The sequence below is a fragment of the Dasypus novemcinctus genome, unplaced genomic scaffold, assembly GCF_030445035.2.
Source record: "Dasypus novemcinctus isolate mDasNov1 unplaced genomic scaffold, mDasNov1.1.hap2 scaffold_183, whole genome shotgun sequence".
Classification (NCBI taxonomy): Eukaryota; Metazoa; Chordata; class Mammalia; order Cingulata; family Dasypodidae; genus Dasypus; species Dasypus novemcinctus.
The window spans coordinates 6,787-280,921 of record NW_026688166.1 but is presented as its reverse complement, the minus strand read 5'-3'; the positions used below and the strand labels follow the sequence as shown (position 1 = coordinate 280,921).

The 274,135-nt window shown below is 42.9% G+C and overlaps 2 protein-coding genes, 2 long non-coding RNA genes and 3 pseudogenes across 9 annotated transcripts; 4 read left to right on the top strand and 3 right to left on the bottom strand.

Moving 5' to 3' along the window:
* Nucleotides 1-70,994: 70,994 nt before the first annotated feature.
* On the bottom strand, nt 70,995-102,576 carry LOC131277608 (uncharacterized). 5 transcript variants are annotated; one of them, XM_071213619.1, is made up of 6 exons: nt 102,431-102,530; nt 95,051-95,104; nt 94,063-94,146; nt 85,959-86,149; nt 75,555-75,676; nt 70,995-75,281 (listed from the first exon to the last, which is right to left on the bottom strand). In XM_071213619.1, exon 6 carries the CDS (start codon nt 73,371-73,373, stop codon nt 72,402-72,404), a length of 972 nt encoding a protein of 323 aa, XP_071069720.1. In that variant the 5' UTR covers nt 73,374-75,281; nt 75,555-75,676; nt 85,959-86,149; nt 94,063-94,146; nt 95,051-95,104; nt 102,431-102,530; the 3' UTR covers nt 70,995-72,401. The 5 variants fall into 5 exon arrangements, with proteins under 5 accessions (XP_071069720.1, XP_058148638.1, XP_071069722.1 ...); XM_058292655.1 differs by lacking the exon at nt 102,431-102,530 and adding an exon at nt 102,109-102,208; XM_071213621.1 differs by lacking the exon at nt 95,051-95,104 and having other exon boundaries at nt 102,431-102,517.
* LOC101423191 (putative zinc finger protein 487) lies at nt 100,759-156,847 on the bottom strand. The gene is given in 7 exon segments (XM_058292654.1): nt 100,759-102,147; nt 102,150-102,245; nt 102,248-102,595; nt 107,089-107,181; nt 152,821-152,856; nt 155,270-155,329; nt 156,569-156,847. Coding segments are annotated over 6 exon segments (1,236 nt in total). The 5' UTR covers nt 155,307-155,329; nt 156,569-156,847; the 3' UTR covers nt 100,759-101,521.
* LOC139438529 (RNA polymerase II elongation factor ELL2 pseudogene) lies at nt 117,519-120,752 on the top strand (annotated as a pseudogene).
* LOC139438528 (transmembrane protein 144 pseudogene) lies at nt 125,020-125,523 on the top strand (annotated as a pseudogene).
* On the top strand, nt 155,972-159,650 carry LOC131277611 (uncharacterized). The gene is made up of 2 exons (XR_009184748.1): nt 155,972-156,079; nt 157,632-159,650. It is a non-coding gene; the product is annotated as an uncharacterized lncRNA (long non-coding RNA).
* Nucleotides 159,651-167,146: 7,496 nt separating this feature from the next.
* On the bottom strand, nt 167,147-202,188 carry LOC131277610 (uncharacterized). Of its 2 annotated transcripts, XR_011648204.1 has the most exons (5): nt 201,784-202,188; nt 194,706-194,836; nt 183,670-183,825; nt 174,636-174,674; nt 167,147-168,515 (listed from the first exon to the last, which is right to left on the bottom strand). It is a non-coding gene; the product is annotated as an uncharacterized lncRNA (long non-coding RNA). The 2 variants fall into 2 exon arrangements; XR_011648203.1 differs by lacking the exons at nt 183,670-183,825; nt 194,706-194,836; nt 201,784-202,188 and adding an exon at nt 175,212-175,343.
* Nucleotides 171,957-174,379, top strand: LOC131277606 (NHL repeat-containing protein 3 pseudogene; annotated as a pseudogene).
* Nucleotides 202,189-274,135: the final 71,947 nt, after the last annotated feature.

Genomic DNA, 274,135 nt, shown 5'->3' with positions numbered 1-274,135 from the left:
ATGGGCAGGCTCAGCATCATATGGGAAGTAGGACTGTTTTCAAAGTGGTTGTGTGTCAAGCTTATGAAAGAGTTTCTGGTACATTTGGTATTCTAAGACTTCTTAATGTTTGTCCTTTTGAGACTGTCTCACTGCAGTCTCAGTTTGTGTTGCCTTGATCACAGTAAAGTTGGGCTTTTTCTTATATAGTCATTTTTAGCATTCATGTTTCTTTCAGACAGAAATGCCTACTGTTTTTCAATGGATTGCTTGACTCCTTATTAATTGCTCATTCAATAAATATTTATATTAAGTGGCTAGTTCATTTCAAGCATTGTTCTTGGTACTGCATATATATCAATGAAGTAACTCAGACAATTTTCAGACAAGAAAATAATATAGTATATGAGACTGTTTTGCTTGATGAAGAGAAAAACAAAGCAGTCAAAAGGAAACATGGATTAACTGAGCATAAGATTGCAATTTTAAATGGGATTGTTAAGGAAGTACAACTTTTTTTGTATTTCACATTTTAAAGCTTTCATATTTACCTGCTAATACAGCTGGTATTACTGTTTGTTTATGGATGAGTTGGAATCTGATGACATTTTTAATTCCACTTTCCCTAACAGTATTTACTGAGCAATGCTGACATTCCTCAGTTTCTGTCACAGTCAGTTCAGCTATAACACTAGTTTTGAAAGTACTTAATTGTTCTAAAACAACTGATATATTAGGGAACAACTTGAGCATAACTCAAATTCTGCATTTGCTTATGCAGGATTTCATCTTCAGAAAACACTAGGTGAACACAGAAAACTGTACCAAGCTGAACAGCGCCCCAAAGGAATACATAAAATGTACACATGCACACATGTCAAACATCTCAGTTAACTGTGAATTATGAACTACATGCATCCATGTATGGTATTAAAACTTTGTCTGATTTCAGAAAATCCTCTACCAGTTCAAAAAAATTTGCAATCCTTTCAATACATACTACCACCAGCAATGGGAAGATCTCTTTAACGGTAAATATTTTTTATGCTATTATGTATACCTTAAACATTTAACAAGTGTAAAACTCTGCTGCCACTTTTATTAAGTTTCCAGTCTTTTTTTTAATGTGTCACTGAAATTTTTGACTTTTGTCTCTCTCACCTCATTTCTCCAATATAAGCTATCTGGTTTTTACTGTACAATTTTGAAAAGCACAGCAAATTTTAAGAATGCATATGACATGTTATAGCAAAACTGACTATACCAAGTTTCTGACGTGCAGGTCCTTCTGGCTTATGATTCTGCCCCACACATCAATGCAGACAAGTCATTGTCTTAGAACAATGTCCACAAAAACATCAGAGTAGAGAAGGCCAAGGGTCCATCCCTCCACAAAAACAGTGAATAAATAGGTAAACACTATGAGAATCAACTTCATCAGAGCTCTAGAACTAGTCAAAGGTCTACAGCAACTAGGCAAAGGTTAATTAAGAATCTTGATAGGCAACTATAACAAATCTACCATAGTTATGAAAGATGTTGTTAATGGGGGCAACTGGGAGGTGGTGGTGTATGTGGGAATCCCCTATACTTTTGATGTAACATTTATGTAATCTAAAGCTTCTTTTTAAAAAAAATGGTAGGGGGAGTCTTTAAAAAAAGAATCTTGATAGGAAAGCTTTGTGGCAGAAAGATTAAATCAGAGTTAAATGAAACAGAGAACAGAAAAATAGTTGGTTCTTTGAAAACATTAATAAAATATATGAGGCAAGTAGACTTGGCCCAGTGATTAGGGCATCCGTCTACCACATGGGAGGTCTGCGGTTCAAACCCCGGGTCCTCCTTGACCCGTGTGGAGTTGGCCCATGCACAGTGTTGATGTGCGCAAGGAGTGCTGTGCCACACAGGGGTGTGCCCCATAAGGAGAGCCACCTGCGTGAAACAAAGTGAAGCCTACCCAGGAATGGTGCCGCACACACGGAGAGCTGTCACAAGATGATGCAACAAAAAGAAACACAGATTCCCATGCCGCTGACAACAACAGAAGCAGACAAAGAAGAACATATAGCAAATAGACACAGAGGACAGACAACTGGGGGGCAGGGGGAGAGAAATTTTTAAAAAAAGAAACACAGATTCCTGGTGCTGCTGCTAAGGATAGAAGTGGTCACAGAAGAACACACAGCGAATGGACACACAGAGCAGACAACTGGGGGAGGGGGTAGAGAAATAAATAGAAAATAAATCTTAAAAAAAAAAAAGAAAAGCAGGGATGTTTTAAAAAATAATAAAATATATGAACATTTAGCTAAAATGACTAAGAAAAAAGAGAAGACTCAAATCTCTAAAATCAGGAATGAAAGTGGGACATTACTACTGACTTTCCAGAAATAAAAAGAATAATATGAAAATACTATGAACAATTTTAGGCCAACAAAGTAGACAACCTAGATGAAATCAACAAATTCCTAGAAAGATACAAATTAACAAAATGGACTCAAGAAAATAAAAAATACAAATAGATCTTTACTAAGTAAAGAGATTGACTGGTAATCAAAAATATTCAACAAAAAAAGCCCAGGAACAAATAGCTTTACTGGTGAATTCTAGGAACATGTAATTAATATCAGTCCTCTATTCTTTTTCCCAAAAATAGAGGCACAAACACTTCCCACTCATTGAGGTTAGCATTGTCCTAATACTAAAGGGAGACAAAAACATCACAAGAAATCCACAGACCAATATCCCTTATAAAATTATATGCAAAAATTTTCAACAAAATATTAGCAACCAAATCCAGCAGTATGGAAAAATGAAGATAAATAAGGAAACAGAGTTTGAAAAATATGATAAATGAACTAGATTTAACAGACATTTATAGAGTATTACACCCCAAACAGCAGTATAACATTTTTTGCAATAAAGTTTAAAAGACTGGAATGATACACTTTTTCTGATCATAATGGAATGAAGCTGGAAATCAAAAGTGGGCAGAAAAAGGGAAAATTCACATATATATGGAGATTAAGCAGCACACTCTTAAATAATCAGGGGGTGAAAGAAATTGCAAGAGAAATCAGTAAATGTCTTGAGACATGAAAATGATAACACAATGTCAAACTTCTGGTATACAACTAAGGCAGTGCTGAGAAGGAAATTGATAGCCCTCGATGTTTACATTAAAAAAAAACAAAAACAAAGAGCTAAAAATGAAGACCTAACTGCACACCTAAAGGAACTGGGAAATGAACAGCAGATTAATCCCAAACCAAGACAAAGTGGGAAAAGTAATGAGCAGAACAGAAATAAATGATATTGAGAATGATAACAACAATAAAAAAAAAGAATCAACAAACCAAAAGTTGGTTTGAGATCAACAAAATCAACAAACCCTTAGCTAGACTGACAAAAAAAAGAGATAACATCCAAATAAATAAAATTAGAAATGAGATGGGAAACATTACCACTGATCCTACAGAAATAAGAGAGATCATAAGAGGATACTACTAACAACTCTATGCCAACAAACTAGCTAACAGACAAAATGGACAAGCTCCCAGAAACACACCAACAACCTACAATGACCCTCAAAGAAATATAAGACCTCAACGAATCAATCACAAGAAAAACATCTCCCAAAATTGAAAAGCCCAGAACCAGAAGACTTCACAGGTGAATTCTACCAGGCATTCAAGGTAAACTACTACCATTTTACTCAAGCTCTTACAAAAAAATGAACAGGAAGACATGCTACCAAACTCATTCTTTGAAGCCAACATCACCCTAATACCAAAATCAGATAAAGATACTACAAAAACAAGAACATTACAGGCCAGTTTCTCTAATGAATATAAAGCAAAAATCTTCAAAATATACTTGCACACCAAGTCCAAAAGCACATTTAAAGAATTGTATATCATAAGTGGGTTTTATCCCAGATATAAAAGGGTTGCTCAACACAAGAAAATCAATTAGTTTTATTTCAACATTAATAAAGAAGAAAAATCACATGATCTTCTCAATTGACGCAGAAAAGTCATTTAACAAAATACAGCACTTATTTACTTATTTATACAGCATCATTTTTTACAAAAACACTCCAAAATATAGGAATAGAAGGAAGCTTTCTCAATATTGTAAAGTGCATAAAAGAAAAACCCACAACTAGCACTGTACTCAATGGTGAATGACTAAAAGCTTCCCTGTATAGATTGGGAACAAAACAAGGATGTCCCCTGTCACCACTGATATTCAATATTGTGTTAGAGGTTATAGCTAGAGCAATTAAGCCAGAAAAAGAGATAAAAGGCACCTAAATGGGAAAGGAGGAAGTAAAACTTCCATTATTTACTAATGATATGATCCTATATCTAAAAAATTCTGAAAAATCCACAACAAAGATACTAGAAGTATCAAGTTCAACAAAGTAGCAGCATATGAGATTAATATGCAAAAATATACAGCATTTCTATACACTATGATGAGCAATCAGTAAAAGTCAGTAAAAAATATCCATTTATAATAGCAACTCGAAGAATCAAATATTAAAATTAAACTTATCTGAGGACATAAAAGGCCTGTATTCAGAAAATACAAAATATTGCTATAAGAAACCAAAAAAGAACTAAATAAATGGAAGGACATTCCATGTTCATGGACTGGAAGACCAAATATCATCAAGCTGTAAATTCTGCCCAAACTGATTTCCAGATTCAACACAGTCCCAATAAAATTCCCAATGGCTTTTATTGCAGAAATGGAAAAGCCAATTATCAACTTTATTTGGAAGGGTAAGAGGCTCCAAATAGTTAAAAACATCTTGGGAAGCGGACTTGACCCAGTGGTTAGGGTGTCCGCCTACCACATGGGAGGTCTGCGGTTCAAACGCCGGCCTCCTTGACCTGCGTGGAGCTGGCCCACGTGCAGTGCTGATGAGCGCAAGGAGTGCCGAGCCACACAGGGGTTTCCCCCGCATAGGAGAGCTCCATGCACAAGGAGTGCGCCCTGTAAGGAGAGCCACCCAGCATGAAAGAAAGTGCAGCCTGCTCAGGAATGGTGCCGTACACATGGAGAGCTGACGCAGCAAGATGACATAGCAAAAAGAAACACAGATTTCTGTGCCGCTGACAACAACAGAAGCAGACAAAGAAGACGCAGCAAATAGACACAGAACAGACAACCGGGTTGGGGGGTGGGGGGAAGGGAAGAGAAATAAATAAATAAATCTTTTAAAAAAAGGCAATTAAAAAAATAAAAATAAAAACATCTTTAAAAAGAAGAATGAAGTTGGAGGACTCTCACTTCCTGACTTTAAATCACATTACTCAACTACAGTGGTTAAAAAAAAACACAAAAAAACAAAAAACCCAGCATGGTACTGGCATAAAGACAGATAGATTGACCAATGCAACCGAACTGAGAACTCAGAAATAGACCTCACATCTATAGTCAAGTGATATTTTGAAAGGCTGTTTTAAGCACATCCAGCTGGGCCAGATCAGTTTATTCAATTAATGGTGCTGGGAGAACTGGAGAGTCATATCCAAAAGAAAGAAAGAGAACTTCTATCTCACACCTTATACAAAAATTAACTCAAAATGGATCAAGGAACTAAAAATAAAAGCTACACCATAAAACTCCTAGAATAAAATGTAGATAAACATCTTCAGGATCTTGTGGTAGGCAGTAGTTTCTTAAACCTTAAACCCAAAACACAAGCAATGAAAGAAAAAGTAAATTGGATCTCATCAAAATTAAACACTTTTATGCTTCAAAAGACTGACAAGAAGGTAAAAAGGCAGTCCACTTAATGGGATAAAGTATCTGGAAACCACATATCTGATAAGGGTTTGATTTTCATATCTTATAAAGAGATCATACAACTCAACAATAAAAGGGCAAGCAATCCAGTTATAAAATGGGCAAAAGACTTAAATAGGCATTTTTCCAAAGAGGAAATATAAATCACAAAAAAGCACATGAAAAAAATCTTCAATACCACTAGTTATTAGGGTAATGCAAATCAAAACCACAGTGAGATGTCATCTCACAACTCATATATGGCCATTAATTAAAAAAATGGAAAACAAGTGCTAAACAGGATGTGGAGAAACAGGAACACTCCTTCACTGGAATACAGAATGTTGCAGCTTCTGTGGAAGTTAGTTTGGCAGTGCCTCAAGAAGCTGGATATAGAACTGCCATATGATCCAGAAATCTCATTACTAGGAATATATTCAGAAAAACTGAAAGCAAGTATGTGAACTGACATTTGCACACTGATGTTCATAGCAATATTCTATGCATATGAACAACTATATTTATTAGCTAAACAAAATGTGCTATATGCATACAATGGAATATTATTCAACTGTAAGGAGAAATGAAATTGGGATGCTTATGAGAACATAGATGAATCTTGAAGACATTATGTTGAGTGAAATAAGCCAGACACAAAAGGACAAATATTGTATGGTCTCACTAATGTGAACTAAATAATGAGTAAACTCACAGTGGTAAACTCTAGAACATAGGTTAGGTTACGAGGAGAATGTGGGTTGAGAATGGGAGCTGATGCTTAATATATGTAGACTTTTTAGTAAGGTTTCTTGTAAAAGTGTAGAAATGAATAGAATTGATGGTAACATATTACAGTGGGCATAACAAACACTGATGTTTTATAAATGTGATTGTGGCTGAAAGAGTAGTCTGTGGACATAAATGTCAATTGAAAGGAAGGTAGAAATAATCTAGGGAATGTGTAACAGTGATTTCAGTGGTAGGTGAAGACTGAAGTTAACAGTATTAAATGTAACAAATGTTCAAATGTTCTTCATTTACAAAGTTAAGAATAGGATGATACACAGGAAAATTACAACAAATATAACTTCTGGACAATAGTTAACTGTACTATTGTATTATTTTTGCAGCAATGGCAAAGAAGATATTTCAATACTAAGGGACAATAGGGGATAGGCAATTTTTCCTTCTGGAGTAATGAAAACATTCTAAAATTAACTGAGGTGATCACAGCACAACTCTGATGAAAATGAGAACCACTGAGTGTACAATCTGAATGGACTGTACAAAGCATGAGACTGTATAACACAAGGAATTCTGTGGCAGAAAATGGTTTGTGGTTAACAAAACAAATATGAGAACATTCTCTCATGAACTATAACAAACTTATAACACTAGTACAGGGTGTTAATAATCAGGTGGGGGGAGTGGATGTGGCTCAAGTGATTGGCACCCGCCTCCCACATGGGAGGTCCAAGGTTCAGTTCCCACTGCCTCCTCAAGAAAAAAACAACAACAATGAGTAGACAAAGAGCAAAAACAACAAGAAGAAGCTGACAATAAAGAAAAACAATGAGCAAAAAGACCAGGGAGCCATCTTGGTGTAGGGGGGAGGGGAGGGAATAAAATAAAATAAAATTTACTTAAATAATAATAAAAATCAGGTGGGTTGGGGGAGAATACAACAAATGTAAGATATGGGCTATAGTTAGTAATATTCTGGTGATATTCTTTCACAGTTTGTAAAAAATATTTCACAACAATGCAAAGTTTTGGTGGTGGGGTGATATTTGGGAGCACTGTATGGTGCTATGCATGTTTGTTTTGTAAGTTCACAACTTTTATTATACTATATATGCTCATTGTTTATGTATGCTCATGCATGAATGATCTACTTCAATAGAATTTTATTTAAAAACTACTACTCTATATCATGATCAGAAATACAAAGGTGGTCCAACCGATGCAAGTCTATCAATGTAATATACCATGTTAATAGAATTAAGGGGGAAAAAAACACATGACCATGTCAATTGATATATAAAAAGCATTTAACAAATCCAATAACCTTTTATGATAAAATCACTCCACAAATTTGGAAAAGAAGGAAACTTACTTAACATGATAAAGGGCTTCTATGAAAAACCCACAGCCAACAACAATTATGGTAAAAGACTAAAAGCTTTTCCACAAAGATCAGGGATAAGCAAGGATGCTTTCACCATTTCTAGTCAACACTGTACCCGAAGTTATAGCCAGGGACATTAGGCAAGACAAACAAACAAAAGGCATCTAAAACTGGAAAGGAAGAAACCAATCTATCTCTATTCACAGATGACATGATTACATATTTAGAAAATCCTAAAAAAATCCACAAAAATTCTATTAGAGCTAGTAAACAAATTCAGCATAGGTGCAAGATACAAGAACAATATTTAAAAATCAGTTGTATTCCTACACACCAGCAATGGAAAATCCAAAATGAAATTAAGTGAACAATTCCATTTATAACAGCATCCAGAGATTAAAAATATTAGGAATAAATCCAACTAGTGAGGTGTGAAGACTTACACATAGAAAACCACAACGTATAAAACGGCAATATTCCCAAAATTGACCTCAGATTCAATGAAATCCCTATCAAAATCCCAAATGCCTGTTTTTTAGACATGGAAACACTAAGCCTAAAATTAATACAAAATTGCAAGGAACCCTGAATAGCCAAAACAATCTCAAAAAAGAAAAAAAAAGTGGTAATGGCATAAACATAAACATATCAATGAAATAGAACTGCGAATCCAGAAATAAACCCACAGGTAAAGAATTATTCTTAGAACAAATGGGTTGAGGTATTTGGATATCCACTTGTAAAAGAATGAAATTGAACCACTACCTCATACCATATACAAAAACTAACTCAAAGTGGATCAAAGACCTAACTATTATAATATAAATATAATGTAATATAAAAGCTAAGAATATAAAACTCTCAGAAGAAAACACATGGGTAAATCTTCATGACCTCAGTTCAGCAATGGCTTCTTATATATGACACCAAAAACTTAACAAAAGAAACAATAGATATAAATTTGACTTTATCAAAATTATACTTTTCTTCATGGAAAGCACACTATCAAGAAAGTGAAATGACAACCTCGAGAATGGGAGAAAATATCTGCAAATCATATTTGTAATAAGAGGCTAGTATCCAGAATATAATACAAAACCAACTAAAACTTAAAAACAAAAAGACAAATAACCCAACTTAAAAATGAGCAAAAACATGAATACATATTTCTCTGAAGAAGATATACTAATTTTCCAATAAATACATGAAAAGATTCTAAACACCATTTTTCATTAGGGAAAAGCAAATAACCACATTGAGATACCACTGCACACCCAACAGGACAAATGGCTATAATAAAATAATTTTTTAAAATGGAAAGAAACAAGTGTTGGTGAGGATGGGAGAAATTGGAACCCTCATTTGTACATTGCTGGTAGGCAGATGAAATGGTGCTAACACTGAGGGAAACAATTTGACAGTTTCTCACTCAGTTAAACACAGAATACCAATGGTCCAGCAATTCTACTCCTAGGTATAAAGTGAAAACTGGTGTTCAACTAATAGTTTGTACATGAATGTTCACAGCAACATGTGGAAACAATACAAATGCCCAATGGATGAATGGATAAACACAATGTGGTACATCCATACAATGAAGTACTTTCCAGCCATAAAAAAGGATGAAGTACTGGTATATGCCAAAACATGGATAAACTTTAAAAACATTATCTAGATGAAAGAACTTGGTCACAAAAGGCCAGATATTGTATGATACCATTTATATGAAATCTCCAGAAGAGCAAATCCATACAGAGAGACCAGATTAGTGGCTGCCAGGAACTGGGAGAAGAGGGAGCTGGAGAATGACTGCTTGATGGGTATGGTATTTGGGGGGGGGGGAGTTCTACATATTCTGGAATTAGATAGCGTTGATGGTTGCACAACACTGTGAACGTACTATGAATCACTGAGTTACATACTTCAAAATGGCTAAAATGTTAAACTTTATGCTAGTGAATTTTACTTCAAGAAATTCAAATTCTTAACTGCTGAAACATTAAAATAAATCTTGACATATTTCTTGTTTCTTATTTTTATTTCATACAAATTTTAGAACTCTCACATTACATGGTAACAACGAACAAATTAAATCCTAAACAAAACAAAACATGGTGGTTTGAATTACTGAATCTACAGGTAAATTTCAGAGTGGACTTGTCATTACAACATGTGCTTTAAATCCACATTTACATTTCCTTTAAGATAAGTTTTTCCTATTTTCTCCATTAAAGGTCTTGCTATTGTAAATAGTTTAAATTTTGCTGAACTGTGTTTTCTAAAGAATATTGGTGCTTAAAAATGTAATAGATCAATTTATCTTTATTAAGCCAACTTGCTGTATGTTCATACTATTTTTAATCATTTGTCTACAGATTCCTTTATTTTTTCATAAGAATAACCATAATATCTGTATATGAGCTTGATTTTCCATTGTTGTAAAACACTTATTAATTTCATTTTTGGCTTATTACTCTGGGTAGGATCCCCCAAAACTATTAAATACAAGTAGTGAGAGTGGAGATCAGATTTTTCTGATGTTTGATTTGGGATCCTGTCTCTCTTTTTGAGACTGAAGAAGTCCCCTTTCTATTCTATTTTAGTGAGATTTTTATTAAAAATGGGTGTTGATTTTTACCAGTTTTACTTACATTAAGATGACAGGGGTTTTACTAAAGTATTAATGAGGTAAATTACAATGAAATACTGTCTCATGTTAAATTACCTTACATTGATAGAGTGGAGCCTACTTGATCATGCTTTATTATCTTTTTATTTTTTAACTCATTATTATATAAAATTTCCTGTTAGAGATTAATTTTGGAATCTTCCATTCTTGTTCTTACCTTGTAAGATTTTTTTATAAGATTATATTTATTTCAAAGTAAGTTCTGGATAGTGTTTATTCTTATTCTAATCACTTGAAGAATTCACATGATATTAAAATTATCTAATTCTTGAAAATATGGTAGACCTTCCCAGGAAACAATATTATAATATTGTTTTCTTTCTGGAAAGATTTCTGAACAACTGATTCAATTCCTAAAATATTTTAGCTTTGTATTGTTTTTTTCCTAGAAGTTTTTCCACTCTAAGTTTTCAAATTTAGTAACATGATGGTGTTCAGAACAGTGGCTGAGCACCTGCTTTACATGTATGAGGTCCTGGATTCAAACCCCAGTCAATCCTAAAAAGAAAGAAAGAAAGAAATTATTAGGAAAGCACATGTAGCTTCCCATATCCAAGGTCCCAGGTTCAATACCAAGGACCTCCTGGGGAAAAAAAAATTCTGTTATGACACATTTTTAAATAAAAACAAAAGCACAGTAAACAGTATAAAGAATGCCCATGAACCCCTCACCTACTCTCAACCATTATCTACGTTTTGTTATCTGTGCTTCATCTATCAATCCCCCAACACACAAATGTGCATTTGTTGCTGGGAACATATTAAAGCAAATCTTATCCAATTCATCCCAAATACCGCAGCATACATGAGAGAATGTGAGTTGAATAGAATAAATTCACCAATATTTATTAAAATTATTCTTATGGGCTAGAACACAAACATGATCAATTATACATTTTGTAATTCTTTTAAATATTGACTCAGAGTTCTGTATACACTGTTTTAAGATTAGCAATTTGTACTTGAAATTTCCTAGATTTTTATTAAAGAATTTTATTTTTGATTTATCAATAATTGAGAGGGGGATGTACTGCAATAGAATTCATTATGTAATTCTATCAAGTTTTATTTGCACCTATCATTTTGGGTCTAATAATCTATCCCAATTGTCAGAGTCTTAATCAGTGACCCGAGGGTATCAGGAATGAAATAAAGAGAAAAGGGGGAAGGAAACAAGGAGAAAGAGCAGAGAGAGAAAGAACGAGAGAGCTGGGATCAGAGGATCTGCGAGTAGAGACTCAAACAACTTTATTACAAGGGGCTCTTATATACCAGTGTATGTGTCTACAAGCAGGCCCACAGCAGCCTAAATGCCATTAAGCATAAACATTAGCATTAACATAGTGTCCGAGTGACATCAAGGAGCAACACTTATTAACCATCAACATTACCTATAGTCTAAAGAATTTTCTTTTTAAAAAAATCTTATCTCAAGGTGCAAAGTCTAAGTGTTCTATACATTACAAAAGGTATGAGCTCATCTTTTCCTTCAGCCTTTAACAGCTTCAGCCCATTTGCTGGGAACTCCCAAATCACTGCATTCCTTAGGTTGCAAGGGTAGTCATAGAGACAGCACGTCTCTCCTTGAGAGGCTACTGTGCCTCAGTTTCCAACATTTCCCCCTTTTTTAGTCAAGGTGACCGTGCCTGTCTTAGGTTGCCCTCCTCTAAGGGTCTTACCCATCATTGACTACCGTCCAAGCTCTTCAACTTGGGGAAATTATTGAGGTGCTTTTGCTAGCACCAGATTATTCACATGTCCCATGGCTGTTACGCTTTGCAATTTTCTTTGAAAGCACTGTCCGGCACGGGTGAGAATAATGAGCAACAGAACAAGTATGATTAGCACTATTCCTAAAGCTGACAGAAAACTCTGTGATTTCCACCAATTTACTGGATTAAACTTATTGAAATGAGAAATGAAATCATTAAAGACATATCCTTATCATCAGCTACATTAATCTGATTAAGGGATTTCTAATTATCTTTTTCTGTAATTCTTCTATTTCTATTGACATATTACCTTTATGACCTATCAAATGATTCTACTATATCTGATTTATTATATGCAGAGTCAAAGAAATTACTTTCCTTCCAACCACACCTCAATCCCCTTAACAAGTTTAAATTATACAATTGATCTCCAATATGCAAAACAGCAGATTCTAAATTATTAACCCAATTATTTAACTGTTCATCAATTGTGCTTTTGGCTATGCCACAAATCACTACCATTTTTGTGCCAATCATGCACGTATTATTGAGTCTGTACTTTCACGCAAAGCTATCATAGCAGTAGCAGAAGCTGTAATGATTCCAATCAGTCCCAAAATGCTTATAATGAGCAGTCCAATAAAGCATTCAGTCCATTTCAAGAATTTTTATGCAGCAATAATTGACTTTCAGAAGATGACTGCCAAATGAACATCATTCTCACCAGTATCCAGATGCATTTTCTTCTTCTGGTCATGGCTGTTGTTTTTCCGTCCTGCAACACACTTCCTGATATGTATACAAGGTACCATTTTCATAAAACAGTGGAACATTCTTAATAGTTATCTTACCAGTTATGAAAACAAATGGATCTTCGACACAAGCTTTAAAATGGTATGTTTAAGGATCAAATGTATTTCCCAGCCATTCATACGGAGGGGCAATTCCAAAAATTATTTTCCACAAATTCTTTTGCAGGTTATGACTGAGTGCCATTGGTCCAAGGGGCCGGTATCCATTTTCCTTTGTGACGGTAACAGTTCCTGCCACAATAGCATAAGAGCACACAGGCCCAAAATCCATAGGCAGACAAAAGCTGCAAGTTCACAGTTCCAGAATGTGTAAAGTTCATGTGATGTATGGAAGCAATTGAAAAATTTTTATGATTAAAGTTAAAATTGCCACAGGTTTCAGTAAAGTATTTTAATCTCCAGCCATATTTCCACATTTTCCCCTTTTTGTTTTAGTAATGAATACAGCTTCAGTGGGTTTGAATAGTGCATCTGAGGGCTCATTCCTCTCAAGAGCAGGAGGGCTCTGATGTCACAGTCATTGGAGTAAGCAGGAAGGAACTTACGGGGGATGTTTATTAGCTGTTGGTGAGTAACCATAATTGCTGGGCTAGGCACCACAAGGTTTGGTACTCGATGATGTTCGCCTTTCTGGTAGAGCCACTCTGCCTTTTCTCAGGTTTCAGTTTTAGGCCCAGGATCTTCACAAAGGCATCTGCGTCAACAGTCTTAAAAGGGATGTTAGAGGAGTGGCAGGGACATGACAGTCACCTGTTACTACCAGCAGGTATCCTGGATTTTTTTTCATAATCTGAGGGTGATTTATAAAAGTCCATCATTTCTGTCTTGTTTTCAGTATTTGCAATCTACCCCTGGATAGGGATGGCCATCTTTAGAGTGACCAGACATTATTGGGTTAAGTCTTTCACTTTTAGCAGGGTCTCCCATGCTGCATACAATTGCCTTTTATATTGCACTTTTGACCTTCCAGAATTGTGATTAAAACCCAAGGGTTACTTTTAGAATTTTGCTTTTTCACAAACTCCACCCAAAGCCAATATGGGTGCTTGCCGCATCCAATTCATAGACTGAGTTAATGTCCAAAATTTACCTTCTTTTTATTATTTAAAGCAGCTTGCTGGAGGTTTCCCTACTTCCTTGAAGGACCTTTCCCAATTAATACATACAATGGTTTTAATATTTGAGACTAAGTGAGAGATGAAAGATTTTTAGCACTTCAACATTATTACAAACTCTGTTAACATGATTGCATTCCATCATTTACAACAAGAGGGCATAGTTTTATCCCATCCAACCAAACCACATTTAGGAATTTGATAGAGCAGCAGGGACTTTGCAACCTGTCCCAATTGTTTGCTTAGTTCAGGCTTTTAAGAGAATATACTGAAGATGGTGGCTGAGTGAGCTTGCCTTGCCGTCTCTCCTGGGAAGAGGCAGCTGGGCACCGCTGGAGGTTCTCCGGGACCAGGCTTTTACAGGATTTTTTCAGGGCAGGAAGTGTCTGGACACCAATTTGGTGGGAAGGTAATGGAAAGGACTGGTCTATAAGATATAATTTGGGACTTTTCAGGAGGGGGAGGCAAGATGGCGGCTGAGTGAACTTCCCGGTTACTAGCTCCTGGGGGGAATCGGCTGGGAGGCATCGGAGACTCTTTGGGACCGGCTGTTTTGGGATTTTTCCTGGTCCGGAGGTGTGTGGACATCGATTTGGAGGGAAGGTAACAGAGAGGATCCATCTGTGAAATATACACGGAGATCCCAGCTACGTGTGGAGGACTCCCTCCTTGGGTAGGCGGAGCCGAGGCAGCTAGCACCGCGGCGGGTGGCGGGCGGGAGAGCCGAGCTGCGCTGTGCCACGGCTGGCGGCGGGCGAAGGAGCCAAACCCAGCCGAGCCTAGCCGCGCCGCGGTGGGCAGGAGAGCTGAGACGCGCTGCGCCGTGGCGGCAGGTGGTGGGCGGGGAAGCTGAGTCCGGCCGAGCCCGGCTGAGCCACGGCGGGCGGGGGGGCCAGGCCCAGCTGAGCTCGGCCGAGGCCAGCCGTGCCGCGCCGGGCGGCGAGCGGGAGAGCCGAGCCGCGCTGCGCCACGCCGGGCGGCAGGTGGGAAAGCCGAGCCTGACCGAGCCCAGCCGAGCCGTGGCGGGAGGGGAAGCCGAGCACAGCCGAGCCGCGGCGGGCGGCAGGCGGGGGACCCGAGCCCAGCCGAGCCCAGCCGAGCCCAGCCGAGCCGCGGCGGGTGGCGGGCGGGGGACCGGAGCCCAGCTGAGCCCAGCCGAGCCTGGCGGCGGGGTTTCTGTTCTTTGTTTTTTTTAAATTTTTTTAATTTATTTTTATTTTTTTATTTTTTTTTGTTGTTGTTGTTCTTGTTGTTCTTTTTTTTTTTTTCAATCCTCTCTTTCTTGTCCCCAATATTCTTCTTATACTATTTTACCTTAACAATACAATAGGTCCTACAGGAAATACCTCACATTTGCTGGGTTTCCTCACCCTCCACTGCCTCATTTCTCTGTGAATAGATTTAGCCTATCTGCACTATCCCCTTTCCCCTACAACTTGATATCCTCCACCATCTGCTATCTCTCCTATATTCCATCTCCCTTTCTTTGATCCACAAAGTGTATAACTCTTAATTTCTAATACCTTTGTTTAGTTTTCCATCTGGTATTCATCCCTGAAACTATTACCTTTCTTTTCTCTTTCCCTCTCTCACGAAAACAATAGCCTCTTAGTACGTACCACATTCCTCCCATATTCAGTCGTCTACCTCATTATAGGTACTTTCCTACTACTATAACTCTACACAATTTACATGATCTAACCTCCATCCTCCCAGAACTCATATTGTTGCTATGTAAACATATATCACCAATACTACTTCACACTTTTTCCTTCCTTACACAATTGACTTTCCCCAGCACTAATACTTTCCTTTAAAGTGAGCTTAACTAGCAATAAGAAATTGGAATAAGAAGAACAAAGTGACAAAGAGAAGATATAACACTTATGCAAAAACAACAGCTAATTAATCTCCAAGACTAGACAAAGAAGCTAAGGAACTGATTAAACCCGTCAAGAAAAAATGTTGACAAGACAGAAACAAAAATCTACAAACCAAACCAATAATCAGGAAAACATGGCTGAATCCAATCAACAAACTGAAAATCAGGAAGGGGGGCAGGACTTCGCACAAGCAATGAAAGATCTCAGAACATTTATCACCGACAAATTTAATGAAGTAATGAAAGAGGTTAACAGCGTGAAGACAACACTTGGAGGGGAAAGTGCAGACATGCGCAAAAAAATAACAGATATGATGGAAATGAACACCACAATTCAAGAAATCAAAAATACACGCAGCAAATATCAGCAGACTAGAAGAGGCAGAGCAGAGAATTAGTGATGTGGAAGACAGTGCATTGGAAATCAAACAGATAGTAGAAGTGGTCAATAAAAAGGTAGAAAAAATCCAGATAGGACTTAGGGACCTGAATGATAACGCAAAACGCTCAAACATACGTATTATAGGCATTCCAGAAGGAGAAGAGAAGGGAAAGGGGTCAGAAGGAGTGTTGCAGGAAATAATGAATGAAAACTTCCCAAATCTACTGAAAGAGACAGAGGTACACATCCAAGAAGCACAGCGCACTCCACTGGTCATAAACCCCAACAGGCCCACCCCAAGACATATACTTGTCAAATTATCCAATGCTCAAGACAAAGAAAAAATTCTAAAAGCAGCAAGAGAAAAGAAAACCATCACATACAAGGGAAACTCCATAAGATTAAGTGCTGATTTCTCATCTGAAATGATGGAGGCAAGAAGGCAGTGGTATGATATAGTCAAGGTACTAAAAGGAAAAAAATCTCCAACCAAGAATACTCTATCCAGCTAAACTAGCATTCAAAAATGATGGAGAGTTCAAAATATTCACAGATAAACAGAAACGGAAAGAGTATATCAACAAGAAACCTCCCCTTCAAGAAATTCTTAAGGGAGTTCTGCAGGAAGAAAGGAAAAAACAGGACAGTCAGAGACGGAGGAGAGTGTAAAAGCAACAGGAAAGACAAAAATAGAAGGGGAAAATAAAATAATACAAACAAAATAAAACAAACACAAATCCAACCAAAATATGGCTACCATCAATAACTCTCTAAACGTAATAACACTGAATGTCAACGGATTAAACTCACCTATCAAAAGATTCAGACTGGGACACTGGATAAGGAAATACGACCCATCTATATGCTGCCTACAAGAGACACATCTTAGACCCAGAGACTCATGGAGGTTGAAAGTGAATGGCTGGAAAACAATCATACAAGCAAACAACAACCAAAAAGAAGGCAGGAGTAGCTATATTATTATCAGACAAAATAGACTTTAAATGCGAAACAATTGTGAGAGACAAAGAAGGATACTATATTTTAGTGAAAGTGACAATTTGTCAAGAAGATCGAACAATCATAAATATTTATGCTCCTAACAAGGGCGCCTCTAAATATGTGAGGCAAATGCTGGAAAAACTAAGTGAAAGAATAGATGCATCTACAATTATAGTGGGGGATTTTAATACACCACTATCAACTCTGGACAGAACATCTCAAAAGAGAATCACTAAAGAAACAAAACATTTGAACAGTATATTAGAAGAGCTGGATCTAATAGACATATATAGATCACTACACCCAAACACAGCAGGATATACATTTTTCTCAAGTGCACATGGAACATTCTCCAAGATTGACCATATGCTAGGCCACAAAGAAAGGCTTAATGAATTCAGAAAGATCAAAATCATACAAAACAATATCTCTGACCACAGTGGAGTCAAGCTGGAAATTTGCAAGGGACAGAGACCCAGACTTCACACGACAATTTGGAAATTAAACAGCACACTCTTAGAAAAACAGTGGGTCAAAGAGGAAATCTCAAAAGAAATCAATGACTACCTTGAAACAAATGATAATGATAACACAACATACCAAAATTTATGGGATACAGCAAAAGCGGTACTGAGAGGGAAATTTATAGCCATAAATTCATATATCAAAAAAGAAGAAAGAGCAGAAATTGAAGAATTAACGGCACATTTGAAGGAATTAGAAAAACAACAACAAAGTAACCCAACAGGAAGAAAAAGGAAGGAAATAACAAAGATAAGAACAGAACTAAATGAAATAGAAAATAAGAAAGCACTTGAAAAAATAAACAAGACCAAGAGCTGGTTTTTGAGAAGATCAACAAAATTGACAAACCTTTAGCGAGACTAACAAAGAAAAAAAGAGAAAAGATGCAAATACACAAAATAAGAAATGAGAAAGGTGATATCACCACTGAACCCACAGAAATAAAGACTATCATAAGAGGATACTTTGAAAAACTATATTCCAACAGAAATGACAATTTAGAGGAAATGGACAAATTCCTAGAAATACATAAGCAGCCCATACTGACGAAAGAAGAAATTGATGATCTTAACAAACCAATCACAAGCAAAGAGATAGAATCAGTCATTAAAAATCTCCCAACTAAGAAGAGCCCAGGGCCAGATGGCTTCACAGGTGAATTCTACAAAACATTCCGGAAAGAACTAACACCAATCCTGTTGAAACTATTCCAAAAAATCGAAACAGAAGGAACACTGCCTAATTCCTTCTATGATGCCAACATTACCCTAGTACCTAAGCCAAACAAAGACACCACAAGAAAGGAAAATTACAGACCAATTTCTCTAATGGACCTAGACACAAAAATACTTAACAAAATACTTGCTAATCGTATTAAACAACACATTAAATGAATTATACACCATGACCAAGTGGGATTTATTCCAGGTATGCAAGGATGGTTCAACATAAGAAAATCAATCAATGTAATACACCATATAAACAGATTGAGAGAAAAAAACCACATGATTATATCTATAGATGCAGAAAAGGCATTTGACAAAATACAGCACCCCTTCCTGATAAAAACACTCCAAAAGATCAGAATACAAGGAAACTTTTTGAACATGATAAAGAGTATATATGAAAAACCTAAAGCCAACATTGTTTACAATGGCGAAATCCTGAAATCCTTCCCTCTAAAATCAGGAACAAGACAAGGATGCCCATTGTCTCTGCTCCTATTTAACATTGTCTTGGAAGTACTGGCTCGAGCACTGAGACAAGAACCAGATATAAAAGGCATTCAAATTGGAAGGGAAGAAGTCAAAATTTCATTATTTGCAGATGACATGATCCTATATATAGAAAATCCTGAGAGATCTACAACAAAGCTCCTAGAACTCATAAATGGGTTTAGCAAAGTCGCAGGTTATAAGATCAATGCGCAAAAATCAGTAGCATTTCTATACACCAATAATGAGCAAGATCAGGAGGAAATCAAGAAACAAATACCATTCACAATAGTAAATAAAAAAATCAAATAATTAGGAATAAATTTAACTAAAGAGGTAAAGAACTTATACATCGAGAACTATACAAGATTGTTCAAGGAAATCAAAGAAGACCTAAATAAATGGAAGAATATTCCCTGTTCATGGATAGGAAGACTGAATATTATTAAGATGTCTATCCTACCAAAACTGATCTACACATTCAATGCAATCCCAATAAAAATCAACACAGCCTTCTTTAAGGAACTAGAAAAACTAACTATGAAATTCATTTGGAATAAAAAGAGGCCCCGAATAGCCAAAGACATATTGAAAAAGAAAAACGAAATAGGAGGAATCACACTTCCTGACTTCAAAACATACTACAAAGCTACAGTAGTGAAAACAGCATGGTACTGGCATAAGGAGAGACACACAGACCAATGGAATCAAATTGAAAGTTCAGATATAGAACCTCATGTATACAGCCATATAATATTCGATAAAGCCACCAAACCCTCTCAACTGGGAGAGAATGGCCTATTCAACAAATGGTGCCTGGAGAACTGGATAGCCATATGTAGAAGAATGAAAGAGGATTACCATCTCACACCTTATACAAAGATCAACTCAAGATGGATCAAAGACCTAAATATAAGAGCCAAGACCATAAAGACCTTAGAAAGCAGTGTAGGGAAACATCTACAGGACCTTTTAATAGGAAATGGCTTCATGAATATCACACCAAAAGCACGAGCAGCAAAAGAACAAATAGATAAATGGGACTACCTCAAAATTAAAGCCTTCTGCACCTCAAAGGAGTTTGTCAAGAAAGTAAAAAAGGAACCCACACAATGGGAGAAAATATTTGGCAACCATATATCTGATAAGAGACTTATAACTTGCATATATAAAGAACTCATATATCTCGAAAACAAAAAGATAAACAACCCATTTAAAAAATGGGAAAAAGATTTAAACAGACACTTCTCCAAAGAAGAAATACAAATGGCTAAAAAGCACATGAAAAAATGCTCCAAATCCCTAGCTATCAGGGAAATGCAAATCAAAACTACAATGAGATACCAGCTTACTCCCATAAGATTGGCAGCCATGAAAAAAACAGGAGAATACAAATGCTGGAGAGGATGTGAAGAAAGGGGAACACTCATCCACTGCTGGTGGGAATGCAGAAGGATCCAACCATTCTGGAGGACAGTTTGGCAGTTTCTCAAAAAATTATCCATAGATTTGCCATATGACCCAGCAATACCACTGCTGGGTATATACCCATCAGATCTGAAAACAAGGACACAAACTGATATATGTACACCAATGTTCATAGCAGCATTGTTCACCATCGCCAAAAGTTGGAATCAATCCAAAAGTCCATCAACAGATGAGTGGATCAATAAAATGTGGTATATACACACAATGGAATACTACTCAGCTGTAAGAACCAATACACTACAATCGCACGTGATAACATGGATGAACCTTGAGAATCTTATGTTGAGTGAAGCAACCCAGGCATTGAAGGACAAATACTATATGACCTCAATGATATGAAATAAGTTAACTGCCTCAGAGAGCTAGAGTCTGGAAAAGTGGCTTACTGGAAATCGGGGGGTGGAGGAAGGATGTGAGTTAATGTCTGTAGGGGTGGAATCTGTGATGAGCTGGGGGTAAGTATGAGCACAAGGAAGGGACAAAATGGGGGCAAGGGGTTACCTTCGGGTGGCGTTTTCTGGGTTTGAGGGGGCTGGGGATGGGAAGAGGGGTAATATGGTCCAAGAAATAGGTGGGAGGGAGGGGCAACATACAAACATGGGAGAGTGCCAGAAGTTCGTTGAGAACTAAATGTTGAGTAAAACGTATCAAAGTATAAGTAGGAGGGTTACCTGGTTAGGACGCTCAGGGGGTATGGTCTGATGCGTGACGGACTCTGGAGGGAATAGCTGAAGGCTCATTTTGCCAAGGTGGGTTCTACCATTGGGTGGGGTGGACCCATATCCTGGAGAAGACTAATGCCGTCGAATAGAGAGAACTGTATCTCTCGTGAGAAAGGACGGCTCCCAGGGCATTAGATTGGCAGGGGTTGTGGGCCCTAAGGGGAGGGGAAAATGGATGTGCAATGGATGGAACAAAGGTAAATAAGGGGGCAAAAGAGGAGTTATGTGAGAGTACACAAGGATGAATATAAAACAGCTAATATTACACCAAAAACATATAGGGGATGACAGACTAATAATGAAAACCATAAGACAAAACATAGGATAACTAAAAAATTTAGAAAACTGTACAACCTAAAGTATGGACCACATAGTAAGCACAAATGTTACCTTGTTTGAAAACTATAGTTTTGGAATCTGTACATCAGTTTCAGGAAATATGATATGAATAAGTTAAAAGATTATTGCTGTGCAAGGGAAAAGGTTTTATGGTGGATCTGGGGAAATACTGTATATTGTATATATGAATTTTGGTGATCTAAGACTCTTCTGAAGCTGACATTATGTTGGGATTCACTTTACGGGAAGTTTTGGATCACAGAGTGGTTCAACAATGGCAGCGGAGGAATACTGATATGGGATGTTATTGACAGGATATATATGGTTGACAGGGAGTTATACAGGGCATATGCCCAGGGTATATGGTAATGTCTATATATACTCATAGTGGAAACAATTAAAAACAACAGCTGGGGGGGGTACTGGGCTCCTGGCCAGGGGGGTCACTGTTGTGGGCCCTGGGAGAGCAGCGGCAATCCTCCAGGTGCAACGGCAAGAACCGGGAAGGAAGGAGGGCCCAACAGTGGGCTCTTGATACTAATGGCTACACTTTTGAGCCTATGCACCTGCAATAAGAACAAGGCCTAGAGTAGCATTGTGCCTGGGGGTTTCCTCCTGACAGCCTTCATGTTACTCAAATGTGGCCACTCTCACAGCCAAACTCAGCGTGTAGATGTGATGCATTCCCCCCAGCGTGGGACACGACACCCGGGGATGAGCCTCCCTGGCACCGAGGGATCACTACCACATACCGGCTGAAGAAGCAACTAGAAAATGACCTTGAATTAAAGATTCAATGCGGAACAGCAGAATATACCTGTCTACATATAATAACATGACTTCGGGAAGCGGTTTGACCTAATGTAAGGGGGAAATGGAAAGGAGAAATGAGATTATAAGGCTGTGAGTCTCTAAAAAAGAGTCTGGAGGTTGTCAGAAGGAATACCCCTATGTACAACTGAACAGAGTCTAAGAGACAGATAAGGTAGATACAACCCCAGGTATTGGTTCTTTTGTGGGATAAAGAGACCCACGGGTTCTATGGTCATGGCAGAAGGGGTTCACTGCCATGACAGATGGCCCTTCTTTGGAGCTGGTGTTTCTGCGTGATGGAAATGGACTCAGAGGGGATCTCTTTTCACAAGACTTGCATGCTACTTTATTGGAATTGTAGTTGGTGCTGGGTTTAAGATATATGTAGGGGATTTGAATCTCTGGACTGATAATATGACACCCAGGCCCAGAGCCTCAACAGACTTCAGCTCCTACACTTTGACTTATTGGACTTACTCCACTCAGCTAACATGGAGTTGAAGAAGGTCAACCACCACAACATGGAGCCTAGAGTGTCTACAACTAGAAGCGGGAAGAGTGCATCCAGTACCCATGTGGAATCTAAGCCCTCACTTGACATAGGTGTGCAATGGACACAACCAATCCAATGTCCACAGAGAAAATGTGGAATGGGCGTGGGAACGGTAGCCATGGGGGCTGCTGGGTGTGGGGAACGGGAGGAAGAGATGAGATGTGGAGGCGTTTTTGGGACGTGGAGTTGTCCTGGATAGTGTTTCACGGACAATTACGGGACACTGTAGATCCCCCCAGGGCCCACTGGATGGAACGTGAGAGAGTCTGGGCTATGATGTGGACCATTGACTATGGGGTGCAGTGATGCTCAGAGATGAACTTACCAGGTGCAATGGATGTATCACGATGATGGGAGAGAGTGTTGCTGTGGGGGGAGTGGGGGGCGGGGGCGGTGGGGTTGAATGAGACCTCATATATTTTTTTTAATGTAATTAAAAATAATAATAATAAATAAATAAATTAAAAAACATGTATCATGGAACAATTTGATGAAGTGAAGGAAGAGATTAAGCATATTAAGAAAACACTTGGAGAGCATACAGAAGAAATTGTGATCATGCACAAAAAGATCATGGAGATGATGGGGATCAATACCACAATCCAAGAAATAGAAAATACACTCTCAGCAAATAACAGCAGACTTGAAGAGGCAGAGGAAAGAATTAATGATGTGGAAGACAGTACATATGAAATCAAACAGATAGTAGAATTAATCAATAAAAAGATAGAAAAAATCCAGGAGGGACTTAGAGACCTGAATGACAATGCAAAACATACAATCATACACATTATAGACATCCCAGAAGGAGAAGAGAAGGGAAAGGGGATAGAAGAAGTGTTAGAGGAAATAATGGCTGAAAACTTACCAAACCTATTGAAGGAGATGGATGTACATGTCTAGGAAGCAAAATGCACCCCAAACAGCCTAAATCCCAACAGGCCTACCCCAAGACATATACTTGTCAAATTATCCAAAGCACAAGACAAAGAGAAAATACTAAAAGCAGCAAGAGAAAACAGAATCATCACATACAAGGGAGGCTCCATAAGATTAAGTGCTGATTTCTCATCTGAAACCATGGAAGCAAGAAGGCAGTGGTATGACATCGTCAAGGTACTAAAAGAAAAGAATTTCCAACCAAGAATACTCTATCCAGCAAAGCTAGCATTGAAAAATGATGGAGAGTTCAAAATATTAACAGATGGAAAGAAACTAAGAGAGTATGCCAACAAGAAATCTGCCCTTCAAGAAATACTAAAGGGAATTCTGCAGGAGGAAAGAAAAAACAGGGGAAACAGAGTTGGAGGAGAGTGTAAGAACAACTAAAACTACAAAGAGAGAAAAAAAAATCAAACAACATAAGACAAACACAAATCCAAAGAAAATATGGCTAATATAAGTAATTCCTTGAAAGTAATAAAACTAAATTTCAATGGCTTAAACTCACCTGTTAAGAGAAACAGATTGGGAGATTGGATAAGGAAATATGACCCATCTATATGTTGTCTACAAGAAACGCATCTTAGACCCAGGGATTCAAGGAGGCTGAAAGTGAATGGCTGGAAAACAATCTTACAGGAATACAATAGCCAAAAAAGGGCAGGTGTATCTATATTAATATCAGATAAAATAGACTTTAAATGCAAAACAATTGTGAAAGACAAAGATGGGACACTACATATTAGCGAAAGGGATAGTTTTTCAAGAAGAAATAACAATCATAAACATTTATGCCCCTAACAAAGGTACCTGCAAATATGTGAGGCAAACACAGAAAAAACTAATTGAAGGAATAGATGCCTCTACAGTTATAGTGGGGGACTTTAACACACCACTATCACCTTTGAACAGAACAGCTCAAAAGAGAATGAATAAAGAAACAAAGGCTTTGAACAATATATTAGAAGATCTGGACCTAATAGATATATACAGAACATTACAGTCAAATACAGCAGGATACACATTTTTCTCAAGTGCACATGGATCATTCTCCAAGAAAAACCACATGCTAGGGCACAAAGAAAGTCTCAATGAATTCAGAAAGATTGAAATCATACAAAATAATTTATCTGACCACAGTGGAGTGAAGATGGAAATCTGCAAGGGCTAGAGGCCCAGATTTGGCACCAAGACTTGGAAGTTAAACAACACACTCTTAGAAAAACAGCAAGTCAAGGAGGAAATCTTAAAAGAAATCAATAAATACCTTGAAACTAATGAAAATGATAACACAACATATCAAAACTTATGGGATGCAGCAAAAGCTGTACTGAGAGGGAAATTCATAGCCATAAATTCATACATCAAAAAAGAAGAGGTAAAATTGAAGAACTGAACATTTGGAGGAATTAGTTAAAAAAGAAAAAAAAACCTAACCCCAAAGAAAGAAGAAAGAAAGAAATAACAAAGATCAGAGCAGAAATAAATGAAATAGAAAATAGAAAAGCACTCAAAAAATAAACAAAACAAAGAGCTGGTTCTTTGAGAAGATCAATAGCATTGACAAACTCTTAGCTAGACTAACAAAGAAAAAAAGAGAAGATTCAAACACACAAAATAAGAAATGAGAAGGGTGATATCACCACTGGCCCCACTGAAATAAAGAAAAACTGTATTCCAACAAGAAAGACAATTTAGAGGAAATGGACAAATTTCTAGAAACTTATAAGCAGCCTACATTGACAAAAGAATAAAATCGATCATCTCAACAAACCAATCACAAGTACAGAGATAGAATAAGTCATTAAATACCTCCCAAATAAGAAGAGTCCTGGGCCAGATGACTTCACAGGTGAATTCTACCAAACATTCCAGAAAGAAATAACAACAATTTTGCTTAAACTCTTCCAAAAAATCGAAATAGAAGGAACATTGTCTAATTCATTTTATGATGCCAACATTATCCTAATACCAAAGCCAAACAAAAACAGCACAAGAAAGAAAAATTACAGACCAATCTCTCTAATGAACCTAGATGTGAAAATCCTCAACAAAATACTTGGTAATCATATTCAACAACACATTAAATTATACACCATGACCAAGTGGGATTCATTCCTGTTATGCAAGGATGGTTCAACATAAGAAAATCAATTAATGTAATACACCACATAAACAGATTGAAGGAAAAACTCACATGATCATATCTATAGATACAGAAAAGCATTTGACAAAATACAGCACCCTTTCTTGATAAAAACACTGCAAAAGATTGAAACAGAAGGAAACTTTCTGAACATGATAAAGGGTATATATGTAAAATCCACAGCTAACATCATTTACAATCGTGAAATCCTAAAATCTTTCCCTCTAAGATCAGGAACAAGACAAGGATGCCCACTATCACTCCTTCTATTTAACATTGTGTTAGAAATACGAGCTTGAGCACTGAGGCAAGACCCAGATATAAAAGGTATTCAAACAGGAAAGGCAGTAGAGTGATTACAACTGCAAGTGGGAGGATTGCATCCAGCATCCATGTGGAATCTGAGCCTCCTCTTGACATAGAGGTGCAATGGACACAACCAATCCAATGTCCACATAGAAGAGGTGGCATTGGATTGGGAAAAGTGGACATGGTGGCTAATGGGTATGGGGTAAGGCAGGAAGAGATGAGAGGTGGAGGTGTCTTTGGGACATGGAGCTGCCCTTGATGGTGCTTCAGAGGCAATCACCAGACATTGTAAATCCTCACAGGGCCCACTGGATGGAATGGAGGAGAGTATGGGCCATGATGTGGACCATTGGCTATGAGGTGCAGAGGTGCCCAAAGATGTACTTACCAAATCCAATGGATGTGTCATGATGATGGGAACGAGTGTTGCTGGGGGGGGGGGGGAGAGGTGGGGTGGGTGGGTGGGGTTGAATGGGACCTCACATATATATTTTTAATGTAATATTATTACAAAGTCAATAAAAAAATAAAATTAAAAAAAAACCAAAAAAACAGGAAAGGCAGAAGTCAAAATTTCACTATTTGCAGATGACATGATCCTATACATAGAAAGACCTGAGAAGTCTACAACAAAGCTTCTAGAACTTATAAATGAGATCAGTAAAGTCAGAGGATATAAGATCAAAGCACAAAAATCAGTAACATTTCTGTGCATGGATGATGAGCAATCTGAGGAGGAAATCAAGAAACAAATACCATTTTCAATAGTAAATTTAAAAAATCAAATACCTAGGAATAAATTTAACCAAAGATATAAATGTCTTATACACAGAAAACTACACGAATCTGTTCAAGGAAATCAAAGAAGACCTAAACAAATGGAAGAATATTTCCTGTTCATGGATAAGAAGACTAAATATTATTGAGATGTCTATCCTACCAAAATTGATCTACAGATTCAAAGCAATTCCACTAAAAATCAACATGGCATTTTTTAATGAACTAGAAAAACTAGCTGTGAAATTTATTTGGAAAGGAAAGAGGCCCCAAATAGCCAAAGACATATTGAAAAAGAAAAATGAAACTGGAGGAATCACACTACTAGACTTCAAAACATACTACAAAGCTACAGTAGTGAAAACTGCATGGTATTGGCACAAGGATAGACACACTGACCAATGGAACTGAATTGAGAGTTCTGATATAGTTCCTCATATATACAGTCATCTGACATTCAACGAGGCCACCAAACCCACTCAACTGGGAGAGAATGGTCCCTTCAACAAATGGTGTCTAGAATTGGATATCAATATTCAAAAGAAGGAAAGAGGATTACCATCTCTCACCTTATACAAAAATCAACTCAAGATGGATCAAAGACCTAAATGGAAGAGCCAAGACCATAAAGACCTTGGAAAACAATGTAGGGAAGCATCTATAAGACCTTGTAATAGGAAATGGTCTCATGACCTTCACACCCAAAGCACAAGCATCAAAAGAACAAATAGATAAATGGGACTTCCTCAAAATTAAAGCCTTTTGCACCTAAAAGGAGTTTTTCATGAAAGTGAAAAGAGAGCCTACACAATGGGAGAAAATATTTGGTAACCATATATCTGATAGGAGTCTCATATCTGCATATATAAAGAACTCATATATCTTGAAAATAAAAAGACAAACAACCTGTTTTTAAAATGGGGGAAAGATTTGAACAGATGCTTCTCCAAAGAAGGTATAAAACATGGCTAAAAAGCACAGGAAAAAATGCTCAAAATCACTAGCTATTAGGGAAATGTAAATCGAAATTACAATGAGGGGCAGAGGACTTGGCCCAGTGGTTAGGGCATCTGTCTACCACATGGGATGTCCCCAGTTCAAACCCCAGGCCTCCTTGACCTGTGTGCAGCTTGCCCATGCACAGTGCTGATGCATGCAAGGAGTGCCCTGCCACACAGGGGTGTCCCCCGCATAGGGGAGCCCCACATGCAAGGAGCGTGCCCCGTAAGGAGAGCCACCCAGCATGAAAGAAAGTGCAACCTGCCCAGGAATGATGCCACACACACAGAGAGCTGACACAACAAGATGACACAACAAAGAGAAACACAGATTCCTGTGCCGCTGACAACAATGGAAGCAGACAAAGAAGAACACATAGCAAAATGGACACAGAGAACAGACAACTGGGGTTGAGGGGAGAGAGATAAATAAAAACTAAAAAATTAATTAAAAAGAAAGGAAGTTTGAAATTTGAAGGAGCACACAAGTCAATTTGCAAAAACTGTGAAAGGTGTTTTTTGTATTTTAGTTTTGTTAGCTCCTGGCACTCAAGAAAATCTGTCATATCACTACCTCCTGGTTCTTAACCAGGATCTTTGGGGGTCTGTGGAAAGAGTTCAGGGGTTCATGAACTTGACTTGAGAAAAAATCCACTTATTATCTTTATTTTCTCTGACCTCTAACCAAAATCTAGTATTTCCTTCACTTATGAATATATGCAATAAATTGTTTATTTCCTATCACATTACAGTTGTTAGGTATCTTGAAAAATCACTTACACTGATTCATATTTTGAAATTACATTAGTTGTTAGACCCAACACTAGTTTACTCTCATAAATCTATCTGCTGCTACATTCTGAGAAGGGGTCCATGGTTTTCACATGACTGTCAAAGGGGTCTGTGGAAAAAAAGTTTAAGAACCCCTGCACTAGCTGGATACAAATTCATGTAACAGCTCATAGGGAAACAGATGTGGCTCAAGCAATCAGGCTCCTGTCTAACATATAGGAGGTCCAGGGTTTGATTCCCAGGGCCTCCTGTTAAAATGCAAGCTGGCCTCATGCAGCAAGCTGGCCTGAGTGGAGAGCTGGCTGATGCAGAGTGCTGGCTCACATGGAGGGCTGGCCCATTTAGGAAAGCTGGCCCACATATGAGTACTGGCCCATGCAGAGAGCTGGTACAGCAAGATGATGCAACAAAAAGAGATACAGAATGGAAGTGGATGTTGCTCAACTGACAGAGCATCTACCTACCATGTAGGAGGTCCAGGGTTCGGTACCCAGGGTCTCCTGACCCATGTGGTGAGCTGGCCCACATGCAGTGCAGCCTCACACAAGGAGTGCCATGCCACTCAGGGGTGACCCCACATAGGGGAGCCCCATGCACAAGGAGTGCACGCTGCAAGGAGAGCCACCCCACGCAAAAAACACAGGAGTGGCAATGGAAACACAGAGAGCTGATGCAGCAAGATGACACAACAAAAGAGAGACACATCCCAGTGCCACCTGATGAGGATGTAAGTGAACACAGAAGAAGGCACAGAGAATGGACAATGGGGAGGAAGGGGAGAGAAATAAATAAAAATAATAAAATCTTCTAAAAAAAAGAGAGAGACACAGAGGAGAGAGTATAAGAGATGCAGCAGACCAGGGAGCTGAGGTGGCACAAGAGATTGAGCACCTCTCTCCCACTCCAGAAGGTCCCAGGATTGGTTCCCGGTGCTGCCTAAAGAGAAGACAAGCAGACACAGAAGAACACAGAGAGCACAGACAGTAAGCACTGAAACAACAGGGAGTGGTGAACAAATAAAGAAAATAAATCTTTAAAAAAGAAAGAAACAGCTCACGGAGTGATGTCATCAACATGGTGACATACGACATCCTCTGGAAAAGTCTCCCCTAAGAATCAACAAATAAAAGGACAAGTTCCACTTGATTAGAACCCTGGAGGATGACAGAGACTGGAGAAGGGCTCCATAATTGCTGAATCAAAGAAGAAGAAAAATGATCTCCAAGATCAGTCAGGAAATTTCTGTCATAGTCCCACCGATCTGGAACCCTCCCTCTCACTCAGTCCTGCACAGCATGGGAATCATAAGAGGCAGTGTGGCCTGGGTCCCTTCTGTCACAGCAGCAAGTTAGAACCCAACGATACCTGCAGGGACCAAAGCCCACAGAAACCCTGGGTGAACCACAGACCCCTGAGGCATGGTGCATACAAAAAGACCCCATGGGGAAAAGGGAGAGAGAGACCTTGGTAGAACTGTTGGCAAGAAGTGTACACAATCAATCTGATTTCTTTTGACTGGATAACGTATGCAAAATGGATTTTTCTGGAGTTAAACACCTTTAGAACCCCATCTAAGTTCCCAGAGCAAGAAACCTTAACAGGGAAGAAACCAGAGGTAGAAAAGCTTCACATAAAAAAAAAGGTGGGTGATGTAGAAACTAGGGTCGAGGCTCTCAGTTCCAGAAGCTGTGAGCCCCCTGGTCCCATCTTTATTTTCTCTCTTGTGTCTTGCTTTCTGTCCCTTTATTTCTTAAGTTCTGTATCACCTTCCATTCAAGCAAACCTATTGCTGAGTTAGTCTCAGCAACTGGTACCCAAACAGGGAGGGACTTGAAGAAAGAAGGATCACTTTGAGTGAAACTAAAGTTGGTGTAACAGCGCAGAGCCCCAAGTAGTTTAGAAGGCCTTTGAAGTCCTTGGTAAATAAGGATACTCTTGAGTATTTTTCAGGGTTATGATGGGAAACGGCATCAGTTCAACAAAATATTGCCCATATGTCTGTCTCTTGAAACAACTCCTCAAGGCAGGAGGAGCCAAGGCCAGTGAGTCTCATATTTTAGAACTCCTACAGATTGTAGAAAAATATTGCTCATGGTTCCCAGCAATAGGAAATTTAGAATTAGGAGATTGGGAGAGAGTGGCAAAAGAGTTTTAAAAATTACATGTACAATGTGTTCCACTCCCTGTTACCATTTGGCCCACTTGGACTATAATTAAATTTGTTTTGGAACCCTTGCAAACAGAAGAGGAGGAAAAGGAGAGTGAAGATAGCGAATGCAAGGAAGTTCCTCCCACTGAATCTTTTGATGATACTAAATCTAAAGTTGTTTTGCCTTCAGCTCCTTCATTAACTGACTTTAGAAAGTCACTTTCCCCTCCACCAACACCTCCTTTCATATGTCAAAATTTTGTGGTTAAAGCCTTAGATCCAGTAAGATTGGCTTTTCCTTTCTGTTATATTATACATTACATGGATGATATATTGTGTGCTGCTCACTCTTCGCAAACTCTAGTTTTAGCATATCAGGCCTTAGAGCTTAACTGCAGCAGGATTAAAACTTGCCCCCTTGGAGGCAGACCTGGCCCAGTGGTTAGGGCATCCATCTACCACACAGGAGGTCCACGGTTCAAACCCTGGGCCTCCTTGACCCGTGTGGATCTGGCCCATGTGCAGTGCTGATGCATGCAAGGAGTGCTGTGCCACACAGGGGTGTCCCCCATGTAGGGGAGCCCCACACACAAGAAGTATGCCCCATAAAGAGAGATGCCCAGCACAAAAGAAAGTGCAGCCTGCCCAGGAATGGCACCACACACACAGAGAGCTGACACACAAAATGATGCAACAAAAAGAAACACAGATTCCTGTGCCGCTAACAACAACAGAAGTGGACAAAGTAGATGCAGCAAATAGACACAGAGAACAGACAACCAGGGTGGGGGGAAGGGGAGAGAAATAAAAAAAGAAATAAATCTTAAAAAAAAAAAACTTGCCCCTGAGAGGAAGCAGATTTGACCCAATGGATAGGGCGTCCACCTACCACATGGGAGATCCAAGGTTCAAACCCAGGGCCTCCTGACACTTGGGATGAGCTGACCCATGTGCAGTGCTGATGCACACAAGGAGTGCCCTGCCATGCAGGGGTGTCCCCCACATAAGGGAGACCCATGTGCAAGGAGTGCACCCTGTAAGGAGAGTCACCCATTGCGAAAAAAAGTGCAGCCTGCCCAGGAATGGTGCAGCACACACAGAGAGCTGATGCAGCAAGATGATAGAACAAAATGAGACACAGATTCCAGGTGCCGCTGACAAGAATACAAGCAGACACAGAAGAACACACAGCGAATGGACACAGAGAGCAGACAATGGGGGGAAGGGCATGGGGAGAGAAATAAATAAATAAATAAATTAAAAAAAAAAAAACTTCCCCTGAGAAAATTCAAAAGTTTACTCCTGTTTCTTATCTTGGGACTATCACTGACAAAATTACAATTAAGCCTCAGAAGGTTCAGATTCATAAGGATTCTATTAAAACTTTGAATGATTTCTAAAAATTATTAGGAGATAAAAATTGGCTGAGGCCCAAAATGGGCATTTCCACATATGAGCTATCTAATCTTTTTTCCCTATTATGAGGAGATCCTCAGTTAAACAGCCCTCAGGTTTTGATGAAAGAAACAGAACAAGAATTAAAACTCATAGAAAAAAAAATTCAAAGTGCCCAAGTTGAATGCATTAATCCAGAACAGTTGCTGCAATTGCTTATTTTACCTTCCTTACACTCTCCCACAGGAGTCCTTACGCAACAAGATCGTATTGTAGAATGGATATTTTTACCTAATAGCGTCATTAAAATGTTATCTCTTTATGTGGATTTTATGGCCCAGATTATACTTAAAGGCCATGAATGCACTCGTGCCCTTCACAGACAGGACCCTTCTCATATCATTCTCCCACTTTTATGCAAAGAAGTTGAGGCTTGCCTACAAAATCACTGACAATGGCAAATAGCCTTTGCTGATTATATTGGACAAATAGACAATCATTACCCTAAAAATCATATATTACAATTCCTTAAATGCACTCAGTGGATTTTACCTAAAATAACTAAGTCTCATCCAATACTTGATGCCCCTACAATCTTTAATGATGGGTCTGGAAGTGGCACAGCTGGGTATACTGGGTATACAACTAAGAAAATTCCTACTTCTGAATATTTGGCTTAGCAAAATGAATTAATAGCAGTGCTTCCTGCTTGTGGGCTAGTGGGGGATAATAGAATTAAGCTGCTGGAAGAAGAAGAAAACATGGCAACATTGGTGTTCTCTTTTGTTTCCATGCTGATTCTGATTGGGCCTCTTTGGCCAAATTAATAAAATTAGTACAAAATTTTTATCAAGGTGTTAAAAAGAATTTTCGTTTTGAATCAATAGCTTACTCCTGAACTTCAAGTCTCAGTGTAGTCTTAAAGAGTAGTAACCCAAAAAATGTGTGCCAAATGTCTAAACTGCTAAATAAAAGCTTAACTGCATTTATGCTGCTCAAGTTATCTTAACTGGTTGCTGATTACTAATAAAATGTTTCCAAGAACAAGCTTGCATGTTACAGGCAACCCAGATTCCAGGAGACATCTTAAAAGCAGCAAAATCAAAGATGTGAAATGATGGAGGGCCTGGAAACAGCTATACCAAAAGAGTAAGAATTATGGGCCAAATTAGTAAGTTTTATGTTTCTGTTGGTGTGTTGTAATTGTTTTTGTGTCTGTTTGTTCAACATCAGTGTGTATTTTGATAGCTCCAGATGATAATATAAATTGATAAATAAAAATTTCTAAAAGAGCTCTATTCAAATGGCCAAAAATTAAATAAGTGTTTATATTAATACATAAGTTTATATGTTAATAAGATCTCTACAGTGATAGAAGTTGTGAGTCTTAATTAATGAAATTACTATAAGTCTCTTAAAAAAAATAGTTCTAGGCTACCACATGGGAGGTCTACCAGTTCAAACCCTGGGCCTCCTTGACCCATGTGGCGCTGGTCCATGCACAGTGCTGATGCACGCAAGGGGTGTCCCCTGCATAGGGAGCACCACATGCAAGGAGTATGCTCTGTGAGGAGAGCCGCCCAGTGCAAAAGAAAGTGCAGCCTGCCCAAGAATGGCACTGCACACACAGAGAGCTGACAAACAAGATGATGCAACAAAAAGAAACACAGATTCCCACTGATAAGGATAGAAGTGGTCACAGAAGAACACACAACAAATGGACACAGAGAGAAGAAAACTGGGGGGGAGGAGGGGAAGGGGAGAGGAATAAATTTTTTAAAAATCTTTTTAAAAAAATAGTTCTTGCCTAAATTGAAATAAATAGTTTATTTTTCTTCGCAGGATAAAATGAAGGATGCAAAACATAAATGAATATTAAAGAAGATAAAAAGTTGTGGTATTGCTGACTGAAATTTAATAAGTTTGTTTAAAAAAAGTGTATTTTGTCTTAAAAGAAGATGGCTCGTATTCATAAAATCAAAATGGAAATATGCAGGACAAGACTTGAATGTACATAGCAAGTTGTAGAAGGTATTGTGGTAACATTAAGTAAGGGAATGTGTTCTGTGAAGGTGAAATTTGTCTTAAAATAAAATAATTATAGTCTTTATGGTTATAAATAATTATAAGAAGTTTATGGATGCATTGTTTGAATTAAAGTGTTTAAATGGCTAATTCCAAGAAGTCATTATTAAACAAAAACTGAATTGATAATAACAAAAAGTAATTTTATTATAGGAAAACTTGTTGGCAGGCAGCCTCCCCTGTCAACCTGTTTTTAAAAGACTGTTTCTAGTATTGCACGCTACTAGGTATTTGAAATAAAGAAAAGTTATATTTGCTTATAACCAAACTGAATCATTATTTTAACAAGTTTGTTTAGTGTTAATGGTAATTGTATGTCGTAAAAGGTTTGATTGGAAACAGTTTCCAAAATCATTTTGACAATTTATATAGGTACAATGTATAGAATGTGCTTTTATTATTACAGAAACAGAAAATAATTTTGTCCTAAGATACTTGATTGGTTATTAAGAAAAAGTAAAATTTGAAACAAAACCTGAATACAGAGAGTGCAGAAGGTTCATGGAAAAGGAATTTTTATGGTTAAAATTAAGTAAGATTTAATGGGTCTATCTATAAAGGTTTAAAAGCTTTAGTATCCAGGGAAACTGTTGTGGCTCAACTGATAGAGCATCCGCCTACCATTTGGAGGGTCCAGGGTTCAATACCCAGGGCCTCCTGACCCATGTGGTGAGCTGGCCCACTTGCAGTGCTGCTGCACACAAGGAGTGCCGTGCCACACAGGGGTGTCCCCCATGCACAAGAAGTGTCCCCCGCAAGGAGAGCCACCCATGTGAAAAAAACACAGCCCACTCAGGAGTGGTGCCACACACATGGAGAGCTGACCCAGCAAGATGACACAACAAAAAAAGCAACACTGTTTCCCAGTGCTGCGTGACAAGAATGCAAGCGGACACAGAAGAACATGCAGCGAATGGACAGAGAGAGCAGACAACAGGGGAAAGGGGAGAGAAATAAATAAAATAAATCTTTTTAAGTAATACTTTAGTATCAAACAGTATATTAATGCAAAGTTAAAATTTTCTCCTTTCTCTGTTAATGTGACAAAGTTCTCAAGGCATTAGTCTGTTTAAAGTAAAAGTTTATAAAGAGTTTTTCTCCTGAATAATCAGTATACAAAGAAAGTCTGTTTTATCAAAATAGCTTCTTATGGTTTAACCTTATCATTTCCTTGGTTAAAAAAAAAAAGAAACAAGTTTTATCACTTTTAAAGGAATATAATGTTCAAACCTGCTTTCTCAAAATCAGATCCTGAAAAGTATCTTTTTATTTTAAACTGTTGCAGAAGATTTGTTCTTTTACCTTGAAAAAATTAAAGTAATAAAATAGTTAAGTTCCTTTAATATGTTATAAGTTGAATGGAAAGTGTTTAAAAGTGTTATAAAATTAAAAGAATTCTTTAACCCTCTGTTAGTTTAAGTTGTGTGAGTAAAAAGTTCATAAGAATACTTAAAAAGTGTATAAAATTCCTGAAAATTTACCAGTGTTTCAGCAAAAGTACAATGTTGTTAATCATGGTTGTAGTTATTTTTTAAAAAAATAGTATGTGTCACAGAAACAACCTCTATTGTAAACTAAAGTAACACCACTACTGAATACAGCAGTTCCAAATATTGCTCACTTATTGCAAAAAAATCAATATCCAACTGTGTCATTAACACTTCATTTTAAAACTTGCTAAGACTTTCTTTAGTATCTTCTTATACAAGTCAAGCCAGCCTGCATTCCCCTATCTGTGGGAAACCCAACAACAGACTTCTGCAGTGCTTCCCCAAGGCTGTGTGCACAGCAGGACCATCTGCCCTGGCCTGGTGGCAAAGAATCTGGCTGCATAGAAGAAATCTGTGACTGAAACCCCACCGATGACATTACATTAACCAGTAATCCTTTTTCAAAATTAAAAGATATATCAGAGACAACAGTATCTTATCTTAAAAGCCTAAATTAAGTAAACAATTGACACGGGCTACAAAGTCCCTGCTGCTCTACCAAATTCTTAAGTTATTTGATTGGGCAAAACAAAACTATACCCTCTGCTGTAACTGACAAAGTACAATGTTTTCTCATGTTAATATAGTTTGTAATACTGTTGGAAAACTAAAAATCTCTCATCCCTCACTTAGCTCAAATACTAAAACCACTGCATGTGTTAAGTAGGAAAGGTCCTTCATGGGAGTAGGAGGACCTCCACAGGCTGCTTTAAAAAATAAAAAAGTAGAAAAGAGGGAGAAGGTGGACATTGACTTAGCCTGTGAATTGGATTTGGCAGCCCCAATATTGGCTTTGGGTGGGATTTGTGGTAAAAGCAACATTTTAAACAAGTACCCCTTGGGTTTTAGTCACAATTCTGAGAAGGGACCGACAGTACAATATAAAATAAGCAATTGTGTGTAGCGTAGGAAGCCCTGCTGAAAGTGAAAGAGTTAACCCAATAGTGTCCAGTTACTCTGAAGACTGCCATCCCTATCTAGGGGTGGATTGCAAATATTAAAACAATTCAGAAACAATGGGCTGTTGTGAATCACCCTCTATGAGGGAGAGATCTGTGGATGAATATCTGGGACACTTGCCAGCAACAACAGGTAACTGTCTATCATATCCCTGCCCACTCCTCTAACATTCCTTTCAGGACTGTTGAGGCTGATGCCTTTGTGAAGATCCAGAGCCATACCACTGAGACCAGAAAAGAAGGAAAGTGGCTCCACCAGAAAGGTGAACATCATGGATACCAGACTTTGTGGTGCCTAGCGCAGCACACCCAGCTGCCTGCTACTTTGCAACAGCTCATGGACATCACCCATGTGTGTCCTTCATGCTCACTGCAATGACTGTGACATCTGACCCCTCCTGCTCTTGGGAGGGATGAGGTATGCTTTCACTGCTGCAGACACTGCATCAGGACTCTTATAACAAGACAGCTACTATTTCCTGACTAGAAAATGAATCCTCACAACAGTGGACTAAGTTTAAATTCAACACTGAGTTGTGGCCCCAGGTCCAGTGAAAATGCTAAGAGCAGGACCAATGAAGGCATTGAATTTATGAGATAAACTTCCAGCTGCCCCACAGCCCAAGATGGGGGAGTAATAACAATTTGTCACTGCCTATGCCTCAAACTATACAAACTGGGAAAATAAGGTCATTTTTGATAAAGTACTGGCCTATATAGCCCTGCTGGTTGGGAATCTTAAGCCCAATGAGAAATGAAAGTCTATTCATTAACTGCTAGTTGGAAGTTTTATTGTTTGTTGTTGTATAGTCTACTGCACTTATAGATTATGTATAAAATGCAGCTTTGGGCTTGGGAGCAGAATTGCAAACTGGAAATATGCACTTATGCCTACAATGCGATTGGAATATATCTAGTTTCTGTGTGACCCCTATGTATATAATAGCAGTGATATTCCTTAGGAATCAGTGAAATGTTATTTGCATGGTCATAAAAGCAATTTAAGCTTAGATATTTCTCAATTACAAGCCCAAATAACAAGCATTCAACATGCTCATTTGCAGTTGCTTTCTGCCTCACAAACTATGACAGGAATTGTGGGGGGATTAAGATCCCTGAACCCTATGATGTGGTTTAGAGTTGGAGAGGCGGTGTTATAGGAGGTATGTTAATTATCTGTTCCTGTCTGCTTTGTATGTGTTTAGGCCTCAGATGCACCCTACAAACCCTCCAGGGATTAATACAAGAAACTGCCCAAGCTGTATTTATTACTTTGCAAAAACAAAAAGGGGGAAATGTGGGAAAACAGCTTGAATTTGAATGTGGGAACTTGGCTTGAAGTTAAAATGTTTCCATGATGCAGATAAGAAGTGTGGGCTTAGGAACACCAGCCTTGACTATACAGAGCACTGTCTTGTCAGCAGGAAAACTGTTTGCATGAGGAGGCATTTGAACTTTGTATGGCCTGTTCCCTATTATTGTAAATGTGGCAGTTCTAATAACAAACAGCCTTGAAAGTAAACATAGATAACTACTGCTTTGTAATTTCTAATGAATACGATGTGGAAACTAGGATCGAGGCTCTCAGTTCCAGAAGCTGTGAGTCCCCTGCTTCCAACTTTATTTTCTCTCTTGTGTCTTGCTTTCTGTCCCTTTATTTCTTAAGTACTGCATCACCTTCCATTTGAGCGAACCTGTTGCTGAGCTGGTCTCAGTATAGCTCCACCCATCTGCCCCATGGGATCTAAGCCCCAGGGCAATTAGAGACAGAGTGGGCATCACCATCCCAAAATCCTCAAGGCTGGGGAATGAACAATGGACTAAAGTAAACTTACTATTATTCTACTATAGACTTATTGTTATTCTGGCAATGGAAGAACTTTTATCATTGATGTAGAGGAGGTGGCCACCAGACGTTCTGAGAGGAGTGAGAAGGAAAAATAGGTGTAATATGGGGGCATTTTGGGGACATTGGAATTGTCCTGCATGGCATTGCAATAACAGATACAGGCCATTATATATTTTGTTATAACTTACAAAATTGCATGGAACAAAGTCTAAACTACAATGTAAATTATAATCCATGGTTAGTGGCAATGGTTCACTATGTGTTCATCAATTGTAACAAATGTACCACGCTAATGAAGGATATTGTTAATATAGGAAAGTATGGAAGGGGGAGAGATGGGACATATGGGAATCCCCTATATTTTTTATGTAACATTTATGTCATCTGGATTCTTTTAAAATAAATAAAGTAACAAGTAGCAGACAAAGTATGTCTGGTATACTCTCTCATCTTAGCCTGGTGTACACAATATATGATGCAATCAGCTGTCCACTGTTGAAGGTTAGGATTATGACTGGCCTTGCAATTAATACAAGATTCTGTAACAGCCATCACCCTGGGCTCTTCAGCCTGGCACCCCTGTGGACTTAAGACCAGAGGCTTGTGAAATGAATCAGCATTATGTATAAGACTTGAGAAAGCAGTGGCTTTATGTAGCAAGCTGAGTACAGGTTGAAATATTTCAAAACCCTTTCATTTTAAAATAAAAAAGATGGAGAGAGGATAGAAAGCCTGGATTTAAACCTTTGTAAATGATTTCTAGAGACAAGTCCCTGTTAAATAGTTGTTTTTGCTCTAGTCATTTTTCTAAATAGGAATGAAAAATTAAAGAAAAAGCAAGAATCCACTCATTTTTTATTATGCTGAGATCTCTAATAAAACTGAATTTTGGGAAGCAGACATGGCTCAACTGATAGAACATCTGTCTACCATATGGAGGGGCCAGGGTTCGATCCCCAGGGCCTCCTGACCCATGTGGTAAGCTAGCCCATTCACAGTGCTGCCACACACAAAGAGTGCCATGCCACGCAGGGGTGACACCACATAGGGGTGCCTCAAATGCAAGGAGTGCACCCTGCAAGGAGAGCCACCCCACGTGAAAAAAGCACAGCCCACCCAGGAGTAGCGCTGCCCACACAGAGAGCTGACGCAGCAAGACGACACAACAACAAAAAGAGATGCAGTTTCCCAGTGCAGCTGGATAATGCAAGCGGACACAGAAGAACACACAGCGAATGGACTCAGAGAGCAGACAATGCAGGGAAGAGGAGAGAAATAAATAAAATAAATCTTTTTAAAAAAACTGAATTTTGAACTAGAATACTCTGGTGGTGGCTGGAGTTCCATCTTTCAAGGGATAATGCAAATCCTGTGGTCTATGCCCAACATGCTGCCTAAACAAGAGCTGTCTGCAAGGCTTAGTAAATATTGAGTGGTGGCTATGTTTTTCTTTTTATGTAATACTCTACCATGTTATACACAAGTTAAATAAATTTGAGAAGTCATTTTAAAACAGTAAAAAATAAATAAACAAAAAAATCTTTAACAATGAACAATCTGAAAAGGAAATCAAGAAATTACAACATCAACTAAAATAGTCAAATATCTAAGAATAAATATAACCAAATATGTAAAGGTCTGGAGCATGGAAAAGTATAAAACATTGTTGAAAGAAATTTTTAAAAGACCTAAATCAAAAAATAAAATAAAATAAAAAATAAAAGACCTAAATCAGTGGAAGGACATTTCGTGTTCATTAATAGGAAGACTAACTAATGTTAAGATGTCAATTCTACCCAAAATGATTTACAGATTCAACACCATCCCAATCAAAATTCTAATAGCCTTCTTTGCAGAACTAGAAAAGCCAATCAACAAATTTATAAGGAAGGTAAGTGGACCTGGATACTAAAGCTATCTTGAAAAAGAAGAATGAAGTTGGAAGGCTTCCCAATCTTAAAACTGATTATAAAACTTATTTTCTTTTAAATTGTATAGAAGGGTAAGGTGCCCAAATAGCCAAAACCATCTTGAAAAAGAAGAACAAAGTTTGAGGACTCATGCTTCCCAATTTTAAAACTTATTACAAAGCTACATTAAGCAAAACAGCATAGTTCTGGCACAAGGACAAACATATAGATGAATGGAATTGAATTAAGAGTTCAGAAATCAATCCTTACAACTCTGGCCAATTGATTTTTTTAAAAGATTTATGTATGTATGTATGTATGTATGTATGTATGTATTTACTTATTTATTTCCCCTTCTCTCCTTCCACCCCATTGTCTGCTCTCTGTGTTCATTTGTTGCATGTTCTTCTGTGTCCGCTTGGATTCTTGTCAGCAGCACTGGGAATCTGTCTCTTTTTGTTGTGTAATCTTGCTGTGGCAGCTCTCTCTGGGCAGGCTGTGCTTTTTCTGTGCTGGGAAGTTCTCCTTACAGGGTGCACTCCTTGAGCATGGGGCTCCCCTACATGGGGAACACCCCTGCATGGCATGGCACTCCTTGCATGCATCAGCCCTGCACATGGGCCAGCTCAGCATACAGGTCAGGAGGCCCTGGGTTTGAACCTGGACCTCCCATGTGGTAGGCGGACACTATCAGTTGAGCCAAATCCACTTACCCCAACTGATTTTTTACAAGAGTGGCAATTCACTCAACTGGGAAAAGTTAGTCTCTTCAACAAATGATGTTGGGAAACTGGATAGCCATATGCAAAATTATGAAATGTAGGGAAACATCTTTAGGACCTTAAGATAGGAAATATTTTCTTAGACTTTACACCAAAACTCAGACAAAAAAAGAAAAAAAATAGATGGAACTTCATCAAAATTAAAATCTTTTGCGGGACAGATAGAGCTCAAGTGGTCGAGCACCTGCTTCAGATGTACAAGGTACTGGGTTCAATCCCCAGTACATCCTGAAAACAAACAAATGAAAAAACCAGCTCTGATTGGGGAGTGGATGTAGCTCAGTGGTTGAGCACCCACTTCCAGTGTATGAGGCCCTGGATTCAATCCCTGGTACCTCCTAAAAAAACAAAATTAAAATCTCTTGTGCTTCAAAGGACTTTATCGTGCAAGTAAAACACAACCAAAAGAATGGTAGAAAATATTTGGAAACCATATTTCTGATAAGAGTTTATTATCTAGAATATATAAAGAATTTTTACAACTCAACAACAAAAAGACAACTCAATTAAGAAGTGGGAAAACAAGCACATGGAAAGATGCTCAACACCATTAACATTAAGAGAAATGCAAATCAAAACCAGAGTGAGATAACATTTCACACACACTAGAATGGCTACTACTTTAAAAATGGAAAATAGGCGTTGGTGAGGATGTGGAGTAATAGGAACACCCTTACATTGTGGAAATGTAAAATGCTGCAGCAGCCTGGAAACAGTTTGGCAGTTTCTCAGAAATACCTTATGACCCATCAACCACTTCTTGGTATATACTCCAAAGAAAATAAAGCAGAGATTCAGACAGATGCTCTCATGCCTATGATCACAGCAGCATTAATAACAATTTCCAAAAGGTGAATGGAACCAAAATGTCCATCAACAGACGAATGGATTTTTAAAATGTGGTATATCTCATACAATGAAATATTGTTCACACATGAAAATGAATGACATTCTGATATATGTGACAACATGGATGAACAAAGAAGACATCCCGTTGTGTTAAATAAGCCAGACACAAAAGGATAAATATTTTATGATCTCACTTATTTGAATTAATTAGAATATGTGCACTCAGAGTCCGAAATTAGAATCCAGGTTACCATGGATGTGATGGGGGAGTTTATGTTTTATTGGTGCAGAGTTTCTGTTTGTGGTGAAGAAAAATTTGATAATGGTTGGTGGTGACAGAGGCACAATACTCAATTGTATTCTTGAAAGTGGCTAATTTCAATTTCAACTGTATTTCAACTTCAATTGTATTCTGGTAACGGTATTTCTGAAAGTGGCTAAATTAAGTAGTAGATATGTGTACAACACAGAGTGAACTCTAATGTAAACTATGGACTGTAGTTAATATAATTATAACATTAATGTTTCATCAATTGTAACAAAGGTACCACGCTAATGCAAAATGTTAATGATAAGGAAAACTCTGTTGCCGTAAACCTATAATTGCTCTAATTAGAAAAAAATGGAGGGGAATAAAAAGAACAGCAGAGTCCATTTTAAAACATGACATAACTATATACCATCTAAAATAATCTTACTACAAATATAATGATAGAGGCAAGTAAAAAAGAATAGGAAATGATATATCAAGCAAACATTAATCAAAGAAAAGCTGGACTGTCTCTATAAATATCAGATAAGGTAGGCTTCAGAGCAAAGATTACCAGTACAGAGAAGGACATTATATAATGATAAAAGTATTAATCCACTAAGAAGACATAGGAAAGTTAAATATGTATGCATCAAACAAGAAACTGCACAATATGTATGGCAGAAACTGATAGAACTGAATGGATAAATAGGTAAATCCACAATTAAAGTTGAAGACATCAATAGCCATCTTCAACAATTGACAAAACCAGGCAAAAACTCATCAAGGATATAAAAAAACCCAACATCACCATCAATCAACAAGATCTAACCAGTATTTATAGAACACTACACAATAAAAGCAAATACACATTCTCTTCAAGTACCCATGGAACATGTACAAATATAGACAAGATCTGGGCCATAAAACACATCTTAAAAAAATGGAAAGAACTAAAATCATACAGAATGTGTTTGTTGAGCACAATGGAATCCAATTAGCTATCAACAAGAGAAATGCCACAGAATATTTTCCAAATGCTTAGGAACTCAGCAACATACTTGTACAAAATTCATGGGTCAAAGAGGAATCCTTGGGATATTGATGTGGCTCAAGCAATTGGGCTCCCGTCTATCATAGAGGAGGCCCAGGGTTCGATACCCAGGGCCTCCTGGTGAAGGCAAGCTGGCCTGTGTGATGAGCTGGCCCATGCAGAATGCTGCCCTGTGCAAGGAGTGCAGCCCCATACAGGAGTGCTACCCCGCGCAGCAGTGCTGATCCACGTGGAGAACTGATGCAGCAGGATGACACAACAAAAAGAGACACAGAGGAAAGACAATAAGAGACACAACAAGACCAGGGAGCTGAGGTGGTGCAAGAGAATGGGTGCCTCTCTCCCACTCTGGAAGATCCCAAGATGTATTCCTGGAGCCACATAATGAGAATACAAGCAGACTGAGAAGAACACAGAGTGAATGGACACAGACAGCAAATGGAGGGAGGGGAGAGAAATAAACAAATAAATCTTTAAAAAAAAAGGAAATCTCAGGGGGAATAAAAAATACATTATACATTTTAAAATCAATGAAAGTGAAAATACAACATATCAAACTTTCTGGGACATAGCTGAAGTAATCCTGATGTTGCCAGATTTCCTCCGGGTTCTTGACTATGCTGCATAAAAGAATTTAAGAACATGCCAGTTTAGTTAGGCTAGTAATTTATTGAGGAAATGGGAGAAGAGAATAGAAATGGGAGAAAATAACAGATTATGGGTCCCAGATATACTTGCATATTGGTCCAGGTAGAGAGAGGAAAAAGGAACAATTTAACTTATGTGCTTGATTTTTAAACCATTAATTGTTCCTCCCACTTGTTAATGTTTAGGGGAGGAGTCCCAATTGTTTGCTATTTTCATTGATTATCCTACCCATCAATTCCCCTGTGGCGGGGGGGGGGGGGGGGGGGGGGGGGAGGCAATGATAAGGTCCCTTGAAAATATCCAGGGCTTTTCCTTAATCCTGGACCATCAAGGAAAATTCTCATGGGTTCTTCCAGATGTTTTCTGGTAGGAGTCTTTCTCTCAGAGGATTTTCAGGTGGAATTCCATGGCCACGTGTTTCATGGCCATACTTTTCTGCCAGATCCTGGACTCACCTTTTCATTCCCTAAAGTAGCCCCTTCACTGAGAAAGAAATTTGTAACACTAAATTCATATATTAAAAAAGAAAAGGGAAGCAGACATGGCCCAGTGGTTAGGTTGTCCGCCTATCACATGGGAGATCCGCAGTTCAAACTCCGGGCCCCCTTAACCTGTGTGGAGCTGGCCCATGCACAGTGCTGATGCATGCAAGGAGTGCCATGCCACACAAGGGTATCCCTGCATAGGGGAGCCCACGCGCAAGCAGTGCACCCCATAAGGAGAGCCGCCCAGTGTGAAAGAAAGTTCAGCCTGCCCAGGAATGACACTGCACACATGGAGAGCTGACACAACAAGATGACGAAACAAAAAGAAACACAGATTTCCATGCCACTGACAACAACAGAAGCAGACAAAGAAGAACACGCAGCAAATAGACACAGAGAACAGACACCTGGGGTGGGGGGAAATAAAAAATAAATCTTTAAAAAAAAGTTTCAAATCAATAATATAAGTCTGCACCTCAAGGAACTATAAATAGAAGAGCAAAATAATCCTAAAGTAAGCAGAAAGAAGGAAATAATACAGATAAGAGCATAAATCAGTGAAACTGAAAGCATTAGAACAGTAGAGGAAATTAATGAAACAAAGAGCTGGGTTTTTTTTTAAAAGATCAATAAAACTGACAAACTCCAGCAAGATTGACAAAGGAAAAACAAGAGCAGATCCAAATTACTAGTATCAGCAATGAAACAGATGATATCCCACAGACCTTCAGATGTCAAAGAATAATACTATGAAATTTCTATACAAATTAACTTGACAATTTTGAAACTTCTTGAATTTTTGAAGAACTTTTTGAAAAAACTACCACAACTCACCCAACATGAAATTGGTAATTTTAATAGCCTTTTAACTATCAAAGAAAATAAATTCATAGTTTTTAAAAGTTTCCCCCCAAACAAAAAATCCAGGCCTAGATATTTTTCTGGCAATGTCTAGCACACATTTTAAAGAGAAATAACACAAGTTTCATACAATCTCTTCCAGAAAATAGAAAACTTCCCATTTCATTTGATGAAGATGATATTTCCCAGATATCAAAACCAGGCAAAAATAGTACAATATCCCTCATGAATATAGATGCAAAATTCCTTAACAAAATAAAAGTAAATATAATTCAGCAAAACATGATGAGGATTTACAACATATGTGACATTTATTTCAGAAGTGCAAGTCTGGTTCAATATTTTAAAATCCATCAATACCATCAACCATATTAACAGGCTGAAGTAGAAACATCACATAATCGTAACAATCAATGTAGAAAACATTTGACAAAATTCAACTCCTGTTCATGATAAAAGCTCCCAGAAATAGGGAAGCAGCTATGGCTCAAGCAATTGAGCTCCCACTTACCATATGGAGGACCTGAGGTTGATCCCCGGGCCCTCCTGGTAGAAAAGAGAAGAGGCATCCCAGACCTGCACAGTTAGGTGCAAGGCCCCCATGTGGCACAGAGATGTGCAAGACCCCCCGTGAGACAAAGCAACGCACCAAAAAGATGATGGTGCAACCAGACAGAGGGAAAAAAAGCTCTCAGAAACATAGGAAGAGAGAACTTCCTCAACTTGATAAATGACATCTACAAAAAAACCTACAGGTAACCTTACACTTAATGGTGAAGTACTGAACGCCTTCTCCCTAACATCAGTGAAAATACAAGATTGGCACTCTTTTCTTATTCAACATAGTGCTGGAAGTTCTAGCTAGGCAATAAATCAAGAAAAGGAAACATAAGGCATGCCAATCAGAAAGGATGATATAAAACTTCTCCTATTTGCAGATAATAGGATTATCTGTATAGAAAATTACATGGAATCTACAAAAAATACTCTAGGTCTAATAAGTGATTTCAGCAAGGTCACAGGATATAAGAAAAGCATGCAAAATACCAATGGCAGTTCTATGTACTAACAGTGGGCACATAGACACTGAAATTGAAAATATAATACCATCATTCAAAAAATTTAACTGCTTAATTGTAAATCAGGGGACATTTTCAGGACTTGAATTGTCCTGAATGACATTGCAAAGACAGATACAGGGCATTATCTATCCTACCATAACCTACAGAATGGAGTGGGAGAGAGTGTAAACTACAATGTAAACTATAATCCATGCTTAGTGGCAATGCTCCAAAATGTGTTCATCAATTGAAATGAATGTACCACACTAAGGAAAGAAGTAGTTAATGTGGGGAAAAGTGAGAGGTATGGGGAGTAGGGCATATGGGAATCCCTTATATTTTTTATGTAACATTTTATGAATCTAAGTATCTTTTAAAAACAAATAAGAAATACACTTTTTAAAAATTAAGTGTAAATCTAACAAAACACACAGGACTTGTATGCTGAAAATTACAAAATATTAATAAAGGAATCAAATAAACTCTTTAAAAAAATGGAAAGACATAACACATTCAGTATTATAAAGATGTTAATTCCCCCCCCAATTAAAATACAGGTTTAACACAATTGTTATAAAAATCCCAGCAAGATCTGTTGTAGGGGAAGCAGATGTGGCTCAAGTGATTGGGCTCCCATCTACCACATGGGAGGTCCATGGTTTGATTCCCAGGGCCTCTTAAGAAAAGCTGGGCTGAGCAGAGAGCTGGCCCACACAGAGTGCTGGCCCATGTGGTGAGCTGATCCAAGTGGAGTGATGGTCTGTACAGGATTGCTAGCCTGCTCAGGAGTGGTGGCTCTAGCAGAGAGCTGGTGCAGCAAGATGATACAACCAAAAGAGATAAAGAGGAGAGACAATAAGAGAGCAGCAGGGAAGTGGATGTGGTTCAAGTGATAGGGTTTCCACCTACCATATGGGAGGACTCGGGTTTGATCCCTGGGTTCTCCTGGTGAAGAGGAAGAAGAGAAAGCATGCCTGCTGGGAGCCACTACCTGCGTGGTGATCTGAGTGTCCACACAGTGAGCCAAGTGCTTACACAGTAGCCAAATGCCTGCATAGTGAGCTGAGTGCCCACACAGCAAGCCAAGTGCCCATGTGGTGAGCCAAGTGCCCACATGAGTGCCCACATAGTGAGTCAGTGCCTGCACAGTGAGCCAGTGCCTGCATGGTGAGCCAGTGCCCACATGGCAAGCCGAGTGCCCACACAGTGAGCCAGTGCCCATGCAAGTGAGTCATGCAGCAAGATGATGACACAACAAATGAGAGACAAAGCGGGAAGAGTCAAGGTGAAGTGCAGCAGAAACCAGGAACTGAGGTGGTGCAGCTGACAGGGAACCTCTCTCCACATCAGAGATCCCCAGGATCAAATCCTGGTGAATCTTAGAGGAGAAAAAATAAGAGAAGAAAAAAAGAGAAATAGATACGGAAGATCACACAGCAAATGGGCACAGCAAAAGCAGCAAGGTGGGGGGAGGGGGAAGGGAAGGGAGGAAATAAATAAATAAATAAATATTTAAAAGAGATGCAACAGACCAGGGAGCTGAGGTGGCACAAAAGACTGAGCACCTCTCTCCCACTCCGGAAGGTCCCAGGATGGTTCCTGGTGCCGCCTAAAGAGAAGACAAGCAGATACAGAAGAACACACAACAAATGGACACAAAGAACAGACAATGGAGGGAGGAGGTAAATAAATAACTCTTTAAAAAAAAAAAGATCCTTTGTAGGTAAAGACAAGATTACTCTAAAATTTGTAGGGAAAGACAACCAGCCTAGAAGAATTAAAACGGCTTTGAGAAAGAAGAATGAAATAGAAGGAATCAATTTGCTTATATTCAAGGACCAATTATATAGCTACGGTAATCAAGACATTGCAGGATTGGAATAAAGATAGACAGATAGATCAATGGAACAAAATACAAATACACTCAATTGATTTTTAACACAGGTGCAAAATTAATCCAATGGAGGAATAAAAGCCTTTTCAGAAAACGGTGCTGGAACAAGTGAACATCCATAGGCCAAAAAATGAACCTCAACCTATTTCTCCCACATTTTACAAAATTTAACTGAAAATGGTCACAGATTACATGTAGAACATAAAAGTATAAAATTTTTAGAAAAAAAAAGGAGAAAATCTTTAAAATATGATAATAGGAAAGAGTTCTTACTTTTGACACTAAAAGCAAAATACATAATTGGAAAAACTGATTGTAGCAGAGCGTGGGGGTTTCGTCCTCACTCAGGCCCAAGAGTCGGGGGGGCTTGCTATTGCCGATCAGCCAGCGGGGGGTGCCCCAAGAGGGAGCACCGGTTCTCCAGGTGTGGGGGACTCGCGGTTGGGGAAAAACCACGGAGACCGCTTGAGAGCAAGAACAGGTCTGCTTTATTATGGAAGTACACTTAGCTATATAGGGTTGGGTAGAGGGAGGGGCGTGATGAAGGGAGGGTTGGCTAAGGGGCGGCTGTGGACAGGCTGAAGCTGATGGATAGACCTGAGGTAAGCAGTTACTGGGGAAGAGGGCAGATTGTGGGTTGGCAATATGGGCAGGACTGGCGGGAAGGACGGCAGGGGCTGGAAGGGGAGGAGGGGTGGAGAAAGGCAGCAACAATTGCTCCTTTTGTTTTTAAAAGGAAATAGAGGCAACAAGTTTTGGTGCGCACTGTGGGTGTGAATAACTCGGTGTGCGCAGCAACAAAAGACAAGGATTATGAGGAGGAGGAGGAAAAGGAGGTTATAAGGACGGGTACTGGAATAGGACAAGGGGTGGGGGGAGACCAGGAGGACCGGCTGGCCGTGAGCGGACGACATAGCATCTGGCCAGGACGCATGTGCCCGCCATTAGGGTCGGCGCACGCCGGTGCCTGGCGCGCGCCGAGCCTTGCCAGCGAAACGGGCTCGTGATGTCCCCGGACCCCCCGCCCAAGGGGGAGGAACAGTTGGGGAGAAGTGAGGGGAGGAAGACAAGAAGCTATAGGCGTGCGGTCTGGAGTAGGTGGTGCGGGCTGAAGGGGCGAGGTGGACAGCTGGGGGGGACTCAGCGGTGGCGAGGCGTTGGTAGTGGACTTGTACAAAGGAGCTGAACACTGCATTGGCTTGGTCTTTGGCGAGGCGGACTATCCTTCTGATGGCCCAGGGGCCTATAGTGAGGGCTAAAAGGATAATGATAAGGGGGCCTAGGAATGGGAGCAGGTACGGGAGGAGAGAGTGGAAGAATGCGGAGGAGTAGCTCGCGTTGTCGGGTTCTCTTTGGCATCGCTCCAGGCTTTCGCGGACCTTTTGTAGGCTATCTTCTGTGAGGCCGGTGGTATTTGCGTATACACAACATTCTTCTCCAAGGGCGGCACAGAGGCCCCCCTCTTTGAGCAGGAGGAGGTCAAGGCCACGGCGGTTCTGTAGAACGACCTCAGAGAGAGAGTTAAGGGAGTTTTTTAGATGCTCGACAGCTTCTTGGAGATAGGTAATATCTTGATTGACCGCGTTCGCGAGGAGAAGCTTTTCCTGTTGCCAAAGGGAGAGAGTCCAATTGAAGGGCTGGTGACTCGGGTTGGCGGCAGCTGGGAGAGCGAGGGAAGCCAGGACGAAGAAAATGGTCGCGAGGCTGTATAGAGGCATCATCTGACGGTGCGGCATCTGTGAAGACAAAAGAAGAGAAAACTCCTCGCTCTCCATGCGTGGCGAGCGGGCAGCATGAGGGGGGCAAAGAGAGCGGGGTAAGGGTTTGAAACACTTTAAGAGGGGGCGTTCCTTGATGATGGCTGGTGCTGGATCCGGGTGAACGGGGCGACCTCTGGGCCATATCCACTGTCAATGTTATCTCTCACCGAAGGTATAGGGTGCTGATCATTCGGTGGAACTAATGGGTTAGTGGCAGGCCGAATGCAACACCCAGGAACCCAGAGCGGCTGTGGCTCAGAATCTGGAAAGATGCAAGCAAAGCCCCTCCCCTGTGCTAGGAGGGGAGCTGGATCTTGCCAACGATTTGTGGCAGGGTCTTTCCAATGGACGAGGGGAACTTGCGAGGGCTGCCACATGGGTCCCCAGTGCTTATGGGTAGGGGAGAGTCCATGGTCATCGAAGGTTAGGAGATTGTGATGAATGAGGTAGGCAGTCACAACGTCGGCGGGGGCCTTGTGGGGAGAGGAGGCCCTTTCTTTTTGAATGAGTAGCTTGAGCTGTTGGTGAGTGCGCTCGACGATTCCTTGCCCCTGTGGATTGTATGGAATGCCAAAATGATGCGTGATGTGATACATCTGCATGAAGCTGGCGAAGGTGGCACTGTGATATGCTGGTCCGTTGTCCGATTTGAGATCCCATGGAATTCCCATGAACAAAATAGCTTGGCGAAGCGCTTGGATGCAGTGTTTAGCACTTTCCCCCGCAAGAGGGACTGCATAGCACAGATGCGAGAAGGTGTCAATTGCTACATGAAGATATTTGAGGGGGCCAAATGCACTAACATGAGTGACATCTAATTGCCACCTTGAGTTCGGGCGGAGGCCGCGGGGGTTAACACCTTGAGGCTGCAAAGGTCCAAGTGGCAGCAAGGACGCGCAAGTTCGGCACGCGCGCACAAGGTGCTTGCAAGTCTCAATGGGTATGTCTGGAAAGAGCTTTCGGATGGACCGTGCAGAGAAATGAAATTGGGAATGCAGGAGCTTGGCTTGATTAACAAAGTCTCCAAGCCGCGGCCCGTCGGCAGGGTTTTCATGTAGGAGGACCGGGTTTACCTGGCTGCTTGACACAGAAGCATCAGCGAGGTCATTCCCTTGAGCCAGCGGTCCTGGTAGGCCAGAGTGGCTTCTGATATGAGCAATGAACCAGGGCTGCTGCCTTGCCTGAAGCAGTCACTGTACGAAAGCGAGCGCCTGATCGATGTTTGAGTCACCTGGTAGGAAAGTAGCAAGTGGGAGGCTGCGACACACCTGAAGAGTGTATAGGCTGTCAGTAAAGATGTTGAGAGGCTGGTCTGGGTGGAAATTGAGGACTGCAGCGACAGCTAGAAGCTCGCCCACTTGAACAGAAGAGTCATTTGCGAACAGCAGTTGCCGTGGCTCAGGATTCTCAGGAGTGTATATGATGGCAGCAAACGCCGTTTTTGAGGCATCTGTGAAGGCAGTGATAGCAGAAGGGATCGGGTTCCGTGCGGGCAATGGACGGAACGGGTTGGAAAACGCCAATTGAGACATTCCCTGCAGTAATCGGTGATGAGGATAGTGGTTGTCAAAGGAGCCGCGAAAGAGCTCTACCAGGCTCTGCATTTGGGCATTGTTCATGATGAGGGAGGTAACTTCCTTGGCATCTAAAGGCCAAACAATGGTGTGTGGCGGGATGCCATACATTTGTATGGAGAGAAGTACTAAGTCAGTGGCCAGCATGATCCAGGCCCTTGTAAAAGGGCAGATTTTCGGGAGTTTGCTCTTTGACGTATGCAGAAAAAGGAGAGGGCCATCTTGCCACAAGAGACCTGTGGGAGTGATTGGAGTTGGCAGAACTAAAGCCAAAATTGGAAGGTTAGGGGAGAACCGCTCCAGGCGGCACTGCTGCAGAGCGGCGCTAACTTGCTGGACGACTTCTCAAGCAGCAGGAGTGATGGTGATGCTGCGGGTGGCTGCAGTTGGTGGGCTGTCTTTGGTCTGCAAGAGCTCGAAGAGGGGTTGCATCTGCGCTGTTGTGATGGGCAGCACCGAGCGAAGCCAATTGATTTGTCCGCAAAATTGTTGGAGTTCAGTCAGCGTCATCTTGTGAGAGACATGAATTTGTGGGCTTGTGGGCTGAATGAAGTGATGAAAATGAAAGCCCAAAAATTGAAAAGGAGGTTGGAGGTTTATTTTGTCTGATTGCACGGTAAGTCCGAGGCTTGAAAGGTTTGTCATCACTGCAGAGAGCAGGTCATTGAGGAGCGTGCTGGAGCTCGCTGCTAAGAGAAGGTCATCCATATAGTGGAGAATGTATGTTTGCTCTGGATGAAACTTTGAGCGCAGCAGCTCAATGGCATGGTTGACATATAGCTGACATATGGTTGGGCTGTTCCACATACCTTGCGGTAGCACTCGCCATTGGAATCGAAGCGCTGCGCCCTGGTTGTTGGTGCGTGGGACTGTAAATGCAAATCGCGGACAGTCTCGCGGGTGAAGAGGAATAGAGAAAAAGCAGTCCTTGATGTCGATGGTCGCTGTGTGAAAATGCTGGGGGACTGCGGTGGGATGCGGGCATCCTGGCTGAGGTGACCCCATTGGCTTGATATGCTTGTTGATTTCGCAGAGATCATGGAGAAGGTGGTATTTGCCGGTGTTCTTTTTGCTAATGACAAAGACTGGTGAATTGTAGGGACTAGTGGATGACTCTATATGCCCTGCTTGTAGCTGCTCTTGGACGAGGGCAGAGAGAGCTTGCAGCTTGTGAGCTGGTAAGGGCCACTGCTCGACCCAGATGGGCTCCTCTGTGTCCCATTCCAGAGGGATAGGGTCAGGTTTTGAGATGGGAGCAGTGGCCCCTAGAAGGGGGGGGGCAGCGCAGCTGAGAAGGCTTCTGTGGTGATTCGGGCCTTTAGCTGGCTGAGGACATCTCTCCCCCATAAGATGGTTTGGACAGACGAAAGGACGAGTGGGTGAATTTGGCCTTTGTGGCCTTCTTGGTCGCTCCAATGCAGAGGCTGGGATGTTTTCCAGGAGGTGGCGGCCCCAGTGGCACCGATGACTTGAGGGCCAGTTTCCAGGGGCCAGTGATTGAATGCAGCGACTTCGAAGGGAACACAGGAGACTTCAGCACCGGAATCCAGGAGCCCATCGAGCCATTGCCCATCGATTTTGAGCTCTAATGAGGGTCTCTGGCGGTGCATGATGGGCATTGTCCACATTATGGCTTGGGAATTCTTCTGAGGGCCTCTTGGGGGTGGGGCTGAGGCCTGCCCCGCTGGGAGTTTAAGGCTGCTGGGAACCTTGGGTGGAACAGCAGTCGCGGGCCCAGTGATATCCTTTCCCACAACGCGGACACGGCGTAGAAGGGCCCCTTGGCCGTCGCATCAGCGGGTCTGAGCAAGGCGCTGGGCCTGGCTGGGAGCACTCGCGGATGAAGTGGCCGGGCTGGCCGCACCAAAAGCAGACGGAAGTGGGGCCGGATGAAACAGCCATGGCAGAGGCAAAGGCAGTAGTGAGTGTTTTGACTTGTGGGTCGACGTCACGGCAAGCAAGGACCCATTCGTGCAGAGCCTTGTCGCGTATGGGAAGGACTACGGCCCGGAACGGCGCAAGGCACCCGTCAATGACTAACCCTTTGGCTAACACAAATTGGGCATCCTCACTGGAAATTTTCCATTGACAAGCTTCCAGGACGCGGGCGACAAATGCTGGGAAGGTCTCACTGGAGTCCTGAAGCAGCTGCGCGAGCTTGGTGGGCTGCTTGGTGGAAACTAGAAGGAATGACTGCTGGATGAGGACTTTTACCCGGTGCCAAAACCCTGGGTCAATTTGGAGGTAAGAATGAGGGTCTGCATAATTGTTGGTCCCCGTGTATGCATCGGAGGGATCGAGGACGCCAGCTTGGGCATTCTCCACGATTTGCCGGTCAACAGCTGCTTGGTAATGGGCGCGCCATTCAATAAATTGACCCGGTGTAAGGATGGCATGGGCTAGTGCAATCCAGTCATATGGGAGAACGAGTTGGGTCCCCAACTCCTCAAGTAGTTGCTGCGCATAAGGGCTGCCAATTCCGTCTTCCTTTACAGCTTTGCGGAGGGTCCTGACCTCTTCTGCTGTAAAGGGTAGCCAAGTTTGGGGTCGCTGCGGCGTGGGCTGCGGATTCAGCGGATACAGCTGGGGGGTTTGAGAAGACGTGGCACCGGGGACTGATGGAGCAGCCAAGGCAGGTGAAGGGCTATTGCCGTACGGCGGCGGCAAGGGATAAGCGGAACACGGGTGAGAAAATGGTGGCTTAGCGGCTTCCAGGCGCAACAAGATGGCGGCGGGACCCTTTCGGGCACCGGCCAAGATGGCGGAGCAGCCACATCCGGCAGCGGACAAAATGGCACGAGGGGCATTTCCAGTTTAGTGGAAGATGGCGACCATGCAGTTTCCAGGCACGAACAGGATGCTAACTGGGCAGGAAGAGGCGGGTAGAGGTGGGAGGAGGAGGACACCGGCAGAGAAGAAGCCGGATGTGCGCCATCTTGGGCAGAAGTGGGGGAAGAAGGCGGAAGTCCGCCATCTTGGGGAGCGGCAGGGGTGGTTTCTGTCTGCTGCGGGGAGCTCGGGCGGGGAGGTTCGCGCTCAAGAGCAGCAGCAAGTTGGTTAGACAGAGAGTCAGTGTCGGCGGACTCATCGGGATCACAGTCTAGAGGCCGTTTAGGAGAAGCTTCATAAATGGCCTCGGTCGGAGCGCCAAGGAGACAGGCGCGAATGGCAACGAGAACGGGTAAGAGGCCTGCTGGGAAGGTGCGTTTCTCGTGTTCCATGGCGGAGGTGACTCGATCTATGAGTCACGAGTATGTGTCCAGGCTCCAGAGTTGGCATGTGGTGAGCCACGGATTAAAAGGGAGCAAGAGATCCCAGTACTTTTGGGGCTGCCGCAAGGAGACGCGGACTCCATTGGCATCGAGCAGGGCAGCAAGGGCTCTGACTTGCGGTGCCTGACGCAATGACAAAGAGGCGCCCATGACGGGATAGGGACGGGACAATGGCGAGGGGTCCCTTGGGGCTCGTCCGGGAGAGGGGTCCCTACCTGGAGAGGAGGACGATCACAGCAGCAGCAGCAGCAGAGAGGGGCCGGGGGAGGAGCTGCCATATTGGGCGCCAGTTGTAGCAGAGCGTGGGGGTTTCATCCTCGCTCAGGCCCAAGAGTCGGGGGGGCTTGCTCCTGCCGATCAGCCGGCGGGGGGTGCCCCAAGAGGGAGCACCGGTTCTCCAGGCGTGGGGGACGTGCGGTTGGGGAAAAACCACGGAGACCGCTTGAGCGCAAGAACAGGTCTGCTTTATGACGGAAGTACACTTAGCTATATAGGGTTGGGTAGAGGGAGGGGCGTGATGAAGGGAGGGTTGGCTAAGGGGCGGCTGTGGACAGGCTGAAGCTGATGGATAGACCTGAGGTAAGCAGTTACTGGGGAAGAGGGCAGATTGTGGGTTGGCAATATGGGTGGGACTGGCGGGAAGGATGGCGGGGGCTGGAAGGGGAGGAGGGGTGGAGAAAGGCGGCAACAACTGATAAATTGGACTTCATCAAAATTAAAACTTTTTGCCCTTCTAAAGAGAGAAATTCTATTTATTTTTTAGGAGGTACCAGGGATTGAACCTGTGGCCCCATACATGTTCAAACACTGAGCTATACTTGCTCCCCAAAAGTTCTCTTTAAATGGGTGAATTTTATAGTAAGATATGTTGACTATATCTCAACAAATCTGTAATAAAAATAAAGTTACCCAATGGAGGAAAATATTTGCAAACTACATATCTAACAAATGACTATTATCTAAAATTAAAAAAGAACTCTCAAAACTCAAAAGAATAATGACAAAAAAACATGAAAAGACCTTTTTCACCAAAGAGGAGACACAATAGACTGATAAGCAGATAAGCACATGAAAAGATGTTTAGCATGATTAGTCATTAGGTAAATTAAAACCACAATGTGATATCACTACACGCTCATCAAAATGGTGTTTTTCCCTTCTCTTCCTCTCTCTCTCTGTGTCTCTCTCTCTCTGTCTGTCTCTCTCTCTCCCCCCCCTTCCTCGCATTCATGGAATTCCAGCAAAAGCAACTTAAACTATCAAGATGTCCCAGTTTCAACCAAAGATTTCAAAACATATGGAGAAACAGGCAAAGGAGAAGATTAAAGCACTAGAAACCATCAATGGGTAAGACCACACCAGGGACAAACCAGACCAAGATTTTTTTTTTAATGGTCCTAAATATTTTCAAAGAGCTAGAGGAAAACATAGTCAGAAAACAAAAGGAAATCAGCAAAATAATAGCTGAACACAAAGAGATTATCACTAGAGATGGAAATTATGAAAAGGAACCAGAGTTGAAGACCACAGTAATGATAATAAAAAAAATTCCCCAGAGGGGTTCAACAGCATATGGGAGCTGGAAGAAGAATCAGTGAACTTAAAAACAGTTGAAATCATTCATCAGAGGACCAAGAAAAAGGAAGAATGAAAATAAGTGAACACAGCCTGAAGAACATGTGGGACACCACCAAGCATACCAATATATGCATTGTGGGAGTCCCAGAAGGAAAAGAGAGAAAAGAACAGAAGGAATATTCAAAGGAATAACAGCTGAAAATTTCCCATGAAAGACATAAATATACACAACCAAGGTACTCATCAAAATTCAAGAGGATAAACCCAAATAGACCCACACCACACCATGTTATAATCAGATTGTCAACTGCCTAAGATAAGAAAGAATTCTGTAAGCCACAAAAGAGAAGCAACAAGTCACATGCAAGGGAGCCTCAATAAGATTAAGTGCCCATTTCTCTTCAGAAACCATGGAGGAAAGAACATATTGGTAAGACATATTTCAAATGCTGAAAGCAAAAAACTGCCAACCATGAATTCTATATCCAGCAAAATTGTTTTTCAAGAATGAGGATAGGATTAAGACATTCCCAGAAAAACAAAAGCTGAGGGATTTCATCAACACTTAAATGACCCTACTAGAAAGGCTAAGTAAAGGGAGTTCATGTTGAAAGGTGTAGCAGTTTGACATTATTGATGAATTCCAAAAAGAAATATTGGATTATGTTTGCAAACTGATCTTCTCCTCTGGGCATATTAGATTGCATTGCATTCAGAGGTTTACTTGATTAAGTAATCAGGTAAATGTCCTGTGCCAATAGAGCATTGAGTCCCCACCCCACAGTGGGTGGGAACTCTCAGATAAAAAGACATGGCAGGGAAGCGGACTTGGCCCAATGGATAGGGCATCTGCCTACCACATGGGAGGTCCGTGGTTCAAACCCCAGGCCTCCTTGACCTGTGTGGAGCTGGCCCACGCACAGTGCTGATGAATGCAAGGACTGCCATGCCATCCATGTAGGGGCATCCCCTGTGTAGGGAAGCCCCACACACAAGGAGTGCATCCTGTAAGGAGAGACACCCAGCATGAAAGAAAGTGCAGCCTGCCCAGGAATGGTGCCATACACACAGAGAAGCTGACACAACAAGCTGACAAAACAAGATGATGCAACAAAAAGAAACACAGATTCCCGGTGCCGCTGATAAGGATAGAAGCAGTCACAGAAGAACACATAGCAAATGGACACAGAGAGAAGACAACTGGGGGGGGGTAGAAATAGATAAAAAATAAATCTTTTTTCAAAAAAGACATGGCAAAGGGCAGAGTTTGGGGGTTTTTGGTGTGGGAGTTTTATGTTGGAATTTGATGCTGAAGACTTAAGCTAGAGCCCCAGAAAGTAAGCACACAGAGGAAAGAGAAGCAAGCCCCAGGAAGGAAGGAACCCAGGAAGCCTGAATCCTTGCAGACATCAGCAGACATCTTGTTCCAACACATGAAAGTAGTCTTTGATGAGAGAAGTAACTTATGCCTTATGGCATGGTATCTGCAAACTCCTACCCCAAATAAATGCCCTTTATAAAAAACAACCAATTTCTGGTATTTTGAATCAGCACCCCTTTGACTGACTAATACAAAAGGAATAGACACTCATTAATTGACTGAAGCAATAAAAAGAAATAAAGATCTCCAGTAAAGATAATGACAGGGATAAATATAAACACCAGGACTATTGCATTTTTTAGTGGGTAACTTCAATTGTTACTTCTTACAGGATCTAAGAAACAAATGCATAAAATGTAACGATAAATCAGTGGATTGGGACTCATAATACATAAACATGTAACTTGTGATAAGAACTACATAAAGGGAGAGGGAGATGAAAGACTATAGGAACATAGTGTGTGTATACTATTAAAGTTAAGTTGGTATCAAAGAAAACAAGATTGTTACAGTTTTAGGATGTTAAATTTAATCCTTATGGTAACCATTAAGAAAATATTAGATAATATGCAAACTCAAGGAGACAAAAAATAGAGTACAGGTTATCAGGAATGGGGGGCAGAATGGCGCCCCACACACAGACAGCTGACATGACAAGATGACACAACAAAAAGAAACACAGATTCCCAGTGCTGCTGATAAGGATAGAAGCAGTCACAGAAGAACACACAGCAAATGGACACAGAGAGCCAATAACTTGGGGCGGGGAGGGATGCAGAGACAAATAAATAAATAAATAAATCTTTTTTTTAAAAAAAAAGAAAGAAAAAAATGTGTAGGGTTTCTGTTTGAGATTAAGGGAAAGTTCTAGTAATGGATAGTGTTGAGAATACCACAACATTGAAAATGTGATTAATCCCACTGAATGGTATGTTGGAGTGGTTTAAGATGGAAATATTTATGGTGTATATTTGCTAACATAATTAGAAAAAAGAATGGAAAACTACACCAAACTAGGCTATGGACTATAGATAGAAGTAATATTGTGATGATGTTCTTTCATCATTTGTAACAATTGTGTCATAACAATTTAAGGTGTTGGTAGTGGAATGATGTATGGGAATCCTGTATGGTATGCACTGATTGTCCTTTAAAATTTTGAAATTAAAAAAATTTTGGGAAATGGAGGTGATTCAACTAGTTGGGCAACTGCCTGCCACATAGGAGGTCCCAAGTTCAGATACAAGCACCTAAGCAGACACAACCTCCCACCACAATGAGCTAGATGCCTCCTCCTACCATGAACTGGACACTGCAACGTGCTAGATTCTGCCTCCTGCTGCAATAAGCTACATGCTGCCACCCACCACAATAAGCCAGGCACCACCGCTTGCCACAATGAGCTCCACACTGCGTCCTGCTGCAATGAGCTAGCCTAATAGATAGATAGGCAGGCAGACAGGCAGGCACACAGAATGGTACAATGAAGATGGCATAATGTTAAAATAGGTGAATCTGGGTATCTGGGGTGCAGAAGTTCTCTGTATGGTATGGAGTTTGTATTACTTTTGTAAGTTTGTATTTTGTATTATTTTTCTACACTTGAAATTATTTCAAAATTAAAAAGAAAATGAACAGAGTCTCAGGGCACAAAGAATCTAACATTTGTGTTATAGGAGTTCCAGAAGAAGAGAACAAAAAGAATGGAACTGAAAAGAGTATTCAAGGAAACACTTGGCTGAAAACCTCCCAAATGTTACACAAGACACAAACCTACAGATTGAAGAAGCTGAGCAAACTCCAAAGAAATCAACACCTGGACACATAATAATTAAATTTCTGAAAACTAAAGACAACATAAAATATCATGAAAGTAGTTAGAAATGACACATTAACCACAGGACAACAATTTGAATGATAGATTTCTCACCAGAAACTATGAAAGCCAGAAAGAAGTGGCACATTTTTCAAGTGTTGAAAGAAAAGTACCATCATCAGCAAACTCTATTCCCAGTGAAAATATCCTTCAGGAATAAAGAGAAAATAAAGGCATTCTCAGATGAATGGAAATTACAAGACTTTGTTACTAGAAGACCCACTGTTAAAGATTGGCTAAATAAAGTTCTTCAAACAGATAGGAAATGAGCAAAAAGAAGCATCAGGAAGGAAAAGCAATGGAAAGAGCAGGAATATGAATATAAACAAAAAGGAATCCTTTTCTCCATAGGCTTTATAAATCATATTTTATGAATAAAACAAAAATCATACCACTATCTGATTCTTGGATAGTGATATTTAAAACCAGGGAAGGTAAAGGGAACTAAATGGAAGTAAGGATTCCATATGTCATGATATGGGGTAAAATGTTTATATAAGTCAACTAATTAAATTGTTTTCCAGAAGAAAACAACAGAAAAATCAATGAAACAGGAGGAGGGGCAACATGACATCAGAGTAAGGAGCTTCAAGAGTCAGCTTAACCTACAATGCAGTTAGTAATCACCCAGAACTATCTAAAGTATCCTGCAAAATCCTTGGAAGAATGGAAGAAGGAGACTGCCCATCTGCAGTGATGATTCATGAGTAGAGCACTCCATGCTATGGAGATTGGTGCCCATCCCCCACCAACAGTGCAAGCTGCCTCAGGAGCTATTCTCTGGCTGAAGTTGGAACCTCCATTTCCCAAAAATGGGGAAGGAAGATACAGTTGGGCATCAACTTCAGCTACTGATTAGTAAATCTGACTGTTTAAAGTCTCATCCTCAGAACACCTAAAGTTTGAACCTGCCCAAGTCAGAAAGAGACTGGTAGCCTCCATTTCAACTCTGCCTCTGGCATAAGGGAAACCAGGGCTGATTGAAAAATCACAGTGATGGGAAGGATCAGCTTCTTTCCATCCAGGTCAGATTGCTGCTCCAGCCTGGGCTCCAGCCCCACCTCCAGCAGGAAAGAAGCTGAGGGGACCTGCACTAGCCTCTCCAGGCAACTATAGAAAGTTTCAGCCTGAACAGACTAGATTGTTGGAGACCTGTGGGCTCCATTACCACCCCCTGATAGAATAGGAGGGGCAGGGGGGGGGTGTTTCCTTAGCTTCTCCAGGAAGCAGCAGGTGCTTTTGGCCAGCACAGACTGGATTGTTAGACAACTGTGGCTCCATTCCTGCCCATGATAGGACAGGAGTGAGGCAGTGTTTCCTCAGCCTCTCTGGGCAACTGCAGGCACTTTGGTCTGCATGGACTAGATTATTGGGCACTCCTAGAGCTCCATCTCCACTCCTAGCAGGGGAGTTGGGGGGGAGGGGACAATTCTTCACCAGTCTACCTGGGCAACTGCAGTTAGTTTTAACCGGCAGAGCTTAGTTTTCCATGCATACCTGCAGCACCATACCCACCCTGAGCATGGGAGGAAGAGGTATAAAGGTTCATCAGTCTCTTTGGGCAACTAGAGTCTTGGCCTGCATATCTTGGACTACTGCACATGTCTGCTGCTCTGTTCCTACCCTGGCAGGGTAGAAATGTGGGAGAGGCTTCACTGGTTCCTGGGCAACATGGGAAGCTTCAGCCTCCATGGCTTACAGTACCAACTGCATCCTTGGCTCCTATTATGCAACCAGCAAGGGAGAAAGGGCAAGAAACAGATGAAAAAGAGCTGAAAATTTTCAGATTAGCTAAATGTGAAACTATAAAATTCCAAATTAAGTTGAACCAAGTATCAAAGATGGGTTGTAACACAAAGTCAATCAAATAGAAGCCCTAGAGTAAAGAGAGAAACTATCTAGAATAAATATATCTAGTAAACCAGGTGCCAAGACACCAACAAAAAATTACAGTCCATGCCAAGAAACAGGAAGATGGCCCAGTCAAGGAAAAAACTAAGTCTTCAGTTTAAAGAAGCTGAGACAACTAATCATATGCTCAAAGAAATCACCTTAATAAATTCAATGAGATGGCTAAAGAGATTAAGGATATTATAAAGATATTGGATGAGCAGGAAGAAGAATTTGAATGCATACATAGAAGAATAGGAGATCTTAGAGCAATGAAAGTCACAATAAATGAAATTAAAAATACACTGGAAGTATATAACAGCAAATTTGAAGAGGCATAATAAAGGATCAGTGTGCTTCAAGACATGGCCTCCAAAAACAAATATAGAAAAGAACAGATGAAGAAAAGAATGGGGAAAAAATTGATCAGGGCCTCAGGGAACTACAGCAAGTAGCAAACTATAGCAAAAGACATGCAAACAAATGTGTCATAGGTGTCCCAGAAGGAGAAGAGAAGGGAAAAGGGGCAGAAGGAATATATGAGGAAATGATAGTAGAAAATTTCCCAATCCTATTTGAGGACATAGATATCCATGTCCAAGAAGTACAGCATACTCCCAATCAAATAAATCCAAATAGATACACTCCAACACACATACTAATCAGAATGTCAAATGTCAAAGTTAAAGAGAAAATCCTGAGAGCAGCAAGAGAAAAGTAATGTATCAGGGAAGCAGCTGTGACTCAATCGATTGGGTTTCCATCTACCATATAGGAGGCCCTGGGTTCACGTCCTGGGGCCTCCTTGTGAAGGGAAGCTGGCCTGTGTGCTGTGGAGAGCTTATGGCCCAAACACCACAGAAAGCTGGCACCACAAGATGATGCAACAAAGGGAGAGAAACAAACACAGAAGAATGTGCAGTGAATGAGCACAGAGAACAGTCAGCAAGCAAGTTGCGAGTGGAATAATTTTTTTTAAAATAATGTATCACATACAAGAGATGCCCAATAAGATTAAGTGCTGACTGCTCATCAGAAACCATGGGGGCAAGAAGGTACTACTACAATATGTTTAATATACTGAAAGAGAAAAACTGCTAACCAAGATCATATCCAGCAAGATTGTCTTTCAAAAATGAGGGTGCATTTAGAATATTCACAGATAAACAGAAACTGAGAGAGTTTGTAAACAAAAGACCAGCTTTGCAGGAAACACTAAAGGAAGTGCTACAACCTGAAAAGAAAAGACAGGAGAGAGAGGCTTAGAAGAGAATCTAAAATTGGAGATTATACCAGCAAAAGTAAATAAACATGCAAAAAAAGGGGGGTGAAAATAAGATACAACAGATAAAATACAAAAAGGCAAAAGGGGTGAAGAACTGCCTTTACAGTAATAAAATTGAATGTTAATGGACTAAACTCCACCAATTAAAAGGCAAAAACTGGTCAAATGGATAACAAAATATCAGCCATCTACTTGCAGTCTACAAGAGACTCATCTTAGACCCAAGGATACAAATAGATTGAAAGTGAAAGTCTAGAAAAAGATATTCCACTCAAATACTAACCAAAAAAAAAAAAAAAGGCTGAAGTGGCTATGCTTATATCTGATGAAATAGACTTTAAAAGCAAAGCTGTTACTAGAGACAAGGAAGGACATTATATATTAATAAAAGGGTAATTCCCCAGAAAGAAATAATCATAAATGTATATACGTGGGGAGGAGATGTAGCTCAAGTGATTGGGTGTCTGCTTCCCATGTATGAGGTCCTGGATTCAATCTCCAGTGCCTCCTAAGAACTAACAAACAAGCAAAAGGGCCAGCTCTCATTGGGGAGTGGATGTGGCTCAGTGGTTGGGTACCTGCTTCCCATGTGGGAGGTCCTGGGTTCAATCCCTAGCACCTCCTTTAAAAAAAATGTATATGCACCTATTCAGGATGCCACAAATTACAATGAGGCATACACTGGCAAAACTAAAGGGAGAAATAGATGTCTCTATATGGTGGTTAGGCTATTGGGTCAAGTTGGCCAGGTAATTGTGCCCAGTTGTTTGGTCAAACAAGCACTGGGCTAACTGTAATACAAGGGCATTTATGGACTTTAGTCACCATTGACTATACTGTAGCGGTAAATCATAGATAGCTGGTTATAATTACATCAATCAGGAAGAGTGCCATCAGCAATGAGTGATGCTTAACCCAAGCATTTGAATGCCTTAAAAGGGGAAGTGATTCCAGCATTGACAGAGAATTTCCCAGCTTGTCTTTAGACAGCCAACATCTCCCAGAACTTGTCAAGAACCTTCACTGGACTTTCATTGCAGCCCTTGGTTGCAGCCTGCCTGCAGAACCTGGACTTGTGCATCCCCACAGTTGCATGAGAGTCTCTTATAGAATCACATACCATTGACAGATATCTCTTGTTGATTCTGTTTCCCTAGAGAACCCTGAGGTTCCCTGGAGAATCCTCTACAATAGTAGTTGGAGAATTCAGTACACCATTGTCATCATTGGTTAGAACATATGTATGGAAAAACATAAACAGAGCTTGAATAATATGATAAAAGAACTAAACCCAATAGACATATTCAAAACATTGCACCCCAAAACAGCAGGATATATTCAAGTCCTCATAGATATTTCTCCAGGACATACCATATGTTGTGTCACAAAGTAAACCTCAATAAATTTAACAACACTGATATTATACAAAGACTTTCTCTGATCATAATGGAATAAAGCTGGAAGTCAACAACAGGCAAAAAAAAAAAAGGGAAAATTCACATATATATGGAGATTAAACAACACATTCTTAATTAGTGGTCAAAGAAGAAACTGTGAGCAAAATCAAGAAATATCTTAAGATGAATGAAAACTAGAACAGAACATATTAGGATCTATAGGATGTAGCAAAGGCAGTACTAAGAAAGAAAATTGTAGCACCAATGCTTACACTAAAAGAGAGGAAAGAGTTAAAATCAATGACCTAACTACACAGCTGGAGAAACTAGAAAAAGAACAGTGAACTATTCCCAAAGCAAACAGAAGGATTGAAAAAACAAAGACCAGATAAGAAACAAATGAAATTGAAAACAAACAAACAAAAAGAATAGAGAGAACTAACAAAACCAAAAGTTGGCTCTTTGAGAAGATAATAAAATTGACAAAACTTTAGCTACATTGACAAAGAAAAAAAGGAGAGAAAATGCATATAAATAAAATCAGATATGAAAATGGGGACATTACTACTGATCCCACAGAAATAAAAGAGATCATAGGAGGATAGTATGAACAACTGCACATCAACAAACTAGACAATGTAGATGAAATGGAAAAATTCCTAGGAACATGAATACATTTATCCTAGTACAAATAGAAGACCTCAACAAACCAATCACAAATAAAGAGATTGGAACAGTCATCAAACAGTTCCCCAAAATGAAAAACCCAGGACCAGTGGCTTCGCAGGTGAATTCTACTCAGCATTCATAAAAGATTTAATATGAATCTTAAGCTCTTCCAAAAAAAATTGAACAAGAAGGAATGCTACAAAACTCATTCTATAAAGCCAATACCACCCTAATACCAAAGCCAGATAAAGATATTAAGGAAAAATAAAATTATGGACCCATTTCTCAAATGAATACAGATGCAAAAATTCTCAGAAAAATACTTTCTAATCAAATACAACAACACATTAAAAGAATTATTTATCATGATCAAGTGGATTTTATACCAGGCCTGTGAGGGGAGTTCACCACAAGAAAATTAATCAGTGTAATACACCACATTAATAAATCAAAGAGGAAAAACCACATGATCTCAATTGATGTAGAAAAGGCATTTGGCAAAATACAGCATCCTTTCTTGATAAAAATACTACAATTGAAGGAAACATCTTCAACACAATAATGAGTATATATGAAAAACCCACAGCCAACACAGTACTCAAAGGTGAAAGATTGAAAGACTTCCTGTTGAGATCAGGAACAAGAAAAGCATGCCCACTGTCACCATCATTGTTCAGTAAAGTACTAGAAGTTCTAGCTAGAGCAATCAGTCAAGAAAAAGAAATAAAAGTCATCCACATTGGAAAGGAAGAAGTAAAACTTTCTCTATTTGCATGTGATACCTAGAAAGTCCCAAAAAATCTACAACAAGTCTACTAGAGCTAATAAAGGAGTTCAGCAGAGGGGCAGGATAAAAAAATTAATACATGAAGATCCGTAGTGTTTCTATACACTAGCAGTGAGAGATCTGAGGAGAAGTCAAGAAAAGATTCCATTTAAAATAGCAACTAAATGAATCAATTTTTAGGCAAAAAAAAAACTTAATCAAGGATGTATGGGAAGCAGACTTGGCCCAGTTGTTAGGGCATCCATCTACCACGTGGGAGGTCCACGGTTCAAACCCCAGGCCTCCTTGACCCATGTGGAGCTGGCCCATGCACAGTGCTGATGCACACAAGGAATGCCCTGCCACGCAGTGTGTCCCCTGTGTAGGGGATCCCCATGCGCAAGGAGTGCACCCCATAAGGAGAGCCACCCAGCACAAAATAAAGTGCAGCCTGCCCAGGAATGGTGCCACACACATGGAGAGCTGACACAACAAGATGATGCAACAAAAAGAAATACAGATTCCCATGCCACTGACAACAACAGAAGCAGACAAAGAAGAAGATGCAGCAAATAGACACAGAGAACAGACAACTGGGGCAGGGGGGAAGGGGAGAGAAATACATAAATAAATCTTTAAAAAAAAATGGATGTAAAGCACTTGTATTCAGAAAACTACAATGCACTGCTAAAAGAAATCAAAGACCTAAGTAAATGGAAGAATACGCAGCGTTCATGGATTGGAAGACTAAATATCATTATGATGTCAATTCTACCCAAATTGATATATAGAGTCAATGCAATCCTGATAAAAATTCCAAAAGTCTTTTTTAAAGAAATGGAAAACGCAATTATCAAATTTGCTTGGAAGGGTAAGGTGCCCCGAAGAGCTGGAAACATCTTAAAAAGGACTTAAATATCTTAATATGAAGACTCTCATTTCCAGGCTCTAAATATTACCTAGTTACAGTGGTTAAAACAACATGGTGCTGGCATAAAAGCATACATGTACACCAATGGAACCGAACTGATGGTTCAGAAACAAACCCTCGCATTTATGATCAAGTGATTTTTGACAAGGCTATCAAGCACACCCAGCTGGGGCAGAACAATATATTCAACAAATGGTGTTGGAGAACTAGATATCCATATCCAAAAGAAAGAAAGAGGACCCCTATCTCACACCTTATACAAAATTAACTCAAAATGGATCAAAGACCTAAAATATAAAAGCTAGAACAATAAAACTCTGAGAAGAAAAGTAGGGAAACATCAAGACCTGGTAGTAGGTGATGGATTTTTAAACCTTACACTGAAAGCAGAAGCAATGAAAGAAAAAAATGGATAAATGGGACCTCCTCAAACTTAAACACTTTTGTGATTCAAAGGACTTTGTCAAGAAAGTGAAAAGGCAGCCTACTCAATGGGAGAAAATATTTGGAAACCACATATCTGATAAAGGTTTGATTTCCATGCTCTATGACAACTCAACAATAAAAGCACAAGCAATCCAATTTAAAAATGGGCAAAAGCCCCTCTCAGTTAGAGGTGGAATGCGCATCACCATCCCAGAACCCTCAGGAATGGGGAATAAAATATGGACTAGAGAGAATTTATTGGTATTCTACTATAGACTTATTATGATTCTAGCAATGGAAAAAATTATATCATTGATGTAGAGAAAGTGGCCACTGGAGGTGCTGAAGGCAGGGAGAGGGAAAAATAGGTGTAACAGGGGCATTTTCAGGACTTGGTATTGTCCTGAATGACATTGCAATGAGAGAAACAGGCTGTAGCAGTTTGATATAGTTATGAATTCCAAACATAGATATTGGGTTATGTTTGTAAACTGTACTGTACCTGGGCATGATTAAATTATGATTAGGGCTTTGATTGGCTCACATCAGCAAGGTAAAAGGCATGGTAAAGGACAAAGTTGGAGATTTTGATGTTGGAGTTTCAATTTGGAGTTTGATGCTGGAGTCCTGAGCTGGAGCCCCTGGAAGCAACCACACAGGAAGAGAAGCAATATCCAGGAAGAGAAGGCCTGAGCCAGAAGAACACAAAGGGATAGAAACAGCTCCTTAGACATGGCAGAAACCTCAAGGAGAGAGACCGAGCCATTCATCTGATAGTCTACAGCTGACTTTGTGGAGAAAACAGAGGATCTGAGCCCAGAGAGAAGCAAGATCCTGGAAGAGAGGAACCCAGGAAGCCTGAATCCTGGCTGATATTGGCAGCCATCTTGCTCCTACACATGGAAATAGACTTTATTGAGGGAATAACTTATGCTTTATGACCTGGTATCTGTAATAAATACCCTTTATAAAAGCCAGCAGGCTTCTGATATTTTGCATCAGCACACCTTTGGCTAATACACAGGCCGTTATATATCCTGCCATAACCTACAGAATGGAGTGGGAGAGAGTGTAAACTACAATGTAAACTATAATCCGTGCTTAGTGGCAAAGCTCCAAAATGTGTCCATCAATTGCAATGAATATGCCACACTAATGAAAGAAGTTGTTAATGTGGGGAAAAGTAGGAGGTGTGGGAAGTGGGGCATATGGGAATTCCTTATATTTTAATGTAACATTTTATGTAATCAAAGTATCATTTAAAAATAAAAATATAATAAAAAATAATAAATTTTCAAAATTTAAAAAATGGGCAGAAGACTTAAATAGACATTTCTTTAAAGAGGACATACACCTCCCATGGCCCACTGGGTGGACTGTGGGAGAGGGTGGGCTATGGTGTGAACCATTGACCATGAGGTACAGCAGTGCTTAGAGATGTATTCACCAAATGCAATGAATGTCTCATGATGATGGAGGAGATTGTTGCTATGGGGGGGGAGTGGGGTAAGGGGGGTGAAGGGTATATGGGACCTCATATTTTTTTAATATAACATTTAAAAAAATAAAGACAAAAAAGAGAAAAGAAAAAAAAAAGAATAAGTTGAACCAAATATCAAAGAAGAGCTGTGGGGGTAAAAAATAGGCAATAAAGAGAGAAATTGGACATCAGAATAAATTCATCAACATATTCAGATGCCTAGACATCAACAAAAAATTACAAGCCATACTTGGAAACAGGAAGATATGGTTCAGCCAAAAGAGCTAACCAAATATCATGAAGAAATACAGTATTTAATACAATTAATCATTGATAATTACACAACTCTCCTAAATCACTTCAAAGAATTTAAAGAAAACAGGACTAAAGAAATAAAGGATATTAAGAAGACACTGAGAGAGCATGAAGACCTTATAGAAATGAAAGACACAATGGATAAGATTAAAAATATGTTAGCAGAGGGGTTCAATGGTGGCAGGGGAGGAATTCTGGTGTGGGGTGTTATTGGTGGGGGGGTACATGGTTGGGAGGGAGTTCTCCAGGGCATATGTGCGGGGTGCATAAAAATGTTTGGATATTTTTCACTGGTTACAGTTGGGAACAATGGCTGGGGGAGTGCTGAGTTCCTGGCCAGGGGAGCTCTGTCGTATTCCCTAATGGAACAGCAACAATCCCCCAAGTTACTAGTTTATTGGACTTACCCCAGCCAGCTAACAGGGAGGTGAAGAAGGTAAACCACCACACCAGGGAGCCAAGAGTGCCCACAACTGAAAGCAGGAAAATTGCATTCATCATCCATGTGTAATCAAAGCACCCTCTCAGTACAGAGGTGGAGTGGACATAACCATCCCAAGATCCACAGAATGGAGGAATAGAGTATGGATTAGAGTGGGTTTACTGATATTCTATTCCAGAACTATTGTGATTAGTAATGGAAGTAAATGTAGCATTGATGTGGAGAAAGTGGCCATGGTAGCCGCTGAGGTGGGGAGTGGGAAGAAGAGATATGATGTGGGGGCATTTTCAGGACTTGGAGTTGTCCTGGGTGGTACTGCAGGGACAGTTACTGGACATTGTGTGTCCTCCCATGGCCCACTGGGTGGACTGGGGGAGAGTATGAACTTAAATGTGGACCATTGACCATGTGGTGCAGCAGCGCTCAGAGATGTGCTCACCGAGTGCAATGAATGTCCCATGATGATGGAGGAGATTGTTGTTATGGGAGGAGTGGGGTGAGGGGGGTGGGGAGGTATATGGGAACCTCATATTTTTTGAAGGTAACATTAAAAATAAATAAATAAAGACAAAGAAATTTAAATAAACAAAATACAAACAAAAAATATATTAGAAGCTCATAAGAGCAGATTTGAATTGGTGATTTTGAAGACAGAACACCTGACCTAGAAAATACAAAGAAGAGAAAGAGAAGAGATTGGGGAAAAAAAGGAACAGAACCTCAGGGAATTGAATGATAGTGCAAAATGCACAAACATTCGCATTATTGGTGTCCCAGAAGAAGAGAATGGAAAAGCAGCAGAAAGAATGTTTGAAGAGATAATGACTGAAAACTTCCCAACCCTTATGAAGGACATAAATATGAATATCCAAGCAGGACAACACACCCCAAACAGAATAAATAAACCCAAACAGACCTACCATGAGACACCTTCTATTCATAATGGCAAATACCAGAGATAAAGAGAGAGTTCTGAAAGAAGCAAAAGAAGAGGAAAGCATCACATACAAGGGAAACTCGATACGATAAAGTGCTGCGGCCAGCGCAGCAGAAGGTCCCTGAGGAGGGGCGGTGGGAGGTTTTAGAAAAAGAAACACACAAAGATAGCGGGGACCAGGTGGACCTGAAGGAGCGGATGGCAACTTCAGGTATCTGAGCTGTTTGCTCATTTTATTTTATACCACAAGTACAAAGAGCGCATTCAGCGGTTTTCACAGGAAGTTCTTGTTTCTAGGTCACTACAAATATCAAAGTAACTCTTTGCTCTTATTAGCCCTCTGATAACACAGTTTTCTTGGAATTCTTATTCATACTCAGGAGATTTTGTTCAGCACATAACCTTGCCCAGGGGCCCCTCCTTCATTATCTACAATCTTTTTGTGAACCTTGGAGCCTGCTTCTGGGGACCCTGCTTTGCAGGGTTCTCCACATATCCCCCTTTCTTTTAACAATAGGAAAAAGGCTGCCAGCTATGACTGTGCCTGTCTTAGGTTGGCCCCCTCTGGGGTTCTTACCCATTATTGCCCACCAGCCAGCAGGGACATGAGTCTGACCCAGGAGGTGCTTTTTCAAGGGGAATTGTGCACAACTCATTGCGTGGCAAGGCCTTTTGAGTCAGACACAATTGGGTGCGTTCTATTTGCAAGTGGTATATTTGGCGCTGTAGTTGTGCACATGCTATGGGCGACAGGCACCAGAGAAGTAGCAAAAGACAGGCCAGGGCTAACAGATACCAAAAGCTGTGACGGAGGCGGTCCCAAAGGGGCGAAATTTTGCAAACTATTTAACAGACTGTTAGCAATAGCTTCAGGATCTAAACTAGCGAGATGAGCCGATTGGAGGGCAAGGATCTCATCATGTAGGCTTTGCAAATCTATACTAATAATTTCAGGGTTCCAAACCCCTTGTAAGTGAAAACAGATAGTTGTCCAGTTCCACTTTGTATCATTGCCTACCACAGGGGTAACACAGATAAAAGCATACCGAGGATGGCACTGGAGGCGCATCTGATGTTGTAAAGCATCGAGTTGATTACCCAAGGAGATAACAGTTTCTTCCAAAGCATTTAATTTTCGTTCCAATTTGTGATCAATCTGTTCTTGGTCCTGAAGGGCCAAAGACGTATTTTGTGCTAAAGAATTGATGAAATGCGCAGTTTGAATACTCTGAGAAACCACAAGCCCAGCAGTAATAGAGGATGCAATGACTGTTACAAGGGTACTAATGCGGCCACAGTTACACCTAAGGCTCGAGGGCGCGGGGGGGAAGGGGAATGCAATTGTTGTTGGACAATTTGCAACCCTCTGTCTCCGGTGTCACTATACCGGGGGTATTTAAACAGTGCGGGAAGCATAACAAAAGGAGGCCGATGAACTATCAAAAGATCATCATCCCAATTAGCAGCGGTAACACAGTTAAATTACAATGCGAACAGTGTACATAAAAATACCCTTCCACCTCTGTAATGTGAACAGTTCCTGCTCCAATAGCATAACAGGCGGGCGCACAGGCCGGAAGTCCCTAGGCAAACAGGAGCCACAAGTCCGCAGTTCCAGGATTAGTAAAGTTAACGTGATGCGTGGCAGCTACCAGTCGCCTCAGGTCTGGTGAGGTACTCGCTCCGGGCTGGTGAAGACATTGCCAGCAAAACCTCCGCCGACAAAAACTAGAAGCGCAGGTGCGCGGCCAACAGGTGGGCACGGGGCACACGCCGGGTGGTCCCGGGTGGCAGCGTTGAGTAGGAACGGAAGCGCTTGCCGCCAAGGGGAGCCCCTGAGGTTCCAGGTCTGTTTCACTGGAGCACAGCGGCAAAGGGGGCCGCGAGTGGTGGGCACCAGGCGTGTCATTAGAGAAACCCCATTTGCGAATAGTTTGAATAAGTTTGTTCAAGTCCCGGGGGTCTGCCCTACCGCCTCCAAAGGCGGTTTGATTTTCCCGTCGCCCACGCAGGCAGCCGTGACTGCCACGGGGAGAGAGGCAGAGGTGGACAGCTGGGGTTAGACCCGGAAAGTTAAATAGCTGGATCACCTGTGGGGTTACGTGGCTACCAGAAAACCCACCAAGCAAGGCGGTATTGCTCACCCACCCTGGGACAGATGGGTCTCCCCACGTGAGCGGGTGCGGGCGCGTGGGAGCAGGAAGCACGTCAACAGGCATGACGGTGTGCGGGGACCGCAGCGGGAGCGTGACTGGAGCTGCGGCCACGCAGGGGAGGCCCCGGAACAGGCGGCGAAGCCACGGGGGCAGATCAGTCTCCGTGCGCAGCCGTGAGGGTCGGGGGCTGTTCTCGGAGCTGGGCGCGCTGCACGCCCTGGAACCCACAATTGGCGATCCGCAGTTTCTGGAAAAATACAACAATGCCCTCCTCCCCACAGGAGCACAGGGCCAGACCTGGGCACTGCTTGGTCGGCAGGTCCTTGCGATAGACCAGACCGCACTTACCTTGCTTTGTCCTTCCAGGGAGCTGCCGCTCCACGGCAGTGATTCCATCATCCGCCCAATTTTTAAAATTAAGAGAGAAGACGCAGTGGGTATTTGGCGCTGTGGGCTTGACAGCTCTTCCAGCCTTCTTCCCTCCTCTGTTTCATCAGGCAGTTTTTAAGAGTGTTACTGGCACGTCAACGGCAGCCTGTCCTTGGGGACCGACTGGAACGCCAGTAATGCGGGAAATTCCTAAGCCCTCGCAAAGGATTGGAAGCCTGAACCCCTGTACCCTGGAGCATTGTCTGTTTTAATAATCTGAGGGCGACCCAAGACTGCAGAGGCGGAAAAACAACGGTTAATAACATGACGCTGCTTTCCCCTGCTTGGCAGGTTGCAAAAACGTATCCAGGAAAGTTATCCACGTTGACATGTGCCCACCACACACGTTGACATGTGCCCCTGCACACATGTGCCCCCGCACACATTGACATGTGCCCCCGCACACAGCCGAAGGGCGCATAACGGGTGACATCCACCTGTCGCGCGTGGCTGGGTCGCATGCCGCAAGGGCTTAACCCTGGCAGTGCTTCAGGCAAGAAGGGAGCATGAGCGGGACAGAGCTTTGCCACGTGACGTGCCTGGCCCCTGGTTAAATGGACAAGAGCCATAAGCCTGCGACATTTAAGTGAATTTTTTGGTGAAATGTCCAAGCTTGGTGGATAGAGGTGGGGTGGACAGGAGCAACGAGAAGATCAGCCTGTGCGTGCCTTCCCGCAGGGCCTGGCCAAGCGGTGCAGGGAACCCCCACGGCGGAAATAACAGGGGAACCTTCGCTGCAGAACCAGGGTTTGGAGGGTCATAAACAAGTGGCAAGGGTCTTCAGAGTTCACGACGTTGCTCGAGCTGGTTCCAGCGGGTTGCAACATAATGGCTATCAGAGAAGACACCTAACGGTGCTTGCGAGGTTTGGAAAGCAGGGGTCACTGCACAGAGATCAGCACGCTGCGCCGACGGGGAAGCGGGGTGGCGCCCCGCGGGGAGGTGGCGGCCCGCTGCGGGTGGGGGTGGGGCGGCCAGTGGGGGGGCGGGGGGGGCGGCACGCATCTGCCCGCCCTGCAGCTGAACCTTGCATAGAAACTGTCAGAGCAGTAGGGACCGGCTCCCTCTGCGTGACCATCGGGAAAACAAGGGGAGTTTTAAGAAATAGCACAGCCTTATGGGAAGGGTAATGATTATCTACGGAACCAGGATAACTGGCAACAGTTATTTGCCAAGCAGGGGAGAAAGTCCATAGATGATTTCATTGTTCTGTTGCATGGGAAGGACAATGCGGTCGGGTTCCCCACCCAATTGTTTGCCAGAGGAGCCCAGTGAGGGGAAAAGGAGCAGCACAAACGAGCAGGCCAACGGGTTGTCCAGCAGACACTCTCGTTAATTGTGCAGACGCTAATTTAGACTCTTGTAGGTGCAGAGCTCTATGTGCGTCAGCTGTTGACCTGCGAGAACTAGGATCAGGATTTTCCTTCCAAACATCCAATAGAGGGCTTAACTCTCCAGCAGTGAGAGATAGGGAAGTCAAAGCCATCAATAGCACCAAGTAAATTTTGAAAATCATTAAGAGTACGCAGAGAATCGACAGGAATTGGAGGGTGCTGGGGGCAACTTGGTCGATGCTCAGTTACACACCCAAGGTATGAGAATGTTCTTGACGCCGGACCTTCTCAGGGGCAATGAGGCCCTTATTTTAAAGGGCAAACTCTATTTGTGTGAAAAGTCGTAACAGTTCAGTTTCCTCAGTGGCCACTAGGAGAATGTCATCCACGTAAGGGATAATGGAGGCAGTAGAAAACTGGCCGTGCACTGAGGCAATGGCGTGGCCAACAAAATCTTGACACAAATTAGGGGTACTTGCCATGCCTTCGGGTGAAACGTTCCACAGATACCGCTGCAATAGCTGCCTGAAATTTAAACTGGGAACTGAAAAGGCAAAACACGGGCGGTCATTAGGACGCAAGGGAATAGTGAAAAATGCATCTTTCAAATCAAGCACAATCAACCCACGATGAAGAGGGATTACGTGGGTGAAGGTAGACCGGGCTGCAGAGGGCCCATGACTTGCATTGAGCGATTGACTGCTTGGAGGTCTTGCAAGAGCATCCAAAGACCTGATTTCTTTTTGATAACAAAAATAGGGATATTCCAGGGCCTAAAGGATGGACTAATATGGCCAGCAGCTTCTTGTTCACTTACCAGCCACTCAGCTGCAGACAATGTGTCTCTAGGAAGGTGCCACTGATCCACCCGGACAGGAGAATCGCTTAACCACACAAGAGCGGCAGCGGTATTCTGGGGGACAGACCTTTCAGAGACCCCTGCCGAAAAAAAGAATAACCTAAGCCCCAAAGATCGGCTTGTGAAGGGATGCTGACAGCCAAACCCGTGCCCTGCTGTTGTTTTCCAAGGCCTCATGTGGGATCAAAGTTCTGATGTAACATCTTTTGAGTTACTGCTGATGAGCGGCTGACTAGAAGTAAGCCCAGCCCAGAGAGCACATCCCATCCCTAGAGATCGATAGGCAAGGAAGGTAGGATGGAAGGTTGGAGTCCTCCTCTTCCTCCCTTTAAGGAGCTGAGAGCTACAGGAAGGGCGGTGGGCTGCACCGACCCCCTGTAAGTTGGTGGAAGTGGGGGCAAGGGGCCACAGAGCAGGCCAATGCTGTAAAGCAAAAACTGAAATACCAGCCCCAGTATCAATGAGCCCTCAAAAGACGTTCCATTTACAACCAGGCGAGGGGAGGCCGCTCAGGGCGAACGACTTGGGCCCAGTATGCCGCTGCACCCTGTCTGAGCAAAGGACGTAAGGGGGTTGCTGGAACTGACGGAAGTGACAAGCGAGCGAATGGCTTGGCCCTCTCAATTGCCAAGATACACCATGGGCCAAAACAGGAACGCAAATGTATTGAGAAAAAGGAAGATGTAGTCAGAAAGGGGAGCACTTGTAGTGCATAGGAGGTCATTTGGGGCACCCAGGAACAAGTCTCATGGCACCCGAAGGACTGGGTCCACCAGCGCCCTGGGGATGGCTCGTGGCCCCACTTCTGGGGTTAAAACCACCTGGAGGAGGCACAGAGGTCCAGTCCATGGAGAAAAGGCTGGTTGGGCATTGAAGAGTAAAATGATCCATGGCAAGTAACTGGGAACTCTTTCTGTACCTTTAGACTCTGCTCTTTGTGAAATGGGAGTGTGCTCAGCAAAAATGCCCCCACTATTTGTTGGGGTCAGGGCTGGCCCTGGCCTCCGTTTCCCGAACGTTCAAGAGGGATTCCAGTCACGGCGGTTTTAGACCCACACTCATTAGCCCAGTGCCGCCCACGCTGGCAGTGAGGACAAATGCCTGGTGCGGCTTGTGCAGGCGGAGTCATAGAAGTTGCACGAGGCCACTGGAGAGCAGTCCCTACAGGACATGCACACTTAAAATGTCCTGGCTGATGACAGTGAAAGCCAACAGGTGATTGGGACACGGGTCGGGCAGTAGCTGTCTTAGATGCGGCAGCCATGACCCCTGCGGGGCCTATATCAGCACACAAACAAATATAATCAGTAATAGAAGCAGTTTTCCTAGGAGGGCGAATAGCATCCTTGCACAAACTGTTAGCATTTTCGAAGGCTAGCTGTTTCACCAACAACCCTCCAGCCTCATGATCTGCCACCATACGTCCAAAAACTTTAAACAAATGGGCGACCAAGTCAGCATGCAGCTCTTCAGGTCCCTGCACCACCTCGGACAACTCTGAAGACTTCTCTCCCCGAGAGGGAAGCTGTCTCCAAGCACGCAAGACACACACGCTAAGTTGTTGATAGGCCTGAATCCATACAACCATTGCTGCTGTAAGGGTTCACATGCTGCAGTTCCAGTAAGTGTATCTAAGGGAAAAGGTACTCCATGGGCCCAGTTACACTCAGCCTGGGCAGTGCCTTCTTCAAACCCATTACTTTTCTGCGGTCACCCCTCGGGCTGAAGTGTGGTTTGCTGGCCTGGCAAGGGGAGCGGCCGCGGTAGGCCTAATTCCGCTGCCCCCATAATAGGGTGGTTGGTCGGGCCCACCGCCACCCCTGAAGGAAGCTCGGCATGGGCGCAGAGTGCCCTCGGGTCTCCCCTTCTCGGCAGCCATGCTTCCGCGGCCGCCCCTCCTCCCGGATGGCGCCACCTGATGCCTTGTGGGGTGGCACTCTTCTTCTTCCTTCTCCCTGCGCAGGCATGGGCGGAGAAATCCAGGCTGCCCTTTTCCCCTCCCCCGACAGCAGCAACAGCCAGGCGTGGGTGGGAAACTCAAGTCTCCCCTCCACCCCAGCAACAGCAGCCACCAATCCCTAAACCCTGCCCCTTCCCCCAGCAACAGCGACAGCCAATCCCTAACCACCACCCCTCCCCTGTCCAGTACCGCCCACTGACCTTTTGCTGGCAACCAATCAGAACAGGGCATGGCTTCGACCAATCAGCCTTCCCCAGCCCCTATAAAACTGTTGCCTCTCCCTCAGTAAAGTGGACTTGCGTGTTTACCTTGTCTCCGCGGTAGTTCTTCTGCCATGCGCCCTCCAGTCCTGAGAGCCCCCGACAAGGGCCTGGCCTCCCTTGTCCCCAGTTCGTCGCCTGCTTCTCCGGGCGACCCCTTCATCGCCGGCTTCGCCGGGCGACCCCGTCAGCCGAACCACGCAACCCCTTGCAAGACCGATCCCTCGTCTGCTGCCGGACTGACCCCTCGTCCCAAGTGGGACCGACCCCTCATCCCAAGCGGGACCGACCCCTCGTCCGCAGCCAGACCCCACCTCTACCTACCGAGCAAGCCACCGCACTTTTCCATAACAGATAATTCCTGCCTGTCAAACAGGCTTTGGCTAATACTGTCCAATCTTTTGGACAAAGGGGATCTGTACTAAGTCTCCAACAAAGAGGTGAGACGCAGGGCCGTAAGTGCTGCAGGCCACTTCTAAAGCCTTCCATAGTTTAAAAGGAACTGGTTCATGAGAACAAATAAACTGACCGGGAAAAAGAGTAAACCCAGACACATCCTCACCTTCAAACACAGAGGGGGAGGAGACCCTGGACGGGGGCCCTTTCTGACAAACAGGGGCAGCTGCCTGCAGAACCCGTTATCTTCTAAGGACAGTTGGGGCAACTGAGGTTGCCGCGCAGTGACTGGGGGCGACTCAAGACCTTCCTCAGGCCCTTCTCCCTCACTTCCTTCCCTGCCTCCGCAGGGGCTGATGGCCACTGTGAAGTGTCATGGCCATGGCCCTTGAGGTTGAGGAGGATACAAGCAGGGCGGCAGCACTTCATCAGCCTCAGCAGTGGGATCTAAGGACCTCGACTCAAAAGCCCACACAGCGAAAGCACGCACAGCCATGTGTCGTGGGCCCTTGGCCGTATACTGTCATTGTCCAACCTTTCGCCACATCTCCTCTTTTACTGTCCCTTCTTCTGGGAACCAAGGGCAAGTGTGCTGAACAAAATCTGAGAATTGTTCTAATTGCTGCGTAGACACTTTTGAGCCCCTGTTTGGTAGCAAGGCTTTAAGCATCTGCCCTTACAAACGGTGCTGGGAAGACGCGCGACTGCCCGTGCTTTACACCTGGCTCTTCCATCCCTGACCTGCTCCGTTTGAGCATCGTGCCCAGGACACCCTCGTCACCTCACGAGACATTCCCCTGTGCCTCAGGTCCCTGGGCCCTCAAGTGCTGACCTCTCATCAGAAACCACGGAGGTGAGAAGAAAGTGGTATGATGTGTTTAAGGTACTGAGTGAGAAAAACTGCCAGCCAAGAACTCTGTGTCCAGCAAACCTGCCCTCAGAAGTGAGGGCGAGGTCCTTCGCCCCTGCCCTGCTCCCTTCTGGACTGGTCTGGTTCTGGCGCTGCAGCCCTGTGGCCACGCTGGGGGCTGTGCTGGGCACTCGCCACTTGGGGTGCTTTGGGGCTGCCAGTCCCAGGTGTAAGCATGCAGCTCTGGGCGGGGCCTCAGGAATGCTCCAGTGGGCAGCAGCAGCGGTGGCTGTGTGGGCTGCAGCCGTGAGGCCAGCGTGAGCCCCCGGGCTTCTCCCTTGAGCGGCCACTGGAGCAGTGACTTAAAAAAAAATGAGGGTGAGTTGAAAGTCTTCACAGACAAAAATGGATAGAATATGTTACCAAAGACCAGAATTACAAGAAACACTAAAGGGAGTGCTGCAGCCTGAAAGGAAAAAACATATGGTGGAAGCTTATCATGGTGTTTGTAACTAGCAGTGCTATTGTATGGGTATGACAGTGGTTGAAAGGGAAAGTCTAAGGTCATTCATATTACCAGAAGGAAAGCAAAAAACTGTAGCATGGGACTGTATTAGTTAAACCTCATGTAAAACATGAATATGGATGATACTGCATACATAAGACTGCTTTTACAAAACATAAATACAAACATACTACAGAGAAGAAAAAATAGCAGATATGTATGGCAGATGAGGCATAGAGAGATTGAGAGGTGATGAATTTTGTTTGTTCATTTTTGTTCTTTGTTTATTATTATTAGAATAATGAAAGTGCTTTGGGAATGATTGGGGTAATGAATATACATATATGTGAATACACCAAATATCATAGATTGTACTCTGTGGATGGATTTATGCTTTATTACCATGTATCAATAAAATTGATTCATTGTAAAAAAAATAAAACTGCAAGTGTTGGAGAGGATGTGGAGAGATGAATGCTTATTCACTGCTGGTGGAAATGTAGAATGGTACAGCCACTGTGGAAACCTGTTTGGCAGCTGCTAAGGAAGGTGAATATAGATTGACCATGTGACCTGGCATACCACTACTAGGTATATACCCAGAAGAACCAGGAACAGTGACACAAACAGACATCTGCACACCGATGTTCATAGTGGCATTATTCATGATTGCCAAAAATGGAAACAACCCAGGTGTCCATCAGCTGATGAATGGATAAAAAAAATTGTGGTGTATTCACATGATGGAATATTATGCAGCAGTAAGAAGAAATGAAGTTGTGAAGCATATGACAACATGGATGAACTTAGAGGACATTATCTTTTTTTTTTAAATTTTTTAGAAGATTTATTTAATCCCCCTCCCCCCGGTTGTCTGTTCTCTGTGTCTATTTGCTGCGTCTTGTTTCTTTGTCCACTTCTGTTGTCGTCAGTGGCACAGGAAATGTGGGTGGCGCCATTCCTGGGCAGGCTACACTTTCTTTCGTGCTGGGCGGCTCTCCTTACGGGGTACACTCCTTGCGCATGGGGCTCCCCTATGCGGGGGACACCCCCCCCCCGCGTGGGGCGGCACTCCTTGCACCCATTAGCACTGCGCATGGGCCAGCTCCACACGGGTCAAGGAGGCCCGGGGTTTGAACCGCGGACCTCCCATGTGGTAGATGGACATCCTAACCCCTGGGGCATGTCCGTTTTCCCATAGAGGACATTATCTTGAATGAAGCAAGTCAGGCATAAAAGGACAATTACTGTATGATTTCATTATTATGAACTAAATATAATGAACAAGCTGAAGGAGTTAATAGCTAGACTATCAGTCACCAGAGAATAGAATGAGGTTAGAGAATGTTTCAAAAGCTGAGGTTTAATCTATGCAGAATTGGTTAAAAAACTGTTTGTAAATGGAAATGAAAAGAAATAGTGAAAGCCCATCATAGGATTTGTAATTAGTAAAGCTAACATGGGTATGATAGTGTTTGTTTTTCTTTTTTTCTTTTTTAAAGTAATGGAAACACTTTAATATTGTTTGAAGTGATGAATGCACAACTCTGTGATTATACCAAATGTAATTGGTTGTATATTTTAGATAACTTATATGGTTTGTGAAAAAATAATAGGGTGGTTTGAGGGGGAAATATAGCAAATGTAAAATATGAACTATAGTTAGGAGTAATACTCTGACAATGCTCTTTTTTCTTTTAATGTTACATTAAAAAACTATGAGGTCCCCATATACCCCCCACCCCCCTCACCCCATTCCTTCCCCCATAACAGCAACCTCCTCCATCAGACAATGCTCTTTCATAATTTGTTACAAATGTTTTAAAATAATGCAAGCTACTGGTGGTGGGATGAGGTATGAGAGCACTGTATGTTACACATGTTCTTTTGTAAGTTCACAACCTTTACTATACGCTTATTGTTTATGTTCATGTATGAATGATATACTTTAATAAATTTTTAAATGGAAAAAAATTTCAATTGAAAGAAAGCTGGAGAATAAATTAAGGACTGAATAATACAGAGAACCCAGAGGTGGATTAGGATTGTGGTTAATAGTACAAATACAAGAATGTTCTTTTATGAGCTAGAACAAATGTACATCACTATTACAAGATGGTAATAATATGGAGATGCATGGGAACAACATGATTAATGTAACTTATGATGGACTATAGTTAACAGCAATATTGTAACATTTGTGCATCAATGTCAAAGAAGGTACTGTGTTAATAATAGAGGGGATATGGAAAAAAATATACCAAAGGTACACTATAGACCATAGTTAGTGGTAATAGTCTGATGATGTTCTCTCATAATCTGTAACAAATGTTCCACAACAATGTAAGGTATTGGTGGATGGGTTATTGTATGGGAAATCTTCACATCATGCATGATTGTTTTGTAAGTTCACAACTTCTCTAATAAAATATATTAAAAAGAATGCAAAAAAGATCAATGAAACTAAAAGCTGGTTCTTCAACAACAACAAAAACAATAAAATTGACAAACCTGTAATAAGAGTGAAAAAGAAAGACACATATCACCAATGACAGGAATGAAATAAGGAATGTCACTACAGAAGCAATAGCCTTTAAAAGGAAACAAAGGAATACTATGATGAACTTTGTGTTGATAAATCGACAACTTAAAAGAAATTGATTGATTTCAAACTACTAAAACTCAGTCAGAAAGAAATGAATAATCATTAAAGAAATTGATTTCATAATTACAAAGGTTCCAAAAAAAAATCACCAGGTTTGATTGTTAAGTTCATGTGTCAACTTGGCTAACTTATGGTGTACAGTTGTTTGGTCAACACAAGCACAGGCCTGATCATTATTGTAAGGATATTTCTTGGATTTAAATCATCAGTAAATTGATTGCATCTATGGCTGATTACATCTACATCAATTAAGGAGATTGCCTTCAAAAATGAGAAAAGTCTCACCCAGTCAGTTGAAGACTTTAAAGGGAGAACTAATGATTTCAGCAGTCAGAAGGAAGAATTTTCATCTCTACTTCAGCCAGTCAGCTTTTCCTGTGAAATTCATCAAATATCCTCACTGGAGTTCCCAGGTTTCAGCCTGCCCTACAGAATTCAGACTTGCCCATCTCTACACTTGAATGAGCCAATTTTTATAATAAATCTCATAGTATTTACATTATAAAATATATATATTATATATATATAATATATAAATATATTTACCATATATATCCTTTCGGTTGTTTCCCTGGAAAACCCTAATACACTTGGTCCAGATGAATCTGATGGAAGATCTACCAAATATTTAAAGAATTAATATCAGTTTCTTTCACAAAATAGAAGGGACATCCTCCAGCTCATTTCATGAGGCTAGTATTAGCCTGATATCAAAACTAGACAAAGGGGAGTAGATGTGGCTCAAGCAGTTGAGTGCCTGCTTCCCACATGGGAGGTCCTGGGTTTGGAACCCAGTGCCTCCTTAAAAAGAAAACAAAAAACAAGCAAACAAACCAAAAAGCCAGCTCAGGGAAGCCAAAACGACTCAGTGGCTGAGCACCAGCTTCCCATATACAAGGTCTGGGGTTCAATCCCTGGCCCCGGTATCTCAAAAAATAAAATAAAAATAAAAAGCTAAATAAAGATAGTACAGAAAAAGAAAACTGCAGACCAAGATGTCTCATGACCATGGATACAAAAATCCATAACAAAATAATAGCAAACCAAATTGAACAATATATAAGGAGAATTATATATTATGACCAAGAGGGATTTATTCCAAGTAGTAAGGCTGGTTTTAACATTAAAAATCCATAATGTAAGCCATGTATATATCCATGCTAATGGAGAAAAAAACATGATCATATCAACTGATGTAGAAAATTACAAAATCACAAAATTACAAAATCATTTACAAAGTCTGACACCTGAACAAACTGTTGGCAAGTTAGGAATAGAAGATAAACCAAAAGAAAAAGAAAAAAGAGTTAACACAGCAAGCCTGAGATTGATAGCCTTAAAAATGCCTGGTTGCAATTTTGGCCCTTAGCTGGCACCTGGGACTATGAATTTCAGAAATATTCTCACCATTCCCTGGTAAGAATGGCTCCCTAGGGAAGCGGACTTGGCCCAGTGGTTAGGGCGTCCGTCTACCACATGGAAGGTCTGTGGTTCAAACCTCAGGACTCTTTGACCTGTGTGGAGCTGGCCCATGCACAGTGCTGATGTGCACAAGGAGTGCCCTGCCATGCAGGGGTGTCCCCCGGATAGGGGAGCCCCACATGCAAGGAGTGTGCCCCCTAAGGAGAGCCACCCAGCATGAAAGGAAGTGCAGCCTGCCTAAGAATGGTGCCGCCCACATGGAGAGCGAGATGACACAACAAAAAGAAACACAGATTCCCATGCCACTGACAACAGAAGTGGACAAAGAAGACGACGTAGCAAATAGACACAGAGAACAGACAACCGGGGTGGGGGGAGAGGAGGAAGGGGGGGGGGAGAGAGAGAGAGAGAGAGAATTTTAGTATGTGCTAGACAGAGCACCTTGGACACTGAGTCTCTAATGACCTTCCTCAGTAGACAACACTTCACATGGGTGGTCACAGTGTGGTGCAGGAGGAAGTAAATGCCTCCTGTGTGATTCCACTGGGAGAGGACTCTTGGAAATGTGTGCCTCTTTCCCTCTGACCTTCACTTCCATGCACCTGTTCCCTTGGCTGGTTTTGCTTTGATTCTTTTCACGGTTATCAGTATTAGTCATGACTCTGACTACATGCTGAGTCCCTGTGAGTTCTCCAATAAAATCACCAAACCTGGGAGTGTCATGGGGACACCCAACACAGAGAAATCACCAAAACTTGATATGAAGAATCTACAAAAAAGTCTAATGTCATACTTAAAGTTAAAAGACAATGTTTTCACCCAGCAAAGATGTCTATTCTCATCAGTCTTATTAAACATTGTACTGAGTTCTAAGTAACTGCAATGAGCAAAGAAAAAAAGTCATAAAATTTTAAACTGTCCCTATTTGCAGACAACATGAAAGTCTACACACAAAATCCCAATGAATCTACAAAAAAAAAAACTCAAAGGAGTTCAGCAAGTTCACAAGATACAAGATGAACATGCAAAAATCAATTGCATTTTGTGTGATCTATTTATCTTTTTTAAAAAAGACAATTTTAAAAAGCACACACAAAAAAAATAATTGCATTTCTGCAACCCACAAATGAACTGGCAGAAACCAAAAGTAAAAACACAAAACTATTTATTCCAAGAAAATTAAATACTTAAGTATAAAACTAACATGTACAGGATATGCATGATGAAAATTACAAAATACTAATGAAAGAATCAAAGAACTAAATAAATGGAGAAATGTACCATGTTCATGGATTCAAAGATTCAACACAATAAGCATGTCAATTCTCCCCAAACTTACCTACACATTTAATACACATCCTATCAAAATTTCAGCAAGGGTTTTGTACATGTAGATAAGCCTATTGTTAAAAATTGTGAGGAAAAACACAGGTCCTAGCATAGCTAAAACAATCTTGACAAAGAAAATAAAGTGGAGGAAACTTGAAGTTAAGGCTTTATGTGGAACTATGGCCATCAAGACAGTGTAGTATCAGCAGACAGACAGACACAGATCTATAAAACAAAAGAAAACCCAGACATGGACCCACACAAGTGTTATAATTAATTTTTTATTAAAGTGCAAAATTAACTCAATGAAGGAAGGATAGCCTTTTCAACAAATGATGCTGGACCAACTGGTCAAAAATTGAACCTCAAGTTAAACTTCACACCTTATACACAAACTAACTCAGAATGAATCACAGACTTAAATATAGAATAAAGCTATTAATATATACACTTCCTGGAAGATGGCAAACTAGAAAGACATGAAACTCTCTTCTCTCCCAGAAAAATAGCCAGAGGACAGGCAGAAACAGCCTGGGGGTCAGGGGGGGTGGAATCTTCTAGGGTTTAGAACACTGGGTGAAGGCCGGACACAGCCCAGGAGAGAGAGGGACGGAAGAAAAGAACCGTGATAACCAAACTGCAAGTTATAAAGAGGCAGCTGCTCCTGCTGGCAACCTCGCCCACACAACAGACACTTTTGAATTCTCCACCTTGGGGCCAGCAGATGCAAAGGGGGCCCCAGGGAACCACCTCCCAGGAAGCAGGAAAGAGAGGGCACAGCCTAAGGCTGACTCAGCTCTTGACCCACAGATTTGGTCTGCTGTGTCCCATGAGCCCTTCCAGGCCAGGTGTGGCTGTGCCAGTTTTTGCCTTGGGAGTTGGCAAGGGGCTAAAGAGACCCAACCCCTCAAATACCCTCCCTACTAACTGGGACTAGTTGTTGAAGACACAGAGGGCAGTGGAATTATTTCCTACCTGGGAAAAGGGAGGTGGCTGCCAGTGAAGGTTGGAGAACTGTCTCTGAGAAAGTTTAATTTATGAGGCTCTTAGCCTCCAGGCAGATCCTCTATCACATTGATCCAGTCCCTCTTGCTGCAAACACACTCCAACCAGTCTTTGAACTGAGAGGACTGCCAAAGAGCACCATCTTCTGAAGGACAAAAGATCTGCAATGAAGAAATCAAAAGTAAATAAGAGAGGCTTTTCTGGCCTTTATAGCCTCCTTCCCCAAGGCTCTAGGAAGCAGGTCTGCAGCCCATTACTGGGTCCAGAACCCACTTTTGAGCAACTAACAGTGACAATCCTAAAGACCCAGGTTGAAACAAGAATCAAAGAACAGCCGTAACACACAGCCTCCCTCCACTAAATCCCTACAAAAGAGAAAGAAATTGAGCATCTGAGCAAACTACTTCCTAATCAGATGCCTAGATATCAGCAAAGAACTATGAGCCATACTAAGAAAATGGAAGATGTGGCCCAAGAAAAGGAACATATCAAAGCTCCAGAAGAGATGCAGGATTTGCAAAAACTAATGAGATGCACACAAATTCCCAAAATCAAATTAATGAGTTGAAAGACAGTATGGTTAAAGAGATAAATGATATCAAGAAAACATTGAGTGAAGCGGATTTGGCCCAATGGATAGGGAGTCCCCCTACCACATGGTAGGTCCAAGGTTCAAACCCCGGGCCTCCTGATCCATGCTGTGAACTGACCCACATGCACTGCTGATGCGCACAAGAAGTGACCTGCCATGCAGGGGTGTCCCACGTAGGGGAGCCCCACATGCAAGGAGTGTGCCCTGTAAGGAGAGCTGCCCAGTACAAAAAAAGTACAGCCTGCCCAGGAGTGGTGCCACACACATGGAGAGCTGAAGCAGCAAGATGATGCAACAACAACAAAAAAAATGAGACACAGACACAGACAAGACACTGACAAGAATACAAGTGGATAAGGAAGAACACACAGCAAATGGACACAGAGAGCAGACAACTGGGGAGGGGGGAGGGTGAGGAAGGGTAGAGAAATGAAAAAATAAAAATAAGAAGAAAGAAAGAAGACATTGAGTCAAGAAGCAGACATGGCTCAACTGATAGAGCATCCTCCTACCATATGGAGGGCCCAGGGCTCGATACCCAGGGCCTCCTGACCCATGTGGTAAGCTGGCTGATGTGCAGTGCTGCTGCTAGCAAGGAGTACCGTGCCACACAGGGGTGTTCCTGTGTAGGGGTGTCCCTGTGTAGGGGTGTCCCCATGTAGGGGTGCCCCACATGCAAGGACTGCACCCTGCAAGGATAGACACCCTGGGTGAAAAAAACACAGCCCGCCCAGGAGTGGCGCTGCACACACAGAGAGCTGACACAGCAAGATGATGCAACAACAGCAAAAAAAAAGAGACACAGTTTCCCAGTGCTGCCTGACAATGCAAGCAGGCACAGAAGAACACAGAGAACGGACACAGAGAGCAGACAATGGGGGAGGAAGGGGAAAGAAAAAAATAAAATAAATCTTTGAGAAAAAAAAAGACATTGAGAGAGCACAAAGAAGAATTTGAAAACCTGAATAGAAAAGTAACAGCTCATGGGAATGAAAGAAATGATAGGTGAGATCAAAAATACTTTAGAGGGAATTGTGGGAAGATAGTGATGGGCTAACAGGCAGAGCTGGATACTCTCACAAAAACTCCAGAGAAAGAGTCAAAAGCTGTGCATGGGAACGGCTGTGAGGGTCTGAAGACCAGGACAGTGCTACACAACTCCCAGAAGGGTGAGGGACAGAGAGGTGAAGAAGCCAAAAAGACAAACCTGAGTTCCCGAGCCCCTGAGGCAGCCAGGAGAGGCTCTCCTCCCTCACCCCCAAGATATTAAGCTGGGGTAAAACCCCTGGCTCACTGTAGCCAACTGAGAGGGGAACAGACATCTTCCTCCCTGTCAGATGTTTCAAAGGAAAAGGGAGGGGAGGATGGGCTGCTTTCCTTCAGTGAATTCGGCCAGCAGAGCCCTCTTTGAATCTCTGATCTGGAGATTCAACAAAGGAACACAGGAAAGCCAAGACTGAAACACCTCTGTGGAAAGATGCACTGTCTAGTGCCATCTGCTGGCGGTTCTGGAAACTGCACTGACAAAAACTGTGCTCTCTGTATCCAGTCCCTGGGAGAAAACCTGCACCCTACTGGTGATTCCCTGGCCTGGTTTTGAAAGCCTAAGCTGGGAAATTTTAAAGTCTGAGAATAAATTGAACAAAATATCAAAGAAGAGCTGTTGGGGGAGAGGGGGAACAATAGGCAAGAGAGAGAAATTAGCCATCAGAGGAAATACACCAAGATATTCAGATGCCTGATGCCTTGACATCAGCAAAAAATTACAAGCCATACTAGGCCCAGCCAAAAGAACTAACCAAATATCCTGAAGAGATATAGGATTTAATACAATTAATCAGTGATAATCACACAACTCTCCAAATCGCTTCAAAGAATTTAAAGAATATATGACGAAAGAAGTAAAGGATATTAAGAAGACACTGGGAGAGCACAAAGAACAATTTGAAAGCCTGCAAAGAAAAGTAACAGAATTTATGGGAATGAAAGTCATGATGGACAAGATTAAAAATACATTAGAGGCACATAAGAGCACATTTGAATTACTTGAAGACAGAATCAGTGATTTTGAAGACAGAACATCAGAACTGGAAAAGACAGGAGAACACAAAGAGAAGAGAATGGAAAAAATGGAACAGAGTCCCAGGGAACTGAATGACAATGCAAAATGCATAAACATTTGCATTACTGGGGTCCCAGAAGAAGAAAAGAATGGAAAGGGGGCAGAAAGAATATTTGAGGAAATAATGACTGAGAACTTCCCAACCCTTATACAAATATCAATATCCAAGAAGGACAACACATCCCAAACAGAATAAATCCAAATAGACCTACCCAAGACACCTACTATTCAGAATGACAAATAACAGAGAGAGAGAATTCTGAAAGCAGCAAGAGAAAAGCAAAGCATCACATATAAGGAAAACTAGATAAGATTAAGTGCAGATCTCTCATCAGAAACCATGGGAGAGAGAAAAGAGTGGTATTATGCATTTAAGGTACTGAAAGAAAAAAACTGCCAGCAAGAATTCTGTATCCAGCAAAGCTGTCCTTTAAAAATGAGGGTAAGTTTAAAGTCTTCACAGATAAAAACTGATAAAATATGATACCAAAAGACCAGATTTGCAAAAGATACTAAAGGAGGTGCTGCAGCCTGAAAGGAAAAATCAAGGGTGAGAGATTTGGAGAAGAGTTTAGAAATAAAGATTATTAGGAAGAGTGTAAACTAAAGGATAAGAAGACAGACAATAGAACAATATGACAACAGAGAGCCAAAGAATAAAATGGATGAAGCAATTTGAAGTTATCAAGTATCCCTTCACATCTATCCGATGAACCCTGAAGTATGGAAAGAAGACCTTTCTCAGGTGAGAACACTTCAGGAGAAGCAGAAAGTGGCATAGAAGATTAAAAAGAGTGAATCAAAAGCAATAACTCCCCCCCCCCCCCCAGCTTGGGGCATGATGAAAACAATCAATGCATCCGGAAAAAAAAAAAATCTTGACCAAAATGGGGGAAAGCTAAAGACAAATGAGCTTGTATGGCTGAGACTTGAAAGTGAGTCAGGAGGCCATCCCAGAGATAGTGCTTATGCACATACCAACAGGATTTCATTGACAGCCAAAGTAGGTACTACCCCAAATAGTGAAGTTCCTCAGGGATACGGAGACATCCAGACCCTGTAGTAAGGGCAGATAGCTCAGGAATTTGGCCTCTTGCCAGAAAGCCCTAATCTGGTATTTATGTTCCCCAGTGTGACAGAGTTAGACCCAGCAGTGGTTTCCCTATGCAGGTTCTTCTGTCTTTCTATTTGAACCTATAATTAGTACTAGAGTTGGTAGGTGGACATCCAAGAGACTTAAATCTTTGAGCTGTCCATGTGCCAACTGAGACATGAATCTCAATGGAGTTGCAACACCTACTCTCCAATTCAATGGACTCACTCAGGACAACTAACAGGGAGGAGATGATGGACAAACAACATACCAAGGAACCAAGAGTGCCTACAATTGCAAGCAAGAGTGTCCCATCCAGCAGATGTATGAAATCAAAGCCCCTCAATTAATGGAGTGGGCAAACCATCCCAGAGTCCTCAGGATTGAGAAATGAACTATGGACTAAAATAAACCTACTAAAATTCTACTATAGACTTATTGTGATTCTAGCAATAGAGGAAATACCATTGTTTTGGAGGCAGTGACCCATGAATGTTCTGGGGTTAGGGAGAGGGAAAAACACATGTAATAGGGGGTGTTTTTGAGACTTAGGAATCATCCTGAATGACATGATGATGACAGATATAAGCCATTATATATCTGGCCATAATTTACAGAATCGAATGGGAGAGAGTGTAAACTACAATGTAAACTATTATCCATGCTTAGTGACAATGCTCCAAAATGTGTTGATGAATTGCAATGAATGTACCACACTGATGAAAGATGTTGCTAACATGGGAAAATGTGAGAGGTGTGGGGAGAAGGGCATATGGGAATCCCCTATATATTCTCTGTAACATTTATGTAATCAAAGTATTGTTTAAAAAATAAAAAAGTGAAAAGAGTGAGTCATCAGAAGTAACAGATTTCTCACCAAAGTCAATTCCTAACTATGACTTTGAAAGTGAAGACATCATTCCTGTTTCTGCAGCTATTGCTGCGAAACAGAAGACAGCTTCCACAAACAAAACACTGGTTATTGTGTCTGCTTCTGTAGAGACAGTAGAGACTGTCACTGAGATGGTGCCCCAAAACCAGGTGGCTCTGTTTTTATCAAAGCCCGATGATGGAAAATGCATAGCATGAATTATTTGAATCTTTTTTTCTCATCGTTTGAAGTTTTAGACATAGAGACATTTAATCTGGAAGAACAGGGCAAAATTCCTGTTTGTAAGGTAAGTTTTTCAGATGAAGTATATAAATTGAAACAGTAGCATTATTATATAGTGTTTGGACTATGTTTTGGTAAATTATGGTTTATAGTTAAGATTAGAATTCTGGAAGAGGAATCTCCTATATTTTTTAATGTAATATTGTGTATGACCTATGTATCTTTTAAAAATAAATAAAAGATATAATATTAAAAAAGAGCAAAATGTTATTGATGTATAAATTTAATTTAATCCAAATATATGGATGAATACATTTTAAAGACACAACTTGAAAAGCAAATTCTTAAATAGTAAGTAACTTAGTGTTATTAAAACGTTGACTCATTGACTTTTGTATTATGATAAAGGAAATAAGTGATTGCTTTCTCTCCTAGAAACATAGTGCTGTTACTATACACTCTGTTTTCCTTCCCTCTGTGCAGTAAGTTTGTCACATGGCTTAAATGTTTTTAATATTAATTTTGATTCAAAGTTGTGGTTCTGTTACATGTGGAATCTTCAAAAGCTCAGCCAAAAATGCATGCAAATTGAACGTTCTGAAGTTTCTCTTAATTTTGATTTGTGCTTAAGTTCTTGGCATTAAAGAAGTTATAACAAGGCAGTTGCCTCCTTCAGTATTTGTTAGATGTGTGAAGTACTGATAAGTGTCACAATGATAGTTTTATTTTTTAGATTACATTGGGTTTAGATACCACAAGTGAGTCATGTTTTAAATGTGCATTTTTTTAATGAGTGGATTTTACAGATACATCATAATAAATTGTACTGATACATTTAAAATATATATAGGGGATGATGTGGGAGAGGAAGGGGCATACATGGGAATCCCTCATACTTTCAACGTAACTTTTCTGTGATCTAAAACCTCTTTAAAAATAAAGTTCATTATATTAAAAGAAAAAAACAATTAGAAGCATACAACAACATATCAAAATGATAGAAGAAAGAATAAGTGATACCAAAGACAGAACAGCTGAAATTAAAGAGAGAAAAGAACAAAGACAGAAAAGAATGGAAAAAACTGAGCATGGTTCAGGTAGTTCAGTGATAACAAATGCAACAAAGTACATGTCATGGGAGTTCCAGAAGGACAAGAAAAGGGAATGGGGACAGAAAGAGTATTTGCAGAAATAGCTGATAATTTGCCAACTCTCACAAAAGAAATGAACTTACATTTCCAAGAAGTCCAGAGTATATCAGAACAAACGAGAAGAGACCTAGTCCAAGACACATACTACTCAGAATGTCAGCTGTCAAAGATAAAGAGAAAATTCTGAGAGTAGCAAATGAGAAGCAAACCGTCACACACAAGGGATGCCCAGTAAAACTGGGTGGATTTCTCATCAGAAACCATGGAGGCAAGAAGACAGTGATATGATACAATGAGGATACTGAAAGAGAAAACCTATCAGCTGAAAATTCTTTATCCAGGGAAGCAGATGTGGCTCAACTGATAGAGTGTCCACCTACCATATGGGAGGTCCAGGATTCAAACCCAGGGCCTCCTGACCCATCTGGTGAGCTCATCCACACACAATGCTGATGCCGTGCCATGCAGGGGTGTCCCCCGCATAGGGGAGCACTACACACAAGAAGTGTGCCCCGCAAGGAGAGCCACCCTACACAAAAAAAGCACAGCCTGCCCAAAAGTGGTGTCACACACTCAGAAAGCTGATGCAGCAAGATGACACAAGGGAAGCACACTTGGCTCAGTGGATAGAGCATCTGCCTACCACATGGGAGGTCCAGGGTTCAAACCCTGGGCCTCCTTGACCCATGTGGAGCTGACCCATGTGCAGTACTGATGTGCACAAGGAATGCTGTGCCACCCAGGGGTGTCCCCCGCATAGGGAAGCCCCACACACAAGGAGTGTGCCCCATAAGGAGAGCCACCCAGCGCGAAAGAAAGCCCAGCCAGGAGTGGTGCCACACACATAGAGAGCTGATGTAGCAAGATGACGCAACAAAAATAGACATAGATTCCTGGGCCCCTGACAAGAATAGAAGCGGACACAGAAAGAACACACAGTGAATGGACACAGAGAGCACACAATGAGGAGGGGAGGGGAGAGAAATAAATAAAAAATAAATCTTTAAAAAAAAAGAAAATTCTTTATCCAACAAAATTGTCCTTCAAATATAAAGGCAAGCTTAAAATGTTCACAAACAAACAGAAACTAAGAGAGTTCGTAAAAAAGGATCTACCTTTGTGGGGAATATTAAAGAAAGCCTAGGGCCTCAGAGAAAAAGACAAAAGAGAGAGGCTTGAGGGAAGCAGACATGGCTCAACTGATAGAGCATCCACCTACCACAACGAAGGTCCAGGGTTCAAACCCAGGGCTTCCTGACCCATGTGGTGAGCTGGCCCATGTGCAGCATGCCATGCACAAGGAGTGTCTTGCCACTCAAGGGCACCCCTGTGTAGGGGTGCCCCACATGCAAGGTGTGTGCCCCACAAGGAGAGCTGCCCCACATGAAAAAAGCACAGCCTGCCCAGGAGTGGCACCACACACACGGAGAGCTGACGCAGCAAGATGACGCAACAAAAAAGAGACCAGATTCCCAGTTCCACCTGATAATACAAGTGGATGCAGAAGAACACACAGCAAATGGACACAGAGCAGACAACAGGAGGGTAGGAGGAGAAAGGGAGAGAAAGAAATGAAATAAATCTTTAAAAAAAAAGAGAGAGGCTTGGAGGGAAGTATAGAAGAAAAGCTAAAGGATAATCAAAGGAGTAAACAGATGAAAATAAGATATGACATATGAAAAACAAAGAATAAAATGGTGGAATTAAATAATGCATTTACAGTAATATCATTGACTATATGAATGGACTAAACTCCCCATCAAAAGATACAGGCTGGGAAGCAGATGTGGGTTAACCAATTGGGCACCTGCCTACCACATGGGAGGTCCCAGGTTTGGATCCCAGTGCCTCCTAAAAGAAGATGAGCAGACACTGCCCCACTGCAATGAGTAGATGCCCCAAGCCAGCAGACACCACCCTCACTGCAACAAGTAGATGCCACAAGCCAGCAGACACTGCAGCCTGTGGGAAGCAAGTGTGGCTCAGGCTATTGGGCACTCACCTCCTTATGAGAGGTCCCAGGTTCAGTTGCCAGTGCCTCCTGGAGAAGGTGAGCAAACAGTGAGGAGACAGAGGAGAGAACCATCTGAAGGAGGGGGTGGGTAGATAAAAAAGGAAAATAAAGTAAATAAATCTTCAAAAAAAATAGGCTATGGAGCAAATGTGGCTCAAGCAGTGAGGGCCTGCTTCCCACATGGGAGTTCCTGGGTTCAGTTCCCCGTGCCTCCTTAAAAAAAAACAGCTTAGGGGAGCCCATGTGGCTCAGTGGTTGAGCACAGCCTTCCCACATACGAAGTCCCAGGTTCAACACTCACCCCAGTATCTAAAAAGGAAAAAAAAAAAAAAGATATAGGCTGACTGAATGGATAAAAAAACATCAGCCAACCATATGCTGCCTACAAGAGACTCACCTTAGACCCAGCGATAAAAACAAAAAAAAGTAAAAAGTTGGAAAAAGATACTTCCCACAAATAATAACCCAAAAAGAGCAGGGCTAGCTATACTAACATTAGACAAAGCAGACTTTCATTGCAAAAAAGTTATGAGATAAGAAAGCCATTTTATATATATAAATATATATATTTTTTTTACAGAAAACTCTGCACCTTTTTTTCAGTCCATGTCTTTTTTTAAAATTGACTTTTTAAAAATGTTTTTCCATTATATATTAATAAAAGAGACAGTCCATAGGAATATAGAACAGTTGTAAATATCTATGGACCTACCAGGGTGCTCCAAAATACATAAGACAAACTGACAAAACTGAAGGGAGAAATAGACATCTCTACAATAAAGGAGGGGGAGCAGATGTGGCTCAAGCAGTTGAGCACCCACCTCCCACAAAGGAGGTCCTGGATTCAGTTCCCAGTGCCTCCTAAAGAAGACAAACAGACACAATGAGATGATGCAACAAACTGAGGCAACAAGCTGACAAGTAAGTAGACACAACAAGCAGGGAGGAGATGTGGCTCAAGCAGTTGGGCACCCACCTGCCACATGGGAGGTCATGGGAGGTCCTGTGTGGGTCTGGTTCCCAGTGTCTTCTACAGAAGATGAGCAGACAATAATCAGACACGATTAGCAAACAACATGCAGAGACAAGCAGACACAGCAAGCAAACAACAAGCAGACAGACAAGGGAGCCATCTGGAGGGGGGAAAAATAGTAGATTTCAACAGACCACTCACATCGTAGATAGAACTAGACAGAAGATCAACAAGGAGACAGAGAAATTGAACAACATGATAAACAGGTTAGACCTAACAGATATATACAGAACATTACACCTAAACTCAGCGGGTTATACATTCTTCTCAAGTGCCCATGGATCTTTTTCCAGGATAGACCGTATGTTGGGAACAATGCAGCTCTCAATAAATATAAAAAGATTGAAATTATACAAAGCACCTTTTCAGATCATAATGGAATGAACCTGGAAATCAATATTTGACAGGAAGGATGTAAATTTACAAATATATGGATCTAAACAATATACTTTTAAATAATCAGTGGGTCAAAGAAGAAATGTAAGTATAATCAGTAAATATATTGAGACAAATGAAAATGAGAACTCAAGTTATCAAAAATTATGGGACACAGTGAAGACAGTCTTGAGAGGGAAATTTATAGCCCTAAATGCCTATATTAAAAAAGAAAGAAGAGCTAAAATCAAAGACCTAAGTGAACAACTGGAGAAACTAGGAAAAAAACAGCAAACAAATCCCAAATCAAGCAGAAGGAAAGAAGTAATAAAAATCAGAGCAGGAAAAATGAAATCGAGAACAAAAAAACAGTAGAGAAAATCAACAAAACCAAAAGCTGGTTCTTTGAGAAGATCAAAAATAACAAACCCTTAGCTAGACCAACAAGAAAAATAAGAGAAGATACAAATAAATACAATCAGAAATGAAAAGGGGGAAGTTACAACTGACACCATAGAAATAAAAAGGATCATAAGAGGATATAATGAGAAATTTTATGCCAACAAACTAGACAACCTAGATGAATGTACAAATTCCTAGAAATGTACAATCTACATTGACGCTAATACAAATACTAGAACTTAACAAACCAATCACATTTAGAGATTAAATCCATCATCAAAAATCTCCCAACAAAGAATTCCACCAAGCATTTCATGAAGAAGTAACACCAATCCTGTTTAACTCTTCTGAAAACTTGAAGTGGAAGGAAAATTACCCAACACATTTCATGAAGCCAACATCACCCTAATCCCAAAGCAATATAAGGACAGTACAAAAAATTACAGACAAATCTCTCTAATGAACATAGATGCAAAAATTCTCAACAAAATACTTACAAATCAAATCCAACAGCTTATCAAAAGACTTATACTTTGCAATCAAGTGGGATTTATTTCTGGTATGCAAGGCTGGTTTAACATAAGAAAATCAATCAAAGTAATACACCACACAAATTGAAGGGGAAAAAAAACCATATGATCATCTCAATTGATGCAGAAAAGACATTCAACAAAGTCCAGCACCCTTCCTTGATAAAAACACTTCAAATGATAGAAATAGAAGGATATGGGAAGCAGATGTGGCCCAATGGGTAGGGCATCCGCCTACCAAATGGGAGGCCCAAGGTTCAAAGGAGAGTCACCCAGCACAAAAAACGTGCAGCCTGCCCAGGAATGGCACCACACACATGGAGAGCTGATGCAGCAAGATGACGCAACAAAGAGACACACATTCCTGGTGCTGCTGACAAGAATACAGGCAGACACAGAACAACACACAGCAAATGGACACGGAGGGCAGACAACTGGGGTGGGGGGGGAGCGGGGAAGGGGAGAGAAATAAATAATAAATCTTTGGAAAAAAAAGAAACAGAAGGATTATTCCTCAATATGCTAAGAGGCATATGTGAAAAACCCACAGCCAGCATTGTCCTCAATAGGAAAAGGATGAAAGCTTTCCCTTTAAGATCAGGAACAAAACAAGGATGCCCACTGTCACCACTGTTATTCATCACTACACTAGAAGTTCTAGCTACAGCAATGAGACAAGAAAAAATAAATAAATAAAAGGTATCCAAAAAGGAAAAGAGGATGTAAAACATTCACTATTTGTAGATGACATGACCCTATATTTAGAAAATTCTGGAATGTCTATGATAAAGCTACTTGAGCTAATAAATGAGTTCAGCAAAGTGGTAGGATACAAGATCAACATGCAAAAATCAATAATGTTTCTCTAAACTAGTACTGAACAATCTGAGCAGGAATTCAGGGGGGAAATTCCATTTACAATAGCAATGAACAGACTCAAAAACTTAAGAATCAATTTCACCAAAGTAGTACAGGACCTGTATTCAGAAAACTACAAAACAATGCTAAAAGAAATCAACAGAGACCTAAACAAACAGAAAGACATACCATGAACTATTTTTGGAGCTGAAATCTTTGTACTATTAAAGCAACTAGTTTCTAATTTCCAGTTTCTGCATAGAATCACACAAGTGGTTTATGGAGTATTTGGATTGCAATTATAAATGATTTTTGATATGCAAGTTAGTATTCTCAGTTGATTTTATTTTATATTCCTAATGGGATGTTAAAGCCATTTTGTCTTTTGTTTTTTTCCTAAAGGAAAAGAGAACCCACGCTTTTATGGACACTAGGTAAACACCTTCAGCTTAAAATTTTGGCTAAATATTTTACTTTATTGTTATCTTCCAGGTGTCTAAATCTCCAGTCTGTCTGTTGTACTTGTAATTTAACTCTGTAATGGAATAGTTTGTTGCCAATTATTTATATTAAGTAATTTTTAAATATTTACAATATTGTTAACTAATACACTATTAAGTTATTGGCCAAAAAAAAGGACATTCCATGTTTGTGGACTGGATGACTAAGTATCTTGAAGATGGTAATCCTACCCAAACTGATTTATAGATTCAATGCAACACCAATCAAAATCCCAATAACCTACTTTAAAGAAATAGAAAAGGCAAATACCAAATTTATTTGGAAGGGATAGTGTACCCAAATAGCCAAGAGCATTCTACAAAAGAAGAGTGACATGGGAGGAATTTCACTGCCTGACCTTGAAACATACTACAAAGCAACAGTGGTCAAAACAGCATGGTATTGGCATTATGACAGACACATCCATCAGTGGAATAGAATTGACAAACAGAAATAAACCTTCATCTCTATGGCCAACTGGTTTTTGACAAACATACTAAAGCCATGTTAACAGGACAAAACAGTCTCTTCAACAAATGGTGCTGGGAGAACTGGATATCTATAGCTTCTCCCTATATAAGAATCAACTCAAAATGGATCAAAGACCTAAATATAAAAGCCAGGACCATAAAACCCCTAGAAGATAACATAGGGAAGCATCTCAAAGATTGTGTAGTAGGTGGTGGTTTATTGGACCTTACACTGAAGCACAAGCAACAAAAAAATAAATAAATGGGAGATCCTCAGAATTAAACACTTTTGCATCTCACAGTACTATGTCAAAAGGGTAAAAAGGTTGGCAACTCAATAGGAGAAAATATTTGGAAATCACATCTGATAAGGATTTAATATCCATGACATAAAGAGATGTTACAACTCAACAATAAAAAGACCAATAACCCAATTTAAAAATGGGCAAAAGACTTAACAGACATATGTACAAAGAAGAAATACAATTGGAAAAAAAAAACATGAAAAAATGTTCAACATCACTAGCAATCAGAGAAATGCAAGTCAGAGATAAAAACGAGTTATTTCACACCTGTGAGAATGGCCACTATTTAAAAAGACAGAGATCTACAAGAGTTGGAGAGGATGTGGAAAGATAAGAACACTTATTCACTGTTGGTGGGAATGCAGAATGGTACAGCCACTGTGGAGAACTGTTTGGAAGTTCCTAAAGAAGTTGAATATAGATTTGCCATGTGGCCCTACAATACCACCACTGGATATATGCCTGGAAGAACTAAGAGCAGTGACACGAACAGACATCTGCACACCGAAGTACACAGCAGCGTTATTCATGATTGCCAAAAGCTGGAAACAACCCAAGTGTCCATCAACCATCGAACGGATAAACAAACTGATATTTCACATGATGAAAATTACACAGCTGTAAGAAGAAATGTCATAAAGCATATGACAACATGGATGAACCAAGATGACATTAGGTTGAGAAAAGCCAGACACAAAAGGACAAATATTGTATGATTATGTTACTATGAACTAAATATATTGAGCAAAATATTGTATGATTCCATTTATATAAAATGTAAATATAAATCAATTTATAAAGATGAAATTAGATTAGTAGTTAGGTAGGGCTGGGGAAGAAATGCCAATGGGTATGGAGTTTTTCTTTTTGGAATAAAACTGTTCTAAAGTTTCTTGTGGTGATGAATGCACAATATTGTGATTATACTAAAATCCATTGATTATACACTTTGGGTAGATCATATGCTATGTAAATATATCTCAATAAAACTATTTCTGACTACTGAAAGAATAGCTAGAAATAGCAGCTATGTACAGCAGGGGAAACAAGAGCAATTGAGAGCTGAAGAATTTTCTTGTTTGTCTGTTTTTTGTCAATTATTATTACTGAAATAATGAAAATGCTCTAATAACGACTGAAGTGATGAATGCACAACTATGTGATTATACCAAATACCAATGATTGTACACTTTGAATGAACTGTATGCTTTATTAATACGTATCAACAAAATTGATTTGCTAAAAAAATTTTTAAGAGAAAATAAAGATATAAACTTTTAGAAAAAAATGGGAGAAAATCTTCACAATCAAGCAAGAGGCAAAAAATTCTTATACTTGACACCAAAGTACAATCCATAAAAGGAAAAATTAATAAACTGGACTTCATCAAAATTAAAAACTTTCATTCTGGGGAGTGGACATGGCTCAAGTGGTTGAGCACCTGGTTCCCACATGGGAGGTCCCAGGTTCAGTTCCCAGTGCCTCCTAAAAAGCAACCACCACAACAACAAGCAAAACAAAATACCAGCTCAGCGGAGCCAAAAATCTTTCACTCTGCAAAAGATCATGTGAAGAGAATGAAAAGACAGGCTACAGACTAGGAGAAAATTATTTGCAAATCACATATCTGGCAAAATACTAGTATTTAGAATAAAGAACTCTCAAAATTCAACCATTAAAACTCATTAAATGCAATGAATGTACCACACTAATGAAAGAAGTTATCTATGTGGGAGGAGTGGGGGTGTGGGGAGTGGGATGTATGGGAACCTCATATTTTTTAATGTAACATTTTGTGTTATCTATGTATCTTTAAAAAAAAGATATTAAAAAAGGGGGGGAAATCCAATTAGAAAGAGGGTTGCATGAAGAGACATTTCACCGAAGAATATTTACAGCTGGCAATAATCACATGAAAAGATGTTCAACACCATCAGCTATCAGGGAACTGCAAATTAAAACCACAATGATATATTACTACACACCTATCAGAATGGCTAAAATTTAAAAATAGTGACAATATCAAATGCTGGTGAGGATATGGAGAAACTGGATCACTAATATATTGCTGGTGGAAATGTAAAATAGTGCAGCCACTCTGGAAAAGTATGGTAATTTCTCAAAAAATACACATGCACTACCCTACCATGCAGCAACTGCACTCTTGGGCATGCATCTCAGAGAAATGAAGACTTATGTTCACACAAAAATCTCTAACCATGTTATACCAGCTTTATTCATCATAGACAAAAAATGGAAATAGCCCAGATGTCCTTCGGCGGGTGAATAGCCAATAAACTGCAGTACACCCATACCATGGCATATTACTCAGCAGTAAGAAGGAACAAATTATTGATATACATAAAAACTTGGATGAATCTCCAGGGAATTATGCTGAGTGAAAAAAGCCACTTTTAAAAAGTTACATGCTGTATGTTCCCATTCATACAGCATTTTTAAAGTGACAACATTTAGAAATGAAGCACACATTCCTGGCTGCCAGGAGTTAGGGATGGATGAGGGGCACAAGAGGGAGGTGGGTGATCATTATAAAAGGACAGCACACAAAATCCTTGTGGTAATGGAATAGTTCTTTATCCTGACTATGGTGGTGGATACACAAACCTACATGTGATAAAGCTGTACAGGACTAAATACACACACACATAAATGAGAATAGTAAAATTAGGAAAATGTGAACATGATCAGTGCATTGCATCAATGCCATTATCCTGTTTGTGATACTGTGCTATAGTTTTGCAAGAAGTTATCTTTGGAAAAATTAGGTAAAGGGTACATGGGATTACTATGATTTCTTACAAATGCAGTTTACAATCTAAAATAATCTTATCAAAAATTTCCATTAAAACAAAAAAATACATAGATATTAAGTATGGGAAACCTTATACATTTCATGATTCAAAAGGAACCATAAAAGATTCCTTTCCACAGTATGTCTATAGCAGAATACCTTCAACAAAAATGCATCATATCTGAAACAGGTATTCTAAGATAATACTTTAAGATCAAAGTTTTAATTCCCAAATTAAACCCAAATCCCAAACTAACATAGTTTCCTTCAGATAAGATAAGAGAATATTTATGGCCAAAGGTTATCTCACATTCACTACATTCATAAAATTTTTCTACTATATCTGTTTCCTGATATGTAGGAAGGTTTGGCTTCTTGCAAAATGCACCAGTATACTGATTAGTTTTATAGGCTTTCTTTCCTATATGTGTCTGTTGATGCTCAGTGAAATCTGGCTTCTTGCAGAATATCTCCCAGTTTTCATTAGAGTCAAATGTACTCTCTCCTTTATAAGTTCTCTGAGTGTGAGTGGAGAGTGACTTTCTGCTGAAACTCTTCTCACTCACGTTACACTCAACGTATTTCTCCCCCACCAGAACTCTACGGTGATTAATTAGAGCTGACTTTTCCCCAACAGACCTCCTCCCACAGTCATTAAATTCACAGCGACTCTCCCTTATGCAAGGTCTGTGGTGGACAAGAAGGGTCAAATTATTAGAAAAGGTTTTTGCATATTTATTATACTCACAGGGCTTCTCCCATGAGCATGCTCTTTTATGGGTATGAGGGCTGCCTCCTCATGGAAGGCTTTCCTGCATTCATTATATTCAGAAGACTGCTTCCAAGTCTGAATATTGTGATGCTGAAACAGGTCCTCGTTTCCACGATGGCTTTTCCAATTCCATCATATGCAAAAGGTTCCTCTCTGGAATGAGGATTCTCATGCTTGGTACAGAGGTGCAATTTCCCATGTGTATTAAACTCCTCTGGTTTATTTACAAAAGAGTTTCTATTACTAATAATTAATTCTGAAATATAATTCAAACTCATTCCATATGGGTCACATTTACCAGATATTCTTGATGAAGCAGGGTTTGTGTCCAGATAAAATGTTTTTCCTAATGTACTACTCCTTGCCTGAGACAATGTTTTGCTGTTGATGAACTCGACTTCCTGCAGATGCTGGTCTTGGTTTTCCTGGCTCTTCTCCACCAGGTCATCAACTATGAAGAAATCTAGAATGAGAATAATTTATCATAGTTTATAAATGTTAACACAGGAAAAGGAAATGTATACTCAAATGTCTTATTATAACCCAGCCTTTGGTTGTGAAAGTGATCCCAAAGGCATCATCCTTCTTGGCTCCCGTATGTGTGGAAAAAAACAAATAACTTGCAGTAGGGGAAAATTACAGGGCCTCCAGCAATAAAACACAATAATCTGACCTTTTGCCAATGTAACTTAAAAAAATGGATAGAGAATTTGAAATAAACATAAACAACAATAAAACAAATGTTTGACTAACTGCTTGGTCCTGGAATGGGGAACCTCACAGAAAACAGAATCAGCCCAACAAGTCAAAAAATAGTAAGTAGAAGCACAAGGAAAATAGTAGATAATAATGTAAGGGGAGATCTCAAAGCAACAATTAGATGGAGATCTAGATGGGGACCTCATCCCCTCTTATCTATTTTACATACAACCACCAAATTAAATTTCAAAAATAACTAATACACACATTCAAAGGAAAATTCTACTATGTGGGCTACATATGCATTCCAGCTGCAATTCACAAAAAGCACTAATGACCAATGTAAGTACACATTCAGGCTGTTCTTACAACAGGGTCAGATGCATACCTTGAGTCATCTAGTATATCATCTAAAACTCAGTCTGAGGATCACTTATACAACCAATTAAGTCATCATCATTAGAGTGTAGGGTACTTCTCTTTGCATTTGTCTTCTGATTTGTGTAATAATTGTCAAAAGTCTTCCTCTTGTCAATTTTCTGCTCTTTGACATTAAGGGCAGAAAATGAAAAATTCTGAATTCTCAACTGTGTTCAATGAAATCTCAAAAAGAAAGAAAAACTATAAAGATGTTGTCTCCAGGCTTCTCTTTTTTTATAATTTTTTTGAGGAGGTACTGGGGAGTGAACCCAGGGCCACATGCATGCAAAGCAGATGCTCAGTCACTGAGCTACACCTGCTCTGCTCCAGGCTTCTTTTATACCTTCATCATAGCCGTCACAATATTTTAGGAAATTCAATAAGAAAGCGGAAGGATGATTTAATAATGATAATTTACTTCCCTATTGTAAATATTATAATTTTTTTAGGTATCGGCAGGGGATTGAACCCAGGACCTCGCTTGTGGGAAGAAGCCAGTACTCAACTACTGAGCTACATCAGCTCCTGCATTATCTTTCTAAGGAAATTCATCATTCTTCTATTTTCTTAGCATTTCAGTCTATTTTCACATTGTTGGACATAATTAATGAGTGGTGTTTAAATAGCTGCTAAGGTGATAAAATAGCAAACTGTTTCAAATTTAGGAAAAATAAGATCAACTACAATCTTACAATGTTTCTTAGATTATAAATGGGACCAAGTGGCTCATATGGTAATTGCAAGATAGGTTTTATTCAATTAAAAAACCATAAGTAAATTTCCTTTGTTCATTCAAATTAAATTTTTATGAATTATAAAAAAATATAAAAGTCAAGAAACCACAATCATTACACAGAATTGCTCAAAAAAAAAAAAAAACCTCAAAAACTAAAATTGGTCACACTGGAGCCCTGGTGGTATGGCTCTCAAACACCATGCAGCTAGATTTTTAAAAGTCCAATCTGACAATATCTTTTAATAAGAGAGTTTAGACCCTTTCAGTATACTGTAATTACTAAAATATCTGGATTTGGTTTCCTGTTTCATTTACAGTTTCCATGTGTTCATCCCATTGTTCATTTCCATTGTTTCATTATCTTTTTTTAGTCTGATCCAATATACGTGGTGATTTCCTTTCTTTTCCATTTTCTTCTCTTTAAAACTTTTAAAGCAGTCTTGCTGCTCCTGTGGGGTGAACTGTGTCCCCGAGCCCCACATCTGTCAAAACTAAGTCGGGCCACTCGGGAGCCCGAGGCCGGAGCTGTGATCCCACCCACTGCCAGGCAGGCCAGGCCAGGCCAGGCGCGGGTCAGTGAGGCACCTCCATCAGGCCAGGCGCGGGTCAGCGAGGCACCGCCATCAGGCCAGGCGCGGGTCAGCGAGGCACCTCCATCAGCCAGGTCTGCAAGGAATTCAACAAGAAGACAAACGACACCGCAGAAGGCATTCCTCTGCCACTAAGATTTCTGCAAAGCCTGACAGGACATTTGAAATCAAGGCTGGACAACCCACTGTTTCCTGCCTTCTGGAATTGAGAAGGGGCCCGGCAGAAAGAGAAAGGTGGCAGGCCTGGTGACCTTGAAGCACAGGAATGAGGTTGCCCACATCAAAGCTCAGGACAATGCCCTTCCCTGCAGACATGCCCTTGTCCTCGGTTGTCCACTCCCTCATCGACTCTGCCTATTCCCTGGGCTTTCCTGTGGTGAAGGAACTGGCAGCTTTCCAGAAGAAGTGAGCCATATTTCTGGCTGCTAGAAAGAGGCAGATTTAGCAACCTGGGCAGAAGCAGCCCAGAAATGACCTCTACCCCCCACATTCCAGGGCTTTTAAATTATACATTTGTACACATATGGCTGAACCAAGGGATCAACCCTATACAAAGACCATTGTCACCCAGAAAAATAAAATGAAAGTTTAAAGTTGTGGGAGCAAGCAGGTGCAGCTCAATGGTTTGAGCACTAGTTTCCCAAGTACAAGGTCCTGGGTTCGACCTCTCTAAAAATCAATCAATCAATCAATCAAGTTTTAAAGCTGTACATGTTACAAACTTGTATCATTTTCCAATTAAATTTTATCATTCCTATTTAACAATAAAATTTCTTCTAAACAATTAGAGGATGTTAGAACACGATTCTGATTGGCTTATATGCTACCATTTTTCAACATTTTATGTTTATTTGTGTCCTTTCTATACTGAACAGAATATTACTACCATTTTATATGACAATATTTGATTAGATAACCTATATATTTGCTTATTTCCTCCCAAAACTGCTGCTTCCCATTTCCCCCATCTCAGTCAAAAGTATCACCATGTATCCAGTGTCTCAGGATAAAACCTCTCAGATTATCCTTGATTATTCTTTTTCATATACCCATAACCCAATCTAACAGCAAATCCTATTTGGCTACAACTTCACAATATATCAAGAGTTCAATCATATCACCTAACTTTCACAATTTCCCAACTAATACAATCCACAATCATCCTTCCCATTGACTCTGGCTAACTGATCTCCCTGGTTTTACTCTTACCCTCTTTCCCCAACCCTCTGCCAGCATTTCCACTGCCCAATAGCTAGAGATTTATATCAATCAGAGCATGTGCTCGCTTGCTCAAAACCTTCCAAAGACTTTACCTCATTAGGATAAAATTACTGAATTCACAATGGCCAGTAAGACCAAGCATAACCGAGCCCCAACTACTACTGATATCATCTCTTACACGCTCCCCAGACACACTCACTTCAATATACAGCCTTGTTCATTGCTATTCTACACTCTGATCTCAGCTTGGTGGCAGGGGGTATACCATCTAGCCAGAATATTCAGAACCCACTGGCTCACTTCACCCAAATTTGTGTTAATCATCACAGTGACCTCTAAGAGGCCTTTTCCTAATTGCACTTTCATAAACAACACACCACATTACATTATCTTCTACCATTAGAATGCAGGCTTCACAACAGCAGAGTCATGATATTGTCAGCAGCTATCTCCCTAGCACACAGATATAGCTGGCAGGCGTTAGGTATTAAATACTTGTTGAATGAATACATTAACAGTTAAAACAGGACAACTGACTGATACACCAATGTACATAGCCAAAAGGTGGAAGCAACCCAAGTGTCCATCAAAAAGTAAATGGATAGACAAAAGGAGTATACACTGTGTGTAGTATATACACACTGTGGAATATCACTCAGCCATAAAAAAGGAGTGGAATTCTGAGACATGTGACAACATGGATGAACCTCAAAGACATCATGTTGAGTGAAATAAGACAGACACAAGAGGACAAGTATTGTATGCATCCACATCTATGAAATACCTAGAATAAGTAAATACAGAGAGACAGAAGACAGATTAGAAGTTACCAGTGCTGGGGAATTGGGGTAAATTGGGAGTTACTGCTTAATGCGTACAGAGTTTCTATTTGGGGTGATGAAAAAGTTCTGGTAATAGATGGTGGTGCTCAAAGAACAATATTGTAAAAATAATTAACATCACTGATTCGTACACATGAAAGTGGTTAAAATGGGAAATTTTTTGAGGTATATATGTTACAACAATTTTTTAAAGGCAAATAAAATGGATACAGAAAGAATAAAAAAATACCTGTAATGAGATAAGCAAGGACTGGATTTTTGGAAGGGAAAAAAAGAGCATTTAGCTATTATCTGCAAATGTGATACATGCATCTGAGGCAGGCAGGCCAATTATTCTCAGTCACCTCCAAAGTTCTGGTAATTCTAAGAAAAGGTTCCTGAAAATTCAGAGATGCCAGTGTCTGAATGAACTCCCTGGTTGTGGCTCCCTGTGTACTCGCTAACTCACCTGGGAGGCTCTGGCTTTGGCTCTCTTCCTCTAACCATGGCTCCTCTCCTTGCTCCAACTTGAAGATCACTTCTGCTTTGGTTACACAATACCCTGTGGATGGGAAATGACAGTGTTTGGGCCAGGTGGCCTGAAGTTCAGGATTTTTAAAAGAGGACAGGGCATGCCCCAAGAAGATAGAAGCTTAACAAAAATAGGCCCACTTGAACATTTCACTGGAGAGAAGAACACAAAGTTTTTATAGTGTCCAAAAGGAATCAATCAGTTTCTGACTCCTGAATTTCAAGCTTATAAATCATTATCTCTACAAAGAAACCATGTATATATCTGCAACTAAAAAAGGAAACAAATGTTATTGGGAGTTAGATAAAACACAACCTCTACCCACTGAAAGGAGGTGGCTGTAGTTCTCCAGCATCATGTCCCTGTACAGGGTCCTGTGAGCAGGGTCCAGGTGCTGCCACTCCTCCTGGGTGGAGCCCACGGTCATGTCCCTGAATGACAGTGACCCCTGGAACAGCACATTCATATTCAATGTAAACTGACTGAACCTGGATTACATACAACATATGTTTGGTAATTAACACTTGTCACGTTAACTGTTCATAGATGAAGAGAAACTGCGACATAGGATGCCTACTACAAATATTATATGTTGTGGAAAATGAGAAATCGCTCCCCACAACATATAACATAGTATAAGGATTCTTCCAGGGCACTAATTTTATTTACACATTTTCACACTAGGTCCTGTCATCATGCCACAAGCTGTCCCAATTCCTAAAAATATAAAGATGATTAAGAAAATAATCTGGTCAGAGGCATAAATATCAGCAATAATTATTACAGTAGAATGCTAAAAATATCTGAAAGGTGGACAAATAATTGCAAAGGAAGAAGAAAAGTTCTATTTTGAACTATCAGACTGAGCTCCATTGAGAAAAAAAGCTTTGAGTCTTGACCCATAAATCTTGTGTTCCTTATAAATATGGACTGACTACATCAACAAGGGCTTGGAGGCATAAAAATACTTGATAAATTAATGGAACTAAAAATAGCACAAGATGATAGGAGAATAGGGTTTCAGATGTATTAAGATAAAGCCTCACAGAACTTCAGGAGAGATGGCAGGGAGTAGAATTCCAGGGCTCAGTCCTTCTACCAAAACAACTATTAAAGAGGCAGAAACTGTCTGAAACAAGAATTTTGAAATCCCAGAGACCAAAAGAACTATGTACAGCATCCAGGGAAGAGTGGGAGGACGAGGCTAAAAAATTACAGTAAAGAACTGTAAATCACCCTCTCCACTCACAGCATCTATCAGTGCGCACTCCCCATTCTCACTGCAGGCCGCCATGGGGTCCAGCCCCTGGCTATACGGTGTTGACAGAAAGAGACATAAAAATCCTCCTCACCAAGAAGAGGGCTGGGCACGGCTGATCAATGGATCATGGCCTGTGATTAGCAATTTGGATTGATCACTGGGTCCTGGCCTTGAGGGCAGCTATTATTTCAACCCAGCCCAGGACAAAGGTGGTGGCAGCCACTGTTCAACTCCCATTACAGCCTCCCCCAAACCCAAAGACTGCAGCAGGCATTGTTTCAACCCTCCCCAGACAGAGGAGATTTAAACATGGAGCACCTCCTCAGGGGCTGCAGGAGACAATTAGCTGATGGGCTATATTTGCTGGGCAGGCCGGAAATGTTCAGCTTTGGGGACATCGGAGAAGCTCTTAGCATCCTTCCTTATCCCCTCTATAGGGCATGCGGAGGCAGCCTGCACCCGTTCTGTGGATCCCTGACCCTGTTTTGGTTAGTAAAGACCGACTTGGGAAAGTCCTCTGTGGGGTGACCCTCCTACCAGAATTTGCTCCAGGCAAAAGTAGCATGAGACAATGAAACAATGTAGGAAACTACAAAGGCAGAAAGTCTGGGACAAAGTCCTGCCAACTTGAAATATCCAGGAAAGGGAAGTATGTCCCCTCTCGGACAACCAAACTCCTATAAACAGGTAAACTCCAAAACAACTAACAAGCAAGAGCCCAAAACAGAACAGAGACCCAGAACAACAGGAAAAACAATGCATGCTGCTTTTGCCTTGGCTAGATGCCTGCCTTACAAGAGGGCTGAAGTTCAAAACATATGTCTGATCACCATTTGGTTACGAAAGCAAGAAACAGACATCCAAGGGAGTAAATTTCAAATTTAACATTTAAAATATTAAAATGTACCATGGGAAAAAAGAGTACAAGAAAAAGAAACAGGAAATGATGGCCCATCAAAAGGATGAGGACAAAAATCCAAAAAACATCAACAAAGAAAATAAGAATGTGGACATATTGAACAAAGCCTTTAAAAAAAATTCAAAAATACTCAAGGATGGGAAGCAGTTGTGGCTCAACTGACAGAGTGTCTGCCTACCATATGGAGGGTCTAGGGTTTAATACCCAGGGCCTCCAGACCTGTGTGGTGAGCTTGCCCATGCGTAGTGCTGCTGCATGCAAGAAGTGCCGTTCACACAGGAGTGTCCTCCACATAGAGGTGCCCCACGTGCAAGGAGTGTGCCCTGCAAGGACAGCTGCCCCACGTGAAAAAAGCACAGCCCACCCAGGAGTGGTGCCGCACACGGAGTGCTGATACAGCAAGATGATGCAACAAAGAAAGCGACACAGTTTCCTCGTGCCAAGTGACAAGAATGCAAGTGGACACAGAAGAACACACAGCAAAATGGACACAGAGAGCAGACAATGGGGAGAAGGGGAGAGAAATAAATAAAATAAATATTTAAACAAATAAAAAAATAAAAATACTCAAGGAAATAAAGGAAAGTACAGAGAAAGAACTAAAGGATATCAAGAAAACCATGAATGAACAATATGAGAGTCTAAGCAGAGAGATAGAAATTTTGAAAAGGAACCAAACAAAATTACTCAGGTTGAAGAACTCAATAACTAAAATAAAAAATGCCCAGGATTTCTGGCAGAAGAAAGAATCACTGAACTTGAAGACAAGTCACCTGAAATGAGTCAGTTGAGGAATAGAAAGAAAAAAGAAATATTAAGTGTGGGACACCATCCAGCATATCAATATACACATTATGGGGGTCCCAGAAGGGAAAGAAGGAGAGAAAGTGGCAGAAGGGATATTCAATGAAATAATGACAGAGAACTTCCCAAACTTAACAAAAGATATGAATATGCACATCCATTAGTATAACGTGCTAAAATGCAAATGCAAAAAAAGTTATGATAAATCTATGGTTTTGGACATAAAATGTGCAAAGATATAAGTGGTAACAAGTACAAAAAATTGGGGGGATGACAAAGGGGAATAGGAAAAATATATATGCATGCTATTGAAGTTAAGTTGGTATCAAACCAAACATGATTATTGTACCTTTAAGATGTTCAATTTTAACCCTATGGTAAGCAAAAGGAAAACAGATGAAAATTTATCTAGATAGAAAGAAGGCACTCAATATGGTACAAGAGAAGAAAGATAATAAATATAAAAGTAGGCTTTAATGGAACTGGGGGGAAATGGTAGAAGACTTACAAAGGCCAAATAGCAATATGGGAGAAAAAAGTCCTGTATTATCAATAGTGACTTTAAATGTAAATGGATAAAACTCTCCAGTCAAAAGGCAGAAATTGGCAGAATGAATAAAGAAGGATGACTCAACTGTAAGCTATCTGCAAGACACTCACCAAAAAGTCAAAGATGCAAGTAGGTTGAGGGTGAAAGGATGAAAAAATATATACCACGCAAGTAGTGACCAAAGTGAGCTAGGGTGGCTATACAACTACCAGATGAAGTAAACTTTAAGTCAAAAACAGTTATGAGGTGCGAAGCAGATGTGGTTCAAGAGACTGAGCTCCCATCTAAATACAAGGGAGGTCATAGGTTCAGTTCCTGAGGACTCCTGGAGAAGGCGAGCTGGCATGATGGGCAGGCAAGGTGAGCTGATGCAACAAAGAGACACAAAGAGGAAAGACAATGAAAGATACAACATACCAGGGAGCTGAGGTGGCTCAAGTGATTGAGCACTTCTCTCCCACATGGGAGGTCCCAGGTTTGGTTCCCAGTGCCTCCTAGTGGAAACGAGCAGACACAGAGAGCAGGCAGTGAGCACAAACAATGGGGGTGGTGGTGATGAATAAATAAATAGATCTTTAAAAAAAGTTATAAGGGATTACAATGGTCATTACATACTTATAAAGATCTTGGACAATTCAACAGGAAGATGTAACAATTATAAATATATATGAACCAAACAGCAGAGCCCCAAAATATGTGAACTAAATACTGACAGATTTGAAGGAAGAAATTGACAGTTCTACATTAATAGTAGGAGATTTAACATACCACTCTCAATAATGAATAGAACATACAGTCAGAAGATCTATAAGTACTGAACTTGGAATGATATATTAAAACAACTAGACCTAACAGACATATATAGAACACTTCACCCAATAAAAACAGAATATACATATTTCAAGCACACATGGGTCATTCTCCCATGGATAGCCTCTATGTTGGGTCAAAAGTCTCAGTAAATTCAAAAATATTGAAATCATTCAATGTATGCGCTCTGAACACAATGGACTAAAACTAGAAATCAATAACAGAGGGAGAAATGGAAATTTCAAGTATGTGGAAACTAAACAACATACTCTTAAACAATCAATGGGTTAAAGAGAAAATCAAAAGCAAAATTTGGATATCTCTTGAAGTGAATGAAAATGAAAATGTAACATACTCAAACTGACAGGATCCAGCAAAGGCAGTGCTGAGAGGGAAATTTATAGCTTTAAATCCTTACATTAAAAAACACTTCAAATTAGAAACCCAACCTCAAAATTAGAAGAGCTAGAAAAGGAAGAGTACACCAAACCCAAAGTGAATAGAAGGAAGGAAATAAAGATAGGGGGAATAAATGAAATAGAAAACAAAAATACAAAGGAAACAATAAAACCAAAAGTTGGCGCTTTGAAAAGATCAATAAAGCTGATCTTTAGCTAGACAAAGAAAAAAATGAGAAAGGATATGTATAACAAAAATCAGAAATGAAAAGGGGAACAACACTACTGACCCCTGCCGAAATTAAAAGGATAATATGAACAACTGTATGCCAATAAATTAGATAATATAAATGAAATGGACAAATTCGTAGAAACACACAAACTACCTACATTAACTCAAGAAAAAATAGAACATCTCAGCAAACCAATAACTAGTAAAGAGATTGAATCAGTCATCAAAAACCTCCCAACAAAGAAAAACCCAAGGTATTTTCATTTTCATTACAATAATAATAATAATAAACAAACCAAAAAATCACACAAACGAAAAGAAAAGCTCAGGACCAGATAGCCTCACAGGGAATTCTACCAAACATTCCAAGAAGATAACTTCAATTCTGCTCAAACTCTTACCATTAAACCAAAGCTGAATAAAGATACAAGAAAACTACAGACTAATATCTCTTGTGAATGTAGATGCAAAAATCCTCAACAAAATACTAGGAGACCAAATCCAATAGCATACTGAAGGAATTATATGCCAATGGCAAGTGGGATTTATCCCTGATATGCAAGGTTGGCTCAACATAAGAAAATCAATTAATGTAATATACCACATTAACAGAATGAAGGAAAATAACCACATGATCATATCAATTGATGCAGAAAAAACAACTGACAAAAGCAGTACCACTTCTTGATTTTAAAAAAATTTATATCACTAGGAATAAAAGAAAACAACCTCAACATGATAAAAGGCAAATATGAAAAACCCACAGCTAACATCTTAATGGTGAAAGACTGAAACCTTTCCCTCTAAGATCAGAAATAAGACAAGAATGCCCACTGCCTCCATTGTTATTCTACATTGTACTGAAAGTTCTTGCCAGCACAATTAGGTAGGAAATAGAAATAAAAGGCATCCAATTTGGAAGGGAAGAAGTAAAACTTTCCCTATTTGCAGATGGTATGATCCTATATACAGAAAATCCTGAAAAATCCACAACAAAGCTCTCAGACCTAATAAATGACTTCAGCAAAGTGGCAAGGTACAAGATCAACATCCAAAAATAACAATAGTGTTTCTATACACAGGCAATTAATAATCAGAAGAAGAAATCAAGAAAAATATTCCATTTATGATAACAATCAAATGTTTAGGAATAAATCTGACCAAGGATGCAAAGGACTTGTACACAGAAAACTACAAAACATTACTGAAAGAAATTAAAGACATAAATAAATGGAAAGATAGTCCATAATCATGGATTAGAAGACAAAACATTACTAAGATGTCCATACTCGGAAGCAGATGCGGCTCAAGTGATTGAGCTCCCAAATACCACATGGGAGGTCCTGGGTTTGGTTCCTGGGGCCTCCTGGAGAAGGTGAGTTGGTGTGATGGGCAAGCACAGAGAGCTGATACAAGATAACACAACAAAGAGATACAAACAGGAAAGTCGATGAGAGTCACAACAAACCTGGGAGCTGCAGTGGCTCAAGCAATTGAGCACTTCTCTCCCACATGGGAGATCCCAGGTTCAGTTCCCGATGCCTCCAAAAGAGAAGACCAGCAGACACAGAGAGCAGACAGCAAGTGCCAATGAGGGGGGTGCGAATAAATAAATAAAATACATCTTTAAGAATGAAAATAAAATTTACAAAAAGATGTCAATACTACTCAAAGCAATTTATAGATTCAATGTAGTCCCAGATAAAATTCCAACAACCTTCTTTGCAGATATGGAAAAGGCAATCATCAAATTCATATGGAAGGGTAAGGGGCCCCAAATAGCTAAAAGCATCTTGAAAAAGAATGAAGTCAGACTACTCACACTTCCCAATCTTGAAACTTGTTATAAAGCCACAGTAACCAGTACAACATGGTCTTGGCACAAAGTCAGACATATAGACCACTGGAATAGAATTCAACGAGGTGGCAAAAATCACTCATTTGGGAAACAACAGTATCTTCAACAAAGGGTGCTGGGAAAACTGAATCTCCATTTGCAAAAAAAGGGAGCAGGACCACCACCTCATACAATATGCAAAAATCAACTCAAAATGGATCAAAAACTTAATACAGGAACTAGAACTATCAAACTTTTAGAAGAAAATGTTGGGAAGCATCTTCAGGACCTTGTGCAGAAAATGGTTTCTTAGATTTCATACCAAAGCACAAGCAACAAAGAAAAAATAGGTAAATGGGACCTTATCAAAATTAAAATTTTTCTTACTCAAAGTACTTTATCATGAAAGTAAAACAACCTACACAATAGGAGAAAATATTTGGAAACCATATATCTGATATAAAGGATTAGTATCCAGAATATATAAACCTTCAGCTTAACAACAAAAAGACAACCCAATTTTAAAATGGGTAAAGGCTTGAATAGACAGCTCTCCAAAGAAGATATACAAATGGCAAGAAAGTGCATGAAAATATGCTGAACATTATTAGCCATCAAGGAAAGGCAAATCAAAACCATAATGAGATAACATTTCACACCCACTAGAATGGCTGCTACTAATAAAATGGACAATAACAAACGTTGGAGAGGATGCAGGGAAATAGGAACAGTCATTCATTGCTAGTGGCAATGTAAAATGGTAGCACCACTGTGGGGGACAGATTGGCAGTTCCTCAGAAAAGTAAGTATAGAACTACTATATGACTCAGTAATCCCACTTCTAGATATATACCTAAAAGAACTGAAAGGAGGGATTCGAACCAATGTTCATAGAACCATTATTCACAATTGCCAAAAGATGGAGGCAGCCCAGATGTCCATCAACTGATGAATGAAAAAATAAAGTGTGGTATATACATACAATGGAATATTATTCAGTCATAAAAAGGAATGAAGTCCTGATACATATGACAACATGAACCTAGAAGATATCACTTTGAGTGAAATAAAGCAGAAACAAAGGGACAAATATTGTATGATCTGACTCAAAACAATAAAGCAAACTCAAAGAATCAGAATCTAGAATATAGGTTACCAGGGGATGGGATTGGGATAGAGAATGGGAAGTTAAGGCTTAAAATGTACAGGGTTCCTATTTGGAATGATGGAAACATTTTGGTAATGGATGGTAATGATGGTAACACAACATTGTAAATGCAAATAGCACTCAAATATATATCTGAATATGATTAAAAGGGAAATGTTAGATTGTATATATGACAATAGAATTAAAAAATTTTTAATCCATGTGACTACACTACACAAATAGGAAACCTAAATTAAACCATGGACTTTAATTAACAGAATTATAAAAATGTGCTATCATCAATTGTAACAAATGTTGCATACCAATGCAAGGTGTTGGTGGTGCGGTGGTATATGGGAATCCTTTTCTAATGCTTTTATGCGCCATTGTTCGTTAAACCCACAATTTCTCTAATAAAGAAAAAAATAAAAAGCCTCACAGACATAATCAGGAACAAGATTATAAGTAATTGGGGACTTATCCCACAGTTTAGATGTTCCATAATGTTTGATCATTTACCCCTTAACTAAAATTTGAGCACTCACCCAGCACAGTTATTTATACATTGATATATATGTGAAATCTCATTCATATTTTTGTAAAATACAGATACCCGTGTATAAATATGCTAGTATTTCCTTCATACATTCAGTGGATTTTCTTGGGCACTCCTTGAGGTAGTGTTCTCTAAGGGTCCCCAGGTCAACAAAATTAGCATCACCTGGGAACTTGTTAGAAAACCACGTTCTCAGGTCTTGCCACAGACCTACTGGGGCAGCCAGCTTCCAAGATGGCCTCCAAAGATTCTGGCCTCCTAGAATTCATGCCTTGGTGCAATCTCCTCCCACATTAAATAGGGATGAATTTTTAAACCAATAGGATGTTGCTAAAGCTGCCAATACAAAATTACCAGAAATGGGTTGACTTTTATAAAGGAAATTAATTTGAGGTAAAAGCTTACAGTTCTGAGACAGTGAAAAGTCCAATTCAAGGCACCATCAGAGATGCTTTCTCACCAAAGGCTGGCTGCCAGCAGATCCTGGAGGGTCTGCCAATCTCCCTCTACTTTCTCCTCAAGCTCAGCTGTGGGCAATCTGGCTTCTCTCCCTAGGCATAGCTCCTGGAGCCTCTTGGGGCTTCTCTATCTTTCTGCAGCTGTAGGTGAACCTGGAGTCCTTTCCTTCACATGGCAGGGTCAAAATGGCAGAGCACCCTTTCTCTGTGTCTTTTCTGTGTGTTCTCAGTTTATATAAGACCCAGCAAGAGGGCAGAGACCCAACCTGGGTCATGCCTCACTGACATATACTCTAATCAAAAACCTGAAAGCAATCTAATCAAGCGCTCTAATCAAAGGCCCCTTAACTGAATTTGATGCAATCAAAGGACCCCACACTCACAGGAATGGATTATTTAAGAACATAATCTTTTCTAGGATTCACAAAATTCAAACCATCACAACAGAGTGTGATTTCTGAGGCCAGGTCAGAAAAGACATTGTTCCCTTTCACTTAGTTCCCTCCTGTTTGCTTTCTCTATGAAAAGCCAGCTGCCATGCCATGAGGTCACTCAATCACCACAGCAAGGTCCACATGATGAGGAACAGAGGCCTCCTGTCAAAGGCCAGCACTAACTTGCCAGTGATGCAAGTCAGTCATCTTAGCAGTGCATCCTTCAAACCAGTCAAACTACAAAATGGCTGCAGCCCCAGCTGACCACGAGACCACAACCAGAACCACCCTGCTAGGCCACCTGTAAATACCAGGCCCACAAAAATGGTATGAGATGCATTATTTTTCTGCAAACCTACAACTACTCTAATAAAAAATATAAATTAAAAAAAAAACTACATGAGATAATAAATATTTGTTGTTTTAATCCACTAATTTCTTGGGTAATTTTTTTACACAGCATTAAATAACTAATATACAGGAAGTGGACATGGCCCAGTAGATAGGGCGCCCATCTACCACATGGAGGTCCACGGTTCAAACCCCGGGCCACCTTGACCCGTGTGGAGCTGGCCCATGCACAGTGCTGATACACGCAAGGAGTGCCGTGCCACGCAGGGGTGCCCCCGTGTAGGGGAGCCTCACACACAAGGAGTGCACCCCGTAAGGAGAGCTGCCCAGCACGAAAGAAAGTGCAGCCTGCCCGAGAATGGTGCCGCACACATGGAGGTCTGACACAACAAGATGACACAACAAAAGGAAACACAGATTCCTGGTGCCACTGATAAGGATAGAAGCAGTCACAGAAGAACACACAGTGAATGGACACAAAGAGCAGACAACTGGGAGGGGGAGAGAAAGAAAAATAAATCTTAAAATTAATTAATTAATAATACAGCTACATAATCCATTATTCTGGGAATAGGGCCTAGCAATGAGTGTTTTAACAAGCCCTCCAGGTGATTCAGATAGACACTAAAGTTTGAAAACTAGACCCAGAGATGGGGTTGAAAAACTTCCATAAAGAGCCATACAGTAAGTTATATCTTAAAAGCCATATAGTTCTTGTCAAAATTAATTAGCTCTGTCATTACAACATGAAAGCAGCCACAGACAACACATAAACACGGGGGTTTTTCTGTGTGCCAATAAAACTTTATTTACAAAAACAAGTGGCACTAAATTACAGTATGCCAGAAGTGGGATGGCTGTCACAGTGACGGCTGTGGCACACTGTGGCCTTTAAGATGGCAGCGGGCCTGCAGGAGGAGGACCACTTTAGGTTGCCATGCAGGCATGTGGAGCAGGACAGTATCACTGTACTCACATGAACCTCACTGAGACGGCGATCGGGGCACCAGAGACCTACCAGGGCCACAAAAATTTAATTCCTTTTTCACCTTCGATTCAGTTCCAAGGGCTCCAAGGACTCGTCAAAATTCCTAACAAGCAATCTCCCCAAAGAAGTACATAACTTTAGCTTTTATTTGTCAAATGTGGGTAAAGATAACCCTCAAGGCAGTTTCAACTGCATCCAGCAAACATTCTCCAGCTCTGGAGCCTCCCAGCTCAAATGTATGGGATTTAAACAAGATTTAAAAAATTTAATTTGTGCAACAAACAACTGGTATCAGATGACACAAGAAAGAATGATCCAGGCAGAGAAGAAATCCCACAACCATAGCACAGAAGTTATCAAACCATATATGGTTATCAAGCCATATACGTAGGAAAAAGAGTGCAAATTCAGAAAGCAGCTCAAGATGTTTCAGATGCAGTACCTAAGAGAAAAAGGTCAACTCCCATGAACCCTACAAATACAATTCAAAAGACACACAGCAGCAGCAGTGCTTCTCAGCAGCCATAAAGGGACAAAGTGATTCATTTACTGGCACTGAAGGCCTACAAGAAACCTGAGCTGCTTGCTCCACTGCAGAAAGATGGCATCAATTAAAAAGACAAGAACTTCCTCAGAGCAATTCTGAAATAGGTAGCCAATCTGAATCCTAATGTCCTCTCATATACCTTAAAAGATTATGTTTTAAAGAGCCTCAAAGAGGGAAGCGGACTTGGCCCAGTGGTTAGGGCGTCTGTTTACCATATGGGAGGTCCGCGGTTCAAACCCTGGGCCACCTTGACCCGTGTGGAGCTCGACCACGCACAGCGCTGATGCATGCAAGGAGTGCCCTGCCACACTGGGTTGTCCCCTATGTAGGGGAGCCCCACACACAAGGAGTGCGCCCCATAAGGAGAGCCGCCCACCATGAAAAGAAAGTGCAGCCTGCCCAGGAATGGCACCACATACATGGAGAGCTCACACAACAAATGATGCAACAAAAAAAGAAACACACATTACTGTGCCGCTGACAATAGAAGCAGACAAAGAAGACACAGCAAATAGACACAGAGAACAGACAACCGGGGTGGGAGGGGGGAGGAGAGAGAAATAAATGAAGAAATAAATCTTTAAAAAAAAAATATATATATATATATATATAAGAGGTTCCCATATATCCCACACCACACCACACCACACTCCTCCCATATTAACAACCTCTTTCATCATTGTGGCACATTCATTGCATTTGGTGAATACATTTTGGAGTACTGCTGCATCACATGGGTATTAGTTTACATTGTAGTTTACATTCTCCCCAGTCTATTCAGTTGGTTATGGCAGGATATATAATGTCCAGCTTCTGTCCCTACAATATCATTTAGGACAACTCCAAGTCTCGAAAATGCCCCCACATCACATCTCTTCTTCCCTCTCCCTGCCCTCAGCACCTACTAAGGCCATTTTCTCCACATACATCAATGATAAAATTTCATTGCTAGAGTTACAACAGCTCTATAATAGAATACCAGTAAGTCCACTCTAATCAATATTTTATTCCTCCATCCTGTGGACCCTGGGATAGTAATGTCCACTTCACCTTGAAATCTAGAGGGGGCTTAGATCCCACATGGCTGATGGATGTGATTCTCCTGCTTGCAGTTGTAGGCACTCTCAGTTCCCTGTTGTGGGGGTTGACCATATTCACCTCCCTGTTAGTTGGCCTGGGTAAGTCCAATGAACCAGAGAGTAGGAGTTACAACTCTGCTCAGGCTCAGGACCCAGCTGGCACATGCCCAGTCCAGAGCTTCAAGTTCCTGAGTATACACCAACCCCAGTACCAACCACAGGTTCAGTAAAAGTGACAGAAGAGGCATGTGTAGAAAGGTCACATCTGAGTCCAACTCTATCACACTCAGGAACACAAATTACAAAGTAGGGCCCACTGACAAGGCACTGAACTCCAGGGCCATCTGCCATGACCATAGAGCCTGTGTGTCTCCATAGCTCTCAGGAGCAACAGTACCTGGGATTCTATCTAATTGTATCTACTTTGGCTCTCTCTGGGATTCTGCTGAGACGTGCATAAGCACGACCCCTCTGATGACCTCCCAACTCTTTTTTGAAGACTCTTAGCCATATAATCTCATTTGTCTTTATCAATATTCCCCTTTTATTCAAGGTCTTTTTCTAATTGCATCATTAGCTAGTGATTGGTAGTAATCCCTTGGTACCAGGGAGGCTCATCCCCGAGAGTCAAGTCCCATGCTGGGGGTAAGATAATGCATTTACACGCTAAGTTTGGCTTAGAGAGTGGCCACATTTGAGCAACATGGAAGCTCTCAGGAGGTAACTCTTAGGCACTCTGCAGCTCTAGGCCTAGTCAAAACTTCAGGCATGCAGGCTCATAAGCATAGTCATCAGTATCAAGGGCTCATCTTTGGACCATCCTTCTTCACTGGTCATTGCCCTTGCACTTGGGGGATTGTTGCTGTTCCATGTATATAGGGTATATAAAAATGTTCAGATATTCGTTGGGTATTTTCATACTAGTTAGAGTTACAAACGACAACTGAGGTAGTGCTGAGTTATTAGACTATGAATTCTAACTCCAATTCCCCTAGCACTCAGAAGGCCAGAAGACTCAAGACTACCTTCTGATAGTTTTAGTCAAAATGGTAGTTATCCATTTATAAACCCCCTCATCATGACTCTTCTACCTTCCACTTACTTGTTAAGTTTATTTCTCTAAGACTTAAAGCCTTCCAATTGCTCCTATGCTGGTTGAGCCTTGAAATCCTACAAGTTATGTGGCCAACTCCTACTCTCCTGTTCTTAGGGCCTTTCCTGGACATCTAACAAAATGACAGTGATTGACCAGTCCCAGCCCCAAAACAAGGGATATCTCCAACTGCAAGCAAAACGATTTCATTCCTCTGCCCCATAATATCTATATCCTTTCTCAGCCTGAAGCAGTCAGAGGGCACATCATCCCAAATGCCTCAAGACTGAGGAATGAACAAAAATAAGGTGGTGGGGGGAGTGTAACTGCTAACTAAAGTAGATTTATTGTTATTGTGGTTATCTTATTTTAACTGAGTAATTGTAACAATTTATATAAAAATAAATTTTTAAATTAAAAAAACAGTAGTATCTACTAAGAGAAAGAAACTAGACAACAGGTACTACATATTGTTTGACTCCATCTATGGAAAATAGAAATAGAAATAAATTGAAAAACAGAAACAGAATAGCAGATGTGTATGCCAGGGGAAGCATAGAACGATTGAGAGGTAATTTTTAAGGGGTAGAGCTTTTTTCCTTTTTTTTTTTTTTCATTATTATTATTATTATTGGAATGATGAAAATTCTCCAATAATGACTGAAATGATAAATGCGCAACTACATGATTACACCAAATACCAATAATTATACACTTTGGATGAACTGTATGCTTTATCGGTACGTACCAATAAAACTGATTTGTTTGGAAAAAAATAAAGAAATGACACTGAGACTGTTGAGGGAACTTGCCAAGTTAAATAACTCCAGTCACGTTCCAATGAAGGAGTTAAAGAGAGCTGTGCTGCCTCAAAAGAGTCTTCCTCAACACCGGCACTCCCAGATTATTTGATAAAATATATTGTTATTGTCTCCTATGAGCAATGCCAGAATTACAGGGATGACTTCAATGCCAAGTATTATGAGTACAGGGCCTTGCAGACCAGGATGGAGACTGTCGCTAGATTTATCAGACTTGGTGCAAAATGAAAGTACCTTTCTCTGAGCTCAAAAAAGCATCAGAATGTTCATGAAGTTTTACAAGAGTATCAGAAGATCAAGCAGTCTAGTCCTAATTACCAGGAAGAAAAATACAGATGAATTTTCATAATAAGCTGGCTCATATTAAAAGACTAATAGGCAAATTTGACCAACAGCAAGCAGAGTCACGGCACTAGAACTCTGCTGGGGCCAGAAGATGAGAATAAAGTTAAGTTTATTTAATTAAAATTCCAAATGAGTTGCATGAAGATTCCAAAAGGATGAAATTTCACCTGTTGAAAGTTTCAGTATTAGTAAACTTGAGTTCCCTTTTTTTTTTTCCACTTTACTTCACTTCCCTGTATTTTTGAAGCTTTCTCTGGTGCTGTTTTTCCCCTAAAGACTTGTGTTTATGTCAATAAGAAATCTTTTATTTTAGGCAGATAGGGGAGATACAGTATCTATACGTCAAGTCATTTTTTTTCATCAAAAACTTATGTTTGTCACTAGGAATTTTTTTGTAACATATTGGGAACCCAATTCTCACACTTCAATGTTGTGTGCATAAAAAATAATAATAATAATATCCAAAGTCAAATGCTTCAGGATAAACATAAACCGATTTTCTGACCCTTCTTAATGTGAACTCTTTGCCATAAGTTGTAGAATGATTAGAATTGCGCACAAAATACAAAAAACTAAGTATATATGTACGTACGTAGATATACATACACATATGTATATACAGGCTTACTTGATCTAGAACAGTAAATCTGCCTGCAAGTTAACTCCTCATTGCAATGGTTGCCTTAAGGTGTTTACTAGTTGAGTACATAGTGTGGTTAAACATAAGCTACACCGCTTCCCACTTGATTAGAGCAACAGGAAGCACACCTACCAGAGTCTGAAGCGTGTGCTTGAACTGTGTGTGTACAGGTTATGTGGATGTGAGCAAGCATCAGAAAAAAAGCTGCAACTCCTAGAAGACCAAATGCTAAGGTTAAATAACTGACAGATGCTACTACAAGGGCTTTTTTCTGTCAAATTGTTACTTTATTGCAGAAGACAATGCATTTCCATTTCAACAGTTTGTCAGCTTTAATAATGTTAGGTAAAATCATTATGTTATTAAAATGAAAGAGGCCTACAGTTTGGGAACAAAAGTATAAAATTAAACATGCAGGTACCTACTTACATACTGCTATAATGTTTTGTTGGTTTTCCTTAGGAGGTACCAGAAAATGAGCCCTGAACCTCCCATGTGGGAAGCAGGCTCAATTGCTTGCACCACATCCACTTCTACAAAGTATTTTTTGAAGACACATATGCAAAGAGGTTATTACCTACATGTAATATATATCTGAGGTTTTTTTTTGGTTTGTTTGTTTGTTTTATCCTGGGCACCAGGATTATTAAAAAGCAGATATAGTTAAACATATCATACTGTGATTCATCAAAACAGCACACATTTTCATTTCATGGGGCATATATGTGACTTAAATTATCACTTGTTTCATCATGTGGGAACATAAATTATGTGGTTAAAAATATAAGGACTTTGAAGTAATGTTAATTCAAGTTGTACTGTCATTTAGTATTGTCTTTCCAAAGTGCTGCCAGTTGTAAAGGCAAGCATTATGTTTACAAATCTGTTTTGAAATGTTTGTCAAATTTGGGGCAGTATCTTTAATAAAGATGTTTGTCTCCAGCATCCAAAAACAATAACTTTTTAAAAAGTGACAGAGGAGTGGGCATTGCTCAGTGGATGAGTGCCTGCTTTCCATATAAAAGGTCACAGGTTCAATTCCTAGTACCTCCTTAAATAAATAAATAAAACTAGCTTCTTTCTTTCAAGTAGCAACTTCCTTAATAATAATTTTTAAAAATTTATTTTTGCATCTTGGGATGTACATGTTCCTAGAAGGAAAGCTAGAGTATAAAACAAGGGACTGAAACCACAGTGAACTCAGGTGTGTGGTTAGTAATACAAATACAAGGAAGTTTGTTCAGAGAAAGCCTGGTGAGGCTGCCCCAGGGAGCAAAGGGAGTGAGAGTGCTGGCTCCCCACCGGTGCTCTGGAGGCAGAGCTCAGGTGTGCCGGTCGAGAGCAAGCCTCACCACTGCCTGCCTGCAGCCCAACGCTCTTGAAAGGACAGCGAGACTACAGTGAACCAGCTCCCTGGGGGCACTACAGGACCCCTGAGCAATAAGCCACAGCTCCGGCCACTGGTTTCATCGCTTCTTCTGTAGCTGTCATTTTGTTTGGCTCAAACTTTCTAGCACCATAAAAATGTGATAATGGCAATGGAATGTTTCTTCAGTGGGTTCTTTGTGCTGCCATATGGTTGATTGCCTTAGATGGTCAATTTCTGATATTACCTAGCCCTAAATTTTGGCCTTTTGCAAAGCTTGGCAGCTGCATTTGGGCAACAGAGAACAGAGCTGTTGTCCCAATTATCAAAACCACTGGTTTACAGAGCAGATGTGGCTCAAGTAGTTGAGCACCTGCTTCCCACACAAGAGGTCCCGGGTTTGGTTTCCGGTGCCTCCTAAAAAAAAAAAAAACAAACAATAAGCAAAATAAATGAAAAAACCAACTCAGGGTTACCAACATGACTCAGCAGTTACGAAGTTCTGGGTTCAGTCCCCAGCCCTGGTACCTCAAAAAAAAAATTAGTTTAAGCCTTGGAATCTTAATCTAAGGATCATGTAATGGATTAACTGGCTGGGCAAGCTCAAGGCTTGGCTGGTTTGGAATGGCTGCACAAGAATATCAAAACCCCTGCTAATTACATTGGAGCTGGGCTATCAGTAGGAAATGCTTTCATATTTTTGTTTGTCAAAAGTGAAATACCAAGTAACAGACATACCACAGATACCACACGTTAATCACAGAACATGCAATCAACCAACTCAAGATAACTGGTATGAATATTACTGGGTGGATAAACTTCCTACAGTGGGAAACAGATGTGGCTCAACTGATAGAGCATCTGCTTACCATATAAGAGGTCCAGGGTTCAGTACCCAGGGCTTCCTGGCCCTATGGTGAGCTGGCCCAAGTGCAGTGCTGCCACACACAATGAGTACCGTGCCACGCAGGGGTGTCCCCCATGTAGTGGAGCCCCACTAACAAGGACTGCGCCCCACAAGGAGAGCCACCCTGCATGAAAGAAGTACAACCTGCCCAGGAGTGGCACCACACATATGCAGAGCCGACACAGCAAGATGAAGCAACAAAAAGAGACACAGATTCCCGATGCTGCCTGACAAGAATGCAAGCGGACACAGAATAATACACAGCGAGTGGACACAGAGCAGACAACAGGGGAAGAAGGGGGGAGAAATAAATAGGTTCTAAAAAAAACCTTCTACAGTGCTACACCACACAGTGGGCTGTAGTCTCACAGTGATAGCTGGAATACTCTGGATCCACATTTGCCAGTCATTTATATCAAGGACCACAGTAGACAAAATGGTGGTAAATATGTAGGGGCAAGTCAATACGATTTTGACTATGTCTTCGTACGCTTCAGTGGCATCTTTCTCACAAGTACAGTCTACTTTTTGGCTTACTACATAGCCATGAAAAATAGTCCTAAACTATATTCTGAAGCAATCTTAGGAGGATTCCTTTGAGGAATCCTCTGGGCAATAGCTACCTGCTGTTAGCTAATCGCTAACTAATCACTCTCTTAAGTGTGTGGTCAGTTTTCCAATCATCATTGCTGATCCAGGATTCATAACTCCAGTGTGGGATATCTTCCTGTTTAAGGAAATACAGAGTCTAAAATACTACCTGTTAATGATATTTATATTTTGTATCATCTTGATGGGAGGATTAGGCCCTGCTCTTTCTAAGATCTAACAATCAAAAGACCAGCAGATGGCAGCAGTGGTTAAAAGGCCATCTCTGCCAGTACAGCAACAATGTTCCTTAAAGAGTTCATTTTCAAATTATAAATGGACCTCAATCATTCTTTTTTCACAATATATATTTATGTATTCCCTTCCTGTCCCCCTCCCCCCCACCCTGCTTTTGCTGTCTGTATCCATTCACTGTGTGGTAGTCTGTATCTTTTTGTTTTTTAAGATGTATTTTTATTTCTCTCCCCTTCTGGCTCCCTACCCCCCCCCCACAGTTGTCTGCACTCATGTCCATTTGCGGTGCATTCTTCTGTGTCCAGTTGCATTCTCGACGGCACTGGGAATCTGTGTCTCATTTTGTTGCATCATCTTGCTGTGTCAGCTCTCTGTGTGTGCAGCACCACACTTCTGGGCAGGCTGCGCTTTTTTTCGTGCCGGACAGGCTCTCCTTGCAGGGCACACTCCCTGTGTTTGGGTTTCCCCTATGTGCGGGACACTCCCACATGAGATGGCACACCTTGTGCGGCAGTACTGCACTTGGGTCAGCTCACCACACAGGCCAGGAGGCCCTGGGTTCGAACCCTGGACCTCCTATATGGTAGGTGGACACTCTTATCAGTTGAGCCACATCTGCTTCTATTTCTTTTTTTGGTCTTCTCATTTTTTTTTCTCTTCTAGGATTCACCAGGATTCAATTCTGGGACCTCTGATGTGAGAGGTTCCCTGTTAGCTGCGCCACCTCATTTCCTGGTTTCTGGCTCACCGCACTGGCACTCAGCTTGCCATGCAGGAACTGGCTTGCCATGTGGGCACTGGCTTACTATGTGGGTGCTGGCTTGCCACGGAGGCACACTTTCTCTTCTTCTTTTTCACCAGGAGGCCCCAGGGATCTAACCATATGGTAGGCAGAAGCCCTATCACTTGAACCACATCTGCTTCCCTCAACCATTCTTCAAGTGTGTAAATGATTGTTCCCCACAAATGTGAGAAACATGGAAAACTGAGTTGCAGTCAAGTAGAAAAGGGAAAATTCTTCTGATGAACTGTATATGAAGGACTTAACCAAGTGATTAAAATGTCTACATTTTCACAGCATTATTTGAGAGGGCTCCTTTTACCACAATATGTAAACATTATTGCATAATCCAGAAAACCATATGGAGTCCATTTACAAAGAACTTACAGTCCAAATTTCCAACTTACTATCCTCATTAATTGAGAGAGGCAGAAATAATTTAGCAGAGAAAAACTTACTTTATAATAGAATCAATTCCAAATGATCTGGATCCTAGATAAAGAAAATGTCAAGGGTGGTAACTGAATGTTCAAAAGTCCATTTCGTTATTTTTAGTGAAAACTTAAATTCACTTCAAATCAGTATTGCCCAACTCTACCTCACCCACCCACCTTAGCTCTAAAGATTTTTATTATCCCTAGATAAAATCCATCCTCAAAGAACAAAAAGTTTTCACCATTTGAACCTCTATTATATATGTGTGTATATATATAATTGCGTACGTATACACACACACATAATTGCGTACGTATACACACATACACACATGGTATACAGAAATATATCATTCAAAATTTGGGGGAACATTCTAGAGATACTGAAGTGAGTTCTAGCTTATCAGAATGAGAATTTTAAATGGACCAACACGTGTTTGGATGTATCATTTATTATTTTTTTTCTGAAATTCCTAGAATCTCTGTTGTTAACTGGTAGTTTTCCTGTTTTTCTCTTGTATTGATTTGTCATTTCCACTAGGCAAAGAAAATGACAGAAAGCTGGCTTTATTTATTTATGAAAACTAAACTGGAAACGCTAGTGCAATGTTTATCACAATGCTTTCCATACTCATAAGAAATCAAAATTCTACAAGCTCTCACCTGTTAGTACAGTAATTGCTGTGCAGGAGAGATAGAACAGCATTCTGCTTAAATGAATGGACTCTGGTTTAAATCTTTTTTTTTTTCCAAGAAAAGAAAGAGTTTATAGCCTGGTTGGCCAGCAAGGAGCCTCAGATTAGTCTCCTGGTTTGAATCTTATCTCTGCCTCTTCTTAGTTTTGACTTTGAACAAGTTTTTGAGCCTCCCTATATCAGATTCTTTATCTCTAAATTGGAATAATGATAGTATCTATCTCCCATGAGAGGTTCAAATTAAAATCTGTAAAATAAGTTCAAGAGTATCCGGCACTTGGCAAACACTATATAATTGTTCGCTGTTAATATGTGTTGCTTGAGAAGGTAAACATGTATCTATGGATTGGAGAATACCTTTTAAGAAGTTGTCTCACCTCTCATCCAAACAATTATACTTCTTCCTCTAGCTATGAATTCAACATAACAATGATACTGGTGTCCCTGTTTTAATACTGATTTGCTTATATAAATAAAATATTTGTAACATTTTATAAATAAAATTCATTTTAATTTCAAATTGAGAAAGCAGACTTGGCCCAGTAGATAAGGCATCTGTCTACCACATGGGAGGTCCGCGGTTCAAACCCCAGGCCTCCTTGACCCGTGTGGAGCAGGCCCACACGCAGTGCTCATGCGCACAAGGAGTGCCATGCCACGCAGAGGTGTCCCCGCGAAGGGGAGCCCCACGCACAAGGAGTGCACCCTGTAAGGAGAGCCGCCCAGCACAAAAGAAAATTCAGCCTGCCCAGGAATGGCGTCGCACACACAGAGAGCTGACACACAAGATGATGCAACAAAAAGAAACACAGATTCCTGTGCTGCTGACAACAACAGAAGCAGACAAAGAAAGAACATGCAGCAAATGGACACAGAGAGCAGACAACACGGGGGTTGAAGGGGGAAGGGGAGAGAAATAAATGAAAAATAAATCTTTAAAAAAAATAATTTCAAATTGATATGTCATTGATTATGCTGATAAATGGAATAAACTGACATGATTTTTTAAAAGTTTGGGGAAGCAAATGTGGCTCAAGTGATTGAGCTCCCACCTACCACATGGGGGGGTCCGGGTTTGGTTCCTGGTGCCCCTGGAGAAGGCAAGCAAGACAGCAAAATTGGCCCAATGGGCAGGCATGGTGAGCGGACACAACAAAATGATGCAACAAGGCGACACAAAGAGGAAAGACAATGAGAGATACAACAAAGCAGGGAGCTGAGGTGGCTCAAGTGATTGAATGCCTCTCTCCAACATGGGAGGTCTCAGGTTCAGTTCCCAGTGCTTCCTAAAGAGAAGACAGGAAGACACAGCACACACAGCAAATGGACACAGAGAGCAGACAGTGAACACAAATGGGGGGCGGGGGGCAAATAAACAAATAAATCTTTAAAAAAAAAAAGGTTGTTCAGGAGCTATAAAACAAATATATGCCATAAGTACAAGTATACCTGAATGGGGTATAACTGTATTCTTGTTGTCATAGGTATGTTCTCTGGATAGGTAGAAGCTCATACAGTAGCTATCAAAATATTAAACTTTCATCCTGGGGAAGTCCTGCTTCTTTCTCAAATGAGATGGTAAAAAAAACAAAAAACAAACTCTGGACTACATAAGCCTTACCTAATAAAAGAAAACAGTCCAATATGCCAAGCCCTCAATCTTAATGCTTGCACTTATGAAACTTACTCCTGTAATAATGAAACTAAGCCTAATTATAATCAATGCCTAAGAGTTACCTCCTGAAAACCTCCTTGTGGAGGACTTCCCTGTAAGCCAAGCTCTGCAAATAAACTCACCACCTGCTCCCAAAGTGGGACATGACTTCTGGGCATGAGCCTCCCTGGCATCGAGGGATTATTACCAAGTGTTAATCAGCAGTGCATCTGGAAAAAGACCTTTACCAAAAGGGGAAAATATTAAATAAAACAGAGTTTTTAAACAAAGCCTCAATCAAAAGTGCTCCTCAGATTTTATACACCTGTATGATTGTTTTGTAGGTTTGCAACTTCATAAAAAAATATGTTTAAAAAAAAAAAAGTGCTCCTGAGGGCTCTAGGGACATCCAGACACCATAGGCAAGCCACAAAGACTCATGCAATCAACCCTTGGTGGGCCCTATTTGGGAAAATATGAAAATCTATTTCCCAAATATAACAGTTATACTTATTTAAAATTCCCCTAATCATGATTCTTCTACTCTTTTTATACAAACCTGTAATTTTCAATGCACTTGTCAAATATGTTTCTCAGAGATGTATTTCCTCTTCCCCATGATATCTAAGACCCCTCTCAGCCTGAAGCAGTCAGAGCAGGCATCATCCCAAATCCCTCAAGACTAAGAGAAGAACAAAAATAAGGGGGGGGAGGGGGGAGGGGGAAACGGACTTTGGCCGAGTGGTTAGGGCATCTGTCTACCACATGGGAGGTCCGCGGTTCAAACCCCGGGCCTCCTTGACCCGTGTGGAGCTGATCAGCTGGCCCATGCCCAGTGCTGATGGGCGCAAGGAGTGCCCTGCCACACAGGGGTGTTCCCTGCGAAGGGGAGCCCCACGTGCAAGGAGTGCACCCGTTCAGGAGAGCCGCCCAGCACGAAAGAAAAGTGCAGCCTGCCCAGGAAAGGCACTGCCCACACTTCCCGTGCCACTGACAACAGAAGCGGACAAAGGAAAAGAAACAAGACACAGAAGCGGACAAAGGAAAAGAAACAAGATGCAGCAAAAAGACACAGAAAACAGGCAACCGGGGGAGGGGAGGGGAATTAAATAAAAAAAAATCCTTAAAAAAAAAATAAGGGGGGAGGGAGCAGATGTGATTCAAGCAGTTGAGCCCCTGCTTCCCACATGGGAGAGCTGGAGTTCAGTTTCCAGTGCCTCCTAAAAATAAATAAATAAATGAATGAAAAAACTAACTCAGGGGAGATCGATATGGCTCAGTGGTTGAGTGCCAGCTTCCCACATTTGAGGTCCCAGGTTCAATCCCCAGCCCCAAGATCTCAAGTAAAATTAAAAATTAAAGAACTGTATTATATGAACAGAGAACCCTAAGTTCAACCACGGACTTTAACAGTACAATTATTAACATGTCCTATCATCAGTTGTAATGAATTTTCCACACCAATGCAAGGTGGTGGTGGTGGGCTGGTATATGGGAATCCTGTATTTTATGCATGATTGTTCTGTAAACCCACAACTTCTCTAGTAAAGAAAAAATTAAAAATTGAAAAATTAAATTTTTTTAAAAGAGGCAGATCAGGTTTGACCTATCTATAGACTAGGCAAACAAGGTAAAATACGATCATATCAAAACTGATCCCATAAAATGGGCCCTAAAGAACCAAAGGGACTGCCTCGTGAATAACTGAACAAGCATTTCTAACGAGTTAGCAGGTGATGCTCATGCTGCGGCTGATCCAGAAACCATGCTTTCAGACTATCTTCGCCTTAGGATTTACGGCCTTAGGGTATACAGCCCCACATCTCAAATCATAGGTACAAATATTAGCACCAGTAAAGACATGAAATAAACACTGGACTTCCATGTCCACACTTGCATTGCAGGAGCAATGATGTATAATTGTGGTAACCAATACAGTAGCACCTAGCTACATGGGCTATTGAACAACTGAAATGTCGTTAGGCTAAACTGAGAGTGCCATACGTATAAAATACACAGCAGATTTCAGAAGCTTAGTTCAAAAAAAGGAAATATTTCACTGAGAGTGCCTTTTCAAATATCGATTACATGTTGAAATGTATTATTTTCTGTATCCTGATTTAAATTAAATAGGTTATTAAAACTAATTTCACTTGCTTCTTTTTCACTCCTTTTTTTAATGTGTGGGCTCATGTTATATTTCTATTGGTCAGCGCTGAGCCAGAAGGACAGTGGAGATTGGCTTAAGGGAAAAGAGAGGGCAAAGGACAGTAAGAGAGCTGATTCAGGCAGTAATAATGGAGGGGCAGAGGAAAGATGATACACAGGGATATGATGCATCAGTCACCAAAAATCAGGCGCCTGACTCATGCTATAAAGGGAATATGGGGAAATGATCACCAAGGGTATCTTTATGAGCATCCAGGTAAAACCCAGTACCATTTGCAAAACCAGAAAGTGGAGAGAAAGAGGCTGGGCTTCAAGTGTTTCTGGGAAAAGCAGGGCAGGCTCCCCAGGAGGCAGCTGGAGGGATGCTTCTGGGGCTCAGAACAGAAGCCCAGGATGAAGTTAAGGCCTGGGGGAGTTGCTGGCATCTCAGTGGTAGCTGAAGCCAGCAGTGAGTCAGACGGCTCCCAAGGGAAGAGCCTGTGGGGGCAGAAGAGCAGGTACCGGATCTGAAAGAGCCCTCCTCAGGAGCCTGGGAGAAGCCCAGGCCATGAAGAATGAGAAAAAAATTCTCTGAAAGGGAACACTAAACCCAGGAGAGAAGAGTTTAGTAGGAACCCAAACAACCACTAGTTTTTCACTTACAGAAAATGAATAGAAAATGAAGCAGATATTTTAGGGAAATTAGAAATAGAACAATAAGAACTAAGATAATCAAAACAACTGAACATGGAGAAAACAAAATTACAGCAAGAAATGGAAGAAAATCAGCTTTTAATTTCAATGATACTCTTACATATACTGAGAAGAAAATTACTAAAATAAAGAACAGACTTCTAGAACACAGGACAAAAGTCCACATAGGAGGTGCTAGGAGGAAGTTTTCAGCTTATCAGTAACACTGTGAAGGTCACCACCCAGGGGCATGGCCACCAGAGGGCGGAGTGAAGCGTGAGCTGTAGAATGCTCCCCTGCCCCACCTTACAGCACACCAGCAGGGCTCAGTGCAGGAACAGTGGCTGTCAGCTCCAAGAGCTGCGAGACAGACTTCTCAACAGTCTTGGGAAGTACAGAGGGAAGTGCAAAGTCAAGAGGGAAGGAAAAACAAGGACACTCGAGGAATCTGAAGCCTCTCCCACCTATAGGTCCAACAAACATTAAACAGAGCCCAACTCCTAGGCAGATTTCACATAAATCCTCACACTAAAGCCTATTATCTCAGTTCTTATTACCAGATACAACATGTTCAGCTTTCAACAAAAAATGACAGGACATGCCAAAAGGAAAGAAAAACTTACCCTGAAGATGCAAGCAATCAGAATCAAACTCAGGTGTGGTACAGATGTTGGAATTATTACACAGGGACTTTAAAATAATTACGATTAATACTTGAAGAACAGATGGAGGGAAGTGATGTGGTTCAAGTGATAAGGCCTCCGACTACCTTATGGGAAGACATGGGTTCAATCCCTAGGGCCTCCTGGTGAAAAAGACGAGAAAGCGTGCCTGCACAGTGAGCCAGTGTCCCCATGGCAAGTCAAGTGCCAGCATGGTGAGCCAAGTGCCCACACAGTGAGCCGAGTGCCCATGAGGTGAGCCGAGTGCTCATGAGGTGAGCTGAGTGCCCATGTGGTGAGCCAAGTGCTCACGCAAGTCCTGCATGGTGAGCTGAGTGCCCACATGGTGAGTCAAGTACCCATGCAGTAAGCCGAGTAAGTGCCCACATGGTGAGCCGAGTGCCCACAAAGGTGCCCGTGTGGTAAGCCAGTGCCCATGTAGTGAGTCGAGTGCCCACGTGTGTGCCCACATGGTAAGCCAGTGCATGCGTGACAAACCAGTGCCCAGGTGATAAGCTGAGCCCCCGAGCAGGGAGCCAATGCCCACACAAGTGAGTCACACAGCAAGAGGATGACACAACCAAAGAGAAACGAAAGGGAGAGTCAAGGTGAAGCATGGCAGAGAACAGGAACTGAGGTGGCACAATTGACAGGGAACCTCTCTCCACATCACAGGTCTCCAGAATTGAATCCCAGTGAATCCTAGAGGAGAAAGATGGAAGACAAAATGAGAAATAGATACAGAAGATCACACAGCGAATGGATACAGACAGAAAAAACAGTAGGGCAAAAGAGGGGAGGGGAGAAAAAAAGAGCAGATGGATAATGTAAGCAGAAAAACTCAACCAGAAACGCTAGAAATCAAAAGCATAGTGACAGAAAAGAAGAATGCCATTGACAGGTTCATCACACAAAGCCAAGGAAAGAACCAGTGAACTTGAAAAGGTGTCAACAGAAATGTCACAAACTAAAATGCAAAGAGAAGAATTAAAAAAGAGAGCATTCAAGAACTTGGGGACATCAAAAGGTATAATAAATGCATGACTGAAATACCAGAAAAAGAAAGAGAATGGACCAGAAGAAATACTGGAAGTAATAATAGCTGAAAACATTGTAAAATTAATGACAGATAAAGGGAGCTCAGAGAACATCAAAGAGAATAACTACCAAGAAACCCACATCTAAGAATATCATATTGAAGTGCAGAAAACCAAAGACAAAGGGAAAAATCTTGAAAGAATACAGAAGGGAAAAACACATCTTACCTAGAGGGGAACTAAGATAAGAATGACAGTAGACTTCTCATCAAAAACCATACAAGCAGGAAGAGAGGGGATCATGTGAAATATGAATATGAGTAATACTGTATATATAACACTGCTTTTCTTTGAAACTGAACAAATGTATGTTAATGATACAATATGCTAATATCAGGCAAAAAAAACACAACACATTATGCTAAATGAAAGAAACCAGATACAAAGTACTAAATATTATATGATTCTATTTATATAAAATGTAAGTATAAATCAATTTATAAGTACGGAATCAGATTAGTGGTTATGTAGGGCTGGGGAAGGATAAAGGGTCAAGAGGCGATTGCTAAGTGGTACAGGGTTTTTCTTTTTGGAGTAATAAAATTGTTCTGAAATTTTTTTGTGGTGACAAATGCACAACATTGTGATTATACCAAAAGCCATTGATTATATACTCTGGATAGATTTTATGGTATGTGAATATATCTCAATAAAACTTTAAAAAAGAGAGAGGAGTGAATAATATTAAAAGTCTTGAAAGAAAAAAAAACACTAATCTAGAATTAATGATTAATGAAAAAGACACACTGAAGCTTATCTTTGTTTAATTCTGATGACAATGAATCAATCTGAAAACCTTCCAAATGAAAACAAAAGGTTATTCATAAAGAAGAGAACTATCCTAGCTTTACATGTCTCAACTGCAATGCTAGAAGGAAAAAGATTGTTTAAGATCATGAAAAAAATAAATTTCAATCTAGAAATTCTACACATAAACAGTTTTTCAAAGGCAAAAATCAGATGTATTCAGACAGCAGGGCCTCAGGAGGAATACATCACCCAGGTAACTTCTGTAGAGAAAACACCTGAGGAGGTGCTCTAACAAGCACGCAAACACCTCTCAAGCCAGGGGAATATGAAAGGTAGGGAAGAAATGGGAAACAAAAAAATCTTGTTATAGATAGATGGTTACAACTAAATGGATGGTATTAACATGATTTGACATTTATAATGTAATGTTAGAGTAGAGTAATTGAAACAGAAGAGAAGGGGAAACCAACTAGCAAAATGAAGGAGTATGGGTATCAAGGTGGGGGGATTGAAGCTTTGTGAAGGTCATCTAAGGAGATCTGGAGAAGGAGTGACAACCACACCATGAAGCAGCAGAAGAACAAGTAGCTAATCCTGATATTACTAGATAAAGGCTTAGTTATAATTAAGGATCAGCTGGTAACTATGAGAACTGAAAATCAGAAAATTACCCGATTAACAGAAGAAAAATGAATAAATGAGAAATCTGAACAAGCCAGAACAGGCATATTAAAAGAGTATGATTAATGTATATAACATATATTATTATATTCTTACAGAGTCAGTAAACTAAGATGGATAAATATAATCAAATATATGAATAATTGCAGAAAATATGACTGGATGAATTTATCTAAGAAAGACTGTCATATTGGTTTAAAAAAATCTTGCCATTTGTTGTTTATAAAATATAAATCTAAAACAAAGTGATAAAGAATGGTGAAAATTGCCCTATAAAGTCTCTCTGTAAGATTTATGTAATAGAAATATGTTTCAAAAATTTTTAAGTTAAAAAAAAAAACCATAGAGGCAAGAAGGCAGAGATTAAATCTAGCTGCCTCTTTTGTAAATAAAATTTCACTGGATCATTACAAAAAAATAAAAATAAAAAAGAATGGTGAAAATGAAGGAATGGACAAAAATTTCAGGAAAATGCAAATAAAGGGAAGCAAGCGTGGCATTATTATATTATATAAAGTGGAATGTGCAGCCTTAATCTTTCAATGGGGCAAAGAAAGGTGGCATGTAATGATAAACGGCAAAATTAATCAAGAAAAGACAAATCTGTGTGTATCCAAATAGAGGTAGGAAAAGCTGCTACAATTATAAGAGAATTTGTTTAAAGAAAACAAAACCACATTACAGTGGGAGAAAATGTATATCTATATAGAAGAAAGCTCAACTATCAAATAGAGATCATTTAACTCTTATGTTTTAGAAAATTTTGCAAAAACTGGTCAGGTAATAATAATAACTAAAATTTAGTGGATACTTTTATTTAGAAGAGCGACTTTTAAAGGATATTATAAATATATTTTTCCTCTTATAACACTATAAACCTATAACAGATATATTTTCCCCATTTAACAGATGTGAAAATCGAGGCAGAGAATGGTTACCAACTTCCCAAGGTCACCCTGCTCATCTGACAAGGCTCTACTCATAATCATTATGCTGTGCTTTGCTTAGAGAGAAACTGTTACTGAATTCTAAAAGTCAGAAGTTTTACAAGCTACACTGTCTTGACTGTGGGCTATAAAACTAAAATGGAAAAAAAAATTCACCCAAAAGTTATTGATTCGTGAAATGAGATACAGTGTACAAACAAAAACTTTAGATCAAAGAAAAAACAATCAACATCCAATTTACAATTTCCTAGAAAGAAACAGAAGGGAATAAGTTACATGAAAACTTGAGAGCCACAATTAAAGCTACTACAGAGAAAAATTGTCTTTAACTGATTTTTAAATTGAAAGACTGAAAATAATTATAAACTCTATATTTAGCTACAAGAATTTTGAAAAATAACAAAATAAAAAGAAAGCATGAAAAGTAAGGATAAAATTCTAAATGAATGAAATTAAAGCCAAAATAAATGAGGAAGGCTAAATAAAACCAAATGCACTTTTTCAGTATATCCTAAAAAAGACATTATATACCCAATGGGCAAATTCGAGGGGAAAAGTAAAACAGCAAAATTATATAACAGAGTTGAGGAAAGGCATATATCCACAAAGATGGAAGAGTATAAATTATAGAAGAATCATATGTGACATTTCACAGCAATACGTTTTCAGAATATAGAGGAAACAGATTGTTTACTAGTAAAATTTTAACAAAACTCATCCCCAAACAAGATAATCAGATCAATAACTGAAGATGAGATTTGCAAATCTACTGATGATTTAAAAACCAGCAGCACTGGAATCTTTAAAGTAAATTCTAGTCAGTCTTTCAGGAACAGATGAGTCTGGCATTGCCATATACTCTTCCAAAAAATATGGAATGCTCCCCAAGTCATTACTGAACTATGGTAATCTTAAAATTAAAACCTTATGAAGCAGTACAACAAAAGAAAACTACAGGACAATTTCTCTTATAGTTTGGATGCAAATGTTCCTAATGAAATGTTAGCAAACAAAGTACAGAAGATTATTATTAAAATAATACATCATTTACCTAAGATGTGGAAGATATATATGCTAATTCAAGCCTACTGAGAACTGAAACAAATGGACCATTTGGCCTTTTATCTCTGTATAAAAGGGATTCAAAAATCTTGTTCAGGGCTTGAGATTGAAACAGAAAGCTCCCGAGTCTGGCCGGCCGTCAATAAACCATTTTTCCTTCTCAAAAAAAAAAAAAAAAACATCATGATCCATTGGAAAATTCTCTCTATGAAAGTGGTAGCTTTCTTTTGTTCACAGCAGTCTTTTCATCTAAAACACAGTAGGTGCTCAATAAATTTTTTAAGTAAATGGAAGGACAAATAGGGTTTATTTCAATAACATAAGGCCAACTGAAAATAGAAAACTTATCCAATTTATTCTCAATGATGAATCATTACACCATACCTTAATCTTGTGTGCAAGAAGAAAATCACTAGCTAATGAGCAATTAGATGCAGAATTTTAACTACACATTAGCAATATTGATTTAATAATGGAAAAGGGAGGAAAACATAACAACCTGGAGCAATGTTGAAAATGACAAATAGCTACAAAGGTATATGACTTAGATTAAAAATCATGTAAAACGTTAGGGAAGAGATCATACATCTGGTAATGCGTCTAGTGTAAAATACTGTAACAACGCAATAATAAAAAGACAAATAATCCAATTTAAAAAGGGGCAAAGAATATGAATAGATAAATCTCCAAAGAAGATACACAAATGTCAATAAGCACATGAAAAGACACTCAACATCATTAATCATCAGGAAAATGCAAATCAAAACCACACAGAAATATACCTACTAGGATGGCTATTATTTAAAAAATGGAAAATTACTAGTGTCAGTAAAGATGTGAAGAAACTGGAACCTTCATATAATTCTGGTGGGAATGTAAATTAGTGTAACTGCCATAGAAAATGGTTTTAAGAGTTCTTCAAAATGCTAAACACAGAGTTACCTACCATATGATCCAGCAGTTCTACTCGTTGGTATACACCCAAGAGAACTTCAAACATATGTCTACATAAAAACTTGTACGTGAATATTCACGGTAGCATTATTGATAACAGCCAAAAAATGGAAACCCAAATGTCCACAAACTGATGCATGGATTAAAAAAGTATGGCATATCCACACAATGGAATATTACTTGGTCATAAAAGAGAACAAAGTACTGACACACTACAACATGGCTGAACGATGGAAACATGCCAAGTAAAAGAAGACAGACACAAAGGCCACATGCTTTATGATTCCCTTTATATGAAATGCCAAGAATAAGCCAATCTATACAGACAAAAAGTAGATAGTGGTTGCCAGGCAATGGGGATAAAGAAGGGTGGACAGTGATTGCTAACAAGTTCAGGGCTTCTTTTGCGAGTGATGAAAATGCTCTAAAATTAGACAGTAGTATAGCTGCACAACTCTGTAAATATACTAAAGTGAAGTGCACACTGAAGCGTACACTTTAAAAATTATGGAAGGCGGACTTGGTCCAATGGATAGAGCATCCACCTACCACATGGGAGGTCCAAGGTTCAAACCCTGGGCCCCCTTGACCCATGCGGAGCTGGCCCATGCATAGTGCTGATGTGCGCAAGGAGTGCTGTGCCATGCAGGGGAGTCCCCCGAATAGGGGAGCCCCATGCGCAAGGAGTGTGCCCCATAAGGAGAGCCACCCAGCGCAAAAGAAAATGCAGCTGCCCAGGTGTGGCACCGCACACATGGAGAGCTGACACAACAAGTTGATGCAACAAAAAGAGACACAGATTCCTGGTGCCACTGATAAGGATAGAAGCAGTCACAGAAGAACAGACAGTGAATGGACACAGAGAGCAGACAACTGGGGAGGGGGGGAGAGAGGGAAATAAATAAATAAATCTCTTTTTTTAAATTATGAATTATATCTCAATAAAGCTATTGTTTTTTAAGTATTACTGAAGGACATAAAACAATGTTTTTGAGAATTACGACTTATCAAAATATTGAGCCATCAAAATTAACAATAAGGGAAACGGACATGGCCCAGTGGATAGGGTGTCCGTCTACCACGTGGGAGGTCCATGGTTCAAACCCCGGGCCTCCCTGACCCGTGTCAAGCTGGCCCATGCGCAGTGTTGATGCGTGCAAGGAGTGCTGTGCCATGCAGAGGTGTCCCCTGCGTAGGGGAGCCCCATGCACAAGGAGTGCTCCCCATAAGGAGAGCCACCCAGCGTGAAAGAAAGTACAGCCTGCCCAAGAATGGAGGCGCACACACGGAGAGCTGACACAGCAAGATGATGCAACAAAAAGAGACACAGATTCCCATGCCGCTGACAACAACAGAAGCAGACAAAAGAAGAGCACGCAGCAAATGGACACAGGGAACAGACAACTGGGGCAGGGAGGAGAAGGGGAGAGAAACAAATAAAATAAAATAATTAACAATAAAATTTTAAGGTAAATATTTAGCAAGCCAATTATTTTGTTTGTTTTTCTTAAAGTTTTTACAAGAGGGAAGAGATTTCACTAGATATATATTTTTTTTAATTCAGGAGGAAAAAGAGACAAGTAAATCTCCAAACAAAACTGCAGAGTGGGCTTTTGCCTTACTAGGCATTAACTATTTATCATAAAGCTGTTTTGATTGAAAGAAAATTAGGTCAGTGAGGGAAAAAAGTCCAGAAATAGATTCAAATATATATATAGTACCTTAATATACAATAAAATCACAACTTCAATTTAGAAATGCACAGGATGATTAATTTATTAAATATAGTTGACATAACGAATTTTAAAAGTTTGAGCAAAATAGGTATGAAACGTAAAACAAAAAACAAAGAAACACTCAAAGTAAAGACATTTAAATCTACTATTAAAAGATAAAAATATTAGATAAAGGACAACCAGCAAGATGGCAGCAGAGTAAGGGGCTCTTAAGGTCAGCTTGTGCTACAGGGCAGTTAGTAAACACTCAGACCTATCTGCAGCACCTGTTTGGGCTCCAGGAGACCAGAAGAGGATCCTGCAACATCCTAAAAGGAATGGAAGGAGGAGACTGCCCATCTGCAGAGAAGATTCATTGGTAGAGCGCTCCATGCCACATCCTCCACTGGAGGCATAAACCACCTCGGGAGCTGTTCCGCAGCTGGAATTGGAAGTCCCAATTCCCAAAAACGAGGAAGGAAGAGGCAGCTGGGAACCAACTTCAGTTACTGATGAGTAAATTTGGCTGGCTAAGGTATAATCCTAAAAACAGCTAAACTTTGAGCCTGTCCAAGTCAGAAAGAGGCCAGTAGCTGCCATTTTAACTCTGTGCCTGGCATGAGGGGAAGCAGGGAGGGCTGAAAATCACAATGCTGCTGGGGACTGGCTTCTTTCCACCCAGATCAGATTGCAGCTCTAGCCTAAGCCCCAGCCCCACCTCTGGGAGGGAGGAATCTGGGGGGACCGGAACCAGACTCTCCAGGAAACTCCAGGTCATGCTGCAGAGACCAATGATCACCCTACTTTGGCAGCACAAGCAACCCCAGGAGCTATTCTATGGCTGGAATTGGAAGCTCCATTTCCCAAAAACAGGGAAGAAAGAGACAGTTGGCCACCAATTTCAGCTACTGATTAGTAAACTTGGCTGGCTAAAGTATAGTCCTAAGAACAGCTGAAGTTTGAACCTGTCCAAGTTGGAAAGAGGCCAGTAGCTGCCATTTGACTCCACCCCCAGCTCAAGGGGAAGCCAGGCTGACTGAAAATCGCAGTGATGGTAGAGACCAGTTTCTCTCACCCAGATCAGCCTGCAGCCCTAGCCTAGACTTCAGTCCCACCTCTGGCAGAGAGGAAGCCAGCAGGCCCTGCACCAGCCTATCCAGGTCCCTTTGGCTGGCACAGACTGAACAGTCGGAAGTCTACTGGGGTAACTGCAGTCATCTTGGACCCACACTGCATAGACTGCAGCTCCATCCCCTCTCCAGGGAGGGCAGAAAGGAACATGAAGTTTCATCAGTCTTTCTGGGCAACTACAGTCTAGCCCTGCACAACTTCGATTATTCCACACAGCTGTGACTCTGCCCCTATCACTGGCAAAGGAGAAAGTTGGGAGAAACTTCATCAGTCCCTGAGGCAATGACAGCTGCTTGTGCCGCTACAGCTAATAGCACCAACTACATCTTTGGCTCCTACTGCACAACCAGCAAGGGAGAAGGGGCAGGAAGCCCTAAACTAAAGAGAAAAACTGCACCCAGAATACATACTCTAGTAAGCCAGATGCCAAGACGCCAACAAAAAATTAAAATCCACACCAAGAAACACAAAGATGTGGCCCAGTTAAAGGAACAAGATAAGTCTCCAAATGACATAAAGGAGTTGAAACAACTAAGCATAGATGTTCAAACAAATCTCCTTAATAAATTCAATAAGATGGCTAAAGAGATTACAGATATTAAGAAGATATTGGGGGAAGCAGATGTGGCTGAAGTGACAGAGCTTCCTCCTACCATATGGGAGGACCTGGGTTTAATCCCTGGGGCCTCCTGGTGAAAAAGAAGAGAAGGCGTGCCCACACAGCGAACCAGTGCCCACACAAGTGCCCACATGGTGAACCGGTGAGCGCAACTGCCCACGTGGAGAGTACAAATGCCCGTGTGGTAAGCCAGTGCCCGTGCGAGTGCCCATGCAAGTGTCCGCATGGTGAGTCAGTGCCCACGCAAGTGATTACAGCAAGATGATGATGCATCAAAAGAGAAACAAGGGGAGAGTCAAGGTGAAGCACAGCAGAAACCAGGAATGAGGTGGTGCAATTGACAGGAAACCTCTTTCCCCATCAGAGGTCTCCAGGATCAAATCACAGTGAGTCCTAGAGGAGAGAAAATGAGAAGACAACACAGACAACAAAAACAGCAGGGTAGGAGGAGGGGAAGGGGGAAAATAAGTAAATCTTAAAAAAAAAAAAAAAGAAGACCCTGGATGAGCACAAAGAAGAATTTGAAAGAAAGCATACATAGAAAAATAGCAGGCCTAATGGGAATGAAAGGCACAATAAATGAAATTAAAAATACATTGGGGGAAGCAGATTTGGCCCAACAGATAGAGCATCCACCTACCACATGGAAGACCCAAGTTTCAAATCCAGGGCCTCCTGACCCATGTGATGAGCTGGCCAACACTGCATACTGATGTGCGCAAGGAGTGCCGTGCCACGCAGGGGTGTCCCCCGCAAGGGGGGCTCCATGCACAAGGAATACACCCTGTAAGGAGAGTCATCCAGTGAGAAAAAAATGCAGCCTGCCTGGGAATGGCTCTGCACACACGGAGAGCTGACACAGCAAGATGACCCAACAAAAGGAGACACAGATTCTGGCTGCCGCTGACAAGAATACAAGTAGACACAGAAGAACACACAGCAAATGGACACTGAGAGCAGACAACTTGGGGGGGAGGTAAGAGAAATCTTAAAAAAATACATTGGAATCATATAGTAGCAGATTTGAGGAGGCAGAAGAAGGGATTGGTGAGCTTGAGGAAATGGCCTCTGAAAGTGAGCATACCAAAGAACAGATGAAGAAAAGAATGGAAAAAATTGAACAAGGCCTCAGGGAACTAAATGACAGCAAAAGATGTGCAAACATATGTGTCATGGGTGTGCCAGAGGAAGAAGGGAAGGGAAAAGGGGCAAAGGGAATATTTCAAGAAATAATGGTAGAAAATTTCCCAACCCTATGGAAGGACATAGATATCCATGTCCAAGAAGCACAACAGCTCCTATCTGAGGAAAATCTGAATAGAACAACTCTGAAACACATACTCATCAGAATATCAAATGCCAAAGACAAAGAGAGAATTCTGAGAACAGAGAAAGAAGAGCAATGTATAACATATAAGGGATACCCAATAAGATTAATTGCTGATTTCTCACCAGAAACCATGGAGGTAAGAAGACAATGGTATGATATATTTAAGATACTGCAAGAGGAAAACTTCCAGTCAAGGATCTTATATCGAGCAAGATAATCTTTCAAATATGAGGACGAGTCTAGAATATTCACAGATAAACAGAAAATTAGAGAATTTCTAACCAAGAGACCAGATTTTCAGAAATACTAAAGGGTGTGCTAGAGCCTGAAAAGAAAAGACAGAAGAGAGACCTGAAAGAGAGTCTAAAAATGAAGATTATTATATCAATAAAAGTAACTAAAAGGGTCAAAAGAGTGGTAAAAATAAAATATGACAGATAAAATCCAAATAATCTATAATAAACTTAACCAATAATGTGAAGCACCTGTATTCAGAAAACTATAACTGACTGTTAAAAGAAATTTTAAAAGGCCTAAATAATTGGAAGAACATTCCATGCTCACAGATTAGAAGACTAAATATCATTAAGATGTTAATTCTACTCAAACTGATAAACAGATTCAACACAATCCCAATACAAATTCCACCAGCATTTTTAAAATAAATTGAAAACATGAACATCAAATTTATTTGGAAGGGTAAGGGGTTCTGAACAGCCAGAAACATCTTAAAAAGGAAAAGTGAAATTGGAGGACTCATCTCCAGACTTTAAATCATTTTACCTAGCTACAGTGGTAAAAACAGCATGGTACTGGCATGAAGACAGACACATAGACCAATGGAATCAAACTGATGGTTCAGAAACAGATCCTCTTATGTATGGTCAAGTGATTTTTGACAAGTCTGTCAAACCCACATCCCCAGCTTGGGCAAAACAGCCCATTCAACAAATGGTGCTGAGAGAACTGGGTATCCATAGCCAAAAGAAGGAAAGAGGACCCCTATCTCACATCTTATCCAAAAATTAACTCAAAATGGATCAAAAACCTAAATATAAAAGAACCATAAAGCTTCTAGAAGAAAATGTAGGAAAATATCTTCAAAACGTGGTGGTAGGTGGTGGATTCTTAAAGGAGATAAGAGGAGGACTGAAATGGACTACTGATGTTTAAAATATATAGAAGTTTTAATTAGCTTTACTGTAAAAGTGTGGAAATGTATAGAGTGGATGGTAACACATAGTGAGTAACAGCTAGTTCATAAATGGGGATGTGACTGAAAATGATAGTCTAGGAATATAAATGCCAATTGACAGAATGCTAGAGAATAATCTAGGAACTGAATAGCACAGTAAACCGAGAGGTGGATGAGAACTGTGGTTAAGGGTACAGATACAAGAGTGTCCTTTTTTAGCTAGAGCAAATGTACATCACTATTGAAGCATGCTGGGAATGTGGAAAAGCATGGGAAAGATATAACTGGAGTGACCTATGGACTGTGGTTAACAGTAATAATATGATATTCTTGCATCTATGCCAAAGATATAGTGTGTTGATAATGAGGCAGTATGTACAATGTGTGAGAAATTTACACTATGGACATGGTAACAATCGGATGATATTATCTATAACCTGTAACAACTGTGTCACTATAGTGTGGTATATTGATAGAGGTGTGTTGTTTGGGAATTCTGCAAATGTGCATGGCTGTTTTGTAGGTTTACAACTTCTGTCATAAAAATATATTTAAAAAATAATAATAGGGTGGATTGGGGGAAAAATACACCAAATGTAAGATAAGGACTATAATTAGTAATAAGATTTTGACAATATTCTTTCATAATTTGTAACAAATGTCTCACAACAATGCAAGGTGTTGGGACCCCTGTATAATGTTATGCGTGTTTGCTTTTAAGTTCACAACTTTACTATACACTTATTGTTTATGTATATTCATATAAAAATTAGGTAAAGATAATAATAATAGGGTGGATTGGGGGAAAAATACTTTGGTTAGTAGTAACATTTTGACGATGCTCTTTAATCATTAGTTAAAAATGTTTAACAACAATGCAAGGTATTGGTGGTAGGGTGAGGCAGTGAGAGTCCTGTATGATCTTATATATGTTTGTTTTGTAAGTTTAAACTACTACTATTCACTTATTGTTTATGTATGTTTATGTATGAGTGATATACTTCAATAAAAAAATCCTAAAGGCAAAAAAAAAAATTAGGTTAAGATTTTAAAATTAAGCTACATCGTACTTACAAAGGAAAATAAATGGCACACAAAAACTCATTCATTCATTCATTCAACAACTTCTGAATACTTTCTATGTGCCAGGAACTGTCCTGGACACTTGGGAAACATCAGTGAACAACAGCTTCTTACCCCCCTCCCTTAGATTTCAGGAAGGTTATAGTCATTCAAGAGGGGAATAAGAGATGATAAACAATAAACAGGGAAGTCATGTGGCTCAACCAGATGGGCGCCCTCCTACCACATGGGAGGTCCTAGGTTCAGGTCCCAGTGCCTCCTAGAAGAAGACGAGCAGATGCGACCCTCACCACAAAAAGCTAGAATGCCACCCCTGCCACAAGCCAGCAGACACCACAGCCCATGGGGTGCAGATGTAGCTCAGGACACTGGACACTGGCCTCTCATGTGGGAGGTCCCTGGTTCGGTTCCCAGTGCCCCCTGGAGAAGGCCAGCAAACAATGAGTAGAAGATGAGAGAACCATCTAGGTGGGGGAAGGGATAAATAAAGATAAAAAAATAAATAAATAAATCTTACCAAAAAAAAAAAAACAATAAAAAGAGTAATGAGCAAACTTCATGTGAGAAGTGCTATGGCAAAAATACAAAACAGATGAAGGTACGGGGGGTGGGAATGCTAGGGATTAGTGCAGCAGTTTTGAACTCGGGGTCCAGGTAGACCTGCCTGAGCTGTGGGCTCTGAACATGGTCCAGAGGAGGAGAGGGAGTTGGCCACAAGGTCCCTGGGGAGAGCACACTCCGGGCAGCAGGTAAATCTCACACAAGGATGGAGATGGCATTGTGCCCAGTATGTTTCTAGAACAGCAAGAAGGCCAGTGGGGCTGGTGCAGAGTGATCAAGGGCTGAGGAGGAGGCGAGATACAGAAGTAATGAGCCACATAACCCTTTGGAAGAACTCTGGCTTTTACTCAGAGGAAAATGAAATGCTGGGCAGAGGAGTGCCATACCTGACTCATTCCCCAGGTAGCGAGAACTGCTCTGTGTCCCCTGACATCATCCAGGCAAGAGATGCCTGAGGGTTGTTTTGGGTAATTGCAGGTGATTAGAAGAGGTCAGATTCTGGATATATTTTGGATCTAGAGCCAAGAGGTTCTGCTGATAAGTAAGATGTACAGCATGAAGGAAAAACAAGTCAGGGATGATTCCAAAGGGTTAGCTATCAATCAAGAAGGGGAAGGCTGTGATAAAACAGGTTTGGGAAGGAAGTGGCCAGTAAGTCAGTTGCAGTCATGTTCAGCTGTGTCTATTAAACATTCAAATAGAGATGTAGAGTAGACCGTTAGATATATGACTCTTAAGTGCAGGAAGAGGTCTGGGTATGGTGGTTTTAAGCTGTATATTCCCCAGAAAAACATGTTCTTAAATCTAATCCATTCCTGTGGATGTAAATCCATCGTAAGTAGGTCCTTCTGATGAGGTTACTTCAGTTAAGGTGTGGCCCACCTCAATCAGGATGGGTCTTATTCCTGTTACTAGAGACCTTTATAAGAGAATGAAATTCAGACAGAGAGAGAGAAAGCCACAGAAGCAAGAAGATGAAATCAATGAAGCCCAGAAAAGAAGGGAGAGACCAGCACATGCAGCCATGTGCTTCGCCATGTTGCAGAGGAGCCAAGGAACACCAGCAGCCAGTCTTTGGGAAGAAAGCATCACCTTGATGATGTCTTGATCTGGACTTTTTTTAGCCTCAAAACTTTAAGCAAATAAATTCCCATTGTTTAAGCCAAATAATTTCATGGTATTTGCTTAAGCAGCCTAGGAAACTAAAAGAGTATGAGGAATCATTGGCCACAGAAATACTTATGAGAATCAACAAGAACACCAAAGGGTAGGTCACAGATAGAGAAAGGATGAGGAGCAAGGGCTGAGCTTCGGGACTCTCCAACATCAAGAGGTAGGAAGAAAAGGAAGAGCCAGCAAAGGAAAAGGAGCAAGCAATCAGAGAAGGAAAATTAAAAGAATGTTGTATTCTGGAAGCCAAATGAAGAAAGTTAAATCAGAAGGAAAAAAGTGATCAACAATGTCAAATGCAGCTAACTGGTCAAGCAAGACGAAGCCTGAGAATTCACCACTGGATTTAGCATTTAGCGACGTGGAAGTCACTGCTGCCCTTGACTAAAATATTAAGAGTAGGACAGGACTAAAACTTTTAGTTCCTATCAAGATGCTAAATTAGCACAAGTGCAATCCAGAGAAATGTAAAGAAAGAGAGCAAAGCAAACAGAAATCCTGGGTGCCAATGTGGTTATTTTTGAACTGTCATGTGTACAGCCATGGCTTTGGCCTGGAGGTGTAGGCAGGTATACTGATAGACAACATTGTTTTTTCCCAAGCTTTCCCTGGAACAAAGAGCACCTGCTCCCACACCTGGGGATGAGAAAAGATGAGCTGAGAAGGAACTGAACTTATATCATATTCTAAAGGATAATTTCCCTAATATAAAGAAATGCAATCAATAATTTTAAAACTTTCCACAAAGAAAATCCAGATCCAGATGAGATCACTGGTGAAATTTTAGGAACAATTAAAAAATAAATAACATTGGTCTTACACAAATGCTTCCAGAGAATAGAGAAAGAGAAAACACTTAAGATGTATTCCAAGGTTAGTATAAAATTAAGATAAAATCTGACAAAAACATAGGAAAGGAAAATTACACTTTATCTCATGAATAAAGACAAAAATTCTAAACCAATAATCATGAATTACATTTTTTTTTAAACATCAAAAATCAAGTTGGATTTTTTCCTGGAAAATAAGATTGGTTTAACATTTGAAAATCAAAACATTAATAGAGGGAAGCGGATGTGGCTCAACTGATAGAATGTCCGCCTACCATATAAGAGGTCCAGGGTTTGATTCCCAGGGCCTCCTGGCCTGTGTGGTGAGCTGGCCCATGAGCAGTGCTGCCATGCACAAGGAGTGCCGTGTCACACAGGGATGACCCCTGTGTAGGGGTGCCCACACTCAAGGAGTGTGCCCCACAAGGAGAGCCACCATGCACAGAAAACGCAGTCCACCCAGGCATGGCACAGCACACACGGAGAGCTGATGCAGTAAGATGATGACACAACAAAAAGAGACACAGATTCCCAGTGCCACCTGACAAGAATGCAAGTGGACACAGAAGAACACACAGTGAATGGATACAGAATGCAGACAAAGGGGGGTGAGGGAGAATGGGAGAGAAACAAATAAAAAAATCTAAAAAAAAAAATTAGTAGAATTACCTCAATTAATATGTCAATATTATTTAATCCATTAAAAGAATAAAGGAGAAAACTATATATTCATCTTAATAATAAGTAATGCAGCATCCCTTGGATGATAAAAACTCCTTGCAAACTAGGAAAATAATGAAACTTCCCAAAAAATATGCACCAAAAAAATTACAGCAAAAATCACACATAATGATAAAATATTGAAAAGTTTCCCTTGAGACTGGGAAGAAAACAAGGACGTACTACTTCTAGTTCATGGTATATTAAAACTCCTAGGCACTGCAAGAAGGAAAGAAAAAAAAATAAAAGTTTAAGGACTAGAAAGGAAGCAATTTCCATCTATTAATAGATAATTGCATAAGTAGAAAATCCAAAATATTCTACAGATAAAATAATAAAATTAATAAATGGTAAAGTCACCGAATACAAGGTCAATATACAAAAAAAATCGGAAAACGGACTTTGGCCCAGTGGTTAGGGCATCCGTCTACCATACGGGAGGCCCGCGGTTCAAACCCCGGGCCTCCTTGACCCGTGTGGAGCTGGCCATGCGCAGCGCTGATGCGTGCAAGGAGTGCCGTGCCACGCAAGGGTGTCCCCCGCGTGGGGGAGCCCCACGCGCAAGGAGTGCACCCGTGAGGAAAAGCCGCCCAGCGTGAAAAGAAAAGAGCAGCCTGCCCAGGAATGGCGCTGCCCACACTTCCCGTGCCGCTGACGACAACAGAAGTGGACAAAGAAACAAGACGCAGCAAATAGACACCAAGAACAGACAACCAGGGGAGGGGGGGAAATTAAATAAATAAATAAATCTTTAAAAATATATATATATATATACAAAAAAATCAACCACATTTCTACATACAAGCAACACACAAATAGGGAAAAAGTTTTCAAGTACCTATTAATAAATCTAACAAAAGAAGTACAAGGACTCCACATGAAAAATTATCAAACCTTGCTGAGAAAAATTAAAGACCTAATAGAGAGAAATACCATGTTCATAAATTGAAAGGTCAATATTAATATGACCTATACTATCTACAGATCAATTTGGTTTTCAAAGCAATACCAAATTCCAGCAAGTTTTTGGGGGAGAAATTTATAAGATGATCATAAAATTTATGTAGAAATACGAAGAACTTAAAATAGCCAAAGCAATCTTTTTTGTTGCTGCTGTTGTTTTACTTTTTACTTTCAGGAGGTACTGGGGATTGAACCTGGGACCTCATGTGTGGGAGGCAGGTGCTCAATCACTGAGTGACATCCACTCCCCCAAGCCAAAGCTATCTTGAAAAACAAAGGTGGGGAACTTATATCCACAGATATGAACACTTTTTTTTGGTATGATTGCATTTATTTGAATCGCCCAGAATAGGCAAATCCATAGAGACAAAGTAGATTAGTGGTTGCCAGGAGCTAGAGACAGGGGCATGGTTAACGGCTATGAATGGATATGGGGCTTCTTTCCTTTAATTTTTATTGTGGTAACATACACACAGGATTAACATTTCTCATTTTAAGTATACATTTCAGTGATATTAATTACATTCACTAAGTTTTGGTAGTGGATGGTGGTGATGGTAACACTGGGTTGGCTTTTTTGGGGTGATGAAATGTTCTGGGATTAAATAGTGGTGATGGTTGTACATAGCTGTGAATATAATAAAGTCACTGAATTGTACACTTTAAAAGGGTGAATACTTGGATATGTGAATTATATCTCAAGAAAAAAATAATGGCATTTGCATAAATTTAGTTTGCCTACTTCTTTACATTCTGCAGAGAATTTGGGATATGGACAAGGTCTCAAAAAATTATAATTTTTTTCCTCTGACCTAGTTCAGACATTGACGTCAAATGGAAGGGCAAGGAGAAGGCAGAAGGGCAGGTCTAAGACTGCGGTGCCAGTAATTATGGTTCTGAAGATATTATGTGAAGGGGAGTGAAAAGAACACTTGAGCTGGGCCTACAGTGGACCTGGCTCTGCTAACATTCCAGGCTTCTCTCTGCCCTCCAGCCACCACCACCACCTTGCATCATCTGAACTACTGCAATTACCTCTTTCTTTTTCCCTTTTTTTTTTTTTCAAGTACCCAGGGGCCAGGGATTGAACCCGGAACCTTGCACGTGGGAAACCGGTGCTCAACCACTGAGCCACTTCGGCCCCTAAGCTGAAGTGTTTCTTTTCATGTTTGCTTGGTTTTATCATTTGTTTGTTTTTCTTAGGAGGCACTGGGAAACAAACCAGGACCTCCCATATGGGAAGCAGGTCTCAATTACTTGAGCCATATCAGTTCCCTGCAAATGCTTTTCCTTTTTCAATATATTTGTACATTTAATAATTGAAAATATAGACAATAACTTGAAAAAGAAAACAGTTGAATAAAAACATACATTTCTCAATTAAATGTACTGGACACATAAATTTTTTTAATCATTCAATATGTTACACATATTATTTATGTTATAAAGCTACAGTAACAGGGACTGGAAATATTGGCACAATGCTAGACAAAGAGACAACTGCAATAGAACTGAGAATCCAAAAAGAGACCCACAAGTAGATGGCTACCTGATTTTCAACAAAGACGCCACTGCAAATTTGAAAGGAATGTCTTTCAATAAATGGTCCTGGAGGAAATGGATAGCCATAGCTCATATCAAAATATGTATGTACATATGTATATGTGTATCTAAGTATACATACGCATATGTGTATATGTATATAAAATACTTTAAGATGTATCATACTTAAATGTGAAAGTTAAAACATTCAAATTCTAGATGAAAATAGAATTTTTGAGTTAGGAATAGGTAAAGTTTTTTTTTCTCCTTTCTTATTTATTTTTTTAATATTACATTCAAAAAATATGAGGTCCCCATATACCACCAACGACCCTCACCCCACTCCTCCCCCCATAACAACAATCTCCTCCATCATCATGAAACGTTCATTGCATTTGGTGTAAAGTTTTTTTAAACAGAACATAAAGAGCACACAGAAGTAAAGACTAGACTAAGAGCACATAAAAAAAATAAATTGGACTTCATTAAAATTCAGAACAAGTATCAGACTCAAAGAAGATATTTCCAATACCTCTATCTGACAAAGGACTCATATAAAGAATATATAAAGATCTCCTACAAGTTAATATGGCAGAGACAAACACCATTTTTTTTTTAATAGGCAAAAGACCGGAATAGATTTTTTTTTAACCAAAAATCAGATAAAGATAAAATAATGGCCAGGAAATATATGAAAGCATGTTTGATACTATCAGGCATCAGAAAGATGCAAATCAAAACCAAAATGAGCTCTTCTGTCACTTATTGAACCTGTGGTTGGTGCTGGGGTTGGTGTATACTCAGGAGACTTGAATCTCTGGACTGTCCATGTGCCAGCTGGGCCCTGAGCCTCAGCAGAGTTTCAACTCTTACTCTCTGGTTCGTTGGATTTACCCAGATCAGCTAACAGGGAGGTGAAGATGGTCAACAACCACACAAGGGAAACGAGAGTGCCTACAACCACAAGCAGAAGAACTGCAACGATCATCCATGTGGGATCTAAGCCCCCTCTCAATATAGAGGTGGACTGGACATCACCTCCCAGGGGCCACAGGATGGAGGAACAAAATATGGATTAGAGTGGACTTACTGATACTCTACTATAGAACTATTGTGACTAGTAATGGAAGAAATTGTAGCATTGTTATGGAGAAAGTGGCCATGGTAGTTGCTGAGGGCAGAGAGAGGGAAGAAGAGATGTAATGTGGGGGCGTTTTCAGGACTTGGAGTTTTCCTAAACGATATTGCAGGGACAGATAATGGACATTATATATCCTGCCATAACCCACTGAATGTACTGGGGGAGAGTGTAAACTACAATGTAAACTATTATCCATGTGGTACAGCAGTGCTCTAAAATGTATTCACCAATTGCAATGAATGTGCCACAATGATGAAAGAGGTTGTTGATGTGGGAGGAGTGGGGGGGGGGTATATGGGAACCTCGTACATTTTTTAATATAACATTTTTTGTGACCTTGTATCTTCAAAAAAATACAACTTAAAAAAATGATGGGGGTGGGGGTGGGGAGTGGGGTATATGGGAACATCTTATGTTTTTTAATGTAATATTTTGTGTGATCTATTAACTTTAAAGAAGATAATTAAGAAATAAAATAAAATTTTTTAAAAAAGAACGAAAAAAACAAAATGAGGGGAGGAGATGTAGCACACGTGGTTGAGTACTTGCTTCCCATGTATGAGGTAACAGGTTTGATCCCCAGTATCTACCTAAAATAAAAGAGAGAGAGAGATACCACTACACTCACAAGTTTGGGGGGGGAGGTGGAGGGGGAGGGGAAGGGGGTAGAGAGAGAGAGAAAGCCTAAGGCCAGATGTGACTCAAGCAGTTGAGTACCTGCCTACCATATGGGAGGTCCCAGGTTGGGTTTCCAGTGCCTCCTAAAAGAAAACGAGGAGACATAGAGAGCACACAATGAACAGACACAGCAAACAGACAGCAAATGCAAACAATGGGGGGAGGAAATAAATAAATTTAAAAAAAAAAAAGCATCACCAACAAAACCAAGTGCTGACTAGGCTATAGAGCAACAGGATCTCTTGCATATGGCTGACTATATCATTTGTATCAAATAATACAATTACTTTGGAAAATGTTTGGTGGAATCTATCAAAGCTAAGCATATATATGTGCAATAAGCCATCAATTCTACTTCCAGATTTACATCCCTCAGAATCAAATGCACATGTACACCAAAGAACATGTGCAAACACCCAAATTACAAACAGCCCAAATGTCCATCAAGACTAGAATGGATAAATTGAGGTATCGTCACATGATGGGGGAAAAAACCTCCTGCAACATGCAACAACATGGCTATCTCACAGATGTAATGTCGAATAAAAGGAATCAGACACAAAAAGAATATCTATTGGGAAGCAGATGTGGCTCAAGTGACTGGGCTTCAGCCTACCACATGGGAAGACCCAGGTTAAAGCCTGGTTAAAAAAAAAAAAAGCAGGCCTGCCTGGCAAGCCAGTGCCCACACAGCAAGCTGAGTGCCCGTGCAGCGAGTCAGTGCCTACGCAAGTGAGTCACGCAGCAAGGTGATGATGCAACAAAAGAGAGACAAAGAGGAGAATGAAGGTGAGGCGCAAGAGAAACCAGGAACTGAGGTTGCACAAGCGACAGGGAACCCCGCTCCATATCAGAGGTCCCCAGGATCGAATCCAAGTGAATCTTAGAGGAGAAAAAAGAGAAGACCAAAAGAGAAACAGATACAAAAGATCATACAGCGAATGGACATAGACAGCAAAAAACAGCAGGGTAGGAAAGGGGAGAAAAAGAAAAAAGAAAAAGTATATTTTTTAAAAAGAATATATATTGTATGATTCTATTTATATGAAGTTTAAAATCAGACAAAATAATATATAACGATAGAGGGCAAAATAATGGTTACCCTTGAGTGGCAATGGGGGAAGTAAGGTCTTGGAGAGAACACAAAATAGTTTTCTGCCCCATATCTTGAACTGAGTGACAGCTATCTATGTACAAGAAAAATTTGTCAAGTAGTTCACCTGGGCCTTGTGCCCTTTAACTCAATCAAAAAAACAAAAATTAATAACTTGAAAGTAATAAAACTTGATCACTGGCTGTGTAGCAGGTAAAAGACATCCATTAGGATAAATGCCATTCTTCACTTGGATGACAGGCTGGTTGGTGATCATATTGGATGGGAAATAAAGGGAAAGAGTCGGGGGCTATAATACTTTTATTTGAATCGATGGAGTTTAAAGAGCCTTTGGATACTTACAGAGATATACAGCAGAGTGGTGGCCTTTAGGGTCTAAAAGTAGGGGAAAGACAGAGCCAAGCAGTCCGGCAAATAATGCCTTCCCATAGAGGCGAATCAGGGAGAGTAAGGATGAAAGAGGATCAAGAATGGACACCTTGGGAGAAGCAATTAAGAAAGGCACAAGAGGAAGATAGCTCCGTGGAGAGAAGTGAAAAGAAATAATCACAGAGAGAGGAAAAAACCAGAAACCAGCCAAGACAACACTCTAGGAGAGACTGGACATGAGCACCAACTGGACAGAAAGCTCAATTAAAGCAAGCACTAAAGTATCCACAACCTTGCCATAATAAGGTCACTGGTGTCCCTCATCAGACAGATCCACAAAGTGAAGCAGTTTAAAATGCCAAAGGGAAATGGGAAAACATCTGCCAGAACGCACAACTTGAAATCTATCTCCTGCACCATGTATACATAATATTTACAGAGATTATCTGAAGGTGATACAAGTCTTTCTTTTCAGAGATATTCTAAATTCTATGCCTGGCTCAACTAGGACCATCAGAAAGCAATCCACGGGACCAAGGTGTTTTGGCCCCTGGAAACCTGGATTGGCTGAGTTCACCTCTGACACAGTGCCATGCTTCCCCTGAGGATCAATGGCAGGCTGCAGGCTGCGCTGATTTCAGGTACTCACTTAGAAAGCATGTCTATGTTACCTTTACAAAAACCAGGAAAGGAACATTGTCTAGACTTCAATGCCAAGAGCTCTAAATGCCTCATGAGGATTTAGCATGATTTCTTTCCATGGTCAATGCAAAGCACATCCCAGATAATGTCTGCATTATTGCTATGCCCTGAAAAAGATCAGACAAATCAGCTATAACATCATAGCGCCTATATAGTTCTGTATTCCACTTTGTCCTGATATTGATAGCCTTCCGTGTATTATTCCTGATGTTAATTTCCATCCATTTCTGCATTCCCATTCTCAACTACAGACCTTAAAGACCTCGTACAAGACACAGTAAACAAAGTAAGGAATAAAATAAACAGCTCACCTGAGATCTGTCCATTTTCTGCTGCTCTGGGAAACATGTAGAGAATAATGAAGGGGGGAGCTGGGGAAGAAAAAAGAAAGAATGAGACCACAAGAAATCTAACCTGCCTTTCCCCTCCTGGATTCTCTTGCCTAAAAAGCTCCACCTGCCAGGTGAATAGAACGCCCTCCCATAGGAAAATGTCCTTTGGCCCTTCTCTATGTTGGTAGCAGTTTCTCCATCTTTTGACAGAAACCAGTTTTGATGTAGTTCAGTGGCTGAGCGCCTGCTTCCCATGTGCCAGGTCCTGGGTTCAATCCCTGGTACCACCTTTAAATAAAAATGAAAAGAAAAGAAACTGGTTTTTTACTTAACTATACCAGAAAACCTGACTGCACATTCACCCTCTTGGACTCAGCAGTTCTCATCTTTCATGTTAGGCAGAAATTGGCAATCCAGGATGCCCTTCCCCCACGACCTTCTGAGCCCAGGAGTCAGGATGGAAGCAGCATCTCTCAGCGCCCCGTCTGCTAAGGGGCATGGAGCCAGGCCCCCTGGTCACCTGCAAATAGTGGGGCATTTGAAAGGAGTCGAGGGCAGTTAGGGAGGCCTGAGAGGAAATTCCTTAGAGTAGGTGGCACTTCTTTTCCACCCCCAGACCACACCCTCTCAAATCCTCAAATGAAGCAACACTTCCTGGGCAGGCCGGCCCCTCTGCCTTGGCCCCAGCTCACATGTCTCTTCTGAAATCTGGCTCAAAGCTCCTATTATAGTTTGGGGTGGCTTCTGGATGGAGCTCAAGGATTGCAAATTGCTTCTAGCCATTCACAGGTAGGTTTCGCTTTCTCTGGCTCTTCTGCCTCTGCTCTGAAGCTCTGAGGGTGGGCCATCTTCCAGGTGGGATTTCTCTTCCTAAGGTTCCCTCTTGGCCGCACAAGAGCTGCTTTGTTCCCAGGAACCAGGACCTGGGCCTAAGCGACAAAATTATTTGAGTCGGAACAGGTATCAGAGCTCCAAACCTTGGAGCTCTCTGACCCCAGGATCTCAGGCTAGTCTTTCAAAAAACGCAAATAAACCCGGACCTCTGGGGATACACAGACTGGCCGGTTCCGCTCAGGCCCAGAACCCTTGGATAGTAGCGCTCTGATAGGACACCAAGGACCTAGAAACACAATGGTCACATAATGAAACAGAGGCCACATCTGACACAGGACAGTGCCGTCCTTGAGCTCCTGCCCTGAAGCACACAATGCTGAGTTTGGGTAGAATCGCTGTTTGGAAGGAGGAAACGGGAAGGGAGGTCGCCGTGGACGCGCTCACCGGAGCCCGTCCCCTGCGGCTGGGGGCTCCGGGGGAACGCGCTTCGGCCCTCGACTTGTGGCAAGGGACTCTCCCGACCTCCCGGTGGGCGAGGGCTCAACGCGACACCTCTCTGAGGCACGCAGGGTCCTTCCGGAAAGGGGCGGAGGGCATAGCGAAGAGCACCCGAAAGAAGCCCGAGAGCGCCCCGCGGCGGCCTCTCCTGAGAGCCCGGCTCCGCCTCCGGCTCAGCCGCAGGGCCCTCCCCAGCCTCCGCGAGCTCTTCCGCGCATGCGCCACCCCGCTCGCGCCAGCGCCCGCGCCAGCGCCCGCGAGATCGAGCGAGATGGTGCATGCGCAGAGGGGCCTTACCCGTTTCCGGCGCAACGGGGACCAAGGCCCATTTCCCGTCAGCCCCAGCGGCTGATTGGCGCCCTGGGCTCGGCGCGGTGCGGCGTGCGGCAGGGACTGCCAGGAGCCCGCAGGGGCCGGCAGGGGGCGGCAGGGGGCGGCAGGGGCCGTCAGGGAAGCGGCAGAGGGCGGCAGGGGGCGGCAGGGAGCGGGCGGGACCCCACGTGGAAAGCCTTATTCGGACTCTATAAGCGGAAAGAGCTGGAAGGAGGAACAGCGCGGTGACAGCAGGGCTTTGCTCCTGGCAGTAAAGCGCACAAGGCTGGTGGGGTAGCAGAAGTAGTGGAGTTGATAAAATATTGTAAAGCTAGTATAGTGTCTCATGCACACCAACTGAAAGGATCCTTCCTTGTATTAGAGTTTTCTAGGGAGACAGAACCAACAGGTAATATGTGTAAATATTAGAGTTTTATATGAATTGTCTCAAGTGACTGTGGGATGCACAATTCTGTAGGGCAGGCTGGGAACTCTGATGAAAGTTTTTCAATGAATTTCCCAGGCTGGCAGAAATAGAAATGGGAGTTCTCTCTTCTGGCTGCTAAAATCATCACATCTCCTTTTTTATATTTATACTTTTTTTTTTTTCTAGCCCCCTCATTGTTTTTGTGCTGGCTCTCTGCTTTCTGTGTGCATTTACTATGTGTTTTTCTGTGTCTGCTTGTTTTTTCTTTAGGTGGCACTGAGAACCAATTCTGGGACCTTCCGGAGTGGGAAAGAGGTGCTCATTCTCCTATGCCAAATCAGCTCCCGGTCTGCTGCATCTCTTACTGTCTCTCCTCTGCATCTCTTTTTGTTGCATCATCTTGCTGCGTCAGCACTCCTGCACAGGCCAGCACTCTTGCACAGGCCAGCATGCCATGCAAGTCAGTTCTCTTCTTGGGCCAGCTTGCCACTCCAGCCGGATCACCTTCACCAGAAGGCACAGGGGATCGAACCCTGCACCTCCTGTATGGTAGACTGGAGTCCCATCGCCTGAGCCACATCTGCTTCCCATTACCTCTCCTTTTCAGGCCGCTGACTGATTGGCTCAAACTTCTCTCCTCATTGAAAGCTATCTCAGTTGATTGTAGATCTAATCAGCCATAGATGCAATCATCTTACTGATTATTTAAGTCCATGAAATATCCTCACAGTAACAAGGCAAGCCAGTGCTTGCCTTGACCAAACAACGGGACACCATCACCTGACCAAGTTGACACATGAGCTTATCACACACACTCCTGTAGTTTACTTAGTCTGTTTTATGAGAAAATTTTCACACAGCCTTGTCACTCTTAAAAGGACTGTATACAACCTTTTAGCATTTCACAAAAAACGCGATTTGAAGGGCATAAGTGTTACGTAGCTTGTTTCAGTAAACAACTATCTTTTTCTTGGTCAAACAAAACCTGGCATTTTCTTACAAACGTTTCAAATAGAAATGCAATAGAATTCAATGAGCAATAGATGTATTCATACCTTACCTAGAGTCACCAGTTGTTAATATTTTGACATATTTTCTTTATTTGTATATACTAATTTTTATTTGTGCTGAGCCATTTGAAAGAAATATTAAAAAAAAAAAAGCTGTACTGGACTGTGGGAAACAGGCAAGGATGACTTTATTCATAGCTACCAAGGAAGGGGAGAGAGAGTAAACCTCAACTCCATTGATAAAAAGGACAGCAAGCTTTTCAAGGGCTGCGTGTGGCTTGGAGGATGGTAGAGGTTTGATCTTTGACATTGGCAGTAGTTTAATGAGAGTGGAGTTAGGAGCACTTGGTTAGATTGTTTTACTCTGCAGTAATTAGGCCACCTGTCATCTGTAAGAGCTGGGACAGAGGAAGGGAAGAGGGGGAAGGAAGGGCCAAGGTTGATAGCTTGGAATAGCTAGTATCTGAACTTGTCTTTCCCCTCCTTTTTCCCCTGCAGTCTGAGTTGTTTTTCTCTGCAGTCCTTCAGTTGCCAGATAAATTTCAAAGTAGTCAGGTTGGAGGAGGGAGACTGTAGGGGCATGCAAGGAGCAAGGCCGGCAGCCTGTTCAAGAGAAAACCAATCTTGGTCAATAAATTGCAGACATGATGACACTTCAGCCCTAAATATGTCATCATGAATCTTTTACAATTAAGGACATATTCCTTCATAATCACAATACCATTATCACACCTATAAAATTGAACAGAAATAAAAAAAAAAGTCTATCAAGTTCCTGTTCAAATTTCCCCAGTTATCCCAAGAATTTCTATTACAACACTTTTATTAAGATGTTTGAAGTTATTTTAAAAAACAGGATCAAGTCAAGAATTATACATTAAAAAAAAAGAATTATACATTGTACTTGGTTTACTTATCATTTTACCCTTTTTAAATTCCAAACAGTCCTCACTCTGCTACCACTGCTTTATTTTTTTAATAAAATTTTTATTAGAGAAGTTGTAGGTTTACAGAAAAATCATGGAGAAAATACCAAGTTCCCATATACTTCCCTCCCATTATTGACATATTGCATTAGTGTGGAAGCTTTGTTATAATTGCTAAAAGAATATTATAATTGTACTATTATCTATAGTCCATAGTTTACATTAGGGTTCACTGTTGGTGTTGTACAGTCCTATGGTTTTTTTGGGCTATTTTATTTTTATTCTAGTAACTTATATACAACCTAAAATCTCCCCTTTTAACCACTTTCAAATATATAATTTAGTGCTGCTAATTATATTCACAGTGTTGTGCTACCATCACCACCCTGCTTTGTCTTTTGTGACATTCCTTTATCTTGTTCAGGAGGACAAAGAAAGTAGAAGGTGTGCCTGAGACATTGTGATTTGACAAAGTACAGGGAAGTGCAAAAAAGAATAACAATGTCACGTCAAAAGGGCATCAGACCTGGAAGCGGACTTGGCTCAACGGATAGAGCATCTGCCTACCACATGGGAGGTCCACAGTTCAAACCCAGGGCCTCCTCGACCAGTGTGGAGCTGGCCCACGTGCAGTGCTGATACACACAGGGAGTGCCATGCCACGCAGGGGTGTGCCCCAAGTAGGGGAGCCCCACGTGCAAGGAGTGTGCCCTATAAGGAGAGTCGCCCAGCGCAAAAGGAAGTTCAGCCTGCCCAGGAATGGCGCCACACACACAGAGAGCTGACACAGCAAGATGATGCAACAAAAAGAGACACAGATTCCCCATGCCACTGACAAGAATGGAATTGAACACAGAAGATCATGCAGCAAATGGTCACAGGGAGCAGACAATTGGGGGGGGCAAGGGAAGATTAAATAAATAAATAAATAAATAAATAAATAAATAAGAAATCAGACCCAATTTGAAGTGGCTCCCACTGGACAAAATTTGAGCATTAAGTAGAAAGTATAGGAAATTAAGTAGACACACTTCTCCTATTCCTCTAACTAAGCTAATAGTCATGGACATTATATACAATAAGACTGAAAGTCAGGGATAAGAAGGCAGATGGCCAGGGACCTGAAAACCCCAGGAAATAATATGCATCAATAAAATTGACTTGTTTCAAATAAAAAACAGGAAAAACATAGCAGTGAGTTCCAAGCATTTTCTTTTTGCATCATATATCCCAAACTGGGGCCTGGAGAAGCAGGCAATCTGGAAACACTGACAGGTACAGATAAGACCATCCCCAACAAAAGTCATAGTTCTCTAACCAGAGGACAAGGAAAAGGTCAACATAGTAAGACAGAAAACATTTAGACAATAACTGATATATTCAACTATACACAATAGTAGTAGTAGTAATAATAATAATAAAAGCTGCAGACCTACCTCCACCCAGTGGGGAGCTTAGCCTTCCATCCTTTTACATAATTATAGCTAGCTCCCTCCTCCAACAGTGTCAAGAAAGGCTGAGTGTAAAGCTAGGATTTTCATGAGCTTCTAGCAATAAGCCCCACACCTCCTCTAAAATGTCAGTGTAGATGACTTACGGAGGAGCGACTAGGCCCCTCTCCCTCTCCCATCCATGTGGTGTCCTCAGGGAAGAGCCTGGACTCACACTCCTGCCCTGTCTGACTGAGGAATATTTATTGCCCTGCTGTCGATGGAGGCTAAGAGGAGAACCCCAACTTTCACCCCTACCAGCACCCCTCTCTCTGGCCTGTGCTGCATCAGAGGGGGCTTGTGTAACAAAGATTTAAATAAGAGCCAAAGTCTGGTAACATAATACCCAGGATACAGTAAAAAATCACCCATCATGCCAAGAATGAGGAAAATCACAACTTGAATGAGAAATGCAATCAAGGCTGACACCAACAGTGGGATGAACCAGAGGTTGGAATTATCTGACAAGGATTTTAAAGCAACTATCATAAAATGCTTCAATGAATAATTATGAACAATTAAGTCTTGATAAAGAAAGAGAAGATATAAAGAAGAAACAAATGGTAATTTTAGAACTGAAAAAAATACAAGTGCAATAAAATACTCAGTGGTGGTTTCAACAGTAGAATAGAGAGGACAGCTGAAAAAACCAGTGAACTTGAAGACAGAACAGTAGAAATTGCCCAATCTGAAAAGAGAGTAGACTGAAAAAATTACTAGGACAATGTGGAAAAATAATAGCATTTACATCATTGGAGTCCCAAAACGAGAAAAAGGTAGAGCTAAAAAATCATTTGGCAAAATAGTGGCTGAAAAATTCTCAAATTTGACAAAAGACATAAGTCTACAGCCTGAACCACAGACAGGAAAAACCTAAAGAAATCCATGCCAACACATATCATAGTGAAGAACACATCACTGAAAATGAAATAAAGAAAAAAATTATTGAAAGCATCAAGAAAAAAACAATTCATTAAAGAATAAAATAGAGAGAAAAAAAGAATAAATGGAAATTTAATAAATTCTTAGACAAAGGTAAACCAAGAGAATTTGTCACCAGAAGACCTAACCTAAAAAAATAACTAAAGTAAGTTTTTGAAAGCAAAAGGAAGTGAAAAAAAGAAGGGAAAAAAGGAGTAAAAATATGATTAAGTACAACAGACTTTCCTTTCAAGTTTTCTAAATTGATTTTGATGGTTGAAGCAATAATTATAATATTGTTCCATGTGTTTCTCAATTTATGTAGAGATATTTAAGACAATTACATAAAATAACAGACTTTTTAAAAATGAAGACTACATTTGATTGTAACATATTGAATATAAATAAATTTTTTAAATCCATAAGTCTATAGTGATACACATGAGAAAGAAAATAAAGAACACCTCTTCTTGAAAGAACACCAGCTAATGCATGCAAAAGGAATGACAAAATGAGAAAACACCACTTTGCAATCTCCAATGTAATAATTGATTGAGGAAAGTATCATTGATATAAGCGTAAAGTATCAGAGTAAAATTTATTGGAGAATAAGTCATTCTCAAAATGTCAAGGATCGCCCCTAATTTCAAAGGGAAACAAAGTATCTTTCTGATGGAAAATATCATAAAACAATTAATCAAACATAGTATTATTGAGAGATGACCAATATAACATCTATCATTTCTTCTACTTTAAGAAAAGCCAGAATATAAATTCTCATTCACAGTAGCATCAAACATATACATTAGTTAGCATTAAAATTTTTTTAAACCTCCAAAGAAAATTATAAGCTGGACTGTGCTACATGGGGGGGGGGGGGAAGTCTTGAATGAATAGAAATACATACCACTTTCCTAAATGAAAAGACTGTTTTAATCCAATCAAATGTCTTCAGGGTTTTCGGTTTTTGTATATGTTTTTGCACCTTGCTGTTTCATTTTATTTTGTAAAAATGTTTTTAAATATAATTTATTCCATGGTAAATTTATATCATTAACATTTTTAGTATATTTTTTATTTATTTTTAAAAGATACATAGATCACACAAAATGTTACCTTGAAAAAATAGAGGAGATTCCCATATGCCCTCATTAACATTTTAATAATGGCTGGTTAGCAACCAACAAAATTCCTGAAATTAATTACAGGAATCAATACAAGCCTGTCAGGACAAGCTAGCTCTAGCAAACACTGTATATGCTCCTCTTTTCCAAATAGTCTAAATGATAGATTTAACTTATTTTTGAAATAATTATAGATTCACAGGGAATTACAGAGATTGTAACCAGAGCTCCCTCATACCCTTACCCAGTTGTGTCCTTCACCTCCCTTCACTCTTTAGGTGAGGTATGGCTTCCTGCCTCAGGTTATAGGGAAGGCAGAATACACGACACCTCCCACTGGACAGACGCCATCAGTGGCAGCTTATTGGGCCATATATACACAGACTGGGCAAGAGAATATCAGGTTCTACACAGGGCTACCTGGGGGATGCACTAGGGAGCAAAGTGAGCAAGGAGGGGCTGTGGGGGGCAGGCTCTGTTTGGTTCCTGCTGGATGTGTAATTGTTTTGTTGGGAAAATTCCCTGGACTGGCAGGGGACTGGAGCCCATTACTGGGGGATAAGCAGATGCCGTGACTGGTCTCGTGATAAGGAGAGTTGCTTGGCTAGGATCTTATCCACAGGAACAGAGTTAGGTTAGGTCTTTCCAGGCCCTCCTGGTTTTACCAGATGTGAAGGCAGCACTTAATATTGACTTTTAGATGAACTGGAACAAATTATAAGGTGTTAATATAGGGTGGTATACGGAAAAAGATACACCTAATGCAAACTATGGTCTAGAGTTAACAGTGATTTTTAATATTCCTCCATCAATTGTAACAAAGGTACCACACCAGTGCTAAGTGTCAATAACAGGAGAGAATCAGGGGTGAGAATTTCTTCTTTTTGGAGCTATGACAGTGTTCTAAAATTGATTGTGGTGATGAAAGCACACTGTGATTATACTGAAAGCCATTGATTGTACATTTTGGGTGGATTGTATGGTGTGTGAATAAAACTACTTTTAAAAATATATACTGAGGGGGAGTAGATGTGACTCAAGCAGTTGAGCACCCATCTCCCACATGGGACGTCCCAGGTTTGGTTCCCAGTGCCTCCTAAGGAAGACAAACAGTGAGCAGACAAGCAGACATTGAGCAAAAACAAGTGGACAATGAGAACAGACAAGGAGAAAAAAAGGACAAAAACAACAAGCAAGACAATGAGCAAAAACAAACGAGCAGGAGGCAGATGTTCTCAAGCAGTTGTGTACCCACCTCCCAATTGGAGGTCCCAGGTTCAGTTCCCAGTGCCTCCTAAAGGGGAAAACAAAAAAACAAAAACAGACAACAAGCAAACAGGCAAGGGAGCCATCTCTGGGAGGGATATTGAGTCTCAGTTATTGGTCTTTCAGGACCCACTTCCCCATAGTTTACAATTTTCCTAACTGGAGTACATTATTGAAACCAGGAAACTGACACTGGTATAAAGTATGAGTGTAGTTCTGTGTCATTTTACCGCATGTATAGATTTCTGTTAACACTACAATCCAGATCCAGAACTCTTCCATCACCACAAAGATCTCCCTTGGGTCCCCTTTTTGGTCACACCCACCCTCCACCCTCCCTAATCCCTGGCATACACTCTTCTGTTCTCCAGCTCTAATTTTGTCATTTTGAGAATGTTATACAAATGGACTCACACATTATGTGACTGCTTGAAATTGGCTGTTTTTCACTCAGCATAATGCCCTTGAAATCCTTCCAATTTGTTGCATGTATCAATAGTTCATTTCTTTTTATTGCTGGGTAGGATTCCATGGTATGGATATACCAGTTTGTTTAACCTTTCACCTCTTGAATGGATTTTGGTTGTTTCCAGTTTTTAGGTATTACAGTCAAAGCTGCCAGGAACAATCAAATACAGGTTTTGGGGAGGACTTGAGTTTTCATTTCTCTGGGGTAAATGCATAGAAGAGCAGTTGTTTGGTCACATGGTAATTTCATGTTTTGTTGTTTAAGAAACACCAATTTTCCAAAGTGGTTGTACTATTTTACATTCTTACCAGCAACATATGAAATCCAGTTTCTTCACATCCTTCCCAGCATTTCATGTTGTCACTGTTGTTTTTTTAGCTATGCTAATAGGTATGTAATGATAACTCCTGTGGTCTTATTTGCATTTCTCTAATGGCTAATGATGTTGAACATCTATTTACATGCTTATTTGACATCTTTATATCCTCTTTGGTGAAATGTCTCTTTGTGTCTTTTGCACATTTTCTAATTGGATTTTTACTGTTAAGTTTTAAGAATGATTAATATATTCTAGATATGAGTCTATTGTCAGATATTTGACATACAACTGTTTTTCCCCATCAGTAGCTTCTCTATTCATCTTCTTAATAGGGTCCTTCACAGAGCAAAAGTATTTTATTTTGACAAAGTCAAACTTATTTAGTTTTTCTTTTATGAGTTAAGCTTTTGGTGTCATTTCTACAAACTACTCACCAAGTTCTAGGTTCCAAAGATTTTCTCCTAGATTTTTTCCAAACTTTTCAGTTTTACAGTTTACATTTAAGTCTTTGATCCATTTTGTTATTTCTTGAATAAGGTATAATAAGGTTTAAGTTGACACTTTGGGGTTGCTGTTCTCGTTTGTTTTGCCTCTGGATAACCAATTGCTTCAGCACCATGATAAAATCCTATCCTTCCATGCGTTTGCACTTTTTTTATGGGGCTTCTTTCTGGGTTCTCTATTCTGTCCATTGATCAATATATCTCTCCCTTTGCCAAAATCACAGTTTTTATTATTATACTTATGTAATAAGTCTTGAAATTGAGTAAAGTGATTCCTCCTACTTTATTCTTCTTTTTTCAAAATTATTTTAGCTATTCTAATTTCTTTGTGTTTCATATAAACTTCAGAATAATCTTGTTGATGGCTACAAAATCTCTTGCCAGACTTATGAGAACAGTATTAAACTGTATATCAGTTTGAGGAAAATTGACATCTTTACTGTGTTGAGTATTCCAAACCACAAACACAGTATTTAGATCCATTTCTGTAGAATTTCTTTGATATCTTTCAATCACTGTTTTGTAGTTTTCAGCATAAAAGTCCTGGGGTATGTTTGTTTTGTTTACACCTAAGGTTTGTTTTGTTTACACCTTAGGTTTATACCTAAGTAGTTCATCTTATTTGAGTGATTATCAATGTCACTGTATTTTAAATTTCAGTTTCCAAATATAATGGCAAAATTTTTAAAAGCAACTTTAGTGAAATTATTAAATAGAACAATTATAATCTTCATCAGAAGAAAAAAATATAAAATAATGGTGAGATATGAATGATGTATACAATGATATGTAGGTATGTAAATATACTACTGTAAGATTCCAACCTGTTTGGTAGTGCTTCCATAGAAGAAAAGTACCAGAATGAAGAACACTGGAATTTCTTACTTGATAAAAGTATTTCAAAGCTATGGGGAAAGAATTCAATTAATCTTGTTAGGACAACAAACCATCTGGAATAAGATTGTACCTGTACCTCATCCATAATAAAAAAGAATTTTATATCAGTTCAGTTTTTGAAGTTTTTAAGTAAATTATTGTTCTTAAAGTGAATAATGTAAAATATTAGTATTTAGGTGGAATGTGCCTAATATTCAAGGCAGAAACAATAAAGTTAATGACTGATAAATTTCATTATTGAAAACTAAATGCAAATGTAAAAAAGCCACAAAAATACCATTTTGACTTATTAGAAAAGTTTAAAAAGAATAATCATTATCTATGGTTGGTATAGGTTTGGGCAACTATTCCTGGCCATAACCATCTCCAACTTTGGGAGGCTACTGGGTATCAAAATATAAATGGACTTTTAACCTGCCAAGTCTATTTCTAAGATTATATACAAACATAATTGTCCAAAGATCTATAAACATTGTTTCAGTTTATGATTCAGAAAAAAATTTTTAATTAATTTTTAAAAGAGACAGTTTCACTGGATCATGTAGAATATTACACATGAATAATTAAGGCATGCTCCCATTCTTGTGAAAATTACATGCATATTCTAAAGTCTAAAACCAAAATGAAAAAAACAACAACAAAACCCATGTTACAATACACAGCAGCAAAGTACAGAATGTGTAACTGAAGACATGGCAAGAGTCACTCCCTATGTACTTATTAATTTTCCTATTGGGAATAATGTAGAGAGGCTGCACCCTCAAAGAACATAAATCTACAAATGTTGTAAAGAAATTTTGTTTTAATCTGCTTTTTATTTCCCCAGGATTTCCCAGTTGACTATCATTTTAACAGCACCATACACAAAATCAAATTTTATTAAAAATCAAAATCTATTCCAGAGTTATCAATTTTCACATTTTACAAAATCATCATTAACATCACTACTAAATGAATACTTGGGTGAGCTCGGTTTTCAAAAAAAGATTCTGAATTATTTTTTAGTTTTCATAATAAATAAGAATTTTATTAAAGAGAAATATTTTCTTCCAACAAATCATAATAATGGATACCTTTAAAAGATTCTGAATTATAACAACACTGAGTAGTAAAATAGCAACACAAGTCACCAGATCAGTCACAGAATTGTCAAAGCCATACAAAACATTTACAGGATACAGGCAAGCAATGAACTGAAGTTTTGAGTGCTAGTTAAAGGGACCAAATATAGTAACAACATAGCCCCCATTTTACTATTCAAGAGTGTTTTGAAATTCTGATTCCTGACAATTTTTAAAAGATTAAGAGAACTACCTACAACTTTCAAACATTTATTCTTATTATTTTAAATTTGAGTGAATCCTGATTTAAATTCCATAAAATGTGACAGCACTATATTACAGAGGTAATCCTTGCTTTCTCAGGATTTTGGGTTTTTTTTTCAATATTAGGAGAAGTTTATTGAATAAAAACTTGCTTTCTTTATACAAAAAAATACACAGTCTCAAAGCGCTAAGAAATGTAAATATCCAAGTTATAGCTAACAGGTGGCAAGTCAACATCCAGGGTTGACAGAATGCTTGAAGGGGCCTGCTAGAGTGGACTCCCACATCAGAGAAGGCATCAATTAAATATCAGTCTCCCAACAACACAACTGAAATTTCAGTTATGATAGCATAGTAACTGTGAGTAACTGCATAAAGTACAGACTTCTGTAAAAAATAATATTTTGTGTACTCTATGTATCTTTAAAAATACACAAATATTTTTTTAAAAAAATAAAAAATAACCACTTACTGTTCCTTGCATAGACAAAAGAAGGGTTTTCCTAGAAAATAAGCTGTATTAACTTGAACTGTCTTAACTAGTACTAAATGCAGCACTGTACTTCAGCACCCATTTTGGTTCTGTTTAAGACTTGAATATGTCAGTACATCTGTGTCCTCTGGTTTCTCTGTCCTTTTTTCAAGGCCACTTGGTATAATCTTCTGATGTGAGTTCAACAAAAGCCTCACCACTCCATCTGCCTTCCCTGGTGCAGATGAAATGAAAGCCTGACGCTCCATCTTGAATTTAGCAGTTGGAGAGGAAATTCTGCACATCCTCAATAGAGCAAGGCCAGGGCAAGCCACGGAGCTTGACCACGAATCCTTCGCCTCCCTCGGGACCCAGCATCATGGAGACTTGACAGGGCAGGTGTCAACCAGCTCAGTGTGCAGGTTCCTGTGGCTGAAAAGAAAGAGAAAACTACCTTACAAACTTTTCCATTTAATAATGGAAATTTAATAAGAAGAAATAATAAACACTATTTTCCTCATTTACAGGTGGGGAAGGTAAGTTTGAGTGATATTAAACAAAGGCCTTAAAGAAGACATTTTAGGGAAGCAGATGTGGCTCAAGAAGTTGGGCGACCACCAAACACACCAGAGGTCCCGGGTTCTGTTCCCCATACCTCCTAAGAAGACAAGTACACAGTGAATAGACACAGAGAGCAGACAGCGAGCGCAAACAATGCAATGGAGAGAGAAATAAATAAATGAAAATAAATCTTTAAGAAAAAAAAAAGACATTTTAGAGCTGAGATTTAATTCCAGGTCTCCCTGATTCCAAAACTTGTACAACCATTCTTACCCCACCCCCAAGAACTACCTAACACTTCTCATAGATGTGCACAATTAAACAGAATCAAAGTGACTTTCAGAGCACATACTGCAGTCCCCTCTCTGACAAAAATTCATAGAAATGACAAAAGATATTTTAAAAATATAAATGGGTATCATAGCTGGAAAATGAGAAAGGTCACCCTCAATGTACATAAAATTTTGAAGAATTCAGATAGGATGACCATAGGGTTAGACCCATCACCCAGAACGCTGTAGGAGATGACAGTTGAAAAGCTGCGAGAAGCTCCATGGGCGGTCCGAGCCCTGAGGCTCCCTCCTCCCTGAGCCTGGAGAGGCAGCTGTCTGCTCACTCGCAGGCTGAGGGTGGCCAATGAGGCAGCAGCAGTGGCCCCCTCTCCCCCAGCAGCCAGGCACCTTGGGAGTCCCATGCCATTACACTGCCCCCTGGCACCCCACACCCCACTGAATGTCCCATCCTGCTATTCAACAACCCAGGTAATGACTGCAAACTCATGGAGTTAATAATTAGAATATAGGTCACCAGAAAAGAGAATGAGGTTAGAGAATGAAAGTTGAGGTTTAATCTGCACAGAATTGCTAAAAAGTTTTTGTAAATCTTTGGAAATGTGCAGAAATGGTGAAAGCACATCATAGCATTTGTGTAACTAGCGGTGTTAATATGGGTATGATAGTGGTTGAAAGAGAAAGTCTAAGGTCATATACATTACTAGAAAGAAAGCTAAAAAAAGTAACACAGGACTGTGTTGCGTAGCAAAACCTCATGTGAAATAGGAGTATGGGTTAACATTGCGTATATATCACTATTTTTCTTTGAAACAGAACAAATATATATTAATATTACAAGATGTTAATAGAGGCGGTGGACTTGGCCCAGTGGGTAGGGCATCCATCTACCACATGGGAGGTCCTCGGTTCAAACCCCGGGCCTCCTTGACCCATGTGGAGCTGGCCCACATGCAGTGCTGATGTGCACAAAGAGTGCCCTGCCACGCAGGGGTGTCCCCCATGTAGGGGAGCCCCATGCGCAAGGAGTGCGCCCCAAAGGAGAGCCGCCCAGCATGAAAGAAAGTACAGCCTGCCCAAGAATGGTGCCGCACACACAGAGAGCTGACACAACAGGATGATGCAACAACAAGAAACACAGATTCTCATGCCGCTGACAACAGAAGCAGACAAAGAAGACGACACAGCAAAATAGACACAGAGAACAGACAACCAGGGTGGGGAGGGGGAGGGGAGAGAAATAAATAAAAAAAAATAAATCTTAAAAAAAAAAAAGATGTTACTAGACAAAAATACAACCAATGCCAACTATGGGCAATAGTGTATACTAATATACTTAAAATTTTCCATTAAGGGTAAAAAAGAAAAAAAAAAAGGATGCAAAATGTTAATAGGGGAAGTGGATGTGGCTCAAGTGATTGGGCTCTCACCTACCACATGGGAAGTCCCAGGTTTGGTTTGCGGTGCCTCCTGAAAAAGGCGAGCTAGTGTGATGGGCAGGCACAGTGAGCTGATGCAACAAGATGATTCAACAATGAGACACAAAGAGGAAAGACAATGAGAGACACCACAAACCAGGGAAGTGAGATGGCTCCAACAACTGAGTGCCTCTGTCCCACGTGGGAGATGCCAAGTTCGGTTCTGGTGCCTCCTAAAGAGAAGAGGAGGAGACAAAGAGCACACAGCAAAGAGACACAGAAGCAGACAGCGAGCGTAAACAATGAGGGGGAATAAAGAAATAAAATAGTGTGTAGTAATCTATTAACAATCTTCTATTAAGGGTAAAAAGAAAAAAAGGTACTACAAATTGTTTGACTCCATCTATACAAAATATAAATACAAATAAATTAGAGAGATGGAAACAGAATAGCAGCTATGTACGGCAGGGGATGGAAAGAGAGATTAAGGGGTAGAGTTTTTGGTTTGTCTGTTTTTTATTATTATTATTGGAATAATGAAAACACTCTAATATTGATTGAAGTGATGAATGCACAACTCTGTGATCACAAGAAATACCACTGACTATACATTTTGGATGGATTGTATGCTTTATGAATATGTATCAGTAAAATTGATTAAAAATAATTCGGGGAGCCAACGTGGCTCAGTGGTTGAGTGCTGGCTTCCTACAAATGAGGTCCCAGGTTTAAACCCCAGCCCCAGTACCTCAAAAGTAAATTTGAAAATTAAAAATAAAAATAATTTAGTAGATGAAGGCCATCAGTGCACCAATTTTCTTTCTTTTTTTCTTTTGAGGTAGCAGGGATTGAACCTGAGACTTCATATGTGGGAAGTGGATGCTCAACCACTTGAGCCACATCTGCTCCCCTGGACATGGCCTCTTCTTCCTATTCTATTTTCTTGGTTGTTTTTAACCCCTTGAAAGTAAATTTTTAAATATATTAAAGTAATGAATTAATTCCATAGAAAGATAAAAAAAGAAGAAGAAAACAGGTAAATAGAGGACTTGGAGTCAGTGGCAGGACTTTCCAGTCAAGAAATGCAAGCACAACATCCGAGGAAAACCAGCACCCCAAAGGGCGGCTGCCAATCAGAAGGACAAGAGCTAACACCGAAAACACGTAGCCAGTACAGAAAAATGGGGATTTTGAAAGATGTTTACCTGACATAGCCAAAGAAATGAGAGACAAGACATCTATAAAAGGAGAAATGCCTATTATGAAAAAGAACGAATTAGGGGGAGCGGATGTGGCTCAAGTGCTTGAGCGCCTGCCCAGGTTGGATCCCCAGTACCTCCTAAAACAATAACAAAAAGCAAACAAATGGAGGAGGGAAAAAAAACCTCTGGGGAGCTGGTATAGATTAGTGGTTGAGCACTGGCTTCCCACATATGAGGTTATCAATCCCCAGCCCGGTTAACTCAAAAAAATAAAAAAAAAAAATAGGAGTCTGAGATGTTAAAAAGGTCAAAATACAAAAAAAAAAATTTAGATAATATTAACGAAATAGCAAAGAAGAAGAAAATTTGAAGCATAAGACAGTGAGCTGGAAGATCTGGTCAATGTTCCAGAATGCAGTGCCAAAGAAGAGTAAGCATGAGTTATAGTTTTAAGGGACTGAGCTAGGTTTCTAGTGGCCAACTACTAAATGTTTTAGAAGCAGAGAGAAGAGAATGCACTGGGGCAGTACTTTAATAGTAAGATAATTTCTCCAAACTGGAGAAAAAATATGATCCCCTGGATTATATGTACTATTATATTAAAACAGGAGACTATTGAACATAGTAGGAATATACAAGTCAGGTTAAGACAAGGGTGCTTTCTTGTTAGGTTTATATTCATTCCATATATTATCATCAAAAAATTTTTTGATAATTTTATTCTTCTGTGATAGTCTTAATTATAATTGTTAAGTATAATAAAACTTGCAGTTAATAATACTTGCTTCCATATTTTATGTTAGGAGGAATATTTTCACAGAATATAATTGGTGATGGAAGTTGAATTTCACCTTGATCAAACCTTTTCAATTTTTACCTACGGTCTAGGACTTTTTATCATGTCATAATTAACAGAACCAATAAAATAATGTGCCTTGTGGACAGGAGCAACCACCTGCTTTACCCTTTTAAGAAATTTTGGTTAAGGTGAAAATGAATGACGACTACAACAGGACTTTTGGGCAGCTCTAGAAAGGAACCACGATTTCAACCTATTCTCAACTGTAAATGGATATAACTTTCTGATAAAAACATAACAATAAAATAGAAAGGAACCAAAATAAGGCAGCAACAATTTTTCCGGGAATCCAAGAGAGCAATGGCTTCCATCTGCTAAGGGAATGTAATTTGGATCCTAAAATTCTCAATTAGAAAAAAAAAAAATTAAGTATAAGGCCTATAAACGCAGATTTATTTCAACCCATGAGCACTACTTGAAAGAATCATTAGATGATGTAAAGTACCAAAACTGAAAACTGATTCTAAGGGCGCTCAAGGCTGGGGGCGGCGCGGGCTGAGTGGGCGTTGCCAGGCTCCCTGCCGCCCCCGTCAGCCCCGCGCCCCCGCTGCCCCTGCGCCCCCGCCGCCCCGCGCCCCCGCCGCCCCGTGCCCCGCCAGCCCCCGCGCCCCCGCCGCCCCGCCGCCCCGCGCCCCGCCAGCCCACGCGCCCCGCGGCCCCGCGCCCCGCCAGCCCACGCGCCCCGCGGCCCCGCGCGCCCCGCCAGCCCCGCGGGAGGCCCGGAGCGTGCGCGGCGGCGGGGCTTCCCGGCGGTGCCGGCCTCGTGGCGCCGCCCGCCCTGCCGCCGCGGTGCTGCGGCCCTAAGATTTACCGAGCCCTGCTCCTAACACTCCCTGTGGAACTGAAAGCCTCCCTGGCCGCGGGGCGGGGGCTGGCCTGAGCACTGAGCCTTCGCCGGAGCCGGGTTGGTGCGGCAGCTGGCTCCCTCCCCGGCCGGCCCGGGGCACACTGGCCAGCGCCCGGGGGCGTTCGTGCCCGCGGAGGCCTGGACACTCCCGAGCCTGGACACTCCGGCTGGCGCCCCGCGTGGGCGTTCCGTCTGGAGCACGGCTGGTGGAAGGCCCCTCCGGCCGCGCTGTTAAAGTACGATTCCTTTGGTGATTTTGTTCAGGTGTCGGGCACGCCGGGCAAAAGGGCCCTGGGGGGAGGAGGTGGCGCAAAGGGTGGCGCGCCTGCTTCCCACCTGGAAGGTGCGATTCAGGCCCCGGTGCCTCCAAGAACAAAAGGAGCAAAGCAATGAGGGAAACAACTCAGAAGAGCCCCTGTGGCTGGGGGGTGGGGGGGGTGGGGTGGTTGTTCGAGGTCCGAGGCTCAATCCCCAGCTCCGGGGTCTCAAAAAAGAAAGGGGTGGGGGCACTGGTTTGAGTTTGAATCCCCTGCTACTTGACAACCCTGCAGAATTATATGTGGAGGGCACAGGAGATCTTTACAAATGACCTAGGAAATAAAGAACCCAAGTGTTTGATAGAGACACTGCGGAATGGTTAGGAGCCTGGGCTGTTTCACAGGAAAGGGACCTTCTTGGGTCCCATTCACCGGATGGGAAGTACTGGGTGATGGCACAGCTGGATCTTACTCGTGGCCGTGCCCCAGTGGGACGCACTGGCGTCTGTTCTGTGCGCACCAGCCAGCTTGCGGCTCAAGTTTCACCTCATCTCTTCTTTTTTCCTAGGAGGTCACGCTCAGCACCGAGCTGCACCCTGTCCACTCATCTCATTTCTTAGATGTGGGTAGCAAGACTCGAGCAATCTGCATGGCAGAAACGGAGGCAAAACAAGCACAAAAGGACGTTCCTTTGAGTAGCTATTTTCCTTCATTTGATTCATGAGTTTTTTCTTGGAGGTCTTTCAAGTGGAAGTTTAGTCTCAAATTCATGGTCAGGTTCTTAAAAATGAAATTCAGCTACAAGAATGTTTATTTTTACCTAATCTAATATCATAAAGATTTGTTTTTGTATTATTAAGAAGCACGTTTTGTTGCCTTCGGGGGACTGTTACTTGTAAATACGTGAGGATATTCCACGTCCCTGTCCCCCGTGGCCTCTCATCCGTCTGCTCACTGTTCACGGTAGTTGTCTGCTCCCTTTCTCTCCTTTAGGAGGCACCCGCGGGAAGGCATGTGGGAGCCAGACACGCAACTGCTTCAGCCACATCTGCACCCCAAGGATATTTTAATGAAATAAATGTAATTCTGGAAAAATGAGGTTAGAAAGAGGGACTCACCTAGATAACTGCTAATTCTTCCTGGTCGACTAATTCTTCCTGGGGGAAAATGGGAACAAAAATAGGTTGAGAGGATATTTGATTGGAAGAACTGCAAACTTACTGATGTGGAGAAAGTGGCCACAGTAGTTGCTGAGGGCAGGGAGATGAAAGAAGAGATGTGATGTGGGGGCATTTTCAGGACTTGGAGTTGTCCTGAATGATATGGCAGGGTCAGATGCTAGATTTTATATCCTGCCATAACCCACTGGATGGACTGGGAGAGAGGGTGAACTACAGGGTAAACTATTATCTATGTGGCGCAGCAGTGCCCCAAAATGTGTTGGCGGTGTGCGATGAGTGTGCCACAATGATGAGGGAGGTTGTTGGTGCGGGAGGAGTGGGGTGTGGGGGATACAGAACATTTTTTTCATTCCCCCACCCCCAGCCCGGGAAGCCCGGTGCGCGAAGAACAAGCCCGCAGGGCCCGCGCCCTCCCCGCCCCCCTGCCGCCCACCCCCCCAGGGCCCGCGCCCTCCCTGCCCCTCTGCTGCCCACCCTCCAGGACCCGGGCTCCCTTCCCGCCTCCCCACGCACCTCCCACTTCGCGCCTGCCTGTTCCCACTGCCGGACCCCTTCCCCGCGGTCCCGCTGAAAGGCCGCCTCCGCGAACCCGGACCTCCCCCAACCTCGGCCCTCCCCCAACCTCGGTCCTCCCCCAGCCTCGGCCCTCTCCAGCCTGGCTGGGGCGGCCACGCGGCCCGGCGCGCACGCGCACATGGGAGGGCGGGGCCGCGCGCTCGGCGCGCGCCCGCACTAGCCCGCGTGCGCGGGCCCGTGGGCTGGTCCCGCGACGCCACCGTGCCGCCGCGGCCAGCCCCAGGCAGCGCCGCGTGGGCGGCCCCTCCAGGGGGCAAAGCAAGTTTAGCGCCCGGCGCGGTTAGCCACGAACGATCTTGGCCCTTTAACACGCTCCTCGCTCTTATATTTCTCAATGTAACATTTTTTTGTGATGTGTGTATCTTTAAAAAAATACAATTTACAGAAATGATGGGGTGGGGGTGGGGAGTGGGGTATATGGGAACCTCATGGTTTTTGTATGTTTTTTAATGTAACGTTCTTTGTGCTCTATTAACTTTCATTTTAAAAGTGTGAAAGAAAAACTGGAAACGTTTTTTCACCTTAGGTAAAATGAACTGCTGGAGACGAGTCAGACGTGCTGTGTAACTTGCGTTCCCTCTGAGCGCTAGGTCCTTTAGAGGTAAAGAGGAAAGGCAGGCCACCTCGGCCCTGAGTGGCTGTCAGCCACGGGGAGGCCAGCTGCGATCGCGGCCCGAGGGCGCCGGCCGGCCCTGGGCAGGAGGAGCGCTGCCCCGAGCCAGGCGGGAGGCGGGAACCCCAGCAGGAGCCTGCTAGGCCCTGAGGAGGGAAGCAGGGTCCTTAGGCACCGTGTGTCACAGACCTGCTGAGAACTTCGGTGGGTTTTTGTTTTTTGTTTTTAAATCCAACTTGGCTTTGTTCCTTCGGTTATAAGATACTACTTAATATCAAAACCTGTAAATGTAGGAATAAAATGGCATCTAATTACTTTCCTGAAAGGGATTCCTCCAGATAATGTGAATGTTACGGATAGCATTAAAAATAGGGCTTGTTGTTTCTTTTTTTTTTTTTTTTAACATAAACTCAGTTCACTTCCAATATTTTTCTACCTCAATAGGAGGATTATTCATATGGAGATGTGTGCCAAACACTTGGGAGATACTGAGATAAATAAGTTCCTATCCTATTTTAACACCTTTCTCTCCCCCTTTGTCTGAATATTGGCTTTCCAGCGTAGGCCACCTTTCTTTCTCCTAGTTTAGGTTATGTTTGGCAGAACTTTGCCATATTATGATCTTTCAAATCATTTTTCCCCTTTCCTAGTGTAGCAGTTTGATATAGTTAAGAATTCCAAAAATAGGTATTGGATTATGTTTGCATTCTGATCTGTACCTGTGCAAAACTGAGTTATGATTAGGGAGTTGAGATAAAAAGCATGGCAAAGAACAGAGTTGGGGGTTTCTTAATGTTGGGATTTTGATGTTGGAGTTTGATGCTGAAGTCTAGTGTAAGAGCCCCATGGAAAGAGACAGAGCCGTTTGCCTGATAGTCCACAGCTGTCCTTGTGGAGGGACGCAAAGCCTAGAGAGCCTTATAATCTACAGCTGTCCTTGTGGAGCAAACAGGAGCTGAGCCAGAGGAACCCAGGAAGCCTGGACCCTTGCAGACGTGGCAGCCATCTTGCTCCAACACGTGACAGTAGACTTTGGTGAGGGAAGTAACTTATGCTTTATGGCCTGGTATCTGTAAGCTCCTACCCCAGATAAATACTTTATAAAACCAATTTCTGGTATTTTGCATCAGCACCCCTTTGGCTGACTAATACACCTAGCATCGACCCCCTCTCCATTCCAGGTTACACTGTGAATTTTCCTCATCATTCTTATAGTTGGGAGTCTGTTTTCCAGACTTCAAGAATTCACATTTGTTTTTTAATGCTTGGATCATATATAAATGCAGTTAAGAAAGTAAATCTGCCAACAGGAATTCCTGTCCTGTATACGAAGAGTGTTTATAAATGTAGTTGTGCCACTGATCAAGTGCTATGATCTTGAGTCTCGTCTGTGCCTTAATTTTCTTTTCAGTAAATGGGAATCTGTCTTTCCACCTTCATAGCATTTGCACACTTTAAACATTATTGGATTTTAAGGCTGGATAGATTGGGTAGCCAACATGAAAACTGTTAACTCTCAGGTTTTTGCACTTAGGATCACCAAAATAAATCATTTAGAATCATTAAAATGTGCTGTAAATTTATAATGACTTTAAATTGTTTTATTCTCTACTATACATTTTTAAACCAATGAAATTTTTTAAAAACCTGATTCTAAAAGGAAGACATGGCATTAAACAACAGTGATGCCATAAATGTAAAAAAAAAGATATTGACAAGTCTAAAATATAGATTTTTAAAAATAAAATTCCAAAACTAAGATTGCAAATAATTTCCACATGGAAGCTATCAAATAGAATGTAGAGCAGGCATGTGTGTAATATGAGACCTAGTAATCCTGCTGCTGTGAATGTGCCCAAGAGGAATTCTCACAAGTGAAAGGCAGGAGGCAGATAAAAGAGCATCAATTAAAAGTGGTAGACAGAGAAAGAATCAATTAGAAGCAGTCTGAATGGAATGAATACACATAGAGCAACATAAGTGACAAAAGAACAAAAAACCACCAGTAGAATCTTGGTTATGTTCATTACAAATAAGTGGTCATAAAAAATTATAACTAGATGGGAAGCAGTTGTGGCTCAACTGATAGAGCATCTGCCTACCATATAGAGGGTCCAGGGTTCGATACCCAGGGCCTCCTGACTCATGTGGTGAGCTGGCCCATGTGCAGTGCTGTCACATGCAAGGAGTGCCATGCCAAGCAGGGGTGTCCGCCACGTAGGGGTGCCCCATGCGCAAGGACTGCATCCCTCCAGGAGAGCCACTCCACGTAAAAAAAGCATAGCCCACTCAGGAGTGGCACCACACACACGGAGAATTGACGCAGCAAGATGATACAACAAAAAAAGTGACAGTTTCCCAGTGCCACATGACAAGATGCAAGTGGACACAGAAGAACACACAGCAAATGGACACAGAGAGCAGACAACGGAGGGGAAGGGGAGAGAAATAAAATAAATCTTAAAAAAAAATTATAACTAGAGATCAAGCTTACAATGTAGTTTGTAGAACCGATGGGCTTATTACTAAGTAGCATAGCCAGTATTCACAGCTCACGAATAACCTAACATGGCTGAAGTAAAACTAAAAGTATGTTTTAAAAAAATTATACATTTTACAAGTTCACATATAAATAAAAGGATATCCACAATACACATTAGAATTGCTGCCTATATGAGTTCAGGGAATGGAAGTAAGATACGGGAATTAATGGAACTAAGAACATAAATACAACAAAATGACCATAAGTATTTTTAAATTAAGGAAAAAAATTTCCTCACTGTCTATACAACTGAGGCTCAAATAAAAAAAAATACATGTAATAGCTAAATAAAGAACGTATTTATTTATATTAAAACAAATATGGAAGTCTTCCACTTCTGGGCAAGATGGAGTTTCAGGGCCCAGGTTAACCTACCCACCTGAAATAGTCGCAAAATTGACAAAACACGAAACAACAGTTTTCAGGCAATGAAGGATAGTAATATCACTGATAAATGGGAAACAAATAAGATGAGCCCTACAACTGGCCCAGCATACTTCCTGGAGAGAGATTTTAGCCTGTGGTACCAGGGTAGACAGTTAAGATGGAGCCTGGAGGACTCCCTGGGTTAAGGAGATGGAATTGAGAGTGTGGGGAGATCAATACAGCTACCCAGTGTTCATAGGATAAAGTATCAAAGGGGAGAGTGTTGCACAGAGAGGAGCCCCCAGAGATCTGCAGAGGGTCCCCTTGAATATTCATTTAGCACGGTACTGATCAGGAAATTACTCAGGCTCAGGCAAAGACCCATCCAAAAGGATTGGAGGAAACAATACCCAGGACTCTTGGAGGACCTGGAACAGTGCCTGCAGTGGGAGAACTTCATAATTCATAGGCCACTGGGTAGAGTTTGCAGGAAGAGCTTGCCTCAGAGGTGGGGGAAAATAACTTTCACCTGAGCAATGCACTGGACTTCCCTAAGAAATCATACAAAGACTAGGAAGACCGAAGAGGACAAAACCGTTTTTAGGTAACTTAACTATGTCCCAAAATAAAGCTCAAGAAGATTTTTTGTAATACAAAAATATCCAGCATCTAACAAAGTAAAATTCACAATGTCTAGCATCCAACAAAGGATTATGAAGCATGCAAACTGACAAGAAAACATAACCTTTAGTGAGGGGAATAATGAATGAATCAAAACAGATCCAGACAGATGCAGGTGCTAGAATTAGCAGAAAAAGACTTATAAAGACAGTTATTACAACTATATTCTATATACTCAAAAAGTTAAGTACAGGCTTGGAAAATACAAAAAGACCCAAGTCAAATGTTTAGAAAAGAAAACTAGAAAGTTGAGATGAAAATCACTCATCATACCAAGAAGAAGGAAAACTTAAATGAGAAAAGAAAATCAACAGTCATCAACACCAAGATATTAGAATACCTGAGGATTCTAAAAGCAGCCATAATAAAAATGCTTTAATGAGCAATGCAATTATAAACATGCTTGAAACAAATGAAAAAAAATTGATCACCGCAGCAAAGATACAAGATTTTAGGAAGCATTGAACAGAAATTCTAGGACTGAAAATTTTCCTGAAATAAAAAAAGTCTCTGGATGAGCTTAAAAACAGGATGGAGGCTGGAGGAAAAAAAAAAAATCAGTGAAAAATAGAAAAATAAAATTACCCAATCTGAACAGCAAAAATAGAAAGGAAAAATGAACAGAGCCTTAAAGAATTGTATGACTACAACAAAACATCTAACATTCATGTCATCAGAGTCCCAGAAGGGAAGGAGGAAGAACATGGGGCTAGAAAATTATTCAAAGAAATAATAGCAGAAAATTTTCCAATTTTGGAAAAAGACTTCAAGGGGTAATATGGGAAAACTATGACAATTTCTACATAATTAGACAATTCTGGTGAAATTTACCAACACTTCAAAAGCTACTATATGGGAAGCGGACTTGGCCCAGTGGATAGGGCGTCCATCTACCACATGGGAGGATGGCGGTTCAAACCCTAGGACTCCTTGACCCGTGTGGAGCTGGCCCATGCGCAGTGCTGATGCGCGCAAGGAGTGCCCTGCCATGCAGGGGTGTCCCCCGCATAGGGGAGCCCCACGCACAAGGAGTACGCCCTGTAAGGAGAGCTGCCCAGCGACAAAGTGCAGCCTGCCCAGGAATGGTGCCACACACACAGAGAGCTGACACAACAAGATGACGCAACAAAAAGAAACACAGATTCCCGTTCCGCTGACAACAACAGAAGCAGATACAGAAGAACATACAGCAAATAGACACAGAGAACAGACAACCAGGGCGGGGGCGGAGGGGGGGAGGGGAGAGAAATAAATAAATAAATCTTAAAAAAAAAGCTACTATAACCAACATGTGATAGATCATTTAAATAGCCCTCAAGTTACTAACAAATTTACTTGTAATTTTAAAAACTCCCCCAAAAATCTCCAGACCCAGATGGTTTCACTAGAGAATTACACCAAATATTTAAAAAACAATTAAACCAATTTTATGCAATCTACTCCAGAAAATGGAAAAAAGGGGGCAAAAATTCCCAATAGAGGGAAGCAGATGTAGCTCAACTGATAGAGCGTCGGTCTACCATATGGAGGGTCCAGGGTTCAATCCTCAGGGCTTCCTGACCTGTATGGAGCTGGCCCATGCGCAGTGCTGCTGTGTGCAAGGAATGCCGTGCCACACAGGGGCACCCCCACATAGGGGTGCCCCACATGCAAGGAGTGCACCCTGTAAGGAGAGTCACCAAGCGTGAAAAAAGTGCAGCCTGCCCAGGAATGGTGCTGCACATACGGAGAGCTGAAACAACAAGATGACACAACAAAAACAAGACACTGATTCTGGGTGCCGCTGACACAGGCAGATACAGAAGAACACAGAGCAAATGGACACAGAGAGCAGACAACTAGGGGGGAGCGGGGAAGGGGAGAAAAATAAATAAAAAATAAACCTTAAAAAAAATCAATGCAGGGAAGCAGATGTGGCTCAAGTGATTGAGCTCCTGCCTACCACATAGGAGGTCCTGGGTTAGGTTCCCAGTGCCTCCTGGAGAAGACCAGCAAGACAGTGAGCTGGAGCAATGGGCAGATGTGGCGTGCTGACTCAACAAGATGACGCAACGCAGGAGACACAAAGAGGAAAGATATAAGAAAAGCAGAGAGCTGAGGTGGCTCAAGTGTTTGAGCACCTCCCTCCCACATCAGAGGTCACAGAACCAGTTCCCAATGCATCTTCTAAAGAAGATGAGCAGACACAGAGCACACAGCAAATGGATATAGAGAGCGGACAGCAGCAGACAGTGAGTGCAAACAACAGGGGGGGGGAACAGGGAATGAATAAACTAAAAATTTTTTAAAAATAATCAATGTAATCTAGAGGATCAACAGGCTAAAAAGGAGAAATCATATAATCATATCAGTTGACACTGAAAAGACATCTGACAAAATCCAACAAGCTTTCATGATAACCCCAAACGAGTTAGGATTAGAGGGACCACCTCGACTTGATAGCTTGATAAAGAGCATCTAACATAGTTAATGGTGAAAAACTGCATGCTTCCCCCCAGGTTGGGAATAAGGGAAGGCTGTCCACTTCACCACTCTTATTCAACATTGTACTGGAAGTCCCTGTCAGCCAAATTAGGCAAGTAAAGGAATGAAAAGGCAGATTGGAACAGAAGACGTTAGAGAGCCCCTTGTGCTACATAGAAAATCCCAAAGAAACTACAAAAACCCCCTGGAACAAATAAGTTAAGCAAGGTCACTGGATACAAGATCAACTGTTACAGATTGAGTTGTGTCCTCCAAAAGGACATATTCATATCCCAACCCCCAGTCTCATGAACGTGACCCTATTTGGATACAGGATTTTGAAGATATGATTTCTTAAGATGAGACCAATCTGGATCAGGCTCTGACAGAGAGAAGAGAGCCATGTGACGGAGGCAGGGATGGAGTTATGCCACCAGCCGGGCAGAACCCTACCGACTTCAGGGGAGCCTGGCTCTGCCAGCAGCACCTGGGTTTGGACTTCAAGCCTCCAGACTGTGGGACCAGAAATTCCTGTTGTTTTAAGCCGCCTTCAGCAGCACCACCCATTTTGTGATACTTAAGTTAGGCAGCCCTAGGGAACTAAGGTGTCAACATCAATGTACAAAAATCAATTGTATTTCTATTAGCAATAAAGTATGTGTAAATCTAAACTAAAAATACAAAACCATTTTCAATTGCTCAGAAAAACTAAAAACTTAGATGTAAATCTAATAAAATATAGATGGGACTTGCATGCTGGAAGCTACAAAAAGCTTATGAAAGATATCCAAGAAGATCTCAGTAAATGAAGAGACATGCTGTGTTCATAGATGGGAATTTCTCCCCAAAATGATTTATTGGTTTACAACTTTTCCTATCAAAATCCCAGCAAGGGAAATCAAGGGAATCCAGAAGAGAAAGGAGAGTCCATCACCATGTGACAGTTAAAACAAGGCCCAACGATAGCTAGGAGTGAGCCCGGAATGCCACAGCCTTAAGGGAGAAAGCGTCTCCTTGTTGACACCGTGGTTTTGGACTTCTCCTAGCCTCGAAATCACAGTTAACCTGATGAGGCTGACTGCTAACAAGTTCTGTCCCACCTTATGCCCTGTTCTTTTGGTGATGATTTCACTTCTGTCAGAAGCTGTCCCCTCCAAAGCAAACATGCAATAGAAGAAACAGATCTCAGCAATGGCACAAGACCCACTCAAGCATACTCAGCTATTGCCTTGTTATACACACAGAACCAGCAGAGCTGAGATTTTACTTGGTACATGTGGCTCGGTGGGTCCACACTAGAAAAGGTTGTTTCATGGTTTGAGGATGCTGTTAATATCTAGCTATGCTCAGAGATGCAGCCACCAAGTGCAATTAATGTCCCATGATGATGGAGGAGCTTGTTGTTATGGGAGGAGTGGGGCGAGGGGGGTGGGGGGTATAGGGGACCTCAAATTTTTTTTAATGTAACAACAACAAAAAAAAAGACAAAGAAAAAAATACATATATAGCTATGCAGCTGAAGTGAAGATACTTCAGTCTCCTTTCCAAGAATGGCTTCCAACAAGACATCATGGATTAAAATGGACTGTTCCTAAAAGCAGGCTATCACAATTTTTCAATGGAAGGCTCAGCTTAATCACAGCCACAGGAGCCCAAGTTCAGGAGGCCCAAATCCCCGGCTCTGCCCACTTTATATTTTGAATCCCAGACAGAAGAGATGCTGGCCCTACCTGCAGGCCCCATTCTGGCATCCGGGCTGCTGAGCATCTCTTCTTGTAGGTCGGCCTGGGAGGGCCTCCTTGGGAACTCCCAGGCCAGGCCCTGCACCTTGTGAGACTGATCAATGCTCTTTCATTCTGACGGCCCTTGGGATTTCTCTTCTGACCCTGTGAGAGATGTGAAACAAGATGTTTTTAAGCAGCAGGTGGGTATTCTGTATAAAAATAAGGTCAGGGTGCCAGGAAACAAGGGCTCTGGTCTCCTTCACCTTGGGAATGCTCCTGGGAACGTTTCTTCTTCTTTGTGGCCAGCACTCATGCCATTCAGTGGAGACATCACCTAGCTGGATGTGAACTGTCAGGGCCTCTTAGAAGAGAGGATGAAGATTATACCAAGGGTTGTTTAAGTCCAGTTTTCTGGGTTTGAAACCATCCCAACACTTATAATTTGTCTACAAGGCTTTATTTTCTGACTTTTTGTGTCTATTCCAGAAGCCTTGGCGCTTTGCATTCACATATAACCAAGAGCCATGACCCTCAGTCCTTCTCCAGGCTCCAGCTTGAACCCCAAGAGCTAGGGGCTTCTGTACATTCTCCAGAAAGTAATGAGGGAAGCAGATCTGGCTCAACTGCTGGAGCATCTGCCTACCACATGGGAGGTCCAAGGTTCAAACCCAGGGCCTCCTGACCTATGTGGTGAGCTGGCCCACATGCAGTGCTGATGCATGCAAGGAGTGCCGTGCCACACAGGGGTGTCCCCCACACGCAAGGAATGCACCCTGTAAGGAGAACTGCCCAGCACAAAAAAAAATGCAGCCTGCCCAGGAGTGGTGCCACACACATGAAGAGCTGAGGCAGCAAGATGACACAACAAAAAAGAGATGCAATTTCCCACTGCCGCCAGATAATGCAAGCGGACACAGAAGAACACACAGCAAATGGACAGAGAGCAGACACCTGGGGGGGGGAGCAGGAAGGGGAGAGAAATAAAATAAAAAAATAAATCTTAAAAAAAAAAAGTAATGGGAAGGTCCTAAGAGACAAATGATTCCCAGTCTCTAGAACTAGAGTAAATAATGTCTCACTTATCTGTCACTCATAATGAATTTTTCAGAGTACTTTAAGTATCTGAACTTTTAGAAAAATACTTTGGAGGGAAAATTTCCCCAAATGGATCTCTTGTTTTGTTATCTTTTTAAATATCAATACATCTAAAAATTTAAATATTTTTAAACAACTTTGATAATTAATCAATCAACACTAGAGCTTCTAAGATGCTTTGGCCTGGTGCTACAAAGGCACTCAACAGCTCTGGGTTTTTTTTCCAATCACTTTCTAGTGAATTGACTATAACATTTCCAAAGTTCTGAAATGGCTAACAGACCACAGAAAGACTTTTCTTTAGGAACCTGCTTGGCCTGGCCCAGGGCCGACTGCCGTCTCCCAGCCGAGGTGGGCCGGTCCTGGCAGGTCGGCTGAGCGCACTGTCATGGTCCACACCGCGGATGGGGCAGCCGCGTGCGGGAAGGGGGACAGCCGCACACAGCAAGGGGCGCCTGTGAGGCTGGAGGGCAGGAGGGCTGATCCCTGGGGCGAGGGACTAGGCGGGTGGGGGCTCGCGGGGACTGGGGCACCCAGCAGGGGCTGGTTTCTGGAGCCCAGGCTGCTTGCACAGATGCTTTCCCCGCCTGGTACATCACCAAGGACTCATGCATCTTACACTTCAAACCCACGTGCAACAATCAAGGTGTCAGGGAGAAAAAGCAAGGCTGGGGCAGGGCAGGGGCAGCGCGCATGCCCCAGGGCCCTTCCAGGCCTGCTACTGGCTGCACCCTAGACAAGACAGCTGGCGCAGGGGGAGGAGCGTTTGGGGGATATCGGGGGCCTCGGCCTCTCTCTCAGCCCCCCAGGGAAAAGGCAGGCTGTGGGTAAACATGGCCTCACGGCTCTGCTCCCCCAGAAGCAGGGTCAAAGGCTGCCGGTGGGGGGGGCAGTAAGGGGTGAGAGGTGTCCCAGCGGTTCTGGAAGATGCAGGTGACCTAAGGACGGGGGATAGGCTCACGGACCTCGCAGAGCAGAGGAAGCCAGTCCCCAGGGTCCCCAAGGGCTGCCAAGGGCTGCCAAGGTCCCCAAGGACCCCCACGGCAGCACAGGCAAGGAGGCAGCCAGGGCTCGGCAGGACCCTGCAGAGGCAGGAGGCCGGTTCCCTCGGGTGCAGGCTCAAGGATGGGGCCAGGCCGTGGGACCACCGGTCAGCCAGCGTCCACCACCCCCAGGCAGGAGCAGGTGGTGCAGCCCCTGGAGAAACCGAGTCGAAGAGGAGTCAGCTCCCTGAGGACAGAGGGACAGGAGCTCTCTGAGGGCCGCATGCCATCGTGCACGCCGTGGTCCAGCTCCCCATTCCTGCAGGGACACCCCCTCCCCATCCCGCCGAGCTGCGCTCCTGCCGATCACCCCACAGCCCACAGCGGGCAGGGCGGGGCGCTCTGAGCCGTCCACTCCTGCCCGACACAGGGACGGTGCCCAGCTCTTGGGGCACTGGCACAGCAGGAACAAAACGAATGAAACACTTAGTGAGTCCCAGAAACCGCCCCGGTGCCCCCCTCACTCCGCCAAGCCCTTCCGGGCCCCACTGTGCCCAGGGGCTCCGTGCACCCCGCTGCTGTGGGGTCCCTGCCTCTCCGTGTGAGCCCCAACCTCAGGCCACAGCTTCTCCCTATGGTGAAGAGGGAGGAAGACGCTGCCTGCAGGGCCTCGGGCGCTGGGCCTTTCCCCAGGGCCCAGCCCCCTGGGTGGGTGGCTGTGGGTGGGAAGGTGTGCCCCACAGGTGGGGGTGGGACCCAGGGGCCACCAGCCAATCTCAGGGGCTGCACGGAGCACCCTCGCCCCGGAGCGCCCCAAGATGGGGCAGCGCGGGCTCGGCACCCACTGCGGCTTCAGGCAGCTGCCGCCTTCCAGAGACATGGCCCCTTTGGACACCTGCCCCCAGGGGACACCCAGGCACCCTCCTTCCACCTGCTGACTGCCAAGAGACCTTGTCCAGTGTCCTGCACTGCCCAGCGGGCGCTGTGGGTCCCCAGGACCACCTGGAAGGCCCTTGTTCGCCACAGCAACTGTGCAATGCCGCAGGAGGGGAGGGTGCCCCCCGGAGCTGGGACTGCAGGGTGGGATGGACATTCACGGGGCGCCCACAGGAGCTTCCTGGGTCCGTGATGAGGGCCCGCCTGCTGTCCACGGAGCACACCCCTCCACGGGACCTGTCTGGGCCGGAGGGCTCCACTGGGGAAGTCTGACACAGGACCCGGCCCCCAAGCTCTGAGGCTGGGGTTCCACGGGCTGCAGCAGTCCTGGCACGTGGGGGCAGGAGTGCCAGGGCATGGCCCTGAGGCTGGGCCTTCTGGAAGCCACGGGACTTGGGCTGGGCAGCCTCCACCTTGGGGGCCCATGGAGGCCGCTCTGTGCCCAAGGGTGATTTTGTCTCTGGGCCAGAGGGTGCCATTAAAAGGACATGAGACTTACGGTCAGCCACCCCTGGCTGAGTCTGAGCTCTTGATTTGGGAGGCAGACACCCGCTGTGGCTGGCCTCTGGGAGCCTCGGTCTCCCCATCATAAAATGGGACTCAATGTTCTGTTATGGGTTGAACGGCGGCTCCCAAAAGCACTTGCTTGAGTCCAAACCCCTGAACCTCTGACGGCCCTTGGGATGGGCCCTAATCCAGTACAACCAGTGTCCTTACAAGGAGAGAGGACTGGATGTGGCTCGGTGGTTGAGCACCTGCTTCCCATGTATGAGGTTCTGGGTTCGATCCCCGATACCTCAAAAAAAAGGAGGAGGAGACACACAGAGAGACAGAGGGGAGAAGGCTACAGGGCAGCCAAGGTGGGATGCCCTGGCTTGGCAGCCTGCCCCTGCCAGAAGCCGGCAGAGGGGTGTGGGAAGTCTCCCCTGCAGGCCCCAGAGGGAGCCTGGCCAGGTCTGGATTCTGGACTCGGGGCCTGCGGGAATCCTCTTCTGTCGTTTAAGCCCCAGCCTGTGGTGCTTGGTCGTGGCAGCACCAGGAGTTGAAGATGCTTTCTTCCCCACAAGGTGGATTTGGGGGCGCGGTTCTCCTGCCACTGTGACAGGGATGGGTAGAGGGTGCCCCCTCCCCAGGGGGAGGCGAGGGCTGAGGACAGTGCCTTGGCCATGGAGAGGGCTTGCAGCAATGGCTCGGGCCGGAGGTGGGCAGGAGGGAGCGACGGGCCATGGAGTCTGACATGTCCCCTTCTCCATGTTACAGGGAGGGAAACCGAGGCACAGGAGTGTGCAGAGCCCCAGCTGATGTCCCAAATCCTCCTAGGAGCTGGGGTCAGGCTGAGGACGTGCACCCAGCAGGACGGCCAGTCCACTGTCCTTCCGCCATCTTCGAGCGTGTGGGGGGCTCCTGCTCCGCCCGGCCCCAGGCCTGGCCCCATGCCCACCCTCTGCACCTGCCCCCTGGGTTCTTCTAGACCTCCAGGAGGGGCTCTGAGCACCACCCTAAGGTGGGGTCACACCCAATACCCACAGCCCCATGCACTCTGGGCACAGCCTCTGCCCACCCCACAGAGCAAGGCTTAGAAGCAGCACGGACCTGCTCGAGGTGGCCAGCAAAACAGCAGGGGCCCTGCGGTTCAGTGGTGTGACTCAGGGTGCCCTGACACCCCTGAGCTTCCGGGACGGAGCAAGGCTGGTGCCGCTGGGGGCTCTGGTTCCCCGCCATGGGACTTCCCTCGCAAGGCAGTGTGCCCAGGGGCCCAGCAGCGCTCCAGTGCTGTGAGAACTAAGGGAAGCAAGCCCGCCCGCAGCCACACGCCTGGCACCCTGGAGTGGCAGCCCTGTCCAGAGGAGCCTTCCCAAAGTGCTTGCCCGCAGAGCCGGTTCTTCCTGCCCGTCCACGGGGCAAGGGTTCCCGGAGGAGCGCTGCAGCAGCAGGAGGCTCTGCCGTGCCCCTGCCCACCCGGCCCGGCCTGGGACCCACCTCCCTGCCCACATAAACACCAGAGGAGGGCCGTAATCCCGCTTTGCCTCCAGGAGCCAGGCACCACCCCAGGGCAGGCCCAGGGGTGGCCTGGCTGAGGGACAGCAGCGGTAACTGAAAATGCAGTGTCCTCGGCCATCAGCTGCGAGTCACGGCTGCACCTGTACCAGAGGGGCCGCACAGGTGAGTTGCCTCTTCACTCAGGTGCTCAGGAGCTCAGCCATCAGGCATCTGCCTCCTGCAGGCCGAGGGGATGCCGGTCGCCCCGAACCCCTCCTGAGCCGCCCTCCATGATCAGCGTCCCAAGGCAGGCAGCAGTAGTGTGAGAAGAGACTGGGGTGCAGGGCTGGGCTGAGCAGGGGGCAGCCACGCCCCAGGGGTGTCGGGCAGGCAGGGCCCACCAAAGGCTCCTGCCAGACCTGTGAACAAGGCCAAGCTCAGATCCTCTGCCTGCGTGGGTGTGCAGGGACTCAGAAACAGGCACTGCTGTAGGCTGGCCCAGAGACTGCAGGAAGCGATGCTGAGGAGGCACAGCACAGCGCAGGCTGGAGGGAGCCAGGGCGTGGAGGAGGGCGAGGTGGCAAACACGCAGGGCTGGGCAGATGAGGGCTGCACTGAAGGTGGGGGTGACGCAGGGTGACGCATGAGAGGTGCAGGGAGCTGGGGAGGGGGAAGGCACACATGGTGAGAGATGGGAGATTGGGGGACAGGCACTCAGGGCGCGAAGAGAAGGGGTGTGGGGGGGCAGAGCTGGCATCCCAAGGGCCACGGGAGCTGGGGAGGCCCAGGACGCCTGGGCGGGCTGAGCGTGGTGGGTGGGCTGAGGCCAGCGAGGAGGTGGGAGGGGGGAGGGGGGAGGGTGAGCAGGGGCCCTGGGGGAGGAGCAGGGGTGAAGTGGATGGAAACCATGGAAGAGCCCAAGGAAAGCACAGGCGGGTCTCAGCAAGCTCCATGGCCCGGGACAAACGCCCAACACCCACCCCCAACAGCACTCCAAAGATGGCCAGGAACAGGGCAGGCCCACAGAGAGACAGCGTCCTGCACTCCCCCCACAGGCCGCCCTGCTGCAGGAAGAGCTCAGAGAGCGTTAAAGCTCGGAGCCATCCATCTTCACCGGTGAAAGCTGCAAAGTAACTTTTCTTTTTAATTTTTTACATTTAATTTTTAATTATTTTTAATAAAGGTACTTAAAACAAATACATAGTTTTCAGAATCAAAGAACTGTAAAAGCCTTCTAAAGAAAAAGAAATGATATTCCTGTTTTTCCTTAGCGTATCACTTATATTTTGAGTGGATGTTGAGAGAAGAGCTGCCATAACCCACTGGGTGGACTGGGGGAGAGGGTAAACTACAGCATAAACTATTATCCATGCGGAGCAGCAGTGCTCCAAAATGTAGTCACCAAACACAAAGTAACTTTTAAGGTAACACAGAGCTCAAGGCAGGGTAAAGGCCAAGGTCACGGGAGGAAAAGGAGAAAATGGGTGACAGAGAGGTTTCCATGGACGTCATGTGGGAGGAATGCCGGCCCTGGGCCACAGACAGCGATTAAAACACAGCCCATCTGAGTGTGTGTGTGCACACGTGTGTGATGTGTCTGTGTGTGCATGTAGCCCTGTGTACGTGTGTTTCTGTCTGCATATGCGTGTTTGTGTGCCTCTGCATGTATGCACATGTTTGTGCATGTATATGTGTGGTGAGTGTGTCTCCATGTCTGCATCTAGCACGTGTGTGTATGTCTGCACAACATGTGTGCAGAAGTGCTGGGAAGCATACATGTTCCATGTCACATGTACGCGTGTGCATGGACTCACACAGCAGGCGATCACAAGCACTCTCAGGATAGGGGGGCCTCATCTCTCTCCTGCTCTCTTTCGACTCCTCTTCTCTTCATTTATCCCTGTTGGCTGTTTCCCACACTTTCTCTGGTGAATATGTATGGCTTTGTCATCAGCATAAGAAAAATGCACGTCCTCCTAAACCCAGGGCATGAGGCTTCCGCAGTAGCCCCCTGGGGGAGAGGGAAGGGGGTCCCTGCCCTCGGGGGCTTCCTCGCAGGCTCCTGGAGAAGGGAGACATGTTCCCACCACTGGGTGTGACCCAAGGAAAGGAGGGGGCCCTGGGCCCAGGGCAGAGGAGATTTGTGCCCTCCTGGGTGGGTGTCAGGAGAGGCTGCATCAGGCTGCATGCGACAAAGGCCCCTCGACACACCTCTCAACTCTTGATCGTAAGGAACCCAGGAAATCACCTCCGTTCTCTCACGACTGGAAACGTGTTCTGCCCTGCGTCCTGAGCAGTGCACACACTTTGCCTCTCCTTTCCTCAGACCCCCTAACTTCTCCTCTCCAGCTGGCAGAAGGCAAGGCTCTGCATAGGTGCCAAGCTGTGCCACCCTGCAGGAGCTGATCTGGGGCAGCCCAGCAGGTCCCCGAGCCAGCCTATCACACACCCTCCCCTCTACTTCGTTATTTCCTCCAAATCTTACACTATTCCCCACCCCCAAAGTATTCCTTTCTCTCCCCTTCTGCCCCCAATGCCTTTCAGGCCCACCCTGCCACCTCTTCCAGGAAGCCTCCCTGGCTCCTCGGGCATCCTCAAGGAATGCACAGCCTCTTCACAAGGCGCACCTTCCACTCTACCCCGCTCAACTCTCAAGGGTGGGGAGTGGCTCCCTGGAGGGCTGCACAGTGAGGCTTCTGAGCTGGGGTCTCCGTGGACTCCCATGTTCTGAGTTAGATTAATGATGCCTGCCGCAGGCCAGGCCAGGGCAGAGCAGGCGCAGCTCTGGATCTGCATCCCTCTGGCTCCTCAGTGCCCCTCATTCAACAACTGGCTGGTACTTTGCATTCCTAACCAGATTATTCATTTACTCGTTAAAGAAAAAAATTAGTGTTTACCATGTGCCAGGGTCTTGGAGACACAGTGCCCGCTCCCTGTGTTTACCTTCTTCAGGAACGGGTCATGGGAGGGGATAATGATAAACAGATCAACAGACAAATGGAAGGTGGTGAGATAGTCTGTGGACAGGCAGTTGGGGTGTTTACATGCAGGGAGGGCTGTTGGAATCTGCTGGCTGGGACATACAACACCTGAGAAGAGGTAGTGGACACAATTCATGGGCAGACGTTAAAAGGGGTAGATAAGATGTATTTGCATTTTTCACCAGTTCTTTAAAAGTAAACATTTTTTGCCTCTGAAAATATTCTTTACCAAACACTCTACCCTCCCCACCCCCCAAAATACAGCTACACCATTATCAAATTGAAAATAGGGGCATCTTTATTTTTACAACATCAAAATGTTTTTTCACATGATCGATAATGGAAGCAGTTCTTGAAGCACCTGTATCACAAGAGGCTGGTACTTAATAAACAGCCTGTGAAAGTTAAGTGATTTCAAAGGAGCTCTTCATCATTAATTCTAAAACACATAATCAGGATTGAAGTTGAAATATGTATGGGATATCAGTCACTTAGTAATCTAGCGGTGGCATTGATAATAATTCACTCTGAAGCAATGGCAGAAGCATCTGGTCTTTCCCATGGTGGAAGCAGGACAAGGCACCTGGCAGGGGAGGGGACACGAGCATGTGTCCAGAAGGAGCTCATGGCCGGCAGCACAGAAGAACACTTTATTTAAAAAAAAAAAAAAAAGAACAGGATTCATGGCTGAGGAGAGATTAAGTGGCCAAGAGAACCTATAGTGACCGGATCAAAACTACCTGATTCCCAAAAACTGTGGAGACAGAAGTGTGGATGTTTGCAGGTTTAGGGAGCCCCTTGTGAAGATGGGGCCTTATAGAATCCCAGTGAAATTATGAGAGTGTGTTGTCTAAATGCAGCCTTCAAAGGGACCCGGCTTGGCAAGACAATTCTCAAATTGCTCCTCAAGTCCCAGCAAGACTTTAATGGCCAAAATTGCTGACTCCTCGGTTAGTTTCATTTAATGATCATCTGGCTCTGCTCTGGGGGCTGGAAGGAGAATCTGCAGAGGGGGGTCCTGCCTCTCAACACAGCAAGCTCCTTCCCTCCACCCGTCCTGCTCAGAACACCAGGCAGGGTGCAGAAACTGCGCTTATATATCTGCTGTGGGAAATGGGGAGTTAGGGCTTAATGGGTTCAGAGTTTCTAGGGTGTAGAAACGTGTTGGTCACGGATGGTAGGGATGGTAGCACGACATTGTGAATGTATTTAATACCACTGAACCCTATACCTGAAAGCAGTTATCTTGGGAAATTTGTTTTATGTATGTCACCCTAATAATTTTTTAGAAAAGAAAAGCCAAAAAGCAAACCCAGGGTAAAAACTACTGACTTTTAATGATTATGGACCTATTATTTTTGCTTGGAATTTGAGGGTAAAATATCAATCAAATTGACTGTTAAAAAAATCTGTTGGATGATATTGAGGAGCTAACGAGTCAGTAAATGATTATGACATGGCCAAGATGCAGGAAAAAAACAGATGCAGATGGAAAAGCCTAATATTTGTGCCCTACAGGCACTGGCAGTTCTGGAATAGTGTCAAAATTTAGAGGTGGACGTGGTAGTAAAGGAGGCACAAAGGAACATGTGCAGAACAAAAGAGAACCGAAAAATCAAAGGGCAAATAATTCTTTACCCTGCTACACCTGAAAGATTTCTCCATTAAAGAAACCACACTTTGCTACATTACAGAGGAGAGCATTCTATAACTGGGAATTGTGTAAACAACCCTAATAGCCAGGCCTACCAAAGGAATCCATAAATAAAAGGAGTCTCAATTTATACTACATTGCCATAGGAAGAAAACAAAAAATGAAAGTGAAAACGGCCATAAACAACCATGAGGCAGAGGAAAACTGAATCACACTCCAAACTAAATTAAATTTCCTCAAAAAAGCATTTGGGGGTATGAGAAAAATACCTTCAACAGGATTATGAAAATTAAGAACATAAATGGACAGAAGACAGGAGAGAAATGAAGCAAAATTCATTGAACTCAGGAAACAAATACGTAAAGTTGACAATATCACATCAGCAATTGAGACTAAATTAAAGATGCCCAAAGAATAATAGAATGAATAAAAATGTAATTAAAAGCACTGAAGAAGGAATGGAAAACATTCAATAAAATTAAAATAAGGGGAGGGGTTAAAATGAATGGTAGGCAAATAAGTAAAATCCAGTATGCATATTGTTGGATTCCTTTAAGAAGAAAAACAAAACAACACAGTACAATATTTAAAACTCTAATCCAAGAAAAGTTTTTTTTTCTCCCCAAACTTAAGATCTGAATCCCAGGGCTCACAGTCGGACCCGGGTGGCGGGAACAGGCGTTAAGGCCCTCCGCTTGGGGTTCGGGCGTACTGCCCGCCCCTCTGCCCAGCTGCACCCGCTTCCCCCTCGGTGGCCTAACCCCGCCTCTCCCCCGAGGGCCACCGCCGCGCCATGACAGCCCCGCCTCGCTGCCGCCGAGAACCCTGGCTACCCTGTCTTCTGCCCGCAACCAGTGATGCACTCCTGCACGAGCCTATCAGCCATCTGCCGGCCCCCGGCCATGCCCCCTGCCCCTCCCCCATCTTCGCCCTATATTAACCGCTGTACTTCCTGAATAAATCAGACTTGCGCACAGATCCTGGTCTCCTCGGTAGTCTTCTTCCCACCGCGCGTCCTCCGCACCTTGCCGGCCCCGGAGCACCTTCTCGGAAGGCCCCTCCGTGTGTTGCAGCCCTCTGCCTGAGCCCACACCGCCCCTGCAGCGGCCCTCCAGGCGAGCCCACACTGCGACATTTGGCGTCCAACATGGGGGCAACAACTTCCCGGCCAGACCCCCACCCGCCTCGCCCGCAAGGTAAGGACCCCCGTCTTCGCTAGGCCCCGCCGTCGGCGCCATGGGCGGCCGTCTTTCCTCCCACCAGGCGCCTCAGGTTAGGGCCCTTGCCAGCCTTTTAGACACCAATCATATGAATGTCTCAGTAAAGCAGCTCCAAATGTACTGGGACCTTTTGCTGCCTTTCAACCCCTGGCTCTCCACTTGCCAGCTGTGGGACCCGGACACATACACTAACCTCATTGACCGCGTCATGGCGGCTATGGAATATGAGAACAAGCGTTTTCCCCCCAGCCTTCTCCCCACGCTCATCGCCATTCGCTCGTGCCTCCAGGGCACCCCCGTCAATCGGGTCGCTTTCCACTGCACCTGCGGTAAGAGCAAGGGAGAGGGGTCTCAGTCAGACAGTGATTCCAACACCGAGTCCTTGTCCAGCTGCCTCAACAACGCCCTGGACTCTTGCCCGCCCAAACCAGACGCGCCTACCCCAAGATGGCGAACTTCCGCCTTCTTCTTGGGAGGATAAAGGGAAGTCCCTCCCCCTATACCCGCCCCCTCCGGCCACGGCGCCATCTTGGCCCCCACCGGAAGAGGAGCGGCCGCCATCTTACAAGCCGCCTACCCCCTGGGGCAGTCCGCCATCTTGTGAGGCGCCGCCATCTTGGGACGAGCCACGTTCTCTCCCCACCCCCTGGGCACCCCCCACTGCGGATCCCTCATCCGCCAGAGGGCCCATGGGTACTTGGCCCCCACGGGCAGAGGCCCCCGCGCATCAGATGCCGCTCTTATACCCGCTGAATGCCGCCCCCTCGCGGCACCGTCCGCAGGATCGGTACCCCTTTACAGCCGACAAAATAAAAAACCTCCACAAGGCAGTTAAAGAGGACGGCCTCGGTAGCCCGTACGCCCAACATTTGCTTGAGGAGCTTAGCACTCAGCTCGCGGTTCCGTATGACTGTGTTTCCCTCGCTCGGGCCATTCTAACCCCCGGCCAATTCATCGACTGGCGTGCTCACTTTACATCAGAGGCAGAAAAGCAAGTGGCACACAACGCCCGTGTCGGGGCTCGCCATCCCCCGGACGCTTACACAGGCATGGGCCAATTTGCCAATCTGGCCCAATATCACAACGCCCCCCCCCCGAGTTCTGGCTCCAACTTCACGAGCTGGCTTTACGCGCTTTCCGCAGCTGCTCCGCCACCAGACCTGAGCCACTTGCCAAGCTAGTCCAACGAAAAGACGAAGACTTCGCCGACTTCGTATCCCGGGTTCAGGAGGCCTGCAAGTGCAAGGTCCCTGGCGAGCATGCACAACAAGCCCTTGCCCGGGAACTCATTCTGGAAGGGCCACCAATGCCTGCCGACAAGACATCCTACCAATGAAGGAAAGGGGAGTACACAACTGGATCCTGGCATGCTCCCACATAGACCCGCAGGCCACCGTGCTGGCTCAGGCCATAGCCACGGCCATGTCCCTCTCCTCCAACTGCTTCAAATGCGGAGAAACCGGACATTTTGCCCGCGAATGCCCTCATGCTGCCCGACCACGACCATCCACGAACACGCCTCGAGACACCGGAGGAGCCAGGCCACGCGCGCCTCCCACCCCATGTCCCCGCTGCGGCAAAGGATACCATTGGGCCCATACTGCCACACCGCCAACAGCCAACGGCAGCCTTTAAACGTGAGAGGGGGCAGGCCTCAGCCCCGCCAGCAAGAGGCACTCATCCACGCCACCACCCCCTGCCGTAATGTGGACCGTTCCACTGGGACCCAAGAAACCAATAATGGAGTTAGAGGTTGAAGGCCAATGGTTCGAGGGAATCCTTGACACCGGGGCAGAAATATCCTGCTTCCCAGAAACAGCCGCACACAACTGGGGTGTGCTCCCTGGCCCCCGCGTCATTGGAGCCACCGAAACAGCTCCCTCATTCCAAACCAGCCAAGATCTTATTTGGAAGGACAAGGAAGGCCACCAAGGCATCTTCCACCCCCTTGTCCTGCCCGGCATCAACAATATCCTCTGGGGCCAGGATGTCCTCTCAAACTGCGGAGCCATTCTATCCACGGCTCCCCCCCAATGATATACGCCACTGCTCGCATTACACCTCCAGCACCCACTCCTCTTGAATGGGATACCGAGGAGCCCATTTGGGTGGAGCAGTGGCCCATCTCATCCCAGAAACTCTTAGTTCTCCGAGCTCTTGTCTATGACCAGCTCGACGCAGGACACATTGAGCCATCCACCAGTCCGTACAACTCACCCGTCTTCGTCATTCAGAAGAAGTCAGGCAAGTACCAGCTCCTCCACGACCTGCGTGAGATCAACAAGCACATCCGCCCAATGGGCTCCCCCCAAACGGGGTGCCCCCACCCCATGGCTATACCTAGACACTGGTGCACCGCCACCATCGACATCAAGGGGTGTTTCTTCTTCATTCCACTGCACCCAAAAGACCGCCCAAAATTAGCCTTCACGCTCCCGTGCACCAATCACCAAGAAGTAGCTGAGCGTTACCAATGGCGAGTCCTCCCGCAAGGAATGCGAAACAGCCCGGCCATCTGCCAGCTTTATGTCAATAAGGCAATTCAGCCATTAAAGAACTTTGCATACATTGTTCATTACATGGACGACCTTCTCGTGGCGCATGAAACCCCCGGAGGCCTCCAAGCCATCGTCACGGCATTACTGCGCCATCTCAACAACCTTGGCCTACAAGTCCAACAAGATAAGGTACGCATGGAGCTCCCCTTCACCTTTCTAGGCTTCAACATCCACAACACCATTACGCCTGCGGCCCCCCAACTGGCCATTCCGCAGAAGCTATCTCTGACAGAGCTACAGCAAATCTGTGGGCACATCAATTGGCTCCGTTCGGCTCTCCCGATCACCACCGCTCAACTACAACCCCTCTTCACCCTTCTGCAAACCGACCAAGACCCTCCGCAGGCCGTAACAAAGAAAATCGCTATTACCTCGGCTGTGCAGGAGGCCATCCGAGCTGTCAATGATGCCCTGCGAGAATGCCAACTGCAGTGTCACGACCCCAACCGAGCCATCTTGGCACTGATCCTGCCTACCACGGGTATGCCCACCGGGCTCCTCTGGCAGAAGGGGCCCCTTCTCTGGCTCCATACCGCCAAAAGCAAGCTCAGAAAAATCGGCCTGCAAGTCACCCTCTGGATCTCCTTGGCCATTGACCTCGTCCGGCAATGCACCCACACATATGGTACTCCCCCTGACACCATTGTGTGGCCGCTTGATGCCAAGAAAACCACTGCGCTGCTTCTGTCCAGTCCAGACATGCAAGTCCTTGCGGAACTCTTCCATGGCAAATTTGACAACCACTATCCCAGCCATCAGCTGTTTCAGGGCATCTCCCAGTTATCCTTCATCCCTCCACCGCACCACCCCTTCCCGTCTCGCCGCCCCTACCCACATGCCACCACCACCTTCACTGACGCCTCCAAGAACAAGTTCGCAGCTGTCATCTACTCGCCTGGTACGTCAGAGCCTCAAATGCTCATCCACATCAATGTGAACTCTGTCCAGGTAGGAGAGCTCCAAGCCGTCGTCCTAGCTCTCCGCGCCTGTCCCGACAGACCCCTCAACATCTTCACCGAAAGCCTGTACACCTTGCAAGTCTGCCAAGTCTTGGCTTTCGCCACGTTTTTTCCTGCCAAAAGGCCTATCGACCAAGCACTCCTAACTCTCCAGAGTCTCTTGGAAAACCGCACAGTGCCCTGGTACATCGCCCATGTGAGGAGCCATTCTGGCCTTCCTGGACCTATCGCCGCCGGCAATAACCTCGCCGATCAAGCCATCCAAGCCCTCCCAGCCTCAGTAGAGTGCTCGGGAGGCCGACCGCCCGCCCCTCCACCTGGCGACCTCCTCAACCAAGCAAAGCTACTCCACTCTCGATTTCACTTCTCTGCCAGGAGCCTTCACAAGTTGTTCCCGGAACTTTCCATCCAGGCCTGCAAGCACATGGTCAGATGCTGCCAAACCTGTGCACCCCTTCTGCCCCTTGGGCCACTACAGCCGCAAGGAGTTAATCCACGTGGGCTACGCCCCAATGCCCGATGGCAAATGGACGTCACCCACGTGCCCCAGTTTGGCAGGCTCAAGTATCTCCATGTGGCCATCGACACCTTCTCCCACCTGTGCTATGCCGTTCCCCTCCCAGGAGAAACAGCCAAGCACTGCATTCAGGCCCTCAGACAAGCCATCCTCTTCATGGGAGTCCCATGGGACCTGAAAACCGACAATGGACCAGCATATCGCAGCGCTTCCTTCGCCGCGTTCCTGAGACTATACAACATCACTCATCACTTTGGAATTCTGTTCAACCCCCAAGGTCAAGGCATGGTTGAACACACTCATCTCTTCCTCAAGCATCTTATTCAAAAGGAAAGGAGCAACCATCCCCGCCACACACCTGGAGAAATTGTCACCTCTGCCTTAATCCACCACAACCTCCTCTGCTTTGATGAGGATGGCCTTTCCCCAGTACATGCTCATTGGGGCCCGTCCTACCAGCCCACACAGGCCCCCCTTGTTCAGTGGAAAGACCCCAAGACTAACATCTGTTCAGGGCCTGCCCCCCTCCTTGCCCAGGGTAGGGGTTTTGCTTGTGTCTTTCCAGATGACGCCGCCCAGCCCATCTGGATCCCAGGACACCTCATCCGGCCTGCCACTGCCGAACCACCTGACCCGGAGAGAGAAACGTCGCCAGCGACACCTCGCCCCTCAGATGGCCATGATGACCCTGAATGCCGAGCCCGACCCTCTCCGCCAACAAGTTCTGCGGCTACTCCACCTAGCCCAAGCTGAAAGGGCCCGGCGGCCGCCGCCACCCACCTTCACCCCCCCCAAGACAGGCTTCTCGAACGTGCTGCCTGGCGAGGCCCCCCCCCAACAAAATGAGCGCTGGCCCTTCCTCTTCCACCTTCTTCGGCGCTTAATAAAAGAAAAGGGGGAAATGTAGGGTGGCACCGTGTGGGAGCGTGGCAACAGCAAGGGTCGGCTCGTCTCCAGGCACCGGTGCGAGTCGGACCCGGGTGGCGGGAACGGGCGTTAAGGCCCTCCGCTTGGGGTTCGGGCGTACTGCCCGCCCCTCTGCCCAGCTGCACCCGCTTCCCCCTCGGTGGCCTAACCCCGCCTCTCCCCCGAGGGCCACCGCCACGCCATGACAGCCCCGCCTCACTGCCGCCGAGAACCCTGGCTACCCTGTCTTCTGCCCGCAACCAGTGATGCACGCCTGCACGAACCTATCAGCCATCTGCCGGCCCCCGGCCATGCCCCCTGCCCCTCCCCCATCTTCACCCTATATTAACCGCTGTACTTCCTGAATAAATCAGACTTGCACACAGATCCTGGTCTCCTCGGTAGTCTTCTTCCTACCGCACGTCCTCCGCACCTTGCCGGCCCCGGAGCGCCTTCTCGGAAGGCCCCTCCGTGTGTTGCAGCCCTCCACCTGAGCCCACACCGCCCCTGCAGCGACCCTCCAGGCGAGCCCACACTGTGACATTTCTTCTGTCATTTCAAGTCTGCTGTTGTATGCCTCTAATGTGTTTTTTTATCTCACATATCATGTCTTTTGTTCCCATGAGCTCTGTTACTTTTCTATTCAGGTTTTCAAATTCTTCTGTATGCTCGCCCAAGTGTCTTCTTGATGTCCTTTTTTCATTAGCCATAGTGTCTTTCAACTCATAAATTTTGGAAATTTATATGCATCTCAATTAGTTTTCTGAAGTCCTATGTCTCTTCTGGGACTTTGATTTATTCCTTTTCTTGGGCCATTTCTTCCATTTTCTTAGTATGGCCTGTAAGTTTCTGCTGATGTCTAGGTGTCTGTTTAGGATGTTGAGTTTATTCAGATGCTCGATCTCTCTCTCTTTCATAGGGATTTATTGGTGGGAGGCTGTGTGTTACTGCTATTCTTAGTTCAGCTTGTTCTGGGTCTTTAGGATTGTCCCTGTTATTACCTCAAATCTGGGCCCTGCACCCAGTAATCGGTTGCAGACCCACTTCCAAGGGCCTTGGGGAAGGAGATTGTAAAAGCCAGAAAAAACCTTTCTTACTTATTTACTTTTAATTTCCTTGCATACACTTCCCTAGTCCACCCGCTGATGGTGCTCTTTGGCAGCCCTCACAGTTCAGTGCCTTGTCAGAGTGTGTTTGCTGCAACACAGACTGGATCACTGTGATAGGGAAGGCTTCCTGGAGGCTAAGAGACTTGTGATTCAAACTTTCTTAGAGGCAGTTCTCCAGCCTTTGCCAGCAGCCACCTCCCTTTTCCCAGGTAGGAACTAATTCCACTCCCCTCTGCATCTTCAACAGCCAGTCCTGATGAGTAGAATGGGAAATGGAGAGAGCTGGATCTCTTTAGTCCCTTGCCAGCAACCAAGACAAACAATGGCATGGCCGTGCCTGGCTGGAAGGAAGGGCTCCTGGAACACCAGGTCAAATTTGTGGGTCAAAGCTGAGTCAGCCTTAAGCCGTGTCTGTCTCTCTCCCCTTTCCTGGGAAGGTGGATCCCTGGGACCCCCTTTGTCTGTAGCTGCTAGTACAAGGCCCGCGAATTCAAAAGTATCTGTAGCAGGGGAAATGGCTGTGGCTCAACCAACTGGGCTCCCGTCTACCATATAGGAGGTCCAGGTCTCCTGGTGAAGGCAAGCTGGCCCATGCACTGAGCTGGTCCACGCAGAGTGCCAGCCCATGCAGGAATGTGACCCCGTGCAGGAGAGACACCCTGCGTGGGAAAAAGCAACCTCATGCAGGAGTGCCAGCCAACACGGAGAACTGGTGCAGCAAGATGACACAAAAAGAGACACAGAGAATAGAAAATAAGAAGACATAGCACGGGAGCTGAGGTGGTACAAGAGAGTAATTGCCTCTATCCCACTCCAGAAGGTCCCAGGGCAGCTTTCTCAGAGCCACCTAATAAGAATACAAGCAGACACAGAAGAACACACAGTGAATGAACACAGAGAGCAGACAACAGTGGGAAGGAGGGGGTGAAATAAATCTTTAAAAAAAAAAAGGTAGTTCAACTTTAAAAAACAAAACAAAAGTATCTATAGCAAGGGTTCTTTTTTTAAAAAAAAAGATACATAGATTACATAAAATGTTACATTAAAAAATATAGGGGTATAGTAGGGATTCTTAACCTTTTTTGTTCCAGGGATCCTGTATTAGTTAGCCAAAGGGGTGCTGATGCAAAATACCAGAAATTAGTTGGTTTTTATAAAGGGTATTTATTTGGGGTAGGAGCTTACAGATACCAGGCCATAAAGCATAAGTTACTTCCCTCACCAAAGTCTATTTGGAGCGAGATGGCTGCTGATGTCTGCAAGGAAGGGTTCAGGCTTCCTGGGTTCCTCCGTTCCTGGGGCTTTCTTTTCTCTGGGTTCAAGGTTCCTTCTTTCCTGGGGCTGGCTTCTCTTTCCTCCACATGCTGACTTCCTGGGGCTCCAGTTTAAATCTTCAGCATCAAATTCCAATATCAGAAACACTTACATCAAAAGCTTCAACTCTGTCCTTTGCCATGCCTTTTATCTGTGAGTCCCCACCCACCAAGGGGTGGGGACTCCATGTCCTAATGACGTGGCCCAGTCAAAGCCCTAACCATAACTCAATCATGCCCACTAATAGACCAGATTACAAACATAATCCAATATTTATTTTTGGAATTCATAACTATATCAAACTGCTACAGACCCCTTTGCCAGTCAGGTGAAAACCATGGACCCCTTACTAAGTCTACACTACACTGTGTGTTATTTAATAAATATATCACACCTTCACCAACATGTCCCCACAAGAATTTTTTTTTTTTAATTCAAATCAAGCTCATGGACCCCTTGTTAAAAACCCTGGTCTATAATGGGTTGGGGGAGGATGCTGGTAGTTGCAACTGTGGCTTTTAACTCACAGTTTTGCAATTGCAATTCTTTTCCTTTGCCCTTCTCTTCTGGGCAGTGTCCAGCCTTCCCCTGGTGTCCTAAACCCTAGAATATTTTTTTTCCATGCTGTTTCTGCCTGTCTTCTATTTTTCTGAGAGGGAAAAGAATCCTGTGTCTAGTCTACCATCTTCCCAGAGGTTCTCCCATACTTGCTATTAACCTGAGATAGAAAATCTCCTATTGAAATGCTGAACAAAGTTGATTTCAGCATTGACCTATGAATCCAAAATAATGCAAAACAACAACATCCACTGCTGTCTCTGTGGTGAGTAATGAACTGTGTACAAGAGAGACCTTTCCTCAACATACCACCCATTATTCACATCTCTCGCTCACCTAAGGAATGCACACTTCTTTGTGCTGTGTTCTCTAGCACAATGCCCATCCCCTATGAAATGTCCAGTGAACATCTGTGGATGTTCACAGTGTGATTTAAACTACTATAGGTTTGTGTAGTTAAGAGGTGCTGACAATGGGCAATAAGATCATGAGGTGGGGGGCAAAAGGCCTTAAAGAGAAAAGCATACCTTGATGTAGCAATTTGATATTATTTATGAATTCCAAAAAGAAGGATTATGTTTGTAAACTGGGCTGTTCCTCTTTATAAAAACCAACAGATTTCTGGTACTTTGTACCAGCACCCCTTTGACTGACTAATACACGTGATTAGACCCTTCTTTTCCTGCCACACCCTGTGCTGTTTCTGGCTCCAGGGTATTTGCTCCTGTAATTGCCTCTGCCTGGAGTGGCTATGCCTTCCCTCCACTTCACCTGGTCACCTCAGAACAGAATATTCAATCAATATTTGTTTCAAGTATCAAGAGCAAAAGCAATGGGATTATGTTCCAGAAATTTGTATATCCCTCACTTCACTCAGGACCATCTACTTTCTTTGAGGGGCTCCGTGTACAAAAATCATTAAAAATTTCAAGAGGATGACAGTATAGCATTAAACCAAGCACCAGGCCTGTGTAAGCATGGACCCAGACTTCCCATACCATATTTTATTTACCTGAATTTATATATCTGAATCCTCCAACAAACTGTGAAGTTCCTAAAGGGCAGGAACTATTCATATGGTAGATTATCAATAACTGTTTCTTGAATGAATGAATGAGTGTCATTAATCTTGAAGAACGTATACAATTTCAAAAGAGAGAAATGAAACCTCACAGGTGAAGGAATAAATAAAGCTAGAACTGAAGATCAATGTGCAGGGTTTGTTTGGGGAAGAAGGGTCCAAATGACAGAAATAATATGATGAGAGGTTTACAGTGTCCCGTAAGGATGGAGTTTCAGAAATACTTTGAAAAAGCTTCCTGGAGAAGACTTGATCATTCACTGTCTTCCAGGCACTTGCTATGTGCTGAGGAAGCATCAGCAAATACAACTGATTTTCTCTCTCTTCTCACACAACTTAAAATGTAGTGGATGGGAAGAAGATATGGCTCAAGCGATTTGGCTTCCAACTACCATACGGGAGGTCCTGAGTTCAGTTTCCAGTGCCTCCTGGAGAAGGTGAGTTGGCACGGTGGGCAGGCACAGAGAGCTGATGCAACAAGATGGTGCAACAAAAGAGACACAACAAACCAGGCAGCTGAGGTGTTTCAGGCGATGAGCATCTCTCTTCCACATGGGAGGTCCCGGTTTTGGTTCCTGGTGCCTCCTAAAGAGAAGATGAGCAGACACAGAGAGCACATAGCAAATGGACACAGAGAGCAGACAGCAACTCCAAACAACAAGGGGGAAGGGAAATAAATAAAATAAATCTTTAAAAGAAAAATGTAGTGGAAGAGGCAGATATTAAAACAAGTAAACTTAAAAAATGAAAAAAGGAAAGTGTGAAGATGGGGGGAGATATAAAATAAATAGGTTTTGGGGAAAATTAACCTAACTTCAGATCAGTGCCTTGACCAAGTGGCCTTTATGCTGAGATCCACCAAAACTGCTGTTATCCAGGTTCCAGAAGGCCTCCACATCACCAAATCCAGCAGCCAGTCTCAGTCCTAGGCTAACTTGTACCATCAGCAGCATTTGCTCACTCTCCTCGAAATAATTTCTTCACTCAGCCTCCAGAGCACCAAGCTCTTCTGATTTTCCTACTTGGCTGCAGATTCCTAGTCTCCTTTAATGATTCTTTCTAAACCCTCCCAACCTCTACATGTTAGAGCAACAGGGGTTCTCAGAGTGCAGTCTGGGGCCCCTGGAATCCTTTTAGGAAGTCAGTGGGATACGGAAGCAGATAAGAGAATCCAGCTATTTTTATGAAGGCAGACATTAAAGAGATATGAAAAAATGCAAAGCAATGGCACTTCTCACTGATTTTTTTTTTTTGGTTTAAAACTATTTTTTCTTTAAAAAAGTGTTATTTATGATAATGTGCTAGGTTATTGTTATTTCTAATGGAATTAATAAATACATATTTTGAAATTTTCTATTTTAATTTATAATTTCTAATATTGACAGGTAAAACTCACATATACAAAAGCTCTTTGATATCCTCAAATATTTTCAAGAGTGCAAACAGGTCCTGAAATTAAAAAGATTAAGAATTGCTTATATTTATTTTTAAAGATTTATTTATTTATCTCCCGTCTCCCCCATTGTGTGCTCTGTGTCCATTCACTGTGTGTTCTTCTGTGTCTGCTTGCGTTCTTATCAGCGGCACTGGGAATCTGTATCTCTTTATGTTGTGTCATCTTGCTGCGTCAGCTCTCTGTGTGTGCGGTGCTACTCCTGGGCCAGCTGCACTATTTTTTTTCACACAGGGCGGCTGTCTTTGCAGGGCACACTCCTTGCGTGTGGGGCTCCCCTATGCAGGGACACCCTTGCATGGCAGGGCACTCCTTGTGCGCATCAGCTCTGTGCATGGGCCAGCTCACCACATGGGTCAGGAGGCCCTAGGTTTGAACCGTGGATCTCCCTTGTGGTAGGCAGACACTCTATCAGTTGAGCCAAATCCACTTCCCAAGAATTGCTTTTAAGAGTGTGCTAGGACTCTATCCTTTTACTTCTACCCTTAATCTCTTAGTGAGCTATACAGTGTTTTAGCTCTCAATTGTGCTGACAACTCCAGATTTATAGCTCCAACCTAAAAATCTTCTCTGAATTCTATCAATTTTTAAATTTTTCTTATGGTAATATACATATAACATAAAATTTCCATTTTAACTACTATTATTAAGCATACAAGTCAGTGACATTAATTACTTTCACAATGTTGTGCTACTATCATCACCCTCCTTTACCAAAACTTTTCCGTTACTCCAACAGAAACTCTGTGTCCATTAAGCATTAACTCCCTCTTTTCCCCTTCTGAAATCTGTATTCTACTTTCTGTCTCCATAAATTTGCATATTCTAGTTAGTTTCATGTAAGCGAAATCATTAAATATTTGTACTATTGTTTCTGGCTTACTTCACTCAATTCCATGTTCCCCAGAATTCTAGATTCATGTATCTAGCACATTACTGGATATCTCCATTTGGATATCCAGTAGGCATCCAGGCATCTCAAACTTTTTATGTCCAAAACTGATTATCTGGTATTTCCCTTCAAACCTGCTGATCATTTTCTTCATTTCATGGAAATGGCAAGTCCAGTCTTATTATTTAGGTAAAAAAACCTTGGAGTCATCCTTGACTATTCTCTTTCTATCACACATTTCATATCTGATTCCTCAGCAAATCCTTTTGGCTCTAACCTCAAGGATATATTCAGAATCTGCCAACTTCTCACCATTTCCACTATTCCCATCCTGAGCCAAGCCATCATCATACCTTAGTCAAAATCTTAAGTAGCCTCCTGTTGTGGGTTGAATTGTGTCCACCAAACAGATAGGTTGAAGTCTTAACCCCAGTGCCTATGAATGTGAACTTATTTGGAAATGGGGTCTTTGCAGATGTAATTACGTTAAGATGAGATCATACTGACTAATGGCCTTATAAGAAAACCAGGTGAAGACACAGGGACACAGACACAGAAGGAGAACACCATGTGATAACAAAAGAAGATACTGAGGTAAAGCATCTAGAAGCCAAGGAACACTAAGGATTGCTGGCATCCAGCAGAAGCTAAGAATGGCATGCAGCAGATTATCCCTTAGGGCTTCCAGAAGGAATCAACCTTCTGACACCTTGACTGAAGACTTCTAGCCTCCAGCACTATGAAACAATAAACTTCTGTAGTTTGATGTGATTCAAGTGTGTGATATTTTGTTATAGCAGTCCTAGAATACTAACAGACCCCATAAGTGGTCTTCCTCCTTGTGCCCTTGTATTCCTAAATCTAGTCTCAATTCAGCAGCTAGAGTGATCCTGTTAGAATATGTCAGAATATATCACTCCTGCCTGCTCTGCTCCAAACCCTCTAATAGCTCCCATCTCACTCAGAGTAAAAGGCAAGTTCCTTATAAGGGCCTCCAAAGCTCACCTGCTCCTTCCCTCCAGCCCCCACACACTTCTCTGACACACTGGCCGCTTTGCTATTCCTGGAACTTATCTGGCAGGCTGTGCCTTAGGGCCTTTGCTTTCAGCCTAGACTGCTTTCCTCCAGTTAGCTGCCTGACTCACTCCCTCACCTCCTCCAGGTCTTTGCTCAGCTGTTGTTTTTTAAGCCAGGGTTTCTTTTGTCTACCCTATCCAAAATTACAAGCCTTTTCCTCAACATCTCATCCCCTTCTTTGCTTTATGTTTTTTCGTAGGGTTTCTCCCTTTCTGTTTTTTCCAATCTTCTTCCCACTAGAACATAAGCTACATAAGGTATGGAATTTTTGCCTGTTTTGTTCACTACTCTATCTCCAGTGCCTAGCATGGTGCCTGGCACACAGCAGACATCTCATAAATATTTGATAGATGGATGAATGGGTGGGACCTAAAGAAGGCCTAAATGATCTAAATGAGGGAGGGAGAGTTTGATTCTAGACCAAGGGAACAAGCAAATGTGAAGGCCCCAAGGCCCATTCCAGGAAAAAAAAAAAAACCTACAGTTAGAAGCTGTTGAGATAGGCAGAGGCCAGACCAAAGGGCTTTGTAAGGCTTTGGGCTGTATTGTGAGGGGATTGAGAGCCACAAAGGATTTTAAACAATAGGATGACATGATCAAAAATTCATTTTGGAAAAAGCAGATTGTAAAGCAGGGCATATAATATTCCATATATATTTATAAACTGTGTACATATTTGTTTTTTTCCCCTCTTTATTTTTAAAGGAGCTTTAGATACAAAATACATACTTGTTTTAATGGCCTTTTTTCATAGCAGTCAAGATGATTCATTTAAAAGTCTAGGGGAAAGCGGATGTGACTCAAGCAATTGGGCTCCCATCTACCATATAGGAAGTCCAGGGTTTGGTACCCGGGGTCTCCTGGTGAAGGCAAGCTTGCCTGCATGGCAAGTTCGCCTGAGTGGAGAGCTGGCCATGCATAGTGCTGCCCTGTGCAGGAGAGCTGGCCCACACAGGAGCGCTGGCCACACGGAGTGCTGGCCCATGCAGAGAGCTGGCGCAGCAAGATGACACAACAAAAAGAGACACAGAAGAGAGACAGTAAGACATGCAGCAGATCAGGGAGCTGGGGTGACACAAGAGAATGAGTGCCTCTGTCCCACTCCAGAAGGTCCCAGGATCGGTTCCTGGAGTGCCTAATGAGAATGAAAGCAGACACAAAAGATCACACAGCAGATAGACACAGAGAACAGACTATGGGGTGGAGGTGGGGGGGAATAAAAAAATAAATCTTTAAAAAATTAAAAAATAAAAATAAATAAAAATCTAGGGGGAATCCGCAACATGGCGAAAGTAAGGAGCTCCTAGAGTCAGCTCCTGCTACAGGGCAGTTAGTAATCACCCAGAGCTACCTAAAGCACCTGTCTGGGGTATCCAAGACACCATGACCATCCTGCAACATCCTTCAAAGAAAGGAAGGAGGAGACTGCCCATCTGCAGAGAAGATTCCTAAGTAGATCTCTCCACGCCTCAGAGGCCAGTGCCTCTCCTCCACTGGCAGCACAAGCCCCTTCAGGAGCTATTCTGTGGCTAAAATTGGAAGCTCTACTTGTCAAAAACGGAAGAAGAAGAGATGATTGGGCACTAACTTCAGCTACTGATTAGTAAATTTGGTGGGTTAAAGTATAATCCTAAGAACAGCTGAAGTTTGAACCTGTCCAAGTCAGAAAGAGGCTGGTAGCTGCCATTTTAACTCTGTCATCAGCATGAGAGGAAGCAGATGGACTGAAAATCACTGTGCTGGTAGGGACCAGCTTCTTTTCATCCAGATCAGATTGCAGTTCTAGGATAAGCTCCAGCCCCACCTCCAGCAGGGAAGAAGCTGAGGGAACCTGCACCAGCCTCTCCAGGAAAATACAGGCCACGCCACAGAGGCTGGTGATCATCCTACTCTGGTGGCACAAGCCACCTCAGGGGCTATTCTGTGGTTGGAATTGGAAGCTCCATTTCCAAAAAATAGGGAGGAAAAAGATAGTTGGCCACCAACTTCAGCTACTGATTAGCAAATTCGTCTGGCTAAAGTATAATCCTAAGAACAGCTAAAGTTTGAACCTCTCCAAGTCAGAAAGAGACTAGTAGCCACCATTTTGACTCTGCCCCCAGTATGAGGGGAAGCCTGGCTGCCTGAAAATCTCAGTGTCGGTAGGGACCAACTTCTTTCACCCAGATCAGCCTTCAGCCCTAGCCCACCTCTAGCAGGGAAGAAGCTGGCAGACCCTGCACCAGCCTCTCTAGGTAACTGCAGGTACATTCGGCAGGCACAGACTGAATAGTCAGAAGTCTACCAGGTCACCTGTGGTCATTTTGGACCCACACAGCATATATTGCTGTCCACACCTGCAGCTCCATCCTCACCCTAGGCAGGGGAGAAAGGGGCTTAAAGCTTCATCAGTCTCTCTGGGCAACTACAGTCTAGGCCTGCACTGACTTGGGATTATTATACACAGCTGTGGCTCTGTCTCTACCCCTGGCAAAGGGGAAAGTTAGGAGAAGCTTCATGGGTCCCTGGGGCAATGAGGGCAGCTTGAGCTTCCACATCTTACAGCGCCAACTACTTCATTGGCTGATACTACACAACCATCCAGGGAGAAAGAGCAAGAAAGCCCTAAACTAAAGAGGAAAACTGCACCCAAGAAAAAAAAAATACATCTAATAAGCTAGATGCCAAGACACCAATAAAATATTACCATCCACACCAAGAAACAAGAAGATATGGCCTAGGTAAAGGACAAAAATAAGCCAGATGACATAAAGGAGTTGAGACAACTAATCATAGATGTTCAAACAAATCTCCTTAATAAATTCAATGAGATGGCTAAAGAGATTAAGAATATTGAGAAAACATTGGATGACCACAAATAAGAATTTGAAAGCTTACATAGAAAAATAGCAGATCTTATGGGAATGAAAGGTGTAATAAATGTGATTAAAAATACATTGTAATCATATAATAGTAGATTTGAGGAGACAGAAAAAAGAATTGGTGAGCTTGAAGAAATAGCCTCTGAAAAGAACAGATGGAGAAAAGAATGGAAAAATTGAACTGGGTCTCAAGGAACTAAACGACAGCAAGAGACATTCAAACATATGTGTCATAGATGTCCCAGAAGGAGAAGAGAAGGGAAAAGGAGCAGAAGGAATATTTGAAGAAATAATGGTAGAAAATTTCCCAACCCTATTGAAGGACATGGATATCCATGTCAAAGAAGCACAATGTACTCCCATCTGAATCCAAATAGACCAACTCTGAAATACATACTAATCAGAATGTCAAATGCCAAAGACAAAGAGAGAATTCTGAGAGCAGCAAGAGAAAAGCAAAGCATAACATATAAGGAATACCCAATAAGATTAAGTGCTGATTTCTCATCAGAAACCATGGAGGCAAGAAGACAGCGGTATGATCTATTTAAGATACTGCAAGAGAAAGACTTCCAGCCAAAAATCTTATATCTGGCAAGATTGTCTTTCAAAAATGAGGGTGAGTGTAGAATATTCACAGATAAAAATAAACTGAGAGAGTTTATAACCAAGAGACTGGCTTTGCAGGAAATACTAAAGGGTATGTTACAGCCTGAAAAAAAAAAAAAAGAAAACAGGAGAGAGAGGCCTAGAAAAAAAGTCTAGAAATGAAGATTATATCAGTAAAAGTAACTGAAAGTCTCAAAAGAGTGGTGAAAATAAAATATGACAGATAAAACTCAAATAGGAATAAACTTAACCAATGATGTAAAGCACTTGTATTAGAAGACTAAGTAGCATTAAGATGTCAATTCTACTAAAGTTGGTGTACAGATTCAAGGCAATCCTGATAAAAATTCCACTAGCATTTTTTTAAATAAATGGAAAGCATGGTTATCAAATTTATTTGGAGGGGTAAGGGATCCTGAATAGACAGAACCATCTTCAAAAAGGAAAGGCAAATTTGCAAGACTCTCACTTCTGGACTTTAAATCATATTACCTAGCCACAGTGGTAAAAACAGCAGGTACTGGCATAAAGACAGACACATAGACCAATGGAACCAAATTGATGGTGCAGAAACAGACCCTAACATCTAAGGTTAAGAGATTTTGACAAGCCTGTTAAACTCACCCAGCTCAGGCAGAACAGTCCATTCAACAAATGGTGCTGGGAGAACTGGGTATCCATAGCCAAAAGAAGGAAAGAGGGTCCCTATCTCACACCTTATTAAAAAAATAACTCCTTTTCTTTCCTAAAATGTACCAATTCCTTTCCCATATCAGAGACTTTGCATTTGCTGCACCCCGTACTTGGAAATCTCTTCTCATTCTTGAGGGACAACTTGGATGTCACCAGGTCAGAGCCCTTCCTTACCCCACCCTCTCACCCCAGTCTCTCTCTACCACATCACTGCATTTCTATTTTTTATAGCACTCACCCCTCTCTATAATGGAGGATAATCAGGTGTCATCAGAGCCAAGGATTTGGTCACTGATATCAATTGATGGCATTTGGGTTGAAACTTTCTTATGTGACATTGCTGAATATAGTGCACATACCTACAAGGGTTAAGGATATGCTAACAGTATTACAGAAAACACAAGTCAAACAGCAAGACTTTATAGAGTATTCTAAAAAATAACAGAAAGAGTCAAAATGTTAATAAAGATGAACAGTCAGAGGTCATTTTAGAGCTCCTCTACATGGTGAAAGCATCATTATTGTTTATCTACCTCATACTGATAAATAGCTTTACAGTTTACAAAGCTCTCTTCTGGGTGTTCTCTCATTTGAGGCCCTCCACAACCTGTAAGGAAGATAAAAACCAAGATGAATGAAGATCTGAGAATGATGAAGATGAGATTGAACTTGGCAGCTTTGAAATGAGAGGATGGAAACTCTTTACCACCTTGGCTGGCCATGAATTGATGATTGCCCCTCCCACCAATCCCCTAATAGAGGAGATCAAAGGGACTCACCTGGAGAAGGCAACCACGGGGGTCAGATGTGGAGAAGAGTCAGTACAAGCATAAGGTACAACCAGAGCCTGGGACCACTCTCTACATCAAAGGCAACTGTATGTCTGGTGCTCCTGGCTGCCTGGCACTTTCAGTTCTTTTTCAGATTGGGTAGTGTGGTGGGGAGGGAAGCTGTGAAGGCCAAGGCCACCTTGAGGTTTTACCTGTTTGCTTAGCTCACATCTTCTTCTCTGTGTAGGTCAATAATTCTCAACATTGACTGCACATTAGAATCACCTGGAGAGTTCGTTGGTTTTTTTTAAATACTGTACCCAGCACCACCGCCCAGAGGTTCCTATTCAATTGTTCTTGGTTAAGGATCAGCACTTTTTAAAAAATCTCCCTGGGTGTTTCTAATGTGCAGACAGAGTTGTGCAGTATTGATACCTAGCCTAAGCCTGAGTGGAAAAAAAGAAAAACCATATATTAGTCAAAACTCAATCATTGGGAAGTGGATGTGGCTCAAGCGATTGGGCTTCTGCCTACCATATGGGAGGACCCGGGTTCAATCCCTGGGCCCTCCTGGTAAAAGAAGAGCCAAGTCTGTGAGGCAAGCGCCGCAGCAAGATGATGATGCAACAAAAGAGAGACACAGGGGAGAGTCAAGGCAAGATGCAACAGAAACCAGGAACTGTCTCTCCCACACTGGAGGTCCCCAGTGATCAAATTCCGGCGAAGCCTAGAGGAGAAAATGAGAAGACAAAAAGAAACATACAGAAGATCACACAGCAAATGGACACAGCAAAACAGAGGGGTAGGGGGCAGGGGGAGAAAAAAGCTCATTTGCTCATACAGTAATTATTACTCTCAATAACTAAAAATAATAACCCATATTTTCTTTGAAACTGAACAAATTCTGTTAACGTTACAAGATGTTAATATCAGGCAAAAAATACAACCAAAGCAAACTATGGACAGTAGTGTTTGGTAATAGATTAATAATATTCCTTTAAGGGTAAAAAAAGAAAAGAAAATGTACTAAGGGAAAAAACTAGACAAAAGCTACTACATATTGTTTAACTCCACCTATACAAAATATAAACATAAATAAATTCAAGAGATGGAAACAGAATAACAGCTATATATGGAAGGGGAAGGATAGAGAGAATGAGAAGTGATTACTAGGGGTTAGAGGTTTTTTTGTTTGTCTGCTTTTTTTTATTATTATTGGAGTATCTAATAATGATTGAACTAATGAATGCACAACTACGTAATTATACCAAATACCATTGATTGTACACTTCAGATGGTTGTATGCCTTATGAATATGTATCAGTAAAACTGATTTTTTTAAATTAATTTTTTAAAAGTTAATAACCCCTATTTACTAAGTCCTTGGTATATGCTGAGCTCTGCTCTAAGAGCTTCATGTTTCACCCAAACCTCTCAACAATCCTAAGATAGTTACTACTATATTCCTCATTCTAGAGATGGGAAACAGGCTCAACACTTGGTAGCACTGGGACCTGGATCTGCCAGAATCCAGAACCAGGCACTTAACCATCCCCACTTAGCCTCTAAAATGGTAATGGCATTGAAAAAACACACACCAAAAAAACTATGTGGAAAAGCCAACACTGATCTTCAAAATTGTTTTCAGGGCAGCGGATTTGGCTCCATTGATAGAGCGTCCGCCTACCATGTGGAAGGTCCAAGGTTCAAACCCTGGGCCTCCTGGCCCCTGTGGTGAGCTGGCCCGCATGCAGAGCTGATGTGCACAAGGAGTGCCATGCCATGCAGGGGTGTCCCACGTGTAGGGAAACCCCACACGCAAGGAGTACGCCGCAGATAAAAGTGCAGCCTGTCCAGGAATGGTGCCACACACCTGTAGAGCTGATGCAGCAAGATGACACAACAAAAAGAGACACAAATTCCCGGTGCCACTGACAAGAATACAAGCGGACATAGATGAGCACACAGCGAATAGACACAGAGAGCAGACACAGGAGGCTGCAGGGGAGGAGCAAGAAAGGGGAGAGGGAAACGGACTTTGGCCCAGTGGTTAGGGCGTCCGTCTACCACATGGGAGGTCCGCGGTTCAAACCCCGGGCCTCCTTAAACCGTGTGGAGCTGGCCATGTGCATTGCTGATGTGCTCAAGGAGTGCCATGCCACACAAGGGTGTCCCCCGCGTGGGGGGAGCCCCACACGCAAGGAGTGCGGTGAGGAGAGCTGCCCAGCATGAAAAGAAAGAGCAGCCTGCCCAGGAATGGCGCCGCCCACACTTCCCGTGCGGCTGACGACAACAGAAGCGGACAAAGCCGCTGACAACAGAAGCGGACAAAGAAACAAGACGCAGCAAACAGACACCAAGAACAGACAACCAGGGGAGTGGGGGAAATTAAATAAAATAAATAAATCTTTAAAAAAAAGAAAGAAAGAAAGGGGAGAGAAATAAATAAAAAAACAAATCTTTAAAAAAAGAAAATTGTTTTCACGTCAGGATTACCCCCTGCTGGAGGTCATTTAAATGTCTAGTTGTTATGCTGTATACATTTTTGCCTTTTTACATAGCTTCAAGCAGTCTGATAAGTGGGCTGGTTGGGGGTTTGGAGAGGGTCTGGGGCAGGAGCTCACTTGAATACTTTCCTGGCCTCTTCTAACAGAAGATGCCATTGGCTTTAAACTGTAAGTTAAATTTTAAATAAGAAGAACCAAACATAGTCCCTTGACACTTTTGAAAGATGTGTAAGCATCTCTTTATTCATGTTATTCATCTTCCCTGCAGAAACTGAAATCAACACTTAGTTCTTAAAATCATTTGGCAGTGGGTGTTCATGATTCTTTCCTCTTCAATGTGATCAAAGACGTGTACACAAAAACAGACACTTCCTGCCCCTTTCATGCTCATGTATTTTTTTATAACAATGGGAAAGAGATCCTGGCGGGGGGGGGCGGGGCGAGAGTTAAAGACTGTGACAACCAAGCAAAATTATGTCTAAAAAGAAGTCATTTAGAAAGGGGAGAGGTTTGAGAAGGGGGTTGTGCTTTTTACTTCCTTAAAGCATAAGTGGGCTTTATTATAGAAAACTGGTTCTTTGTATTCACCATTTTAAAAGTTCTTTCTTTTTTTCAAGATTTATTTTGTATTTATTTCTCTTCCCTTCCCCTACCCCCAATTGTCTGCTTTCTGTGTCCATTTGCTGTGTGATCTTCTGTATCCGCTTCTATTCTTGACAGGCACCCAGAATCTGTGTCTCGTTTTGTTGCATCATCTTGCTGTGTCAGCTCTCTGTGTATGTGGTGCCATTCCTGGGCAGGCTGCAATTTTTTCACACTGGGCGGCTCTCTTTACAGGGCGGCACTCCTTGCACGTGAAGTTCCCCTACACAGGGGACACCCCTGCGTGGCACAGCACTCCTTGCACACATCAGCACTGTGCATAGGCCAGCTCCACAGGGGTCAAGGAGGCCTGGGGTTTGAACCTTGGACCTCCCATGTGGTAGGTGGACACCCTATCCATTGGGCCAAATCCACTTCCCTCTTTTTTTTTTTTTTTCAAATCTGGATATTCAGCTTTTTATAGAGTACGAAAAGTGTTATCAAAGTAAGAATTGTTAAGAGCGGATATGGCTCAAGTGTTTGAGCTCCTGCCCCCCACCTTGTTCAGTTTCCAGTGCCTCCTGAAAAAATAAAAACGAACAATAAGCAAAACAGATGAAAGAGCCAACTCTGGGAAGATGGTGTGGCTCAGTGGTTGAGCGCCAGCTTCCCACATGAGAGGCCCGGGGTTCAATCCCAAGCCCATAGTAAATAAAAATAAATATCATGGCAGATGGGGTTCACTGCCATGTCAGTGGGCCCTTCTTTGGAGCTGGTGTTTCTGCGTGATGGAGCTGGACTCAGATGGGATCTCTTTTCACAAGGCTTTCATGCTACTTTACTGGAATTGTAGTTGGTGCTGGGGTTTAAGATATATCTAGGGGATTTGAATCTCTGGACTGACAATGTGATAGCCAGGCCCTGAGCCTCAACAGACTTCAGCTCCTATACTCTGATTTATTGGACTTACCCCACTCAGTTAACATGGAGTTGAAGAATGTCAACCACCACACCATGGAGCCTAGAGGGCCTACTACTGAAAGCAGGAAGATTGCATCCAGTATCCATGTGGAATCTAAGCCCCCTCTTGACATAGATGTGGAATGGACACAACCAAGCCAAGGTCCACAGGAATGAGGAATACAGTAAGGATTAGAGTGGACTTAATGATATCCTATTCAGGAACTATTGTGGTTAATAATTGAGAAAATGTGGCATTGGTGTAGAAAAAGTGGCCATGGTGGCTGCTGGGTGCGGGGAATGGGAGGAAGAGATGAGATGTGGAGGCATTTTCAGGACTTGGAGTTGTCCTGGGTGGTGCTGCAGGGACAATTGCCGGACATTGTATGTGCTCCCATGGCCCACTGGATGGAACGTGGGAGAGTGTGGGCTATGATGTGGACCACGGGCCATGGGGTGCAGTGATGCCCAGAGATGTACTCACCAGATGCAATGGATGTGTCATGATGATGGGGGAGAGTGTTACTGTGGGGGGAGTGGTGGGGTGGGGGCGGTGGGGGTGAATGGGGACCTCATATTTTTTTAATGTAATATTTTTTAAAAAATGAATAAATTGAGTAGAATTTGGAAAAATAAATAAATAAGAATCTTTGCATTATAATATAAACCAAATTAAATTAATGCATTTTAGATATCAGCTGTATCAGTAAATGAGTCATCTATCTCCATTCATTGTTTCTGTTGCCTAACAACAATTTTCTAAAAATTCCAAGAAACTTGTAGAAAAAGAAAGCCTGTTTGAAACAGATTTGACTGATACATCTGCCAGGAATTTTTTCATGACTTCATAGTTCCCCATATGGGCACTCTGAATCCAGGAGAACTAAAAGTGGAAAACGAGGCAGCCTTTGTTTTTGGTTTACCCATGTAGAATTTGATTCTGGGTTGACCGGAGTCAAGCAGGCTGCATAGGTCCTGGGACTCCTGGACTCCAGGAGCTCACAGTGGAGTCCAGCAAACCTACAGTCTGGCTCTCTTCATCAGTCTTACTAGTCCAGCTAGTATTTTTGCATGTGTGTATGTATATATTTTTAAAATCATGGTAAGTCACTCTTCTGTGAGTATGGCAGGACCTGTCCCACCATCACAAAAGACTATTAATAATCATATTCATTCCTTCACCAGTTCATTTGCTCAATCAAGAAATATTTTGGAGCACCTACTATGTGCCACACCTTGTACCAAATCCTTGGAAATACAGTGGTGGACAAGACAGACATGATTTCTGTCCTCATGAAATTTACATTCTAGAGAGGAAGATAGACAATAAGCAGGTAATGATTAAATGAACGATATTTTAGATGGGGGTTAATGTTAAGGAGGAAGAGTTTAGGTAGAGGAGTCAGGAAAGGCCTCACTGAAAAGGTGATGTTCGAGCTAAGGCTTGAATGACCAGAACGAGCCCTGGGATGAGCAGCAAGTACAAAGGCCCTTGGGTGGGAATGAGCCTTGCATGTCCAAGGAACTGAAAGAAAGCCAAAGTGCTAAGGGTAATGAGCGGAGGAAAAGAGTAGGACTGGTTGAGGTGTGAGCAGTGGGCAGGAGTCTAATCACGTCAAGCTGTGTAGGTGATGGTAAGGAGTTCAAGTTTTACTTTAAGAGTAATAGGAGGATGGCGACAGACTGGTAGGCAGAGCTGAGTGCTCTCACAAAAACAACTGAGAAAGAACCAAGAGCACCCCAGGGACCTGCTTTGGAGGTCAGCAGACCAGGACAGTGCTACATAACTCCCAGGAGGGAGAGAGACAGACAGACAAAGAAGCCGAAAAGACAAATGTGAGTTACCAAACCCCCACAGCAGCCAGCAAGGGCTCCCCTCCCCAACCCCCAAGATACTAGGTTGGGGTAAAACCCTTGTCTCACTGTAGCCAACTGAGAGGTACAGACATCTTCCTCCCTATCAGCTGTTTTCAAGAGAAAAGGGAGGGGATGTCAGGGTGCTTTTCTTCAGTGAATTTGGCCAGCAGAGCCCACTTTGAATCTCTGATGTGGAGATTCAACACAGGAATACAAGAAAGCTGAGGCTTAACACCTCCATGGAAAGGTGCATTGACTAGTGCCATCTGCTGGCTGGTCTGGAAAGTGCATGACAAAAATGGCTTGCACTCTCTGTATCCAAACCCTGGGAGAAAATCTGCGCCCCACTAGTGAGTCCCTGGCTTGATTTTGAAAACTTAACCTGGGCAGTTTTTAAAGACCGAGAATAAGTTGACCCAAATATCAAAGAAGAGCTGTGGGGGGAAAGAAACACAATAGGCAAGAGAGAGAAATTAGCCATCAGGGTAAATATACCAACATATTCAGATACCTAGATATTAGCAAAAAAAAAAATTACAAGGTGACACAACAGAAAGACATACAGATTCCTGGTACTGCTGACAAGAATACAAGCAGACTCAGAAGAACACACAGTGAATGGACACAAAGAACAGACAACTAGGGGGGGAAGGGGAGAGAAATAAATAATATATATATAAAAAAAAGACACTGGGAGAGCATAAAGCACTATTTGAAAGCCTGCACGTTTGCAAAGAAAAACAACAGACCTTAGGAATGAAAGACATGATGGATGAGATTAAAAATACATTAGAGGCACATAAGAGCAGATTTGAATTGCTTGAAGACAGAATTAGTGATTTTGAAGACAGAACATCTGAACTGGAAAAGACAGGAGAACAGAAAGAGAATGGGAAAAATGGAACTGAGTCTCAGGGAATTGAATGACAATACAAAATGCACAAACATTTGCATTATTGGTGTCCCTGAAGGAGAAGAGAATAGAAAAGTGGCAGAAAAAATATTTGAGGAAATGAGTGAGAACTTCGCAACCCTTATGAAGGACATAAATATCAATATCCAAGAATGATAATGCACCCCAAACAGAATAAATCTGAATAGACCTACCCCAAGACACCTACTAGTCAGAATGACAAATATCAAAGATGGAGGGTTCTGAAAGCAGCAAGAGAAAAGCAAAGTATTAAATGCAAGGGAAACTCAATAAGATTAAGTGCTGCCCTTTCACCAGAAACCATGGAGGAGAAAAGAAAGTGGTATAATGTATTTAAGGGACGTGGACTTGGCCCAATGGATAGGGCATCCATTCTACCACATGGGAGGTCTGCGGTTCAAACCCTGGGCCTCCTTGACCCGTGTGGAGCTGGCTCATGCTCAGTGCTGATGCGCGCAAGGAGTGCCGTGCCATGCAGGGGTGTCCCCCATGTAGGGGAGCCCCACGTGCAAGGAGTGCGCCCCATAGGGAGAGCTGCCCAGCATGAAAGAAAGTTCAGCCTGCCCAGGAATGGCACTGCACACACGGAGGACTGACGCAGCAAGATGACACAACAAAAAGAAACACAGGTTGCTGTGCCACTGACAACAACAGAAGCAGACAAAGAAGAACACGCAGCAAATGGACACAGAGAACAGACAACTTGGGGGGGGGGGGAAGGAGAGAGAAATAAAATAAATCTTTTAAAAAAATTTATTTAAGATACTGAAAGAGAAAAACTGCCAGCTAAGAATTCTGTATCTGGCAAAGTTGTCCTTCAAAAATGAGGGTGAGTTTAAAGTCTTCACAGACAAACAAAAACTGATAGAATGTTACCAAAAGACCATATTTGCAAGAGATACTAAAGGGTGTGCTGCAGCCTGGAAGGAAAAAAAACAGGTGAGAGAGTTGTAGAAGAGTTAAGAAATGAAGATTATTAGGAAGGGTAAACTAAAGGATAAGAATACAGACAATAGAATGATGACAGCAGAGCCGAAGGACAAAATGGATGAAGCAATTTGAAGTTTTCAAGTAGCTCTTCACATCTATCCAAAGAACCCTGAAATATGGAAAGATGACCTTTCTTGGGCAAGAACACTCCAGGAGCAGCAGAAAGTGGCACAGCGGATTAAAAAGAGTGAATCATCAGCAGAAGTAAACAGATTTCTCTCCAAAGTCAATTCCTGAGCATGACTTTGAAAGTGATGAGATTGTTACTGTTTATGCAGCTATTGCTGAGAAACAGAAGACAACTTCAACAAATAAAACAATGGTTATTGTGTCTGCTTCTGGGACTGTAGAGACTGTAAGGGAGAAGGAAGATGGTGCTTCAACACCAGATGACTCAGTTCCTATCAAAGCCCGATGAAGGAAAATGCATAGCATGAATTATTTGAATCTGTCCTTTTTGATTATCATTTACAGTTTTAGACATAGGGACATTTATTCCAGAGAAACGGGGCAAAACTACTATTTGTAAGATAAGTTTTTCAGATGAAGCATATAAATCTAAATGGTAACATTATTGTATAGTATTTGGGCTATGCTTTGATAAGTTATGGCTTGTACTTAAGATCAGAATTCTGAGCAAAATGTTTTTGACATGTAAATTTAATTTAATCCAAATATATGGATGGATATATTTAAAGACACAACCTGAAAAGCAAATTCTTGAGTAGTAAATAACTTGGTCATTGTTATTAAAATGTCTACTCATTGACTTTTGTTTTATGATAAAGGAAATAAGAGATTGCTCTCTCTCCTAAAAATATACTGCTGTTACTATGCACTGTTTTCCTTGCTTCTGTAGAGTAGGTTTGTCACAAACCTTAAATGTTTTTAATAATCATTTTGACTTAAAATTGTGGTTTTGTTATATGTGGAATCTTTGAAAGTTCAGCCAAAAATGCATCCAAATGTGAACATTCTGAAGTTTCTCTTAATTCTGATTTGTGCTTAAATTTTTGGCTTTAAAGAAATTATAACAATGGAAGTTTGCCTCATTCAGTATTTGTTACATGTGTGAAGTACTGATAATATCACAATGATGGTTTTATTTTTTAGATTATTACTGTAAGTTAGTTAGTCCTTACTACAAATGAGTCATTTTTCTTAAATGTGCATTTTTTTAGTGACTGGATTTTATAGATATATAATAAATTGTACTGCTACATTTTAAAAAATAGAGGATAAGGGAAATGGATGTGGCTCAAGCAGTTGGGCTCCTGTTTACCATATAGGAGGTCCAGGGTTTGATGCCCACAGCCTCCTGGTAAAGGCAAGCTGGCCCATATGCCGAGCTGGTCCACACGAATGCCAGCTCATGCAGGAAAACTGCCCCATGCAGGAGTGCTGGCTAATGCAGAGAGCTAGTACAGCAAGATGGCGCAACAAGAGACAGAGGAGAGACAATAAGAAGATGTGTCAGAACAAGGAGCTGAGGTGGTGCAAGAGAATGATCACCTCTCTCCCACTCCGGAAGGTCCCAGGATCAGTTCCCAGAGCCACCTAATAAGAATACAAGCAGACACAGAAGAACACACAGTGAATGGACACAGAGAATAGATGGGGGGTGGGGGGAGAAATAAATAAAATCTTTTTTTATAAAATAGGGGATGATATGGGAGAGGGAGGAGGGTACATGGGAATTCCTCATAATTTCTATGTGACTTTTTTGTAATCTAAAGCCTCTTTTAAAATAAAGTTTATTATATTAAAAAAAGAGAGAGAGAGTAATAGGAAACCCCTGGGTGCCATGAACATGATCTGGTCTGTATTTTTTAAAAAGGTTCAATCCCTAGTACCTCCTAAAAATTTTTTTTTAAAGTCACTTAGGGGAAGTGGACTTGCCACAGTGGTTAGGGCATCCGTTTACCACATGGGAGGTCCGCGGTTCAAACCCGAGGCCTCCTTGACCCATGTGGAGCTGGCCCGTGCGCAGTGCTGATGCGGGCAAGGAGTACCCTGCCACGCAGGGGTGTCCCCACGTAGGGGAGCCCCACGTGCAAGGAGTGCACCCTGTAAGGAGAGCCGCCCAGCGCGAAAGAAAGTGCAGCCTGCCCAGGAATGGCGCCGCACACACGGAGAGCTGACACATCAAGATGATGCAACGAAAAGAAACACAGATTCCCATGCCGCTGACAACAGAACAGAAGTAAACAAAGAAGATGACGCAGCAAATAGACACAGAGAACAGACAACCGGGGCAGGGGGAAGGGGAGAGAAATAAATAAATAAATAAATAAATAAATAAATAAATAAATAAATAAATAAATAAATAAATCTTTTAAAAAAATAATAAAGATATTTTCACAATTTAAAAAAAAAGTCACTTAGGCTGTTATATGAAGAATGAAGTGTAAGGGAACATGAATGCATGCCTGTTATCATTCATTCATTTGTGTGTCTAGTCAAAATTATTTTTTGAGTGCCTAATTGCCAGGCACTGTGCAAGCACTGGGAAATCATGGTGGGTAAACCATTATTCCTCCCTTCAAGGAGCTTACAGGTCAGCTGGGAAAACAAAGAAGTACGTGTGCCCTTTTAGTGTAATGAGCTAAGTGCTGTGCTGGGGTAATTTCCATGTGTTAAGAGAACCCAGAGGAATTCATTCATTCATTCATTTAATAAATATTTATGTGTAAAGCTCTTGGGATAAAATAGTGAATAGACAAGCACATACCCTCACAGCATTTACAGATAAGTGGGGGAGAAAGACATTAATCAGACACTGTCAGTGACATATCATTACCCATTGCAAGAAAAATAACATGAGAGTGGCTAAGAGGTAAGCCTGGGGTATAGTCCAGGAGGACTCAGGAGAAGCTGTTTGAGCTGAGGTCTGAAGAATGAACTGCAAGTAAGTAAAGTAGGTAAAAAGGGAAAGTGCTAAGGCCCCAGTGAGCTCCTGCCAAAACTCTCTGGGTCAGGAAAGGCCTTCTAACATTTAAGCTGAGTCCTGAAGGATGAGTAGGAGTTAGCCAGATGAGGAGAGTTGGAGAGGAGAGAGAGGCATTCCAGCAAGGCCTGTGCAAAGGCGTGAAGGCAACAGAACTTAGCGGATTCAAGGAAAAGCAAGTGTTTCAACAAGTCGGCTGTAAAGTGGGCCGGGTTAATCTCTCTTTGTCCATCATCGTGTGTGCGTTTGCCTTCCAGTTTTGCCATGTCTTCTCATAGGACTTTTAGAATCAAGCAATTCCTGGCCAAGAAACAAAAACAGAATTGCCCCATTCCTCAATGGATTCGAATGAAAACTGGCAATAAAATCAGGTTCAACTCCAAGAGAAGACGCTGGAGAAGAACCAAGCTGGGTCTGTAAGGAATCGCACATGTGATGACTCACATGTTTACACCATATCAAGTTCACTTACATCTTGTTGAAAGAGACTCTTTCTGAATAGTTAGACTTTATTGGAAGAAAATACTGTTTTTGTTGGGTTTTTTTAATGCTTTGGCATACATAAGTTGGTTCAGTAGTAAATATGTGAGACCTTTTGTTTGAAAAAAAATAAAAATAAAGTGGGCCTACATGGCATGGTGAAAAAGGTGGAGAAGTGAGCAGGATCAGAACTGTGCCATGCTAAGACATTCTTTTAAATTTTATCTTGAGGGCAGCAAGAAAGTGACAGGGCCAAAAGGAATATTTGAGACTGCTTCGGCCACAGAGGGGAGGCTGGGTGACGCCCCACAAGGGGCCTTTATCTAACACAGCAAATCCTCCGTGAAATCCCTCTTGGTAAGTTTCTCTGGGTTGAGGGAAGGCCAGATTAGCAAATACCATTGGCCATCTCATTGCTGCCTCTTCAGTGGCCCAGCCTGTGCACTGCAGGTGTCATGGATTTTGAAGACATCTGCTCCTTATGCCGAGCACCAAACCACGAATGTCTCTAGAACTGAGCTCAACAGGGACCCATTTCTGTTGCCTAATGGACAGTGATGCAGTACACAGGCAAGGACCACTTAGAGCTCAATGGTTTATTCTTCCTCATTAATTTACTTAAAATAAGATCAAAACTGCCTTCAGCAGTTTTGTTCTCACCATGAACTACTTTCAAACAAACTCTGACTCTATGGACCAAAGCCCTTTTCCCCCTGGTTTTTGGACAGTGCCTTCTGACTTCCCTGTCCTCCAAGCGTCTTTAGAGTTAGAGGGTGGAGGAGAAGGTGTTCACTGAGACTGAGGCCCAGGGGATCAGGTGAGTTTTCTAATTTGTGATCTAGGCAGGTCCTCCCAACTTCACATGGCTTCCCATTTGTTACAGGATAAAACCTAAACAATTTGGCCTGAGGGAAAGAGTAGTACCGAACCTTTTAAGATCTGTTCCTTTCTACCAGCCTGGAAGCTCTTTCTTCAGATCTTCTCATGGTGGCTCCTTCTCACAATTCTGGTCTCAACTCAAATATTACCCCCTCAAAATGGTTTGCTTGACCAGCATTCACAGGGAGCTGGCTACTCATTACTAACCCATTAATCTTTTGTTTATTTTAATAGCACATCACCATATAAAATTATCATTTATGTTTCCTTCTTGCTTATTGTCTGTCTTCTCCCTCTAGAATTGAGCCTAACATTGGGGATTTATCTTTCTTTCTCATTGTTTTAACCTTAGTACTTAGAACAATGGCTGGCACATCGTAGGTGCTGAATGAATGAAAGAATGAATGAATGAATGGTCCTGGCCTTTATTCCCAGCCTCATTTCACTCCATTCCTATACTCACTCCCTAAGCTTTAGACAAATGGAGGTCTGTGGGGGTCTTCGGACCTGCCTTGTGAATTGAGGCCCCGAATTCCTTCAGCCTGGAATATCACCAACATTCCCCCCCCACACTCATTTTCCTTTTTCTTCTAGATTCTGAAATCCTTCCAGATAGTCAACCCTGGAACATACCTCTATCAAGACTAGATGAGCCTTGCAGATGCAGTCAGCTGCCTACCCTACCTGTGAGCTCCTGAAAAAAGGCACCCATTCACTTCCTTATCCCTAGCACAATAATCAGCACACAGTCGGTGCTCCACTAAGGTTGATTGATTGACCAGATAGCAAGATGTAGTTCAGAGAAACATAGATTAGAAAACCATGGTCTTTTTTATGACAATGGTAGGAGGGGTTATCACAAACCTAAATCTACAGCAGAGAGGCAGCCCCTTCTTATTGGCCAAACCAGGAAAATAATGCTATATTAAATGCTGGTAACTAAGAGCAAAAGCAGGTGGACATGGCCTAAAAGACTCTGCTTCTCATCCTTCATGCACTTCCAAGTGGGTGAGAGCCAGTAATTCACTAGTGAGAGATGCAGGAGGGGTCTCACTATCCAAGTAGGCAGGACCAAACAAAGAGGTCGGGGAAAAGCACCAGCTAAACCTTGCACAGTGCTTCCCACTCCACTAAACGCTTCCTTAAAACTTCTCTCACTGGGGTCCAAGAGGAAGGAAAGTAGTTAACATCCTGCCAGTGAGTCTGAGAGGTCCAGCAGCCTGCCCACAGAGACACCACCAGGAGCAAGGTGCTGTATGGCTGTGCCTTTATTCTGTACCCTTACTGGGGAGCCTTTACCATGCTCACCAAAGCTGTAGTTGCTAAGCTTTTAGAAATCTGTGTAATTATTGTCTAAAATACAGAACAGCAAAATGTACAAATAGTTGCTTTTAAGAAAGGCCTTTTGGATGATGCTGTTGCTGATGATTGCTGAAGTTTGATGACGATGATGATGATGAAGATGCTATCCTTAAAGATGGGCCAGGAGGAAACTGCTCTTACAGCGCACTTGGCTCCAAATGGAGTATGTCTGGAAACTGATGCAGAAATATCATGAAAGCTCAGCCTTTCCCTGAGTAGAACCGAATTATTTACCAGCACCAGCCACAGCACTGTCCAGTCACAAAATTTCTCAAAGTCAGCAGAAAATAAGAATTGCTTCAAATATTGTTTTGATATTAGCTTGTTTTGATTGGCAGCAGTTGACATCTTGTTTTCTGCATCCCGTAATTCTTGTTGGCGTTCTATTTTAGCATATGGTTATAAATAAAACAACTCAATGAGATAATATCAGAAAGGCTCTAAGTGTGCTGACAGGTACCACCATCTCATTAATTGTGAATACAATGTAACTTGGATTTTGGGGGGGGGGGAATGAGGTTGACAATCACAGTGTAGTATTTTTAAGTAGGTAGGTGTGGAAAGTACCCACGCACGAGGCCACAGCATCCTTCGGAAGAGTAAAGAGCACCTTACTTCTCCCAGGCATAGAGGGGATGGAGCCGAGATGGCCTGGCAGTGCTTCCTCAGCAGATGTGAGAGTCACCAAAGCCCCCACCCCCACCTCCAAGTTCAGTGCTTGGTAAAGCAGCTGCCAGCAAACAGCATAGGAAGGCTGTCTCATCTCTGTGGGCAGTGAGGCCTCCTGCTGAGATGGACAGGATCATGCTCAGTCCTGGCGGCTGAGACAAGCAGCCACAAAGACCAGTACCACCCAGGAGCCTGGGGTCTGCATGTCCAGTCCATGGGAGAAATGTCACCACCTCCCCCAGGGACAGGCCAGGGTGGGGGTCATCCCTGGATCACCCACTGGTCTTCTCAGCCAATTTGGCAGCCAGGGTAAAAATAGCACCAGCCACATCATTTCCAAAATTAAGGGTGATGCTATAGCAAATGTATGCAGATGTATACAGACACAGATGGGAACAAGTGTATTTAATTGTAAATGAGTCAGAATGGAGAAAATGAGATTTCCCTTATATTTGGGTTCCAAAAATTACAGAGAAAATATGCCTGAGGCAGAAACAAACCAAAAAAAAAAAAAAAGATGTAGGTAGGCTACTGAGCCCGGAGCCACAGGAGAGGCAACCTTTGGCATCCCGAAGGTTGGAGTGGCTTTGCTCGCCTCTGGGAAGTATGAAAGAGTCCTGGCTCCAGAGAGCCTGATCCCAGAGGCCCTGAAGGGGCCAAATTGCTAATGGGGTGACACAGGCACAGATGAGCAGGACTCTGTGCCTCAGCCACATTCCACCCATCCTGTGCCAGAGAAAGTGCAAAAAGGAGGGCTGGGTGGGGACCGTCCCAAGGAGGGACCCAAAGGCCAGCTTTCATGTCACCAGCAAATCAAATTGAGGCAGAGAAAAAGGACAGAAAACATCTCCACCCAGCTCATGCAGCCGAGAGGGAGAGGAAGGACAGCAGATATTTGGTGTTTATTTTATTTTATTTTATTTCTCTCCCCTTACCCCCCACCCTGGTTGTCTGTTCTCTATTTGCTGCATCTTCTTTGTCCACGTCTGTTGTTGTCAGTGGCATAGGAATCTGTATTTCTTTTTGTTGTGTCATCTTGTTGTGTCAGCTCTCCGTGTGGGCCGCGCCATTCCTGGGCAGGCTGCACTTTCTTTCGTGCTGGGCGGCTCTCCTTAGGGATGCACTCCTTGCATGTGGGGCTCCCCTACGCGGGGGACACCCCTGCATGGCATGGCACTCCTTGCGCACATCAGCACTGGACATGGGCCAGCTGCACATGGGTCAAGGAGGCCCGGGGTTTGAACTGCAGACGGTCATGTGGTAGACGGATGCCCTAACCACTGGGCCAAGTCTGCCACCTATTTGGTGTTTAGAAAACATGACTTCTCCTTAACTAATGTTAAGAAGGCACCTAGGAGAGTGCCAGACTGCTGTTAGACATTCAGTAAATACTGGAACAAGGAAAGGGAAGAGAAAGAATGGAGGGAAGGAAGAATATGTCACCCCACAAGCCTCTCCCAGTCTATTAAGGGAAGCTGGTGCTTTCTGCAGAAGCAGATAGGTAGATTTGCTCACGTAAAAGGAACATGCTTGAAAAGACCCTGGCAGGTTCCCCAAAAAGTTAAACACAGAACTCCCATATGACCTGGCCATCCCACTGGTAGGTATATACCCTAAAGAACTGAAAGCAAGGACTCAAAGACATACTTGAGTATGTTTATAGCAGCATTACTCAAAATAAGCAAAGGTGGAAGCAACCCTCGTGTTCATCAACAGATGAATGGATAAACAATATGTGATCTGTGTATATACACACAAGCACACACAACATACACACACAATGGAATATTATTCAGCTGTAAAAAGGAATGAAGTTCTGATAATGTGCTACAACATGGATGAACCTCGAAGACATCATGCTGAATGAAATGTCAGACACAGAGAGACAGCTATTATGTGATTCTACTTATATGAAATAGCTAGAATATGCAAATTCATAGAGGCAGAAAGTAGAGTACAGGTTGTGGGAGTAAGTGAAGGCAGGGGGAATGGGGAGTTAGTCCCTAACGGGTTGAGGGTTTCTGTTTGGGGTGATGGGAACATTCTGGTAAAGGATGGTGGTGAGGGTAGCACACTGTGTGATTAATATCCCTGAATGATATGCTTGGGAGGCGTTGAGATGGAAAGTTTAAGTGGTATATATGTTTCCACAATTTTAAAAAGAGAAAAACTAAAGAGCTGATGACAGTTACATGCAATACAAGATCCTGGACTGGATCTAATAATGGGAGAGAAAATGCCCAAAAGGATATTACTGGGACATTCGAAAAAAAAATTGGAATATAAATAGTAAATGTTACATCAATGTTAAATTTCTTGATTTTGATATTTCTACTTATGGTGGCTACATAAGTGAATATCTTTGTTCTTAGGAAATGTACAGGGAAGTAGTAAGTGTTCAAGGAGCATAATGTATACAACCTACTTTCAAATATTTAGAAAATAGATGGACGGATGGATGGATGCATAGATAGGTGGCTAGATAGAACGATACTGCAAATGAGGCAAAATGTTAAAAGTTGAAATTTGGGTGGAAGGTATATTGGAGTTCTCTCTATGGGTAATGTATTAATTTTGCAACTATCCTGTAAGATTGCAAATATTTCACAATGAAAGTTAAAATAAAAAAAATTAAAAAAATAAAGACACTCATGTGCCTCTCTCGGGGCTCAGGCAATGGAAATGAAAGTGAGACCCACCAGCTCCTGCCAGGGCCTCCCTCCCTGTCGGCTCATCCCCTCCACACACAGCAGTCTGGGAAGACACATCTACCTCCTGTGCCTGAGCAATTGTAATTTGCCTCTCAGGGAACAGAACAACATTGGTTTCACCACAGTGGGTGATCTCTCCTCATGGCAGCAACCTGACATATGAGTCGGGGAGCCGTGTGCATCTGGCCATCCTCAGAGCTGTGCACAGGGTCTGACACCTCGAAGGCATTTAATAAATTCTTGTGAGTTGAGGAACGTGTAAATGATGAATGAATGCAGTCAAGACTTTTCCTGCCCTAAAATGGCCTCACTCTGAGGTTTGGGCCCTTTAGCCCTCCCTTGCCTGGCTTGTTTCCTCTGTGTATAGGTGATTGATTCCCTGCTTCCCTACCTGGGGAAGCAGCAAACAGCTCCTTTTTCTTCCGGTGCAAATCTGGCTGGAGGATTCCAGAAAGGAAAGAAACACAAAGGCTCCTTGGGGGAAAGGGCTACAGGAGCCTTCTTCCCCAGCCAACCCTGCATTCTTTGGCCAGTTGCCTTTGCAGTCCAAGCCTTATCTCCCCAGAAAGCCCAGCTAGGTCGGCCTTGCTGACATTTAAAGGCAAGCCAACTCTCCACTCTCCAGCCTACTCCCTCTGCCTCCACCCCCAGTCCCATCCAGGGGTTTGAGCACTGAAGAAAACAGGGTGCCTGATGTTCTGCAGGTCAGCTCCAGGGAGGTGTCCTAGCTAAACCACTCTCAGTGCTGCACACCCAGGGTAAAACAATAACCCAGCTCTGCAGGTCCTCAGAGCCACCCTCTCAATGCCTGTTGGATACAGGAAGGAAAGGCAAGAAACAGCTCACAGTGTTGTTCTGCACAGCTCTGTGCAGCCCAGCAGCTCCAGACTTCCATATGCCGGCCTGCTGCAAGGGTTTACCCAATATGAAATCAAGGAGCATTGAACAACTGGTTAAAAAGAGCCCTGGGTCCTGCTTCTCACCGGCCTTAGTTCAACACTGGTTTCCTGCAGAGCCTCAGTGCCCAAGCTCTGCCACTTTATTAACAGTAGAAGACCAATTCCCCACCTCCTTCCACCTGCCGTTGCCTTCTTTGCCTGACTCTGCACTACACGTTCTACTTTCTAGCCTCTCCATCTTCTTTCCTCTCATTTTTCTTCTTCCTCCGCCTCACCTGTTCCAGCTGTTTGTAACTTTACAGTTGATGAAGTTCTTTCAGACCCATCAGGTATAAGTGATGAGTTAAGTGGCAACTGTGCCAGAGTGAAGACAATACCTATACCAGACTAGGAGATGGAAGGCAGATTGGAAATCTGATGGAGAAGAAACTTCGCTAATGTCGTACCCAGCAAAACTATACTATAATAAATGTCTTGTTGAGGCTTCATCTTGACTCTGGGCTTGGGAAAAACAGCCCCTCTCTTTCATCTCCAAGCAAGACCTAAAGGCTGACTGACATCTGCTTGTGCTTTGTGAAATGCCTGAAAAGGAAATTCAAATAGTTTTTTTACGAGGTGATGCCAGAAAACACTGGTAGAGAATTAGGAAGTGAGACAAGGAAGCGGGGGAAGTCACGAAAGGGTGTTATTCAGTTGTTAAGTTACTTCTGTGGACAACTCCAGCATGTATCTGCTTGGAATCTCTAGAAGATGCCTCCGGGTTACCCCAACTGAGGGGTGAGGAAGCAGGGATGTTTACCCACAACCCCCACTTCTGACATTGGTGGAAAGCTGCTTCCCAGCCCAGCTGAGCCTTTAACTCGCTGGCACTGCCCACTTGCCCTGTGCAGAGGCCTTGCTCAGGCAGCCAGAACAAAGCCCTCAGGCAGAGTCCGGGGCGTGCAGTAAGCAGTCTCTGGTGGCCTAGAGGTGAGCGCTGAGAGGAACCAAGCTGGGCAACAACAAGGTCTGCAAACTCCCTGACCTTCCAATCAATGCCTCTTTCCTTGAGCCAATGCGAGTGGTTTCTGTTCCTTGAAACCGAGCAGTTCTTCCCTAAGATCTCTCCCCTCTCCCTCACCACTCCTCACAGCTTTCCAAGGCAGCACAAATCTCCCTCACCCTCTCTTCTTTCTCTTGTCCCTGTTGCCTTAGAAGGTCCCTCTTCCCGGCCCCAAAATGTCTTTGAATCTCCACTCATTTATTTTTTCCTTCTTGCCTCCTTGGAATGTTTTCCTTCCACCAGAGTGTGTGTTGACTCTACACACATGAGCATGAACACACACACACACACCCTGCCTCCTCCAAGACATTTTCTATTATCAGTTACCCTTCCTGAACCAGCCAGCGTTCTGGGCAGGGGAGCAGACAACAGTGTTCCTCAGAGAGCAAGCAGCAAGAGCAGCAGGTGAACAGTCTCAGAGGGGCCCTGCCCCAGCGGTCTCCCACTGCCTACGTACAAGTCCAAGTTCCTGAGCCTGGAATTTAGTACCCTTAATCCAATTTACCAGTTTTATCTTATCTGCTTTTGTCTTTTTTCTATATGTTTCATTAATCAAGCAAATATTTATCAAGGGCTGACTATATGCCAAGCCTCAGCCTGGCACCAGGGAAACGGCAGTGCCTAAGTCAGGCAGTGGTACACGGTCCCTTGACCTCAGAGGGTTTGTAGCCGAGTAGGGGTGGAGAGATGGGGCTGCAGATCATGGCAAGGCTGGCCTTCTCTGAACCAGAGAGCCTCAGGGGGAGGAACCCAGCGCCACTGCCCTCCTGTCCCTGCGGCCCTCCTCACCTGTGCTAGCCAGCCTCCAGCTATCTCCACCTGGTACTCACCCCTGGTGTGGTTCCTGCCCACACTGTACCAAAGTTGGTTTGCAGCCAACAAAAAGTGGAAGACGTAATGGAATGTCACTTTAAGATTAGGTTATAAAAGACTGCGGCTTCTACCTTTGGCATTCACTCACTTGCTCACTTTCAGATTCATTTGCTCTGGGATTCAGTTGCTATATGTCCTGAGCACTTCTTTGGAAAGGCCCATCTGGTGAGAAACTTCTGTCAACAGCCACATGAGTGACCCACTTTGGAAGTAGTTCTTCAGCCTCAATCAAGCCTTCATATGTCTGCAGCTTTGGTCGGTACAACCTCATAAGAGACCCTGAGCCAGAAATACCTTGCTAAACTGCTACTTAGCAATTTCTGACCCTCAAAACTACGTGAGATAGTTAAGTGTTCTCTTTTTTTAAGTTGTCTTGTTTTGGAGTAATTTGCTACAAAGCAATAGATGACTAATAGATCCCTTTTCACCTATAACCTTCCCCTGGATAAGCAGGGCCTTTCTGCTTGTCTCATCTGGTTTCCACTACCCACATGCTCCCATCTCTTGATGGGCTCCACAGAAAGCATTACAACGTGATGCTGAAGCCACTTTCACTCAAAAGACAGCCCCAAAGTTGTCTAAAACACTACACATATTTCTTTCCCTTAGTAGTTTTTCCCCTTAATTTACATTCCCTTATATAACTCCAGGTAAAAAAAGAAGCCCTAAGTTCCTGATTCACTTAAACTCACCACTTCCCTATGGCTTTGCGAGAGTGATTTGATGTGAGAAGTCTTTCTCTGCGTTGCGTAAAGCTTCTACTCTCTTTGTGAACAAAAGAAGTGAGCTTGCCAAGAGTAAATGGAACCTGGACCACAAAAGGTTGGAGTTGGATTTTAAATCTGGAATTTGTGATCTCAGAGTGGGTTCCAAACCTGGCAGCATATTTGCCCTCCTCTGATTTGGTCTCTCTGCCTCATTGGGCTGCTCTTTCCATCAGAGCTATATAAACATTTTCCAGGGAAGTTTCCTCAGAGGACATGATGGAATTACGCACTCAAATACAAAATTATTTTTATGCTATAGCACAGGGGTGGAACTGAATCGCAAAACTGAATTTTCTTTCAGCAGAAAGTTCAAGCTCTAGACTTTGGTTTTCCCCTGTTAGCTCTTAATTTCTTTCTTGAGGAGTTCTGAAAATTCCCAAGGAACACTAAGCTACCTAGTTACCCCAGTTCACCACTCTAAGATTTAACACTGAGGGATCATTTCTCCAGGCTCTGTGATAATTCCGAATGGAACCGAAGACCTGTATTAGTCAGCCAAAGGGGTGCTGAGGCAAAATACCAGAAATTGGTTGGTTTTTATAAAAGGCATTTATTTGGGGTAGGAGCTTACAGTTGCCAGGCCATAAAGCATAAGTTACTTCCCTCACCAAAGTCTATTCTACATGTTGGAGCAAGATGCCTGCAGACATCTGCAAGGGTTCAGACTTCCTCAGTTCCTCTGGGCTCAGCGCCTCTGTTTTCTCCACAAGATCAGCTGTAGACTATCAGGCGAATGTGTCTGTCCCCCCAGGGCTCCCGCTTAAGACTTCAGCATCAAATTCCAACATCAAAACTCCAATATTGGGAAGCAGATGTGGCTCAACAGATAGAGCGTCTGTCCACCATATAGGAGGTCCAAGGGCTTGATACCCAGGACCTCCTGGCTCGTGTGGTGAGCTGGCCCATGCAGGGATGCCCCCGTGTAAGGGTGCTCCCCATGCAAGGGGTGGCCCCTGCACAAGGAGAGCTGCCCCGCACGAAACTGCAGCCCACCCAGGAGTGGTGTGCCACACACATGGAGAGCTGACGCAGCAAGATGACCCAACAAAACATGAGACACAGATCCTCAGTGCCGCCTGATGAGAATATAAGTGGACACAAAAGAACACACAGCGAATGGATGCAGAGAGCAGACAACAGGGGGTGGGGAGAGAAATAAATAAATAAATCTTTATTTTAAAACTCCAACATTAAGAACCCTCAACTCTGTCCTTTGCCATGCCTTTTATCTGTGAGTCCCCACCCCTAATGATGTGGCCCAATCAAAGCCCTAATCATAAGTTAATCACGCCCAGGTACAGACCAGATTACAAACATAATCCAATATCTATTTTTGGAATTCATAATAGATATCTATTGTCAAACTGCTACAAGACTGAAAAGAGAGAAGCAGTTTTCACTACTTCGGCAACTTTAGTTCCTCCCTTTTGGCATGAGTGCAGATTGCTCTGGCATGCCCTGCTTGGTGTGCCCTCTTCACCTTCTTCCTTCTTCTTCTCTCACCTTTTCCTCCCCTCCTGTCTGATTCTGTTTCTTTCTCTCTGTTTATCTTTTAAATGTCTAAAGGAGATAGGGGAATAGGGAATACTATTTATTTTGGGTTTCTTTTGTATTATTCTTATGAGAATACTATTTATTGAACACCTTCTATGTTATTCCTTTTACTCCTCACAAGAACCAAGTGAGGAATGAATTTTAAAACATGTCTTCAAATTATTTGACCCACCTCTCATGAAGAGGGGTCTCTGTCCTCTCCCTTAGAGTCTAGGCATACTGGTGACTTCTTTGACCATAGATTATGGTGGAAATGATGCTATGTGATTCCTGAGGCAGGCCATAAAAGGCCATAAGAATAGGGGGAGAAGTGGGGTGAGAGGGGTGGGGGGTATATGGGAACCTCATATTTTTTTAATGTAATATTTTAAAAATGAATAAAGGCAAAAAAAAAGATTAAATGAGATTAAAAAAAAAAAAGGCCATAAGATTCCTGCCTTGTCAGCTGGGATACTCACCTAGAGTCATCGTGTAAGAAGGCTCTGAGCTACCATGCTATGAGGAAGCCCAAGCACGTGGAGAGGCCACGTACAGATGCGCTGGTCAATGGTCCCACCGGAGCCCAACCTTAGATTCATTCCAACCCAATCACCAGACATGTCAGTGAAAAAGCCTCCAGATAATTCCAGTCATTATAGTCACCTATGAATTCAAGTCATGCCAGCTGAAACCCCAGACATCATGAAGCAGAGGCAAGCCATCCCCACTGTACCCTGTCCAAATTCCTGACCCACAGAATCTGTGAGCATGACAAATTGTGTGGTTTTTTTTATACCACTTAGTTTGCAATTGTTTGTTTCACAGCAATAGATAACGATAACAGTATTATTATTCCTGTTGCACAGATGTAGAAACAGAGACTTGGAGAAATTAAGTTATAAGGCTAGTAAGTGGCAGAAAGAAGATGGGGACCCAGGTCTGTTTGAATAGCAAGCCCACAGTTTTTCCACTAGGGACCCAGCAGGGATAGGGTAAAGGGACTAGCTGGGTTGTGTGTGGGAATCGATATGGTTGCACTTTTCCTCATTTGACCTACACCCCAAATCCTGTGCTCATCTGCCCATCACAGGGCAGACATGCCCACACACTCTACCTGCTGGGGCTATTTGGCAAAGATCAATCCAGTGTCCCTGACTGGTTATTGTCCAATGCTGAGTGTGGGGAGCTGGGGCAGCTTCCCTGGGTCTAGAAGCCTCATCTCCAGTGGGTCCCTGGTGCCTTATTGACCCATTTCTTCAGGCAAATCCTGACCTCCAGGAGATGTTCTGAGCCAGGGTCTCTTTGAGGACCAATCCAATGCCCTTTGAAGACTGGCCTAGAAAAACCTGGGTTCACTCGTGGGTGGAGGGGTGGCAGGTTTGACGCTTTTTCTTCCAAGGAAAGGGGATATGGGATCTGGTCTCTCCTTTCTCTTCCCTGTTTACAATGGTGCCGAGGGTTTCATTTCATTTGTCTTTATAACGTCCCTGGAGGCTGTCAGGTGCCAGGTGCTATAATAAGTGTGAAATTTAACTACTTTTTCATCAAGGCAAAAAAATCCAGCCTGCAGAAATTCAATTGCTGGGAATCTGCTTGTAAAAGACAGGAACCCTATTGTCAACTTTAAATAAATTGCAACTGAAGCATGATCAGGCACCAAATTATCACAGTAAGTCCTCTCAGGAGCTCTTACTGCCCAGCAAGGGACTAGAAAAAAGAATTTGTCCAGGAAGGGGGCCAGACTGAAGCCATAGCCCTGCTACCTCTCAAGGCTGGAGGCTCCCAGCACCCCCACCCCTGTCTTTCTTGGGAATGTACCACTCTCCCTGCAGAGGCTCCCTGTGCTCTGTAGACCTTCTTCCACATCCTCCCCACATGCCCTCAGTCCCACCTCCAGGCCTTCCTTATTTCTGGTGAGTGCTGCAGGCTGAGTTTTCCAAAGCTATGACCCTGGCCATTAACCTTTGAAGAGCAAAATGCCAACAGTGCTGCATGATGGGGAGCACGCCTTCTATTTACAGCTGCTTTTTCAGATCACAAGGTGCTGGGCAAAGAGAGACTTTTGCTTTAATAAATAGCAGGCGCTTAGAATTAATGCAGGGCTCTGAAGGGATATGAGCAAGCAGTGGAAAATCTAGGTCAAGCAAAAGAAGCTGCTGGGCAGCATACCGCAGGAGGGATCTGGGGCCAAAGCTATTAGGAGCAGTTTTGGCCAGTGTTTCAGAGAATGGAAATTAATATTAATTGAGCTCTTACTATACCATACGAAATATATTACATACCTTATTTATTCCTCACAGCAGATCTGTGAGGTCCCATTTTATGGATGAGTAACCCGAGGCTAAGAGAGAAGGAATTAATGAACAGAGGCTAATTGACCCAAGTCACACCACTAATATGGGAAGGACCTAGGATTCAGTCCCAGATTTGTCCTACTCCACATCCTCCATTTACCCACTGCTGGAGAGAGATTTATTATACTTGCCATGGCACAAATAACCCAGTGTGTGGGATATCTCACTTCAAAAAGTAAACGTATATAAAAAGTTAAAGGTTATTCCTAATATGTTTGTAGAATAAACTGAATGAAAGGATATTTTGTACCCTTTGAGAAGGTTCCAGAAAAAACTCTGAAGATCACCTTTTGGGGACCACGGTATAGCAGCTTCCACCAGTCCTATCTCTGTCTCCTGAATCCCTCCTAGTTGAGCCAAAATGCCATCCCACTCACAGTGCTTCTCAAGTATCTACCCACCTTTCTTTTCTTTACCTTAACTTAAAAATGACTCCAAACACCTCTCTCTGGAGACTGGCGGAAACTTGATGCCTGGTCATTTTGCCTGCTCCTGCAACCCTGAGCGTCTCAGGCAGCGTCAGGGGGCCTCTTTCACTCAGCCACTGATACACCCACTAGTGCTTCAGGTCAGGAAGCTTTGGGCCCGGACTTGGGGGTGAGGTGAGTTTCTAAAATGCACTCCCTCAGAGGAGTGGTGCTCAGGTCTCCATGTCTCAGCAGACCCCTGACTTTAGGTCTGGCTGCCCTCCAGGGCATCCCCCCTCTCCCCACCCACTCTAGGAGCCCAGCACAGGCTCATCAGTGAGCCTGGGTTTGGGGGAAAGAAACAACACAAAATGTGAAACTTGCTGCTCATCCCCCATTATTTCCCACTACAGGAAATGAAACCACCATTCACTCAGTGGCAAGCCAAAAACATAATTGTTTTCAATTCCTTTCTTTATCTTAAACCCTATCTTATCTAATCCATCAGCCTGTTGTCTCTGCCATCAAAATACATCCAGAATCTGGCCACTTCTCATCACCTCCAGTGATCCACCTCAACCCAAGTCCACATCATCTCTTATTGGAACTTTTGCAGTAGAATACTACAATTCTTGCTCCCCTTTAGTCTATTTTCTGCACAACATCTAGAGTTTCATCATCCAATACAGTGAACATAAGACACATGTGGCTCTAGATTAGTATAAATTAAAATTTGTGTTCCTCAGTCACACTTACGAGTGCTCAGTAGCCACAAGTGGTTAGTGACTTTCATACTGGACCGCACAGGCATCAACACTTTCATCATCACAGAAAGTTCTATTGGGAAGTGCTGATCAAGCATGAGCCTTTTAAAATTAAGTTAGGTCATGTCTCTCTCCCCATTCCAAATGGTCTGATGACTTCCCACCACACTTAGAGAAAAGAAAAAAAATTCCAAAGACCTGCCCATGATCTACAGACATCATTTGAGTGACCAGGTCCTCTGCTAGGCCTATTTTATTTCATATACTGTTCTGTCTCACTCAGTTCCAGGTACCGGCCTCTTTAACATCTTTTGAATATACCGAGTGTGCTCCTTCCTCAGGGCCTTTGCCCTTGCTGTTCCTCTGGCTTTGAACTATCTTTCCTTAAACAATCACATGGCCCACTCCCTCTCTTCATTTAGAACTCTGCCCAAATGTACGGTCCCAAATGTACGTACGTGAAAAATGAGTGATGTCCTTTCCCTCTACCCCAATTACCCTCTATCTGCTTATTCTGTTCTATATTTCCTGATAACACTTTTCACTACCTACCTGACATGGTATTATATGTTTATGTGTTTATTGTCCATCTCTGCCACTAAAACACATGCTCCGTAGAGGTAGAGGCTCTATCATTTTATTCACTGCTCTATCCCTACTGCCAGAACACTGCAGTAGGCTTCCTGGCACATAGGAAGGAATCAATGAATGTTTACTGATTGACTGAATAACTGAAAGAATGTTTTCTGTTCTGCAAATGTCCCTGGGGCAAAGAATTACATAGGACTTGGCTACCTCCTTTGAATGGTAAAGGGCAAAGAAGTAGGGACAACAAATGAATTAATATCTCAATCAATTAGCCTGCGTATTTAGTCAGCCAAAGGGGTGCTGATGCAAAGTACCAGGAATCTGTTAGCTTTTATAAAGGATATATATTTGGGGTAAAAGCTCACTGTTACCAGGCCCTAAGAGTCCAACTTAAGGTACCAAAAGAGGTACTTTCTCACCAAAGTCTGTTGCTGCATGTTGAAGCAAGATGGTGGGCATGTCTATGAGGGTTCAGCCTTCTTTCTCTTAAGGCTCCATGGGCCCAGCTTCTTCCAATCTCAGCTCAAGGTGGAGGTCTTATTTCTTTCCTGGTCTTCTCAGCTGCTCAGGGCTCTGGTCTCTTCAGCTGCAAACTATCAGGTGAATGGCTCAGCTCTCCCAGGGGCTTTAGCTGTTTGCACCTTCTCCTTTCTGTCACATGGCAGGACCGAAATGGCCAAGTTCTATCCTCTTCTGTGTCTTTTATGCATCTTCTTGAGCGTGTGTCCATTTATAGAGCCCACCAAGAGGGTGGGAAATTAATCCTGAGTTACACTCTACTGACATGGTCTAATCAAAGCCCTAATCTTAACATAATTTAAATCAAATAAACATAAAACCTTAGAACTTTATACAATCAAAGGGTATCACACCTAGAGGAACAGACCAGTTTACAAACATAATCGAGATCTCTTTTTGGAGTGCATAAATAATATTCAACTGCCATAGCCTGTTACAAGCATACAATAAAGAATTTGGTATATATACTGTGTCTTATGCTGCTATAAGGCTTGTGTGTGAAAACGTGAATTTGTTCCAATGTGCTAGATATGTTGGAACAACTTGAGCAAAACACAAATTTCACCTCTGCTTCTGTACGATTTCATCCTCAAGGAACAGAAGGTGAATGCAGAAAACTGCACCCATGTAGGAATACACAAAACATGCACAAACTCACACTCAGATGCCTACTACCGACCTTGGTTCCCCACCCTGTTAGGAGCCAGGCCCACCCGCAGCCTGCCTTCCAACTTTCCACTGAGTTTCAGGTAACCCTCCTTCCACCACTTCACAGTAAGCCACAAGCTGCTACTTTTCTGACACCCTCTTACAAGCAAACTTCAGGTCTTCTTCATGGTAAAGTGTCATATCTACCACAGTATTTCTGTTTTTCTAACATCCCTAAAACTGTGTGATGGGTCGAACTGTGTTCCCCCAAAAAGATACACTGAAGTCCAAACCCCCGTTATCCCAGAAAGTGACCTTATTTGGAAAAAGTGTCATTTCACGACAGCCAGCCCTAATCCAGTATGACTGGTGCCCTACCAAGAAGGGGAGAAGAGACACAGAGAATATCAAACGACAGTGGAGGCAGAGACTGAAGCTTGAGGGTTACCGGCAAACTATCAGAAGCTACGGGAGAGACATGGAACAGATTCTCCCCACAGACTTCACAGACAGCAGGCCTTCCCAGCACCTTGATTTCAACTTCAAGCCTCCAGAGCTGTTTTAAGCCACCCAATTTGTGGTACTTTGCTATGACAGCCTTAGGAAACTAGACACTGTGCTACCGTTTTTACTAGAGACACATTAAAAAAAGATAGGAACCTAAGGAGGTTTTGGGAGTTTCCCCAGAAGCTCTGTCTCACAACAGAACTCACTGTACTGGGCTCCCCCTCCCCAGGTGGAAAGCACCTGAAGGGCAGGAACCACGTTTTATTTATTTTGAATCTCCAAAGCGCCCCCAAGACAATTCCTCGGCCTGTAAGAGATGTTCCCCAAACGTGTCGCTCAATTCATTCCACCCTAACCTCCTTTCAGGATATCAGCATTAGCACCTTCTGCTCAATCTTGTGATCAAACTGAGCTTGGCAGTGGGGTGACGAGAAGAAGGCCCAAGGAACCCGCTCAGGCAGGGAGCGCCTTGGCCGGCAGCTTCCGCGGGTCCTCCCGCCGCGGGAGAAAGGCATTTCGTCTAGGGCCAGCCAGAACCAGCCCGAAACCTGGCCGCGGCGCCGGGCTGCGGAGCGCCCCGGGGAGGTGGCGGAGGAAGGGGAAGTGGGGGAGCTGCACGCTGTCGTGGGGCACCCAGCACCTCCCGGGCCGCACGGAGGCCTAGCCTAAGATGTATTCACATCACAAAAGTCTATGGACCAGAAAGGGAGAAAATTAACATAAATTACCTCCCCCTGACATCCTGCCTTCCTTGGCAGCTAGAGATCAAGTTCAAGGCAGTGCCAGAGGAAAATCAGGCCTTGAAGCAGAGGTCTTAATGGGCTAAAATACCACCCCAGACCCTCCCTGGAAAACAATAACTCCCCCATCATCTGAGCCCGGTAACAAATTATGCAGGGCAAAGGGCCCTAGGAAGCTAACTCTGTTTATGCTGCTTTCTAGCCAGTCCTTTGTGCAGTGGGGGCTTTATGTAACTTTTGGGGGCGTGCAAATCTTTGCATGGGGAGATGTTAACTTGTTCCTCTTTGGGTGACCTCAGGGTGTCTCTGCCTCTCGCTAGTACTTCATGTCTCCTACTGTGCTGGTCGTGAGAGAACTGTCTCCCCGAGGAAACTACCTCCAAGGTCTCTTGGGATGTAAAGCATAAACACCCACCCGCTCTCCCCACGCCGGCATGCAGGGTTTAGATGGGCTGTGGTGAGGCTGAGACTGCGGAATTCCTTGGCCTAAGATTTGAGTTTCCAGTTTGAGAGGCTGCGGGAAAGAAGAGAGGAGATGTGCAAAGCTGTTGGGAGAAAGTGGATCACAACAGCAAAACAGAAAGCCGGTATAAGAAAAGAAAGGATGAGCAGTGGCTGAGAGATGTCTAATGGTAGGAATGTCCAGGGGACTTTTAAAAATTAGAGAAGATGGAGGTGTGCAGAAAAATTGTGGCAGAAAATACACACATAGTTTTCCCTATTCTTAGCATTAGGGTGGTAACTTACAATTGTTGAAATAGTGTTATTATAATATTAACTGTAGTCCATAGTTTACATTAGGGTTCACTGTGTTGTGCAGTCCTATGTTATTGTTTCTTTAATTTTTAATCTAGTAACATACATACCACCTAAAATTTCTTTTAATCACATTCAAATATATTTCAATGGTGTTAATTACATTCTTAATGGCAACCATCACTGCCATCCATTATCAAAACTTTTCCATCATCCCCGTCAGAAACTCTGTACCAATTAAGCATGGATTCCTCAGTCCCCGCCTCCACCCCCACGCCTGGTAACCTGCATTCTACTTCCTAACTCTATAAATCTGCTTGTTCTAATTATTTCATATCAGTAAGATCATACAATATTTGTCCTCCTGTATCTGGCTTATTTCATTCAACATGTTTTCAAAGTTCGTCCATGTTGTTGCATGACTCAGAACATCATTCCTATTTATAGCTCAGAAATATTCCACAGTGTGTATATACCACATTTTGTTTTTTCATTCATCTGCTGATGGACACTTGAGGTGCTTCCATCTTTTTGTCTAGGGGACTTTATTTTTTAATATTTATTTTATTTATTTCTACCTTCCCCTCCCCCCACACACCGTTGTTTGCACTTGCTGTCTGCTCATCTTCTTTTTTAGGATGTGCCAGAATCGAACCTGGGACCTCCTATGTGGGAAGGAGGCACCCAATTACTTAAGCCACATCTGTTCCCTATTGTATCTCTCATTGTGTTTCCTCGTTATATCTCCTCACGTGTCATCTTGTTGCGTCAGCTCACCACACCAGCCCGTCGTGTCAGCCTGCTGTCTTACTCATCTTCCTTAGGAGGCACCAGGAACCAAACCCAGGGCCTCCTATGTGGTAGGAAGGTACCTAACCGCTTGAGCCACATCTAATTCCCATCTAGGGAACTTTTAAGAACAGCAATACCCAAGCTTGAATTTTAATTTGTTGGCTAACTGCATGGTATGTGGCTGCTTCTGTTTCCCTCACACTTTCAGTAAAACTCTTCCACACACACCCTTGAATTGAGGTTGCTCTGGAGAGTGAAGGTATAGGGGAAACATGAGAGGAGAAAGGGATGATGCACATAGTAGGGCAAAAATTCAGCAGAAACAGGTAATAATAGAAAATACTTTCATTGTACTTACCAAGTGCCAGATACTCTTCTAGATGCTTTATATTCATGTTACTAGAAACTCAGTTAAACCTCTTAGCAACCCTATGAAGGAAGAGCAATTATTATTCTCATTTTACATACGAGGAAACAAATATTGAGAAGTTAAATAACATGTCCAAGGTTGCACAGCCATAAGTGGTAGAGCTGGGATGTGAACCTAGACTCCAAAGCCATTCTTTTAAACACTGTGCAATACTGCCCTTCAAAAAGTCTCGAAGACATGGGGTTGGGAGACACAGGGTTTCTCGTTGTACATGAGGATGGGGGAGAGTTGAGTCCTTCTATCTGAACATGGAGGAAAGGCAACCCCATGTGGCTAGAGGATTTCGGTAAACCCAAGGGGCTGATTCTTGGGACGTATTTAATTTAGGGAGGGAGAGAACCAGGTGATGCCTAAAGTTCTTTCCTGCATTAAGGGTCTGTGAGGCTAAGTTGGGGGTTGACCCTAGAGGAGATTGTAATGTAGTTGTGGAGGAACACCTATCTGGAACAACTAGACTATCTCTCTGTGGAATAGAGAGTTTACAAGGCAACAAGGCAGAAAGAGCCAGTGTGAGGTCTGTGTGTCAAAATGGTGTATATTGGATGAAGTGCTTTGGGGAAGGGAAAACCAGGGAGACTTCCTAGAGGACAGGGACTTGACCTTGAAGGCCTCCTGTAGGACGATGGGCTGGAAATCTCATTTCCTAGTCCCAGCTAGGCCTTTCTTCAAGCTCCTTCGCTTTATTTCCTGTTTCCTGGACTTCTCTTATCAAATCAGCAAAACACAAGGAAGCACCTTGTGGGTGGGTGGGAACAGGTTGCTCAAAGACTGGGTGGGCCAGTTAGTCTGTACGTAAATGACCTACAAAAGCTCTGGTTCCCAAAAATGGTCTGCAAGCTGAACCTGAAGGGAAATACAGACTTCCCTTAATGTTTGTTTTTCAAATGAGATATAATCCGCATCTTGTAATGATCGCCATTTTACAGTCTAAAATTCAATGGTTTTTAATATATTCACAAAGTTGTGCAACCATCACTACTATCTAATTCCAGAACATTTCATCACCTGGAAAAAAAACCCTGTACCCATTGCAGTAATTTCCCATTTCCCCCTCTCCCCAGCCTTGGCAATCACAAGTCTACTTTCTGTCTCTGTGGATTTATCTGCTCTGGACATTTCATATCAATGAAATCACATAACATGTTATCTTTTGTGACTGACTTCTTTCGCATCAACATAATATTTTCTAGGTTCATCCATGTTGTAGCATGTGTCAGTACTTCCTTCCTTTTTACAGCTGAATAATATTCCATTGCATGGATGCACCACATTTTGTTTATCCATCAGTTAACAGACATTTGGGTTGCTTCCACTTTTTGTCCATTACAAATAATGCTACTATGAACATCTGTATACAAGTTTTTGTCTGGGCATATGTTTTCATTTCTCTTGGGTAGATTATTAGGAATGGAATTGCTGAGTCATACAGTAACTTTTCACAATTATTGAAAAGACTTTCTTTGCCCAATGAATGGTATTGCCATCTGTCTTAATTAGTTTACCAGGGCTGTTATGAAAAATTCCACACAATGGCTTGGCTTAAACAAAAAATACTTATTGCCTCATGATTTAGAAGGCCAGAAGTCCAAAATCAAGATAGCAGCAAGGCCAAGCTTTCTCCTGGAACCAGTGGCATTCTGGTGATGGCAGTTGTGTCTCACATTGCAATCTCTCCATCTTCTCTAGCTTATTCTGACTTCTCCTGGTTTCTGGCTTCTGCCTTTTACTGACTTCTGGCTTCTTTTGTCTGACTGTGTTAGAATTTCCTCCCTATAATAGTCTCGAGTCATATAGGTTAAGACCCACCCTGATTCAATTTGGCCACACCTTAACTAATAACATCTTCAAAAGGTCCTATTTACAAATGGGTTCACACCCATAGGAACACAGATGAAGACTTGACTCAATTCTCAAAAGCACCCTTGTTTTTAAAAATCAGTTGATGATAAATGTTTATTTCTGGACTCTTCAATTCTATTTCTTTTTCATTTTGGTTTAGTTTTTGGTTTTTTGGTTTTTGTTTTTTTTTTTCAATTCTATTTCATTGATCTATATGTCTATCCTTATACTAGTACCTGTCTCCATTACTGTAGGTTTATTCAAGCATACCTCAAAGGTACTGTGGATTTGGTTCCAGACACCACAATATAGCAAATATCGCAATAAAGTAAGTCACCTGAATTTTTTGGTTTTCCCAGTACATAAAGTTATATTTACATTATACTGTAGTCTTAAGCATGCAATAACATTTTGTCTAAAAAATCAATGTACATACCTTAATTAAAATGTGACAGAGACACAATGTGAGCACATGCTTTGGAAAAATGGCATTGATAGACTTGATGTAGTGTTACAAACCTTCAATTTGTAAAAAAAAAAATGCAATATCTGTGAAGTACAATAAAACAAGGTACATTTTTAGTAAGTTTTTTCATTGGAAAGTGTGAGCTTCCCAAATTTATTCTTCTTTTTCAAGTTGTTTGGTTCTTTTTGGTCCCTTGAATTTCCATATGAATTTTAGGATCAGCTTCTCAATTTCTGCAAAGAAGCCCACTGGGATTTTGATAGAGATTGTATTGAATCTTCATGTATTCCTTTGCCAATGCTCTTCCTTTCCTTATACACATGTGAGTTTCTGAACTATATCATTTTTCTTATCTCTGAAGAACGACTCCTACCATTTCTTGCAAGACAGGTCTACTGGCAACAAATTCCCTCTGTTTTTGTTTTGTCTGAGGAGGTCTTTATTTCTCCTTCATTTTAAAGGATCATTTTGCTGGATACAAAATTATAGGTTGGTGGGTTTTTTCTTTCAGCACTTAAAATATTTCATTCCACTCTTTCCTTGCTTGCATAGTTTCTTATGAGAAATCCAAAGTAATTTTTATCCTTGTTCCACTTCAGATAAGGTATTCCCCTCCTCCAACTTCTTTGAAGATTTTCTCTCTGTCTTTGTTTCTGCAGTTTCCATATGGCATTTCTTACGTATAGATTTTTATTTATCTTACTTGTTGTTCTCTGAGTTTCCTGGATTTGTGGCTTGCTTTCTGTCATTAATTGCGGCGGCTTGCTCGGTCGGTAGAGGTGGGGTCTGGCTGCGGACAAGGGGTCGGTCCAGCTCTGGACGAGGGGTCGGTCCCGCTTGGGACAAGGGGTCGGTCCCACTTGGGACGAGGGGTCGGTCCGGCAGCAGACGAGGGATCGGTCTCACAAGGGGTTGCGCGGTTCGGCTGACAGGGTCGCCCGGCGAAGCCGGCGACGAAGGGGTCGCCCGGAGAAGCCGGCGACGAACTGGGGACAAGGGAGGCCAGGCCCTTGTCGGGGGCTCTCAGGACTGGAGGGCGCATGGCAGAAGAACCACCGCGGAGACAAGGTAAACACGCAAGTCCAACTTTATTGAGGGAGAGGCAACAGTTTTATAGGGGCTGGGGAAGGCTGATTGGTTGAAGCCATGCCCTGTTCTGATTGGTTGCCGGAGAAAGGTCAGTGGGCGGTACTGGATGGGAGAGGGGTGGTGATTAGGGATTGGCTGTTGCTGTTGCTGGGGGAAGGGGCAGGGTTTAGGGATTGGTGGCTGCTGTTGCTGGGGTGGAGGGCAGACTGGATTTTTCCGCCCACGCCTGGCTGTTGCTGCTGTCGGGGGAAGGGAAAAGGGCGGGCTGGATTTTTCCGCCCACACCTGGCTGTTGCTGCTGTCGGGGGAGGGGAAAAGGGCAGACTGGAATTTTCCGCCCTGCGCCTGCGCAGGGAGAAAGAAGGCATCGTGTGGCGCCATCCGGGAGGAGGGGCGGCCGCGGAAGCACGGCTGCTGAGAAGGGGAGACCCGAGGGCACTCTGCGCCCATGCCGAGCTCCCTTCGGGGGTGGCGGTGAGTCCGACCAGCCACCCTATTATGGGGGCAGCGGCTTGGCCTGCCGCGGCTGCTCCCCTGCCAGACCAGCAAAGCACACTTCAGCCCGAGGGGTGACCGCATTTCCCCCTTCTTTTCAAATAAAGGCCAGGATGGCAGCAGTAGCAAATAGCCAAGGCCCAAGAGGCAGCAAGCAATGAGGGAAGCGGGGCTGAAGAGGGAGGTGAGTATGCTGGGGATATAAATGTACAATTTGGGGGGCGGTATCTTGCCGTTGCAAGCAAGGGTGGCCAATGTCCAATTCTTGTTGATCTCGGCGGCTATAAGGTCTATCTGCTGTTAAAAGTCCCGAATGACAGCGCGTTACAGGTAGTTGATCTCTTCTTGGTGGCGAAGAGCGGTAGAGGCAGACTGTGTGATGGTCTGGAGGATCGCAGCGGTGAGGACAAGTCGCATCAGGGCACCAGCGATGGTGGTGGCGGCAGCGTCAGGAGTGGTGGAGACGTAGGCGAGGACAATAAGAAGGCCAAAGTCTCCACGAGCGCGAGAGAGGCCGATGTTAACGGGTCAGGCCGACATGGGGCGGCCCAATCTGCAACGCAATGGGGGTTCAAGCAAAAAAAGGAGGGGGGCGGGGGACGAGAAAGGACGCTTTGGATGGCTGAGAAGAGGAGTGAGGTTGAGACAGGAGGAAGTTCCGCAGAAGTATAGGGAGGCAAAAGCAGAAACGTTATTAGATGCTAGAAAGCAGGCCGCGGGCCGGGGAAAGCAGGTTGCGGGCCGTTTAGCGGGGCTGGAGCTGCTTGAGAGCGATGGCGGCATGGGGGGCCGTGGTTACAATCTTCTGGGGCGGTAGCGGCTAGACAGATGGCGGAAAATATTATCAAGAAAGCAAAGGTTATGAGGAAGAAATAAAGTATTAAAGGCTGTGGGGGAAGTGAGAAGATCATTTAGAGGATAGGGTTGAGAATGGTATGTTTAAGACAGAAGCTTTGTGGTTTGTAGGAGACTGCTTTATAAACGAAGGAGAATGAGGGCAGTAAATATAGTAATGATAGATAGGAAGATGACAGTGAGGAGGAGTCTTTGTTTAAGGTTCCAATCGTCCGGCGCAACAGTGGCTGGATCGATAGCGAGGGGTGTTGCTAAATAGACAATGGCTGCAAAGACAAAATCATCTTCTGTTTCCTTAAGAATAACTTTTCTTTAAATACTTAATAGCATGCAATATTAGAAACCGTTTCCTAAAAGCAAGTTGGCAGGGGAGCTTGGTCGCTGTTAATCTTTCCTGTTATAAAATTACCCTTCATCACCACTATCATCAATTCAGTCTTAAATATATATATTTAAGAATGACCTTTTGGAATTAGCCATTTAATACCTTAATGTAAACTATTGAAGATAAATTTTATTTTTACAGAATATATTCCCTTATGTAAAGTTATCACAATACCTTTTACACTTGCCGCATACAAATCAAGTTTTAAGAGTTTATGAAAAATTAGCCATCCCACTTTAGGACAAAATACGTCTTTTTGCAAAACTTATTACATTTCCGTTAGCATTTCCACAAACTTTTAACCTTTTTAATATTCATATAAGTTTTACATTCTTTATATTATCCTGCGAAGAAAAATAAGTTATTCATTTTAATCTAGGCAAGAACAACTTTTTATGAAGACGTACAGTTAATTTTGTTAATTAAGACTTACAATTTTTTTAAAAATTGTAGCTATCTTATTAACATTTAAACTTATGTATTAATATAATAAACTTAAGTATTAATATAAGCGCTTATTTAATTTTTGGCCATTTGAATAGAGCTCTTTTAAAGATTTCTAGTAATTTATATTTACTATCCGGAGGTATTACAATATACGTTGACATTGAACGAACAGACAGACAAACACAGAACAATTACAACACATTAACAGAAATATATAATTTATTTACAGTTGACACATAATTCTTACTTTCTTGGTATAGCTGCTTTTAAATCCTTTTTTATATAGAAGCTTTTTGAAAGAGATCTTACACCGGTGAGTGTCTAGGAGACCGGCGAGGGCCCGAACTTGTGGGGCTTGCTTAGCAGATAGGATGTTACCCATTGCTAATGGCCTTTTGGAGCCGATAAGAAAAGGGGCCCTTACCTTGAGAGCGCGGCGATGGGAGCCGAGGTGCGCGGTGAGACGAGGGGTCGGAGCCGATGGGACTCCGACGGTGGTCGCGGGCCAAGAGAAGGCCCCGACGAGGGGAGGGCGGGACGACGAGCAGTGGAGCAAGGCAAAGGGGAGCAAGCGCAGAGGGGAGGAGGCAGAGGTGAAGGCAGGGGTGGAGGTGCTCAGGCACGCGCTCCTGAGAGTTTTATTGGCACCTCTTAATCATAGCGGGTCGGTATAAGCCCCCGACATGGAAGGAGAAAGCCATTCAGCGATTCTCCCAGACCGCCGTGGATCGTATGAGGTCACCAAGGTTCAGGAGCAGCAATGCAGAGCGAAAAGATAGGGGTGAGAAGAGAGGAGCGCGTAGGGCTGTGGGAGGGTTATTTCAGATGTGCAAGTGCGCGCTCCCGAGAAATCCAAGGCTCCTCTTAATCATAGCAGGTCGGTATAAGCCCCCGACATGGAAGGAGAAAGCCATCCAGCGATTCTCCCAGACCGCCGTGGATCATATGAGGTAGCCAAGGCTCAGGTAGCAGCAATGTTGCACGAGAGAAGTCCCAAGGTGAGAAGAGAGGAGGGCGTAGGGCTGTGGTAGGATTACTTCAGACGTGCAAGCGCGTGCTCCCGAGAAATCCAAGGCTCCTCTTAATCATAGCGGGTCGGTATAAGCCCCCGACATGGAAGGAGAAAGCCATCCAGCGATTCTCCCAGACCGCCGTGGATCGTATGAGGTAGCCAAGGCTCAGGTAGCAGCAATGTTGCACGAGAGAAGTCCCACGGTGAGAAGAGAGGAGGGGGGGCCGCCAGGTTATGGAGTGAGGCTGTGGTGGGGTTGCCTTGCCCCACGTTGGGCGCCAGCTGCGGCGGCTTGCTCAGTCGGTGGCGGTGGGGGTGCTCTGCCCCACGTTGGGCGCCAACTGCGGCGGCTTGCTCGGTCGGTAGAGGTGGGGTCTGGCTGCGGACGAGGGGTCGGTCCAGCTCTGGACGAGGGGTCGGTCCCGCTTGGGACAAGGGGTCGGTCCCACTTGGGACGAGGGGTCGGTCCGGCAGCAGACGAGGGATCGGTCTCACAAGGGGTTGAGCGGTTCGGCTGACGGGGTCACCCGGCGAAGCCGGCGATGAAGGGGTCGCCCGGAGAAGCCGGTGACGAACTGGGGACAAGGGAGGCCAGGCCCTTGTCGGGGGCTCTCAGGACTGGAGGGCGCACGGCAGAAGAACCACCGCGGAGACAAGGTAAACACGCAAGTCCAACTTTATTGAGGGAGAGGCAACAGTTTTATAGGGGCTGGGGAAGGCTGATTGGTTGAAGCCATGCCCTGTTCTGATTGGTTGCCGGAGAAAGGTCAGTGGGCGGTACTGGATGGGAGAGGGGTGGTGATTAGGGATTGGCTGTTGCTGTTGCTGGGGGAAGGGGCAGGGTTTAGGGATTGGTGGCTGCTGTTGCTGGGGTGGAGGGCAGACTGGATTTTTCCGCCCACGCCTGGCTGTTGCTGCTGTCGGGGGAAGGGAAAAGGGCGGGCTGGATTTTTCCGCCCACACCTGGCTGTTGCTGCTGTCGGGGGAGGGGAAAAGGGCAGACTGGAATTTTCCGCCCTGCGCCTGCGCAGGGAGAAAGAAGGCATCGTGTGGCGCCATCCGGGAGGAGGGGCGGCCGCGGAAGCACGGCTGCTGAGAAGGGGAGACCCGAGGGCACTCTGCGCCCATGCCGAGCTCCCTTCGGGGGTGGCGGTGAGTCCGACCAGCCACCCTATTATGGGGGCAGCGGCTTGGCCTGCCGCGGCTGCTCCCCCGCCAGACCAGCAAAGCACACTTCAGCCCGAGGGGTGACCGCAATTAATTTTGAAGAATTCTCAGCCATTGTTACAAGAAATATTTATTCTGCTCCTTTCTTTCTTCTTCTGATAGCCCCATTACACACACATGCTGCACCTTTTGTAATTATCCATAGTTCTTAGATAGTTCTGTTTTGTTTTTGGTTTTGTTTTCCATTCTCTTTCCCCTTTACATTTCAGTTTGGGAAGTTTATATTGATATATATTCAAGTTCATTTATTCTTTACTTGGCTGTGTCCAGTTTACTGATGAGCCATCAAAGACAGTCTTTATTCCATTAGTTTTTTTTTTCTTTAAGATTTATTTATTTTCCCCCCTTCCCATCCTCCCACCCTCATGTTTTTGCTGTCTGTGTTGTCTTGTCTTCTCATTTTTTCTCCTCTAGGACTCACCGGGATTCTATCCTGGAGACCTCTGATGAGGAGAGAGGTTCCCTGACACTTGCGCCACCTCAGTTTCTGCTGCACTTCACCTTGACTCTCCCCTTGTCTCTCTCTTGATGCATCATCATCTTGCTGCATGACTCACTTGCGCGGGGCACTGGCTCACCACATGGGCACTCATGGAGGTGTGCATGCAGGCATTGGCTCACCATGCAGGCACTCATGCGGACACTGTCTTGCTGAGTGGGCATGGTTTCACTTCTTTTTCACCAGGAGGTCCCAGGAATCGAACCCAGGTCCTTCCATATGGTAGGCAGAAGCTCTATCACTTGAGCCATATCTGCTTTCCTATTTCATTAATTTTGGTTTTTTTAATTTGTTTATTTCTCTCCCCTTCCCCTCCCCCCGCCAGTTGTCTGCTCTCTGTGTCCATTTGCTGTGTGTCCATTAGTTTTTGATTCCTAGGATTTCCTTTTGATTCTTTCTTAGAGTTCTCATCTCTCTTCTTATATAACCCAACTGTTCAACTTTTTCCATTAGAGCCTTTAATCATTATTTTAAATTCCTGGTCATCATTATTGTAAATTCCTGGTGTGGTTGTTTTGAACCGTACATACCCCCAAGCAAATTATGTTCTTAAAGCTAATCTATTCTTGTGGGTGTAAACCTATTGAAAGTAGGATCTTCAGTTAAGGCATGACCCAGGATGGGTCTTTACCCTCTGGAATCCTTTAAATGGGATGGGGAGAGAGAGAGAGAGAGAGAGAGAGAGAGAGAGAGAGAGAGAGAGAGAGAGAGAGAGAGAGAGAGAGAGAAAGAAAGAAAAGCAAGAAGCTAAAAGCAGTGAAACCCAGGAGAGAAGGAAGAGGGAGAGATTAGCAGATGCTGCCAAATGCCTTGCCATGTGACAGAGAAGCCCGGGATCACCAGCGGCCAGTGTTTAGGAAGAAAGAAGCACCTTGATTTGGACATTTTCTCAGCTTCAAACTTTAAACTAATAAATCCTCATTGTTTAAGCCAACTCATTTTATGGTACCTGTTTTCAGCAGCTAGGAAACTAAAACACCTGGTCTAATAATTCCAAAATCTCTGCCATACCTGAGTCCAGTTCTTGTGCTTGCTCTGTTTCTTCAGATTGTGTATTTTATTAACTTTTAGCATGCCTTGTATTTTTTTTTTTAAACAGGACGTGATGTATTGAGTAATAGGAACTGAGATATGTAGGTCTTCAGTATGAGGTTTTATATTTATCTGGCCAGGAGTAGGTTGTGTTTACTGTTTGCTGTAGCTGTAGTTGTCTAAGGCTTCAGTTTCCTCAGTGCCCTTGCTTTTGTCTTCCCTGTTATCTTTGGGTTTCCTTAGAGACTCCTTCTTAAATAGAGTTTGAGCCTTGCAGTTCTTTCAGCTAAAATCTACTGTTATTATATAGAAGCCCTGTTGATGTGGTGGCAAAGTGCATAGGGAAGAGACACATTCTATCATTTTTTAGTGAGCCTCTGTCCCTGGGCACAAGTGCCTCTCAGCAAGTTTTTTTCCCCTTTAGGAGAGTCAGGAAGGCTAGAGGGGCCTGGAGTTGGGTCATTTCCTTCCTCCAAGTTGTATAAAGCTCAGGTGAAGTCTTCTCCCTTGCTGGGTAGGCCTTTATTGTGGAGAATGCTCTGGGCGTGTTTCACAATAGTTACTTTCGCCCTCCCCCTGGCCATACATGAGGAGATTCTTTCCTTAATTTCACTAAGAACCTAGCGAGGTTATCAGAAGTAAATCCCATTAAAATATGGTGGCTCCCTTAGACTGGGCCCTCAGGAGTTTTTAACTCTCAAAATAGTCTACACTCAAACTCTGTTACCATTTAAGTATTCCTTCTGGTTCCTGGCCCCAGTGTTTCTGCTTCAGGTAAGCTTATCTGTATCCTCTATATTCATCTGTCCCTACAGTTTTTGGGGTGGCAGTTTGCTCTGTGACCTCAATTCTCTGAGGAATGTTAAGAGAAATCATTGATTTTCAATTATTCATCTTTTCTCTTATTGTAAGGTGGCTGAGATTTTAATAGGAATTGTGCTAAATCTGTAGCTTAATTTGGGAGTATTGTCATTTTAGCAATAGTAAGTCTTCCAATCCATGAACACAGGATGTCTTTCCCTTTATTTAGGTTTTCTTTCATTTTTTTTCAAGAATATTTTATATTTTTCAGTGTATCTTTGCTTACTTTTGTGCTGCCCTGGCTCAACTGTTGCAGGGCTGAAGAGTTAAGATATGAGATGGATTGCAGGGGTTGCCAATGTTTCCTAAACAAGGGTGAGACCAGGAGTCTCCTGGAATGACCCAGGCTGGTGCTGGACAACTACCAAAGGGCCTCCATGCTGAAATGCTGGGTGCAGCTACTGTAAGCACGTGCTTGGCACTGTTCCTGCCTGGCCACTCACTGACTCTCAGCTCTTGAATGCTGAGATGGAGAGTCTCTCAGGCTAGTTGTTCCAGGAAAGCATCTTCTTCTTGGGCCAGCCTTGGATCAGCAGCCCCAGGGACCCTGAAGTTCAGCTCTGTCTGCCCTTGGAATTTCTCTTGCCAGGAAGAACAAGGTGTCTTCTCCAGGAATGTCATTGGCAGAGAGGGCAAGAACCATGCAAATTATATTTCTAAGCCCTTTCCTAATCATATCAAAGTCCTTTGCAAGGAATCTTCTGGCCTAACTGGAGTTTGATAATTATAAATTAATTCTAGCAGAAATGCTGAATGTAGGAAAGCAAGTTAGAGCAAATTTGTTTCATATTAAAGCCATGGCCAGATCATCATGAACCTTCAGGGTATTTATTTTTCCATCAGCTCCTCCCTGCTTCCCCCACCTCCCTCTGTGGCCTGGCTGAGCTGGAGACTCGCCTAATACAAATAACTGCATTAAAATAAAATCATGCAAAAGCTCAGGGGAACACGCCTGAGTAATGGAGAAGATAATAAGCTTGGACAAGCACCCCAGTACTCTCCTCTTACTCCCTCAAGGCAGGCGCAGGTTCACAACTGATTTGGGAAACTTCTAACAGTAAACAGGAGAGAAACTAGAGCTTAAGTGGTTGAAGAAAAAAAAATAATGTACCAGATCCTATCACTTCATAATCCTCAGTCAGAGATCTTCAATCTCTGAAGTAATTTTCATTTTCTGACTTATGATGGGGGCAGCGGGGGGAGGCAGTGGGTATTGAACAAAACAAAAAGAGAAAGTGGTGGAAAGTAAACCAACACAGAGGTGGCTGCGTTCACTCCTTCCTCCCTTCCTTCCTTTTCATTCATCAGACATCTGAGCGCTGACTCTCTCCTAGGCATTGTGCCAGCTGCTGGAGATGCAGAGATGGGGTGGGGGGTGGGGAAACAACCTAGTCCCTGCCCTCGAGTTGCTCACAGTGTCAGGGGGAGGCAGATGTGTTGCCAGGTAAGCCACACTACCACCAAACTAGGCGTTTCCAAGAGTCTGCAGCTTACCACTCCTTCCCCTCAGCTTGGGTTGGGCCAAGGGACAGGTGGTTGTCATCTCACCTCTGCCTCCAGGAGCTGGAAATTAGGATTATTAAATTCACCACTTAAAAAAAAGAGAAAATGAAATGAAGGAAAGAGAGGAGAAAGAAGGGGAGAGGAAAGCAGGGAGGGAAGGAAGAAGAAAGGGAAGGGGAGAGAGAGGAAGGGAGAATGTCTTCCCCTATAAGATGACTTTTCCCAGTCCTTTGGAATGGAGACAATTCCTTGGACATACAGTCAGGCTTCAGGGTTGAGGTTGATAATCAGGAGATCCTGAAGAAAAGCCAAGAAGAGTGTCTGAAAGGTAGTTTGTTCTGCTGCTGCCAATAACATGGAGCTCCTCCCTGCCTGCCTTCCCAAGAGATGGTGAAAATAAGAAGAGGGTAGCTGAGAAGGGTCTTAGTGTGTGCAAGAGAAGCATCAGGGGACACCGCTCTCATGCCAGCAGCAACAGCAGCATTCCACTGTGCAGTTGTTTGGGGATAGCTGGGGGCTGGTTTAGCTAATTACACCCCCTCAATTCTATGGTTTTTATCCTCGGGCAGGATGACTGTTTTCAGCTCCTCCAGGACGTGGGTTTTTGGTGAGAGTCATCCCTCACATCTTCTCTCAGTGTGAAATGGATTGCTGCATTTCCAGGGCTTAATTGTCTGCACCAGCTAAAAGCACTCTGCCGGTAATGAAAATACATCCACTCTTTTTATCAAGAAAAAAAAGATAATAACTCAGCCAGCTTTAGCTTACATTTTATTGAACATCAGCCCAGCTTGTTTCCAAGGACATCTCTGATATAAAGCACCGAAGGCTACAGGGGGTTTGGGGGTGCTGAGAAAAGACCTGGGGGAATGATGGGTGAGACGGTGCCCTCTTTACCCCCTCAGAGGACACAGCTTTCCAAAACCAGAGCTATCCATTCCCAGGAGCTGGAGGACGTGACTACTGAACATTTTAAACTCTTGTATCCCATATGGAAGAACAACAACAGCAATTATAATAACCGTGGTGCTTCACAGTTTTCAAAGGACTTGCCAAATTATTCTTATTTGATCCTTGCAAACTCCCTGAAGGGCTAGCAGGGCAGACACTTCTGTATCATTTTTATAGATAAAGAAAGTGAGGGAAGTGACTTAGTGTCATCAGCTGGTGGTAGAGTCAGTGTCTGATACCTGAGCTGGCAGTTTCCACGACTTCTTACCCAGAGGTTGTGTCGATCCTGGATGGAGGACTGTTGGGGGGGGCGGGTAGGGGAGAGGGGAGCAGAGCGTGCGGAGGGTCCCTTGTACAGTGGGGCAAGGCCTTTAGAGATTTATGCAGTTAGGAAAGATTACCTTTGAAGAACCTTAGACAAGCTCTGAACCACCTCAGTTCCACTCCATAGCCTTCTCTTTCACCAGCACTCCAGTCACGCTGACCTCCTGAGGCCAATGTTCCTGATCACCTACTTACAGCCAGCTGTTCCCCACTTCTTCCTTGCTCAGAGAACTCGGGTTTTGCTCTCAGAAGCCTAGTTATTGTCAGAAGTCTGGAGCACAGGTTCTTCAGTGAAGTTCAGTAGAGGGCAGGTCTCCCCTGTGCTCCACTGTAAACCAGTCTTAGTAATTACGTTCCCCTTGCCAGGGATGAGCTTAGGAATGGGCATGTGATGAAACTTGATTATCTTATGAAATGTAAAGGGAAACGTGTACAGAATCTTGAGAAGGGTTTCCTTGGTCTGAAAAGAAAAGGGTTTGCCCTCTTCTTTTCTGCCGCTGGACACTGTATAAAGATGGAGGATGTTGCGTAAGATTGGAGCTTCAGTAGCCATCTTGGACCTGGATGGAAGTCAGCCCAAACGAGTACCTAAGCTGAAAGGAGATGGTCTGACCCTTGGTGCTGCTGATTTGTTAAATTATTGATCCATAGAACACCCGCCTCTGTCAGGCTTCTTTTTGTTGTATAATAAAACTTCTTCTCTTCCTTTATACTAAAAGTGTACTCAAGAATCCATCTCCTTTCTGTTTCTCATACTCTCCAAGCATGTTCTCATCTCTGAACCTCTTTACCTGCTGTTCCTACTGTCAAGAGCTTTTCTACTGGATGTTCACACAGCTCTCTCCTCATCATTCGGGCCTCAGCTCAAATGCTACTTCTCCAGAGAGACCTTTCATGAATCACTTCACCTAAGCCAGTTTTCCAGTCACTATGCTTTCTTTTCTACATTTACTGGTCTCAGAAATCATCTTTTTATTTATTTGCCTGTTTTGCTTATCAGAGTGTCATCTCCATGTAAGTAAGAAATGTGCCTGGCTTGCTCGCCACTGTACTCCCAGCACCTGGCAGGGTCCTGGCATGTAGACACTCAGGAAACATTTACTGCATGAGTAAAATAAAAAACCCAGGGACAGTCTCACCATACAGCTCCCCCATTCCCTTCTCCCCTGTGACTAGGCAGTGTGTCTGTACCCTTGGCCTTTTGCCAATTCCTTTTACAAAAATCTAAATCTCAAGACCAGAAAGAAATAAAGAAGGCAGCAGAGAAGAAAAACATTATAAAAGCAAGATTATTTTATGCTTAAATGTAAAAGGAGAGCAGGCTGATTGCATAATATATGTAGATCTATGCAAATTACCATGCAAGTTAAATAGGGGAGGTTTGAAGTGGTGGGAAGTCCAAATCTCACGTTTGGTGTGTTTTCCTTCTCTATGGGAAGTGGTCTCAACTTCTCAGGCTCAGAAAGTAGGGTGCTGGCATACAGGGGGAAGAAACCCAATCGAAAGTTACACAAGTAAAAAGGAATTTAATTTGGTTGTTGGGTTTTTCTAAGAGACAGAAATAAAATTCTTTCCATTTATCCATGGTAAATATTATAAATAGAAAGCATGAAACTCTATATTTGGTTTTCTATAATAAGCAAATAAGATTACAGGGGTAGAGGGGGAAAGGAAACAGGAAAAGAAGAGCAAGGGCAAGAGGCCAAGACAAAACCCCCAAGTTGCCCAAAGCCTAGAGGCAAGAACCTAATCCATGGAATAATTCTATATATTAATAGGAGAAAAAACAAACAAAAGCAGACCTCTGGTTTAAAAAATAAAAGGATATACATTTTCAGAGTTTGTTTTAAAACTGTTTAAAGTCGTACCTACGGGATAAAGGGTCCTCATTCATTTGTTCAGCAACTGTTTTTTGAGTCCCCATGTCCCAAGCCTTGAAGAGGTATCGGGGAACATCTGATGTGGGCACAGAACCTGCCCTCACGGAGCTGACATTCTATCCAGTTCTCTTCTAATTTGCAATGAGGAAAACACTCCTTAGAAGGAAAAAATCTTTCGTCTCATTCCACAGAGGAAAAGGTCCACTTTAAGGAGTGCCACATTGTGGGGTCCATGTGGTGCTACTGAGGACTTAAGGGCCCTGCGCAGATTTCCCAAGGCCAAGCATCAGTGGGATTGCCTTGCAATGATCGCAAGGGGAGGCTGAGCTGATGTGGTGAGTTTTCTGGGAGATTACCGATTTCAGACAGTTTGCACCAATATCCTCTTGTCACCAGCTTCTCCCTATCCTCTTGTCCACCGTCAGCACCCATGAGTTTCTGTTACCACAGTTGCCTCCTGACTGGTGTCGCTGCTCCCGCTGCTCCCAAACCTTGCCTCCCCCTGTCTGTTCTCCACACAGCAGCCACAGTGGTCCTGTTAAAATGTATGGCAGAGCTTGCTCTTCTCTGCTCCAACACACTGCTGGTTTCCTGTTCACTCAGGAATGAACCGAAGTCCCTACAAAGGCCTAGCAGGCCCTAAACCCCAATCTTCCTCTCCTTCTCCTTCCTGTTCCTCCACAGACCGTCAGGCTGCGCACTCGGCGCGCTCTGCCCGAGCACTGCCCTGCTCCCCACAGCCCCCATGGCTCTCTGTCTCACCTCTTCAGGCTGTCACCTCATGGAGGCCTTCCCCAACTATCCTACTCAAAATCTCAAACCCCTCTGCCCTCCATAAGCCGTATCTTCTTTCCCCACTTTATTTTTCTCCATGGCTCTTATCGCTTTCTAAGTTATTGCATGTTTTACTCATTTGTCTTGTTTACTGTCTGTCCCTTCCACCCCTGCCTGCAGAATATAAGCTCCCTGAGAGCAGGGGTTTTCATCTGTTTCATTCAATTGACAAATTAGGCACTTTTAAAAAAGCATGTGTTGGCATCCTTTTATTTGAATAAATTTAGTTTTACGGAAAAAAGTGACAACATTGTTTTCGTTTTTGTCATTTTACAGAGAAACTGAAAATGCCATCAGAGGCTCAGCCTGGTCCTAACGCTGATGTTTGGGAAGCCCTGGCCCGGGGGCTCTAAGTCCCTGGTGACAAAGCCCGGCTCCCATCCGCACAGCCAGCCCCAGGAGGGGTGGGCCCTGACTGGCACTCAGCTCTTATCAGCTAGATGCCTGAGCAGCAAATACCAGAGCCTCCGCCTAAACGTAGGCAGATTTACTTTGCAGACGGTGAGGATGCGTTTTAATTTGTTGATGTGAAATCTTAATTGAACTAAACTGCTAGAGGTAGTCTCTGTTCTCTGTCATAGTCTTAATTTAGTTGGCAAAATAAGATATCATTAGAGGAAAATTACAAGCAAAGGCGCAGTGCCCAGAGGGTTTTAGGGAACACACTTCTGGGGTGGAGGTGGGGTGGCATGTGGCTGCCATGAACACAAACCCCATCCATACAACTAGGATGAAAACTTGGCTTTCCAAAGACACTCCAGTGGTGTCACGAAGGATCAGACATACGAGCCCTCCCACAGCTGCCAGGCTAAACACTGCTCCTGCTCATGTACTCGATGCTGTATTTTTAGTGTTAGAGCCGGAGGAGAGGGGAGAATTTCTTACCCAAAAGTACAGAAGTGTGGGAGGTGCCAACTCTATCACTCAATTGCTGAGGGACCTTGACAGGTCGCTTCCCCTGCCTGGGCCTCTGTTCCTCCATCTGTGCATCGAGGAGGTTGGAATCCAAGTCCCTGAAGGTGCCATCACCAGCATACCCTGTGTGACTCTCGCAGACTCCCAGGCTTATGTCAGGGCCCAGCCTCTTGCCGACCAAATCCCAGCTATGCAATCTACCCAAGTACTTGGCCGTGGCATATGCTCACATCACTGGCCTTGCTGCCCCTACAGAAAGGGGGCCGGGCTGCAGGCCTTTCACTAAAGTGGCCTCATTTCTAACCCACAGAACCACAGGTTGTGATTGCCTTGCTCTGGGAGAGGACCTTAGGAGCGAGTCTCTTGGTGACAGATGCCCATCTCACCCCTTTCCCATTTCCTGCTCACAGGGGCCTCCTACACATGCTGCTCACCCCACCCCAGCAAACTCTGTGCACCAGGCCTGCCCATGTCTGGAGAAACTCTTGCCAGGGCCTTGCTCCAAGCTCACCCTTACTGCAGCACCCCAGACAGGCTGAGGCAAGTCACCAGTGGCAGATGGCAGGAACTGGGCTCCCTGGGCAATCCAGCTCTGAGTCCTGTACTATCTTATTCCAAGAAACACCTCTACAAGGGAGTTCCCAGAAGAGTGACGCAGGCCTTGGTATCTCCCTCTGAAACCCAGCTGAAGAAGTGCTGGGGGCAACTTCCGTGGGGGACGGTTTCCTGAGCTCGCGGATCCTCACCCTTGTGATTCACTGGCTAGAACAGGAGGGTCGCAGGTCCCAGTCACCTGCGTTTAGTCATGAGCTCTTTCTCATGTAAGTGCCAGGAGGCTAGGAAAGAAGCAATTCCATATAGAAGAAGGAGTGCAACCTGCAGTGGTAGCCATCTGGCAAATCCCTTCTGTTCTTGGAGACTTTCTGCCTCTATCCAGTGGCAGATGATAATATTGACCTCAGAGAACTGCTATGGGAAATGAGACAACACAAAGCTTCTAGATGCCAGGCACTGTGTCTGGTCCATAGTGTGTGGACCAGAGTGCACAAGTGGCAGCTGTTGGTACCATTATTATCATTAAAATCCTAGCACAGGGTCTGGCATCCAGAATGTGTCCAATAAGTGGAATTGTGCTTGTCATCCACCAGAGGACACGCAAGGCTACAGAGGTCCTTTCAACTCTTCGGAGATGGTGGCAAACTCTAGATCACAGAGACACATCCCTGAGATTCCTCTCTCCCTGAATTTTTCTGCCTTGCTCTGCTTCCCCCTCAGTCTGTGAGAAGGCCAAAGGCCAAGGTCACAGAAACTCAGTGTTTTTGTTTCCTGGGTTGCTCAAGAAATATCATACAATGGGTCAACTTAAAAAATGGGAATTTGTTCACTCATAGTTTTGAGACTAAGAGAAAATTCAAATCAAGACATCATCAAGGTGATACTTTCTTCATAAAGACTGGCATTCTGGGACTGGCTGCCAGTGATCCTTGGTCCTTGACTCCTCTGTTACATGAAAATGCACATGGCGGCCTCTCCTGTCCTCTCTCTTTTCCTGGTTCTGTTGAATTTTAGTTTCTGGCTTCTGGTAGATCCCTCTGAATCTCATTTTACCTATAAAGGACTCCAGTAATAAGATTAAGAACCATCCTGAGGTGAGCCACACCTTAACTGAAGTAGCCTCATTAAAACGTCCTACTTACAATGGGTTCACACCCACAGGAATGGATTAAGTTTGAGAACATGTTTTTCTGGGGGTACATACAGCTCTAAGTTCTCCCATTCCAATAGCTATTTGATGGAGTAATGCCATTTGGGAGATAAACTGTGAGCTCTGCCTTTTTCCATCCTTGGTGGGGGCTGGAAATGGCTTTTTTTTTTTCCATCACAGGATGGAAAGATTGAGGGTGCTTACTTTATCTGTTTATTTATTTTAAAGATTTATTTATTTTTTCTCACCCCATCATTGTTTGCATTTGCTGTGTCTGTTTGTTGTCTGCTCATCTTCCTTTAAGGAGGTCCCGATTCCGCGACCTCCCATGTAGGAGTGAGGCACCTAATTGCTTAAGTCAACTCCACTCTCTGCTTTATTGTATCTCTCCTTGTGTTTTCCTTCTTGTGTCACTTGTTGTGTCAGCTCACCATGCCAGCCCATCACTTCAGCTCACTGTCTTGCTTATCTTGTTTAGGAGGTACCGGGAACCAAACCTGGGACCTCCCATGTGGCAGGTGGGAGCTCAGACACTTGAGCCATATATGCTTCCCAGAGGGTGCTTACTTTAAATGCATCATGACTTCTTGTACAGAAAGGGCCTGGACTTAGGGCCAGTCTTCCTTGGGGCAAGGTCCTTCATACCAGTGTTTTGGTAGACATTGGTGAACTCAGCCCTTGATTAAACAGGACTCTTTACTGAACGTGTCAGAAACCTCACTGAAACACTAATACAAATGGGAATGCATTGGCTCCCAGATTGGAGAGGATTCTGGTGAAGGGTCAAAAGAAGGTAGAGCTTTGAGAACAAAGGCCAGAGACATGCAGGGGTATACTCTGTCTCCCAGGAAGAAAATAGAACCTGGAGGTGAGGTAGAGACTGGGCCCACTTTATGTTGGGAGGTCAGAGAAGGACAGTCATGGGCAGATGGATGGATTGGGCAGCTCTAGGCAGAGGTGATAGCCAGTGCGAAGGTCCTAAGGCAGGAATGAGCTTGTTCAAGGAACAGAAGAAAGTCAGTGTGGCTGGAGAGCAGTGAGCCAGGAGGAGAGCGGTGAGAGATGAGGACCAAGAGGGAGGCTGGGACCAGATCATGAAGGATGTTATAGGCCAAGATAAGGATTTTTAAAATTTTATTCAAAGGATTATGGGGGAAGCCATTGGAGGTTTGTTTTTTTAAATAAATTTTATTGAAGTAAGTCATTCATACATAAAAATACATAAACAATAAGTGTATATTAAAAGTGAACTTACAAAACAAACATGCATATCATCATACAGGGTTCCCATACATCTCCCCACCACCAACACCTTGCCTTGTTATGAAATATTTGTTACAAACTATGAAAGAGTCAAAATATGACTACTAGGAAGCAGATGTGGCTCAAGCATGTAGCACATGGGAGGTCCCGGGTTCAGTTCCCAGTGTCTCCTAAAGAAGACAAGCAAGTCAGTGAGCTGTCCTGATGGGCTGGCACAGCGAGATAACACAATAGAGCTACAGTGAGATGATGCAAAAAAGAGATGCAAGGAGGAAACACAACAAGACACGCAATATGTGGGAGCAAAGGTGGCTTAAGCCTTTGGGTGCCTCTCTCCTACCTGGGAGGTCCCAGTTCAGTTCCCCATGCCTCCTAAAAAGAAGACAAGCAGACAGTGAACAGACACAGAGAGCAGACAGCAAGCGCAAACACGGGGGGTCAGGGAGAAATAAATAAAATAAATCTTTTTTTAAAAATTACTACCAGCTATAGCCCATATCTTATATTTGGTGTATTTTTCTCCCAACCCACCTGATTATTAACACCCTATCTTAGTATTATACATTTATTGTTCATGAGAGAGCATTCTCATATTTTTCCTGTTAACCACAGTCCATCTTCCACCCCTGGATTCCCTGTGTTGTACAGTCCATTGGTGGGTTTTAAACAACAGAGGGATTTAATCTAATTTATGTTTTTAAAAGAACACTCTGGTTGCTATGTAGAAAGGAAGCCAGGGGTTGAGGTAGAAGCAGGTTTGTGTGGAAAGGCTAGGAAAAGAGCAGGTTTGGACAGGGGTTGGGGAGAAGAGCTCTGGTCATATTAAATTTGAGACATCAGATGGGGAGTCAAGTTGGCTGATAGGTACATGTATTATTTTTCTAGGGCTGCTGTACCAAATGTCCATAAATTGGGTGACTTAAAACAATAAAAATTGATTCTCTCAGAGTTTAGGAGGCTAGAAGTTTAACATCATGGTATTGGCAGGGCCATGCTTCCTCACCTCCTCCAGCTTCTGGTAGCCCCAAGTGTTCCTTTGCTTGTGACAGCATCACTCCAATCTCTGTTTCCATCGTCACATGGCCATCTTTTCTCTATGTGTTCTGTGTCTGTGTGTCCAAATTTCCTTTTTATTGTAAGGACACCAGTCATTGGATTTAAGACTTACCCTGATCCAGAATGACCTCGTTTTAATTTAGTTACATCTGCAAAGACACTATTTCCAAATAAGGCCACATTCTGAGGTTCTGGATAGACAAGACTTTTGGAGGAAAGGAGACACTCTTCAACCCAGTATAGTACATAGGCTGAAACTCAGGGCAGAGGTCTAGTTTGGATTAATTTGGCAGTATGGAAAAATAGTCATGAGACTAGCTGTAGATAGAGAAGTGAAGGGGAACTAAACTCAGCTCTGGGACTTTCCAGTATTTATTGGTTTGGTAGAAGAGAAGGAGGAGGCAGAGGAGACAGAGAAGTGGCCAGTGAGGGAGAAAAAATAGGACTGTGCAGTGAGTGTCCTGGAAGCCAGAAGGAACGCATGGTTCAAGAGGGAAGGAGGGGAAACGGACTTTGGCCCAGTGGTTAGGGCGTCCGTCTACCATATGGGAGGTCCGCGGTTCAAACCCCGGGCCTCCTTGACCCGTGTGGAGCTGGCCATGTGCAGCGCTGATGCGCGCAAGGAGTGCCTTGCCACGCAAGGGTGTCCCCCGCGTGGGGGAGGCCCACGCGCAAGGAGTGCGCCCGTGAGGAAAGCCGCCCAGCGTGAAAAGAAAGAGCAGCCTGCCCAGGAATGGCGCCGCCCACACTTCCCGTGCCACTGACGACAACAGAAGCAAGACAAAGAAACAAAGAAGACAAAGAAACAAAATGCAGCAAATAGACACCAAGAACAGACAACCAGGGGAGGGGGGGAAATTAAATAAATAAATAAATCTTTAAAAAAAAAAAGAGGGAAGGAGTAGTCAGTTGTGTTGAAAAGGATGAGGACTGAGAAGTAGCTCTTGGATTCAGCAACAAGCTGAATTGGTGACCACACTAGGACAGTTACTGAGGAGTGGTAGGGATGGAAACTGTGACAATTTGAAGCTGGGAGGACCCAAGAAGTTCATGTCCTTAGAGCTAATCCCTTCCTGTGGGTGTGAACCTATTGTAGGTGAGACCTTTTGATTAAGTTATTCCAGTTAAGAGACTTTGATTAGGTTACTTCAGAAAGGCTTGACCCAGGGTGGACCTTAATCCTCTTACTGGAATCCTTTGTAAACAAGATGGATATGGAGAGCCAGACAGAAAGAGAGAAACCCAGGAGCTCAGAGGGGAACCCACCAAAACTGAGAAAGCCATGAGAGCAAGAAGCTGAAATCAGTAGAACCTGGGGAGAGAGAAAGCCACAGAAGGAACAGCCAGAAGCTGAGAGCAACAGAGCCTGGAGGAGAAGGCAGAGACTAGCAGATGCCACCATTGTGCCCTGCCATGTGACAGAAATCCAGGGTCACCGGCAGCTGTCTTTGGGGAGAGAATTTCAACTGGTGCCTTGATTTGGACATTTTTCTCAGCCTCAGAACTGTAAGCTTATACATTAATAAATTCCCATTGTAAAAGCCAACCCATTTTTGGTATATTGCTTTGGCAGCCTTTAGCCAACTAAAAGAGACACTCATCTAGAGTGGCTGAAGAGAGAATGTAAGGGGAAGAAGTGAAGGAAGTAATGATATACAACTATTTCAAGAAGCTTTGCTGAGAAGCACAGTAGAGAAAGCAGGTAGCAATTAGAGAGGGAAATGGAGTTATGGGAAGGCTGTTTATTTATGTCCTCAAGCTGGGAAATATTAGAAAACTTTTGTATGCTAATGAGCATGTTCTAGTGCATCAGGTGGCCCTCAGTGGGAGCAGGTATGCTCAGTCACTGAAAAAGAAAGGAAGGCAAATCCTCTGGGTACAGATGCAGGTAGGTAGATGGAACTGGTGCTAGGAAAATGAGGGAGGTCCTGTCTGATTGCTTCTATTTTCTCCATGAGATATGAGGCAAGGTCATTAGCCAAAGGTGAAGGGTGAAGAGACAGGAGATGCTTGAAGAGACAGGAGAAGGTAGGAAATAGACTTTTTTTTTTTTTTTTTTTTTTTTTTTGAGATATCAGGGCTGGGGATTGAACCTGGGACCTCTTAATTGGGAAGCCAGCGCTCAAACACTGAGCCACATTGGCTCCTCTGAGTTGGTTGTTTCATTTGTTTGCTCATTATTTGCTTTTGTTTTTTCATGTTTTTCTTTTTTAAGATTTTTAAATTTCTTTTTAATTATTTTTCTCCCCTTCCCCCCTTCCTCCCCATTGTCTGCTCTCTATGTCCATTCACTGTGTGTTCTTCTGTGTCCGCCTGCATTCTTGTTAGGCAGCACCAGGAATCTGGGTCTCTTTTTGTTGCATCATCTTGCTGCATCAGCTCTCCATGTGTACGGTGCCACTCCTGGGCAGGCTGTGCTTTTCACGCAGGGTGGCTCTCCTTGTGGTGTGCACTCCTTGTGCATGGGGCATCCCTATGTGGGGGATACTCCTGCATGGCACAGCACTCCTTGTGCATGGGCCAGCTCACCACATGGGCCAGGAGGCCTTGGGTATCGAACCCTGGACCCCCTATATGGTAGGCAGATGCTCTATCAGCTGAGCCACATCCGCTTCCCTGCTTTTGTTTTTAGGAGGGACAGGAGATCGAACCCAAGACTTCCCATGTGGGACTCAGGCACTCAATCACTTGAGCCACATCTGCTCCCTAGGAAATAGAAATTTTTAAGAGTGGGAAGGTGAATATATTAGAGAAGTGTAGAAGGATTGAAGAGCAGTGTTAAGTAAGATTTCCCATTCACACTTGGGACTCTTTCTAGACATCTTTATTCTGGGTGTGCACCTTTTCTCAGGAGAGGACTCTGGTTGGCCCTGTTTAAGTAATTTGCCTACCTCAGGTCCAGCTGTCATGTCCAGAGGATAAGATACTGACTGGCCAGACTTGGGTCACATGCCTACCCCTGTAACCAGGAGCGGTGTTGGTGCTATGATCAGCAGTCCCTCCAGAACCACACAGAATATGCATTGGGGAAGGAGAAGCTCCTCAAAAAAGCAGGGATGTGAGGTAGACAAAAAGCAACAGATGTCCACTCTCCCCTACTGCTCTCACAGGGTTGTCCTGAGGCCAAGTGAGACAGTGTCTGCAAAATTGCATTGTCACTGGGAAGCAGATGTGGCTTAAGCAGCTGGGCACCTGCGTACCACATGGGAGGTCCTGGGTTCGATCCCTAGTGCCTCCTAAATAGGACGAGCAAGACAGCAAGCTGATGCAACAGGCTGGTGTGGTGAGCTAGCACAAAATGACACAATGAAGAGACACAATGAGAGACACAAAAGCAGGGAGCAGAGGTAGCTCAAGCAATTGGGCACCTCCTTCTTACCTGGGAGGTCCTGGATTCCATTCCCAGTGTCTCCTAAAAAAGAAGATGAACACACAATGAACAGACGCAGAGAGCAGACAGTGAGCGCAAACAATGATGGGGGAGGGCTGGGAGAAATAAATAAATTTTTAAAATCTTCCACAGCTCTACACAAGGTGAAGGATTATTAGTACAGTAACATGTAGTAAATGCTGGACTCATTTATTCATTTGCTGACTCGGTAAACAGTTGCTGCGCCTCTAGGTGAGGTTTTGTGCTAGGTTCATGAGGGATAAGAGACAAATCATGAATCAGATGTGATCCTCCCCATCAAGGGACTTAGGGTTTAATGTTTGCCAGGTTTTGCTGTGATGACAACTCCCAAATCATCATGGTTTATAACCACGAAGGCTCATTTTTGGCTCATCAGCTGCAGGTTAGTTATGGCTCTGCCCCAAATGTCTTCTTCATTCTAGCACATGCTGTTCTCATGACAGAGGGTAAACAGGGCAATGGCAGAACCATGTGATAGCTCTTTAAGCTTCTACTTGGATAACTTCCTTCTCATTCAGTTGGCCAAAGTAAGTCATATGGCCAAATTGGATAACAATGGGGTGGTGAAGTATCCTCCACCCAGGGAGGTATTGAAAGGCACATGGCAATGTATAAGAAACTATCAGGGAAGCGGACTTGGCCCAGTGGTTAGGGCATCCGTCTACCACATGGGAGGTCCAAGGTTCAAACCCCGGGCCTCCTTGACCTGTGTGGAGCTGGCCCATGCGCAGTGCTGATGCACACAGGGAGTGCCCTGCCACGCAGGGGTGTCCCCCGCATAGGGGAGCCCCATGCACAAGGAGTGCACCCCACAAGGAGTGCGCCCCGTAAGGAGAGCCGCCCAGGGCGAAAGAAAGTGCAGCCTGCCCAAGAATGGTGCCCCACACACAGAGAGCTGTCGCAACAACAACAAAAAAGAAACACAGATTCCCGTGCCGCTGACAACAGAAGCGGACAAAGAAGAAACAGCAGAAAATAGACACTGAGAACAGACAACTGGGGCAGGGGGAAACGGGAGAGAAATAAATAAATAAATCTTTTAAAAAAAAGAAAAGAAACTATCATACTTTTACAGAGAGAGGATGTGAATAATTGGGGAAAATAATATAATCAACACAAAGGGGTAGAAGTACATGAAAGTCCATCATACAAATAGAAAAGAGTTCAAAGTCCTGTGATCCAGAGGATTAGGGATTTAGAGGTGGAGAGCAATTGTTTACAGTTCAAGAGATCAGAGAAGCCTTCCTGGAGGAGGTGACTTTTGAGATGGGTCTTGAATAATACTTAAGGAACTGTACAGGTATAGAAGAAGGCGGCATTTTAGCAGAGGGAATGGCATATAGAATACTTGGAGAATGGTGGATGGTTTAGTTAGCCTAAAGCATAGGAACTGGGAAGAAATAATAGAAGGATGGTAAAAATGAGATTCTGTGCCATTCTCCAAGAGGACACAGAGGCTCGCTCTCCTACCCAATAATCCAGCTGTCCAGCCATAGGGTCCTGGACTGGGGAAGTGTCTGCAAATTGCTAGTCACCAAGTTCAAAGCAGGTGAGTCTTTGCCTAGACTCTCCTGCCCTTTCTAGCTTGGTCAAGCCCAGGCCTGGCCCAAGGTCAGATTCTCTCTTCTATCAATTTTTGTTCAAAATCTTGTTGGGAGTTATGCTCCCAATGTTCTAGAAAGGTTTCTGGGGGTTTTCTGTTTGTTTTCTCTGCTTGCCTCAGCCAGACTGGTATCCAGGGGACATTCTCACGTAGAAAACCCGGATGGGAAACCCAGACAGATCTCCATGAGACCTTCCCAGAGGCAGGGAGATGGTCAAGATGACCTGGTGCAGCGCCCGTCCTGACAATGTAAGCCTCAGTCCTCACCGTGCTGCCTTCTCTCTTTCACTGCAGCAATAAAAGGAGCTGTTTTGTCTTGTTTTGTTTTGCTTAGAAAGAGATTCCAGAATTTATTTTGTTTATAATGTCATAAAAGAAAAATATAATAGCTCTTTATAGTAGCATGTATTACAGTATGAATTTCATTGTCTTTTTGGATTCAGCTTATTATTACAGCAATGATTTGGGTTAAATGTTTACATAACAGAAACATTCTGTTTCTTATTATGTGATAAGAATGAGATGATCAGTAAAATTAATTTTACAGAAATCTTGTTTGCTTTGTCTTTATCAAATACAGTACACAGATGGGAAAAGCTTTGTGAGAGTGAGTCCTGGCTTGTTGGAATTAATGCCTGCCACTCAGTGGTCTGATTGATACTGGCCCTGGGCAGGTTTGCACTTTTTTATTTTCTGGAGGTAACAGAGATTGAATCCAGAACCTTGTACATGGAAAGCAGGCACTCAACTACTTGAGCAATGGCCACTCCCTAATGAGAGTTGTTTTTGGACACTTTGTCTTATTTTTAGGAGGTACTGGGGATCAAACCCAGGACCTCATACATGGGAAGCAGGCACTCCAACCACTTGAGCTACATCCATGCCCCAGGCCTGCACTTTTACTCATTGATGCCCTGCAGCCTGCTGGAAGCATGGAAGGAAAACAGGCTGATTAGTACTTGCCAGGAGACAGGGGCAGAGGTCACAGGGAGGCCTCCCACTGCCCAAGAGGCACCTGCCCGAAGGTACAAGTGCAGCTCAGGGTGCTGCTGCCAGGCACAAACCTTGGTGGTCCTGTCTCAGGAGAGACAGGGAGATTTCTCCCTTAGGTGGTCTCTAATATCAAGCACCTCAGTAGTAGGTGCCAGGGCCCATCTCGGGCCTGAGCAGGGGCTTGCATGTCACTCATTTCATCATTTAGTCCCTCTAAAATACGGGCTAAGCGCCCACCCCGACCAGGCTCTGTTCTGGGTGCTAGGGATACAATAATAAACAAGACAATCTCCCTGCTCTGGCAGAGCATTGTTTTAGTCGAGGAAGCAGACAATAAACAAGTAAAGAAATAAATAAACAAGATAAGGTGAGTTAGTAATAAATCCTGTGGAGACAATCAAAGGACGATGTGATAAGAGTACCTGGGGACTGAGTAGGCTTAACTCTAGATTAGGTGGTCAGGGAAGGCTGCTCGCAAAGTTGGCAAATATGCCGAGACCTGGGGTGTGGGAAGGAACCACTGCAAAGTGCTGGGGGATGCGGAGGGGATTCTAAACCCCCCGAAACAACAGGTATGCAAGGAGGATGATTGGTGTTGAAGTTGGAGAGTTAGATAAAAGGCAGATTAGGCAAAGTTCTACAAAGCCAAGTTTATTAGTCAGTAGATGATCAGGAAAAAATCAGAAATCACCTTAGGTATTTCAAAGAGAAGGAAATGAATTCGATGAATTGGTAGCAAACATATTGGAAAGATGGAAGAGTAAAAAGAAAGAGGCAAAGTTATCCAAAGATCAGAAGTTACAGGAAGTCACTGCTAGCCCTAAGCAAGGAGGAGCAAAATGGAAAATGGTAATAACCATAGTCAGCCGAGGCAGGTTAGCATAGGAAATGAGGGAAGGCAACTGGTCAGAAGGAGGCCATCACCAGCACAGCCGAGACCTCACAAGGAACATAACCACGAGACTTAGTCCAGAAATCCCCTGAGGGGAGGCAGCTTCTGGGAAACAAAGCTGTAACCATTACAACTGAAGAGTCCACCAAGAACCTGGTCACAAGGTCCTATTTGAAACTCCCGGGCTCAAAAGAAGCCCCGCAGAAATCCAAACAGAAAGGCCTCCTATTGGTTCCCTGAAAGCTAAAAGGTGAAGACGGAAGGCAACCAATCAGAACAGCAAATAGCTAGGTCCCCTCCCCAGCATGGGGAAAGGGGAGGAGGAAAGCACTGGCCATAAAAAAGCCTACCCGGGCCCCAGTGCCGTCTCTGCCTGGAGGATGCCCACACTCACATCTCAGGGGCATACTTTCCCTTTTCTCTTATTTCTTAATACACCTGTTGTAGTAGTCAGCCAAAGGGGTGCTGATGCAAAATACTGGAAATCTGTTGACTTTTATAAAGGGTATTTATTTGGGGTAGAAGCTCACAGTTACCAGGCCATAAAGAGTAAGTTACTTCCCTCACCAGAGTCATGTTGGAGCAAGATGGCTGCCGATGTCTGCAAAGGTTCGGACTTCCTCTTCCTCTCAAGGCTCCACGGTCCCGGCTTCTTCCAATTTCAGCTGTAGGCTTGAATAAGTCTCATCTCTCTCCTGGGACTCGTTCCTCTCCAGGCTCAGCTGCTCTGCTCTCTCCACAAGGTCAGCTATCAGGCGAACGGCTCATCGCTCTTCCCGGGGCCTCTGCTGTGTCTAATGGAGCCTTCTTTCTTTCCTCAGATATCTGCTTCTCTGTTTATTTACTTCCAGGGCTCCAGCAAGGGGGCAGGGACTCAACATCCTCCTGATGTGGCCCAATCAAAGCCGTAATCATAATTTAATCAAGTAAGAGTAAAATCTCTGAATCCACTACAACCTAATGTACCCAGAGGAACAGACCAATTTACAAACATGATCCATTATCTATTTTTGGAATTCATAAATATATCAAATTGCTACACCCATCTACTTGCCTCATTAACCTGGTGCATCTGTGAATTCCTTCTCTCTACGTAGCCAAGAACCTAGAAGCCCAGTGCCAGCAACACTAAAATTGCTGTACCACTGAGGCTGCTATATAGGGACTGAACTGCCTGAGCAGGAACCAAAGAGCTAACAATGTGGTCACTGCTAGAGGTGCCATCAGAATGCAGAAAGAACAGCTTCTTTCTTACTCCTGCTTCCAACTGGCAGACCCTAACAGGAAGCCTCATGTCATCGTTTCCAGGTTTCTATGACAAATTCCACACAATGGGTTGGCATAAACAATGGGATTTTTTTAGGAGGTACCAGGGATTGAACCTGGGACCTTGTACATGTAAAGCAGGTGTTCAACCACTGACTTCTACCCACTTCCCAACATTGGGAATTTATTGGCTCACAGTTTCAGAGGCTGGAAAGTTTGCTTCCTCTGGGGCTGGTAGCATCCTGGTGGACTGGCAATCCTTGGGTTTCTCGGCCTTTCCATCACCTGGCCAGGTCCTCTCCGTTCTCTTCTGGGTTCTGGTGACTTCCAGCTTCCAGCTCCTCCCTGTGGCTTTCTCTCCTATAAACACTCAAGTGATAAGATTAATACCCATCCCTTAACTAATACCTATCCCTTAACTAAAAGTAACATCCTCAAAAGGTCCTATTCATGATGGTTTCACACCTGCAGGAATGGCATTAAGATTAAGAACACGATTTCTCTGGGGTACGTAATTTAACCTACCGTGCCAGCTATCAAGGGAGTATAGGAGATGTGGACTGCAGGGTCCCAGGTCTAAGCGGGAGGGTTTGGAAGGACAAATGCGAAGCTGGAAAACAAGCACTCTCCAGCACTTCAGGGTAAGGAGTTTGGATATAATTCCACAAACCACTTTCCTGAGCCCTGCATTGGATATGCAGAACAGGCTGCCAGTCACCTCATTCCACAGCTGTAAAATGAGAATGACCACAGTCACAACCTCATAGGTTTGTTGTCAGGATTCAGGAGATAACTAGGTAGAAGACTTAGCACAGGGAGATGGATGAGGCTCAACCAATTGGGCTCCCATCTACCATATAGGAGGTCCAGGGTTCGATGCCCAGGGCCTCCTGGGAAGGCAAGCTGGCCCACGTGGAGTGCCAGCCAGGAGGGAATGCAGCCCTGCACAAGAGAGCTGCCCTGAGTGGGAATGCTCCCTCGCGAGGGAAAAGCTGCCCCATGCAGGAGTGCTGGCTTATGTGGAGAGCTCGCATAGCAGGATGACGCAACAAGAGATGTAGAGGAGAGAAAATAAGAAGACAGAGCAGAACAGGGCAGCTGAGGTGGTGCAAGAGAGTAATCACCTCTCTCCCACTCAGAAAGGTCCCAGGATGGGTCCCTGGAGCTGCCTAATGAGAATACAAGCAGACACAGAAGAACACACAGTGAATGGACACAGTAGGCAGACAACGGGGGAAATGGGGGAGGGTGGGAGGGAGAAAGAAATAAAAAATAAATCTTAAAAAAAAAAAAGATTTAGCACAGTGCCTGGCACTTAGTAAGGTCTGAATAAATGTTAACTATGTATGACGCTGTACTGACAGTATGACCAGCATCACGTGGGGCATACTCCACCTTTTGGATGTGATAAAGAGGTCCCAGCATTTGGAAATGTCTTAAGGAGAGTTCAGTTTCAAAAAACTGCAAGGACCGGTGAATCTCCATTCCTAGCATCGCTCCCACAGGGCTCACGTGGAAGACCTTTGTAGTGTTCTGCTTCTACAGGCTCTGCTTGGGCCAAAATGGGAAATCCAGAGTATATGGAGTGTGATGAGGGCTGAAGGAATCTGCTGGAAGAGTAGTACTGGGGTGTCAGAAAGACAGTGAGCATCATTCTGCTTAACAATTGCTGTGTAACAAAATACCTCACAGCTTAGAGCCTTTTTCTTAGGATCACCGTCCTGCGGGTTGAGAATTTGGATAGGGCACAGGCCAGGGCTTGTTTGTGTTCTACAATGTCTGGGGCCTTGGCTGGTAACATTAGAAGGCACCATTAAAGAACAGCTGGGACTGGAGTCGCTGAAGGCCTCGCACTCCCAGGTCTGGTGCCTGGGCTGGGGCGACTAGAAGACTAGGACTGCCAACCAGAGGGCACACATGGGGCCTCCCTCTAGGCTGGGATCCTCACAGCACAGTGGCCGCGGGGTGACCGGACTTCTTATGTGGCGATTCTTGGCTCTAATCAGGGGCATTTCAGCTAACAAGATAAAAGCTGCATAGCCTTTTATGACCAAGTCTTGGAAGTCTCTTTTTTTTATTATTATTATTATATTTATTTTTAAAAGATACTTAGATTGCATGTTACATAAAAGATATATATATAAGGGATTTCCACATGTTCTACTTCCCATACCTCCTACTTTCCCCCACATTAATAACTTCTTTCATTAGTGTTGTACATTCATTGCAGTTGATGAACACATTTTGGAGCATTGCCACTAAGCATAGATTAGAGTTTACACTCTCTCCCACTCAATTCTGTAGGTTATGGCAGATTATATAATGGCCTGAATCTGTCATTACAATGTCATTCAGGTCATTTTCAAGTCCCGAAAATGCCCCCATATTACACCTCTTTTTCCCTCTCCCTGCCTTCAGCACCTTCAGTGGCCACTGCCTCCACATCAATGATATAATTTCTTCTATTGCTAGAATCACAATAAGTCTGTAGTAGAATACCAGTAAGTCCACTCTAGTCCATATTTTATTCCCCAATCCTGAGAATTCTGGGATGGTGATACCCACTCTACCTCTAATTGAGAGGGAGCTTCGATCTCATATGGCCAATGGATGGGGGAAGTTTCTTTGCGTCACTCCTGCTGCTCCCTACTGGTTAAAAGGGAGTCCCAAGCCCATCCAGATTCAAGGCAAGGGGAACGATACTCTACATTTTGATGGGGGAATGACAAGGTTCTAGAAGAGCTTGTGAGATCAGAGATATTGTTGTGACCATCTTTGGAAAATATAATCTGCCACAAGCCTGCAGGTTAAAACTCATACTTCCCATGGGTCTCGTTCCTTGACAGCCATCTTCAGAAGACCTGGTCTGAGTTCCCTGAGGAAGATGGAGCCAAAGGTCTTAGCCATCAGAGGAAGCCTCCCCATGAACCAGAAAAGGAGATCTGTGGCCTAGAATAAATCCTGA

Coding starts and splice junctions, on each gene's coding strand:
- LOC131277608 (XM_071213622.1), bottom strand. CDS start 73,373: ATGATGGAATCACTGCCGTGGAGCGGCAGCTCCCTGGAAGGACAAAGC.